The 235,093-nt window shown below is 36.2% G+C and overlaps 11 protein-coding genes across 12 annotated transcripts; 8 read left to right on the top strand and 3 right to left on the bottom strand.

Annotated features, from left to right (window-relative positions):
• Positions 1 to 4,953: 4,953 nt before the first annotated feature.
• LOC121422832 (developmentally-regulated GTP-binding protein 2-like) lies at positions 4,954 to 30,183 on the top strand. Its single transcript, XM_041618045.1, has 13 exons — positions 4,954 to 5,144; positions 12,801 to 12,889; positions 13,639 to 13,710; positions 14,801 to 14,890; positions 15,305 to 15,365; positions 16,742 to 16,832; positions 17,249 to 17,321; positions 25,174 to 25,264; positions 25,903 to 26,000; positions 26,906 to 27,071; positions 28,333 to 28,391; positions 28,595 to 28,648; positions 29,150 to 30,183. The coding sequence occupies exons 1-13, from the start codon at positions 5,081 to 5,083 to the stop codon at positions 29,234 to 29,236; spliced, it is 1,095 nt and encodes a 364-aa protein (XP_041473979.1). The 5' UTR covers positions 4,954 to 5,080; the 3' UTR covers positions 29,237 to 30,183.
• A 6,088-nt stretch (positions 30,184 to 36,271) lies between these two features.
• On the top strand, positions 36,272 to 59,488 carry LOC121422325 (zinc finger protein 850-like). 2 transcript variants are annotated; one of them, XM_041617291.1, is made up of 12 exons: positions 36,272 to 36,473; positions 37,593 to 38,656; positions 38,999 to 39,164; positions 39,724 to 40,158; positions 40,481 to 40,551; positions 40,893 to 41,783; positions 42,068 to 42,254; positions 43,001 to 43,137; positions 44,394 to 44,487; positions 45,805 to 47,118; positions 56,770 to 56,849; positions 59,406 to 59,488. In XM_041617291.1, exons 1-10 carry the CDS (start codon positions 36,464 to 36,466, stop codon positions 46,986 to 46,988), a joined length of 4,239 nt encoding a protein of 1,412 aa, XP_041473225.1. In that variant the 5' UTR covers positions 36,272 to 36,463; the 3' UTR covers positions 46,989 to 47,118; positions 56,770 to 56,849; positions 59,406 to 59,488. The 2 variants fall into 2 exon arrangements, with proteins under 2 accessions (XP_041473225.1, XP_041473226.1); XM_041617292.1 differs by lacking the exon at positions 59,406 to 59,488 and adding an exon at positions 58,782 to 58,850.
• LOC121422326 lies at positions 49,449 to 100,800 on the bottom strand. The gene is given in 49 exon segments (XM_041617293.1): positions 49,449 to 50,697; positions 51,105 to 51,319; positions 52,179 to 52,527; positions 52,851 to 53,598; positions 54,440 to 54,511; positions 55,254 to 55,325; positions 55,843 to 55,914; positions 56,303 to 56,374; positions 56,768 to 56,839; positions 57,410 to 57,481; positions 57,871 to 57,993; positions 58,801 to 58,912; positions 59,401 to 59,517; positions 60,173 to 60,289; positions 61,061 to 61,195; positions 61,519 to 61,635; positions 62,570 to 62,686; positions 63,038 to 63,157; positions 63,549 to 63,671; positions 64,368 to 64,523; positions 65,024 to 65,212; positions 65,737 to 65,781; positions 67,035 to 67,183; positions 68,117 to 68,201; positions 69,031 to 69,243; positions 69,584 to 70,024; positions 71,332 to 71,697; positions 72,872 to 73,107; positions 73,330 to 73,492; positions 74,279 to 74,429; positions 75,240 to 75,409; positions 75,866 to 75,988; positions 77,282 to 77,677; positions 78,429 to 78,576; positions 79,172 to 79,339; positions 79,804 to 79,991; positions 82,825 to 82,969; positions 83,556 to 83,690; positions 84,614 to 84,786; positions 85,713 to 85,857; positions 86,308 to 86,475; positions 87,944 to 88,101; positions 88,872 to 88,913; positions 90,058 to 90,348; positions 91,109 to 91,219; positions 91,609 to 91,734; positions 97,480 to 97,593; positions 99,663 to 99,821; positions 100,395 to 100,800. Coding segments are annotated over 49 exon segments (8,217 nt in total). The 5' UTR covers positions 100,489 to 100,800; the 3' UTR covers positions 49,449 to 50,553.
• A 6,665-nt stretch (positions 100,801 to 107,465) lies between these two features.
• On the top strand, positions 107,466 to 110,005 carry LOC121422693 (cystine/glutamate transporter-like). The gene is made up of 3 exons (XM_041617859.1): positions 107,466 to 108,380; positions 108,906 to 109,031; positions 109,902 to 110,005. The coding sequence occupies exons 1-3, from the start codon at positions 107,894 to 107,896 to the stop codon at positions 110,003 to 110,005; spliced, it is 717 nt and encodes a 238-aa protein (XP_041473793.1). The 5' UTR covers positions 107,466 to 107,893.
• On the top strand, positions 109,907 to 119,192 carry LOC121423277 (cystine/glutamate transporter-like). Its single transcript, XM_041618610.1, has 8 exons — positions 109,907 to 110,001; positions 112,384 to 112,428; positions 113,317 to 113,440; positions 114,454 to 114,557; positions 115,679 to 115,775; positions 116,683 to 116,832; positions 117,467 to 117,644; positions 118,789 to 119,192. The coding sequence occupies exons 3-8, from the start codon at positions 113,339 to 113,341 to the stop codon at positions 118,851 to 118,853; spliced, it is 696 nt and encodes a 231-aa protein (XP_041474544.1). The 5' UTR covers positions 109,907 to 110,001; positions 112,384 to 112,428; positions 113,317 to 113,338; the 3' UTR covers positions 118,854 to 119,192.
• A 51-nt stretch (positions 119,193 to 119,243) lies between these two features.
• On the top strand, positions 119,244 to 131,858 carry LOC121423328 (cystine/glutamate transporter-like). Its single transcript, XM_041618682.1, has 10 exons — positions 119,244 to 121,568; positions 121,845 to 121,970; positions 122,464 to 122,563; positions 122,673 to 122,717; positions 126,794 to 126,917; positions 127,280 to 127,383; positions 127,740 to 127,836; positions 129,939 to 130,088; positions 131,099 to 131,276; positions 131,667 to 131,858. Exons 1-10 carry the CDS (start codon positions 121,082 to 121,084, stop codon positions 131,762 to 131,764), a joined length of 1,509 nt encoding a protein of 502 aa, XP_041474616.1. The 5' UTR covers positions 119,244 to 121,081; the 3' UTR covers positions 131,765 to 131,858.
• A 6,788-nt stretch (positions 131,859 to 138,646) lies between these two features.
• On the top strand, positions 138,647 to 161,196 carry LOC121423320 (rho GDP-dissociation inhibitor 1-like). Its single transcript, XM_041618675.1, has 6 exons — positions 138,647 to 138,752; positions 145,156 to 145,363; positions 151,818 to 151,898; positions 153,874 to 153,950; positions 154,711 to 154,774; positions 156,299 to 161,196. Exons 2-6 carry the CDS (start codon positions 145,180 to 145,182, stop codon positions 156,490 to 156,492), a joined length of 600 nt encoding a protein of 199 aa, XP_041474609.1. The 5' UTR covers positions 138,647 to 138,752; positions 145,156 to 145,179; the 3' UTR covers positions 156,493 to 161,196.
• Positions 161,197 to 164,194: 2,998 nt separating this feature from the next.
• On the top strand, positions 164,195 to 180,461 carry LOC121422269 (protein disulfide-isomerase-like). The gene is made up of 11 exons (XM_041617185.1): positions 164,195 to 164,435; positions 170,221 to 170,418; positions 171,369 to 171,514; positions 172,269 to 172,382; positions 172,886 to 172,990; positions 174,105 to 174,230; positions 174,923 to 175,123; positions 175,707 to 175,827; positions 176,446 to 176,624; positions 177,433 to 177,504; positions 178,096 to 180,461. Exons 1-11 carry the CDS (start codon positions 164,291 to 164,293, stop codon positions 178,174 to 178,176), a joined length of 1,488 nt encoding a protein of 495 aa, XP_041473119.1. The 5' UTR covers positions 164,195 to 164,290; the 3' UTR covers positions 178,177 to 180,461.
• A 6,676-nt stretch (positions 180,462 to 187,137) lies between these two features.
• On the bottom strand, positions 187,138 to 196,144 carry LOC121422586 (cytosolic Fe-S cluster assembly factor narfl-like). The gene is made up of 11 exons (XM_041617736.1): positions 196,060 to 196,144; positions 195,416 to 195,657; positions 193,734 to 193,826; positions 193,313 to 193,468; positions 192,427 to 192,559; positions 191,882 to 192,013; positions 191,032 to 191,280; positions 190,230 to 190,302; positions 189,464 to 189,601; positions 188,458 to 188,615; positions 187,138 to 187,876 (listed from the first exon to the last, which is right to left on the bottom strand). Exons 2-11 carry the CDS (start codon positions 195,476 to 195,478, stop codon positions 187,635 to 187,637), a joined length of 1,437 nt encoding a protein of 478 aa, XP_041473670.1. The 5' UTR covers positions 195,479 to 195,657; positions 196,060 to 196,144; the 3' UTR covers positions 187,138 to 187,634.
• A 55-nt stretch (positions 196,145 to 196,199) lies between these two features.
• On the top strand, positions 196,200 to 206,424 carry LOC121422587 (cytochrome b-245 chaperone 1-like). Its single transcript, XM_041617738.1, has 5 exons — positions 196,200 to 196,593; positions 196,941 to 197,056; positions 201,520 to 201,610; positions 203,502 to 203,646; positions 206,064 to 206,424. The coding sequence occupies exons 1-5, from the start codon at positions 196,506 to 196,508 to the stop codon at positions 206,227 to 206,229; spliced, it is 606 nt and encodes a 201-aa protein (XP_041473672.1). The 5' UTR covers positions 196,200 to 196,505; the 3' UTR covers positions 206,230 to 206,424.
• A 9,747-nt stretch (positions 206,425 to 216,171) lies between these two features.
• LOC121423322 (ankyrin repeat, PH and SEC7 domain containing protein secG-like) lies at positions 216,172 to 234,492 on the bottom strand. The gene is made up of 5 exons (XM_041618677.1): positions 233,975 to 234,492; positions 233,403 to 233,452; positions 230,682 to 230,805; positions 225,390 to 225,560; positions 216,172 to 217,075 (listed from the first exon to the last, which is right to left on the bottom strand). The coding sequence occupies exons 1-5, from the start codon at positions 234,003 to 234,005 to the stop codon at positions 217,026 to 217,028; spliced, it is 426 nt and encodes a 141-aa protein (XP_041474611.1). The 5' UTR covers positions 234,006 to 234,492; the 3' UTR covers positions 216,172 to 217,025.
• Between the last annotated feature and the right edge of the window lie 601 nt (positions 234,493 to 235,093).

Here is a 235,093-nt window from a genome sequence, read left to right as displayed (position 1 = left end):
TATACGGGTCGCGCGTTTCCGTTTTACACCCTGGCGAAGGCATTTTCCGGAAAAGTAGCCAAAAAGCGACTAGTGAAGAGTCTACGTCTACGTTTGTTTACATTATCAGCTGGGCGCACCGAAGTTATCCGCAGAATATACCGTACTTGCAAATGCAGTTGAGCTTACACTTTCCAGGTTCAATACGAATGTTTGCCTTGATCATTTGCCTTGCCGATTTGCTGATGTCTGTCTTTCTCTCTATCTGTCTATATATCTATCTCTCAAATTCTATCTATCTCTATCTATCTATGTAACTGCAGTATCTATCTATCTAATAATCTTCTCTGTCTCTCTCATGACATCTATCTATCTCAAATTCTCTATCTCTCTCTATATCTATCCATCCATCTGTCTGTCTTTCTCTATTTCTCTCTCTCTCTACCTACCTATGATGTAACTACAGTATCTATCTGTTAATTTGTCGCTCTTCTCTCTCATTCTTGATCTATCTGACATCTATCTATCTCTCAAATTCTCTATCTATCCATCTATCTATCCATCTGTCTTTCTCTATTTCTCTCTATCTATTTATCTATTTTTTAACTAGAGTATCTATCTATCTGTTAATTTGTTAATAATCTTCTCTGTCTCTCTCATTCTTTAATTATCTATTTAATATCTCTCTCTATCTATCTATCCATCTGTCTGTCTTTCTCTTATTCTCTCTATCTATTTATCTATCTATTTTTTTTAACTTATCTATCTGTTAATTTGTTAATATTAATTGTCTCTCTCCCTCTCTACCTATCTAACATCTATCTATCTCTCATCTATCTATCTCTATCTATCCATCTGTCTGTCTTTCTCTATTTCTCTATTTCTCTCTATCTATATATCTATCTATCTATGTATCTATCTATCTGTTAATTTGTCTATCTTCTCTGTCTCTCTCATTCTTTATCTTTCTATCTATCTAACATCTATCTATCTGTCTCTCAAATTCTCTATCTCTCTCCTTCTCTAGCATCTGTCTGTCTTTTTTCTCTCTTTCTCTTTGTCCGTCCATATTTCTATCTACATCTCGCTCTCTCTCTCTCGATCTCTCCCTCTATCTATCCTCCTCTCCCTCTATATATCGACCTCTCTGTCTCCATCTCTCCCTCTTTCTCTCTCTTTCTATCTATCTATCCACCTCTTTTTCTCCCTCTCTATTTCTATCTATCTATCTGTCTGTCTGTCTGTCTGTCTATATTGTCTCTATCTATTTATCAGTCTTCTATATCTATCTTTCGGCAGCTATAAATGTATCAATCCATCAAACTTAAATTTGTCTTTCCATTATAAGTATCTGTTTATTTTGATTTTGTCTGTCATTCTATTCATTTAGTTAATAATTTTTTAGAAAAAAAAACTATCATAAACAACGCGACTGCAAAAGCATGTTCGGATTTCACTCCTGACTGCCGCTCTCTCTGTACATGAAGTGCCGAGGAACTTTGTGCTCTGATCAGTAACTGCAAATTACATGCGGTGTGGTGGACCTGTGTCGCACGCTGCATGCAACCAGCGACGTGTGTAGACTCTTCACTAGTCGCTTTTTGGCTACTTTTCCGGAAAATGCCTTTGCCAGGGTGTAAAACGGAAACGCGCATACGGGTCTATATCGTCATTTGATTAATGAGATCTGTACCAATGTTTCAATGTGGAAAAAGCTTCAGGATATTGCAAATATATAATTTTACAGCATTATTTCTAAGTGTAAACTCTTTTTGATACGCACTGCTAGACATACGGACTGTTATGAATTGAATTTAAAGTTCACATAAGAGGACGAAGTGCAAATTACACAAAATTGGCATAAGACCAGAAAGGGTATTAGATTTAGTATTACAAAATACAGTAAAAAAATATATATATACCTTTTTTATGCAAAGCTGTTTAACATTTTTTTATTGCTCAATATTTTGGAGAGGACGTGAACTGTCTGAAAATAAGTCATTTTTTTCTTGGGGGGGGGGAGTTAACATAAGTTTGCTTTATACATCTTGATCAATATTTTTTTCCATATAAGAACATTTGTGTATAAATATATTATTGTCCTTATAGAGACAAACATAATTGGTCAAGAAATGTCAACTTTGTGTTATAATAAGGAATTCGGAGAGGATTAAATTTTTTTACAGAGAATATGCACCAAATTTTTGTGTTACTAATCACATACAAAAATCAAATTTTTTAAACAGTCGTCTTTTAATAAAATAAAATAAGCATTGGCGGCGGAAGCCAAAAAAAATTAGGGGGGGGGGGTTCACCTGAAATTTTGGGATGGAAGTAAGTAAAAGAGCAGTAAAAAATAAGTAAAAAATTTATAAGCCCCCCAAAAAAGTTAACCAAATTTTAAGGAGGGACCAAGGCCAGCAAAAATTTGTTTTACAAGCAAAAAAAAAAGAAAAAAGTTATGGGGGGGTTGTCTCAAATTTAGAGGGGACAGGTTCCCCCCCCCCCCCCGCTTACGCCGCCTTTGAAAATATAATATATGTCCGATGAATATATATTTCATGATAAAACTTAAGTAGACAATAATATTGAAGAAGAAAAAGTAAACGAACTGAGATAGTCATTTCGACCCTAATAATGCAAGATATGATCAAGTTTGAGAAGTGAACGTGTATTACTTATTTGCTCTTACAGTGCCCAATAGCTACCCATCAACCATCCAGACATAGGATTTATAATTGGTAATAATTCTTGGTCAATCAGAATGTCTTCTGTTACAATTGAAAGACATTGTTAAACCAGTTTACTGTCAACCAATAAAATCATAAAAACCTCTGACAGAAGCCATGCGTATTGGTTTTTTTTTCAGAAGTCCACGAACAATTTGCATGCCTCTCCCTCTCAAGGGACGCAGATAGATTGGAGGGAAACTAAGTTGGGGGACTTGCAGTCTACATGCCGAACGAGTGGAAAAAATATTAATGTTCAACAACCAGCCTTTGCTAGAATAAGCGTGACTGTTGCCTAAAGCATCCCAAATTACGAAATTAGTAACCCTATAACGATGGTTCTCGCCAGTATCTATATAGATAGCTAGAAAAAAACATTTGGAGAATAATGATAGTGATTTTGTAATATAGCAAACTTGCTCATTAATTGATCACTATGTTGATGAAACTGTTTAAGTTCCGCAAAAAATATGGGGGGGGGGGTATCACGTGCCCCTTAATTGTCTTCTCACCACAAAGGGATTTGCCTCTATTGGACCTATTGAAGTTTTTATTAATTTTTTTTGGATTACGCTTGAAGTCCAAAGTCGATCGAGGTCATGCATACTCTGCACAAATCGATTTATACATAGGTCGAGTCGACGAATTCCCCGAACGCGATCTTTTATTAAGTCGAACATATATTTTTGGTCCGAAGAGATTCGACCTATGCAGAGTCTATATGATTATACCTACATTTCGTTTGATTTTTTTTTTTATTAATTATTTAGGGAAACGATAAAGTGTCTCGCCGCTCGCGGTACGTGGGTCGTAGTTTCAGACGGGTGTAAACACTGAGGCTGGAAACAACGCATTTCCAGTTCAGTGGGTTTAAGGTTTGCAGTGCCGTGTTGGGAATCGCACCCCGGACTTTCATGCGCACCGCTGGCATGTATGTGCCGGGTGCTCAGACCACTCGCCCACGTCGGCAACCCAATCGGTAATATATATATATATATATATATATATATATATATATAAATGTGTAAAGTTATACATGTACAACAGCTTTTAGCAACTCTTTTTTATTTAAATATTGTAAATATTTTTCCAAAGGGTAGATAGCTCTGGGGAACCTTGATTTAAGCTACGCCTACCATTGTTCTCTTCATCCACTCCTTTACAATATATATATTTTAATGATATTTCATTTTCTTCCTCTTTCAAATCAATAAGTTTACAATCACAATTCTTATAAATAAAGATTTTTTTTCATGTATACAATAAATGCAATCAAACAAATAAATATATCAATATCAACAAGATTACAAATATTTTTAAAATGATTACAAATTAAATTATACTGCCAAATGTCTTCTATAACAATGTGAAAGCAGAGGGGAAAAGCCATATCAATCGACAAAAATACTTTGTAAAAGATGACTTCTTTCCCTGAAAGAATAGAAATAATCTCTTTTGCACATATTAATTGTACAAGAATAAAAAAAGATATGTATTTGTGACAATGCATGTCACTTGTGTTAGAAATGAGGGGTTAACTTTCACATGTGATTTGGGTAGTAGCACCTGTTGTTTTCAACTGGACAGGTCTCAGGTCAATCCTACCTGTCATAATTATAAGTCCATGCTGATATTTCATGCTATGTTCTGACCAGTTTCTGACCATGGCTCGTCCATGTTGCACATGTTCCCCTCTCATCCATTTAATCATGTTGTTTACCGGTCAGCTACTTTTAGAGGAAGAAAGTCCTGTCAGCATCCTTGGGTTGGGATGCTTGAAACTTTCTGAGATGTAAATAGTCGATTGGTCAGTTCTAGTTTCCAAGGGGAGGGCTTTCACCTTACAATGTTATGTTTTATATCATATTGTTGCCAGGAGTGGCAAGAGATTCATTTGAATAAATCTAGGTATAAATATGGGAAATTGGGGGAGAATAGTCAGTTAGTCTTCAACCATCGACAGGACGGCGTCCTAACTCATTGAGTGTACATACGGTCACTCTCTTATCAAACATTGTAACTTGGAACTTTGTGAAGTTTTGAAGAACCTGAATAAATACTCATTTGTACATAGTAAATGTACATGATCGTCTCTTGAGTTATTCTTTCAACGAGGTTGCTTCATCACAGTATTAATTATTTTTTAAAGGTTAATTAGAGGAAGGTTATTATCCTAAAAAAACGTCTGCACTTACCCCAGGCCTCATATTGCCACAATTCAGTATGAGCCCTCTGCGATGAAAAATAGGATATTAGTGCAGCTCTCGAAGCTTATCGTGCATGTTTTTACTGAAAAAACTTGTCAGTTTGATTATCTAGACCTTAACTGTTTTGTTTGTTTCCTGTACTTTTTTTAAGTTGAATATAAGAAAATGGGGATTCTAGAGAAGATAGCTGAGATAGAGAGGGAAATCGCAAGGACGCAGAAAAATAAAGGTAAGTATGCTCGTGTGGTGGAGGGGCGATCGAGTGACTAATTGTTGGTGCACGGGAGAAGGTCCCGCGGAGTTGCTCGGCGAGGGCCGGCTAAGGAGCTCCGGTCCGGGCGGGGCGAATGCAAGTCTCCCAATATGCGGGAGACTTGGTAGTTGGTTGAGCCTTGGCATCAACACTTGATTGTGGGTCTCAACAACAGACAATGTCTTGAGTTGAGTTAAATTGAAATAAAACTAAAATTTAATTTATTCTGACATTGCATAGATAGACACTATTTTTTCCCTTTGCAAATGGGAGGGGGATGAGGGTCACTCACAAGTCACATACTGAGCGAAGTGGTATACCCTGCCATTTGTTGTGTGTCCAAATTATCAATTTTAGAAAGTCATTTGGAAAAATTTACAATCAAAGTTTCATAAATTTTTACTTTTTAGTACAAACTGTTAGGAATATAGAGAATAAAATAGAAGATGATTACAACTATTGAATTCATAATCATATTTTTACTGTTTTTATCCAAAGACAAAAAAGAAGGTTTCGGAAATATAAAGTGTCCGGACACCCGACCCCCGCCCCCACTGCCATCCTATTAGTATACTAACACTAACCTCGCAATACGTGTAAGTGATCCTACCCATGCTCGTCCAAGCATCTAAGAATTGAATGCTAATTGGCTTCATCCCTGGCCCTGACTCATTCTGGGCTTCCATTGGTGTCAATTTCTACCAATAAACCACGTAGATCTATTAAATGACTTTTAAGATAATTTTTGTGTAAAAGGTACCCTTAATTTTTAATTGGGGCTTTCAGTTTTACATCAGACTTCAGAGGGTCGTGTGTTCGAATCCCACTATGGCCTAGCGTCCTTTGGCAAGACGTTAATCCCCACTTTGCCACTCTCCACCCAGGTATTAGATGGGTACCTGGTAGGATGTGAAAGCCTATATGCAGTATGCCTAGCAGCGTTCTCGCCAGGATTTTTCTTACGCATGTCGCAAACCTGCCAATTCGGTGGTGGCCGATTTTACACGTGATGTTTTGATTTTCACATGTGCTTTGATGATTTGATCCCGGTAAAGTCAAGTTTCATTGCCAATCCGCGAAGTTCACTGTAATATTGTTCTAATCGGCGATAATACCAATATCTAACTTAGAGTTGATATCGGCAAAATGTTGAAATGTTAAGTTGCTGTTTATCTAAAAATGTATGGGTCTTTTTGTCTGGAAATGTTTTAAAGTGTTTTGAGCTGTATTGACTTAAAATATATTTGAAATACCTTTCGTTATGGACTCCCGTTCTCCGAGAAGAAATATAAATCACGCATCTATCAGGACATGTTTTAACATTGTTTTGAGGTGCTTGAGTTGAAATATATTTGATATGCCTTTCGTTACGGACTCCCGTTCTCCAAGAGTAAATATAAATCACGCATTTTTCTGACAACCGCGGGAAAGAAAAATAAAAGAAAATAGAAGTCACAAATATCTCAGATTAATGAACGATCTATTAGGAATGTTTTAAAATTGTTTTGAGGTCCTAACGAGTTAAAATATATTTTATATACCTTTCGCTATGAACTCTCTAAGAATAAAAATCACACATTTATTCTGACAACAGCGGAATTGAAAATAAAAGAACAGAAGTCACAAACATCTAAGTTTAATGAACGATCTATCGGGACATGTTTTAACATTGTTTTGAGGTGTTAATGAATTAAAATATATTTGATATATCTTTCAGTACGGACTCCCGTTCTCCGAGAGGAAATATAAATCACGCATCTATCAGAACATGTTTTAACATTGTTTTGAGGTGTTTGAGATACATTGCGTTTATATATGGACTCCCGTTCTCCAAAAATAAATATAAATCACGCATTTTTCTGACAACCGCGGGAAAGAAAATAAGACAAATTAGAAGTCACAAACATCTCAGATTAATGAACGATCGATTAGGTATGTTGTAAAATTGTTTTGAGGTCCTAACGAGTTAAAATATATTTCATATACCTTTCGTTTTGAACTCTCAGAAATAAAATTCACACATTTATTCTGACAACAGCGGAAATGAAAATGAAAGAATAGAAGTCACAAACATCTAAGATTAATGAACGATCTATCTCAGGACATGTTTTAACATTGTTTTAAGGTGTTGATGAATCAAAATATATTTGATATATCTTTCAGTACGGACTCCCGTTCTCCGAGAGGAAATATAAATCACGCATCTATCAGAACATGTTTTAACATTGTTTTGAGGTGTTTGAGATGCCTTTCGTTATATATGGACTCCCGTTCTCCAAAAATAAATATAAATCACGCATTTTTCTGACAACCGCGGGAAAGAAAATAAGACAAATTAGAAGTCACAAACATCTCAGATTAATGAACGATCGATTAGGTATGTTGTAAAATTGTTTTGAGGTCCTAACGAGTTAAAATATATTTCATATACCTTTCGTTTTGAACTCTCAGAAATAAAATTCACACATTTATTCTGACAACAGCGGAAATGAAAATGAAAGAATAGAAGTCACAAACATCTAAGATTAATGAACGATCTATCTCAGGACATGTTTTAACATTGTTTTAAGGTGTTGATGAATCAAAATATATTTGATATATCTTTCAGTACGGACTCCCGTTCTCCGAGAGGAAATATAAATCACGCATCTATCAGAACATGTTTTAACATTGTTTTGAGGTGTTTGAGTTAAAATATATTTGATATGCCTTTTGTTATGTACTCCCGTTTTCCAAAAATAAATATAAATCACACATTTTTCTGACAACCGCGGGAACGAAAATAGAACAAAATAGAAGTCTCAAAAGCTCAGATTAATGAACGATCGATTAGGTATGTTTTAAAATTGTTTTGATGTCCTTACGAGTTACATGTAAGATATACATGTATGTTATATACCTTTCGTTTTGAACTCTCTAAGAAATAAAAATCACACATTTATTCTGACAACAGCGGAATTGAAAATAAAAGAACAGAAGTCACAAACATCTAAGTTTAATGAACGATATATCGGGACATGTTTTAACATTGTTTTGAGGTGTTAATGAATTAAAATATATTTGATATATCTTTCAGTACGGACCCCCGTTCTCCGAGAGGAAATATAAATCACGCATCTATCAGAACATGTTTTAACATTGTTTTGAGGTGTTTGAGATGCCTTTCGTTATATATGGACTCCCGTTCTCCAAAAATAAATATAAATCACGCATTTTTCTGACAACCGCGGGAAAGAAAATAAAACAAAATAGAAGTCACAAAAATCTCAGATTAATGAACGATCGATTAGGTATGTTTTAAAATTGTTTTGATGTCCTTACGAGTTACATGTAAGATATATGTTATATACCTTTCGTTTTGAACTCTCTAAGAAATAAAAATCACACATGTATATGACAACAGCGGAATTAAAATAAAAGAACAGAAGTCACAAACATCTAAGATTAATGAACGATCTATCTCAGGACATGTTTTAACATTATTTTAAGGTGTTAATGATTTAAAATATATTTGATATACATTTCGTTACAGACTCCCGTTCTCCGAGAAGAAATATAAAGCACGCAATTTTCTGACAACAGCGGAAATGAAAATAAAAGAACAAAAGTCACAAACATTTTAGATTAATGAACGATCTATCAGGACATGTTTTAACATTGTTTTGATGTGTTGATGAATTAAAATATATTTAATATACCTTTCGGTACGGACTCCCGTTCTCCAAAAATAAATATAAATCACGCATTTTTCTGACAACCGCGGGAAAGAAAATAAAACGAAATAGAAGTCACAAAAATGTCAGATTAATGAACGATCCATTAGGAATGTTTTAAAAAATTTTGAGGTCCTAACGAGTTAAAATATATTTTATATACCTTTAGGCTTTTGCTATGAACTCTTTAAGAAATAAAAAAAATGAAGCTACAGCCAAAGCAAGTGATACCTCCTTCGTCATATAAGGTACATTGCGTAATACCTTGGGTGAAGCAGCTGGGATAGATCTGTCATCAGGACAACAAATTTAGATAATCTGCCAAGATTTGCTGAACCATTAAATCAGGTAAACATGAGATGAAAATCGTTTCTCTTGGGTATCATTTGGGCAGCCACTGAGGTCATTTTAAAACATGAGCCATGAGAGCGATTGCTTTGGGTGGTGACGGACATTTCATTGATTTTTTTTCAATCAGCGACTATACAAATAAAAAAAATTATAAAAATTCTAATAACTTTTAAAGTCTTTGATGGATTTTCGTAAAACTTTCATCAATGCTTATCATTATGTTTAAGTTCTGCTATGTTTACAATAAACTTTTTGTCAGGGTGAACTCCCGCTTTAATGTTTGGTCACTTGAAAATGACACCTACGTATATCACGAACGTGTGTTTTCAGTAAGTTAATTTTCAGTTGGAAAATATTGGAAATATACAAAATCACTTATTCATTTTTACCATACTTACTTTTTTTTCAGGTTGAGACTTCGAAAATGTGTTGACCATTTTCATCATTTTGCAATTCAAATTCCCTTTAGAGAGATGTTGCAAAGTCTTAGGCATATTTCTGATTTTTACGATGCAGGATCTAGGGGCGGGGGAGTTGGCATGACATATCGATTAAAAATACCTAAACATCGATCTCACGCCACCCCCCCTAGAACATCAATCAATAGAACTGTACACACATGTGAAAAACAATACAAGAAATTATAGTCTGTTTTAGATGAAAGAATGAAAAATAAATGGTGAATCCAGCAATTAGCTGTCATACAAATAACATTAACATCTCGCTCCCGGGATCTCGCTTTTTTCCTTTCACAAAATCATCCACATGTATATCGCAAACCGTTTTAACATTCATTCACATTTTCTAATATCAAGAATTAATTTCTTGATGTCAAGTATTAATTTCTTGATATTAAGAATTCATTTCTGATTTCGAGGGTCAATGTATTGCAAGAAATCATTCTGATTTTCAATCAGAAATTCTTGATATCAAGAAATTAATTCTTGATATCAAGATCTTCATTTTCATTTCTGATTTTGTGCATGCATCAATATATTGCAAGAAATCATTCTGATTTTTATTCACAAATGAATTATTGATATCAAGAAATTAATTCTTGATATCAAGGTCTTCATTTTCATTTCTGATTTCGTGCATCAATATATTGCAAGAAATAATTCTGATTTTTATTCAGAAATTAATTCTTGATATCAAGAAATGAATTCTTGATATCAAGAAAATCATTCTGATATTTATTCAGGAATCAATTCTTGATATCAAGAATTCATTTTCATTTCTGATTTCGAGTGTCAATGTATTGCAAAAATCAATCTGATTTTTTTAAAGAAATGAATTCTTGATATCCAGAAATTATTTTTTTATATCAAGAAATGAATTCTTGATATCACAAGAAATGAATCTTTGATATCAAGAATTCATTTCTGAATTCGATCGTCAATTTATTGAAAAAAATCCTTCTGATTATTAATCAGTAATGAATTCTTGATATCAAGTTAGAAATTAATTCTTGATATAAAAATAAATGTTTTTTGGTATCAAGAATTAATTTCTTGATATCAAGAAATCGTTTTATGATATCAAGAAATGAGTTCTTGATATCAAGAAATGAATTCAAGAAATTAATTCTTGATATCAATAAATCTAATAATTTTTGATATCAGAAAATGTTAAAATAGCTTGCCATACGCATGTCGCTGGCCGGCCAAGCCTATTACAATACAGTTCATACATCCAAGAATTTCAACAATTATTTTGTTGTTACATGACAGCAGAAATTGAGAATGAACGTTAAGAATATACTTAGCAAGTAATTCCCAGGAAAATTATATGGAACAATTCATTTTAAAATCAAAATTTCTTGAAAGTTATCAGAATACGGTATCATGTAAAAATGAAGTTACGTCGCATCGCGGACAATTCAGTTCCAAACATTGTGTGCAGGTCCGGCTCTGGCTCAGCCTCAGCTAGCTACCCGCGCCAGCGGGCTGGCAAAGCTAGCGTGGCTGGGTGGCTGGGTGGCTGGCTAGCCGGCTGGAAGTGGAAATGCGCCAGTGTCTATGCATGGATATGATCCGGTCAAGTGATAAGATCGTAGTTTGTCTGATGCCGAAATGATTCTGAAACATTCTAAATTTTTGAGGATTGATGATGAATGATGCAACAATTATTTTCGATGATTTTCCCTCACTTTTTATAATTTCTTTTTTTGCCCGTGTCGCTCACTTTTTGCGCATGACGCACCAGGAGCTTGTGGAATTTGCGTGTGTCGCATGCGACGCGTGTGTTCTACACTGGCGAGAACGTTGATGCCTAGCAATTGAGTCTTTGAACTCTTGTTGGAATGCTCCCCAGAGAGTGGAGAAGGTGCATACATTGCATGCAAGGATCCGATGACCGGGGTAAAAATATGTCTGTAAAGCGCTTAGAGACGTCGTTCCAATGTATTAAGCGCTATATAAATGCGGAATATTATTATTATTACATCAAAATCAATGGTGCAAATGTCAAAGGACCTGCTAAAAAGTAACTTTAAAAATAAATGTTGAATGGATTTGAAATCTGACCCTTTTTCGACTCATGAGGGGGACACGCATGGTTACCATATATATCAGCCCATGAGTGCGTTCATTGTCTTTTTTATAAATTTATCTGCATCCGCAAGGTAAAATAAGTGGAAATATGGTGTTTTTTCAGGGATAGAATGTAAAAAGTGGCCAAGCAATTTTAAAAACCTCCCAGATCAAGATGATGTACAATGCAAAAAGGGTATGTAATTAATTCACTCCGACTGCTGTGTGGCTGACTTACAAGACCTGTGAACCAAGATCCTCTTAAGCCACCATGGCCATGCCCAATAAAAGGTCCAGTTAGAAATGCAATCGATAATCCCTCATCTCAAACCTGAATGCAAATCCCCATTTTGCATAAATACTTGCAATTTCAGCTCCCATTTAATCCCATGTCAAGTCTTATTCCCCCTTGTATAAAATCAGGCATTGGATTAGGCTCTCAAACCAGGTATGATATGGGAATAGAATATCCTAACCTGTAATTTGTAAAGGAATTTCAGGTGTAGAAATCTGGGACATCTGCACAAAGTCTCTTGATTAAATGTGCCCTACAGGCCTGCCATTGAATTTTATTTTATTTTTTTTTTAGGATGACTCTTGTGAATAATGTCCTCTCAGATGATCCCGCAAAAGGAATCTAAACTAGATCTTTCCTTTTTTCAGTCTAGTTGAAAAAAGACTTTAGATCTTTCTTCATTTAGTTTAAGGGGCCGAATTATTTCATAAATGCATAAATCACTGACATGCATTGTGAGAGCATGTATACATACATACATACATGAAGCTAGAAGAGAGGCAGCAAATTTCATGATGAAAATTGAGGCCTCGAATTATATTCCAAAACCCTGTGATATCAATTTAGGAATATTTTTTAAACTTGAAAGGAATTCCAGGCAACATTATAAAATAATTAAAGATACCTGGTGATGTAACATGTAGAATTATTAGTATTATGGACTTTTTCAATATCAATGTCAAGTTGAAATGTACATTATATTCCTTCAATATCCTATTTCTACCTAATCTTTGTATGCTAGCAACGGAATACCATCTGGGTCTGTTGAAAGCCAAGCTTGCCAAGTACAGGTCTCAACTGTTGGAACCTACAGGAAAGAGTGGAGCCAAGGTTTGTCAAAATAATACAGTGATAAAACTCTACTAAAGCTTACATATACTTGAGAATTGGTGCAATAACAACACTGCTCGATATTCAGTTAGCATAGTGAGACATTTTATAATATACATGTAGACAGATTTTCTCAATATACAGTGTACAGGCAGAATTCAAGTCAATGTGATCACGGTGATCATGGTGTACATGTATTCAATGGCTCTCTTTTTCATTTCCTTCATGTTTAGAGGGAGAGGGTTTTGATGAGATGAAATAAGGAGATACCAGAGCACAGGTATCACTCCTTTGTGTTGGATTTGCTCTTAATAGAACCTTAGGAAGCACTGGTGTAAATCAATGCATCACACTTATTGATCAGGGGGAATTATCTATTGTTCCACCCCTCCCCCTTGAATCGCATGATGTTACAGATTTATGCCTGTGTTAGAAACAGCATCTGTATTATGATTTATTATATAATTCTAGAATGATCATGGTGGTAATGGTATATTTGATGCCAATCACTTCCTTCCCTACCATGTCTTATTAATCATTATGTGATCATTGTTATATCTTTTTTTTATTCCCCTCTCTTTCTTATTCCTCTCCTTTTATATTCCATGGTGAGGGTTTTGATGTAGTGAAGACGTGAGAAGCCAGATAGAATCTTGGAGCATGTGCTTGATTAAGGAATCATAATATGATCATTGTGGTCACTATATATTTATTCTCCCTTTTCTTTCCTTTGTTTCATATATTTTCAGGGAGAGGGTTTTGATGTGATGAAATCAGGAGATGCCAGAGTTGCTCTCATTGGTTTTCCTTCTGTTGGTAAGGTGAGTACGCTGTAGTCCATGTATGATTTAAAGATAAATGCCAGTTGTGGTAACGATCTCAAAATGACTTTTTACAGATTCTTATATAATGGCCACCTAAGTGTCTGTATGAATAAAAAATATGCGCCAAAGGATTCTGGAAGAAATTGTGTAATTGTTGAGAAATAAGCAAAATCAGCGCGGATTCTGTCACTTCCGTCTGGTCTTTAATCCAGCAATAATGATACACCGTTCAACGTGTGCCTATCTGTGTTGGTGATCTTCATTGTGATAGTTTTTCAGCTTAGATTTGATGATTTCCGAAAAATCAGTTTATGTAACTGTACCAGATCTAGATCCACGATGATATAGTAATACTTAACCTTGGTTTTACAGACTTTTTCACGAAATCAGTGTCTTACTGCAACTACTTTCATTTAGCTTTAAAATCTTTGTGATTTTTATTGGTGTTTGTATCCCACGTGAATGAAGTTGATTCTGTGGGAAATGATCCAGGCAGGATAAGTGATGACCAACTTCAAATTCAATCCTGCTGTCAGATTTCTTATAAGATTTTAATCTGTTTTGAATTCATTCTTTACCTATTAAATGTGAAATATTCCTCTCAATTCAGTTTAGAGACAAATCATATGGGTTCATGTGGTTTGTCTTAAAAGGACTTTTAGAAGAGTGGAAACAAGTTTCTGAGAAATGACTATGAAAGAGATGGAATTGATCATATCTAAATGGTCCTTTTCAGGTCTAATCACATTATGAACCCTAAGCTCTTCCATGTTATATGTAGTACCATTCAGGACATTGATGGTCCTTAAAAAAAATGGTCTTTGAAAACCTGTTATGCTCTTTCAAACTTGATCTAAAATTGAAAATCTGTGTTGTCATAGAAAATGTACAAAGCAGAAACATGTATTCTGTTTTGCAAGGGTAAATTTAGAGAATTTTTACATGAAAAGTAGAAGGGCCTAATCGGATTTTCCATTGTGATTTAGCGGAAAATTATTATCTCTACATCTGTACATCATGTAAACCTTCATAGATCATCTGGTTTAAATTAGTTACTAACCAAGAATTATGATTGTTATCATACCAGTCGACACTCCTCAACACGTTGACCAAGACCCACAGTGAGTCTGCAGCTTATGCCTTCACCACGCTCACATGTATACCTGGAGTTATCGAGGTGAGTGTGTCCTTATTTATATCATTTGGAAGTTAAATTTTTTTTTTTCTCTGTTCTAGCATTGCCATGAAATAAAAGAATCACTGTGTAGAAAATTGATGATCCCCTCCCCTTGAAAAAAGAAAATGAATGAGTACATGACTAAATAAAACTAGTGAATAAATAATGAATAAAATCTTAAATAGATAAATAAAGTGAAAAATCAGAATAAATAAATAGAATGAATTATTCAAGTGTTATATTTTATAAAAACAAAAATGAATAGGAAATAAATGAGAGCTAAAAACAGGTTTGCAATTAATGCTGCCATTCTGTCCTCAAACTTGTCTTGTTTAAGTCCATGCATCCAAATAATATTTTGCACATTTCTTGATGTATGATTATTTTTTTATCCTAATGTGTATTATTTTTCAGTATAACGGTGCTAACATCCAGCTTCTTGATTTACCAGGAATCATAGAGGGTGCTGCCCAAGGTAACGTATAAGATTACTTATACTAGATTTATTTTTGTTGAAAAGAAATATAGAGAAATGAGGGAAATTAGTGTCAGTCAGCTCAATCTTCTGAGACGGGGAAAAACTTGAATTGTGAAGGAAAGTTGTCAGGTCTACTAGGGCCATTTTGGTTATGGTAGAAAAAATTACAAATAGTGAAAGGATAATTGGTTTAAAAAAATGTTTAAAATGTTTGCTTTTATCCTTTGTGTGCAGGATCTTTTTTGTCAGTATAGAGTTTTGAAATCCCTGTAGTTTTGTCAAATATGATCATTCTCAATGCTCTTGCATTTAGTAATCCTTCTTTGTATGAATTATTATTTCATGATTCTCTGAATTTATTTTGTTATGATGGGAGGAATTAGGGTTTCTTGAAATTACTTATATGTGTAATTTTCACTTATCCAATGCACAAGCTACTAATCTACAAACTTTCAAAGAAAATAGAATAACAGAGTTTAATTATAAGTTATTACATATTTTACCTCATAGATATAATTTGTATAAATGGAAGTTAATAGATAGTCCTTTATGTTCACATGACAATGAAATACAAGACAGTGTACATTTATTTGTGACTTGTAAAAAAACACAATTATTCTGGAAACAATTTAGCAGCATTGTGTATAAAGTTGTAGGCATTAATTTTGATTTTAATGTTGCTACTCTATAAAAGGATATGGGTTAAAAAACAAAAAGCATAGAGTTTTGAATCTTCTAATCATGTATGCAAGGTATGCTATTTATTCAATTTTTATTCGAACAGAAAGTCGGAGTTGTAGAATTCATGAGTTTGGAATACTTTGTTTATTCAAAAGGTTGATTTGTAATCGTTTAGAAATAGAGAAGCGTTGTAAAAGTAAAAATTTGTGCATGTTTTAAAACAGTATTGTTGAAAAGAAAATGTTTCATGCTTTGTATGACATTGTTTACATTTTATGTAATTACATGTGATTTTTTATCAATAAAATTATTTTAAAAGAAAAAAAAAAACACCTGAGGAAGACAAAGTTTCTGTCAAAAAAAGGATTTTTATGAATAGTAAATTCAGATTTATTAATTCATACCCTTCAATTATTTGAAGGAATGGGAATCTTTGTAGCTTTGTTTCACGGCAATGTTTGCATATAGGCCCCGTCAGGTTGTTCCCTGCGAGCATTGCGTGTCTTGCGGGTAACTATTTTTGCTACCTTCATGTCACCCGCATTGACAGTATCTCTCCCACAGAAGTGCAAGCAGAAAAGTTTTGAACTTCTGTTGCGGGGAATCATCCGCAACTCACCCGTAAGGCTTGCCCAGAATGATGGGCCTAAAGAATTTTATGGTCACACGCTTTTTACGTCCTTCCTTAACAGGCAAGGGAAGAGGTCGTCAGGTTATAGCTGTAGCAAGGACAGCCGACCTGGTTGTCATGATGTTAGATGCTAATAAAGGAGACGTTCAGAAGTAAGTTTCTATTGATTCTTCTTTTGAATGATAGGTGGGTGCAGGATGGACAGATTCATCCATTGCTTCCTTCGTTGATGGTGCATGTAGAGCAGGACGTTTTTTTAAACTGAATTGCTTGCCACTTATACAGGTTACTGGGCCTTGCTCACCTGACCTACATTGTAACTTGGTCCAATAATGACTGCATGCTATTCTGTACAATTGAACTATCAATTGCACGAACACTGTACTGGATTTTAACAATATATCTTTGTGTCCAGAATTATGCAGAAGTAACGCAGCATGCTGTCAATTAAACCAAATATACTTACTGCTGAGGTTGAGGTTGCCATTTCATTGTTATATTGTCAATTTGTGTAATGCTGTATGTCATAGATTACCTGCAAGTCAATGTCTCTTCTACTTTTATATAGGAATCTGCTGGAGAAAGAGTTAGAGACTGTGGGTCTGAGATTGAATAAGCAGAGACCTAATATCTATTTCAAGGTAAGAACGTAATTAGATCAAGAAGTTAAAAGGGGCTCTATTTATGAAGGTACAGGAAAGTGGTGATCAAAATATGTTGTATAAACGGGGCAATGTACATGTATCTGATTTCTTTGGTTGTGTAATGGTTTCGCAGTATTGCCACTAAAAGCCATGAATACTGAAATGAATGAAATTATGACCTTTACCCTCTAGCAAATAAACTTTTATATTTTATTCTTAAATTGATAAATCGAGTCGATCATTCTAGGAACAAACCAAACTTGTGAGAGATGGGAAAGAAGATATTTATTAGAACAATGATTTCTTGAGAGAGTCTTTAAAATACCTTACTATGTGAAATCATGGAATCTAAGATGTAAAATTACCAAACTGAAGAACACCAACAGTTAATAAGCACATGTGAGACAGTGTATTAATATTGCTTGAATAAAAACGTGACATCTGAATGGAATGACATGACATGCTTGTTTTATCAATTCTCAGCAATTACTTATGCAGATTTTCTTCTCCTTTTTTTTTGGTCGTATTTAGCAAATATTAGAAATTTGGGGGTAATTTCATTGGGTACTGTTAGAACGCATTTTCAGATTGTTGTCACCATGAGTGGCGTAATGAGCCGAAAATTTTGAGGGGGCTAGATATGGCGTATTGCGTAAAAAGCGAGGGAAGCATGCAAGCAAAAATTTTAATATTTTTATTTAAAAAATCCAAATTTACTTCAATAACTCCATACATCTATTTGATTTGCTAGTTCAGCCCTCTGGACTGCCATACCCAAAAAGAACTCCCAAGAATTAAAAGCGCGAGCGCGCCCTCTCCCGTTCAGGCTTACTACCCATGATCACCGCGCCATTAGCGTCCATCTTCCTCTTTTGCTTTCGGCAAGCCATCTGTCAAGACGTGCTCAGATAAGTCTCCTAAAGCTCAAATCTTTTTTGAGCTTTGGTATATTATTTTTGCTTATCTGTTGTGCATTCTCCCTTTTAAATTCAATCTTTCCGTTTGTGTGTAAGATTGTGTTCAGAATTTACACCCGGCGCGACTTTTTAGCGTGTTTTTGGTGACACTTAAATTGTTTTCCTAACGTTTGGGTTCTCGTCGCGCCGCATCGCTAGCGCGTTCGCGAGGCACCGGGTTTGGTCTGCCTACGTGGCAGCAAGCCTTCACCTCCTGCCACGGTTATTGTTCTTCACGTTCAAAGTGTGGTTTTTGGTGCCGTTTTGAATTAAATTCTAGACAGCCTTTACACTTTGTTGTCGAGGGTGTTATTGTTATTTCTTTTTGCAGGTTGGGATCTTCAACTCTGTTCCTTCCTTGCTTTCCGGAAATGATTTATTAAGATTTTCGATTGATTATTGATTGATTAATTCTTCAATTCTTTTTCCTTTCTGTTCTGAATAAATTTCTTGATTGATATTTTATTCACAGGCGGATCTTAAAGCTCAATTCCTTTTCCTTCTGTTCTGAATAAATTTCTTGATTGATATTTTATTCACAGGCGGATCTTAAAGCTCAATTCCTTTTCTTTCTGTTCTGAATAAAATTCTTGATTAATATTTTATTCACAGACGGAACTTAAAGCCCTTTTTTTCTCTTCTGGGATTGTTTAATTCGACTTACGCAATTATAACTTGATTGATTGGTTATTCAATCCCCCCCCCAAAAAAAAAAAAAAAATTTTTTTTTTTTACAGGTGGGGTCTTCTTCCTGTTAGGAATTTTTTTGACCCTTCCCGGAATTGTTTTTTTCGTTCAATTCCCTCTCCCCTCCTAGTCTTATATTTTTTACTTCGACAGGCGGGCTCTACGATTCTTCTTTGAGGATTTACTGTGTTGTTCTTCCTCTTGGAATCGTTACTAGAGACGTTCCTCCTTCCTCCTGTTCTGAATTTCTTTACCTTTCCGCAGGAGGTTACGTTTTTCCTCTTGGAAATTATCGTAAAATTTCTCAATCCTTTTTCTTCCTGCTCTGAAAATTTTTGTTTTTGTGTTTCTTCGCAGGTGGAAACTTCGTTCCCTTCTGAGCTTGCATTCATTTTTGATTTCTATATAGGAGTTCTGACCTCCTTTCTATTCTCTTACAGGTAGATACCTAAACTTTTCTTAGGTTCTTCCTCCTCCCTACCCTTCCCCTCTTGATTTGTTCTGTTTGCTACAAACAAATTTCTTATAGGAGGAGGGAAAGACCACTCCGGTCTCCAAAGCGAGATCTTTGTAATAATAACAAAAAAAAAAAAAAAAAAAAAAAATTCTTGTTTTTTCTTTTTTCAGGGTAGAGAGAGGTACCGATGAGTGGGACTAACACAGCCCCAGAGGACCTGGTGCCCTCCACGGGGACCGTCCCGATTGCAAGTTTACAGAAATCGGCCGCTTCCCCCGGCGGCGGTGAGTATGAGGTTGCGTCAATCAGCATTCCGAATTTGCGGTCGGATGCTAAGAGTAGGAAGGCCGAGACTGTGGAGCCACGGTCTCGGACAAAGAAAAAAGTGGTAGCCAAGGCTTCCAAGCCTAAACCAGGTTCTGCCGCCGCAGCACCCAAAGGGCTATGCGACCCACCGGCTACCGGGTCACCGGAAGTCCGGGGAGAGAGTGCGGTTCTCTCCCCCCGGCACAGGTCAGGCTCTCTGTCGTATAAGACGTCCTCCATGATAGCATCGGCAGAGATCGCCCAGCCCCTGACCGCGAGAGGCGTCACACATCAGACTGTGACCACAATCTGACCCTGTCAGATTCGGGTGAAGTTTCGTTGTTGGCGGCCGCCCTGCCAGGGGCGGCAAATCGTAAGAGATCACCCGTGCCTCTTGTGCCTTCTGCTCCGGCCACGCCGGCGGAGCCCGCAAAATAAGAAGAAGAAGAGGTCGAAGGAGAGGTCGGCCAGCCCTGCTGCCATGGGCGTTCCTCCTTCAGACCCTTGTATCGGTGGTCAGATGTTACAGCTATTCATGCTACTACATTCTGCTACCGCGAGAGGCGTCACACATCAGACTGTGACCACAATCTGACCCCGTCAGATTCGGGTGAAGTTTCGTTGTCGGCGGCCGCCCTGCCAGGGGCGGCAAATCGTAAGAAATCACCCGTGCCTCTTATGCCTTCTTCTGCCCCGGCCACGCCGGTGGAGCCCGCAAAAAAGAAGAAGAAGAAGAGGTCGAAGGAGAGTGCTGCCATGGGCGTTCCTCCTTCAGACCCTTGTGTCGGTGGTCAGATGTCACAGCTATTCATGCTGCTACATTCTGCTACCGCAAGAGGCGTCACACATCAGACTGTGACCACAATCTGACCCCGTCAGATTCGGGTGAAGTTTCGTTGTTGGCGGCCGCCCTGCCAGGGGCGGCAAATCGTAAGAAATCACCCGTGCCTCTTGTGCCTTCTTCTGCCCCGGCCACGCCGGCGGAGCCCGCAAAAAAGAAGAAGAAGAAGAGGTCGAAGGAGAGGTCGGCCAGCCCTGTTGCCATGGGCGTTCCTCCTTCAGACCCTTGTGTCGGTGGTCAGATGTCACAGCTATTCATGCTGCTATATTCTGCTTTCGAGCAGTGCGGGATCACCCCACCCTCGACGTCTACTCACCCCGCTGATGCCCCCGAGCATCAAGCGAGACAAGTGGGCAATAACCACCAGACACCCGGGAAATCCTCGAGCGATTCTGTTAAATCGCCAGCCAGTGCACCGGCTAACCGGGCACCTCAAGATCGTGTGTGCTTTCCAGCATTTTCGTCGATCTCAGAGCACGTGTCCCAGCCGACACGCGTGGCCACCCCGGCGCTTACTGGACTCCCTTGCCTTCATGAGAGCCGGCCGAGAGGCCGTACGGCTCCCGCGGCTCTCGGAGCTCCTCCAGGGGAGGAAACTTGTCATGGGGACAACCTCCCGGTTCAGTCCATGGAGCGAGACTCCCTTTACGAGGAGTCTCTCGAAGGCGGCCAGTGCGAGGATAACCCCTATCCCGCGGTCGACTCTTCAGTAAGCGCTCAGGCGCTGCTTGACAAGTATCTACCTCACATCTACCCTCCGAGCGGGGGTATTGATGAAGCAGGGGAGTCCTTATTTTTCGCCCCGCCTCTTCAGGCGCTCCGAGCTCAATCGGCCGAATTGGGGGTCTCGGAGAGTGACGGGGTCGCCCTAGACGAGGCGGCTCCTACGACGAGGAAGCCTCCAGCTCCGAGGGTGCAAACCCACCCCCGCTCTGCTGCTGCCCGGAAGCGCCAGGCTCCGGCACCGCCGTCTCGAAACTTTCAAGTCTCTCGAGGCCAGCGAGAAGGCAGGGGAAGAGGGGGGCGACCCGCTTCGAGGGCGCCGCCCAAACCGAAGCAGTCGGTTTGACATGATTCCCGAGCGCTCGGGCAAATTGAGAATGATTCTCAACATGAAGAGAATCAATACGTTCATTCCGGCCGAACACTTCCGGATGGAAACGTTAGCCACGATCCTCCCCTCACTGGAGGCGTCGGACCTGGCCGTGTCTCTGGATTTACGCGACGCGTACTTCCACATTCCCAACCATCCAGCTTCGCGCCGGGCCCTCCTGTTCGGGCTGCGACCGGCGCCCCTAGTGTTTATTCGCATAGTCACCACTGTGGCAGCCTATTTGAGAAACCAAGGCCTGCGACTCTTCGTCTATCTAGACGACTGGCTTATTGTCGCAGACTCGGAGGCAAAGTTGCAAGCTCACCTCTCCTTGCTACTACGGGTGACTCAGAGCCTCGGGTTCATGATCAACTGGGAGAAATTGGAGCTCACTCCCTCCCGCGTTCCCATATATTTGGGCGCGAGGATAGATATACCGAACCAACTCGCGCGGCCCAGTTCGGTTTCTGGCCTGAACCTCACTTTCTATTCGAAAGTAAGGGTGCCCTGTCTTACTTAGCTCCTACCCTTGCAAGGCCAGAGTCAGGGCTAATACAGACGCCCGTCCTCCAGCGATCGCCGCTGAAGAGAGGGCGACTCCGATATGAGCACCATCACCGCTCAGCGGTATGTCTCACTACCTCATAGCTCTCCGAACTTATGAGTATGTATATCGGATCTGAATGTCACGGCGATTAAAAGTTCCATATACTAGATATCCCTCCTGTTGACATTCACAGCTGTTCCCCGAGTCCTTCCCGGTCGGGTAAGCATCATCTCGGAGGAAAGAAACCGCCGTACATCTCTGTTGGCTATGTACGTGCGTTCAAGCTTGTTTAAAGCCCCAGACTTCTCTGTCGGCATTCTATGCCTACTTTCTGGGCACACCCACCGTACCGGGTCGGCGAGTTTACACCAAACTGTACGCCGCCAGACCATCGGTCGAGCTCTAACAGTCTATCTTATAGACTGCCCTCTATGTGGGTCAAGCTTGCGGGCGTCTCCGCCGTTTCCTCCTTGTGTGGAGTGGTCTACGGTGGATGTCTTACCGTGCCCGTTGTCGAACCGTCTTCTTATTTAGAAGCTTTTTCACTCGGCACACTCGAGTCGCCTCGCATGCTGCTTTCATCCTCCCTCCATGCAAGGCATGTGGCCATGGTCACCGCACGACCGAGGATGATGTAACCGTGGATGTATGTATGCTTATGCCTACCTAACCACGATCACTACGACCCGCTTTTTCTCGGGCCGACTGTGGATGAGTCTCTCCATGTAAGTGATTTACTTCACTGGAGTTCTTCTTTTAGAAACTTAGATGCTCATCCCCTGCTGCTTAGGGCGTCATTTTTGCCGCCCCCCGCAGTTTTTTGGAACTCCTTATCCTCCGATATGGACTGTTCCACGCTGCCGCAACCGGCGCCGGCGGTGCTTGCTCTTACGATCACCAGAGAGACCAGGCCTTGTGGCTGTTTTCATAAACAACTGGTTCTCACCGCAGACTGATGGAAATTTTTGTGATTACTTTCCTCAAGTCTCCTTCCTCCTTCGCTTGTTTCTTTAAGCGAGGACATCGACACTCTTAGCCAGTTCCCGTCCCTAACTTGATAGGACAGGGCCGTTGCTACCTCATTCGATTCCGTTGGGAACGTAACAGTTGAGGTATCATATCTGGCGATGTCTGTTCGTTAGAACATCTCTTGATTGTCGCTTTCACGTAAGATCATGACAGAGACTTTTCGCCAGCTCCCTCTGGCGTACACTTGCTGCTGCTAGGGATTCCCCCGCCCAGCGGACAGCCATCGCAGCCTAGCCTCACGGGCTCTCTCGGCGATGGTGGCTTGAGCCAAGCCACCTCTTCCACCGCGGGCACTGCACCCTCAGATGGGTGCTTCAATCAGTATGGGAGAAAGGGGATCCTGAGTTCTCTCTCGATCACTCGGTCTATCACACTTTTGTCGTGATGTGTACGGCGCTGTTTCTCTGACACGCCCGGTTGAGCTGTTTTGACCAGACTGCTTTATTCTACATAGGCAGCAGGTCCACGGCATTCCTTATTAACAGGATGGCACTCAGTCGCTTTCTCGACCCTTGACTGCCTTACGAGTGGTTTTCTTCTTAAATCCCTACTCTCCGTCGTTCCTGGTCCCCTTCGGACCGCTAGTAACTTTTTGCCACAGCTCTCTATCAGAATTCTGCAGATTTTCTGCCCTCACGCATTTGAGACAGATATCGAATTCTGGGCGCTTTCTCCCACGCGGAGGCTTCTGAGATATCTCGCCTTCTCAGATTGTTCGATTGATCACTTACTGAGCCTTAAAAGCTTCAGTTTTCCGATCACGATTCTTGTTGAAATTTTCAACAAATTCCGAATTTTACGCTCTAGTCAGCTGGTGATGTTGTTCTCCTGACACTAGGCCGAGGGCCCATGATACTGAGTATTCCTGAGTATACAGGGCATTCCTCTCGAGGACTTTTTGAGGGCCGCCTTTTGGCGCTCAACTAACTCCTTCACTTCATTCTACTTGAAAGACATTCCGTCCAGCGAGGCGAGATTTGCTGCTTCGGCGCTTAAAGCAGCTGTGGCTTTTTCCCCCTCTTCCTAATTTTCGTTGTTTTTGTTTTTTAAATTTTCTTAGGCTTACAATTGAAAACATGCCTCCCTACGGTTTGAGTCCGTGTTGGTCTAGCAAATCAAGTAGATGTATGGAGTTATTGAAGTAAATTATGAAAATACTTACCTGATTTTCTTATTTACGAGATAACTCATACATCTACTTGATTTGCTAGTTCAGCCCTCTGGACTGCCATACCCGAAAAGAACTCCCAAGAATTTAAAAAGCGCGAGCGCGCCCTCTCCCGTTCAGGCTTACTACCCATGATCACCGCGCCATTAGCGTCCATCTTCCTCAACTTTTGCAAGCCCATACGTTGAAACATGTTGCTACGCAAGGCGGAGGGTCGGTGGGAGGGTATCAAGTAGATGTATGAGTTATCTCGTAAATAAGAAAATCAGGTAAGTATTTTCATATTTTGTGATAGATTTTGACATAATATTGAGAAAATAATATCATATCCCTTCTCTCTTTCTTTTTCTTTTCTTTCCGTTTTTTCCTTGGTCATGAAAAATTTGGGAATATGCCCCCTGCCCCAAGCCCCCTCCCCCTCATCTGTACGCCAGTGGTCACCAGAAACAGCATTTATGTTCATGTCTAAAAAGAAGTGTTTCTTTCTTTTTCTTTTTTTGTCCAAGAGCATTTATGTTCATGTCTAAAGAGAAGTGTTTCTTTTTTCTTCTTGTTTCTCCAAGAGCATTTATGTTCATGTCTAAAAAGAAGTGTTTCTTTCTTCTTCTTGTTTCTCCAAGAGCATTTAAAAGAAGGGTTTCTTTCTTCTTCTTGTTTCTCCAAGAGCATTTAAAAGAAGTGTTTCTTTCTTCTTGTTTTCTCCAAGAGCATTTATGTTCATGTCTAAAGAGAAGTGTTTCTTCTTCTTGTTTCTCCATCTTACAGCAAAAGAAAGGAGGTGGTGTGTCATTCAACGCAACGTGTACCCTAACAAAATGCAATGAGAAGTTGGTTCATATGATTCTACATGAATACAGTATCCTTATCAATTGGTGTAAATAGATTAATTTTTTATGTTTTGTCTTGATGGCTTATAAAATCTGTGCCTTTTACCCATTTTGATCTTTATTTGATGCAAGTCATTTTATCTATCTGAATCACTTCAAGCCTACATGTATACTTCATTCTTATGATGGTGCTAATTTATAAAATATTTGAAATATTTTGACTTGTACTTATTATTAAGAGCAAACACAAGAATGGACAGAAACAAATCAAACTTATGGGGGGATATATTATGCAAAGCTTCTGGGTTGTATCTTAGAAAAATGTCAAGAGTCTGCTTCTCTGCAAGCCTTGTGGTTGGAGTCCAACTTGGCTTCAAGTTTCAGATAAATGATAATACCATTATGATTTTGAGTTTGATTTGCTCTGATTTCCACAGGGAAGCTAAAAATAGACTTGAATTTCAATGTAGTATTCAAACCATTGCTCAGAAACTTTGATCATTAAGACTATAGGCAGAATTTCCATATTAAATGCTGTTACAATTCCTTTCGAAATTAGATTGCAACTGACCATGCAGTGTCCACCAGGTTCCAATATTCTTGTGACTGCTGATCAAGCAAGCAAACTTTATCAAGTTTTACTTCCTTAATCAGAATGAATTTTCAGAAATCTTCAATGCAGAAGTGTTGTTCCGTGAAGATTGCTCTCCAGATGAGTTCATAGATGTGATCAATGCTAATAGAATCTACCTTCCATGTATATATGTAAGTAAATAGGTATCACTAAGTAGAGGGAGGGGTGAGGATGATCTCTGAGGTGAATCAGCCACCCCTGTAGTCCGAGATTAACTGGATTTAATATCTTGATGACTTAATTGATCGAGGGGTAAAATGACACTCTTAAGTTCATTTTGATAGCAAAATAAAGCAAAAAATGATTTTGTGAATGCCAACTGACTGACTTCGTTGATTAAGGGGAAAGTGCACTCTTGCATTGTTTTAATAAAAAAATGAATTAATTGAAAATGGTTAAATGCTAGAATAAGATTTTGGATGCATAAAGATGATTTATTTTTCTAACATTTCAATACGGGTGTTCTTAGCATCATAATTTGTGTTCTTTGATGACGTGTAAAAATATTTTAATGAAAATTGTAAATAATGAAAATCTTAGAAAATCAGAATTTCCTTGCAAATGAAGCTTGGCAAATACATGCAAAATACTGTGAAGATGTTCAATGAGCCAATTTTCCTTTAGTGCTTGGTTTTGTTGTATTTTATTGTGTGTTATTTTTTTATTTGAAATATTTGGCCAGAAAAATTCTCTTTTCCATAAAATTCAGTGAATAATGTGTTTTTTCCTGAACACTGGGATTTCATTCTTTTTTTTTCTTTTTTTGAGAAAGCTGGTGAGTCTTATTGAAGGATTTCAGTGGCTGGAACATTTTAAATGTGTTGTTCCTAAGTTTTCTATCATATACAGTTGTGGGGTCACCTAGGGGTCATTGACTGGACAAGAGTTACAGCAGAAATTTATTTTTCTTTTTCACTGTTATTTCTTATTTCGTACAGGTAACTGGAAATGTGAAATGATCATGCCTGTCAAGTTGTTGGGTGGTCTTTATATACATGTTTCACTGTATTTATCTTGATTGGATTCCTTTCTTTAGGTGTACAATAAGATCGATCAGACGTCCATTGAGGAGGTAGATAGGATAGCACACCAGCCTCATTGTCTTGTTATCAGCTGTGAAATGAAACTCAATCTAGATTACTTACTGGAGAAGATCTGGGAATACCTCAATCTTATTTGCCTCTACACCAAGAAACGCAGTCGTGAGTAGGAAAGATGGTGATGATGGTGATGATGGATGATGATGATGATGGTGATGATGATGGTGGTAGTGATGATGATGATGATGGTGATGATGATGGTGGTGGTGATGATGATGGTGATGATGATGATGATGAAAATGTTGTGATGAAAACCATGATATTGACATATGAGTAAAACAGTCTTGTAATTTTCTGGAAAACTAAATGATTACTATGTTGCATAAGTTTATATTATTATTAATATTATGTCCATTCACAGTGGGTCATTATGGCCATTGATAAGTACATGTAATTTATTTGTACAGAGTTGCTAATTTTCCGGATTTTTCCGGAATTCCGGATTTTTTCCTTTGCTGAAATATATTCCGGAAAAAAAAATCGATTGTCAAAGTGAAATCCGTAAAAATTTCCCCTCCAAATCTTGTCACGGAGTTCGCTACGGAGAGCGCAATTTCAATTTTGGATGGCCAATTTGCGCAGACGGAAAATTATTAGCGTTGTGTGCAGCATGAAGTTTAGCTGGTACTGTACTTGCACGGTACGCGCGAGCAATACATTGTAGCAGTTGCAAACGCCGCCCTATACCCTGCAGGGATACGGGTGTCAGCGCTATCCCAGTCGGGCGATCGCCCGGTAGAACCGGCCCGATGTGGCTGCAATCGCCTGCTGCTGCGTGAGTGATTGGTTGTCTGCCGCGGGATTTCAGCTGAAAACCTATTTGCTACCATGAAATATGTGTTCTCTGGTGCGTATTCATCAATTCATATGTGTGAACTATCCATCATTTTGATAGAAATTGTGATTTATGGATTTTCAATAGTATAGGATTGTCTTGTTGATGAGTACAGTGAGTGAAAAAGGGCACCCCAGCTGCTACATACACCCGTCCCGAGTCGCACCCATTGGCCGCAGCATATTAACCCGCAGCAGGTTAACCCGTACCGTAATGAGTACGGGTTACATGATTTTTTTTTTGAGCACCTTTCTTGCCTATGATGAAGTTTATTATGTCATTAATTATTTGTTATGTACTACTGTAGATTAATGATTTCAGCCCTCTAAAGAATAAGAAAACATTCCAGCTTCAGGGGGCTTCGCCCTTGACCCCGCCAGGGGCCCTGGGCGGGCCCCTTGACCCCCGGCCTGGGTTTTCAGGATTTTTTTGAGCTATCAGTTAGCATCTCTGTTTGTACAACCTCTGCATGTATGTGAATTTTGATGTTTAACTAATATTTTCTTGTAACTTTCTTTTTGTTTATAGATCGACCTGATTTTGAAGAAGGCATTATAATGAGGCGAGGCTGCTCTGTAGAACATGTGGTATGTAGTAAATCTTTACATTAATATCAATGTATCAGATGGGTTGTCCACCTTTAATATATAGAATCTGCTAAAGAGTAAAAGTAAAAGGTTTTTTCACTGAAAATTATTTGAATTGATAAAACTCCAGCATGTGTTAGAAACACTGGCCAGTCATACATTTTCTTATGATTGTATTTTCCTTTTTTCCCTTCTATTCTCAGTGTCACTCAATCCATAGAACACTAGCTGAGAGATTCAAGTATGCCTTAGTCTGGGTAAGTCTACAAGATTGCATGTAAGGCGTTAGGCTTAGTTGAAGAATTCGGTCCACCATCCGGTATAATTTGCTGTTCACCGTCGCACCAATGATAATAACATTAAAGGAATAATACACCAATTAGATTTTTAAAAAGTTGCTTGAAAAATTAGCCAGTTGAAGAAGTTTAGAATTAAGAAAGTAAGAAGTTAAATGTCTTCAAAATTTTAATCACATTTCAAACCTTAAATCAACCAAGTTGGACAACGGGTATAATATTACCATGGAGACTTCTCAGCTTTTTTGCTTGAATTTATAATTTCTATTACGATATTCTTTCATTCTTTGTTGGCTCACTGCCATACTTGTTTTCAACTACCACGATTCTTTGCCCCTTTCCCAAGATGGGGGCTAATTCCACTGGAATAATTATGACTATGAGTTGCAAAGGAAGGAAGTTTTATCTCCAAGCAGCACTGATAGCTTTGAATTCACTTCTCTTTTTTTCTTTTGTTTTCAGGGAACCAGCACAAAGTACAGTCCACAGAGAGTTGGTCTGACCCACTTAGTTCATCACGAAGATGTAATTCAAGTTGTTAAAAAGTGATGTAGATCTTGCCTAATTCCGTCAACAGTGATATGTTAACCCGTTGCCTACTCAAACCAATGGTCCCTGTACGAAGCCTACGGGAATGACAGAATTCGGTAGTCAAACGTGCATCAGAACTTTTACCAAGTTATACCATGCATTATAAACTCCATTGAGATGTCCTGTCAGCATTACTCTGAGTATTTTGGATGTCAGCAAGACAGATTCTCCCGTGAAAACACTATGTGAAACTATTTCTCATCAATCTCATGCCAATCTTCCCTTTTTATAACTGAACTGTATTGGTCCAAGAGCATTTGACAATAGCAGTGGTCTCTTTTTCTTGACCATCAACTTTGAATAAGTATGCATGTCTTGGATTTAAGTTTACAGGTATACGCTTCAGGGCTAATCATGTTTGTATCTTCAATACATTTTTTTTTTGTTCTCTCTGAGAATGCAAAAATGTCATTTAACCAGTATCATACAACAAGAAATGGTATCAGCTCTATTAGCGGAGCTATCAATCTTGCGTATATATTATGCTTATGTTCTTACCTGTAGGTATGTTCAAGTTGACTCAAAGATGCTTTTCACTGAATAGTCCAACATACATGTAAGATGGTCTTTTTGGGACTAATCGTCTGTGTTTAATCTTGCTTTGTTAACATTTCATCAGTATAAAAAGATCTGTAAAGTGCACTAGGAATGTTCCACAGGATTTAAGTCTGATTAAAATTGCAATGAAATTCTCAATTATGTGTGCACACCAAATTGGTCAGATCACATGTACTTATCAATGAGAATGCATGTTGAATATTATTATGTATGTTATCACTTCAGAATGACTTTTAGTCAGACTCAAATCTTAATGAAACACCTCTCGTACACTTACTGCTACTGAATATCAAATTTGTACAATAGAACAAAGACAATTTTGAAAAATTATGTAACATATTTATGGTTTGAATTGTTTTTGTTAGGTACCTTTTCAAAAGTCTGTGCAGTGTCTTTTAGCAGGAATCCTGTTATAAAGGCACTGCATCTTTTCATAACGGCTTTGTGCATTTCCCCATTGTTTTGTCTGACTGACAGTGAGAATTGGTAATAAAAGGCTCTGATACGTATCTGACTTTGACAAATTAGTTTAGTGCTGTCTATTATATATCTACCAAAAAATATTAGACAGTGATATCTTCTTTACTATGATTATACCTACAATATTGATAAGCAGGGTGCACAGAAATCAGTTCGAGGAAACTCCAACATCTCTTTATCCATCTACCAAAATTGCATGAATACATGCATTGAATTCAACATTAGAGTTGCCATTATTTGATTATTCTTTTGATTATTTCTTTGAAAAGTGCGGGAGAGGGGCTGGAACTGATTTAGTACTTCATTATTTTCATTCCATATTTTGATGATCTGATGTCATGCAAAGTAATTTTGCCCACATTCTTCTTTGAGGAGAAGATTATGTTGGTTTTTGTCTCGCCTGCGTAGCGGAGCGAGACATAGGTATCACTATTTTCGGCGTCGGTGGCGTCGTCGTCAACAATTGTGTTGTACACCCAATAACTTTCTATAGCTTCGAGGTGGGATCACCAAATTCATACCAGAGGTCCATCTCCTGAAGGCACAGGTCAAGTTTGAATATGAGTCGAATTTGAATAAGGTCAAAGGTCAATGAACTTTCCATGACTGGCACTGTGCTATGTTGTACACCCGATAACTTTCTATATCTTCGAGGTCGGATCACCAAATTCATAATAGAGGTCCATCTCTTGAAGGTGCAGGTCAAGTTCAAATGTGAGCCGAATTTGAATAAGGTCAAAGGTCAATGAACTTTCCATGACTGGCACTAAGCTGTGCTGTACGCACAATAACTTTCTATATCTCCGAGGTAGGAGTGCCAAATTCATACAAGAGGTCCATCTTTTGAAGGTGCAGGTCAGGTTCGAATGTGAGTTGAATTTGATTAAGGTCAAAGGTCAGTGAACTTTCCATGACTGGCGCTGTGCTGTGTTGTACACACAATAACTTTCTATAGCTTCGAAACAGGTATTAAAGATATCTGACTGGTACTGTATGTTCGGATGCTTTTTGCATCTGTTCAACTAATGGCATGACCTTATCTGTTTGTTCCATTAATGACATGACCTATAGTTTTGACATGAAGTCTCTTCATGATTGCAGTATGCAGGCGAGACAACGCTTGGCGTTTGCCTTGTATCCAACTGCATATCTCTTGTATACACTTCATGCTTGTCTGGATGCATGGGGCATCACAGCGTAAAGTGAATCCTCACAATGCCTTTTTTTTGCCTAGGGTGTGTTTCACAAAAGACTTTAAATAAAGGGGAATGAAACCTTTGGGCTTGTTTGGAAAAGAAAAATCAAAGAAAGTTTGAGAAAAATCAGACAAATTATGAGAAAGTTATGAACATTTGAACCACTAGCATACCTATGGGGGGGCAGTCTGCTTCCCCCTGACCAGTCACAACCCATGCAAAGGACGTATCCCTGTCCCCCCTGACAAGCATGAAGACCTTTTTTTCTGGTACGAAATCCTATATTTGTGGTTGAAGATCTTTTTTTTTTTGCTTGTCAAATTTTTATTTTTTTTGCTTGTCAAATGGGTGGACGAATTTGCCCCCCCCCCCCTGTGGAAAATCCTAGGTACGCCACTGATTTGAACATTGTGATCACTTATGCTATGGAGATCCTCCCAATGGCAATGCAACAAAGATGTTTGAGCAACTTTCCATTTAATGGACTATAAAATACCACAACATGTCTCCTTTTTGCTCTTATGGTGATACAAATGCTTCATCCATAATGTACTCTTTGAAAATATTTATAACATACCCTCCTATAGAAAGAACACATGATCTACCGATAGATGTAATAAAAGAGGCAGCTTAAGTGAAATATATACTAAAGTAATTGGGAGAGTTGTTCACAAGTGACATCACACATATTTGTTGCATTGCCAATGGAAGCATCTACATTACAATAATGATCTTAACTTCAAATGGTCATAACTTATTATTTATTTATTTTTTCTCTTGTTGATCTCTTTCTTTGATTTGTCTGTATTCTCACAAGCTATCTTGTTTCAAAGGTTTTATTTTCCTTTAATTTCCAGTTTTGTGCTGTATTAAAGGCATCACTGCATTATTTAAATCATGCTAAGAGGACAAGCACTAATGCGTATTAATCAATAAAATTACGTGTTACATATCATGTACATGTCAGCACTAAGCATGACTTATAGTCACACAACTCTTTGTGAATCACCCACCTGGCCTGTGATGCAATACTGATACCCTTTCAAGTAATGATTTCAATCATGTTTCAGTCCTGAAATTAGTTCATTAAATTGTGTTCTGTTATTTATATGGTTTAATGTACACATAAACAAATGTATGTTCCTTACCTTTAAAATTTAGGTTTTATCAAATTTTTTTCTTTACCTGATCTCCTCTTCCTTATTCCTTCTTTTATTCTTTTGTTTTTAAAAACTTTTGTCCACATATGACTTACATTATGATGTATATAAAATGATTTATATGCAAATGTGTCTTCAATTATACTGGTTCGTGTGTTGTGTCTTACTGGAATGATATTAGTTTAAACGAAGAATAGCTTCAGAAGAATACAGAGCAAGAAAATGCAAGATCATGTGATATACAAAGGGTAACATATTAAAGGAAAAGTCTTAACCAGCAGGAGGTGGCTGATTATGCTGTAACAAGAATTTTGCAATCACCCAAGACCTTGTATATGCGGCAGTCTCCTTCGGGTTGACCCCATTCCAACAAGGATTTGCTCTCGGGGAAGGGGGGGGTCTGAATTGAATTTAAATTCAAAGAAAATTGAATGAATAGTCTTGTAAAAGCACACTATAAATAAAAACATTTCTTATGATTGCCCTTTAAAAATATATAGATATGTTGTAAATAAGGTGTGCTGTAATTGGAAAATTGCATTTGATATGAATAATTTTTTAATTAACATATCAATAATTTAAAAAAGTATAGAAATTAACGTAATTTCTACAACTGTCTTGATATCCTTTGAAATATGCAGGGTAATGTAACACTTTAAACCCAAGATCCCTCCCCCCCCCCCCCCCCTGACCTGCTGAGCCCATTTGAAATGACGTTGAATTTTTTTGGAGCGGATAAGAGAGAGAAAGTGGGAAGGGAAGGGGAGTTAAAGGAACAGTACACAAGATGTGAGTAAGTATAATTTAGGATCAAGAAGTTTCTCATGTGGGAAAGAAGAATCAGACTGGAAGGAGAGAGATTTGAGAAAATTGGAGTAAAATTAAAGTTGCAGAGACAAAATATTTAGAAATGTGATATTTGACTCATCACCCCTTCAAATAAAATGTGTTCTTGATTGTTTTTGAGGATTTAACAAATATAGCACTTCACTCTCCTTCCATGACTTGTGCAAAAATCTCAAAAAGAATTTGGACTTCAAGTTCTTCCTTTCACTCAGTGACTGTCCATATAGCTGTACACATTATACAACTAGAAGAATTGCAGTCCCATTTTATAGGGAATCCAAAGGCCACATAAATATCAATTTGGCCTGCAGTTAATTAGTTAAGATGTTATGTCAAGTGGTATGGACAACTTTTCCATAGGATTTGCACTTGAAGGGGAATCCAACCTTGGTCATAAAATTTGTGTTGAAAAAAAAAAAAGAAGAAAAACAGGATGGTTAACGTTTGAAAGAAATTGGACAAACAAGAGGGTTATGGCTGTTTTAGAATTGAGATCCCCAAATGCAAGAGCATGTAAATTTCAAATTAGCAACTTTCTTATTATTTTTCCGGAATTGTTCAAACTTTTACCCTTCAACTTGTCTGATTTTTTTTTCCCTCTAATAACAAGATTTCATTTGGGTCGGATTTCCCTTAGATTTTCTAGCGATTTGTGGCTTTTCTCATAAGTACCTATTCAAATGGGGCAGTAAGGAAAATATACCGCATACTTTTTTATGTACTCTGATGAAAGCAAAGTCTTCGAAAAAAGAAAGAATTTTAGACAGTTTGTGTATTGGAGCTAATGAAAGAGTCGTCCCTATATACCTTACATGTACATCAAAATGGCACCGCCAATGCGGCCTATTCAAAGTCTCCTTAGGAGTAGTGATTACCATTTTTTAAAACAAATTTTAAATATTCAAAACTTCTTTTTGTTAGTCGATATTGTTCAAACTCTCACCAATATGCTTGACTGATTTCCCCCTCTAAACAACTTTTCATGTGGGTTAGATTCTCCAGTGTTTGAGGATATGTTCTTTTCAGAAGCGTACGCAGAATTTTTGAAGAGGGGGGGGGGGAGTGCTGAATGAAAAGTTTACAAGCAAAACAAAAATGTCTTCACCAAAAAGTTGAGGGCGTTTCACACCCCAAATAAGGTATTCACCAAAAAGTGTAGGCCATTTCTTACCAAAAAGGACAGGCAAAAAAATCGGTTTAAAAAAAATGAAGGGGTTTGAACCCCTTTAACCTTTAAAAAGCTATACATCGATGTAATATTTTTTGTTTACAACAGAGATATCATACATACATGTTTGAAAATAAATGTATGAAATGATTATAATATCGCTTAATTTTTTTTTTGAAGTAGTTTTTATTAAATCATTCAGTTCAAAATCATACATACAATAGTATATTAACAAAACACTGTTCACAAAGTAAAATAAATGATTATTCATAATACAAAAAAGAATTGTACATACACAAAAAATACAAAATATAACATTCGAGTCATCAAGAACAAGATGGATATAACAACAAAAGAATTTATAGCGACGCAATTGAACTGAATGAGTAAACGAAGTGAAAAGGCCCTCCCATCCCAACTACTCCCCCCCCCCCACATCCCATCCAAGCCCAGGAAGCGCGGCCTGCTTCCCTCCCCTCAACCCTAGCTACCCTCTGATTTCATACTTACAAGAGTATCATATATTATTTTTGATGTGATATCTTGCAAGTCAAAAGTCCTACCTTTTGATTGAAAATCCAAAATTAACTCACTATCTATGGAACTTTGACCCTCTTTTTTCAGCGAGTCCTTCCAAAAGTATGGAATGTTATTAAAAATTTCGAGTATCTTTTCTATTTCAAAACGATCCAAACCCATTTTTTGAAAGGTCGAGATAGACTTCATCTTCCCATCTTTATCTACAATATGATGGAGTTTATAAATTTTCTTCAAAAACAGCTTTTCATTATAATATGTTTGTCCTTTCAAACGGATGAACCTATTATTGAAAAAATGATCTCATTTCTTTCATTCTTCTCTTCTTTAAGTAAAAACAATTTCTTATTGAACCATGCATCTAACATTTCAGTATAAAATTCTGGCAGTTCAAATCCTATCAAATTCAATGTGAGGTTACTAAACAAAATTTGCAATCCTGCCATACCGTCTGCTAAGTATCTGAAATATTGTTTCCATTTCATTTTGGGCTCTCCCATTATAAGTCTTTTAATCCACATAATTCTTTGTGTCTTAATGAATAACTGAAAATCTGTCATTTTTACAACAGCATGACCATAATCTAAATAAATGACATGAGAAAAAAAGATATTGGAAACATAAAATCATCAGCCCACCTTTTGCATTTTCATTTACAGCGTACTCCCTATGTAACAAAATATTGCTAAATTCAATAATTTATCAAATTTTGGTGAAATTCTCTGTGTTTTGCACAGTTAATATTAGTCCATTTATTTACATTTGATAATCATCAGTGTTCCTTTAAGGATATCATCTTACAGATTGCCTTGTATATGTTGACTTTCTCACTAAAGGGTAAGGAAGTAGACCCGAAGTAGACCCGAAGTAGACTAATTATCAAAAAAATATTTATAGATGCATAATTATTTTCATTTGTGTTGCTTTGGTCTGTGAGTTTGGATGAGGGTTTAGTCACCCCCCCCCCCTCGCTATTTCGTAGCTTTGTCTTATTCTTTCTTATTCTACATTCTATTTTTTTAGGGGGAGGCGGTAGAAAAGAGCAAACAACCTAACATTATTCTAAAGTGATCCGTCCCACGTCGAAGACGGCATAATGACAGCGATGCTGCCATTGATTGGCCAGGAATATGACGTCATCGATGTTGTTTTCTCAGCTTTGGATGAGACCGTCTGCGAAGGGAATCAACGGAGTACGAATTAATGCCGGGGATTATTATCAGTAGCAAATTTGTGGACAATGGATGCTGGTTAGTATTCGTTGCATATATTTCTATACAAATGTTTCCTTTATTTCAAATATGGTGTGGTAATTCTGGCAATTTGCACCATCTGTGAGTAGCCTAATCGACACAAAAACTTGCTTACTTAGTCCCATACAAAGTGTCCCTTGTTGTGTTGATCTCGATTTTTGATACTGAGTGATACGTGTGCTTGCGACTCTAATTGTGAGTTACACTCAGTCAGACTTAAGTATTTTTCAGCTCTTCTAAATCTGTCATTTCTTCCTTTTACGAGATAAAATGTATCACAGTGAATGCCCCTTTTGTTGTCTGTGTTTGAGAGGTGTAAGTTAGATCTTAATTCTTATTCTAACATCAACAAAACTAAACCTCACACACACAAAACAATTGAGTGTGAAAATGAAAAAAAAAACTAAAACTAGACATCTTACTCTAACTTAAGTATATGCCCTTCCTTAATTCTAATCAAAACAAGATACATTTTGAATACCACCTACCCAAACAGAAATATCTCAAATCAGCTATGCAAGAAAAAAAAACTGTTCAACCAGCTTGAGAGCTGATGTTTAAAAGCAATTTAATTCTGTGAATCACGTTGTGACAATAAGACAATATCCATCACACGATACTAACTTCACATACTTGTGTGAGTGGCCGAAAGTATAACCGTGAATTTATTTAAACGAGGACCTGCTCAAATTTGTTTCTGCCTATTTTAACTTCCTTAAAATTGAAGTTCAAAGTCAGACTCAAAAAGTGAAAATCACTCCAAGTTGATGAGATATATGCAGGGGTATTGATTCCATGTGCCTGGACTATGGGGATAGCCTGATTTGCTATAGAGGCTAAAAACACTCATTTAGTTTTGCTAAAAAAATTTTTTACAAAACTAATATTGTAAAACAGGGAAGTCCATTTTTGTGGTTTTTCAATCTAATTGTATAGTAACTGCTGTATCATTTAATTGAAATTTCCACCTGCTACAAGCAATCTATCGAACAAAATGTAAAGGTGTGGAATTAAATGAATTTTTTTCCCAATGACAATTATTTTAATGTCAGTTTTCTTTAATGAATAGACTATACTTCAAGTACTAGTATTCTATTACCTCTGATTCTTCTGCAGGGCCATTCTTCCTGTGCAGTTGTTGTGGGACTCAATTCCCATCAGCCCTACAACTGTCCCAGCATTGTGCCACACACCATCAAATCTTTGAGCTCTCTCCATTCATCAGTGTTGGAAGTTTATTACCAACAGGACTGGGTGCAATCCCTCAAGTTCAACCAGCTCATCTTTATGAACCTATTGAACAACATCCAACCACCAGGAAACCCAGTGGCCATGATTTTACTCTAACACAGCTACAGACTGTGAACACATCTTCACAAGGTTACCCTGTTGCTTCCTCTACACACCACTGGCAATCAGGGGAAGACACACACAGGGAGAGTGATAAACTACCAGTCTCGTCCATGAATCTTCCCAAAGAGCTGGGATCAGAGTGTAGTGCCAGATCAGGAGCTACCCAATCAGCAATACCAATCGCATTGAACCAGTGCCAGGAGCGGGAAGAGGCCCAAAGCAAAATCAAGTATACTCTTGCGAATCTAACTCCAACATCAGAAGCTCATGTGAAATGGGCTTCAAGTTTTTCTTCAGATAAGGATGGAAATCATAGCATGCAAACTGTTAGTCAAGTTGCAAGCCAGCTCTACTCCATTGGTGACAAAACACCAACAACTACAAATGAAGCGAGAATGATGCAGACACACATCGGGGGACCAACTGCAGCTCCTGGCACATTTTCTGTCATTCAAAGCAATCAATGCCGCCATACGGGGCAAAAAGACCACATAAAAAAGGATAGTTCAAGATTCCAGAAACCAATATTGAGCTCAGTTTCAGTGGTATCTCCATTTACCAAAGACACTGAAGGAGGAAGCATGAATCGCCCTGGAGGTTCCTTACGACTATGTTCCTCGACAGTCCCTGCCCATCCTTTACACAAGCAACAGTCTGTTCTGCCAACCCACACCTTTCCCATGAGTGTTCTGACTGCTGTAGGTGTGACCCAAACAGAATCTGTCATCAAGCCAACTAAACCATCCAGAGGGCAAGGACCAAGACCATTCTCCTGTCCTACCTGTCTGAAGACATTCACCCTCAAGTGTAACCTACAGCAACACGAGGTAAGTATATTTGGAGGTTTTAATTTTGAAAATTTTATGAGTCTGTTTCTTCATGATAGTAATGATTGTTCTAGGGTAGAAAATACAGACAGACCAGACAACAGGCAGTTTCAGCCTCATGATTCATAATTGAAATAATGATTTGACACTAACAAAGCTATGTATTTCAAACAAGGACTCAAAATTCACCCAGTCTATTAAAAAGTTTTCATAATCTTTTAATTCTATTTTAAGTTTTAACTTAAATTTTAATTGTTCTTGATCTGCTCACAAATTGAGTGTTCAATGTGTCCAGTGCTGACGTTTTTTTCTGCTGATGACTGTGTGTTTGTTTTTTAACAGATTTATGCTCATTCTGATGACAGACCTTATGCCTGCTCAAAGTGTGATAGATCTTTCAAGTTGAAAGGCCATCTCAAAGAACATGAACGCAATGCCCACAGTGAGGAGAGACCTTTCAAGTGTTCACAGTGTGAGAAAACCTTCAAACAAAAAAGCCATCTTAAAGGTAACCATATAGCTCCTCACTTTCTATTTTTCTTTCTGAGTACTAAATTCTAGAATTCATGTCGGAAAACCTTTCAAAATGGAATTTACCTTAGAGGTAAATAGAGTTCCTACCTTACTGTTTTTCTCTTTGAAATTCTAAATTTTCTTGTGAAAGAACTTTCCATCAAGAGATATCTTACAGGTACATGTAAGATTCCCTCTTTTCACTCACTGCCTCATTCTCATTTGCATATCTCTTATATTCTTACTTTCTTTGTACATAGATAAGTGAAGCTTCAGCTAGTGGATCTGGTGAGGTTTATGTAATAGGATGCCAAGGGGGGGGGGGGCAGTCTCCTTTACATGTAAGATGCATTGAAATGAACATTTAGGGCCTACTGTTAAATTTAATTTTAGTATAGGTAGTGGTTGCTTCGCGCTCACTGTAGTCTTGCTGCATCAGACGCATCAGTTTTATTAATACCACAAATGCATAAAGTCTTGATACATTTCAGACTCTTTTTACATATAGATAGCAACTTTATAACTTGTAGGATTCTCTTCTTTTCTTACAAAAGGTCACATGTCGATCCATGATGGGGCCAAACCACACCGGTGCGAAACCTGCCATCTCGTCTTCCGCCAGAAACAGCACCTGAAGCGGCACGTCCTCACCCACACTGGCAAACGCCTCTTCTCCTGTCCTCACTGCCCTTCCACATTCAACATCAGCAGCGACCTGAAGCGCCACGACCGCATCCACACTGGGGAGAGGCCGTTCCACTGCACACACTGTGGGAAAGGCTTTGCCCGGAAACAGGCTGTCAGGATACACGAGCGGATCCATCAGAAACCCTTCACTTGCCAGAGGTGTAATAAGAGCTTCAGAGACCTGCAGGCGCTGTCAGAACATGAAAAGAAACATGTGAAGACATTGTCGCATGACTGTAGAGAATGTGATCAACGGTTCAGCCTCTTTATGGAGCTCAAAGATCATATGACGATACATACAGGTAGCGTGACTGTTTTTCTCCTACCACACCTATTTAATATTACAGAGCTGGGTTATTTGGACTTACAAGACAGCCATGGGGGTGTAATCCTCCCCCCCAGTCTATTAGTAAATTCTAAATTATCATTTTTCAAAGTCCAGATACTAATCCGGTCCGCAAGACCATTTTCTCAGGGTAACTTATTTCTTACCTTTGCTATTTGTAAATCAATTCAATATCTTAATACAGTGTTAGGTTATCCTTTCAGTTTAGATGGTTAACAAGCCTGTTTCGAGAAGCCAGGTTAACATTTATAATCTATTGCAAGTGTGTCTTTCTCCAGGAAAAAACATGGTTGCAAAGAAAAAGAAGACTACAAAGCAGAAGGGTCCGTCTGCAAGACCAGTTCTCAGGGTAACTTATTTCTTTCTTCATATTAGCTTTCATACACTGTACATAGATATTTCCCTTTTTAAATTCATTTTCCTAATGTATTCGCCATTTTGCCTTGTAAATGAAATTCAAGATTGAGTTATAGATGTTGTTATTTGTACACTTGGTTTTCATCCTTAATTTTATGCTTTAAACCTCCTGTAGTATTATTTTTCAGTTTTGTAATATAAATGTTTTACACTCATCATATGAAAAATTGAAATTGATTCAATTCTATCCTTTTGGGAAAATAGTGCAAATACTTTTTAATCAATTTTTTTTCAAATTTTTATTTGTGTTTTCTTGTTTTTAAATTTTGATAGATGACAAGGCAGAGAGCAGCAGCAGCAGCAGATAAAGCCTATAGGAAAATAAATGCAAAGCCTTCAAGTTCTGCGAAGAAAGAGCATACTTCAACTGACAACGAGAGGCTTTCTTGCCATGTTTGTCACAGGACATTTCAGAAGCAGTGTTATGTGTTGCGCCATGAGCTGAAGTGCCATGGCATACAGCATCATCTGTATCATTGCAAAGAATGTGGAGAAACCTTCACTGGACGGAATGCCCTCATGACCCATGCCCGGGAGCATAAGGACCCTGAGAGATTCAGGTGTGACCAATGCAGCAGTGGCTTCAGGTATGAGTCTCAGCTTCATCGGCACCTGGACACCGCACATGGTGTGAAGCCCTTCTCCTGTAAGGTCTGCTCCAAGACTTTCACACTAAAGAAGTCCTTCTTGGAGCATAGTAAAACATGTACTGAAGAAAATACTTTAACCTGTGAGCTTTGTAAGGATGTCTTCAAGCGAATGGTATCACTGCTGCGGCACAAGGTCAGAGTTCATGGTCTACGACCGTATACATGTTCCATCTGTGAGAGAGGCTTCGCGAACAAGGGAACGCTCCAGCGGCACACCATAACTCACAGTAGTGACCGTCCTCACCAATGTCAGTACTGTTCAAAGACCTTCAAGGAGAAGCGCCAAGTTGACCAACACGAGAAGGTCCACAGAGGTGAAAGGCCATTCCAGTGTTTCCAGTGTGGACTTTCCTTCCATCGTATGGCATACCTGGAGCGCCATGAGGCCATTCATACAGGAGAGAAGCGGTTTCATTGTCCTCATTGTCCGACAGCTTTCTACATGGGCCATGATCTTAAGAGGCACCTAAGGATCCATACAGGAGAAAAGCCATTTACCTGCAAGATATGCAAGGTATCACATTCTTACATTATTTAATACTACAAGTTCAGACATGTTCAAACATCAATCTGCCAAGGCACAGAAACCTATTTCTGCAACATTTTATGTGTAAAGTCAAGGGGATAAAGCGGTAGAGACAAAAATACTATTGAAAGTCAAATTTTTGCATCGGGATTTATCTTAAAATCATTAATCTATTCAGTCAGTGGCTTGATAATGACACAGATATATACATGTATTTTTTTTCATTTAATTAAGATGATATACAATTTATGATATGTACTTGATCCCTACAGAAAGCGTTCCGAAGAAAAGCAGCTGTTGTCTACCATGAGAGGCAAGTCCACATGAGGAAATTCCAGTGCAGCTACTGTTCAAGGAAGTTCTTCACCAAGACAGAACTAGATGGACATACTGTCATACACTTGGGTACTCCGCCGCCACCTCCTATTCCTCCTCTTCAGATTCAACAAGACAAATCAGGTTAGTTTGATAAATTACCAATTGGTCTACACCTGCTTTGCCTACTCTAGTTGGTCTCAAACAAGGTCTAAATCCTTCTTCGTCTAGTTTTGTTGACTATTTCATCTAATTGCCAATTAGGCTATTACCATTTTATCTGTTATCCACTTGGTATAAGAGTGTTTAGTCTGTATGGTTAGATAAACGGTTTATGAACCATTTTTCTATTTGACAAAGTAAATAAATAATAAGTAGACAAAATAGAATTTGGGCCAACTTGACATTAGACTAAATGATTATTAGGCATCAGGTGGGTATTAGAGTATAACAAATTGATAGTAGATCAATTGGGTTAAGCTCATGCGCTATTTATTATCTGAGAAATGCACCAACTGCTTGTAGTCCAAGTGAATATAAATCATTGGTTTGTTGTCATATACCATTTTGTATTGCATATTGCTTGCTTTGTGAACACTTAGGATTGGCTAACACCAGTATTTATAACAAGAGCTCCCCTGAATACAGCCCATTATTGACAATTATTGTAAAAATTGACCCCATCTCTCATTATGGGGGTCTCTTGCACTCCATTGAATATTTTGTTGAAGGGAAAAATTCATGCAGACATGAAGTGGTTTTGAAAGTGAAAGAAACATTGATGAAGGTTTGACGAAAATCCGTCAAAGAATTACAAGTGTTCAGTTATTGAAGTATTTGAATGTCACATGCAAGCAGGAACTTGTCTCAATTTTTTGTCTCTCTTCCAGATGAAGCAAATCAACTGACCAGAGAGTCTGAAGGTGAACATTTAGTGTCAAACCTTGCTCCATCTTTGGACACTGGTGCAATACAAATAACTGGATTCAGTTGCATTGATATGACTAATACTAGTCATGGATCGCACGTAAGTACTGATTAATTATAGACAATAGCACTGGTTTGGGGTTGATCAAAATGACGTTTTAGTCCCTATGCTACCTTGAAGATTTAAGTGTGTTTTAATCTTGCCATCGGATAGCATAGAATTCGAATACATTCCAGAAAATTTGTTGGGCCACTCTCCCTGCGTTGAGTATTTGTCCAGAATATAGAGTAAAAAAACACCCCCCAAAAAAAATAAATAAATAAAAAACTCTTGAAAGCAAAAAGGGTATGTAATTTATACCGACTGTGGGACCTTCTTAACAGGACCCATGAACGGAAAATTCTTTGCACCGGCTCAATAAAAAACCTGATAAAAAGACAAAATTCAAAATGGAATCCCATTCCTCCCATCTCAAACCCGCCATGAACCATGCAGATTACAGTAATGCACACAGCTAGATGAGAATAACCTAATCATAGTAGTTTAGGGTATGTCCAAATATTCAATGAAATCCTAGTATGTAAATCTGGGATCGGCACTAAATCTATTCTCAGAGTGTCCCAGTGGCCTGCCCTTGAATCCTCGTTAAGATGAGTGTTTCAAGACAATTCTCGCGGATGCTGTCCATTCTTCAATGGTAGTGACCCCCACCACTACCTTCCCCCCCTCCCTGCTGTCTTTGTTGATACGTGTAGATTCCATGTGTCATAGCATCAGTGTAGTTAACCCAAGATTAAAGTAGACTAGTATTAAAACTGTTACACTGTTATGGAGTTTTAGTTGCCATACCATTTGCCAAGTACAACTAATTTTGATCCTGTAGTGAAAGGTTTTTGAAGAATTTTTAAAATAAAGTAGCGAGAAAATAATATGGATTTAGAATAAATGACATTGAATTCTTTTATACTTCAGCTTTTTCATGAATACTGAATACATGTAAATAAGAAAAATGAAATCTAGCATTTAATAGAAATATGAACTCACATTCTGGATTTGTTTGAAAATAAACATAGCTTTGACTGTGAGGGTATCCCACATGTATCCACCTTCTGTCCTTATTCCTGTGCACTGGGGAAATATTGTGTTTAGATATTTTTATTTGTTTGATTCTTACTCACAATACATGCTATCTATGAAACAGTTGACGACCCATGATGAAGAGTAGGCCTTTCATATCAATGAAGTTGGTTGCATGCATATTATAATATCCATCTGTAGGTCTTGTTTTCATGTATGGTATAAATGCTTTGTCATTTCCCATCTACTCAAAGTTGTGTTGGTTTTTTTTGTCATAGGATGGCTCAGATACCTGTAATACTCCCCATCGGCCCTCTGACATCCCACCCAGCCAGAGTGAAACATCAGTCCCTGATAGTAGTCAAACATCAGGTAGGATTCTGCAGACCTTTCAACCATTCTGAATTTGGAAAAGGAAAGATTATGAATTATTGACCATTCTGTGCTCTCATCTGGAAATGATTTCCCTATTCTTCTTAAATAAACTACCGGTATACTTTACAATCCTCTGTGAAATTCCATTTTCCTTTACTTTTGAGCAAAATCAACTCTTTCCAGTAACATGGGTTAGGAGGTCTGGATTCTGAGAAAGATTAATGTTATTGGTTCTTTCATAAGATTAAGTTATTTTTTCACAATCAAGAAACTGTTTTGTACCTTTGTAGTACCTTTGCCTCAATTAGTGGTTTCTATATGTTGTGCTGTAGATGGCAGCATGATAGCGATTGCGAGAGAAGGGTATCGTGTACGTTTGAGTGACGAGTCACAACTGATCCCTGACGAGCCACAAGTGGCCCTCTCCTTTGAACTTCAAGACCTTTTTTTTTTGCTTGTCAAATTTTTTTCTGGTACGAAATCCTTTATTTGTGGTTGAAGACCTTGTTTTTTTTTTCTCGGTACGCCACCTTGGGCATATTCCCTCTCATACAGTGTATATGTCATGACATTCTCTTTCTATCATTGTCATAACACCATCCATGCTTCAGTCTGAAGAAGCCACGAGTTGGAGGTGAAAGTACTCACTAATATATGAAATATTTTTCTTGATTGCTAAAAAAACATATTCTTATCAGGTGCGATTTTAGCACATGCATGTATCTCATTCAAACACTATGGCAGTAGTCTGAAGTTTGGTTTAACTCTGAACTAAAATGATGGGAAGCCCCCCTCCCAAAAAGGTAAAAATCTTGTTAACATTTTATGCTTCTTATCCTCATTGTGCTCTCTCATCAGGATATTATGGCAAAGAATACTAATTCAGTACAATTTCCAGACTGTGATGAATGATTTGAGTAACAGGTGAACTTATAAATTGAACCTGTACTTTTAAACAGAATTGTGTCACAATTGGCTATCCAAAGATAAACCCCAAATTTAGACCAGAGTTTAAGTGAAACCCGAGTTTAGAATACTGACCACTCTATTTAATCGTGTCTGTTGTCATCAAAGAAAATGCTTCTAATTTTAGTGAACTTGTTTATACATTATAACTTGATATATAACATAAAACATTTAAATTTGAATTGCATCAAATGTTACTCAGTATAGTAGGCAATGATATACACTTTATTCAACCATACCTGCCAATACATTGCCACCTTTATAAGTGCCTTACATGTTTTTACCATTTTTCTATCTGATAGATGACCATACTAAAATTTCTCTTTTTTTATTTCCAATACCATACAGCCCCAAGTGCTCCATCCGATGAGAGTGAGGTCACATTTTTCTTGTGTAACTCCTGTGGCATTTTATTTTCCAGTGCACTCATGCTAGCCAGACATACCCAGCTCCTGCACAACCCATCTATTACCATTAATAGTCCTGCTTATAAACAAGATCCCACCAAGAGAGGGAATAAGAACAATAGGAGTAAGGGCAAGGAGAAGGGGAAATTGGAGGTTATGGGGGATGCAAGAAAACATCAAATTTGTGCGGAATGTGGAGAAGAGTACACAAGTGATTCAAAAGCCCATTTCCATGAATGCCTGGATCCTAGTAGCATACCCATATCCCCTGGACCAGAGGTTGTTGAAGAACCAGGATCTGATTATGAGGACCAGAACCCTGTGGGGAACGATGGACCCCATAAGGAGAAGGATGAATCTCTGTATTACTGTGGAGAGTGTGGCAAGGGCTTCAAGAAGATCAGCAGTCGCAACGTCCATCAGCGAATCCACACAGGAGATAAGCCGTTTGTGTGCAAGACTTGCAACAAGGCATTCTCGGTAAAGAGCAACCTAAAGCAACATGAGATAGCAAAGCACTCAGACGAAAGACCTTATAATTGTATAAAGTGCAGTGCCAGGTTTAAACAGCGTAGCCACTTAAAGTCTCATGAGCAGATCCATGACGGCATTAAGAAATATGAATGCACCATCTGCCATCAGAAGTTCAGGCAGCCGTCGCATCTGCAGAGGCATAAGCTCGTTCATGATGGGATTAAACAGTACAAGTGTGAACACTGCCCCTCTGCATTCAATCTGGCCAGCGACTTACAGCGCCATTCATTGATCCACGCTGGAGTCAAGCCATTCCCCTGCGATCAGTGTGAGAAGCGTTTCAGACGGAAGTTTCAGCTGAAAGTCCACCAGCAGACTCATTCCGGGGAGCTCCCCCTCCAGTGTCCACATTGCAGGAAAGCCTTCCTGGATAAGAAGTGCTTTGAGAGCCATGTATCTGCGCATGAAGGGAAGACCCTTCACAAGTGCGATGCTTGCGGGAAGTCCTTCAGCACTGACTACGTCCTGAAGCGCCATTCCTGTAAACAGAAATCTGTAGGATGTTTGAAGTGTCAACAGTGCGCAAGGTCTTTCAAATGCAAGAACTCTCTTGATAAACACAGATGCAGGAGAAGAATCACAGACTCCTGACCAGAGATCATTCTTTGGTGTACATGTACACCATGCAAATCAGATGGATCTGTAAAATGAAGTCCCAGCGGCAGTCAATTACTAGTCATCATGGTGTTCTACAGTCAGAAGAGCATGTGGTCTAATTCAGGTAAATAATTACTCTTGGTTTTATTCGTAATAATCATGTAGATTCTATAATGTTATTTAATTCAACTACACTTTGATTGTGACAAAATTGATACATGACAAACGTCCAAAGAAGACTCATATTATCATATTAACAAAGGAAAAAAAACTTAATAGGGTTTCAATACAATACAATGCATCAAAAAGATATTGCGAGATCAATAATCAACATATGTATTATGGGGCCATAATTAAGGACTGATAATTTGTAATCAATGTATCAACATAAGATTGCAATTTTAGACATTTTGATTTCAATTATAAAATAAGTACTTATTAGAAAACCATCCAGGATAGCACTTGTAAATAAGAGTTCAAAAACACATAATAAAGAAGTTTGAAATTTGTTTAAAGAGATTAATTTGTTACATCAAAGAATGTATTTGACAAAATGAATCATAGGAGCAAAGTAGCAAATATAAAAGTGCATAACAGATACATGTACTTGTACTTGCAGTTGGCAAATGTCATTATTCCGTATAAATCATGATATTAACCCTATAGCACCTACAGATTATACGCATAAAGGCAATCTCTCACTGGAGGAAACAATAAAACTGGTAATTAATAGGCATTGTTCCAAAGAAATTGAAAGATTTTTTTTTATAAATTTACTTTTGTTCATTACAAGTTATATTTATTTTGTAGCGTAGGACCTGTTGAATAAATTGGTACATGGCAAAGTTCAATCAGATGTACGAATATTGACCTTTGAGAAATAAAAGCAAAAGTTTAGGTTTCAGCCGCCCCAGTCCCACGCCTTCAAAAAAATATAAGTATTACTGACAGAATGAAAATAAAACTAAAATTTTCGCCAATTCAGGGATAAAATATGTCAAAAATTAATTCCAACTCAAATCTGAATCGTCCATATCGATTTCGATGTCACTCTGTGTGATATCCAACGTTTTGATGAACTCTTCATCAAAACTCTTCGACAGAGTAAGTGGTTTTCCGAGACGTGGACGCAGCCATCTTTGCTGAGATCGACTGCGCAACAGTCTGGAACTTGCTACACACCGATGCGTGTCAGTCGGTTTTTCTCTATTATACTCAATAGGAGCATACACTTTTCTATGCAGATCTATATAGCAGCCAACCTATACAGTATGCACACGCAATATTAGCACGGTAAATCATATACAAGAGATACTATAGCGCAAATAAAACGTACGGGCGGTTAAGGGCGATTCAGTGTGTAACAGGAAGGGTGGTCTCGGGCGGTTCAGGGGCTATTTGGTTAAAAGTTTTTCTGATGCAGATTCATTACTCCAAATATTCCTGATGAAAATAAAAACAGATAAATTTTGGAAATGATTACAAGAGCAAAGTTGTGTGATATAAAAACAAAAGAGGAATGTTAAAGTGTATGTTTATAATTTTTTATAATTTTTATGATTATAGTTTATAGAAACGTGACATACATGGAATGGTTATAAGACAGTGCATGACAGTGCAAATGATGGGCACATCAGAAAATTATTTTTATTTTGTTCCTTGATCAGAGTGAATATCCACTCCTGAAGCTTGACTGAGTTGATGCGAGCCAGTTAAAAGTTGAGAAAACTGATTGAATGTAGGAAAGATCTGTTGTTCATGTGGCAAACATTCAATTTTAATAGTAACATAGTGAAATATTGCACAGGTTCGATAGACAAATGTGAGATGAGGGTTTGAGGAACGGAAGAAATCTTTTTCTTTTTTTTGTCAGATGTGATCATAGGTTCAGGGGAGTTATCACAAAAATAAAGAACAATCGCAAAACATGTCAGGGCATGAAAAGGATGATTGATATTTAGATATACATGTATTCCAACTCCATTGGAAACATTACATTATTGAGATACATTACAATCCTGTCACTTCTAATATTCAGACAACATAAAGTAGATTTATTTTTTTAATTTACATGCTTTAAAACATTAAGATGTTAAGAACCCACTGCAATATTCATATACAGGTTGTAAGAGTAGGGGGGAACCACAGTGTAGTGGTCCACCTGCTCCTCCCCCCCCCCCCCCCCATCAAGTTACATTGGGAGAAGACACCTGAGGGTCAGAGTGATTTAGTTTGCTTTTCCCTCCCAGGCACAGATGACTCCAAACAAATAATGATAAAAATAATAAGTGTCAAAATCCATTATTGGATATCAAATTATCAATAAGAAAAGTATTATAAACACATATCGAAAAGGAGTATGTTCATAACCATCTTGCAGCTCAAAATATTGTTAAAATCTTTTTGCATAATGTACATGTAGGGCCTATATTATTACTGAAATGTCCATTGAGTTATGTAATATAGCTATTTTTTTTTATTTCTGATTTATTCTAATTCATGCTAGCAATAGTTCATTTGTTGCCTTTAATTGCAATTTATTTGACGCCATATCTATCTTGTAAGAGATGCTCAAGGTGCACAAGTGAAGGGGGGAGCAAACAAAATATTAAATAACAGAAATTATTGATTAAAAGGAGTTATAGAGGTACGGTAAGTTCGTAGACGTAGCTTAATCTTAAATGTAATTACTTTACATTTGACTGCATTTCAATTTTACTTGCAGGGAGAATACATGTAACACACTTTGATTCTCAAAATATTTACACTGTCTATATAATTTAAAACAAGTCATAATTGTAACATTAATTTCCAACATTCAATGATACGGTATTATATTGTGATCATAAAAACATTTTAAATAGGCCTATATCAAGTAAAGTACAGGATTTATAGAAAACAAAACCTCAAAGAAAGGGATTACACATAAGAGCGACAATCTTTTTAAAATGGCGACATCTAGTTTAGAGATAACAAATCTGCTGAAATATATCCAAATACCATAGTTTTTCAAGTTACTGATCACAAAATATATTTATTTATTAAATACATATTTAATTTTTTTTTCTTATATTGCAAATAGATCCATACTTATCAGAAGTCTTAAGCACTCTATAATAATGAAGTATTGCCCTTAATGTTTGAAGGCAGTGGTATTTGAATAATTACCCCGAGCATTTTATGGCACTTGATTACTCATGTAATAAATAGAAACATTTATGACTATCAGGAAAAAGATGACTGTTTCTCAACTGTATCAAAAAGCTGAAGCTGAAAAGAATAAGGCTCACTAAATATTTAAACAAATAATACATGCCATTTGCTCCTTCTAATTCCTCAGTACATATTGATTGATTGATTCATTCATTTATTTCCACATTTCATAACAAGAACAATACAAACAGTGCATGAAAGGCATTACAGAATATAGTACAATATATACATATAAATATTCCAATGCTAAAATGCATTACATGAAACAAACTAAAATCTAAATAAACATTGATATGTCTCATGTATGACAAGTCGAAAGGACCATCTTATCCATCTATGGTGTTTTTCAGGAGCCCAATGCATCCTTTAGCTCAGCGATGACATTTCCAAGTTGATCAAAATCTTGATGCATATGCCGATTGTCGTCTGTCGCATCATTTGCCGGGTCCATAGACCCAAACAAAACAAAACCTGTCCATGATCCATTTTCCTGAAAAGCAATTGATAACCATTAAATTAAATCACATCAAGAATGACGAATCAGTATTTATGATATTTAGCCAAGCTTTATATTGTAAAAATCTGCTTTGGATTTTATTCCTAAATTTAGTTTGAGGAACCAATATGACCCTGTTTATACACTGAAAAAGTGTGTGTGGGGTACAAGGGTGTAGGATTTGTGCATCCCCCCGGGGTCATTCCCCTGGTACTATTCATATTGAATCTTTTATTATTGATAAATTCTGACAATCTTCAGATTATTTGATGCATTTACATGTATATGTAAAACTCATTTGACCAATGCATTTTCTGGCTGGAGATCAATTTAAAATGATGCTGCATGCAGTAACTTATGGACACCATATTAATTTTTTTTTGAAGTATTAAAATGCCAACCTTGTTTTTCTCGATGGCAATATGATCAGCAGTCAGCGAACCATGGGTCATTGTACAAGAGTGGATCTTATCTAGTGTAGCATACAATTGTGTACTGATGGCTTGTACATCCTCTGCATTAATCTCAAGCTCTTTGTCTCTGATGAGACTAATGGCATCTGACAGAATGTAATGATCCTGCTTTCTTCTGCTCATCTCTAAAGATCTTGTAGATTCTGGAATTAAAAAAAAAACATGAACAAGAATAAATTAGGATATTTTTTCGTCTAAATAATTGATATATATGGTATTTTGCAGTGGTTTTATCTTTTTTTCGCATTTTGCAAATCAAATTTTGCCAAATATGTCTGCTTTGATACATTTACTCAAATGGAACCCCATTACAAAAAGTTTAAAACTTGGACCTTGTGAACTTACCAGAACAGTCCACAACTGTGAAAATAGTTGTGCACAAAATGGCATAAACACTAATGAGGAATCAAAAGTATCCATAAATCTAAAAGTGATTTTTCTATTATGTTTTTTCTCATCTGCCACGAAAGAGGGATTTACTTGTCTTGTAAGTATAAGTTGAACATTTTTATCATTTGGTCAATAAGAACACTTGTAGTCGTCAAAACCGCTAGTCAGTCTCCATTGTCCTGAGGGGTTTGGAATCAATTCCCGACACAGATTTTATTTCAACCTTGGCAATAATCTTGAAAATGATAAAGCAGCTCGAGGAACTTATGTCAAAGCTAGACTTTTATTATTCTTTCTATTGACATAAGCTTATATTTTCAAAAATGTACATGTATATAAATGTATGTATGCTTATAATTCTTAGTGAAATAAAAATAAAATTACAAAGTGCAAGCTGTCCAAACCTGCCACTTCTCCTGTGTACAATATGTAAAGTGTTCCTCTCAAAAGACATGTAATACATTGCAATAAAGTAAATGTCCTTTACTGTTCAGCTTTTATCCTAACATTGAATATCAGTATTCTTACAAATATTCCTTTTCCTTTCATTGTTATAATAAAGGTTAGAAATATCCCAAATACAAAGCATAACAAAATTTAATCAATCCAAACCTTCTCTTGTTGAGTTTGTGGGTGAGTTTCCTTGTAAAAGCTTTGAGGTACCATTTTTCTTGGGTCCTCCTGGATTCGGTGTGTAACGACTGCTGACAGTGCTGTTGGTGATGGTGCTTGTGGTCGTTCGGAAGGACGCCAACCTGTTCTTGACATCAATTGTTGAGATGGTATAGAGGTAGGGGTTGATGGAGGAGTTGATTGGTAGGACAAAGACGGCAATCCAAGCATAGACCGAAGGTGGGATCACAGAAGATTCAGAGAGAGACACGAAGGCGAGTATGACGATGGGCAGCCAGCAGCAGATGTCGGTGGCCACGATGACCGCAGTTCGGACTGCTAATTTAATCTAGAAAGAATAAATGATAAAGGATGGTGTAATTGTAAGGCATGAAGGAATGTTGTACTTTTGAGGTTGCACCATACATTTCAAGAATTAAATGAATATCAAAGATTCACCTTCACATCAAGAAATAGTTGCTATCTAGTAGAAAGGAATATACAGGTATATGCTTCATGTCCTCTATTTCCTCTTCTTTTCTTTCTTCTTATTTCTATTTTGCTCTTCTTTTTCTTCACAATCTGCTGCCTCAAGTTATTCTGGAGCATTACAGACTGTGGATATTCCTAACAGACAATAAACAAAAATCTCTTATTTGTATTTTTGCATACCTCGGCTTCCATTGTCTTATTGGTCCTCAACGAAGATGCCGATCGCTTCGCAATGACGTAGATCACAGTGTAGCAGACAATAATGGCTGCCATGGCTATAAAGTTGATAAAGATGGCGCTCATTGCATATTTCCAGCCTGGAGGCTTGACATTGGTCAGAGGCAGAGCAAGGCATACGCCAGAGCGTCCATAGTATCTGTCACCAAAGTAAGGGAATGGAATAGCTGGGATGACGCTGTAGATGAGACATACTACTCAGATCGCTGCTGCTGTAATGCGGGCCGACTTCCGTCCCAAGTGCTTTTGCGAGAAGGGAAATGTGATGCAGAGGAAACGATCTATCGTTATGGTAGTGAGAATCAGCACCGATACCTCACTGGAAAGACTGGCTAAGATCCCGGCCAGTTTACACATCCCACTTGCTTTCCATTTCTCTGCATGGAAAACGTAGACATGCCTGTAGTGAGCATCGGCGCTGGCAATGATCAGCATGTACACCCCCATGAGACAATCGGATACGGCTAGGTTGAAGATCAAGAAAGCTTGGACCCGGAATTTCTTACGATCTCGTCCCCGTTCTATGATGACAAAGACATTCCCGATGAAGGCACTGAAACCAAGGATCCACATGAAGGTTCGTAGCACGTCGGATCGCATCAGGTCTTGGCAGGATGAGAACTGGTCTTCAGGCGGGTAGCAAGTTTCAAGACCAGATACAATGCAGCAGAATAGGAACAGGTCAGATGACCTAGGTGTGTTTTGGAAAGATGAGAAAAAAATTAAGAAAGACAAAATGTAGTCATAACAACACACTTGTATGTTAGCTATTGTCTTGGTGAGAATGAACAAGACAACAACATAGGACCCGGCCTCCCTGTATTTATGCAAACTGCCAATTTTCTTTTTTCTTTTTAAATTTTTTTTGGAGGCGTTATAAACTTTGCAAAAAAGTATAATGACAGTGCAGGTAAGCACATTCAAAGGCATTCATGAATTATAAAATAAATTGAACTTTTCATGACATGATTTGCAAAAAGACTTTAAAGATTGATTGTACCTTTAATATTTAATTGGACATCGATCAAAGAATACCCTTTACAACTTTTCTGAATATTTTCATCCAATCAGAGAGCGAGGTTGGCTCAGTCAGTAAAGTCCACCCCAGGCGGATGACTGAAGCCATTGCGTTGTGTCTAAACGTCTCTCCCCTGTTTCATAGATGCATGCTATGTTACAGCACTGGAAACACTCCATCCGTTGGATAGGATGTTAAATGGAGGCCCCATGTAGAGGAGAGTCACCAACTTTGCACGTGAAGAACCCACTGAACTATTCGAATAAGTGTAGGGGGAAACCCTGGTGCAGTGGTCCACCACTGGTGCATTTCCCCAATCAGTTATATCGGGAGGAGAGACCTGTTGGTCACAGTTCTGTGTACACGCCCTTCTAGGCGACCCAGATTGGCTGGCTCCTCCAAGGAGCCTTTGAATGTCTTCGACAGATGTATGGCGCTCTACAAATTATTTGCATCATCATCATCAATCAATAATAAGTTAATAATTATAATTGGTAAAAAGTAATGGACTTACAGATGTCGAAGTTGGTCCAGCCCTCTGAAAATATCCATGTCAAAGTCAACAATGTCGTTCCGTTCAAGTAATCTGCATGAACAAAAAAAATCGGCATTGACCATCAAATTGCATTTCTGTCTGAATATCATCATCATCATCATCATATCAGCCATGTTCAGCCCACTGCAGGGCGAAGGCCTCCTCAAGTTGGTGCCAAAGGTGCTTGTCTTTAGCTGATGCAATCCAATTTATACCAACGAATTTTGTGAGCTCGTCACTCCATCTCAATATTTTGTCTACCCCGATTTCGTGAACCTAGCCAATATCAATAAATATAAAAAATATCATAAATGTTATTAATATTGCTGAAGAGAAGAGTTCAACAACATGTAATTCATTTTCAGTAAATTGACAGAGATACAGGGACTAATGTGTGTTCATAAAAAATAAGTAGGGAGTTTCCACACAGCGACAGAGGATTTAAGGACAGATATTAAAGTGTATTATCAAATGCCCTTCATGACAAAAAAACAACCAAAATTCTTTGTCGAATATCGATGAATCAAAACAGCAATTTAGTCCTTGTCTCTGGACAAACCACATATTTGCAATTTATGGTCCCGGCTTACCAATTTTCGACAAAGACTTCCAGCTGTTCATTGTCATTTTACAGGCATTTTCAATACATATACTGTGTTCTTGAATCCTCTGAAAACTCCCTTAGAATAATTTGGGGACTTTAAAAAAAGGGATGTCATTCAACCTTACAAGAAAAGGATTAAATGAAGGACTAAAATATTTAAAACTAAACTTAATTTAGCTATGTACTCACAATGTCTCGGTATTATTCAGACCGTCAAATGCACCAGACTCCACTCGAGCTATGTTGTTGTCATTTAAATTTCTGTAAAATGTACATCACCAATAGTGCTATGATTAAAATTCATTATTATTTTGCATTTCTTTTACAACATACATTTGCTAAATTGTGCAATATGTTTTAATACAATGCAGGTTTACCCTTATTAGGTTGTCATAGAACAACTAACAAAATGTAAAGGGATGTTTGAGTGAAGATGTCTATATACTTATATCCCATTTAAGCAATATCTTGTTTATACATTTAAACCAAATTATGAAAATGTCTAGATATATACCTAATTTTTCACCTTTTTTTAGTGTACTAACAGCATATTTATTTACAAATTTGTAGTTTAAATATTAAACCAATTTTATACAAATGAATGTTTTGTTTCATGATGATAATCAACAGTTATATCTATTTGGCCTCATGAATACATACATTTAGATTCAATTTAATCATTACTATATAATACATATAACCATAATGGTAAGTATGACTCTTTTCTTATAAAGGAAATGATTTTAGTTTGGTGAGATTTGCAACTATTCAGACTTACATGAGTTCAAGTGAATCGAGTCCATTGAATGTTCCTACTCCAAGGGATTCTAACTCAAGATTCTGTAAATGTCTGCAACAATGACAATATTGAAGATAACTATTCAAATGTATTGTTTAATATATCAAACATATCTAATACACCAAATACAATGCAATGATAGGTTGTGGTACATGTATTCAGTAAATGACACTGAAATGAGTACATGCAAGCTGTACTTCGGAGCATTTTCATAGTTAATTAGTATTTTTTTACTCAAGCAAGATTACCCACAATACATGTATTTCCAATATGTGTAAATAATCCAATAACAAATATGTTTGGTTCTAGCAAATGGAATATTTTTTATCCATTAAATCCATAAGTTGTGAATAGATTGTTTTGGGCATTGGAATAGATATGAATCAATGTGACTTTTTTAATGAACAAGAAAATGAAGGTTAAGTCTTGTGACACTTACAAGAAGGGAAGACTGGAGAGAGAGTTGAAAGCACCCGGTTGTACAATCATGAGCGGATTGGATGAGAGGTCCCTGTATAAAATTTGGTTTTTAATGATAGTAGTAAGGCGTTCAGATGGCAAGAGTCATATGTGTTTAAACCAATTATTCAAATCACTCAAGACTGTGAACACTGTTAAACAGACACATAACACTCTCACACTTATCTCCCCCACCCTCACACACACACCCTCTCACACTGTACACATGCAAAGATTGAAGCATTGGACACTGTTCAGAGGCATTATCTTTTCTGTCACCACCCCCCCCCCCTCTTGAATAGCATAATTTCATGTATCTGCGCCATGCACACCCACACACACATGCACACTCACCAATTTAATGCTAGAGTATAGGTTGTAAATGATTAATTTCTAGAGAAACTCAAAGGTGATGAAAATATTTTGAAATTATTTTTGTTCTTACAGGTCAGTGAGTTGATCCAATCCAGCAAATGTATCAGCATACAGCATCTGAATGAAATTCCTAGAAAGGCCCCTGTAAAAAGGTATAACAATTGATAAGTAAATGATAATATTCATTTTTGTGTATGTGTATTAAAGTCTTGGCCAAATTGGTTATTCAGTATATCACACAATGTAAATATATTCACAATTGACGTGTCAATTGTCAACATTAATGTACATTTGTATCTTCATCATACATGGTATTGTTTAATCTTCTGTTTGTGTGTGTATATACATATACAAAAATCATACATGATCTGATATTCAAAAGAACTGCCTTCATCCTTTTGAAACAGTGTAATACAAAGGAATCTAATTATTTATCATTTGATATTTTCTGGTTTGTTGAAATTACACTATGCAGAACATTCTCTTTTTTATTTGTAGTCTACTAATGGTGGAGCATACTTTAGTCGCTTGGAATTAATATGAGAGCTTGAATAACAAGCAAGATGGGAAGAAATATATTGCTTTCAAATCAAGAAAATGACAAAATTGATATTACAATGGCTCTATGACCAAGTTGATGGCAACTAATGTGACATTGCCTTGCTGTGTTGCTAAAAAAACACATGAAAGCTATTAAAAACGATACACTTACAATTTCTTTAGATTATGTTGTCCAGAAAAAGTTCCAGGTACAATATACTCTATTCCATTACCCGGCAAATCCCTGTGGAGAGAAGTAGAAAAGGACTGTCTGTCTCAGATGCTATACTTACATTTAGATCTCAAGTTTACAAAAGTAATGATAATAAGTTTGTTTTGAAGGAATAAAAAATATCGAAAGACAGAAATCTCTGAGAATGAATGGCTTAGTTATTTCACACCCGTGCACCTTTTTTGTGTGGATGATAAGTGGTAACCATATTTTCATTATACATTTCAAAGAGATAGGTTCATATCAAAATAAATTCACATTTTACAGAATTTAAAATGGTAAAACTAGAGCTGCACATTGACAGCATCTCCAATAAATTCACATTTCAAAGAATTTAACTTAAAAAGATAGAACTATATTTATTAAAGAATCTAACAGACACTTAGGGAGTAAACACTTACAGAGAAAGTAGTAACATGTAGGATGACAGGTTGAGATGTAAGGTATCTTCTAGTGTTGTCTGGTTCCAGTGCATTTCTGTATCTCTTCTTTCTCGCTGACTGTGGTATGCATCAATGATTACTCTGTGCCCCCCAAAAATAATTTGAAATGTAATCAAATAATGGAAATACAATGATTTAAAGTCTTTATGATTGCAAAATAAGATTGTTTATCAGCCCATTCTGTCTCACATTATCTGAAAAGATACAAGATTGGTTAAAATTTGGCCCTATCACCTGTTAATTAAACTATTTTGCAGGTAATACATATTGTCGCACGCACCACGAACCGTCCTCTCTGGGCACTTTGATGCGAAAGTTACTTCTGCGAAAAACGCATTTAAAGAAAAGTTTTTTTTAAACCAGCAATAAGTGAACCTACAAGGAGAGCAAATTATTAACCAGTGTCTTTGTTAAAAAGTTCAGGTTCCAAAGTTTCATCCCGTATCTTTATATTTTCTTGAAGTTAATTATTTACGCCACAGTGGCCAACGTAACAGAGAGGACGGTTCGTGGAATAGATACAGTGCGCTTAACTTTTGCATCGAAGTGCACAGAGAGGACGGTTCGTGGTGCGTGCGACAATATTTTACCAAATATTGTTTAGCTTAGTTTGATTTGCATTCATTAAATATCTTTCCAAACTACCAAATATTTTAATGCATCAGTGAATTTCCTGAAAGAAAGTGCTCCAAAGTACTTTCAATCATGTACATGTTATATCTATACAAAGTAAATTTACAGAGATTTTTAAGATAGACTATTACCAATATCTTGTGAGATTGGGAATTCAGTTTCACACAAAAAACTGTTTTATCTTCTCTTTACAGCTTTGTACCTGCCTTATATTATGTATTATTTTGTATCTTTAGACAATTTGTATTAACTCACATTTGACGAGCAGTTATGGGGATACTCGCAGCAAGCTCGGATGTCCATACCTCGAATGAGTGGCAATTAAAACTGAGACCATCACAAGTACATCCAGTGGGACAAACAATGTCTAGGAAAAAAAACAGAATGAAAGTCCTATCTTTATTATAGCTAGAGGAATGCCTCCTTTATTCCACATAACTGCTTCTGCTGTTTCTCTTCAGTTTCTTGTTACCTTCAGCTTTGATATACATGTACAGTCAAACCTGTCCTAGTGACCATCTGTCCATAGTGAAAACCTGTAGTGGCCACCAATCTTGTCTCCAAGTTGATAAGAATATGAGCAAGTGAACCTGGTGATAAAGACCACCTTCTCCAATGGCCATTTCTGTTTCCCTTGGATAGCCTTTATAGACATGCTTGACTGTATATGTGTGTTTCACGAAGGTTAGGTGAATGTACCAATGACAAAAATATCCTCTCAATACTGAATATTTGAGGGGGAAAATAATTTATGTTGGTCTTCATTATCATTGTCTTTTTATTTTTCTCCCTTCTTCCCTTCCTCCATCACACTATATTCTCAGATCTCATCTCTCACCGTCTTCCTCAACTTACCACAGAACATCTCATCATCGGCATCTGTACAGTCTATGACGCCATCGCAGATCTGATCATCTGTAACGCAATACTTCTCTCCATGACATCGAAGGAAGCCGGGACAGGAATAGGTTTCTGTTATCAGCCAGAGACACAGGTATTGAAAAATATTTAGAATAGTTATGAGTAATTTTTCAGTATCAGGGTTTAGTTCTCATTTGTCTTTGTTCCAGAGGGATTTATTTGAGTCATTTCAAATACAGGTTTTGATGTGCTTATATTTAAAAAAAAAATGAAAATCCATAATTTATTGTTTGAAATAGACATGAAATGAAATACTCCGAAAATTTGCTTTGCCCAATTGATCGTGGGCCCGGCAGCCACTGTGCAGCGCCAGATCGACGAGGCTCTATCCCTTTAACCGTTGAACGCCAAACAGGGTAGCAGCAACTCCCATCTTTTAACGTCTTTTGGTCTGATGCTGCTGGGGTTTGAACCCTGACCTCCCAGTTGTGAGATGGACGCTCTACCAACTGAGTCAACACACCGGTACTGAGTATCTAAGTAGGGGCATATACATATATGATTAAATGCCGGTTACAACATATTTAGTAGAAGAGACATTGAATTTTGTGAATTGAATGTACAATATATGACGTTTAAACAAAAATTATATAATATTTGAAATGACTGATCCATTCTTCATACAAATGTATCAAGAACTTGTTTAAATTGTTAATCAGACATTAACATTAACAGTCTCATCCGTGAAATTATATACTCAGCTTACCACATCCAAATTCATCTTCACTACTTGGACAATCGGCAACACCATCACATCGCCTCCGTAGTGGAAGACAGTAGGAATTTGTGCACTTAAAATTATTTCCAGAGCATTCAATTTCACCTGCATAAATAAGAAACATGATACAATTGGAAATTTTGCTTCCCACACATATAGAAATTATTGTAGATCTAAGGACTGAATATCACTATAATTGTAATTTAAAAATTGCAAATAAACTTGATATGATCTTTACAAATGAAACCACACAAAAAATGTGTTCTATCCATATCAAAATTATATTGTTTTTTTTCTCAATAGGATTGATCAAATAACCTGATCATAGTTTTTCTAAACTTACTAACCTTTCTGAAAAAATATTATATTGATCCATCAAGTCACACAAGAATTAATACACATTAAAGGTAAAATTTTTACTTTCTAAGTACACAGGAGATGTCGTTGTTTATTATTCCATCATTTCAATTCATTGCCATCCATAAGGTAAAGTGTACTTTTTGAGAATTGGATTGATATGAATGATAACACTGATAACGTTGGTCATAACAAATTGCTAGTAAACAATGGGTTCATGATGAAATCAAGGAGATCTAGATTGCTCAGCCAAGTGTGTGACTCTCTCAGTAAAGGAAAATCATCTTTTTGCCTTTTTTGACTTTGAAACGGAAAGTATTACATGGGTACTCTGGGGTGATTTCACTCGTAAAATGCTCAAAAAGAGCCCTGGGAAAGTAACAATAGAGCTCCTGAATTTTCCCATTTGATGCCATCTTAAAGCTTATCCAACGTTGTTATTCATGTGATTGGTTGTGTTGAGTAGCTCCGGAAAATAAGAAAAATAATAATTGTTTGCCTGCTTTGAAATCATCTTACCACAGTCACGAAGATGAGTAACATCCCGACAGCCTTGTTGTAGTCCATATTCATCAAAGTCATAGAGGCATCGCCATTTTTGGTTGAGCATCCCACCATTCAAGCACCTAGGCATATCCAGTTCATTATCATATTCTGCACAAATTAGATACCGGTAATCAATGTTTAATTTAAATAAGAATATTATCAATATTACTGATATGTTAAGTTGTTATGCATACAGTTGTTTGTAACATCTTTAGAATAAACCTTTGGAATGAATTTAGAACTAACCTCTTCTTTTCCTTTTAGTTTGAATACTTATTACATTAAATTCAAAATGATCAGTGACACAAAAGAGTTTCCAACATCTAACATGCATAGAATCATCAACATCCTTTACTTGAATATTTGAATGTAAAATATCCAGAATACTGATGCTTCAGTCAACTTTTCCAGATAAATGTTATTCCTCTTACCGCATAGTTGTTCGTCTTCAGTATTAAGACCAGGGCAGTCTAGACTCCCATCACACACTGATCTACCTGGGATGCATGTACCATCATAACACTGGAATGTGTCACCAGAACAGAACTCTAGATAAAGAATCCAAGATAACACAATACAAATTGAGTGTGATGAACATTACAAATGATGGAGTGTTTGCAGTGGGAGAATTCCTTGTTTATTTCAAGTAGAACTGCAATAAATTGGTGCTTATGCAATAGCATGATTTTAATCCAGTCTTTAATTATGTGTCTCGTAAGGATTTAAATATTGTGTTCATAAAGCGAGATATATACAAATTATTTCAAATCGGAATATAATATAAAAGATTAACACATAGTCTCATGTACTCTATTAAAAAGAAATAATAGAGCAATTATAAAAGTCAAAGAAGGCTTTGTCAGTTCCATAGCAATTAAGAATGTATGAGGTCTTAACAAACCTGATATAGGCTATGGGAAAAGTGGAAGATTGAATCTATAGATGCACAGATGAAGAGTGTTGATGAAGAGATGGGAAGGGATATAAATCTAGACAGCACACGACACTGGTGCCTGTCCAATGGTCCCAGACCAGTAAAAATTGCTGTTGGGCCAGTAACATTTCAGAAAAAGCCAGATATACTGATCCAACATGACCAGTGAAAAATATATCAAACTACTACAAATTATATTTTCTCCTCTTGTAAATTATGAAAATGGCTGTGCCATCTTAAAAAAGGGCTCTCCAAAATTGAGAAATACCTCTCATGAATTATGTTGTGTAGGTGTGTACTGTTTGTTTGTATGTTGTTTTTTTTTACCGGGGGGGGGGGGGGCAATGAAAGCAATAAAAGGCAGCAAAATAAACTAGTCTTTTTTATGTTTTTTTATTTTGAGGGACCAGTGAGTTTTATTTTCGGAGCAGTAAAAATGAAAAAAAAAACAGGATATCCTACTGGTCTGACATGAACAGGTAGGACCAGTAGAAAAAAGGTTTAGTGTAGAGCCCTGATCTAGAGCAGGAATGAATTCTAATACTTACGGCATAATTCTTCATCACTACCGTCCACGCAGTCTGGAATAATATCACACTGCTTTGATGCCTCTATGCACTGTCCATTGTTACACTCAAATTCATTTGCCTTGCATGGTGGGTGGACTATAATATTACAAAGAAAATATTAAGGAAGAGCATATCAGTCATGCTACAATTATGTGATATTTTTATTTGATATTTGGATCCTCATTTAATAATACTGCGAGATTTTTTTCTTTTGCTTTAAATTTTTTATCAATAATACTATTTGCCAAATGTGATAGCATGATGAACATATATTTCCTAATTAGAAGTGCCATTATACAGTTTTAGTTAGATTATGGCACATATCCTTGAGATGCATTTCTTGTTATAAATTGTAACATAGTGGTATTTTTATTAATACATTCATTTGTTTTATAAAGTATTTTCTAAAGCCAGGTCGCTAAACCTTGTCCCGATGGCCAAACTTACCACAGTTTTTCTCATCTGAGCGGTCTAGGCAGTGTAGCACAAAGTCACAGTAGAAAGAAGATGATATACATCTACCCATATCACACTTGAAACTTGATTCTGGACAAGATTCATCCTCTCCTGTACGTGTATTTTAAACCAATTTTAAGACAAACCAGTTAGACTGATATGGTGATCATCAAAGTGTGCAGCAGCTTTACCCTTTTAATTTTTTTCTTGAGATCTCTGTTCTCCAATTATTATCATTACCAATTTGCAAACAATTAGTTTATTACCTTTAACATTATACCCCTCTCTCTTTCAGTGCCCATTGGCTTTGAATTCAAATCAAACAATAAAATATTAAATGTAATAATAACAACTACCCTTTGATCTACATTTGCCTGATTTATTGATGTTATGAATAAAAGACTAATGTATCATAGGTAAACAAATATTTCAGAGATAGATATCAAACATGAGAATAAATGAATGTGAAATTGTCCAATAAAGTATTTTGAAATACACAAACCTCCACAGTTCCTTTCATCTTCCCCTTCCTGGCATTCTTCACGACCATCGCAAACATGAATCGACCGAATGCATTCTCCATTCATACATTCAAACATGTTTTCTCCACAGATATTTACAAGATCTGTTCAGAAGAAAAAAATAAGTATTTACAGTTCAACTTTTCGTAATATTAATACTGTTACCATGTCTCAATTTCTTCATGTCGGTACATCAGTTTTTAATGTTTTGTTTTTTTACAGGCTTACCAAAATAGTCAAGACTAGTGGTAACATGACCTGGTTCTCACATAGAAGTATATGTCTACATTGTCCCGGGGTGGTTTCCAGTCTATGCCTATGGGGCCTAGCCTTAACCATGGGGTAAGAATGAAATAAGATGTTATGAATAAAAGACTAATGTATCATAGATAATTATTATTTCAGAGATAGATAATAAACGTGAGAATAATGAATGTGAAATTGTCCAGTAAAATATTTTGTAATACACAAACCTGCACAGATCAATAAGATGGTAAATTAAATTTGTGAAAGTGCCAACGTATTTTGTCAATTATAATAATAATCATACTTGCTTCTATAGTACTGAACACTTAGAATGCTTTACAATAAAGCAGCATATAATACTCTTACTTTAGCAAAGCACTTGTTATCCGCTTCTGCCATTTTTTAGGAATAAATTCCTGCGTGGTCCCTGTTTAACTCACCTTGGTTGAGTGCAGCATAATATAGACACCTTATTTGTCAAGGAAATAACACCACGTTAAAATCCTTAAAAATAAGTTTTCTAAATTGCATTGCGTTTTCAGTCAATTACTTACTGGATGCAAGAGAGTAACATAAGCTGCCATCAGAAACAAGGTCACAATCTCTCTCAACTAGCAGCCAATCATGTCCATTGTATTCCATCATGTGACATGTCAGCTCAGTTGAGATACCTTTTGGACTCAAAGTTTGATTATCAGTTCTGTATGTACCTGCATTAATGACAAGAATGTATGCATCAAATTTATAGTACTCTCATTCCGATAGATTGACCCTCATTTTACACACAAAAAAAAATTATAAGATTATTGTCAGAATATCGAAGCTTAAAAGTAATTTGAACCTTCATAATAATGAGAGTTAGGATTAACAAGCTTCACCCAAATTTAGTGCTTTATTTAGTGCTTTGTTTAGTGACTGGCTCTATAAATGTTATCTTCGCAGCAATCATCAGTTTGATTCTTCCTCCAACCTGTCATAAGCCAAATAAATGCAACTATTTGAAAACTTGCTGCTGTAAGACAGAAACTTTTGGACTTGGGAAATACCAGCCATTATTAACAATTAAACATTGTAATTTTCTTTGTCTTATATTCCTCTTTTTATCAACAATTTCAATTCTGTCGTTTCACTGTAAAATTAGTTTCAATTGCTGAAGTGAACTTTTTCGTCACTTTCCCTGGCGAATTTTTAAAACTTTGAATTTACATACCTTGTATGTCAATGATTGTTCCAATTGGTGTCATTTTGGACTGCCATAATAGACCAAGAACATAGATTAGACGTTGCAAAGGTAAAGGGGTGGATGATTGTATTGCCTGGCATGGCAACACACTGATTTCATCAGGCAAGGCCAGAGATATGCAAGTGTCATCTATCAGGAAGCTTCCCGTTGGACAACCTTCAAAGACAAAAACATCTCGACCCATAAAATGTTTCTTCAAGCATTTTTTCCCCTTCATTCTTCATTTGCACTATTGTGGTTGCTAATAAGTAGAAAAAAATTGAATAAAGTATTTTTCACATGGTCAAACAGAGGGATTGAAAATAGATTAATTTGGCTGGTTTGGGAATTTTTTTATTTGCTGTTTTTTCATGTATTTTGGTCAACCATATTTGTACATGAGACCAAAGGTTTGACAAAGTAGCCCCCTCCAAGAAAACAAAAAGTTTACAGTCTTTCATATTTTATGGTTCACTTAATTAGAATTTTTCTCAAATTTAAGGTAAATGCCAAATTAAGAAAAAGAAAGGGAATATACTATTAACATAGTTCAAAGAGCTGTTGAAATTTTAGACGCTCTGATAACTATACTTTCACCATCTATTGAGATTATTGTTGGATGGGATGATAATGTGTATATGAATTATGATGCCTTTTACTTCTGCATGAAATGCAACATATGAAATGTATTGAGACATTACCTTTGGAAGATAGATGTCCAATTTTGGGAGTGACATGGTCATCGGCTGTGAACAAAATGAAATACAGATGTTAAGAGCAAGAATAATAAATATGAAACACATTAATAACCTGTTTGCCAATCTAAAACTCCTGTAAGCAGAAAGAAGGTGCGATTAGGATTACATGGATATGACTTGCATCACTTTATCAAAGTATCGTAAAAATGACCACTGGAATAGAATTCTTTTTTGAGAGGAAATTTGACTTAAAATATTTTGGTATAATCAAACTGATTTGAAGATGGAATTATGAATAGACATTAATGTCCAACGTCTCCCATAAGTTTTTTTCAACCTTTTCTTCAAAACCTGAAGGGCATTACATGAAACTACTTGTAGTCATGCATCTGATTAGCTTTGAGCAATTTTTTTTCAGCGAATTTTTTTTTATGAGATGGATGCCTCCTTGTCAGCATGTTGATTCACTTCAATTTCAGAATCATTATAGAACATGTTCTAATTTTCACCAATGTTCAAATGCATATAGTAAACATTTTCCCAAGATTTTGACCTTTAAAGGGGAAGTTCACCCTGAAGAAAACTTTGTTGAATAGCAGAAAAAATAGTAAAAAATATTGGTGAAGGTTTGAGGAAAATCTGTTAAAAAGTAAGAAAGTTATTAGAATTCAAAGTTTTGGATTTGTGACGTCATAAACGAGCAGCTGCCCCATGTGTTATGTAATATAAAATGCATGAATTTCAAATTTTGTATGGTTCCTGATGACTTAATTTTGTTTTCTATTTATGATCGGGTGTGAAATGATTTGTCTATGATATACAAAAGGTAGAGTGATAACCATTTTCAATTTTCTGAGGAAATGGCATTTCATTGATTTTTTACCATTCGCTATGTAGGAATGCTGCTCGCATATGACGTCACAAATCAAATAATTGAAATTCTAACAACTTTTTAATCATTTGATGAATTTTTTCTCAAACCTTCAGCAATATTTTTTTATTATTTTTTCTGCTATTTTTACAATAAATTTTTTGTCAGGGTGAACTTCCCTGTAACAGAACAAAGTGAATAATTCTTTTTTACCCAGGGTTGCCACTTCAGCTCTGTCTTCCAGCGGTCTGCTTAACATAAAGTTATTATTACCATTCTCTATTCTTGTCTAGCAGAAGGTCCCATTTTTGTAATTCTTTGGTATGGCACGACCAGGGAATGAACCCATGACCTCCCATTCATTAGAGGCACTGTACCACTGAGCCAACAATATGCCCAGGACTGTGTTGAATGATTAATGTAGCCGTACCTTTGGCGGGTTGGTCACAGATGAACTGACTTGCTTCACGCGATGCACATGATATATCATGCCAATTGGCCGAGGATTGTAGGTCTTCTAATTTGATCATTGTACAATCTTCTTGTTCATGCCCATTTGGTTGAGAATCTTCATCAGACCTGTTAACGAAAATACTTGCTTAAAGGACAAGTCCACCCCATCAGAAAGTTGATTTGAATAAAAAGAGAAAAATCCAACAAGTATAACACTGAAAATTTCATCAAAATCGGATACAAAATAAGAAAGTTATGACATTTTAAAGTTTCGCTTAATTTCACAGAATAGTTATATGCACAACCTGGCTGGTATGCAAATGAGGAGACTATGACGTTATCCACTCACTATTTCTTTTGCATTTTATTACATGAAATATGAAATTTTCTCCTTATTGTCAAGTGATACAACTATTAATTCCTCGCTGAACATGTGGAATTAGCATCGTTTAATACCATATGGTTCAGTCAAGTTGGTCCTTATTGTCAAATCTATAAAAAATGAAATATTGTATAATTCAAACAATGAAAAAAAAGAAATAGTGAGTGATGGACATCATCGACTGACTCACCTAGTTGTGCATACATGTATCACTGTTTTGTGAAAAATAAGCGAAATTTTAAGATGTCATGACTTATTTACATCCGATTTTTATGAAATTTTCAGCACTATGCTAGTTTGATTTTTCTCTACTTATTCAAGTCAGCATTTTCCTGGGGTGGACTTGACCTTTAAATACAAATAATTTTAATCATGTGCATTCATGAATCTTGCTCCATTATTCCCATTCTTAAGTTTCTTAATGTATTCAAATTAATCTTTGTCAGGGGTATGTTAGCATTCACCCTAATAGCTCATTTCAACTATTTTTGCCTTTTAATTTTCAGGTGAATTTCAGCTTCTTCTATCTTTCCTCTCTAGAAAAGTCTGGGAGATTTTTCAATTACACTGTCTTTTTTACAACACTTTTCAGCTTTTTAACACTCTTTTAATTTATCACTCACATCCTTGCCTTATTTCCAAGCCCTGACTTAAACTGTATACACCAGAATGTTTACCTATCAGCTATATACCAGTCTGCATAGCTTAGAGGGCCTCCATCTTCCCATCTAAACCGACCTTCCTCTGCGTTGTCTGTCAGACCTGATTAAAAAAAGGGAAGGAGATTACTTCTTCTTGCCTCTTTAAACTCCCCTGTTGAATCAGGGATATATCAATATGTCTCTGTAGTTTAGTATACCAAGCACCAGAAAGTAAGAACTACCCTATGGATCCAGGCAGCCTCCAGTATATGGACGCTCTCTTTGGAAATATTGCCTCTTCACAGTCCTAGTATAGGTCCAGATAATGATTCACAGCATTTCAAATGTATGAAAGTTGGATAAGCCTTTATGACTAAGTCTTTGAGGCTTGTTTCATGAAGATGATATCAGTGGTTTGATTGGCACTGAATTTTTAATGAGATCCTAGTGACTTGGCATTCCAGTGTCTTTGGATATGTCCCAGCAGAAGGCCTATAGTCGCTTGGATTGACTCTCTGAGATAGCTTCATAGATTAAGTTAAGACTTGGGGTGTTCACTTGCTGTTTTGTATCCATTTTGACTTTAGAAAAAACACTGATTTCTTTCCATTTTGCAGATTGGTTTACTTTGGTTGCATTTAAGCTACTTTTAACAACTGGTGCAAGTTTAAGTGACCCTAGTAATCCACTGTATGCCCTTGTATGATATTCAAAGTATTGATGAAATAATGGAGAGAAGGGAAATAAAGAAGATATAATGACACTGTCGCAGAGAGCGTTCTTGGTGGTATAACACTTTCCTTATCATTTCTGAGAAAAGAACTGATGTTACCTTCAGGTCTTGTTGCCCCTACCTTAATAAAATACCATGGCACCGCCCCTGATAATGAATGTGCTATGCTCATAGTTTTGTTGGGGATGTTGATAAATAAAAAAGTTTCAATTAATACCAATATATGTCTCCATGTTGTTGCCAGTAAACCAAGATGATGTCAGCATGTAATGGATAAAACTCATATCATTGGCTGTCTTTATGCTGACAAGGTAGGCGCCTTTATCTCTGCATATCTTTGATGCATCATTCCATCTTATCGTCTGATTCAGAGAGATGAATTGGAAGCATTTATTTCCAAACAGCTCCCAATCTTCAGGGCATGTGTAATCTATAGGTTTACCAAAATAACGGATATGATGATGAAATACTCTGATTTAAATGTTACACTGTATGTGCAATTATAGGTATTAGATACAATTTTTTGCATGATTATATGAATATATATTATTATAGACTTTGGACCTTGTAGATTGCTCAATTAGAATTAATTGTTTTATTATTCCAGTAACATATCTTCACAAAAATATTTCAAGTACCTACACTGTATTTATTATATCAGAATTTTGCATGCATAGTGGTGATATGGAAAGTAGACAGAAGAGATTTGACCTCAAGTTGAATTCATCTAGAAAATATATTTTTGTAGTCTATAGTATAGGTTACTTTACCTGAAATGTTTGTAGCTGTGTCTACATCAAGCTCTGTGTATTCAGCCCGATATTCAGCATAGAAACCATTTCCTTCAAGCTTTTCATCAGAGATAAACTCAATGACTACTACATTCAGACTGCTACGAACTTCATTTGTGGGAGGGTTAGAATTGCAGAAGCGCCCCAGGATTGGTGGCTGGGCTGCTGCATCATCATCCCCATCATAGACTACCAGGTAGTCAGTTGAAGAACACTCGTGGTCATCGACATGGGAGGTGACATCGAAATGTGTAAATGTGATTGTCACAAAAGAGCCTTCAGGGGTGATGATATTCCATCGGCATTGGGAATTCGGTGAGTAAGGAAACGGGTAGTTGACAGAGACAAACACAGCGGCAGGAAGATTGCAGTATTCCACGCCTGAGCAAGTATCCCGACCAAATCCGCAACCTCCCAGTTCTGCAATAATGGGACATCAATATAATACACTAGAGTAGATTGCAATTACAAGATTCTGACACTGTTATTAAATCTATTGAATAAACCGTTTCTGGAATGGTTTACACTCTGAAAATATCCTGACCACATAATTATAATGCAATTATGCTAATAACTTTGGTTAGGATGACGTATTACTTTTAAGAAAACTCCGTGGAATGATGTTTGATTCTTGTGGATAACACAATTGTACAGAAACAACCTTATACCTCAGCCACATTTACTATTCGGCGGCCGTACTGCGAGTCGAAAACAGCCATTTTAACATTTTTTGTACCAGCTACATATAGGTGGTCTAGATAAAATGAATACAACTGATTTTGACTCTCCTTACAGCCACCATAAAGCCAATGTGACAGAGGTATTAGAGAGGTTCCATGCTGTAATGAAACTATTAAATAAGTATAGTAACACTCTATTTGAAAACTATGAAAATATCGGAATAATTTTCCTGGTATCGCAGGTGCTCCACATTTTTGAAAGGCTGCTATGCATATTTTTACATACGACTGTACATTAATAGATGAGAGCTTTTCTCTTCTGACCGAAAATGCCATTCAAAGTTGTAAAGCAAAATTATTCCCAGACTATGTTCACCTTTCCTCCACCACCATGCCTTCATTGGTTTTTGTCTCACCTGCATAGCAGAGTGAGACTATAGGCGCCGCTTTTCCGACGGCGGCGGCATCAACATCAAATCTTAACCTGAGGTTAAGTTTTTGAAATGACATCATAACTTAGAAAGTATATGGACCTAGTTCATGAAACTTGGCCATAAGGTTAATCAAGTATTACTGAACATCCTATTAGAGTTTCATGTCACATGACCAAGGTCAAAGGTCATTTAGGGTCAATGAACTTACACCATGTTGGGGGAATCAACATCAAAATCTTAACCTGAGGTTAAGGTTTTGAAATGTCATCATAACTTAGAAAATATATGGACCTAGTTCATTAAACTTGGACGTAAGGTTAATCAAGTATCACCAAACATCCTGCATGAGTTTCACGTCACATGACCAAGGTCAAAGGTCATTTAGGGTCAATGAACTTTGGCCGATTTGGGGGTATCTGTTGAATTACAATCAAAACTTTAAAAGTTTTTGGATCTGATTCATGAAACTTGGTCATAATAGTAATCAAGTATCACTGAAAATCTTGTGTGAGTTATAGTAGTTTTCAAAGTCAGCACGGCTGCTATGTTGAACTGCGTGATGCAGGTGAGACAGCTAGAGGCATTCCAGTTGTTATATCAATGCTGCACTCACCTGTTGTGGTGTAGTCAAGATTAAACCCTTTTGATTTCCCAGCTAACCCTGTGACCAAGGTGACGATGATCGTAGATGAGTTAGATATGATGAGGGGAAGAGTTGTATTTCCACATAGAGCAGGTTTTAGGACACTGGTTGCTGTGCGAATGGAGACATGGTCGATACAGTTGGTAGTGCCTCTTACGATGTCAAAGTCGGTGAAGTGTAGAGAGATGTAGCGATCCGATTGAACGCTAATGTTGTATTCACAGTTGGTGAATGGTGGTATGATGGATGGGAAGTCTTTGGTCTTGACTGATCCTGATGGTCCGTGAAAGCTGACTGTTCCACCGCATACAGCATTGCAGTCTATCACAGTACAATCTATGGAGATATCATAGGATAGGTTTCACAAGGTGCATTCATTAGCTTTGTGGAGAATATCTCAGATAATATGCTCATCACATGAAATTCTGAAACAAGATTTTAAAAAAAAGAAATCCTAAAGTAAAAGAGCCTGACCAAACTTATGTTTTTATTGTAACAGTATCAGTGAAGATTCAGTAAACTAGATTCATTGGATAAAAAAGAAAAAGAAATAAATACATAATACTGTATATGTATATATATATATATATATATATATATAATTGTGATGAGCAAGGACCTAAACATTGCGTGGGTGCTTCAGTGAGTAATATATTGGCGAAGAAGCTAAAAAAGCATTGAAGCGGGAGACGTAGCCTGGATTTCTTCAACTTTTATTAATACAAGCTTTCGGCCTTCTTCAGGTATCTCCAAGTTTTACTGTAAGTGCTTGACCAGGTTGGTGATGTGTGGGTGTCACACATCACCAACCTGGTCAAGCACTTACAGTAAAACTTGGAGATACCTGAAGAAGGCCGAACTAAATGGCCGAAAGCTTGTATTAATAAAAGTTGAAGAAATCCAGGCTACGTCTCCCGCTTCAATGCTTTTTTAGCTTCTTCGCCAATATATATATATATATATATACAGTGTAAAGTGCGTATCAAAAAAAAGTTTACACTTTGAAAAAGCCCTGGGAATTAAAAAATATACAACATGTGGGTAATTTCTACACATACATTCTTGGGTTTAGGTCTCATCTATCCAATGAAAGTAAAAGTTTTGACAGAATGTTACACTTGAGTGAGCACTGTCCATTTTTGTAATGCTCGCAGAAATCTGTTTGCGCAGAAATGCTTGTTTTCACACTGTGTCAAGGGGAATACGCACTGTATAAAGGGCTCCACACCCCTCTGCCATAGACATGTACATCCCTTTCACATACATACACACCATTAACTTCAAATAAAAATTAAGACCAGTCAGTCACACACACCCCTCTTGCTCTCAGTTGCAAAACGTATTTTGAAATGATTATGCAAGATTTTTGTTGTGAAACTATTCATGGATATCAATGATTATTGTACAAGCTTTGTCAGATCATTAACAGGATTTCATAAAACAAAGTTACAAACACACCTGAACTGTATTTTTCTTCTATTCTATTAAAGGCCAGAAGCATATTACTCACCGACCATGTCGTACCAGGCTTCAAAGCCTAGTTCATTTGGCATGCTGGCAGTCAACGACCACATGGTTATTCCAATGAAGATGACGTTCGAATGGCTAATAACTTCAATGTCATGGAGGTTGCCACAGTACTGGCCACGTGATTGGTTTGTCTGACCAATTATGTCATAAACACCAAGGACGTCTAGGCATTTAGAATTATGATCTTGACGCAACGTCATGTCGATGATGGTCAGCCTGTATACAATATTAGTTGTAGCTTGTTAGAAGTTAAACTTTATCTACAGTTTAATATTTGTATGCATTTAAGTTGGGCACTTTTTATGTTTCACCACATTGAAGGTACTGGTGATCAAAATTTGAATATCATGAAATGTGTATTATCTTAATTTATAACATGGTTTTGGTCAACGGCTTCTGAAAAAAAAACTACCAAATTAAATACACAGAATAGATCACCTGACATTCATTTTCTCTTGTCCCCTGATCATAAAGTGACATGTTGAATGTTGGTTGTAGAGTGGAGGATAGCTATGAGCCTGTAGATGACCCATTGGAGCAGATGTTTCGTGTGATGTGATATCATTAGACCAGACATCATCGCAATGAAGATCAGCATATGCTGAAGTGCAAAATGAAGGAATTCAATCAGTTTCTCAATAAATTGCTACTCGTGATGAAGGAAAGCTCATCTATTATAACAAGGAGGATGCTTTACAAAGTGTTCAGTATGACTTAGAATCTTATTGGTTAATGCGCTGTAATGGGCATCCTTTTAGCATGATTTGGCCAATACAGTGATGCCTTTTATACTGCAAGCAAATTGGAATTCGAGTGCGCTGTTAGTAATACTTAACTCATTGAGAAACACCCCAGATTCAAATTCCTTACCTATTAATCAGAAATAGAATTTTGCTACATTGCTTACAAGCACCAGAAAAGGAAGCACTACTACAAATTAATTCATACATGTACATTCATTAACAATCCAAGGTACCAACATTAAAAGATGAGGTTGATGGCCCTAGATGACTGCCAATCAATCTGTAGATGAAATGGGAAATTAAGTATGACCTAGGTATTTGAGCATTTATTACCTTGGATCCCCCCCCCCAAAAAAAAAGGGTCCTGGAAAGTGCTGGAATTTCAAAATGTGCTCCACCAAAAAAAGTATTTACTTATAGTAATATGTATCTTTGATCAGAATGGTAATGAATTTTCTCTCTTTTATTGTTGGGGGCATGGTGTTCATAAGTTTTTTCCGTGAAGTCCTTGAATTTTTCAATGATAGTTCTGGAAAAGTCCTTGAAGAAAATGTAAGAACCCTACATCAGAATTAGAAAGCTGTTGAATATTTTTATTACAACAGACAGTCAATGGTCTGATGTGTCTATTAATGATTGCCTACCTTTTTCGCAGATGAATATTCTGGTATCATTACAGTTGGACTTCTCTGTTGCCATCTCAGATCCCATCCATGTAACCAATGGGCAGAGATCATCGACTGCTGAGGAATCGTCTTTTATCCAAATATCACTTAGATTTGCCACATCCATTGCCTGTAACAGTATGGAATTGAATGCAAATAATTATCAGGCAAATAATCTTATACTTTCCATTATCTTTTTCATATTGCTCAGATATTGAAGGACTGGAAATAGCTTCATCAAGAGACAGCTACGGGATATATTCACCTGACGACCTACCAAAGACACCCAAGATCTCTAGTACCATTGAAGACCAAGACCAAAGATGTTTTGAGACCTTGAAATTACCATGGGAATCTATGAACAGATGTAAGCACATCTGCCCAACTTTGACAAAAAGGAAGCAAGTGACACATCAGTCAAATTTCAGTTATTGTTGTTTCTGAAATACCCTTTGTATGTTGCATGTTCAGGCAAATTTGGGGAAGAAATTATCGTTCTTTGGAAGATATTGAAGAAAACATGCTGTTAAATTGCATTGACCCCTATGTAAATGACAAACACACATTGCTCATTTACAACAAATGATAGTTTTGTAACTTGCTTCCTTTTGCCAAAGTATGGCAGGTCTTTTTTTACCTCTGTGTCATAGAGATGAGTTTTTAAAAAAGTATTTTCATCACTTCCTGTTTTACAATTTAAAAGAGACTGTTGTTTAAGTAGAATATTCGTTTTCTCTTCATGATAGATCTGTCGCCTATGTTGATGGCCACTGAAATATTTGCAATGTATGGTATATCCAAAATAAAATCACAATTATGAAAATAATACAGTAATAATGCTGCCATGCATTCAGGTAAACACAATAACCCCAGCCATTTTAACACTTAACCATAATAATCATGTAAAACCTAAAGCATATAAAGCCATTGAGTTGATTACCTGAATAAATCTCAGTTCATTTGCAGTAGGTAAATGACTCTGAAATGCTCTGCATCGTTTGATAGCTTCTGACCATGTGACAGTTTCGGAATCCATGATGAAGAAGCATGATGATCCATTGTTGATTACAGTACTGTTTGTTGGCTCCATGACATCATACTCACATATGTCTGAAAAATATAAGTTGGATGCAAACTTGTAATCATGATTTTGATATTTACTTCCAGTAGGCTGCCATGAGCAAATATTCTGTATATCAATTAGCATAATTATGTATGTTTAAGCATATATGTATAGGGTTCAGCTAGGGGGTTGCCTCCTCCTGCCAAGTAAAATGATTTTTTTTTATAATTCAGTCTTTCACGAAATCCATTCATATTGTGTGGCAGATCTTTCAGTGATAATTGAAGAAAAAGCTTGATCTTCTGTCACTTTTCTCCTTAGACAACATATGGTAGTTTTTACCTATTTGTGCCCACAATAATAATACTGATGATAATGATAATAAAGAATAAATATATATATATATATATATATATATATATATATATATATATAAATCAATAAACAAATGAATAGATAAATGAAAAAGACATTCAAGTAATCAATTAAATACATGTACTTACCCACACATTCTCGGCGAGACGAGTCTACACGGAACCCATCTGGGCATGTGCAGTGATATCCCCCGTCATAGTTGACACATTCATGTGAGCAGCCATTATCACTACTAAGACACTCATCAATATCTGCATGAAAATCAGAGATAGATTTTCTCAGAGGTACAGAAGAAAACACTCAAATTTGTTTGAATGGGGGATAAATGACACATCCGAAGATTTCCAGTTTCACTTTGGGAATTTGTTGGTGTCTTCATACCTTAGCAAAACGTACATGTATATTTATGATGAGGAATTATTCTTCACAGTTTGGTATTATATTAGACTTTGGAGATAAAGCATTTAGTTTAGTATCATTGTGGATATATTCCTGATAAAATTCAGAAAATAATGGTGTTGATATTTTAAGCATTGCAGTACGTGCAGTTTTTTGTAGGAAAATTTTCTGAATCTTGTAGACAAAATACCAAGAATGGTCAGATTGGAGAAGTAAAGTATAGGGAAATGTATATCTAGATCTATTTTTCCTCCTGCTGGAAAGAACACAGTATCCCTTAGTGTGTTTTCACTCTGTTTAGAGTGTGAAAAATGAGGTCAGATCATGTCCACACTTAAAGTACTCAAATTTAACAGTTTCATATTCACATTGTCAACTATGTGATCACATGAAACACTCTCACTATATACATGTAAGTGTCCACAGTTGGAATATTTTTCCTATTGCTAAGGTTGATCATTTTAACTTTATGAATCGCATCTTCCAATAGTCGACTGTGTAAACACAGTGTGAACACACTTCTGATGTGTCCTCAGTGTGAAATGTGTCCCATTATTTTTTTTAGCATTATGGATCCATCTTCCTGTAGTCAACTATGTACACACACTGAACACTCACACTGTAGGTGCGTCCACAGTGTGAAACTTTTCCCCATGTTAAATTTGACCATTTTAACATTATGGATCACATCTTCCCATAGTCAACTATGTGAAAACACTGGGAACCATAGAACTCTTATACTATACTATAGAAGTGTCCACAGTGTGAAATGTGTCCCATTGTCAAATTTGATCATTTTAACATCATGGATCACATCATCTCATAGTCAACTATGTAAACACACTGTGAGCCCATAGAGGACTCAAACTGTAGATAAGTGTCCGCAGTGTGAATCTTATGGATCACATATTCCAATAGTCAACTATGTAAACACACTGCGAATACACTGTAGATGCGTCCACAGTGTGAAACTTTCCCAATGTTAAATTTGATCATTTTAACATTATAGATCACATCTTCTTATAATGAACTATGTGAATACACTGTGTGTCACATATTTCCTTCCAGCAGGTCATGTCATTGTAGTGGATTGACGGGATGGTTATAGAATGAACTTGGATTTGGAAACAAGGAAAGTTTCTCACCTATTTCACACAAGGATCCACGCAATATAACGCTCTGGCATTCATACTGTGTCCACTGAAACCTGGCAAGACCATCCAGCGCCGCACAGTATTCCATAGTACTGGCAGGCAGGTCAAAGAGGAACTGTTCGTAGATGACAGGAGTGTCATCATCCCACATCCAATCTTCGTTGCCAACTTTTGATGCCCCTATTGTCAACTGCGTCTTACTCTTGAATATTAAGTCAGTAAGTCGATCTGATAGAATTTCCTGGATGTCTGATGACTTGATCATAGCTCGCTGGCTGTCCTCTGCGAAGATATCGCTACATGCATCTTTGGCATTGCTGCTGACAGACCCATAACATTTTCCATTGTAGATCAACCCCTTCTCTGAAGGACATACTCTACCAGTACCTGTAGGGTTGGTGAAGACATTGGTGCAAATAATTGGCTTCGTTTGATCTTTGTTACACCATTATGGAATTACATGTATGATAGAAATTTATTCACATTGTCTTGCACTTGACCCAGGTGAGATGAAAGGGTACCTGGCATGATTAATTCCTTGAAATCACCAAGTGCCTTTAGCAGCTGCAGCCAGGGTAATATAAAGTGCGCCAATGAATCTGGAACTAGATAATCAGCACCTCATAAATGCTATATATTATTATTATTATTATTAGGCTTCGACTTTGTTGTATCATTGCAAGACAACAGCCCTATTTATCTACTGTTAATAACGAGAATAAATATATATGATATTTCTTCAAAGGGTTATTTGGTATGTGACCTGTAGCACTTGTCTAACTAGACCATTTAAAAGAAATATAAAATTGTATTACATTTTTACCAAGATTCTTAAAAGTGTAATCTATGAATGTGAAAGATATGATCTGGTCTCTTGTAACACTTGGAGTGAGACCATTGGTGTGAGATTTGCATCTTTTAAGAGTAGAAATTATTTCTTTCTGGATCGAATGTGTCTAAAGAGATGCGCATTTCACTCTTGAAGGAGCTATAATGCACTCTATTAGGATTTACATTTCAATCAAAAGGGATTAGTACCTAGTATCATGCTGGGATGACTGTGATTATAGACTAGATTAGTACTTTTGCAATCAGAGTTTCATAGACCTAGATCAGCTAGAAGGCAAAAACTACCTACCTATCAATGGACAGCCAATGATCTCAACTCGCATTCTTATCTTTGCACTGTGCCATTCGTAAGGCATAATGCGGACCCGTTGAGTGATGATTGGTCGATCAAGGGTATTCCTCACTTCAGTATTCTGATCACTGTTTCCAGGTAGGATCTAGAATTAGACATTTTGAAATATATGTACATGTACAACAAAAACAAAGCATTTTTTCCATACACCCATGCTGAAAAATAACAATTGGATCTACTGAAAAAGGAAAAAAACATCATCCTTCCTCTTCCTCATCTGTAGTAAAGGTTTATTCAACAAAGTTCTCCTTCAAAACAATATAAATACTTAGTGATTCATGTTGATAAAAAGTACTCTGTATTGAAGCAATGTTGAAAGCAAATGCCTTGAATGGGCACCCATATTTTAGTGAAAATTAACTACCTGCTATTGTTTTTACAAAACATTGGTGTTCAATCATCACCTCGAGTTGCTAAGAGAATGATATATAATGCGATGCTATTTTTATATGACTTTTATATGACAATTTTATGGGGTAACAATGACAAAAAGCTATTTGATTGTGTGTATTTACTCCAGTGAGGAAACAGAATAAGAAAATGGTTGTATTATGTTCAGGATGTTGAAAAATATTCGGATAACCATATCAGACTTGATGAATTTAACTGCAATGAACTCATCATTTCTGTCATATCCTTTTAAATGTGAAAGATGAAGAGCCTTTTCAAATGTGAATTACCTTTTCGTTTCCCTCAATATCTTTGTAGAAAATCCATGTCTCTGACCCATTTACACTATGCTTGCTCCAGTAGGCTAGTCGGTATGAGGTGACCCAACTCAATTGAGGCTTCCCACCAGCTCCTTGGGTTATGATGCCGGTAATAGTGTGGAGATCTGATAAGTCAATCTAAAGGTACGAAAACAAAAATACCTTTGAATCGATTAATAAACCATACTTATGTCCATATATCTGAATTTGAGAGTCGTTTTTCCTGCCTTTCTTTCTGATTGGTTGAAAGTGGACTATAAGAGATGTGTGTTAAATGATCTAAGAAACTATGATGCAATCCAGTCCCTGAAAGATCATTTGGAGTAAATCAAGGAAACCCATCAAATGTTTTTTGTGTTTGTCCATATGGATTTTTGCTAGGTTTTATTTCTTCATTTCTTGCATTTCTTATTGGAATCCTGGGACAAACGTTACACATAAGATGAACTGTTGTGTAGATAACAATTCCTAATGTTTACCTCAATTAGCCAAAAGGTGCAATTGTGCTGTTTTTATTCAATATTTAGTGAGGAAACAATTAAAATGCAACTTCTCGAAAGGCCAAATTATATTTCATGCGGGATTCTATGCTGTGGTGTTACCTGTAGCCACTCATTCCTGGCAAGGAAGCCCCTTGCACCCCAAAATGGACGCCATTCTGGTGGAGAAAGTGCACTTTCTTCAATATGTAGACGGCCGTTGTGTCCTGGTGAAGCAAAATAGAATGTGCTAGCTGTAATGGCTTCGTTGGGTATTCCACCCGACTCCATTCCAAGTCTGTTGTTACAAACTGATGAAAGCAAAAAGAACAGGAAACGGGTGTTCAAAATAAAGCTCAATGTATGTGAGGTGTTGTGTGGATTAAAGATTTGTTTGTCATTTGATTTCTGACAGACTGAGTCAACAATCTAAATAACAGGTTTATTATATTATGCTCGTACTTTTCTTTTCCATTTTTGCAGTGAGTGTGTTTACAAAAGGTGTAAGGTTGTGTTGCAGTAAGAGTGTGAGTATAGTGTGAATGTATTGTGAGTGTGTCAGGTTGTGTTGCAGTGAGGGTGTGGGTATGGTGTGAATGTATTGTGAGTGTGTCAGGTTGTGTTGCAGTGAGGGTTGGTGTATGGTGTGTATGTATTGTGAGTGTGTCAGGTTGTGTTGCAGTGAGGGTGAGGGTAGGGTGTGTATGTATTGTGAGTGAGTTTAGTTGTGTTGCAGTGATGGTGTGAGTATAGTGTGAATGTATTGTGTGTCAGGTTGTGTTGCAGTGACGGTTGGTGTATGGTGTGTATGTATTGTGAGTGTGTCAGGTTGTGTTGCAGTGAGGGTGTGGGTATGGTGTGAATGTATTGTGAGTGTGTCAGGTTGTGTTGCAGTGAGGGTGTGGGTATGGTGTGAATGTATTGTGAGTGTGTCAGGTTGTGTTGCAGTGAGGGTTGGTGTATGGTGTGTATGTATTGTGAGTGTGTCAGGTTGTGTTGCAGTGAGGGTTGGTGTATGGTGTGTATGTATTGTGAGTGTGTCAGGTTGTGTTGCAGTGAGGGTGTGGGTAGGGTGTGTATGTATTGTGAGTGAGTCTAGTTGTGTTGCAGTGAGGGTGTGAGTATGGTGTGAATGTATTGTGAGTGTGTCAGGTTGTGTTGCAGTGAGGGTGTGAGTATGGTGTGAATGTATTGTGAGTGTGTCAGGTTGTGTTGCAGTGAGGGTGTGGGTATGGTGTGAATGTAGGTATGGTGTGAATGTATTGTGAGTGTGTCAGGTTGTGTTGCAGTGAGGGTGTGGGTATGGTGTGAATGTATTGTGAGTGTGTCAGGTTGTGTTGCAGTGAGGGTTGGTGTATGGTGTGAATGTATTGTGAGTGTGTCAGGTTGTGTTGCAGTGAGGGTTGGTGTATGGTGTGAATGTATTGTGAGTGTGTCAGGTTGTGTTGCAGTGACGGTGTGGTTATGGCGTGTGAGTATGTACTGCGGTGATGAGTAGGTCAGGTAGTGTTGCAGTGAGGGTGTTGTTATGGTGTGTATGTATTGTGAGTGTGTCAGGTAGTGTTGCAGTGAGGGTGTGGTTAACGTGTGTATGTATTGTGAGTACATTGGATTGTGTTGCAGTGAGGGTGTTGTTATGGTGTGTATGTATTGTGAGTGTGTCAGGTAGAGTTGCAGTGAGGGTGTGGTTAAGGTGTATATGTATTGTGAGTGTGTGGAGCTGTGTTGCAGTGAGGGAGTGGTTATGGCGTGTGAGTATGTACTGCGGTGATGAGTAGGTCAGGTAGTGTTGCAGTGAGGGTGTGGTTATGGTGTGCATGTATTGTGAGTGTGTCAGGTTGTGTTGCAGTGAGGGTGTGGTTATGGTGTGTATGTATTGTGAGTGTGTCAGGTAGAGTTGCAGTGAGGGTGTGGTTAAGGTGTATATGTATTGTGAGTGTGTGGAGCTGTGTTGCAGTGAGGGAGTGGTTATGGAGTGTGAGTATGTACTGCGGTGATGAGTAGGTCAGGTAGTGTTGCAGTGAGGGTGTGGTTATGGTGTGTATGTATTGTGAGTGCATCGGGTTGTGTTGCAGTGAGGTTGTGGTTATGGTGTGTATGTATTGTGAGCGTGTTGGGTTGTGTTCCAGTGAGGGTGTGAGTATGGTGTGTATGTATTGTGAGTGTATCAGGTTGGGCTGCAGTGAGGGTGTGAGTATGGTGTGTATGTATCATGGTGAGTGTAGGTTGTGTTGCAGTGAGGGTTTGTGTATGGTGTGTTCGTATTGTGTGTTGGTTTGTGTTCCAGTGAGGGTGTGGTTATGGTGTGTATGTATTGTGGTGTGTGTATGTTCATGAGTGTGTCAGGTTGTGTTGCGATGAGGATGTGGGTATGGTATGTAATTGCATTGAGGGGGAGTCTTTAGGAGCATACTATGATGAGGATGTGGTAAGAGTGTGTATGTGTGATTGTGTGTTTTGAGAAAGATGTGGGAGTTGTTGTAAGGAGGGTGTGGGTGTGATTGGGTGTTGTGGTGAGGGTGTTGTGTGCTCCACCTTTTCAATATCGGTAGAGTTTAAATGACTCTCTGCCTAGACGTATATCCTTCTAAATCATGTCTACAAATTTAATCATAAACAGTGCGTCCCATAAAATTAAACAGAAAATTATAAAATGATTTAATCATAAATACATTAGACAAATTACCTCTCACAGTAAAGCTTAAATTGTCATCCTTCACCGAAGATAACTCATAAGATTCTTCATTCATGCATGATTGAATAAAAAATTATTTGAAGAAGAATAACAAAGAGTCACTTAGGGTGGGGTATATCACACGTCTACAAAGTTCAAAACCTGCCCTTTATTGTGATTCCTCAATCACAGAATGTTGTCCACAAGTAATAAGGTTGTGTTTCTTTTAATTAATGCTTGTATTTACACAATATCATTAAATGTATTAGTTTTCATGTTTTCCCTACCGTAGGCGTAGCTGTCGCACGGTTGACAAAGACTTTGCGCATAGCTTATCGTCAACAAAATTGAGTGTTAGGAATGTGGAAGAGCTTTACTGTCAAACGTCTTTTTCTAATAAAATTATTGGAAATTAAGCATAATTTCAAATATACCTTTGTATGAGACTGTAACGCAAATCTTCAACCTACCTCTGTTTTGGCATCCATGAAATTCCAGACGGAGGCATATCTGACGAAACCACGTGACCGGATGAACTCTTAAAAGAAGTGCCACAAACGATGGATCGAAGTCATTACGTACAAGAGTTGTCATGTTGCTGTTGCCCTCAAACACCTTTCAGAATGATAAGAATTACAGACACGGCATGCACGATGAACTTTGATTACACACGAGCTTCAATTTGAATGTTAGAAAAAAATCTTTAAAACATGGGAAAATCATATAATGTCCAATCAAAGGAATACATAATAAGCATTTGATTATTATCAATCGTATAAATGATACCGTATAACAGATTGCACCAGATGCGAAGCAGGAAGGCCTAATGAATATATAAAAGAAAGGGGGAAATGGCAATACAAAAATACAGTTTTTGGCAACTAAAGACTTTTTCTTATTAGGAAGTTGAAAATTGCGCTCAGATTGTGGCTCGTTAGCTGTTATTTGATTGTGGACGGTGACATTAAAACCACAGGTTAATCTCAGACATAAACAAATCTGAATGATATATTTCTGTAAGAACTTATGTTGCACACAACTTACGGTCTCTCCTATTGTGTGGAACAAAAAAAATAGAAGTGTGAACGTACTATGAAAGATTTGTTTATACTGTTTATTGATATATTTTATATTATTGATATAGAAAAACCATTTGTTATTAAAAAAGTAAAGACAATGAATATCATGAAACACAGATTACCACTATTCCTTCTTCATTGCGATATGGAGTGTCATCTAGACCATGAGAGATCGTGTAGGATTCTACCCATGCTTCAACATCAAGACATCCCTGAGTGACCACGCCTTGTACTCGTCTCTCAGAGTCGAAGGAGATCTAAACGAATGAGAAAAGGAGAGATTGGGAGAGGTGGGGAAGACTCTTCTCTTGGAATTGCTTGAACTTTGAATTGTGGAATATAAAGCGTACCTTCTGTATATTCGAATTTCAGAACTGAAGGATCAGATGTATTCTAATTAAATAAATCATTAGAAATTAGTAATGTTATTGGAAACTTATTTTTCAAATCTTCATAATACAAAGTGAATTAAATCCATGATTAAAGGAAATCGGTGAATGATTCAGATTGTTAAAATTGAATAAGTCCGATAAAATCCCATTCATAATATAAATTATGATTAATTTTGATTGTTTGATATATAATTATTTTGGAACTTCGTATTACGGAGGTATTCCTTGTCTTAAAGAGTAAGCATTTCAAATGTGTGATTATTGGGTTTGCTGTTGTTGACACTGGATCAAAGGTTTACTTACGCTCCCAATATTTTGGCCCATAATAGATTAATCTATCCACCTAAAAAGGAACACGCACTGCCCATCATCTCCTGCTGTATCGTAATGAGACTCTTGCAATTCTTTGTAAAAAAAAGGGCTCTGATCGGTTTCAATATAGTACGCCCTCTTGTCTATATGGCCACCACTGATAAAACAATCCTATCCGAGAGGGTAAATTATTATCCCACAGTCAAAAAGGCGAAACCGATTCCAGGGGCTCGTTACACAAAAAGGAATTGTGATCAAGCACAACTTGACTTTCAACCAACAGACCAATGAAATGCGCTTGTTAGAGATATAATTGCGCTTTTTTCTTTTTCTTTTTTAAGTTGCGTTTAAATGTAATTCTCATTGCCGTGGGCCCCTAAACCGACCAAATCTATGCCGGCGTTTTTTCTTCCGACTAACTTTCAATCGGTCAATTTGAGTCAATTTCCTAGGTGGGAATGGGGCATTACACTAACCTGGATCCATTCATTGGGTGAAGACTGAGATGGGATCCATCCATATCCAACCTCTTTAATGTAGCCTACCCTGGCTGATGATGGTGAATGGAAGGCATCACCGTTCCAGGATGATGCCGCTATCTGGTTGTCATGGATACCATCGAGGCTAAGTCCCAATACTTCATCACAGTCTGCAATAACGAAATAAACCACATGAAGCAAGTTTGACAGTTTCGATATAATGCGTGTAACATAATTGCTTTTTCACGTTTTAGTTTTGTAAATTTACAAAGAAATCCAGTTATACAAAACTTATTGTTCATTGATATCCATTTATCAAGATGATAATCATGGTATTTTTAGGCATCGTCACCCAATCAATAATCCGGCCCTATTTCTCCTACATCAAAAAACTGTTCATATTCAGAAATTGTTCACATTAAAAATGGCGCAATAAATGCACCCTGGAAACGCATCACAGTGAGCTTTATTTTGCTGTGAATTTGCACCCTTGCCACCCTTTTATGCATTTTCCACCGATAAAGATGCAGAATATCTACATTCTGAACAGTTTTTTTTTTTGGGGGGGGGAATGGTGAGTCGTACCCTTCAGAAAAAGTGTACTTTCTACGTTTTGAATTTAAAAAAAATTATGCATCCTAAAAGGCGCTATTACTTTAAGTCTTTTCACTTAGGTGTAAAACGCATCAAAAAATGTTCTGAAGTGCTTTAATTAGGGTGCAATTTAATCCATTTTATTTCTCTAGAAACTTTTCGTTTTTTTTTATTTTTTCTACCTTTCAATGTGATGATATAAAATAATCTGTCAGAGTTGCAATTGTTCAAAAATGATTTTTTTTTAAACGAGTATATGTAGGGAGAATTATATGTGAACCTATTGCTTGCCATTCGCCCAAAACGGGTATTGCTGCATGGGTATTTTCAGGAACGATAAGCTTACTAAATTTTATTCCTATTTAAATGATCGTCAACCATTCTCCCCCCCGCCTATCTCCCCCTCTTCACCACCCCCCCCCCCCCCCCCTCTATCTCTCCCTCTCTGTGTCTAGCCCTCTCTCACACACACACACTCTCAATCTTCCCCCTCTACCCATACCATTATCCAGGCAGCCGATGATCCCAACAGAAAGGCATATCTTATTTCGCCAGGTCTGGGGTATTATTCGGAGGCATTTAGCTCGTAGCGGTGTCTCAAGAAAGACCGTCCTGTTACACGATGCTTCTGCGTTAGCAGAGAATTCCTAAATTAAACGAAAATGGAATAGGCCACATTGAGCGAAAGAAAAACGGCTTTACATAATCATGCGAGGTCACAAAAGAGAAACGAAGAAAATTTCATATGACATATATATATTAAAAAGATATGCATGATAGGCTTTAAGATCATGACGGCAGTTGATCCTGGTGTTCTTGATCTACGAAAATATGACCACAACCATTTCTCAATACAGATATCACACATGAACAGAGGGATTTATATGTCTTTCTCGTTATAAAGCTATTTTATTAGTCGTTGACCACAATCTTACTTTGCAGGTAGCAAACTTTGTTATTAACATTCTCTTGGTTCAGTATGGTTTATTTTCTACTACAGAATGCCGTGATATTATCAATCATTCAATCACCCTTTATGGTTCCAATCCCAGACATGCATTCTAATTTCTAATCTATATTACAGAAGCTTGGCTTACAATAGGTTGATAGGGGTTAATATCATAATTGACAAGATTCCACCAATATGATCCATCTAAGCTGTACTCCACTGTCGTTGAATTAACCCAACATCCCTTTCCATCTATCATCTCCTTGTCGCCACGGGTAACGATCCCGGTCATGATGACGCGCTCGCTGTAACACACCTACAGAGAAATAATCCACATATATCAGGTAATTGATCATGATTGCTGATTGATACATGTTGAGGCGTTGATTCTTGGGGCAGAGGTGATCGCCCCAGAATGAAAATATTGGGGGCAAACATGTCACTTTGCCTCCCTCCTCCAATAATTTTGACAACTTGAAAAAATCATATTCAATAAACCATTGGAATGCACTAAAAACGGCATGAAAATACTAGTTTGATAAAACATACTTAAATGTCAATCGTCAAAAATTTGGGAAATTAAATTTACTTTTGCCCCCCCCCCCCCCCTCACCGAAACACGGACCGATGCCCCAGACTAGAAGTGAATACAGTACAGTGGATGAAAATTGAATCTATTTTAATCAATCAGGATTGTATCTAAATTGTCAGCTCTGCGAGTTGCAGTGATAACATCATTGAGTTTGATTGGCTTAGAAGCACAGTGGCCATTACATGAAGCTATTCACAATGCACGGAGTCCACTGGTTGGCGCCAGTTTGCGGCGGTTGGTACCTGTTCACGCCAATGCAAAGTGGCTGTGGCGCCTAGTGTCGCCAATAACATGCTTAGTGGCGTGTATGTGGCTCAAACTGCCTCCCAACTGGCGCGTAACAGCGCCAAAAACTGGGAGTTGGCGTATGACGACACTACGGGCCACTGCCGCTTTGCATTGGCACCAACTGGCGCCAACCCAAAGGACTCCTAGCATAAGTTAGGTACAACGTTAACGATTGGTGTCCGTTGCGCTCGATGATACACCCCTTAAGCATTTGATGTCATGTTTCAGTCATACGTGAAGTCGTCGGGGAATATGTAAGCACTTTTAACATTTATTCATATTTCTTGATATCAGGATTTTAATATTTTATGATTGATGTCAATATGAATAAATGCCTGCCATGCTTGCGTAACTACGAGCAGCTTTATTACAAAACCACATTGGACGTGTTTCGCATCATGATCACGATCATCTTATAAAGAGTTGCGAGTTGCGATTGATCCGATCAACCACTACTATGGAAAGCCAGCAACGCCACCATCTATATGTCTGTCTACTCAACCATTCGTCATTGTCTTTGGTATGCTCCTCTCTGTTTACAAAGGACATTGTGCAAATTTACTACACGAAAACTTATGACAATGATGGATTTCCATATAGTTGAAGTAAGACGAAGTCCTGGGCCCCGTCTTACAAATCGATTGATCCAATCAATATCAACTTTATGAAATCCATCCATACCATATTTTTTTATATCTACAGGAAATTTGCATAGTATCCTTATTAAATAAATAGAATCACACTTAATCTTCAAGAGAATCATGACTGTATAAATATACATCATATCTATGAAATATTTTGAACAAATTTGCATTTTAGATGTTGATGTTGCTGGTCTTCCATAGTTATGGATCAATCGCAAATCGTTGTAAGACGGGAGCCAGTGCAACGATTGCCAATTTACCTGCCACCATTCTCCTTCGCTGTCGTTTGCTGGGATCCATGAATTACTGGTTTCCAGACCGGATTGGTCTGGTCCATGACCGTCCAAGTGACTGGATGCAGAGAAGCTCCTATTAAGTCTTCCATTGTGCACCAAAGTATCTAATGGCAACGGGCAATCTGCCCGTGATCAGAGAACATAATTGTCAATATGTTTATTGTCTTCAACAGGCTACATTAATGCCACTTTGATAGCTATCCTCTATCAGCCAAACCATAAATTATTGATTTTCAATTAATTTTATCAAAATTAATGCTTTAGAAATTTCCGAGGCCACTGGGAAAGAGGAATGAACAATCAATAAGGGATAGAACAATTTTGCTCCTAATCAATTATTTATTAGCCAGTGGTTTATTTTCTGACCATGCATATGCACATGCCCGATCATCACTGAGAAACATTTTGTACGCCACTGATCAGTATTGTACAACAAGAAATAGACATTAAGGAGAACGCTCTCAAGAACATAGAAAATGTATTGTCAGTACCCTTCATGACAAGACGTTTTTGTCGAAATTGGTGAACCAAAACAGCAGTTTTGTCCTGGACTCTGGACAATTGACAAATTTGCATTTTTTTCGTCAGCTCCGAAACAATTAGGACAAAACTGCTGTTCTGGTTCAACCCTTTTCTACAAATACCTACCAGTTGATCATTGTCTCCTGACAGGCATTTTCAATACATATTAGGGATTCTTGAATTCATTTTGCGATTCGGTGCGAATACTTCCTGTATTTGTGTGTGGGGGGGGGGGTTGGGAGGGGAGGAACCACACATCGATATTACAAATTGGAAGCCATTTAGAAAAGTCTTTTCGCCCCAGTTACAGTCTAGATAAATCTCTGAATCTTTGGGATTTTTTTATTTGTAGTAGTTTTATTTCACTCACCTGCATTCATCTGGGTATAATCAGCTATAAAAGCATCACAGACTGTATAGTGGAATAAAAAGATTTGTTATAAAAGGCGATTAGATTCATAAACCTTGGTAAGAAGATAAGTGGAAGCCGCGGAGGGAAGAGGATGATGAATCGAGTAAAAGTAGGTTATTTTCATATCGTTTGGGATATTTTTGGCAAAATATTTTAGTTTGATTTAAAATAGAACTGATCAACATTGTTTACTTTGCAAAAGAAGGCGGGTTATCTGCTAAAACATTCTCACCATTATACGAGTCCGAGTGTGCCATGATTTTACGTCTATTTGAGTTAATACCTTTGAATACTTTCATATTTATGTAAAATATTTTAGATTTAAAAATTGCAACCTCCCAGATGAATTCTCATGTATTCCAAACTATAATTACCAAACCAGAAAACAAAGACTTACTTATACCCTTTTCCGAAATCAAATTTTATTCGTAATTCAATCAGATGCATTGGTCGCAAGAATAGAATTCACCTCACAACACTTGTTCAATTCAAATCCTATTATCCAAGTCATGTTTACTTAATGCTCTAAAGAAAAAATCCGATCTCCCTGTGTAATTATAATTACACAGGGAGATCGGATTTTTTCTTTAGAGCATAAACTATAGTTTATTCATGTATGTATGTGTGTATGTATGTGTGTATGTATTTATACTTGGTAGGGGGAATCCGTTAACCAATTCTGTAGATTTGTAGAGCCCTGCATAATAAGCAGTTCTGTTTCTTAGGGGTCCTGACTATTATACGAAGCGATTATTGCCTGTAACATAAGTTTATACCTATATAACTTCTACATATTAAGTATGATTTATATTCCTGATGGATTCTGTAACATAAGTTTATACCTATATAACTTCTACATATTAAGTATGATTTATATTCATGATGGATTCTGTTTTATGTTGATTTTGTTATCTAATTAATACATTGAGAATAAGAAATCAGTTTGCTTCCAAAGGCAATATTATGATTATTGTTATTACTATTATCATGATTATTATTATTACCATTATTATTATTATTGTTGTTGATGTTACTATTATCATCATCATCATCATCATTGTGTTTTGTTGTGGTTGTGGTTGTTGTACGTGGTAAACTTCGTGACCTTGCCTGCATTAGATAATAAAAATAAAATGACACTTACTTTTATCTATTCGGGTGAAGATGTCATTATCATTCGAGAAGAGTTCAGGGTTGGGCAAGGTCCTGGCTAGGTCTAGCGTGTATATGCTGGCAGACGACAAAGTACACTTCCTGTCGTTGTACGTATACACGTCACGAAACTTAAAAGACAGGCATGGGAATGATTCCTCATTTAGACACGCGAGGGCGCACTCCTCTGACGTCATATTTGCGTCTTCGATAACACGATCGTCATAAGATATGAAACGGGTCAAGATCGTCTGTTCGAAGTGTGAAAGAGCGTCTGATGTACCTGCAAATATTTCATTGGCAAGAAGTCGGTCACTTGGTATGATTAAGATGCGATGTGAAACAATGCAAAGAACCTTGAAAGAGGCTTTTAATTCCGGTCATTAATTTTGAAAAATTGACCTCTGTAAATAATGCGTTTAAAAGAACTTTCTTCCGGGTATATGGGCTTTTGAATTGTGATCAATTCAATGCACAACACAATAACATAAGTATTGTATTATCTTTTTTTGTTTCCTAAAAGACTGCAGTGTGCCTCTATGCCTCCCACAAATTTAAAATTTGAAATGATTAGTAGTCTCTTCCGTCAATATAATACGTCACACATAGGCATAAGGCCTGTGGGACAGGGTGATTATATATTCCATTAAGTCATTATCTTGAGTTATGATTAACAAATCATTGTCATTTCCTCATAATACTTCGGTATCATATTCATTTTAAAAGCCTTCCACATGAAGTTCAAATTAAACTTACGTCAGACATGTATACAAAGATGGTGATTGAATATTCCATTAAGTCTTTTGTTGAGTTACGAGATTAGAAAGCCTTTTGTTTCTTTTTACAAAATGGAAATGCATTACGGTAACGCTTCGTGAAAACATAAAAAAAAGTGAAACGAAGCTTTCTAAATTTTTTCAATAATAAATGTAGTCGGGTCATCCCGGTCAGAACCAATAACAGAGGATGCATTACGAATCATTGCGTGGTGAAATAACGGCTTTATTAAATTCCCTAAGTGATTGCAATTGGCAATAGCTTACATTCATCTATTTGACAGAAATCTGACAGGATTTCGCTGCTCCCTGGACTCTGGTAGTAGCACCATGGTCTATCGCGTCCGTCTGGGTCGCGGCAAAAGTTCTCATCCAAACCTGTTATATTAAAGTAATTACTAAGGAAAATTAAACGAGAACATGCAGTATGGATGATTTCCTTACATCTCAGCAGTGATGTAATGAGCCCAAAATTTCTAGGGTGCCAGACATAATGTATCTGGCAAAATTTATAAAAAGTTGCCAGCGAGCGAAGCGGGCAAGCAAAAGTTTCGACATGTTTATAACCACAAACACAATTGTGATAAACTTTGACATAATATTCATAAAATAATTTCATAACTTAACCCAGGACATTGTGGTTAACAGATTTATCAACTAGTCACCAACGTCTCTGATAATAACGACATCAATGTTATCGACAATTTTTTCCTTCTTTTTTCTGAGATATATGCTATTTCGGTATGTTTATTTTATTTCATTTTTACCTGCGTGAGGATAGAGTTCTGTATCTGTTGCGTTATCCCAATCAATACACACATAACCCGACTCAGTGTGTTTTCCATAGCCGTAGTAATCAGTGTCTCCAGTTGTATTAATGCAGCCAGCGTGAGCTGAAAACAGAGAATAATAAAGGGATATATAAATAAATAGAGTAAAATTCACAGAAAAATGCTGAAAATTTTTTGAAAATATGAGTTCGGCCATCAATTTCTCCCACTCACATTTTCACACAATCCATATTTGATATCATTCAAAGATCATTCAATTTTCTTTAAAATAATACCATGCTTGTTATGATCGTGCCATCACAAAAAGAACATGATTCTAAATTGTTGGGTGAGGTCTGAATTGAAAAGCTGCAAAGCGAGCAGAAATGTTCATGAAAGGTCAATAAAGAACACGATTCTTTTGTCTGTTTCAATGAAGATAAAAATCCATTCAAATCACGCCCCTGCTTCTTCAATTTTGATGCTTTGTTATGGTTTATGTAGTAATGGTTCTGTGAAATAACATGGTTTGAGTCATGGTTTGAAATACCCATGCATGTTTGTTTGTTATGTGTTTGCCTGTGCAGAGGTGTGTTTGATTCCATTTTATGTTGATGACAAGGTGCATGAAAACAAAAGAACCTGCTGAGAAACTCACTCATCATTAAGGAAAAAAGGACAGTGACTTTCAATATTGTGTCGTTTTGTAACTTTTTAATTTTGACCTTGCCCCCATATTTCAAGGCACTGCACCTCTATGTGAACCAGATCATATCTTTTAGGGTATCATTTTAAACAGTGGGGTAACTACGGGGGGCATGGGGGGCACGTGCCCCCCCCCCCCATCGGCTGACAAAAAAAACGGGGAAAAGGAGAAAAAGAGGGAGAAAGAAAGAGAAACGTAGTGGGAAAGAAGACATTATTGTTCATTATAATGTTATATTATATCATAATTATATTATGTTATATTACATAAGAAACATTTTTTTCATAACTTTATGAGACATAATTTGCTCAGGGCCTATGTCTTCATTGTTCCTGGTGCTCGCATTGTCTGTTTACCGAGAAATATAATCATGCTATACTAAAACCTCCCGTTTGCAAGTCAACATACACCAAACTGCCAAATATATTTCCTCGCACTTCGAGTTTAATATTATTGTTTTATGTACAATAGTATGCTTCTTTTTCATGACTACTTATAGTGATTGCCCCATTTTAAGGTCTTAATATAAAACATTTCCTGTCCGTGCTCACGTCCGCAGTAGTGGATTGGTGAAATGTGAATTCCTAGAATCAGTCCTTAAAATGTCCCTTTTTCTAATCTGAATATCAAAAATTTTCAGCTCGCGCTTCGCGCTCGCATCATTTGGTTAGTAAACTATGTATGGTCTTCGTGGATTCCTACAAACAAGCCTTAAAATGCCCCTCTTCAGTTCTGAATTTCCTAAATTTTCAGCTCGCGCTTCGCGCTCGTGAGATTTGATTAGTGAGATGGGTATGTTAATCATGATTACAAGTGCTTTATGTGCATGTTTAGATGCAATCCTAACAAAATAAGCAAGCGCTTATTGGCACTCGCATTAGATTACTACGGTGAGATGTGTATAATCTTAATGGATTCCTAAAATATAGTCCTTAAAATCTTCCTATTTGGGGGTCAACATTTACAAAAATTCAGCTCGCGCTTCGCGCTCGCATTATTTAGCGAGACAAGTACGTATCATGATTACAAAAGATTGATTACAATGTCCTTTTTTAGGTCTGAATATAAAAAATTTTAAGCTCGCGCTTCGCGCTCGCATTATTTGACCAGTGAGAGACATTTCCGTTTGATGGCACTGTCCTTAAAATGTCTCTAATAGGTCAGTATACCCAGCAACTGGGCGCGCTTCGCGCGCTCACTTAGTGACTCAAATTTTTTGCTGGTGCCCCCCAATGCCATGACCCACGGTACGCCACTGATTTTAAAGGAAACTTAGTGATCTATTTATTGGTACTAATCACACATTAATTGTCACTATAACCGAGGTGGGGTTATCGATCAAAGTCAGATTTCCAAACTTTTTTTGAGGAGTTTAATTATTTGAATATGAATATGCATTAAGCATGTTAAGTGGGCTGATGATTTCACATCCCCACTTTCCTTTTTCGTTATCACATGAAATCATACATTACATGTTTTCATACATGTGTGAATTATTTGTCTCCCTAATAATAAAATAAGTTGCAGCAATCAATATAAATGAGCTGTTAATCCATTTTTGTCTCACCGGCATAGCAGTGAGACTATAGGCGCCGCTTTTCCAACGGCGGCGTCAACATCAAATCTTTACCGAAGAGTAAGTTTTTGAAATGACAGCATAACTTCGAAAGTATGTAGACCTAGTTCGTGAAACGTAGACACATGGTTGATCAAGTATTACTAACCATCCTGCTTGAGTTTCAAGTCACATAATCAAGGTCAACAATGAACTTTGGCCAATTTGGGGGTATGTGATGAATTACCATCATAACTTTAAAAGTTTATGGATCTGATTCATAAAACTTAGACATAAAAGTAATCAAGTATCACTGAAGATCATTTGCGAGTGTCAGGTCACATGACCAAGGTCAAATGTCATTTTAAGGTCAAAGAACTTTGGCCATGTTGGGGGTATTGTTCAATAATCATAATAACTCTGAAAGTGTATGGATCTATAGTTCATAAAACTTGGACATAAGACTAATCAAGTAATACTGAACATCTCGTTTTAGTTTCAGGTCACATTACAAATTAAAGTCAAAGGTCGTTTAAGGTCAATGATCTTTGGCCGTGTTAGAGCTATTATTAAATTGCTGGCATAACTTTCAAAGTTTATGGATATAGTTTATGAAATGTGTACATAGGGGTAATGAAGTATCACTGACAAGTCATAGGTCTCAAGATCAAGGTCAAATATCATTTAGGGTCAATGAACATAGTATTGTATCATTGTATGTATGACGTTTTTGTAAGAAATCATTTTATAGTAGTTTAAAGTCAGCACTGCTGCTATATTGAATCGCGTAATGCAGGTGAGACTGCCAGATGCGCTCCACTTGTTTTAAGTTCTTGGACTAATCTGAATTAACATAATTTCATTTAATAAATTACAAAAGAAAAAGTGGGGGTATGACATCATGAGTTTGTTTATTGAATATTCATGAAGATATGCCTATAACTATTTCACCGAAATAAAGCAAATCTTTAAAATTCCTTGTCCAAGTTTGATTTAAAAAAATCAGTGTTTAGTTTGCCTGATTTTTCTTTTTTTTTGTTCAAATCATATTGTTTTCAGCCTAATGTACCCCTTTAAGGATGCAGACATGTATTAATAGATTAAATGACAATGGCCAGCATGGCAAGTTTTCTTTTGATCATCCAATCCTTAATCAATGCAATATATTTTTGCTTTAACATGACATGAAACATAAATTGCAGAAGACAATAATTGTTTTGTAACAAAATGATAACAAATATATTGTGACAGTTGTTGATACATGTAGTGTATGTCTTGTTACATAAACATGCATTTCTCATGATGTTTGTTTTCAATTGCAAGTGTTTATTGCAATGACAACTAACATAGGTCCCACAAGCTTTTTTTCTCAGCGTACAATTTGAATCGAAATGAGCAATCAATTACTATTCCGATTCTTCGAAATCAATTAAGAAAGGGACTTGGCATTACCTGTGCTGGCATTGGGTTAGGGCAGAAGACTCGATCACGGTAATGTGCGTGTTTTTATTACTGTGTTCTAGTTTTGGGGCCTGTTTTATAAAGAACTTGCAATTGTTTCTTTGCTATTATGTTAATTACCATGGTAACATGGCTCAGAAGGCAATAAAAATCAAGGTTTTCATGGTAGCTACAATATACCATACTTAAGTCCTTATTGAACGCAGCCCGTGTTTTGTGACTGATGACTGGAAAATTCAATTAACTCCGATATATTTACAGATTTAAAAAGAAATATGAATGAATGAAATTTGAAGAGCACATTTCTATGCATGAATAAAATATGAGTGCATAAATAGATCTGTAAATATACGGATGGTTATGTCTGCGGGTGAGAATGTGAGAGTGACATTGTGAGGGGCAGAACATTATTTTCCAACAAATATAAATTTCTTTTTTACATTTTAGACACTCCAAGTATTAAACTAGGTTTCATTCACTCGTGCGTGATGTATTCACGTCATAAGCTGCTTCAGAATGAAATAGAGGATCTGGGGCCCGTTGCAGAAAGAGTTGCGTTTAAACGCAAGTCAAAAAATCAATTGCAAGTCAGAAATGCGCGCTGTTGATTGGTTGAAAATCAGGTTGCGCGTGATTTTTAGAGTTGCGTTTGATTGCAACTCTTTCTGCAACGGCGCCCTGTACAGAAGGTTGTACGTTAGTAAGACGTACACATTAATCATAAAAATTGAGCGAATATCAAAAATATGTTTCTTTAAAGATATGCATGTATTAATATGATTTCTAATATCAAATAAAATGGTTGCCTGTCGTAGCACCATACGTATTTGAAAATTAATGCATGGCCGATCGTCACCAAAGACGAATACGGAGTTAAATGAAAATACATTCTCTTTATGCAGAAATCCAGCAGTGAAAAAGAATTCATTTCGTAAATGGAATTACAGGTATGACTTTAAAATAAATGTTTATTACTTTATTATTTTTATGCATTTTCCACTTTTGTATTGTTTATATTTTTATGCTTGATTCGCACCCACTTTTTACAATTAAAAACAAAATATCAGTGAAATAGATCAGCCTTGGAAAATAGAGCAACGCGCACATTCAAGCGTCTTATAGCTATAATTTGATACCCTCTGTCGCACTTTAACTTCTTTTCGAAGCATGGGATTTGTTTATGAGGGCCATTGTTTTGTAGTGTAATTTTTCTTTGATAATTTTGCTGGTATTATTTCCCACGATACTGATATGCTTGATACGAGCGCGTAATTCTCTACAAGTTAACGTCCTTAAATAGTTTCGTTTTGCGTCTCTTGCTGTACCCTTTCTTCATGTATATGGATAAGGATTATTTTGGGAAGAGCGTTATTTTTCTTACATTCTTACTTGATTAAAAAAAATCAAAATATGTTTCATTATGGATGTTTTGTTGTGACAATAAGCATATATATTTAATGTTCGAATGTTCTAGATAACCATAATTCATGTTTTCATGTCTACTAATGCATTTAATATAGTAATACTAATACAATTTACGCTTAAAAGTCTTGAAATAAAAAATCTGTTTACTAAATGACGTATTTGATACTTTCTTTTGAATTTCATATTGAGTTCCATAAGTTAACCTCCAGATTTAGGCCCAATTAAGTCGTCTATGCAAACGGGATAAAACTATTGTGGTTTATCATTTTATTGAGTCTATAAATTCACACCGGACAGAATAAACTTAACTCGGTTTAAAGAATATATAAAAAAAGAAATCAAACAAGCTTTCTTATTTTACAAAATTGTTTGTTTGTTTTTTCTCCCTTTTTATTCAAATCACTTTTTGTTTAGGTTGGCTTGACTCTTTAGTTGTTTAGTGCGCAGTGCCATGTTTGCTCTTTCTCCATCTCTCTCTCTCTCTCTCTCTCTCTCTCAAATTTTTCCGTCACTTTTCCCTGTTTTCGTATTTTCTCCTCTGCGAGATTTGCACAAGGTCTATATCATCACGCCTCGAGCTTCCGTGTTGTAAGCCAAATATATTTTAAATACATATTTATTCTCATGACTATTATTGCCATTGTTTTAAGTTGTTATATTTCTTCTATGCCCCCAGGAGGGGCCGTCAAGAAATAAAATCATTGTCATTGTCATGGCTTACCTGTACATGGTTGTATCTGACAAAAGCCAGGGGTTACCTCTCCATTCAAATTTATTACGTAACACCATGGTCCAGTCCAGTTTCCTGCTACTCTACAATGGTTCTCCTTCAAATCTGTGAAAATTATGAAAATGAAACATACATACGGTATATATATATAATTATATATATATATATAAATATATATATATATATATATAATATATATATATATATATATATATATGTATATATATATATACATATTTATGTGTGTGTGTGTGTGTGTGTGTGGTTATAAATATGCCCCCATTTACAATGTCTGCGCGACCATCGTATAGTGTGACCGCTAGGTGATCGTATCATCCACCTCGTACGATCTCCTAAGAATGACCTACACCGATCGTACGATTTCGTACGGATTCACGATCATCGTAAGGTCTACGATTATGTTTTACCTGGAGTTACATATTGTATTTTTGGTTACTCTTCGTAATTCCGAAGGTTCGTAATTCGGAAGGTTCTTTATTCCGAAGGTTCATAATTCCGAAACACATATTGCCTATACTTCGTTGTTCGTTAATCCGAAAACGCAAAAGGGTTCGTTAATCCGAACATTTGTGGCGTTATTCCGAAGATTCGATAATGCGAAAACGAAGTAAGGTTCGATGTTCCGAAGGTTCGTTAATCCGAAAACGAAGTAAGGTTCTTTGTTCCGAAGGTTTGATAGTCCGAAAACGAAATAAGGTTCGTTAATCATTTCGTTTTCGGACTAACGAACCTTAGGAATTACGAACCTCATTTCGTTTTCGGACTAACAAACCTTCGGAATTTTGAACCTTCTTAAGTAAGAACCTCCGGACTATCCGAACCTTCGGAATAACGAAGCTTCGGAATTACGAATGTATGCGGTATTGGTTTGTAATTTTGTTAGATCGAAGCACATAATACATCGTAGGAACATGTTACGATCAACTCAGGGGCATCGAACAATGTACGGACATCGTACGGCCTGCTTGCGCAGGCAATCGGACATCGTATCCTTGGATGGTACCTGTAAGGCTGTGTCTTCCTTGTAATTTATGTAAACGAACTCTACGACGCCCACTAAAAAAGGTAAATTATTCAATGTATGATGATCGTAGAGAATGTATTGTGGGTAACATTTGCGTAATTACCGATGAAGGATTAGCCTTGAAAAACCCAAAACAAATTTCATCAGAGAAGGCGCACCGTCGCGGCGGTCTCTTTACAGGTTTTCAATTCTTTACTAAGTAATACACGAGAGAGTGTATCACATCCAACATAGACAGATCGAAATGATGGGAAAGCGGTGATGATTTATTTCAACATATTGCATAACAGACAATTTAACTCTGCTAACAGTGCGTGCACATGATTAATCATCTTTGTTTGAAAATGAAATTAGGGTAGATCACATACATTGTTCGATTTTCATTAGTCCTTCGGGCATTTTATCGTCATCCTTTATGACGAGGGCCACTTAATGAATATTTTTAGCAGTAATTTTCACAGACATAACATATGTTTAAAGCTTTTGCAACTCTTCGTCTGATCATGGACCCATGGTCTAATGGGCTGAGAGCGAACAAGGCAGTGAAATTCACTGACAAAACTTATTCACCTTTCTCCATTACTAATGATACAGAATTTAGTTTGAATTGCACTACTGATTAAATATAATCGGAGCGAATCGCAACAATTGTATTTTCGTCAGTGGTATTTCGACATTTGTATTTATTAAGAAACCGGGGGTTTTCTTTTGCCAATGACTTTGGCACCTGTATTATAGACCAAGTGTAGTATCACAGCAATAGTCACTATTTCCTCTAACAACATGAATGGAATCAATAATGAGGGTGATTATTCCAAATATCAGGGAAAAAACATTGTAGCTAATAACATAGCGGATATCACTGACAAACGCGTCCTTATGCGCTTTAGAAGGAGACATAAAAGGCAAAGAAAGGTGAGAAATTTGCGGAAATTTGTAGCAATCGTGGCTCTAACTCATTCAAAAGTGTTGTTAAATACGTATGTTTCCTAAGTGGAGCTAGGCAATATAGCTATATCGGATATTAACATCAAATAGAGCTGTATATTCGAGAAAGGAATATTATATCGGCTTTGACACCAGGGAAAGAATCCTTGATATTACAGTTTTACGTGGTTTAAGTACTTACCGTATGTATCAATCAGCTCCTGTGCATTATCCCAGTTGCCGATCACGGAGGTCCAGTTTTCACAAGCAGTACAATCTAGTTTGTGGCCTGTGAGAATACAGGACCAGTCCCTAGTTCCGTTGTAAGACCAGGTCCGTCGATTAAAACAGTCCCATTGTCCTGGTATATTCAACCACATAGAAAAAAAATAGGTTAGGGTCATAATCAAGCCCTCATCCCACATGGATTAATAGGGAGAAAATATATTAATTGAAATAAAGACGTATAATTAATGAAATGTATATTATGCATTCATCTCAAATCATTTTACTCATTGTGTCCATCAAAATATTATTTGAACTTGCTCATTCCAGCTTTACAACAACAAAATGCGATTCACAAAGCAATATTATTGACAAAGGAATGCTCTTTAAAAGATTAGCCAAACTAATCGTTGTGTTGGTGAATGCGATTGCGGCCGACGAAAGAAATTGTCAATATCAAACAGTTTAGTGGTTAAAATCTATCAAAATCTTGTAGATATCAAACATTATTATCGAGTGGGCAAAAATTCACCAACAAGTGGGTTAGGAACAACAGTAAAAGAGCGAAAATCATAATCATTTCGATTTTCGATACAAATTCATTACGTACTCGTTGATATTGATTGCAATATCATTGCTGAAAACTAATTTGGTTTCATGACATAATTACGCATGACTGTGTGCCACGTCCAAGATATATTGAACTTACCATCTGACAATTCGACCAAGCAGACGATAAAAATCGAAGTCAACAACACCGGTAAAAACGCTCGAAAATTGTTCCAGTTAGTCATTTTACCCATTCACTCATTACTATTCGATGATCGGTGTAAAACTTGAAAACAACTCAGTGGATCATAGCTTATGAGAGAACAACGTAAACCAATATTGTCAGTTTTCACTCTGATTTATGAGAAATGCTTCCAACTTCATAGTATAATAGGCAAGAATAATGAAGGTTTAATGGCAGAGTGCATTGAGCAGCACTGAGCAGGGAGGCCAAAATAATGCTATTATTCCAACCGATAATCTCAGATCGTTGAAATTGGATAGCAGGCCCGCTTCCTATAACGATGTCCTGGCAAGTGTCCTTAGATCAGCTCCCCGCGTAGATCAACTGCACTGATCAGTTTATGACTTGGACATATAAGGTTTCATTCTTATTGTTTTTATTTTTTTAGGATCGAGTAGATTGGCTTGTCCGTGTCTTTAGCTCGATTTGAATGCCTCCCCAAGTCCATCTTCATTTTAAGGTAACACGTTCGACGAAATTTGATATTGAATAAATTACAATACAAACATTTACACACTGCTAGAAATATCAATCTATTGGAGAGATTATATAGTTCTGCGCATGTTAATATGGAAACTCATAACTATATAATCTCTCCAATAGATTATATAGTTCTGCGCATGTTAATATGGAAACTCCAAACTGTGTATATCAAAAAGGTGTGTACTCATTGGTGTCAATTCGTTTTACAATATTGTCTGGGGGTGGGGGCACCATAATAAAACTGTAAAAAAAGTACAATTAAACTAACAAATAAATGGATGAATAAACAAATAAATAAATGAATGAATAAATAAATAAAAATGAATAGATAATAAGACAGATAAATAATAAAATAAAGTTTATATCACGCTATATATCACACGAGGGAGTGAAATGAGCGAGGGAAAACGCCACTTAGTTTCCAAAGTTGCGTAAATACATTATTCGAGAATGATCAATCATAATTATCTAATTCTTTTTTTTATCTTTGCAGTTTTTATTAGTCATAAAAATAATCAAAATATACAAAACATATCGTTGCACTTCAATAAAAAAGAACATTGTATAAGTACATACAACATAATCTTAATTTACAAGAAAATTGTACCCTAGCGCTGCCGACAGGACGATCCATTAACCGAAGAAAGGGGGTACAGTAATACCCAACGGTCCAGGGTCGACCTGGCGGCATCGCCGGGGTATAGCGCAACCAAAAAAAATATGACATTTTCATGTATTAACATGACCGAAAGCACCACTACAACATGAACAGAAGATAAAACAAAGTCACAAAAAAAGATAACACAAAATATTAATCTACAGTGGTTACAATTTATGCAATGGAAAAATACTTGTAAAATAAATAATTATCTATTTTGCAATATCTTAATATCGCTTATTGTTCACCAACAATTCATTCATTGGCATTTCATTTAAGAAAATGGGAGCACTTTGACGAATCGGCCTCACAGGCTTCCACCACTTAGTTAGGTTTTTTTTTTTTTTTTTTTTCATTATTATTATTCTTTATTTGTAGTTTATGGGGGTAGGGGGTTAAGTGTAGCTAAGGGTCTGGCTTTAAGTTGTGTGTATGTTTTTTATTAATATAACTTCCTCATTAATCAGTTTGATTGAAGAGTATGGAGAATCTTAACTTGAGTTTTATATACAGATTTATTTCCGTAATTTAGATTTTTGCTGTTGTACCCGGATTCTGTTCTGTATTTATCCTTCGTGATTATAAGTTGTTAAAGAAATGTGAGCAGATTAATTCTAAGTTTACATTTGAAATTCATATATATTCCTTTTCTCACCATGTTAAAATGTTTATGTGTAAACTTGAAACAATTAAGTTTTAATGATGTCATGTTATATATATATTTTTTTACATGTGATATGAGGAAGAAATAAATATGATTAAAAAAAAAAACAATCAAGACAAAGTGGGGGCGGGTCCCGTATTGGTCCTTTTACGACTACTCACCACTCTCTTACTCAACTATAACCGGATATGCCGTTGAATTATTCACAATCTTTGTTTTTTGCACTTTTTACCCCAAACTGAAAATACACATATGAGCAGTTCAGTGCACGTTCTTGCATAAATAAACAAACACCGTGCATATACAGGTCGGTTTTACAATTCTTTTCATTTTCCTTCTGTGTGCAATTGTATTGGTTTGTGACACGACCTCTGACGATAGTTTTTGGACCTCCTCCCCCCCCCCCCCCATAAAAAGAGAGAAAAAGAAACAACAACAACAACTACAATATTGATATATATCACGATGAAAATAGCCAAAAATAGAGCACTGATGGCGATCCCAGTGCGGGACCGAAGATGGGTTTGAGATTTCGCATCACAAAATTTTATATTTTCATGTTGTCATGTTTTTCTCATTGTCTGTCCTATTGTATGCTAGCCTGCTGGAAGACACAACGTATCACTTGGATTTTTAAATTCCGTATATGGTTCTTATTGTATATTTCATTTTTAACAAACAACGTAGTATTTACACTGTAAACCAATGTGTTATTGAATATGTGTCCGACAGAAAAAAAATCGTCAAAATCAACCATTTACCAATTAGATTCTGCTAGACTTTTTTTTAATATTGACATTTATATCGGTCACACACAAGTGATATTCACCAGCAAGTTGGATATTCTAATTAACCAATTCTTTCCAAGAGTTTTAATTATCCGCCTCTTCCATTAAAGTACAGTATCAATGGGATCCCATCATCCAATTAATTCTGAAATTAATACACTCTTGATTTTCCTAGTATGTTATGTTATTATATTTGCGAATGGAGGTAAACATGATTGAATTCAGTACATTTCCATTAGAAAGTACAATATCAAGATATGAAAAAAACTTAACAAACATACAAATAAGGCTTTATACAAATAAATACATCATGATGAGCCGTAAAAGGAAAGTTGGATGCCCAAAAGAGCAGTATGCTTGTGACAATATGTCACCCAGAATAAGATAAACAAAATAAAGAACAAATAATGATGGAATACATGATATTGTTGTTTGGAATATAGGCTCTATAAAAAAAATCCTCCACTTATAATGGCAAAATTATTAAAACCCCAAAGTTCTGTAAATATGACAACTTTATCCCATCCACACGCCCCTACTGGCCTACTGCCCCCCCCCCCCCTCCCCGAAAAAAATATTTGTCCGTCACATAGACATCGTGGATTTTAATATAGGTTTTCCCGTCCAATTTCGTCAAAATTTCAACCGATTTAATGATGTAATAATTCAATTTGCAATTAATTTGAATGACCTATGAGATCAGCATTTAAATAGCCAAATACTTGATTTAATTTAATTCTACTGGCACTCGATTTCATAGTTATTTCATTTAAACATTTATAAAGAACGATCAAATTAAAATAGCTGAGTAGTGTTTTCAAATTCGCACCGGTACCTTCCTTGCGAACGTTTAGGAATTCAAAATCATTAATATGCAATCACTTACAAGATATGGACAGTGTTTTTCGTTGCTGTTTTTTTTTTACTTCTTTTGAATAATTATGGAAATGGGTTTTACTCCTAAATTGGATGTTAAAAATTTTATTGAATTTTACATCTGACAGACCATCATTGGGACAACAACTCGTTTTTGTTCCACTTTCATAACTATAGACTGTGGTCAATACCATGATACCCATCCCCTCCCCAAAACGATTTAAATTATATACAATAATGTAAAATAAAAAAGAACAAGATGATGAAGAAAAATATCTACCATTGGTATACTCAACGGCGGATCCAGGGGAGGGCACAGCCGACTCGTGCCCCCCCCCCCCCTTTAGAGGCACAATTATTTTTTTTTCGTGGACGGAATACCCTTATTCTTTGGTTAAAAATCTTCCTTTTTTTTACTCGTCAAATTCCTCCGGAAAATGTGCCCCCTTTTGGGAAATCCTGGATCCGCCCCTGCACCCACTCATCAATCACTAAAAGAATATGCGTTTACAACCATATCATAATTATAAGTGTTGCATGAATTACGTCTTTATCAAACATAATGGAATAAATGATTCTGACTGAAAAGATCCGCAAAAAATAGAAATATAGGGTAAAGTTTGAAAAAAAAATGAATACAGAAACATGATACATGTATCTGAATTTGGAAGTTTAAAGTGCAAATATGTGTGCCGATAAATGAAATTGAAAATGGTGTTTTAGGCGAAATTAAACGATCAGTTCGTCGTCGTGAAATTAAATGACACCTTAGGGCCATTAATTTGAACGAAGTTCTCTCTAAATTGAATTTCTACAAAATTCAATAGAATGATATAGAACGGAATTGAATACTAAATGAATGAAAATGAACCATGTGTGCAGAGGGTGGACAGAAATCTTTCGAATTTGAACGTCCTTTCATTAATTGAAATGCAACTCTGATGAAATTGGACGGGAAAACCTATAATTGAAATTTCTCATGTAAGAAGAAATCAATTTGTAAAATGTAAACACATTAAAATTACATTTTGGTTAATATGTCATATTTTGATCAAAGTTGAGCAGAATATTATATTTAGTAGCTTCTTCCTTATGACCCCCCCCCCCCCTCTCCCTCTCCTCTCCCTCTCTCTTGTTCTTTTTCAAATAACATGTGATAAACCATACGGAGTCTATAAATCACAATTGCGCCATCTTATACAGTATAAGGGCCGAAAAATAACCAGCACCAAACAAAAGTCTAAAGGTCCGTGGTAATATGAATATTGCACAGTTTGCAAAAGAAAATGTGCATATGTTATTCATGGAATATCGAATCGGTATATTTTGAAATAAGTATTGATAGTAGTAAAAAATGTGTCTGGTTTATGCCCACTTGCCCAGTGGAGCAATGAGCCAAAACTGTAAGGGGAAAACTATGAAGTTTGGGAAAGCTTTAATAACAGACGCGAGCTAAAATGAAAATTCAAATTTTGTAACAGATTTTGAAAAAATATAGGGGTAAAATAAAATTATATTTCACCTTTTTTCCATTTCCATCTCTTTTCTTTTCTCCTTTTTTTTTTGAAAATCCACATATATGAGCCAGTGGACATGTCTTAGATTGTGCTAGCACCTGCATCACTAAATCGCTGAGACCAAATAGCATATATAGCTCAATATATTATGCAAACCGTAAACAAGTGAATCAGCTTCATTTTGAACAGATATGCATTTACCTATGCCGAGATTTTTTTTAAATTGACTTGAGCAAGCAAAGGTTTACTTTTGGATCAGCAAATGCGATTACTAATGTGCGAACTAAGACATGATGTTAATTTTTTAAGTGGTAAATATTGCAATCCTTTCTCTGCCTTTTTATCTCAAGCAATCTTCTTGTAGCCCATTATATGCTAAGGTATATTATGAAAAGGGTCATGGGTTTTGATCCCGGGGGATGGGGGGTGATATATCCCCCCCAAAAAAAAATCATGTGGGAAGATGGCCTGAATGCGATTGCATGCAGCGGTATGGCAGAACAACCCATCATACTAGAGAAGGCTTGAAGAAACATATATATATATATATATATATATATATATATATATATATACATATATATATATATATATATATATATATATGTATATATATATATATATATATATATATATATATATATATATATTTATATATATATATACATATATATATATATTATTTATTATGTATTATGCATTCTGCCCAATATCTGTGATTGAAGTGGAAGTAAACGCTGATTGAAAGGCCTGGGTCATATCATATTTTTTATGTCACAATCTCCCAAATATCAGGTGTGTATATTTTTAAAGAAAGAAACAGTAAAAAAAAAAGGAACAAGAACAAGAAAAGCAAACAAGAAAAACAAACCGAGACTCATATTGGTGTCAACATGACACATTTACATGACTCGTTAACGGGTCATTTTGGGATATAAAACACCTGAGCGGACTTTGTCGCCGGCTATCTATCCTTCAGATTTTCTGGACTAATAATAAATCTTTCTAAAGACAGGATCTATATTCACCTTTTTATATTTCTTGCACCCCTATATTGGACACTAAAATTCATTACAGGTGGCATTTATTGCCAGTGCAAAGTTGAGCAATATATATTGCAGATACAACAGCTTTCTAGTTTATTGATCACCATGATCACTCAAAAGAAATTTAATAGGTATTTGTTTATCATATATTTATGAGTCAAAATGTTAAATGTGTTGATCAAACAAACTATGAAAAACACAAGAATGGTCATTTGATTGCGTTTTTTTCTGTTTGCATGGTCGCCCCCCCCCCCCCGAGCTTTCGACCCCATTCCGTTGGGCCTCGGAATAAGTTATTTATAATTTTCCGTTCAATACGGTGCTATATATTAGAGCTTTTATAGTTTACAACCACTTCGTATACTTGAAGATTTGGTCTTAGTATTCAACATTTGTAGTCCTAGTTCGTCTAATAGTCATTTGGTCAAATTGTAATTTAGCCCATTAACCACTTTGTTTAATTATCATAAATGCTATATAAGTACATTCAAAATCACCTAGTCAATAATATTATATGGAATGTTTAAATGAATACATTTGAAAAAAATATATATATTAAGTAGACTGTGTTGAAATCCAACTGTCTGGGCATTCGAATAAATATCAGAACAGGTGGTTTGCCCAACTGTCAATTAAACCCAAGTGATATTAGACCAAGTGGGTTTATCCATGTTAATGTTAGACTATCTGTCCATTAGACTATCTGCTAGTTGACCAAGTGAATATAAACCGCTTCATTTGTGTGAGTGAGGCGAGGGACTTGGATTTAAAAAAAAACGAACAAACACAATTACAGTATACAAATGTCAAATATTTGTTACAAATACAGACACACAAGTTATAAAAAACGCTAAAGAGCCCCAAACCCAAAGAATTATATTGCCTTCAAAGCACACGTCATTAATGGGCGGAACCCTATAACAAATGCAGAAACACTTCGTTATACTAAATATTTAACCTCAATATATATTCGGAACTGCATTTTGGAAACATCGTTCTGAAACAGGAGAGTAGAGGCTCAAAATATTTCGTTACATTCTGTGATTAAGAAAAGTTTTTGTGGGTAAATAAAAGCTAGGCATATATATATGTGCCAGTCCTCATAAATAGGTTCTTAAAGACAATCTCATCTGCGTCTTCGTTGCTTCTCATGGATTTCCACACACACGAATCTTCATTGTAGGAACTGTACAACTTTACTTGGAAGTAACTAAAAGGCAACTCGGAGAAGTGAGGACATACACAATCTTCTCGGCTTAAATGAAATCAATGTTGCGAGATTGGTTTATCATGTTCTTAGTTTATTGAAGTGAGTAAAGAACACCTGCAACCATTTGTAGAATATTGTCAAGAGTTTCTGGATAACTGTAATACCTGTGAGCGATGGCGCGATCGAGGAAAGCCTCAGACGAGGCAAACCAAGGCACTTCTCTCAAGGATCTCACCAACAACAATGCAGCAGTTCGTCTTACCCGCCAGGTCACTCTGTTAGATAGCATATCCCTGATCGTTGGAATGATCATAGGGTCCGGTATCTTCATCTCTCCCATAAGCGTCCTCGAAAACTCTGGAGGGATCGGTTGGTCTCTCCTTGTCTGGGCCCTCTGTGGCATCATCTCCATGCTAGGAGCGCTGAGTTACGCTGAGCTCGGTACGACCTTCCCCGTATCTGGAGGGGACTTCTCCTACCTCCTGGAAGCGTATGGCCCGATCCCGGCCTTCCTAAGGCTCTGGACCAGCGTGGTGTCCATCAGAACCGCATCTGCCGCTGTCTTGTCCTTGACGTGTGCAACGTACATTCTTCTTCCGTTTTACCCAAACTGTGAAGTTTCACCCGTTGTGCTGCGACTTGTATCGGCCTGTATTCTTTGTAAGTGTAGGTCTACGGTTTAAGAGATTCGCCTTAGTACCCCGGTGTATTCAAATAAGTTGGTAGATAAGCCTATTGGTCTCGACACTGTAAAAGGTTTAAGCCCAAACTTAATGCTGAAGTCACTTTGGCGAAACCGCCTCCAAACCTTCAAAATATATTAAAATAATTACAAAAAAGACTCAGGAATACCTTTCCCCTGAGTTCTTTCCATTTCTTTTTCCGTCATCTTGATATTGATTTAACCTCCCGTTGTCATAATAACATTGTCATTTTGCTTGAAATCAATCAGTGCAGGGCTCTGGGAACGATTTTTTTTTACTGGGGGTACTGATGTAGATTTGAAAGCAAAAAAAAAAAGGAAAAGAAAAAAGAAAGAAAGGTTTTCAGTTCAAAATGGAGGTCAAATTCGTCCCGAGGTATATTTTCAAGCGATGAAACAACTTGTAACATATTACGGTATATCTTGTCATATCTGGAATTACAAAAATAATAATAACCTTTTTCTGTTCTCATGATATTCAGGTTGCATCTTCTTCGTGAACAGCGTTAGTGTCCCCCTTAGTCGAAATATACAAGTTTTATTCACCGCGGCAAAGCTTCTTGGTTTAGCTGTCATTGTTGTCTCAGGCATGATCCAGTTAGCTAATGGTACGAATAGACTTTCTATTCTCATCCATTCATTCATTTATTTATTCATTCAAATTAACATTCATTTTCTTCCATTTTCACTAAATAAAATTTTCCACGTAGTCATGGAAAATAAATTTATCTTAAAGGAAATTCAGTAAATATATTCCAGGTTTGAGTACAGAACGCATTGTGGTTCCATAAAAGCACTCAGTTGTGGTGGGAAAGTCATGTAACGCACATACAATACAATTCTAGAATACCAAAAAAGACAAAAGTACTGAAGAAGACTGTTGGAGGAGAGAGAAGGAGAGGGGAATGATTATTAGGAGGCTTAGGCGAACCGCTTTCCACGTGAAAAACGAAATTATGTGATCAAAATATCTTTATTGTAAAGTAATATTTACTTTTAAAAAAAATCAGTTTTATTTTAACCTACATTCACAGACAAGCCTCCACACAGATACACATGCTTGCCACCTGACAACCCCCCCCCCACACACACACCCACATACCCTTATTTTGTATCTCTTGAAACGATAAAAATAATTAGTTTAATATTTATTCGAGACCATCATTTCACAGTCACATCTATCATAGCCAAGAAGATGCTTTACGATTCTGAAAGGTTAACTGGATGGACGTCCCTACCCCCCTCTTAATTTTCCAAGTTATGAAAAAAAAAGAGAGTAGAAAAATAGGGACAAAGGGAAAGACATAATTTTGAAAAGTATAAAAGGCAAATACTTGGAATTCATCTGAGAAAAATAGCTTGTCTTGTCTTGTCTCCAACCCTATAAAAAAATCTTGCCCAATTACCCCTTGTCCACTAGTATGTGAAGAACAATGGACATGCCTTTTATATTTCTTTCTCTTTTTTTCTTTTCAAAGGTGAGACATCCAATTTTGCAAACGCCTTCGACACTTCTGAATTTGATTTTAAAAAATTTCCCCTCGCCATTTATTCCGGACTCTTCGCCTACTCTGGATGGTAATCATGATTATTAATGTTGTTGTTGTATCTGTTTTTACCATAGTCGACAAAAATAATCACGTTGACAAAATAACTTTGTTGATAGCCTTTCGCAATATTTTGAATCTAACATCAAATTACTCTGAATTGGAATATTAATGAAAAAACACATCGTACTATATTTCCCTTTAAAAATGTCCATGTATTTTAAGGGCTTCTTGTCTCTATACTAGTATATTATATCTACAAACGTTTCTAAAATGCCGAGCGGCCTAAAATCTAATCCAGAAATTAATTAATATAATTTTTCTTCCCCTTGCACAAGAGTATTCATTGGGAATGTTTTATATTGTCACCTTTAGAAGAAATAATCTCCCTTATCAATGTTATTATTATCACCATTATAATCATTATAATTATTATTATATTTGTTGGTATGGATTCACCTGTTTCTGGGAGGCGAAAGGCGAACTGAATCATTATGAAAAAACTTGACTCTTGTGGTGTCAGAGGTCTTGCCCTTAAATTGTTTGAAGGTAATCTATCTCGCAGAAGTCAATATGTGATGGTCAATGGTGTCAAATCCTCAATACAGTATACAGTGTCTCAACTGTGGTGTCCCCCAAGGATCTGTCTTGGGCCCTCTCTTGTTCCCTATATATGTCATTGATATCAAATCTTCTTCTCTTCTCAAGTTTTCCCTGTTTGCCGACGTTACTTGTGCACTTATGAGTAGCAGTTATATTAAAACACTTGTTTTGTCGGTAAACATGGAAATAGAAAAAGTCTCTACCTGGTTCAAAGCAAATAAATTATCTCTGAATATAGCCAAAACAAACTATATTATATTTAGATCAAGGAACAAGAGAGTGTCTCATGACCTGTCACATATCATAATTGATAATCATGTAAATTCTAAATTGAAGAATATAAAATTTCTCAGGGTACTTTTAATGAGATCATGAATTGGGGCATACAAATATCAGAAATTTATAAATCTTTATCTAAATGTGTTGGTATCTTGTATAAATTGAAATTAATATTACCTTCTAATGTTTAAATATCCTTTATAAAAGCCTCTTGCCACATCTGAATTATTGTAGCTATATTTGGGGGTATTACTTACAAATCACCCCTTCTAAAACTATATATCTTACAGAAAAAAAAACAATCGGATTAATCACAAAGTCCCATATGCAAGGTTCTAGTAAACCCCTTTTCAAAAAGAATATTTTACCTATACATGAGCTAATTGCTTTAAATTCTCAGTTAAAAATCAGATCTTTCCATCGAAATATTGCAATATGATTTCACTCAATAATGTTCACTCATATTATGCTACTCGACAAAGAGATCATTTCCATGCTCCTGAAGTGAGACTTTCTTCTTCTTTAAATTCACTAGCCTTGGTCGGTGTAAAAAGAGTGGAACCAACTCACAACTTCCCTAAAACATTGCTCAACTGTATCCCGTTTAAAAATTGTATAGGGCCTACTTAATGGAAAATTTATAGAACTACCAGGGTTTGCGCGTGTGTGTGTGTGATGGTCTTTGCGTTTATGTCTGATGACAAAGTTTGTTTGTGTTTTCTTTATGTTCTGTGTCTAATTGTAAATTTTGAAAATGCTATTCTTTTGGGGCTATACTCTACATTAAACAGTTGCTTTTTGTGGTCCTAGCCATATCTTGTACTATTTATTGCAAAATTATGTACATATGTACATTGAATTGAATGGACCTGCAGGTCTTGCAGGCCACTACATCGGGGTTTCCCCTTACTCTTATACGAATAAAAATGAAAATAACGTATTTTTATTCAACATATTTTCAGTGTCATGCTTAAATTTTTTTTCTTCATTTCAATTGAATTTTGATGGACTGTACTTCTACTTTAAAGTCCAATAGGAAGTTTTCTCACACCGACGTTCAGAGGATTCAAGAACCGAGAAAATGAATTACCAAAGGCCCTTCATGACAACCAATAATTCTGTGTCGAAATTTTTTTTTTTCGTAAATTCTTAACAATTATGCTCAACATGCAAATTTGACAAAGATGTTGTTCTGGGTCACAAACTTTCCACAAAGACTTCCTAGCTGTTCTTTGTCATTTATAGGGCATTTTTAATACATTTAATATATTCTCCAATCCAATCAAGTTTTGTTCTATCCAAGCTGGCGTAAGCTGAATCCAATATTTAAGTGTTAGGTATATATAGAAGAACTTAAAGTATTAAATGCGACATTTTATTGTCACTCCTCCAACCTTAAAGTTGATTTAACATTTCTTTTTATGGCGTTGAATCAACTGTACGTTTCGGAGTGAAAACTCCTATAATCTGACAAGGCATTTAGCCAAAGCTCCTGAAGTGATGCCTTTATTATGTTTTTTTTTCCATACAGGCAATACCTGACTCAACTGACCGAAGAAATTGTCAACCCTTCACGGTAAGACGTGGTGTTTGGTGGTGATATTTTTTTACCTGATTGATATGAATGCATAAATGCTTGTAATCAAGGAGCCAGAAGACCGACGGCGTAAGGTCCTCTCAGAGGGACCTGGTAATGAAGATTAATGCCTTACCAAAGGGCACTAGCGCATCAAGTGGGAATCGACGGGTCACCGGAATCTGGAAACCCCGCTCTACCGACTGAGCTATCGCGCCTCGTGGTGTTTGGCATTATCAAAATTATGCACAGATGTAAGTGACTAGTTTCCATAGTTACCACATGCTAATTAGTCCTACCGATGAACGAAGAAACCTGTGTATCATTGTTTCATAGAATGTCGAAAATCTTTGGCGAAAAATGTTCTTTTTTTTTACAACCATGCATAAGTAATTACCGGACGCATGGCAAATTTACCGGATGCATGGCTGGCCATTCGTCGGTAATTAATTATACATGGTACCCATTATATTTATATATATATATATATATATTATGCACAAATCAGCACTTATGCAAAACAGTAGGGGTTAATAGCTGAAAATGTGAAGACGAGCCTATCTCATCCAGTCACAAAGTTTGTGACTGGATGAGATAGGCTCCTCTCTCCGAAAGTATGACTTGTCTCGATGTACAAGACTGAAAATTTCTTTAAATGAATCATCATACACTTTAATTATTCTATTTTCGTCTAAATTTTGAAATGATCGGTATTAGAAGCACTGTTGATGTTTTCTTTGTCACTGATCAATAGTGTTTAACATTATTGATCAGTGACAACACCGACCCCCCCCCTAAAAATATAAAAGTAATAAATAAATTAGTAGATGAGTTATTAAAACGGCTTTCAAAACCTAATAATGTATTATGAACTTTGTTCATTTTCAGAACAGTTCCTTTGTCTATTATCATGTCTATGACAATAATAACCGTGGTTTACTTGCTGACCAACGTGGCTTATTTCACAGTCCTATCCGAGAGTGAGATGCTGGCATCTAGTGCAGTAGCATTGGTAAGACTGACGTGCCACTATTGCTTCATTTATAATTTCATTTCTCTTCAACTTACCATGCAGGGAAAGAAATGCATCATGAGAAGGAGATGAGGAGGGAAGGTAGGCGAAGTGGAGAAAACGGGCAGGAGAAGAAGTAGGAAAAGAAGGAGAAGAAACGGAAGAAGGAGAAAAGAAAGAAAGAAAATAGATATGGAAAGAAAGAAATGGAAAAACAGAAACAATATTTGTATTTCTTGTAATTTTCAGTCACCAAAATGCGGAGTTCCACAAGGGGCGACCCTAATATCATGCATTAATAATTTCATTACTGTAACGCATTTGTTATCAATTGCATTTCTTCAGCTGACGCACTTTTTTTACAAAAATGCTTAGTAGATATTACAAATCGTGGTTCAAAGGATTATCTAGATTAAACAAACTTTATTTATTTTAAGCACAAATTCACATATTACTGAATTTCCTTACAATATAACCATAGTTATAACATTCCAGTCAAAAGACAAAATAGACCCAAAAGTTCTTACGTGTTACATAAAACAGATGATCATTTGAATTGGAATGAACATATATGTTGTATAACTACTAGTATTTCTAGAACGTAGGTGTTCTTTACAAAATAAAAAACTTAATCCCGCGTACTACTATTTTCATGCTGTGCAATAATGTTCTATTATATCGTAATGCAATATAGTTTGGAACAAGAAGAAGAAGGAGGAGAAGGAAAGCAAGAACAAGAAGGAGAAGAAGAAGGAAGGAGAAGAAGCCAGGAACAACAAGAAGGAGAAGAAGCCAGGAAGAACAAGGAGAAGGAGAATTAAAGAAGAATAAAAAGGAGAAGACATAATCGGTAGAATTTTTACCATATTTATCTTTGTTTTATCATTTTTATAAGTTCTCTTTGAGTAAGGTGCACAAACATTTTTATATTTTTTTATATTTTATGCGTCAAAAATTGACTTGATGTTTCAATTCATTATTACTTCATTATTTATATTGATTTGTTGGCTTAGGATTTTGGACAGCGGGTATTAGGATCTTGGTGGTGGACTATGAGTGTTGCTGTTGCTATGTCAACCTATGGATCTTTAAATGGAGGAGTTTTTGGATTGGCAAGGTATGGGAGGCAACAAGCAAAAGAGATTCGTTTTTATTCACTTTTTCTAGTATCTATAAATTGCTAGTGCTTAGTTCCATGATATAATGAAGTATAACTTAACAATTATAATAATAATAATGAAATATTTGTACATTTATATTGCGCAATTTACATATACTAAACTGCGCATTACAGTAATGTTATTATTACCCCGGCTACAGTCGTGCTGCCTCCAGGCACTCGTCCGGGTATCTGTTCACCTCAACTGGGTTAAGTGGAGCAAAATGTGGGTAAATATCTTGCTGAAGAAAAACACGCCATGGCTGGGAATCGAACCCATGTCCCTCACATTGAAAGTCGAGAGTCATAATCACACTAGACCACGACACCACCAATATAGTAGAAGAATAGGGTTTTTTGCATTTGTTTTAAATCAAAATAAAAATTCGCAATAATTATGAAAATATAGGAAATATTCCAACAAACAGAATGACATTTACATAATTACAACGATAGATTTATCATTATATTACCTCATAATCAATATTAGGCCTTTCAGAATCTGCATGTAAGAACCAACTACCATAAGCACAAAGTGCTTGAGCGAGTAGCAGCCAGTTGTTTTACGCATTGCATTGCTTGTTGCTATTACTATTGAGACATTCGATATAAAAGCCTTGTGTCAATGGAGGAACTTGTCTATTTTCTGCACATCATTACTATTTCTGTACGGTCATCAGATATAAAGGAAAGGGAGATTTGGCTCTGAAAGTACTGTTAGACTTAGTGGACGACAACTGCAAACATAGGTCGTTTCGGCGATATTTTTAAATATCAACGGTTGTTTCTCGCTCGTCACTACTCGTGTTTTAAAAAAATAACCTTATTTTTTCATTTCAGACAAAGCAAAAACAAAATGTAGTTTAGCGTTAAAAATTCAAAAGGAACTTTTAATAGATCATTAATTTTCATTATTATTCAGATACCTAATTGTTGATTTTGATTCTTGAATGTTTTAGAAATCATTTATACAAGTTGGCCAATGTGTTTCCAATATTATTTTCTTTGTTCTTCAAGCCGACATGACAATGGTTCAAAGGTAACAACTCTCTCTATAATCATAATAATCTTCATAATAGGTTCCTACTTGTTGCGTCACGTGAAGGTCACATGCCTGCCATAGCATCGATGATACATATTGATCGGAAAACCCCTTTACCTGCTGCCGCATTACTGGTACAGTATATCATGAGCACATATTGATGAAAACAGGTTTTTCCACTTCATGTCATTTAATCATTCCATTTCACGCAAAGTTTTGTCATCAAATATAAACAGGCACTAAGAAATAGGGTTGGTACAATAGCAGCAACCAAAGGTGCTAATGAGTGTAATTATTTTGATTTGTGCACCTTTAAGGGTTAGTTAATACCCTAATAGGGTGCAGATTACGCCCCTTAATAGTGTGCAGAGATTAACCTTAGTATTGCCAACCTTAAAATGTGAAGAGATGCACCTTATTGGGTCCAAGTTGGTGCAAATAATAATAAAAGGTGCATTTTGGAAAAAAATTTCACCACTTAGGGTGCAAGATTACACTCCCAAACTGTGCTACCAGTGTGTAAGATATGATCTCAGTCACATGTACGTAAACTGTATACAGTCTTAGGCCTACGTATATGATCTGGTAATGGCATGTTGTCCAATTTTAGCAGCTAATGAAATAAATCTAAGATGTGGGCCTAATATGACGTCCAATGTCGATCTGAAATTTTAACACAAATGCCGTTTTCAGGCCTATAAAGATAACCAAGGGCGGGTGGCACTATAGGGAAAAGGGGGCGACCGACACCCGCTCCCCTCCCTCCATAATTTTTAAGGGAGAGATAAATCAAAATATGAAGAAATAAGGAAATGGAGGGGAAAAGATGATCTTATGGAGGCATTGTGCGTGTACCTCTAAACTAAAAACCCTAATTATTGAATAACCCCCCCCCCCCCATCAGATTACCTTTATGCCACTCTTTAATTTCGACATATTTTTATTGTTTGTTTAAGATAATCACTAATTCACTGCGTATGTTAAATAAACGTGAGCTAATTTTGTTATCGATTTTTTTTTATTATTATTACATAATATTAGGTTCCCCTCTGCCTTTTGATGCTGATAAGTGATGACGTAGGAAGCCTTATCAACTACCTCAGTTTTACACGATGGCTGTTTATCGGACTCACGTGTGCTATTATACCGTACTATAGATGGAAATATCCTGAATTACATCGCCCGTTTAAGGTAATTTCATAGCCAAGTAGTTTTGGTGAGCGTTTTGTCATCATTTTGTGTCCGACAAGTTGTGAGATCTGAAAACCTCTCTCGAGTTTCATTGGCTGAGAAGCACTGTTACCATGGCAACTGCCTGATAATATATCTGATATGTATGCCATTTCATGAAACTGCTCCCTAAAACCGCTATTTTCGGAGTTCAGATTTTGTCGCATTTTAAGTGTTAAACATTAGTTTGAAAGAAATTTATCACAGAGGGGTATTTCATTAATATTTGTTGTCTGACAAAATGACCGATCTTATTACAACTAAACTTGATTTTAATTAGCTCTGAAGCAAAAATCCCTTGGTAACTCGCGGAGAAAAAAACTTCGGACAGGTTTCTTCATAAAATTATTAATGTTCATGATACGCTCCCTTGGTAGCGGTATACAGGGAGTTTTCACTCTGCAGCGTATGGAGGGTTTAAGAATGGTAAAAGTGTATTGCAAAAATGTGTTAGAAATTAATAGAAATATCATGAAAATGGGAAATGTATAATAGTATTTCGTAACTACTGTCTGTAACATTTGAATGAAATAATATTTTTCTGAATCGTATGACACCATTAATTATTTAAAACTTTATAATTTTCTCTCTGTAGGTTCCTCTGGTTGTCCCGATAGTTTTCGTGCTGTGTGCGTTTTTCGTAGTTGGTATGTCACTATACAGCAGTCCTGTAGATTGTGGTATTGGTTTAGGAATCATGTTAGCCGGGATACCAGTCTATTACCTGTGTGTTTGGTGGGAGAATAAACCAGATTGGATCAACAATAAATTGGGTAAGTAAATCCTATAGACCCAACCCCCCCAAAAAAAAAATATAAATAAATAAATAATAATAATAGAATTAAGATTTTTTTTCATTGATATAAGGTGTTGTAAAATAACTCATATTCAACTGCTAATTTAATGCCAACAATTGCGGTCTTAAATCTTAGCTGCTAAGATCTACCTTCTGTGTTCTCTTAAAGGTCAAGTCCACCTCAGATAAAGGTTGATTTGAATCAACAAAGAAAAATCAGACAAGCATAATGCTGGATTTTCATCAAAATCGGATGTATAAAATAAGAAAGTTATGACATTTTAAAGTTTCGCTTATTTTTCACAAAACAGTTATATGCACAATTTAGTCACATGCAAATTAGAGAATTGATGATGTCCATCACTCACTATTTCTTTTGTTCTTTATTGTTTGAATTATATAATATTTCAAATTTTACAGATTTGACAATATGGACCAACTTTGCTGAACCATAAAATGTTGAGCAATGGTAATGACGCATTTTCAGGGCGAAATAAAACTTTGTTTCACATGACAATGAGGAGAAAATTAAAATATTTCATATTCCATGTAACAAAATACGAAAGAAATAGTGAGTGAGTGATGTCACCAGTTCCCTCATTTGCATACTGAACAGGATGTGCATATTACTATTTGTGAAATTAAATTAAACTTAAAAATTTTATAACTTTCTTATTTTACATCCGATTTTGATGAAATTTTCAGTTTTGTGCTTGTTGGATTTTTCTCTTTTTATTCAATTCAAATTTTTGTTGGGGTTGACATGTCCTATAATGATCTTCAAAGCAGCGTGGCTTCTCTAAATATCGGCCATTGCCGTAGGCAGCGGGGTGGGGGCAGTTTCCCCTCAGAAAATTTGAAAACTTACATTTTTTATTGAAAGTTTTCACAATATTCACAGTGTCACAAATTCCTTCGATTTCTCTTCAGAAAATGCAAAGCACCCAAATAGCAAGCTTGGTCACTTCTTTCCCTCGCTTTTGATTTTTTTCGAAATTTTTTACACGTCCTGCCTCAAGGAAAAAATACTCCTGAGCACGGGCATCCGTATAGTCTCTTTCATATATTACATGACACTGTAACTGTTCCTTTTCCTTTTCTGTGTGTGTTTCTTTTAACAGATCGAGCAACCATATTTTTACAGCAGTTCCTCTTTGTTGTGCCCCCGGAGGAAGGAGACGACTAGAGACCGTCGCATGAACTCAAGGCCGTACACAATTTTTTCCCTATAAGGCCGGGGCATGTAAATATAATATGTAAATTCCTCGAAAGCATACAAAGCGAGGGAACAAAAAAGCTAAGGTTATCACAAAGGATTTGATGCAGCCTTTACCTAATTTATTGAATTAAGTGAATGTTGTGAGATTGCACTGGACAGAAAAAGATGGAAAACCATGACATCCAACCTCTTCAAAGAGAAGGAACAGTGGTAAGCTAACGTAGATGGATAAATGGACAAAGAAATACATTCAAATTGGTCTAGTGGTTACGACTCACGTCTTTCAATCAGAGGGACGTGGGTTCGAATCCCAGCCATGGCGTGTTTTCCTTCAGCAAGAAATTTACCAAAATTGTACTGCACTCGACCCAGATGAGGTGAATGGGTACCCGGTAATGCTTTAGCGCCTATATGGCGGCTCAGCTGCAGCCGGGTATAACAACCAAGTATCAACAGAGTATATGCAATCATAATAGCTGCGGTATAAATGGACCAATATTGCTTTGGTAATTAAAGAAATATAAAAGTCAGTACATAAGCATCAAACAAAGAAATAATATTAAATCAGATGAGCGTTTAATGTATTTTGTTTTAATTCATTTTCTAATTTCTTGACGTAATTCACTGTTTTATGAAGTAGGTTTATGGTGATTAGTATGTAGTAATATAAGTGTGCTCACATGTAAAAGCCTACATATGCTTCTTTTGCTTCGATTTTTATATAATAATAAAATACAAGATTATTTTTTGTCATTTTATCATTATTTCCGATAAAATGTTGGTGGGTAGTCATTTTTTTGAAGTTTTCTGGATGTAAATCCGTATCTTCAAGGCTTGCACAACTAACCTTTAATTGGTAATGGTAATTTAATAAATTACAAAATGGCACCCGAATTTCTACACAAAGGGCATAACAAAAAATGAATCTTTTAATTCATACAAGCTTTAAAATTCATGTTCCGATTTGCATTCGTTTCTGTCATACGGAGAATAATACAAAGGCATGATTAAATAATTATATAAAAAAATAAATGAGAAAATATGATGAGGCGTAGCTAAGGAAGGCAACAAGGCGATCACCCCCTCGTTGATTGGTTAACTTCTGAATTTAAACCGTCAGAAGATGCAAATACTCTCCCACTACTCCCACTATCAAACAGCAAATAAAAACTGTAAACAAATATTTATAGGTTTATAGGAGTTAGTACATCAAAAACCGAATTTCTCGGTCGGCGTTACGTTCTCCTCTAATAAGCAAATCACTTTAATTTTTAAAGGATTATGTTACAACCCCCGTTTACTGAAATATGCCATTTTAACGTCATATTATATGACGTTAGAAATAGTTCAAATAGCTACAAAATATGTCTAGCGTCGCTCAGTTGCACCCCCCCTCCCACGAAACTTCGTTTTGGGGAAAAACATATCTTACAGAGCCCCTCACATGTTGCGATTTCCCTCCCTCCCCCTCCAAGTGCTTAATAAAGCAGAAATTTTCACACACCTTCTGATCTCTCGGTCGTTTCCCTTCCTTGCGTCTTACCATGGACCTACTACAATGTTCTTACGAACCGCCACCACAAATACAATCACACCCCCCCCCCCTTAGCATTCAAATAGCATATACAGTATAGCAGCAGATACAAAATTACATTGACAGTAAAAAAAAAATACTGCTGACAATTCGGAAACATGGAGCCAGCTATTTGATCATGGTTGACAAAAGACGATTGTTTTTGTATATTTACTTTATGATGTCCAAAGTACATCCTTTTATCATGTTTATGGGCCACAACTAAAGTAATTCAATGGAAAACAATGTAACCATTACCCCACAGTAGACTTTGGTTCTATTTGCATCGCAGTAAAACAGAAGTGAAAAGATGAAAGAAGTTGTAAGGTGTTGTTTTCTGTAATTGGTGATACTTTCTAAGCTTGATTAAATTATCAATCAAAGAGACAGTTGATTTACATTTATAAAGAATTAATTTTAAAATATGCTCATGTACGTCAGAGTGTGACGTACCCTTAACCTCACACTTATTAATCTGCAATAACCATCATTCCTTGGCCACGTTGAAAATGTGTTTTCATACTATTCGAGCAGAGTAGTTTTTTAACTAGTATTACAAGTTAACCTGCACCCGAAAGAGGATATTGTCGGCGTCTTTAGATTCAGCAGTCATTCATCTGCAATGGTCCGACTTCGAAAGACCCCTGATGGCGGTGGTAAGGATCTGAGCCAGGTTGTCCAGGAGGATGATGGCACAGCTGTCCGTCTAACCCGTCAGGTCACCCTGATAGACAGTATCGCACTCACCGTTGGCCAGATCATAGGATCCGGTATCTTTGTCTCTCCTACAAATGTCTTGGAGAACTCTGGAGGGATCGGGTGGGCGCTAATGATATGGTGTCTATGCGGAATTCTATCCATGTTAGGTTCCCTGTGTTACGCAGAGCTCGGTACGACCTTCCCTGTATCCGGAGGGGACTTCTCCTACCTCCTTGAAGCGTATGGTCCGATCCCAGCCTTCTTGAGGCTCTGGACGAGTGTGGTATCCATCAGAACTGCATCTTCTGCGGTCCTGTCCTTGACGTGTGTCACTTATATTCTCCTTCCCTTTTATCCCAATTGCGACGTTCCTCCCAATGTACTTCGTCTTGTCGCGGCATGTGTGCTTTGTAAGTATATAGCTTCAAGTAAATGTATATTGCTAATATAACATATGAGATTATCAATTTGACCAACTGGATATTTTGCCAACTACAAATCTAGACAAATATTTATCGTATTTATATTTGATGATGTACCATACATTTCTTCTGATTTTCTCGAGGCAAACAGAGAAAATATCACATTTGAATATTATTTCTTGTTTTGTAAGATTATAAATAATGGTCACACCAATATGACTGATTTCTATTTCTTCTTTGTTCTGGGTTTCGAATTGATTCTAGGTACCATCTTTTTCGTGAACAGCCTCAGTGTTCCGTTAAGTCGAAGGATACAGGTAGTTTTCACCGTGGCCAAACTCATTGGGTTAGCCGTCATTATCATATCGGGAATTGTTCAGCTTGCCAATGGTAAGTATTATTTTCACGCTGACACAAAGCTGATATCAATAAACGGCCTTTTTATGAGAAAGTATGATTTTCAATTGATTGATATTTATACAAATAAGCTGCATGCACCATATAAAATTAACAAAAAATAATTTTAGTCTTGACAAAAAAACTCACTTCACCGTTTTATACACTCTAAAAACACTGAGTAAAATTTTTACTCAAATTGGGTAGAAAAGGAACATGCATGTTTGCTGGGTATTTTTTAAACCCAAAATTGGGCTATTTCAACGCAACATTGCGTAAAATTTACAACATATAGGGTATCTTTCTACCCAACCAACATGTATGTTCCCATTTTACCCAATATTGGATAAACCTTTATTTAGAGTGTAGTCTTCACAATAAATACTCACCTCACAGTTTTTAGATCCATGCAGTAGTATGAAATAACAATGAAATAATGAAAAAGTTATCTTTCAGAAGTCTCATCTTCTCGTTTATATTCCAACAGGTCAAACCTCTAATTTTGAGAATGCTTTCGACACATCGAAATTCAATTTCCGAACATTTCCACTCGCCATTTATTCAGGACTTTTCGCCTACTCAGGATGGTAAGAAATTTCTAATTTCATTTGAGTATTGTAAGATAACTTGAAGAAAAAAAAATTATCGCTGGTAAGTAAAAAAAAACAAAGTATTTTTTTCTTTCTTTTTCCCTAGGCAATACCTTACTCTGGTGACGGAAGAAATAGTCAACCCGTCCAGGTAAGAAGTGGTTCTTAGAGACAAATTCTCCCCGCAACGTTTGATCATGAATATTTCATAATTTACAGTTTTAATTTGTTAGATTCTTGTAGATTAGCCCGTAAATGAAACTTTTTTTGATTAGCATAATTATTTAAACTTCGCGATATTCCAGTGAATACCACATACATCGTTTATTATTGGGTGAATTTCTTCCTTAGAGTTTGACAAAATTGAAATAATCATATTTTTATAGTGGACATCAACGGATTTACAAGACTACAACAGGGAATAAAACCGCGACGAGATTTTTTTTTTAATATATGGCGTGCTGTTTTGTTCTAAGCATGGCCCTGGGAAGCAGGAGTGCTGAAGCACCCCCCCCCCCCCCCAGATTTTCCTGGTGTACTAAAACATCCTGTTTTCAAGTAAATATACACCAAATACATTTCCTCGCACTTCGAGTTATTATTGCTTTTTGACATGACATATGCTTCTTTTTCAGGCTGCATGGCCCAAAAACGGATACAAAAAAAAAAAAAAAACGGGAGAAAATGAGAAAAGGGGGAGAAAGAAAAAAGAAAAGTAGTAGGGGAAGAATAAATTATTGTATATCATGATGTAATATTATATCAGATATCACCTAACATAATTTGCATATGGCCTATGTGTTCATCATTCCTGATGCATGCTCGCATTATCTGTTTAATATAATACAGAATCATGTTGAACTAAAATATCCCGTTTTCAAGTCAATATACACCAAATATATTTCCTCGCACTTCGAATTATTATTGCTTTATGACGTGACATATGCTTCTTTTTCATGACTACTTAAAGTCATTGCACCATTTTAAGGTCTAAATATAAAATATAGTAGGCCCGATTTTTTTTGTCCGTCCATACGTTTGCATTAGTGGATTGGTTAAATATGTCTGCTCTTCATGAATTCCTAATAACAGTCCTTGAAATGTCGATTCTTCTGGTCTGAATATCAAAACTCTTCAGCTCTCGCTTAGCGTTAGCATCATTTAGTGAATTCCTACAAACAAGCCTTAGAATTCCCCTCTTCAGGTATAGACTGTGGGATGGTCGCTAAAATTGTGACTTTCCGTGGGGCGGCAAATACAACCACGGTTCTTGGACATGATAATATGTAAAATATTATGAGTGAATACATGCACAATGTTGCCATCGTTAAATTTTGCTCCTGACCTCAAAATTAAAATAATAATATGCAAAATCGTACCATTGATTCGACTGGAAATTCCGCCATTCACCCCGTGTGTTAAGGACTTCCGTGAACGCGCGCAAGCGTGCACAATGCATGTAACCTCGTTCGGGTTTTATTTTTTTTATTCGCTGTACATGATATACGTTATAATACAGAATGTACGATGGCGGATAAGATGTCGTCGTCTTCGTCGTGTTTTGACAGCGAAAATGACGATTTATCACTACCAAATATATGCTACATGCACGTCTTACCCAAGGAAAGAGGGCCAGTAAATTCCTTTCAAGTAAAGAGCTAGAACAAATTTAAGCCTTTGCTGCATTCGTTGATGTAGACTACCTGGGACTTCAGAATAAAAATAGCTATTCGTGCAGCAGAGAAGTTTGCGATTGACTTGCATGCAGCCCGGCCCCGGGAGACCAGCCCGACGTCCTACCAGCATTTCAGCAAGATCCGAATGGATCAAAATAAATATAGATGTTCGATGTAGGCCTACCGCGTTTACATCTTGCCCAGAGCCAGGTCAAACATCGTTCGTATATCACCAGCATTGAGCAATCAAGCGATCGAAGGTAATTTGTTTTCACTTTGTGCTCTTGCATTTCACTCTCTGCAAAAGTGAAGCGGTGCAAACTTTGATGATTTTTGTATAGGTCTACATCTAGATTTCTTAATTGAGTCGATGAATAATGTGACTCATGACTTACTTCGTCTTCTGTTCATAGGCTTGTAAATGTGGCGGTGAAGTAAGTCATGACATGAGTCACATTATGTATCGATTCAATTAAGAAATCTAGACCTATACAAAAATCATCAAAGCTTGTACTGCTTCACTTTTGCAGAGAATGAAATGCAAAAGCACAAAGTGAAACAATTTTGGCATGGACAAAGATCGCTATAACAAGGATCACCATCTCAAAATCATCCTCTGTATCTTTTTTCACCTTCGATAGCTTGATTGCTGGAATGCTGGTGATACGAACGATGTTTGACCTGGCTCTGAGCAAGATGTAACGCGTTACATCTATAACGTTAGTTTGATCCATTCGGATCTTGCTGCAATGCTGGTCGGGCTGGGCAGGAGCGTAACGGGTCGGTGGCCATGCAGGAGGGGCAAGAGCAAAAAAATCTCCGGTCTTATCAGGGGCAGATCCATGATTTTCCAAAAGGGGTCTAATTTTTCAGAGGAAAGTTTCGACCACCCCCCCCCCCAAAAAAAAAAGTTTTTCAACCAATTGACAAGCAAAAAAAAAATAAAAATAAAGGTTTTCACCCACAAATGAAGTATATTTCGTACACGAAAAAAAGGGTCTTCAATTTCAAAAGAGGGGGCACACCTTTGTTTTAATGGCATATTTACATTACAAATTTTAGTATTTTGCTTCTCAAAGGGGGGGGGGGCAGGCAATGGCGTCATGAGGCAACATTTTGAGGGGCGATATGGTGTATCGGGTAAAAAAAAAATGCGAGTGAGCAAAAAATTATACATTTTTATTACAAAAATCCAATTTCAGATTTTGACATAATGTTAAAGAAGATAACATATTTTCACCCTTCTCTCTTTCCTTTTCCTTTTTTTCTTGGTCTGTACGCCACGGTAAACAAGATTTTGTTTATGATTTTGCATGCTTATTTAAAAAAAAAATAAAATCACCTTTTCATGACAATCTATCTGTTCTTCCTTTCCTTTTCCAGTTCCTCTTTTTCCCCTTTCCCTTTCATTCTCCCCCTTTTCTTTTTTCCCCTTTAAGTTCCCGGTGAACTCCGCCAGGGGGGATAGCTTGCCCCCCCCCTGCACTGTTAAGCCACTGCTCCCTGGGATGGGCCGGGTTGCATGCAAGTCAATCGCAAACTTCTCTGCTGCACGAATAGCTATTTTTATTCTGAAGTCCCAGGTAGTCTACATCAACAAATGCAGCAAAGGCTTAAATTTGTTCTAGCTCTTTACTTGAAAGGAATTTACTGGCCCTCTTTCCTTGGGTAAGACGTGCATGTAGCATATATTTGCTAGTGATAAATCGTCATTTTCGCTGTCAAAACACGACGAAGACGACGACATCTTATCCGCCATCGTATATTCTGTATATAACGTATATCATGTACAGCGAATTAAAAAAAATAAAACGCGAACGAGGTTACATGCATTGTGCACGCTTGCGCGCGTTCACGGAAGTCCTTAACACACGGGGTGAATGGCGGAATTTCCAGTCGAGTCAATGGTACGATTTTGCATATTATTATTTTAATTTTGAGGTCAGGAGCAAAATTTAACGATGGCAACATTGTGCATGTATTCACTCATAATATTTTACATATTATCATGTCCAAGAACCGTGGTTGTATTTGCCGCCCCACGGAAATGAAAAACTAGAGACATTTTCCTTGTCCATCCCATAGTCTAGTATGAATTTAAAAAAAAGATCAGCTCGCGCTTCCCGTTTGCAATATTTGATAAGAGAGATACGTATCATGTTCATGATTACAATGACTAAAAAAAGTGATTCATATGTTTAGGTGTAATTCTAAAAAAAGATCACCAGGCGCTTGGCGCTCGCATTAGAAGACTATGGTGAGATATGTATGCTCTTTATGAAAAAAAGATAATCTTTAAAATGTCCTTAGTTTTGGTCAATATATACTCACATTTCAGCTCGCTCTTCGCGCTCACGTTGTTCGTTTTGTGAGACAGGTACGTATCAGGATTTTAGAAATTTGCTTATAATGTTTTAGGTCTGAATATCCAATTCAGCTTGCATTATTTCATTATGATTTTGAAAAATAGAACGGGTGGATGAGGGTGAAGTCAAGAAAAAAAGTTGTTTCAAGTGGTGTATTTAAGCAAGATCTGCGATTATACTTTCAGAACAGTTCCTTTGTCTATTATCATATCTATGATAATAATCACTGTGGTTTACCTGCTGACCAACGTGGCTTACTTCACAGTCCTATCCGAGAGTGAGATGCTCGCATCTAGTGCAGTAGCATTGGTAAGGCATTCACATTATTCATCAAGTATTACGTACAATGATAAACAAAATGCATGACTAAAGTCATAGAAATTTGATTTTAAAGACGACTTACTTAATTTTGATCTCTGCACGGTGGTTTCATGTTTTCAGGGAAAGGACTTATTAAGAAAAAGATATTGCTTTTCTGGGAGGCCTCTTCTTGAAGAATAAAGACGTCACTTTATCGGATCAGGGTAGCACTCCGGGAGGGGAGCACCTGTTATAATTTTTCAAGTAGTGGGGATAGGTGTGGTCCTTTAGGGACACCAACTGGTGTCGGTTTTAACACCCCATTTTTTTCAGTGTACCAACGCTATTTTAATGGAAAGATTTTTTTTTAGGACTATGGCCAGCGTGCACTTGGAAGTTGGTGGTGGACCATGAGTGTTGCTGTGGCTCTCTCGGTCATCGGATCTCTCAATGGAGGAATATTTGGTTTGTCCAGGTAATTCTAAGTTTACTTCAGTCAGACCACAGATTACCGTCTCCAGACCGCCAGAAGCCAATACATTATTACCAGTAACAAACTATCGGTCGGTTTGGAGAAGGTTTCGACGTGGAGTGATAATAATTGATTACAGGACTAATCCGAGATATATCCACTGTAGATCATGATCGACACATCGACATTTTTTTACATGAATGTGCCCGTAGAGAACTACTTGTTGATTTTTCTCTTAAATGTTTTAGAAATCATTTATACAAGGTGGCCAATGTGTTTCTGATATTTTTTTGCTTGTTCTACAAGCCGACATGACAATGGTTCAAAGATAACAACTCTCTCTATAATCTTCACAATAGGTTCCTTCTTGTTGCATCGCGTGAAGGTCACATGCCTGCCATAGCATCGATGATACACATTGATAGAAAGACTCCTCTACCGGCTGCCACAATACTGGTATGACATCGTAGTCAAGTCTAATGTTGAATCGAATGAATTTTGGAGTTTGCTCTGATTGTTATGTTAAGAAGGGAAATTATTCAAAACGCGTCGTTCATAAATAATTAAAAGATGCATGAAATTAACATTCTTTTAACATAAGTTCTTTTATTTTATAGTCTTCTGATATATTTCATGAAAATTTAATGACTTCCGGCTCATTGGATAGTTGGATTTAGCAGCTTCTGGCTACTCCCCATGGTTTAGTTATTGTATGCTTCGATGAATTCTTTAAGTTAAGTTATAGCATTGATCCTACTAGATGGTTATAGTCACGCTTTCGGCTAGACATGCTAGATACCTTCTTAAAACTTTCGTGCATGCCATAGTCACTTGCTTCCGTCTTTGGATGTCTTTTGAAGACAAGCATGATATGCTCGGAGATGGTGCTTCTGTATATACATCCAGACGGTCCAGGACCGCAAAATCTGTCTTTATATATTAAAGAAAGTACAATCATTCATTCGTAATCTCATAACCAATGGGTTTCTCTTATTCATTTAAACTGTGTCTATTGTCCATTGAAAATAAATCAAACACTTTGTGGGCAATTTTAAGTCAAACAATATTATTTTGTCATTAATGTAATGATTATCATTTTCAATGTAATTATTGTATTTCTGCTAATATTATCATTGATATTATTGGTTTTTTATTTTGTTTACCGTTATCTTCTATGTTTCATTTATCGTTATAATCATTGTTTCTGGGTCTTCCTCTTTCTGAATACATATTCGGAAGTTGGCAATCGACAATAGAATATTAATCGACACCATTCGAATAAAGATAAAATAGGTAATTATCAGATCGAAACTAGGATCACATTAAGCATACAGGAATCACATAGAAACACTTATACTAGCCACAAAAAGGTCATCTGATCTACTGGAATGTTTATTACAACTATACAGTGCGTATCAAAAAAAAGTTTACACTTTGAAAAAATCCTGTAAAATTACACATTTGTAATATCCTGAAGATTTTTTCACATTTTAACATTGGTAAATATCTATTTTAGCAAATTACGATATAATTGTCGAAAAATATTTCCGCTTGTGGGAACACCACTTACTTTTGAAAAGTTAGTGAAAAATGATTTGCGAAGAACTTTGAAATAGCTATGCAAATAAAAGCCCTTAATCATGAAGAACACGTGGAATTTAGCTAGTAAAATTTATTTGAAGATATCTTTTACCTTTTAAAACATGTTTCCTTGCCCAAAACACTTCGGAGAGTGCTTTGCACCCCACCCCACTCCCCCAAACACCGAGACGTTATTTGCTTTACACTGAGCTGTTATTTACATGAAAAGGCTTCGGCTTGATTTTCATTTACTTAGTCATTGTCAAGCTTGGGAAAAGTGTGGAGAAACAAGTATAAAATTAAACGTGAAATGTAAACCCAATTTAAATGATAAAAACTTAGTTAAAAAATGCTGGAGGTGTCTGATATAAACATTTGGTCAGATTCATTTATGTCCTCATATCCAGCTGGCATAAAAGGGTAAAGATTGTGCTTACTAAATGTTAAAATTTCAATTTTTGGTGGCAAAATTGTTACAAAATGCTTGCATGTATACGTTTTATTTCGATTGACTAAAAGTGCAAGGGAAATGTATAAGAAATGTTTCGCAGGGTAAGTTTGATTTCGCCCTTTTCCCTTGACACAGCGTGAAAACGAGCATTTCTGCGCAAACAGATTTCTTAGAGCTTTACAAAAATGGAGAGAGCTCACTCAAGTGTAACATTCTGTCAAAACTTTTACTTTCATTGGATAGATGAGACCCAAACCGAACATTATAAGTGTAAAAAATACCCAAATGTTGTATATTTTTCAATTCCCAGGGCTTTTTCAAAGTGTAAACTTTTTTTGATACGCACTGTGTAATGGCGAATACAAAATAATGCAAGAACTAGATCAATCTTTTTGATACCGTTTTTTTCTTTTTTCTTTTTCATTGCTTCTTGAAAAATCAACTGAGCAGTTCTCCACTGCCCACCCAACCCCTTGAAGTGCTGTTAGAATTGAATTTGATCTTATTGAATTCGATTTTGTTTCAGGCACCTATTTGCCTCTTGATGTTGATAAGTGATGACGTAGGAACTCTTATCAACTATCTTAGTTTCACACGATGGCTCTTCATCGGAATCACGTGCACAATTATACCTTATTACAGATGGAAATATCCCGAGCTCAAGCGTCCTTTCAAGGTAATTCTTTATTATTGTGGAGCGTTGTGGCCCAGTGCAATTGATTAGTCTCCGGACTCTGAAACAGAGGGTCGTGGGTTCGAATCCCAACCATGGCGTAATTTCCTTCAGCAAGAAATTGATCCACAATATGCTGCACTCAACCCAGGTGAGGTAAATGGGTACCTGGCATGAATATATTCCTTGAAACGCAGCGCGCGTAACAGCTGCACTGCTAAAGCCAGGGTAATTAGGCTGCATATACGGTAGAGCGCTTAGGGACTTCTGACAAAGTAAGTGTTAAGCGCTATATAAGCAAGTATAATTATTAATTATTCATTACTATCATTATTATATTTCTATCACCATTATTATTATCATTATTAGTATTATAATTATTACTATTATCGAGGGAGAGTTGGGATATATGTCGTTTTGATTTGCATTTATATGAAAGTAGGTTCTTATTCATGAAAAGATTAAAGTATCTGTTCATAATCATCATAATCATGGTTATATCTACCTTTGGGAAAGGATCGGGTGCTATCGCCAGTGATCATGATGATAGGTATCCAGCTACTATGACAGTGTAATTATAAAATCTAATTGGAAAGAGAAACATAGTGTTGGTTGGAAGGCACAAGTTTCATTGAATAGAGCATTGTGTCGGGGGCAAGACGTATCTAAATTGCCCCTCCCCGAACTTTTTCATACTGCCGGTATTTCGTATTTTCACAGAATTTTACCCTTTTTGTGCACAGATCCTTTAATTTCAATCATAAGAAACACACCCTAATAGCTTCGCTCCCTCGCATAGGCCACTTTGCATTATGCCTATCATGTTTGCGCCCCACCCCCCCCCCAAAAAAAAAAATACTTGCTTTTAAACCGTTGGACTTCAGCATTGTTCATTATTGGACATTGTTTTCAAAACTTGCGTTGAAATATAGTCCTTTGTGCAAGAAAACTCTGTTGCCTGTTACTTTATGTTGTATTTCCTTTTCTACATTTTTGTTTTTCCTATAATGCAGGTTCCTCTGGTTGTCCCGACAGTCTTCTTGTTGTGTGCGTTTTTCGTGGTTGGTATGTCACTATACAGCAGTCCTGTGGATTGTGGTATTGGTTTAGGAATCATGTTAGCCGGGATACCAGTCTATTACCTGTGTGTTTGGTGGAAGAACAAACCAGATTGGATCAATGAAAAGCTGGGTAGGTACTCGCCATTGTACTCTTAAAAATGGTATCACACTTTATAAAGTCTTTGCTATCTTCTGTTTTCTTCTAGATTGGATTAATGATATTTTGAGTTTCCTCTGATAATCATTTTATTATTTATTTCATGTATGTATTATATTTGTACTATTCTTTTGGTCTTACAAGTTGAAATTAAAGATTGATAATTGACAAGTGTAATCAGGTGTCTTAGCTATACTAGTTTATGTAAATGTGTACCTCCTGACCCCTCCCATTCTTCCTACTTTTCATTTTGATATGTGTGTGTCTAAATATTATGTACATTATGCTATGTAAGATTCACCCTCCCCAAGTTTTAGATGTCGAAACGTCAATGGTTCTTTCCTCGTGTTTTCTCATTAACAGATGGGGCAACCATATTTTTGCAGCGACTTCTTTTTGTTATGCCCCCAGAAGGAGAAGGAGCTGGGCCATCTAAACTCGTTCATCAAGATAATGATTAGTGATGCTGCACTGTAAAAGCTGTGGTGTTAAAACTGACACCAATTGGTGTTGATAAAGGACCACACCCTGAGGTGTTAAAATTACACCCTAGAGATTGAACATAACACCAAAGAGTGTAAATATAACAACCAAAAGTGTTGTAATAACACCTATGGTTGTAAAACTAACACCACCAATTTAACACTGGTATAAAACAGCTGGTGTGGTCCTCTGTGTACACCGGTTAACACCGCTGTTTTTGCTGTGTGGTTATAAAACTTTGTTGAATCATGGATAGGTCCATTGTTGAATCAAGGAGGGCGTTTTTTAGAACATGGGTATTTATTTCCTTTGAAGACATGCTTGATGCCGCTAATACAAATGATAATGTTAAAGGACAAGTCTACCCCAACAAAAACTTGATTTGAATAAAAAGAGAAAAATTCAACAAGCATAACACTGAAAATTTCATCAAAATCGGATGTAAAATAAGAAAGTTATGGCATTTTAAAGTTTCGCTTATTTTCAACAAAATAGTTATATGAACGAGCCAGTTACATCCAAATGAGAGAGTTGATGACATCACTCACTCACTATTTCTTTTGTATTTTATTATATGAAATATGAAATATTTTTATTTTCTCGTCATTGTCATGTGAAATGAAGTTTCATTCCTGCCTGAACACGTGGAATTCCATTATTTTAACATTTTGTGCTTCAGGCAAGGACGTCCTAATCGTCAAATTCGTAAAAATTGAAATATTGTATAATTCAAACAATAAAAAACAAAAGAAATAGTGAGTGAGTGACATCATCGACTCTCTCATTTGGATGTAACTGGCTCGTTCATATAACTATCTTGTTGAAAATAAGCGAAACTTTGAAATGTCATAACTTTCTTATTTTACATCCGATTTTGATGAAATTTTCAGCATTGTGCTTGTCTGATTTTTCTCTATTGATTCAAATCAACATTTTTCTGAGGTGGACTTGACCTTTAAGCACAGATCTTTGCTTCACTGGCCTTTATTTTCAGATTGCAGACCAAAAGAAAAACCTGTCAAACTATTAACTAACTGGGGAGCGTTTCATGGAAAGACTTGTCGTTTTATCCGACAGTTGCCATAGTAACAGTGCTTCTCAGCCAATCAAAATCAAAATGTACCAAATGAATAATGATTTTTGTAATGACAAATTACTTTTCGCTGCCTCTGGTCAGATTATGAGTGGACTCGTTATTTGCTTGTACGGGATGAAATCATTAATGAATGTTGAAATGTTTTTTTTCAAATGTGGTTTATAATTACTCGACTGGCCGCGTGTGGCTCCAACTGTGACATAAAAGTTGTAACATCAAAAATCCAACAAACTAATTTTGCCCTGGAGCTTGTGGCATCACATGGCACAATCAACTACACTTTACCAGCTAGTGTGTATTTGATTATTTTGTATATAGAGATCGTCATAGAAATTCGATGAGCCATTAGTAGGTACATATCCATATATAATGGGATTCAAGTTTCCTTTGCTTTGTTTCGTTCGTTTTCGTAAGAGCTTTTTTTATGTCCTAAGTATCCACTCTGAAAATTAAATGTTGCCATAAATCAAAATTTGAAAGGTTGGAGGGATGACAGCTATTTTCAGATGGCATGTCCAACCTTGCATAAACCTGGTAAATGCAACATTTAGAAAAGGTTGTCACCCATCTAACCATTAATTTTAGAGTTATGGCCTTCAAACTGCAAACAAGTACACATTGGATAGAAATTATTTCTGTGCGGGTCCTTTTTTGGGGTATGCTGATGACTTAAAGGGGTGCAAAGTGACCAACACTTTTTTGGCCTATCGGTGATTATGTGTTATTCATTATAATGGCTAGTCTTACAGAGAATGAATTAGCCTATATATGTTTTTATGTTTTTTCATTTACAAAAACAAATGTTTTTCTGAGGAAATTATAGGCCTCTACTTGTTTTGCTACTTACTTGGTAGTATAATTAGTGTGATATAAATGTATCGAGTAGCGAAATAGTATGTTATCATTCAAGTTGGCCTATATTGTTGCAAACACTTCTCCGCTAAGAATGCTGGATTATGCTGCGGCCAGATGTAAGTAGGTGGGGACTTAAGGTGGCGCTCTTTGGTGGCGCTATTAAGGGTGGCTGAATGGTTCGTCTCTATTTTAACTTATAGTAAATGGTATCTTTGTTTTTTTACGATGTAAATGATTATGATATTAATAAAAAGAGATGAGGGTGATATACAATATAACTTGTTCAATTTGAAAAGTTTAAACTAAATGTTTATTTTAATGAAATTTGAATAAAAGAGTCTTGGAAAATGTATAAGTCATGTTTAAAAACCACGTTTTTGGTATGCTTCTTGGGTTTGCCGTGAAACGGCAAAGCGGGCAATATTCGTACAATTTGAATGTTAAATCAACATTTGAAAGGTTGGAGGAGTAACAACCTTTTCCAAATGTTACATCCAACCTTGTATAAAGCTGAATACAACATTTTAGTGTTGGGTAGAACCATTTAAAGTCTGTGGTAAAATGTTGTCACTCCTCCAACCTTTTAAATGTTTAGCTAACATTTCTTTTTTAGAGTGTATGTATTTATATTTATTTTATATTCTAAATATGCTTACATATACATAAGGATGCTCTCCCCTCCTAGCTCCCCCACACATTTTCATGAAAGGTCCTAAACAATTTACTTTAAATATAATAAGAGGCAAAAAGTAATGCATTACAGTTCCAACAAAGTTTATTTCCGAGTATTCTCCAAATTTTCGACGCAAACATCACATCTTCGTCAGAGATAAAATGAATATAAATACATACGAAACTACTTAGAGTGAAACTAAATATCGTTCTCAAACCATTCTTTGGTATTTAGTTTATTTTCTTTCCTTGACGTAGAACATAATTATTTCGTGTATGTATATATATATATATATATATATATATATATATATATTTGAAGTAGATTATGAATTCATGACACCGTCATCATGAGTACGATGCTTCATGTCCATAGGTTACTCGTGAATATTAGTCAAAATCTATTCAATATTAATATGAACACAAGGACTGTAAATCATTTTGATCATTATTTTCTATATGTCATCGTTACAATGTGCATTTCCGATTTGGGGAATTGTTTGCTTAGTCTGAATATGATCATTTGATGCACAAAAAACAACTAGAGCATGACTTTACTATAGGATAGCTAACAAATATTTTTTTAGCTATCGGTGTATGTATGACCAATTCGTCATGTCATGGGTCATGGAAATTCCTTTTTAATTGGATAATACACTAAACAGAATAGTCGGGGAACATTAAGAATATTATTGAAACTTTGAGCGAAACGGACAGGCAAGGATCAGTATAGGGGTCTAATATTAAGTTCCAATCTGAGAGAATAATTGTGAGGTCTAGTTTGTTTGATCTAAGTTATAAGATTAGGGGAAACAAAGAGCTATAGATCTAAGAATGTTGGCAAATTGAGGCAAAAATCCATTATAAATGAGAGACATGTAATTTGTATAGCGAGTATTTTAATAGCGTTATGTGCCCCCCCCCCCCCCCACTGGACGATAAATACGTATCTATGCATGGTATCAAGCATTCTCAGAAAAAAATATATGACAAATCTGTGCATCCGATTACTATATTACTTCAACATTTTTTCGTATATGCTCCTACGAAAATAATATATAGGGTTTATTAGAATTTTCAATGCCCCCTCCCTCCCCAGGTCAATCACTATTAGGCGGTCCGTATTGCATAATGCTTGTTCTATATCCTAAGAGATCGAAGTCGGTATTTTTTTTTCACCCTTAGTGGAATCGGGAAGGTTATCATCGGCCTAATCCCCCCCCCCCCACACACACACACCCAGTCACTGATATGGACGTCACATCGAACTTAAGCTGCATGGGGGTGGGGGGACACAACACCTCATCGGCTTTTCCGCAACTTTAAACTTACGCCTATTATATCATTATCAGTAGCGTAATGGGCCAATAATTTGGGGGCATTATAGGCCCTACATGGCGTATTGGGGAAAATCTGTAAAAACTACGAGCGAGTGAAGCGTGCAAAAAATACCTTTATTAAGACAAAATCTACTTCTGTGATAGATTTCGCGACGTATTGATTTTAGAATATTATATTACAATTTAACCCCTTCCTTTCCTTTTTTTTTTCTCTGGCTTTCGCCTTAGAGTGAAAATTTGGCGGCCATGGTCCCAACCCCCCCATCTGTACGCCAGTGATTGTTATAACCCCAACTCCTTCATATCTATATTTTATCGTTTGCAGTTTGTCCAATAACAAAAAGAATATTAAAGTACTTATATAAAGAAAAAATATGTATTTAATGAGGCCTAAATTTATAATGCGAGTGCAAAGCGCGAGTTGAAATTTCTGGTCATAAAGATGTACAAGAACTGGGCATTTTTGGCACTTTTTGTAATAATGAAATGAAGGTTTAACTTACTAAAAAGTTAATGAGGTGGCGATGTACCAGCTTTTTTTTAATATAGTGATATGCAAAAGTAATTCAATCACTATTTCTAAAGCATAAAAAACTTGAGAATACACATCTCACTAATTAAATGCTAAGCGCGAGCCGGAATTTTAATATTCAGACCTGAAGATCGAGGAACGTCTTATAAAGCACTGTAGACATTTAGGAAAAGGCGGATATACCTTTTGTCGAGAAATAAACCACCCGAATAAGACTTCATGATATTTAGGGGACATGGCCTGTTGTGTCCCACCCTGTGGTATTTTAAGTGCTAGTATCCCATCTCAGAATCTTGCTCGGCCAAGATGAACGTGGGCCTATAAAAATGATCACTTGAAATATAGGCCCCTATACCACTTATGGTTTTGTGATATCATTCATTTAAACCCAATTTATGTACACTACAATGCATCGTATTCCGGCATCAATTCAATTTTATTAATTTGTAGGCGCTTATTCAAAGATGTACTCCGGGTCAACCCTATAGTATTCATATCTAAATAGAGTAAAATTCACCGAGCTAAATGCTGAAAATTTCATCGAAATGTGATAACAAAAACCACGGTAATTAATGTCAATGCTTAGTAATATTTTGTGAAAATAGTATAAGTATATGCACGTCGTAATGATTATTCATTAGCAGGGCTGATGACGTCACATTCCACTTTCCTTTTTCTTATGTTATTACATGAAATCATATAGGTATCTCATTTTTTTATGCAGGTATGAATGACGTGTCTCGCTATAAGTTGTACCAATGAATATCTATAAGTGCATTAAATCAGATGTTAATCCAACCTTTTTATTTATTGGGGAAACAAATTGAATAGGCCTAAACGTAATTTCATCTATATAATGAAATACAAAAGAACAAGTGGGGATATGACATCATCAGTTTGCTAATTAAGTATTCATGGATCGACATGCAAAGAACCAGTGGCGTACGGCGTGGGTCACGGCATGGGGGGTACTAGCAAAAAAATTGAGTCTCTTATTGCTTATTGAGCGCGCTCAGTTGCCAAGTATACTGACCTAATATAGGCATTAATATTGCCATTAAACGGATATGTATCTCACTAATCAATAATGCGAGCGCGAAGCGCGAGCTGAAATTTGTTTGCATTCAGGCCTAAAAAGGGACTTTATGAGCAAATTTTTGTAATCATGATATGTACCTTTCTCGCTAAACAATACGAGCGCAAAGCGCGAGCAGATCCATCAAGAGTATACACATCTCACCATAGTCATCCAATGCCAGTGCCAAGCGCTGGTTGATTTTGTTAGAATTACATCTAAACACAAAAGATGCAGAAGTAATCATGATGAACATACGCATCTCACTACAATAAAATAATAGTGAAGTCGGTATTTTTTTTCACCCTTCTGGAGGTAGCGAATCTGTAAGCAGTGCTTACCACGAGTGTGTAGTGACATATAACAATAAACACATTATACATAAACAAAACAAACTATCCAAAACAAAGTACATTACATAACAAGGGAAAAAGAAAAATAAATCGTCCAACCAATCAACCCACAACTGACAGTAGGCCTACTAAGCAAATTCTCAATGTAGGGACTGGATGTAAGTTTTTACTTAAGTTTTGTCTCACAGAAATTCAAAATGGTGCATTTCTGATGTCTTTGGTTAGATTGCTCCACCTTTTCGGACCTGTTTAAATAAGGGATATTGATAAGAACGCATCCTGTGTCTTGGGGGTCCGAGACGATCTTGGCGAATGAATTAATGAAGAGGTAAGGAGCGTGTATAGTACTTAGATGACAAATTTCGTATTAAAGGAATCTTTCAGCAATCACTTTGTTTCCTTTTTTATCGAACTGGGCCTGTAGAGTTGTTTGGGGCTGGGCTGGGTGTGGTCCCGGTGTGGTCATCATTGAGTTTTAGGCATAGCATTTTCCCCTCCGTATATACAGTACTCCGGGATGCTTATACATTTTCCTATTCGCTTTTCCTCTTTAAAAATCATTCTAGATATTTCCGTCTCATATCTTTTTTCAATGCTGTTTTTATTTCTTTACTCGTAGATTTACATAAATATGAATTCAAATTAAGCAAGTAAATAAGTTTAAAACTAAAATGCATTATTTAATTTTGTATTTTAAAGTGCATATGCGTCAAAGTATTTAAATCCATCATAAAAGTTTAGAGATAAATAAAATAAAAAAATATCAACAGCAGGAAATAGTCTAATCATTGTCCGCAGATGACTGCCCTCACTCTCCCTGTGTTAGACAACACGGAAGTATTATTGGAAAAAGGATACCGGTCCCTCACTTGCTGAATCGCCGGACGTTCTGGCGCTGGATCGCCGAAGCAATTGGCTGGTTTCGGACTCTGGCTAGCACTGCATGCTCTTCACAGCACTCTCAAGTCAGGAGTTGTGTCTGACATCGAGAACCGGTACGAGACGAGGCCTTTAAAATTTTGTGACATTTATATATCTAGATTGTAAGTAGACCTACCAATTGATTTCCCTCTTGTATTTCACTTTGTCTCCTTTGGTAAGGTACGATGAAATTTACGTGTTTTTGTGTTTTTATTTTATTTGTCTCCGGATCTCCACCGCTCGCGCTCGTCGCCTCCCGCTCTCTGGCCCTGCATTATGAATTTGGCATGCCTATGAATTTCAGGGCAGTATCAGGAACCATGCACATGAAATATTATTTTCAAGAGGCAAAGTCAAAGAAAGCTGAAATTCAATATATGGTGAATTGAATTTTAACTTTTCTTGCATCTTCATATTTTTAGGATGTTCTTGGAGTGTGTGTTACTTATGTGCTGCATGATATTAATGCCAGGGATTTACGTTTAGTTTCACTTTCTTTCTTTAGTTCAGGAATCTGACTTTTGTCTAATTTGTCGGGACAGGAGATGTTGGCACAGTGCTAACTGCTAATGTAATAAAAGTAATGCAGTTTCAAACCGGCCGATTACTAACATACCTCGCCACCAGTAACTGTTCACAAATGTCGTAGCGATTCCCTCAATAACATTTCAAGTTCAATATGCTCACCGATTTTCTGTCCGAATTCTCAGACATAGCTTTGTCCTATTTTAATTTGGACTGAAGTTGACAACCAAAATCATGCGAACATGCTGCGGCATACAAACGGGTGAGCAGCCTCAGGCCAGGCAAATCTTTTGGTTGCTAACTTCAGTGTAAAATGCATTAATTTCCATTTTTTTAGAGGTTCTTGATGACTTTGTTATGTTTTGGGGGGGGGAGGTGAGTGTGTGTGGCATGATTTGTCTATTGATTGATATGCTATTATAATAAAAACTATCTTCAATTTTCTGAGAAAATGACATTTCATTGATTTTTACTATACAAAATGTAAGAAAGTTGCTCACATTTATGTTGTCACAAATCAAATAATTAAAATATTATTAACTTGTTTTTATTCTTTGATGGATTTTCCTTACACCTTGACCAATAGTTTTTATTATTTTTCCTGCATTTTTTATTTCAAAGGTCTTGTCCCTTAAATACTTCATCTACCATTACTCAAAATGTGTATTTTTTTAAAATAAAAAGTCCCTGGCTTTTGACAGGCTAACTAAAGCCGCTAAGCCTTTATACCCATAGGCTCAAGTCAATAGAGTACTGAAGTGTGATGTCATCAATTATTTGTTTTTGCATGTTCAGCATGTTAGATACCATATTTCGGTAGAGCATGACAAAATACTCCTACAGTTCAAATTTGGTGAATATGGTGTTAGTCCATGGGGGCCCCAAGATATGAACTAATGATACATGTGTTCAGGGCCGGATTCAGGATTTTCTGGGGGGAGGGCACATTTTCTGATAAAAAAATTGACAAGCAAAAAAGAAATAAGTTTTAAACCAAAATTTAAGGACATTTCATCCACAAAAAAGGTTGACAAGCATAACAAAAACAAAAAAAACAAAAAGTAGTCTTCACTTTCAAAAGGGGAGGGTAGCATTTTTACATTACAAATTTTGATTGGCCTGATTCAAAATTTTATGAACCAGGCTTATGGGGCTAAATATGAGGTCATATTTTGAGCCCCAGGTCCAAAGGTGACTGATTTACTACTTAAGAGCTCTAGCAATGCCCTCATGTCATAAAACTGAAATGAAAATCACATTTTAAATCTAAAAATATGGCCCTTGGAAACAGGGATGCTTCATTTATTAGTGAAAAGCTTTTGCATTTTTTTTTCGCTTGTCAATTTTTTCTTGACAAAAAGCACTTTTATTCTGGAGTGAAAACTTTAAAAATTCCTTTTTTTTGGGGGGGAGGGGGTGGTTTGTGTTTTGGCTTGTCAAATTTAAAACCAGCACCAGTCTTAGAAATATTTTCTAAGCCCCTGTATTAATGTAAACCTCTAAAAATGAAAAAAAAAAAATATGATAATACTTGCACACTTAACTCTGTGTATTCTATCACAATGATAATGTTGTAGAGGAAATTATAATGTGGAGAGTGGAGAAAACATTTAAAGTGAGTGTCCTTGTTTCATTCAAATATTGGCACCTAAATCATGTGCATTGTCCGGGATCTGACGTAATAAAGGGGTTGCCATCAAACGATTAAGGTCAGAACTCATTGGGTCAAATGGTGTCGAGCGGTAACCGACCAGTCGCGGCCCTCTGGTTGCTCAGAATAGTCAAATGATCTTACAACGAATTCAAGATCGGCTGGGCAATTAAAGATAGGCCAGTGGCTAGTGGGAGACCACCCGGTAATCGGTGGGTCGTCAGCCGATCACTGCTCAGACGCCAAATAGTAAAGTTCCCCCAATTTCACCCAGATGTGGGCTTGAGTAATGGGTAATCGACAGGGCACTGCTCAGCCACCGATAAGTCTTTTCAGCCTGCTCGACTCTTAAAAAAATCAATGGGGATGCCTAAATTCCAGCAGCCCCCGAGCAGCCTACAGATCGGTTGGTCGCCGGCTTGACACTCTGAGTTGTGAATGAAGCCTTAACAAGTATAGATTGATTTGCTTTACTGGTAGTTAGAATTGAATTCTCACTTTATTTATCATTTTTTATCGCAAATATTTTCAGTAAAATCCCCTATTAGATGAAAGCAACATCTTTCTCTGATTCATTATTTATGCATTGCTGAGAAAAGTGTTTAGGGTCCCATAGCACAAAAAGCTTAGCGATTAATCGTCCACTTGATATTCATGAATAATGTTCTATGATAATTGCTAAGCTTTGTGTTACGGGTCTCAGATGTTGGAACATCGGTTGATACACTCATTTCTGATGATTGGCTTCATTTAATTTCATAAAAGATTTGCAGTAATAGGAGCCATTGAAATAAGGTGATACAAACAGCTATGAATTGATAGATCAGACAGATGATAAAATCTTTTCCTTTTGACCTGTGAGTTATTGGGTCTTAGGTCTGTGTGGGTGGGTGTGATGTTATTTTTACCTTGGATGAATATTCAGTATTTCTAAAGCATAAGTTCCCTATCCTTAAATATTTTTGCTCTCATCCTGTTGACTATTATGAATTCTGTAAAGTTTAATAAGTTTGTACAGGGATCACCTAATTCCAGTAGATTGCGCATGTAGGCAGTGGTCTTTTAAAACACCTTGATACCATCATTTGAATTGTGCATTTCAAGTTACTCTATTTTGCATTCACATGCTCAAACTGCATCATCCAAGTACATGTACTTGTAACTCAACTGATCATTCGAACGACTCAAAATGCGAGCGTGTGAAACCCCTCTTAAGTCCATTTTGTACCAGTCTTGGCATGTGGAAATATCATGCTGTTTTAACAGCTTGTAGCAGAGCGACCTGTAGAAGTATGTGGATGAAAGAGAAATAGTACATGAAGAAACCTGTATGGCTCCTTGTATTGCTGTATATAAAGTCCTATAAAAACTGTTACATGGTTATTGTGGTCTAAATAACCTAGGCTCATACACATTTACGCCACTAGCCTAGGTACAATATGATTTATGTATAATTTTCTTTCTAAGAAGGCACTGCTCATTTTACATGCGGTGTTCAAGAATGAAAAAAAAACACTGAAAGTAATTGTAAAAGATCTTTATTTCTGTCATACACATATTTAAGCATGCCATTAGCTGAAAACTAGCTACACACATGTACATGTAAGAGACTTGCCAGCGGCTAAAGCTCATTTTAGCCTATGAGCGATTAAAAGCTAGCTTTATGTAACATGTTTATAGAAATTGTGCTCATGAAAAGATCACAATTGATTATTTCTCTGCATGCCTATTCCAAGCTTATAAATTCAGCTTTTTCTTTAATAGCTAGACTTTCTACATGTAGCCAGTGCTGGCTAGACCCTATTTCAATGTAGTCAAAGGCTACTCGCTAGCCTGAAAGTTTTGTGAGGGCCTAAACTCTGAAGTTACATACATGTATATCACGCTGGAATATCCAAACAAATGTACATTTAATACATGTATTATTCAGCCCGTGGAGCAGGATCCTATTACTACCAACCTGCACAGCTACATGCTTGTTAAACCTATTATGTACTGTACATGTATGTAACCTTCTAACAGAGGATATAATGCTTTCAGGAAGTATTCTGGGACCTTCAAGGAAGTGAACGGTTTACAAGACAATTGTATAAGAGCACAGATAGCATGTAGTAATTGGATTTATACACTGACTACACATATGAAATAGATACACATGTGTCAGTCTATTACTGTAGTCTGCATACCGCACATTGGAGACGGTCATATGGTTATCCCATTTACTCCTTTTGTGAAAAATATTTCATGCAGGAGGAAATGTAATATACAGTGCAATCCCACAAAAAAGGAAACCCGTTTTCGGAGATAGATTACACAATATATGTTTTTACTATGAATTTGATACTCATGGCAAGAGTGGAATCTCACCGCTAATTCAAAACCAACGTACAGCATAGTAAATCGTTGATGCATGGCAGATTATTAACAATACATGTACATACTGAGGCATATCAAAAATGATTTGCGCAGAAACTCACATGTGAATCTGAATCCTTTCTCATTTCAGGGATAAGTGAGAGAATCTCAGCAAAGAATACAAAAGATATGCTAATGAGCCAATCATTGAATAAGCACGTTCGTCGTATCACGAACTAATCTTGTCCAATATTTCTATGCAACTTGGTTTTGACATTAGAATTTCAAACTCGTTTTGCTCATTAATGCGTGAAGTGTTTATCACATTGTAGGTATCAAAATAAAGAGGAATAATTGAATTATATTATTAGATTATGTAAATTGAATATAATTTTTTTTGATTTGAAGAAAAAATACATGGGAATCCTGATTACCTTTTTTGTGGGACACACTGTACAAGTAAACCAATTTACCTGTACATATTTTTAATGAAACCAGGGCATACATGTAGCTTCTTCTTTTTTTTTAAGAATAAGGGGTTGTGCATGATTATTTATTTAATTACAGCAACAACAAAAAATGTGTAAGATTGGAGAACTGTGAATTTCTCATCTGATACACATATATTTGTGAATGTATTTGTATTGATTCCAAAGTTGCAAAGCAGAATTATGCATAGTTTAATACCATCTTCAATCCTCACTATTTCTCAGCCAGCAAGTTGCTCCACCCATTATACATGTAACAGGTGCACTGAGGTATGAGTAATTTGTGACAATTCTACATTGTAACAACTTCATTAAAAAAAAACAAAGATATGTTGTTGCCAAAAATTGTAATTTATTCTTGTAGCATTGATCAAAGCTGTAACAGAAGTGCCTTGCAGAATGCCTCTTGATATTAAACCGCTTTTAAGCATGATTCATCCATGAGTCATCGTTGCTTCTTATTATGAATTGATGTTCTACTCATGTTCTTGTCTTTTTAATGGGCAAGTACTGAACAGACTGCTGGATCATGTTATTTGGGTGCTCCAGCACTGCTGGTGTACATTGTAGCAATTATAATTTAACAATTAAAGAATAATTTGTGGAAACTGAGAAAGGTTGATTTTTTTTTAATTGCAAAGAACAGTACTTGTGATAATTTCGAGTTACATGTAATAAAATGACTTTGGAATATTCCAGACACTGCAGTACATGTACATAGGTGCTGATAAAGAACTGTTTGGTAGATATCAAAAGGGATTACAATTTGTCTCCATTTGAGCATGATTTCATTGTTATAGATCTCACCCCATTCTCTCTCCTTGTGTACGTCTAAATTGGGTTTGCAATATAGCCTGATCAATCTAATTTATAACCTACTTTTAATAAAACCATGTGACCAGATGCAGTCAACCATTTAAAGGGGATGACCTGATCACAAAAGCTACATATGTACAAAAAATATGCTCAAAATATCTGGATACTTCTGCACAATTGTGTTTCGCAGTCGCACTCCCTCAATGAGCAAAAATATTGATTGGGGTCGTATTTTAGGAATTTGTATAAAAACCAATATGAGGAAAATGTGTTTGCTATAAATGCTAGTGACTAAGTAGTTAGAAATTTCATAAACTTGATTTCTCTCCTTTATAGTTACATACATGTAGTATCTGTTTTGCAATGCTTTCTCTCGGGGTCTCTGGTTCTCCTTCATGCATCAAGGATCTTTTTTATAAACCTATCTATTAAGCAAAGATGTGAAATGTAACACTGCTTGTCCCCTTCTCTTGTCAATAGGCAGGAAAAAAAAAATACATGGGTGCTGGGGATGATTTGTTCCCCGAAATGCTCAAAAGAGCCCTGGAAACTTAAAAAAGAGAGAGTAGTGGAAATTCCTATTCATGGCAATGTAAAAACTTATCCAGTGTTGAAGATTTAGTCAGTAAGTTGTAAAAAGAAGCCCCCGAAAATTGAAAAAATAATGATTTTTTTTTTGCCTCTCTATAGGTTTTAAATTATATTAGCAAGAAAATGGCCGAAGAAGGTGAAACAGAGCAGATCCAGGCTGTCGACGACAATGATGAGCCAGATATCACCCCTGGTTACAAACCACCTGCACAAAAGACCCTTGATGAGATCACGCAATTAGATCAAGATGATGAAAGTTTGAACAAGTACAAAAAAGCACTTCTTGCTGGTGCTGAAAATGTAGAGGGTAAGTTTCTATATAATAATAATAAAAATAATAATAATGACGATAATAATGATAGTGATAATGATTATGATGATAATAAATAATACTAGTTATGAATTTGATTAGGATTATTGTTATTATTATTGTTTTATTATCATTATCATATTATTATTATCATTATCATCATCATTGTCATTATTTGTAAATTATTATAATTTAATAATTATTAATTTGACAGATATTGTGCCAAATCCACTCTGTAGAGTGCTCATTGTGCTTTTCAAGAAATTAGGAAATGAAGGAGAATTGAACAGAAATATTTAGGTTTTTTTTTAAGGTTTCTGGAGTTGAATTTTTTGTAATTCTATTCAGGATGGCTGTTCTATAACTTAGAGGATGATTGGACAAATAAACTTTCCCCTCAGATTTTTAGCTCATCCGGCCGAAGGGATAAATGAGCTTTATGCCGTGGCGTGGCGTCCGTTGTCTGTCGTCTATCCACAATTTCAAAATGCTACTTCTTTGCCATTTCAAGTCTGATTTCAATTCTGTTTGCTTTATATGATAGCACTAGGATTTTGAATTTTGAAATTTATTAAATATGCTAATTTATGCACATTTTTCAAAATTCACCAAAAATGCTTCTTTATTTGTTGACCGATTTTGATTTTTTGCTTCCATCTGGTAGAGCTTCATGAGGTTCACCAATTTCTACACAGAATTTTGACCAGAACAATTTTTATGCTAATTTATGCAAAATTCATGCAAATTTATGCTTCTTTATTTGTTGACTGATTTTTTTCTTCCATCTGATAGAGCTTCATGAGGTTCACCAAACTTCTACACAGAATTTTGAAATTTTGACTAGAACAATTTTTATGCTAATTTATGCAAAATTAATTTATTCATCTTTTTAAAAATTCACAAAAATGTTTTTTCTTCTTGAATTGTTGACCGATTTTGATTTTTTTTTCTTCCATCTGGTAGAACTTCATGAGGTTCACCATACTTCTACACAGAATTTTGAAATTTTCAGTAGAAAATTATTTATGCTAATTTATGTGCTATTTATTCAGATATCACAGAAAATGTCTCTTCATTATTTGTTGACCGATTTAAATTTTTTCTTCCATATCTGGTAGAGCTGCATGAGATTCACCAAACTTGTACTCAAAATTTTGTTTGGAAAATCATTTGAGCTAATTTATGCAAAATTTATTCAATAATCACAAAAAATGCTTTTTCTTCTTCATTTGTTTATCAATTTCAATTTTATTTGCTTTATATGGTAGCTCGAGGTGGTGATACAAAATTTAGAAATTCATTAAATATGCTTATTCATATATTTTCAAAACTCATAAGAATTACTTATTTATTTGTTGATTGATTTTGATTATTTTTGTTCCATCTGAGAGCTATATGAGGTTCACCAATATTCTACACAGAGTTAAGATATTTTGACTAGAAAGTAATTTGTTTAATTTATATGAAATTTATTCAAAGATCACAATAAATGCTTAGAAACTACGTCATTTCTTCATCAATTTCAATTCTTTGGCAAGGCGTTAATCCACACTTTGCCACTCTCGACCAAGGTGCTAAATGGGTACCCGGTAGGATGCGAAAGATATTGTACATGTATGTTTGATTTTGCCAGCACCATAATGTGGCTGCGATGAATGTAAGGAATGCTCCCCTGGGAGTGGAAATTGTGCACTTTTCGTGCTTGATTGAAATGAATCCAATGACCGGGGTAATAATATGCTGTAACGCGCTTTGGACCATTATAAAAATTGGCTATTATTATTATTATTATTAGTCCAGGATAGGCCCCATAGAAACTTGACCAAACCTTGTTTTTTTATATATACAATATTTTTTGATGGTTTCTTGTCAATTCGAGGGTGCTGATTACGAATCTGGATGATGCCACTCGTGTAACCTTGAGCATTTTCCGCAAATTGACAAAATCCAATATGGCCGCCAAAATATACAAATTACCCATAAAATCCTAAAATTGTCCGCACATTGGCTATGAAATGCATGGAAGCGTGTGGCAGGAGTAAAATACACTCTGAAAAAATAATTTTTGACAAAATATTTATTTTCTGATATTCAAAATGGCCGCCATATTCCATTGTATACTCTATTATGTACAATATGAATAGGGAAAACTAATTTTTACAAAAATGAGCACTAAACCGCAAAAAATCGCGATATATGAACGAAGTAATATTATGCAAATCATCATTACTAAGGAGATACATCATTTATTATGTCATAAATGGGAACATTTCTGCATTTTGATGTCTAAAATGGCCGCCACTGGCCCAAACAGTATTGCGTACAATGGTAATGGGGGCCAAAAAATTCACGAGAGTGATCACTAAAATGCATATTATTAAGATTAAACGAGTGGAATAGTGACTAAAAACATAATTATTAACGAAATATATTATTAATATGCCATGTATGTGATGAATGTTGTATTTAGATATTCAAAATGGCTGCCAAAGGCCCTAAAAGCATTATCCACAATGAGAAAGTGGGGCAAAGAAATCACAAGAGTGATCACTAAAATGCATATTATATGTGATAAATTCATGGGATACTGTTTAAAAACGTATTTTCTAAGGAAATACATCATTCAGGTTCAAAGTTTGTGTTAAATACTGTATTTTTACTTTCAAAATGGCCGCCAGAGACATTAACAGTCTTATGCACAATGCAAAGTGGGAAACCAATATTCACAAGAGTGAGCACCATAAATGCAGATATTAGAGATCTATGAGTAAAATATTGTCTGAAAGCATAATTTCTATTAAGAGATATCATTTACTATGCCAGATAGGTGATAGATACTGTGATTGGAAAGTCAAAATGGCCGCTACAGGCCCAAACAGTATTGCGTACAATGGTAATGGGGGCCAAAAAATTCACAAGAGTGATCACTAAAATGCATATTATTAAGATTAAACGAGTGGAATAGTGACTAAAAACATAATTATTAACGAAATATATTATTAATATGCCATGTATGTGATGAATGTTGTATTTAGATATTCAAAATGGCTGCCAAAGGCCCTCAAAGCATTATCCACAATGAGAAAGTGGGGCAAAGAAATCACAAGAGTGATCACTAAAATGCATATTATATGTGATAAATTCATGGGATACTGTTTAAAAACGTATTTTCTAACAAAATACATCATTCAGGTTCAAAGTTTGTGTTAAATACTGTTTTTCTACTTTCAAAATGGCCGCCAGAGACATTAACAGTCTTATGCACAATGCAAAGTGGGAAACCAATATTCACAAGAGTGAGCACCATAAATGCAGATATTAGAGATCTATGAGTAAAATATTGTATGAAAGCATAATTTCTATTAAGAGATATCATTTACTATGCCGGATAGGTGATAGATACTGTTATTGGAAAGTCAAAATGGCCGCTACAGGCCCTACGATATTATACACAATGTGAATGGGAACAAATTATTTCAGCATAATTTGGCTTTGCTTGGCCAATTGGGGATGTACAGTGTATGAGTGAAATATCGTCTGAAAACATGATTTATAACAAAATATATGATATCTTATGTAATTTATGTGATGAATGCTGTATTTTGACATTCAAAATGGCCGCCATAATCCCTATATTTATCATGTACAATGCGAATGGAGAAACTAATTTTCACAAGAGTGAGAATCATGAAATGCATATGACTGTGATATACGAGTAAAAATATTGTCTTAAACATGATTTCTAACTAAATACATCACATATTGGTTGTGGAGGTTATGAATGCTGTACTTTGAAATCCAAAATGGCTGCAATAGGTCCTAAAAGTATTATGTACATTGTAACATTAGACATATAATTTTGACAGAATTTGGCTTTGTTTGACTCTAAATATTGCCTATTATTGTGAATTCTGATGCAAGGGTGAAATATTGTCTAACACCATGGTTTCTAACGAGATATATCATAATGTTGTGTATTTAAGGTGATAAACACTGCATTTTTAAATTGAAAATTGTCAACATAAGCCCTTATCGTATAATATACAATTTTAGTGTAGACAAATAATGTTCACAAAAAGGGCATATGGCAGCCATTTTGTATGTTGAAATACAGTATTTATCACATAAATTACATAAGAGATGATATATTTTGTCATAAATCATGTTTTCAGACGATATTTCACTCATACATCACCATTTGGCCAAGCAAAGCCAAATTCTGATGAAATAATTTGTTCCCATTCACATTGTGCATAATATCTTAAGGGCCTGTAGCGGCCATTTTGATTTTCCAATAACAGTTTTTATCACCTAACTGGCAGAATAAATGATATCTCTTAATAGAAATCATGCTTTCAATATTTTACTCATAGATCACTAATATCTGCATTTATGGTGCTCACTCTTGTGAATATTGGTTTCCCACTTTGCATTGTGCATAAGACTGTTAATGTCTCTGGCGGCCATTTTGAAAGTAAAAATACAGTATTTAACACAAACTTTGAACCTGAATGATGTATTTTGTTAGAAAATACGTTTTTAAACAGTATCCCATGAATTTATCACATATAATATGCATTTTAGTGATCACTCTTGTGATTTCTTTGCCCCACTTTCTCATTGTGGATAATGCTTTGAGGGCCTTTGGCAGCCATTTTGAATATCTAAATACAACATTCATCACATACATGGCATATTAATAATATATTTCGTTAATAATTATGTTTTTAGTCACTATTCCACTCGTTTAATCTTAATAATATGCATTTTAGTGATCACTCTTGTGAATTTTTTGGCCCCCATTACCATTGTACGTAATACTGTTTGGGCCAGTGGCGGCCATTTTAGATATCAAAATACAGAAATATTCCCATTTATGATATAATAAATGGTATATCTCTTTGGTAATAATGATTTGCATATATCACTTCGTTCATACATCGCGATTTCTTGGCGGTTTAGTGCTCACTTTTATGAAAGCTAGTTTTCCATATTCATATCGTACATAATAGAGTATACAATGGACTATGGCGGCCATTTTAAATATGAGGAAAATAAATATTTTGTCAAAAATTGTTTTTTCAGGGAGTATCTCACTCCTGCCACACAATTTCATGCATTTCGTAGCTAATGTGCGGACAATTTTAGGATTTTTATGGGTAATTTGCATATTTTGGCGGCCATATTGGATTTTGCCAATTTGCGGAAAATGCTCAAGGTTACACGAGTGGCATCATTCAGATTCGTAATCAGCACCCTCGAATTGACAAGAAACCATCAAGAAATATTGTATATATAAAAAAACAAGGTTACGCCTCTTCTATCCTGGACTATATTGACATTACTGGCCTTCCTTAGTTGTGGTTGATCGGATTAATTGCAACTCTTTGTAAGACGGGGCCCTGGATTTAGAGAAACGTAACTGTAAGGATCTTAAAGGGTGTACCTTTTAATTAATGAAATGAGGTACATGTACTGTGGAGAAGAAACATGCATACAGTGGAAAGTTAATGTTCAGCAAAATTACTGGAGCCAATGTAAGGATTTCAAAATAGGTGTAATGTGATGGCGTCACAGAGAATGGATGTACATGTAAGAGACGGCTTGTATCATCACATCAGTTTGTTGCGTCGCATCCGGCAATCACAAATCCTGACCATTCGAGTTAAAAGCCCCCTAAATTCATGAAAGGTCGGGTCCAGTTTACCTGACATTTCGAGAAAAGGGTGCCCGAGGCTTGGTTTTCGAAAGGTGGATGGATTTGGATTTACATGATTCGATGGAGGTACGGTGGGTGGATTCAGAATGGGTAGATTGTAGATTATGAAAGGTGAGATGGATGGATGGATGGACGGATAAATGATTGGTTGAAGAATGAATAAAATTTAATGTATTACTAGAATGCATTTTTTGAATTCTTACATGTATACATGAATTTGACTGCAAGGTATCTTTTCAACAAAATCAACATGAAAATTGTTTTAAAAATACTTTTCATTATCATTGAAAGAAGTATATTGAAATGAGGTGTACTGCAACTGAATTACAGTATGTATACCGTAAGTATCTGGATCCATTCATTGCAGTCAAAACTTACTTATGCCTTTCATCAGAGCAAAGAATACCCCCAAAGTTTGCCAATGTGCAAAAAAAGTAGCCCTGGAAAATAATGCGATTATTTTTTCCCCAATTGATACTAATACACCAAGGGCGTTAGCCTGGGGAGTTAGTAGAACTTACATGTACATGCATGAGGGACTTTTGGATTATTGCATTATTTGCATATATGTACTTTATATATGTATGTGTAATTTTTCTAATTCCCAAAGAATATGATGTGTATTATTATTATAATTTATATGACACCTAGATAGATCTTTGTCATTTGATCATTTGATAAGGATCCATTTCACCATTTTATAACGTGTCAAATGTTTCTCCTCACTTTCAGATGATGGAGGCCCAAATGTGAAAGTAAAAGCGATGGTTTTTCAGGTCGAAGGCAGAGAGGAAATCAGACTAGATTTAACAGGTGAGCACATTGTGTGGTTATTTTAAAAGAAGAAATCCAGGTCCTGTTATATTAAAGGAAACCTTTGGAAAAAGATAACTTGTGTAAAAACAGAAAAATCAAAGAAAGATCAACAAAAGTTTGAACAAATCGGACAAATAATGAGAAAGTTATGAGCATTTGAATATTGCAATCACTAATGCTATGGAGATCCTCCCATTGACAATGTGACAAAGATGTGTGATATCACTTGTGAACAACTCTCCCGGTACTTTTGTGTATTTTCACTTAAACTGCCTCTTTTATCACATCTATCAGTAGATCATGTTTTCTTTCTATAGGAGGGCATGTACATGTAATACAAATTTTCAAAAAATATGTTATGAATAAAGAGTTTGTATCACAATAAGAAAGAGCAAAAAGAGACATTTTGTGGCTATTGAATATTCCACCAAAGGGAATTTTTTCACATGTGACATCACACATCTTTGTCGCATTGCCAATTGGAGGATCTCCATTAGTGATCACAATTTTCAAATGCTCATAACTCTCATTCTTGTCCAATTTTTCTCAAATTTTCTTTGTTCTTATTCTTTGATTTTTCTGTTTCAACACAATTCCACAGGTTTCATTCCCTTTCAATTACTTGAGCATTTATCTGCTTTCAAATGTCTCATACATGTAGTACTGCATTTAAAGTAATTGTATCCCCGAACAGAGTTCGGAGGATACTATGGATTTCGCCTCGTCGCGCCGCCGGATTTCCGATATCCTTGTGAGCACTCTATCAGCTGCATTTCTTCTCCAATCATCTTCAAATTTGGCATGAAGGTCATGTATGGTATAGGGAAGCCGCCTATCGATTTTAGTGTGGGCGGAGGCATCATTGCCATGGTAACAATAGTTTTTGTGGAAATAGTATAGATGTCCTTGTGAGCGCTCGACCAGCTGCATTTCTTCTCGATCATCTTTTAATGTGGCATGAAGATCCATTATGGTAAAGCCAAGCCGCCTATCAATTTTGGTGTGGGCAGAGACATTGTTGCCATGTTAACAAGAGTTTTTGTCTTGTCTGTCTGTCCAAACATCGTCTGTCCGTCCGTCACAAATTTTATGACACATAACTCCACAACCGTAAGTCTCTTTTCAACCAAACTTGGATGGTAGATGGACTTGAGGAACCTGCATGTTAGGCTGCAGTTGGAGGTCACATGGTAAGGTCAAAGGTCATTTTCAGGTCAACGTTAAATTTTACATGCAAGACTCTCTTATGACACCTAACTCTGCAACCGTAAGTCACTTTTCAACCAAACTTGGATGGTAGATGGATTTGGGGTACCTGCATGTTGTGCTGCAGTCGGAGGTCACATGGTTAATGTCAAAGGTCATTTTCAGGTCAACGTTAAGTTTACATGCAAGACTCTCTTATGACACCTAACTCTGCAACCGTAAGTCACTTTTCAACCAAACTTGGATGGTAGATGGATTTGGGGTACCTGCATGTTATGCTGCAGTTGGAGGTCACATGGTAAGGTCAAAGGTCATTTTCAGGTCAACGTTGAAGTTTACTTGCAAGACTCTCGCTTGGGGGATCTGCATGCTAGGGTCATTGTCGCCATGATAATTTGTCAATTTTCTGTGTGAGCTCTATATATCGCAATGACGGATGACGTGGTGGGTTCGGGGGATACATGTGCTCGGCTGCGCGAACCGCCGAGCATCTCTAGTTAAATCTAATCTTTCATGACCACAAAGAAATATACCTCGAAATATATTTTGAATCAGAATACATTTCTCTCACTATTACTGCAAGTATTGCATGATTAGTAAATTGACCCAAATTCAACCCATATGAGAGTGGAATTAATCTACTTATTGCTTTTTTACAAAATTTAAGAGTTGGATTTGCAGTGTATTTCAGATGTGACCACGACCTAGGCATACACTGCATACAGTCAATAGCTTCTTTTTTCCCCTCCCTCTCTTACTATCTCAGGAGACTTGACCAAGTTAAAGGATAAGCCTATCACAATCAAGGAAGGAATACAGTATCGACTGGCAATCATATTCAGGGTAAGCATTATTGAATTTATTTCTTCAGGTTTGCGTGTGACACAGCTAAACAGCATGTTTGGCTAAAAAAAATAATAAATGAAAAATAAAATGTTTGGATAAATTATGAATTTGGCTACATCATGGCGACAGGTAGTGTCTCGTAAGTACTCTACTGTTTGCAATATACTTAGAGGTAAAAGATAGAAGTTGCAGCAAACAATTATTTCATGAGAAAGTCTTTTAAATCTAGGCTATTTGTCACCATGTTATCGTATATCTAGATCTGGTACATTAATGTAAACTTATAGTATCTTTGTGAAATAATGAAATCTAGTTTGAAACCGATAATTCTGATGATCACTACAAAGAAAAGCATACTGTATGTTAGATAGTGTATTTATATGATATCTGAAGAATATCCAACATTTGATGGAATTCTGTGCTCATTTTGCTCATTTCTCAGCAATTGTGCATTTTATTCTAGAGTCATTTGCCACATATATTACATCCAAAAACTTGGGTGGTAACGTTTATGGATTCTGTTGGAATTCTGTTGGAATTGTTTTGAGATCGTTACCACAACTGGTATTCATCTTTAACAGGGCCCCGTAACACAAAGCTTAGTGATTAGCTGTTATCGCTAATTTGAAAGAACAATTCTGTATATGGGATCCCCACTCTGGCAAGACTATTTGAAATGCAGAATTGGAGTATGGGTTAAGGTACCATTACATTTCACGGCGCCTAACAATGTTTGTTTTTTTCCCCACTCATTCAGGTCCAGCGTGAGATTGTGCCGGGATTAAGGTACTTTTGTCAAATATACAGAAAAGGTATCAGAGGTAAGTTATTAAAAATATGACACTAATCAAAATAAATAAATAAAATTTAACACTCTGAAACAGTTGCCAAATAAAAATAAGGCATATGATTATGGGAGCAAAGGTTTATATGTATGAATAGCTTGTGGCTTGAACTTTATGACACCAAACAGCTTAAAAGTTGTGCTCGGTTGAGCATCTATCACTTTATGTAAAAGGTGTGTAAATGGTTGTGAAGGTGTCACTATTATGATACATGAAAACATATGTTCTTACACAAGGAATTGTAATATGTGTTACTTTTGGAACTTAATTTGTATTATGATATATTAGATTGAATTTGATACATTTAGATTAAAGTATTACAAAATTGATCCGAGTACCTATTTATACAATAAAACTTTTTTCCATTGGATGGATGACACCTAATATTCAAGTTTAAATGACAAGGAGTAACCGTTAATCATCGGGCTATATTATAAACCGCACTCATGAATTTAAACCACACCCCCATTTTCGGCCACCCGACGAGTTGTAAACTGGTAGTGGACTTGGTGCGTTTTCAGGCTGAGTTTGGCTCAGCTCAGACCTAGCTCTGAATTAACTGCACCCTGACTTTTGGCTTTTGCCTGCTGAAGAAAAGGTGTGGTTTATAGTCCGATACTTTGGGTAGATTTTAGATAACAATGAGATAGATTTTAGTCTTGGTGTCTTGATACACAATCTGCTGCACTCAACCCAGGCAAGGTAAATATTTACCTGCCAAAAATTGATTTCTTGAAATGCTTGTGGATTGTAAAACGCTTACCAGGCTAGAGCCATGGTAATAGTATTCAAAGTCCCTTTGGTAATGGTAATGGTTTATAGGAAAGTCATTCTCTGCCAAAGGCTGAGTTGTAGATTCTTTTACAAAACAAGTACAAGAATAGATAATAATCAGTTGTATAATGACACAATGCTTAACAAACTAAAATATACTATTTCTAAAAACAAAAGATGATACAAGATGTTTGTCATGCATTATTAAAATGAATATAGACGTCAGTTTTGTCGTATAAAAAAGGAGAATATTCATTTCCAGTTTGTACCATTTTGGAAGTGATTAGAGACACTAGATGGCAATGTGATATACGCTATTTGAGAACTAAACGTTATTAACTTGGCTGAGTGAGTGGATAAATCTTAAGACTTTGATCCACAAGGTCTGGGGTTCAAATTCCACCACAGCACTTGTGTCCTTTGAAAAGGAAGTTATCTAAATGTGCCACTCTCCATCCAGGTGTAGTAAATAGGTACCTGGTAGGAAGGAAGGAATGCCTTGAATGCTTGAGCAACTGATCAGGATAGCCATGCTAAAGCTGGGGTAATATTATGCATCACTCAGAAAACATTGTATTAAGTGCTGTATAAATATTGCTATATTGTTATCAACATTATTTGTATTGTATGTCTATTGTTCTAAAATTATGTAATAGATCATTATTCAGTAACGTGTTGTTGTTTTTTCTCTCTCCCTCTCCCTCTCTCTCTCTCTCTCTCTCTTAGTCGATAAATCAAGTTTAATGGTTGGGAGCTACGGACCAAAGAATGATCCTCATGAATACCAAACACCGGTTGAGGATGCCCCATCTGGTATGATTTCAAGAGGGCACTATACAGTCAAGAGCAAGTTCACCGATGATGACAAAACCAGCATTTTGGAGTGGGAATGGTCCTTCGATATAAAGAAGGACTGGTAGCTATGTTGAAGAGAAAACAAATACAATATTAACAGCAACAACAAAAGTTATGTTTCAAAACAAATATCAGATGGATGGAAATCTGTTAAACTCTTTTGGAGGTGCCTAATGTGAGTGTAACATGGAGGTTTTCCGAAAGTTTTTTTTTTTTTTTTTTAATAGTCCATGAATTTGTTGGCCCACTTTCTTTCATTGGCTTCAAATGGAGATCTGTTGAGTGATAACGATCCACGAAGCTTCATATATGTCGTCCATGTTCTGTTTTCGTATATACTTTGCTCTTATATCAAAGTTGCATCGTTTTTGCAATGGTGTTGCACTGGTGTACATAGAACCTCCCATTATTGCGTGTAGCATACCACCTTCTATTTAGATCTAGAATTCATGAAACCTAGATGAATTAATTGATCAAACCAAAACAATACTGGGATATGATAACCTACTTGATGAGATTGATCTTACATTAGGCACATTCCATTAACCTCCAGCTCCTGTGGTTCCTGAACAAAAAAACAAGATGCAGATTTCCACTCTTTCTTTTTTTTTTGGATCACTTTTTTGTATATCATGTACTAGTAGATGTATTGGAGATTATGCAATTAATAGATGTAGTAATTACATATAAAAGAAAGCAGCGGTCGTATGCATGTGCTGAACAATTGACCAACTGTAGTATATTTTATTTCTTCTTCTTTTGAAAGGAAACGAGTGGCTGATGTTTGCATGGATATAATCTGTTTGATCAGGTGTGAAAATTATGTATTGATGGTAAATATGAATATGAAAATATTCACATCAATGATGCCCTACAAAGTCGCACAATATTTTGTGTAAAATATTTTTAGTAAATAGTTATAGATGGATTTTTTTTTGGCTCTTTAATACATGTATTTATTAACTTTTATATGAAAAGTTTGATTTCTCAAAAGTGAATTAAGATATGGGGGTTCTGTTTTGAATATAATCTGTTACTTAATGTTAATTTTTTCATGTTTTGTCATTTATAAATTGATGACACCCTTCCTCCCATTAACTACCCTGACATTGCCAAATTCTTTATATATTTTGTTTATAACTTGGTGAAAACAGTTTTGAAAACATCCAAATGCTCCAGTCAACCAATCTTGATTTCTTTCTTTCTTCACTAAAGAACAATAACGAATTGAATATTCCCGCCACGATATTTGCTTGATGCCTTCCCGACTACAAGTGAATCTATTTTGAATGATATTGTTTATTTTTAGGTTATTATATACATAGAAAGCGATTGAAGGATGTTCGTTCATATTTTCACCTCATATAGAAATTGCTGGGATGGTGGAGGGCCCCTTTAAAATATATGCTACGAAATACAGTTCTGATATTGATATTTCATATTATCCCCTCAAAGGGTTCCACTTTCTACATGTAGATCATCTGCATATATCATCATGAAATCTTTGTTTAACCCTCTCTCAGCCAATATCATTCAGCATGATAATTGTTACTCTTTATCAATGTTTGTTTGAGTGGCTTTTTTTTACTTTTTACAATATCTCAATGTCACCACTGTCTCAATGTTTGTGTAATGAATACTTTTATTATTGATTTGTACAATTTTTATAAAAAATTTAAAAGTGATTTGAATTGTTAATGGTGTCTTCCATGTAAAACTGTCTTTTAGCATACATGGAAACTGAATCCTACATTCAGTTTGGAGGGTGAGTGCACTTAGAATGATTCTAAATGTTAATACATCTTCAGGTTTATGTTTTGCTTTATTTTTTAAGGATGTAAGTGCTGAATAGTGTTATCGATTCAAATAGTTGTTTTTACACCTGATACAGATAAAGTGAATGGATTTGTGTGTATAGTATCAAGAGCTGACATTTTATATTAACCGAAGTCGCTTCTTTATGTTGTCACGAATATTGCCTCACTGAAAATAATGTTGAAGTTAAATCATGCATACAGAAGTCATTTAGGCTGCAGTGCACACAGTGTAGCTAAAAGAGTAGCAAGGGCAGAGTACTTCTTATATAAATCAGTCTTCAAGGATTCTTATTGTGGGTAGGTTTTTTTTTTCTTTCATCTGATGAATTCCTGAATTCCTTCAGGCTTCAGTGATCACAGGATCACCCAAGTCAATGGGCGAAAGTATGGTACGTAATTTACATTCTTGCAAAGTTTCCAAGACAACTTCTTGGAGGATAACTTCTCAAGGAGCTGTTCTCTGGATTGTTATCCTCCAGGACAGCATAGTCTCAGTGCTTTTCCTTGGGGAATTTGTCATTGGACAGTATTCCTGAGGGGAGACTTGCTCTCAAGGAGCTCTCCTGTGGGTAGTTCAAGTTGTCCTCTCAGGCAACATGCTTCAGGGTCTTTTCCTTGGGGAATTTGACATTTGGTCAGGTGCCCTTGGGGGAGACCCACCCTCAAGGACATGTCCTTGTGATGGTTGTCCCCCAAGGCTGCATGTTTAGAGGACTTCTATGTTAAAATCATATCTATGGTTGTTGTCTTCATAAGGCTGTTGTCCTGTAACATCTTCCAAGTAACCATTGGTTTCAGTTTTAGAATCCATATCCATGTTCTGCTAGTCATCTGTTAAACGTTATATTAGATAAAGCCGTCATTGTTTCCAGTCTTTGTGCATTAATGATACATGTATTAGTATGCTAATGCAAACCCGCCTCGGTGACAAGTGTACAAATGTGTATGAACTTACATAGCAAGCCATCAATTGCCTTACTTTCCATCTTCTTTCATTTTGAAATTGAAATCAGACTGATGTGTGATTTTGTAAATGTTTTGAACTTTCTGTACACAAACTGTGTACAGTGTTTACAAATTGGTTACCGTGTGTATGTTTGTATTTGGGCATTTCTCAAGCAAACCTCTTTGTTCAATTTTTCCTTAGTTATGCACAATAACAATGTTTCCTCTTAAAAAACACAATCAATATACTGCAGCTCAGTTTATGTTATACATGAAATATATTGGATTTAATCCTCAAGATTTATATACATATAGTTTGCTCGGAGTTTAATCCTCAAAGGGTTTATATAGTTCACATAGGTAAAACATACGTTTTGCGGTGAAAATTGATTCATCTATGTTGATTATTCTACTATTGTGTACATATGTCTCAATGTTTTTATTCCAGATAAATCCCACTGGTTGGAAGTTGCATCTGCCATGTAATGGTTGTTTGCAACAAACATAGACATAAACATAGACGTTGCTGGTGTTGCTGCCCTTTTCATGGGGTGTTAGCTTTACCATTATTTATGGTTTTGCTATATTAAAAGCCATACAATAAAAATGGACAGATAAAGAAACAACAAGAAGGGGTTATCACTATTGAAATATCACCTATGTTTCAGAAATGCATGTTACACTTGTTACTTGATGTATGTTCATCATGTACATGAATATACATATATCTACATTGAAGATTTAAAGATAGCTTGTTTCGTTTATCTCTGAATTTGTGATATGAGTTCATTACTTTTATCTTGAGTATTTTGGTAATTACAACATTCCTTCATTTTTTTCTGGTGGTATATATTTTATCTCATACTGTTATTGATTAGTTCATGTTATATACCGTGCAAAATGACTCTAGGTCGATGTATGTGGTCAAATACATGTTCATGGAAAGTACAACTGACTACTATAATAGTGAAAACTTATACTAGCAGTTATCCATTCAACAAGAAGAAATGTGACATGCACATCCATATACATGTACAGTAGCTGCGTGCAGCTAGTGGTACCAGCCATGCTACATGGGAATCAGTATTGATTTAAACATATTTAAACAACATGATCTGACATAATTTCTCTCATAATAAAGTGGCTTGTAGTAAAAAAAATCTTAAATAGTTACTTCTTTTTTTTTGGGGGGGGGGGGGTTCACACTTAAATTTGCTCTCATTAAGGTCTAACCTAGTACTGTGCTTGGTCTTTGGTTTTAGAACTGTTGAGAGTTCAACTCTGGGCAAATAGTTTTACCTGTTCCCCTTCTGAGCAGTCATTATGTTATACTAAACCAAACTCAGATTTGTCAAAAACCATGTTCATTTCCTGGAAGTGATTTTGTTAATTTTCTACTGAATGACAATGAAAACTATAGCTCTATATATTATTATTTTCATCATTGTATAATTCAGCAATAAGCATTTAAGGAGTAGATTTTGTTTGCATTTATTGATTAATTATCGGAAGCCTATATTTTTTTGTTATTACATGTATGTTACTCATTCATGGGACAGTGTAGGGCTATGTCTTCTATTCATATAGAATATTTAGTGGTCATTTAAAAGATTGAAAACATGTATATATATTATTATTATGAATATGAAAATGAGCAGCAAACAATGCCGAATGCCACAATATTGTCCTCTATACTACAAATGTAAGTTAAGTATGTAAACGTGATTAGCATATGCTCAAAGGTTGTAATCAGATCTGGGAATGTTCCCATTAGCACTTGTTATTATAGATGTGTTTTTGTTAGTATAAGGCTGTGCGCAGCCCCTCTCACACCCATGCATGAGGTGGATGTATGCAGAGGTATTACAGATAGAAGTGATTTTTTAGTTGCATCATCAAGTGATCAGTGGGGAGAGGCTTCTCATTCAAGTAATCATGTAAACTAGGATCCATCATGGCATCATGAGTCTGTAAACTGGCCAGATAATTAAAGAAAAAAAGTTATCAGCAGTACAACAAATATTAATTGCCTTTCTCATCTTTGAATCTCCTGAGTTTATTATTGCCATGCTGCTGATGGTGATGAAGATGATGATGGTGATGATGATGATGATGGTGATGATGATGATGATGATGATGATGATGATGATGATGATGATGATGAGATGATGATGATGGTGATGATGATGATGATGATGATGATGATGGTGATGGTGATGATGATGGTGATGAGATGATGATGGTGATGATGATGGTGATGGTGATGATGATGGTGATGGTGATGATGATGGTGATGGTGATGATGATGATGATGATGATGGTGATGATGATGATGATGATGATGGTGATGATGATGATGGTGATGGTGATGATGATGATGATGGTGATGATGATGGTGATGATGATGATGGTGATGATGGTGATGATGATGATGATGATGATGATGATGATGATGGTGATGATGATGATGATGGTGATGATGATGATGATGGTGATGATGATGATGATGATGGTGGTGGTGGTGGTGATGGTGCTGGTACTGATGTTGCTGATGATCATGGTGATGATGATGATGATGGTGATGATGATGATGATGATGATGATGGTGATGATGGTGATAATGATCATGGTGGTGGTGGTGGTGGTGGTGATGGTGCTGGTACTGCTGTTGCTGATGATCATGATGAAGAAGATGATGATGATGCAGTAACATGTGCTGATGAAAGTCTTCCGGCATTGTTTTAAATCATCCTTTTGGTGGTAAATTCTTCAATACTTGCTGTAAGTATATCAGTTTTATTACTACATTCGAATGTAAATGTCCTTCAAAATGTTATGGCGTGGATGGTATGGAATCAAAACGCAATCTACTATAAATGTATTTTTACCTGAACATATTTTCGTCGGGATACCTACCAAGAGAAAATCACTTTTTGTTTTGTATCTTTTTTACTGAGGTGAAATATTAGATCATATTTATATCATGTATATATGTATTATGATTGAGCTTTCGGGGCAACTTTCTTCCACCTACTGAAAATTTGCTCGCATTTGGACATTAACTGTAGTATGGTAGTTTATAACACAACAAATTCATTATCAGAGCCATTGAAAAAAACTCCTTAGATAAATGCGTTGCTTCATGGGCGTACAGATGGACCGCTTGGGGCTCGATTTTGCCCCCCCCCCCACCCTTCCAATATTTCATGGTAAGGAACAAAACAGAATAGGAAAGAGAAGGAAAGGGATAAGGGTGAAATATATCATTTTGCAAATATGTCAAAATTTATCACAAACTGTCATAACTGAATGTTAAAGTTTTTGCTCACTCGTTCGCAACTCAATTTTATCCGATACGCCACCATAGTGAGCCCCCTGAACATTTTTTTTAATTCATTACGCCACTGCGTAGCTTCACTCAACGTCCCTCAGAGCTGTCATCCATTCTGAATCAAAGGCCTTGAAAATGAATTCGCCGGGAATTGAACCCAGGTCCCTGACATTGAACGCCAATGCCTATAACCACTATCACTTAGAGTGTGCCTTCTAGAGGCACAGAGTGGATTATTACACAGAAGAGGGTTTTATTTTTGAATATGTTGAGAATATACATGTCTAAAGGTTGGTTTTGAATGACTCTTTGACTTAATTGGCATTGCGTATAGTTGAAGAGAGTGCTTTTCTCAAAGTATAGGAGTAGTATTAGCAAAAGCTTTTTCACCAAATGAGCATTTGACTGTATAGGAGTTGTCAACAAGCCAGAGTCTCCTGAACAGGATAATATGACAAAATCTATTACAAAATGTGATTTTTTTTTTGTACTGAAAATGTTATTTTTTCTATAACATACTCTCTTTGTAGCTTCTTTTCTCTGGTCCCCTGTAACTCATGATTTGCCACTCGTCAAGATATAATCGTTGTATAGGCCTATGTATAATTTTCTGATATGCAATTGATTAAGGGAAATGCTAAAAATACTTCTTTTACCAATATATATATATATATATATATATATATATATATATATATACCTACTTCTTTTACCAATATGTATATATATATATATATATATATATACATATTGGTAAAAGAAGTAGGCCTAATTATTTCATCGAGGTCATCGAATCTCGTGTACACCCACTATCATGAATTCATCAGTCAATCCGCTGATAAAAATATTAATTTCATGATCGGGGTCATTCGCTCGAAATCATAAAAATGGTAGGTGCGAACGAAATCCATCTTTGTGAATTCGGGTCATTTTTTTTTCTCGAGGCGGGGCGGGGAGGAGAGATTATGGGCTTACTCGAACTTAGAACTGATTTGGTAGTTGTCTTGTCAATTTCTCTGTATTTATCGATTTCATTTTCTGTATTAGGCCTACATTAAGTTTTCCTAAATGTTCATTGTGCCCATTGAGTTTCATTTTCGACAGATACGTTATTAAATTATGATTATCATTATTAAATCAGATCGAAAATATTGGCATCTCTCTTTGGAGCTAGGGGGCACTATTGCTCTTGTTTTCAGACCAGATCTTTTTACTCGTCGGATCCCTTTTCAGGTACGAGGGCCTTTACAGCAAAATCATATCTGCCATAATTAGGCCTATATTCTTCCAAAATGTCCGTGTTTTTTTTCTCGGTGGCTGACGGCAATGCAAATTATCTCTATGCCAGGCTATCATCTGGGCACTTGGATGGTTCTGAACGGAGACTCCAGTCCTCTTAATTTTTTTTTTATTTATTTAGATCCAGTGTTTTTAGTACATATGATATATCCTGGGGGAAATATGGTAGGAAACTCCATGAGCAGCCTGTATAGCTTCCGATCCGATCGACGAAACGCAAGTACCAAGAATGAATAGGGAAAGACCCTTTAACTCTTTTGACCAATCACAGACCTACACATGAAAGAGCTAGGTGAATTTCGACCAATCACGATAACACACGGGTGTTTAATGCTGACGTAGATGGCGCTGTGGTATTTTAGGAGAAGAAGTGTTTCCGTGTCAAATAATCCTCTTTGACTTGCCACGTACTGCACGTGAAACACGGCTAGTTTTTTTCTCCCAGAACACCGACAGACTTTCAGCTTAAAAATGAAGTTTTTAGCTCTTTGCTTTCTTGCCGCGGCATGTGCCGTCCAAGCAGTCGACGTTGAAACCGAGAAAGATGTGGCTGTCTTGACAGAAACTGTCTTCGATAACTTCATCGCCGAAAATGAATTTGTCCTTGTTGAATTTTGTAAGTTGACCCCTCTCTCTTCTCTCATTCTCAAATCAATCATCGTGTCCTAATGCATTGACTCTGTAACGTTAAAAAGTTAGTCATTCCAGTCATTCATTGTTTGATTACTGGTCTAGTATCATACAATTACAACGGTATGTTGCAACAATGTTACATATGAATTAATAAGCCAACTGACGTTATGGTTAGGCCTAGGGGCCTAGTCTAGAGTATTTAGGCCCTAGGCATGCTAGGGCTAGGCCCTAGCATGTTTAGAATCTAAATTCTAATCTATTCTCTTGGCCCAACCATTAACGTTAACGTTAGACCTGGCTGGCTGTATGAAACGCTAGTCATCATGGTCATGTTAGTTGGCTGGTGTATCACCATGATCACTATTTTTAATGTCAAATGTGATAGAATTGTTTATGTTGCCATATTGGCAGTGTATACAGCCACACGCGTGTGTCTTTACCATCCAGCCACACGCGTGTGGTTATATCCAGAACACCTATTTGTGGATACCGCCACACGCCGCCAGTAATAACAGTAAAACGCGTATGTAGGTCTGACCGTCTATATCACGATCAAAATAACCTCATTTCTTCATTAAATTCTTACATTCTAAACCACTCTGATTTCTTTAAATCGTTTCAATTTCATTCTCACCGTCTTCTTTCCTTGCTTTTCTTGTCGTTACAAAAGGCCGCCTGTTAAATAGCAAATTTCCACACTTTTTCTACTTGTGTCGATTCTCTACTGACTCTAGGCTATGTGCGTGTACGTGCGTACGTACGAAACTCGGGATTCGTGCATGCTTAACGCTTGGTACGAAAATTATTCGTACCAAACGTAAACGTAACCCAAACTGTGTATGTCTACTGCGCTGCGCTAACGCTGTATGGGTCTGCCACCGTACCGCGAAGGAAGCCAGAATCGACACAAGTAGAAAAAGAGAATTTGCTGTTAAACAGACGACCGTTTGTAACAAGACAAGAAAAGCAAGGAGAGAAGACGGTGAGAATGAAATTGAAATGATCTAAGGATATCAAAGGGGTTTAGAATCATGAGAATGTAAGAATGAAGAAATGAGGTTATTTTGATCGTGATATAGACGGTCAGACCTACACACGTGTTTTACTGTTATTACTGGCGGCGTGTGGCGGTATCCACAGATAGGTGTTCTGGATATAACCACACGCGTGTGGCTGGATGGTAAAGACACACGCGTGTGGCTGTATACACTGCCTATAATATTTCATGTATTCACAAAATAGTGCAAGCTGGAAAAGGTTTAAACATCTGTTGCATGAGTTACTTTAGTTTTTGGTGGGGGGGGGGGAGATTTAAAACCGCCATTTCTCAGTGCATGTAATTACAAGTTTAAACTGTCTAGATATTAATATAATTTTCACTTGAATTAGCTTAGCCTGGCTAGTCCTAAGAAAGACCGGAAAACCGAGTACGGTACCGGAGTCGGAGAAGTCCTTCATTTTTGTACCTGAGAGGCTGAGGAGATGTGGCGTGATGTGATGAGAGTTGCAAAGGCAAATTGTGCTTACCCTGGATGCTGTGTTTCATGATTTTCCCCTTTTCAGGGCAATTGAATTGAGTTTCTGAAACCTATGTTGCAACAAAAAGAAATGTGAGAAAATGTGTTTGCTTCATAGCATCATTTATAGCTCATCAACACCTTTCATTTAATACCTCATTCATGGTAGTTTTAAGTTCGTACAGATCGCCTCTTCAATTCCTTTGTTTTTGAAAGCAAAAGTTGTGACCTTAATTGGGACCAAGGTGCACTAATAGAAAACAACAATGCGCATACATTGGCATATGGAAGTGCCCAACAACACTCCCAAAATTACCGACATCGCTGAAACAGGGACATAAAAAACACACTTAGCGTCAGTAGATTTTTTTCAAAATTCATTACAATGTAGTTGAAATTTTCTATTGGAATGAATACCTTTTAGAGTGGGATGATACCTGTAAATATGAATAGCAAGAGGTTGAAAGCAAGGCCAAAGTTCCAGTAGCACACAGAGTAGCAAGATCACCGAGTGAGATATTTTTTTTTCTCCAAGTCTAGACAGCTGTCATAAACATTCAACTATGTAAAAACAATGTCACATGTGGGGAATAATCTTTCCTTGCACATGCGAACACAATACAAAGCAATGCCTCCACAGTCACCCTGTAATTATAGGCAGCACACTCAATGCCTCATTCAGAATGCACCTACAGGGCACTTATGCAATAGGTTACCTACTCCATTCGAGCCTTCTCCATCCCGCTGGCTCCCTTTGCAATGTCTGTTGGGGTGGACGCACAATGTCTGAGGCTGAGCCTGGGAAGCTGGAAGTAAAATTGAAAAAAATTATCAAATCTGGCAAAATTGTTATCTCATGGATGGCCAAATAATGTTTTTTTTTTAACCGCTCTTCAATGTGATGGAAATGGACAATGTAAAAAATCAAGCATTTGTCCCCAAGTCAAAACAATAGAAAATAAACCAAACATTGCCCATCTTATTTCACCACACAGGGAGTAGTAACAACAGAGAACAAGGTTACATCATACATTGTAAACTTGTTCATTGAATAAGTGGGGTAAGATGGGGAGTCCGAACCACATTGACGGCATGATCATTAACTATAAAATTATTGATGAAAATGTAAAGTAGGTCAAGGGTTTCGCCTGTATCGCGATCTAAAAATTCTATCCTAATCGATGAATGCGCGCTGTGCTGGAAATCTGCTGAAAAAGTGTGACCTATAACTTAGTGGACCAAAGATTTGAGGAGATTTAAGCAAAAGCTGGAGCAAAACTTAGGATCTAACGAATTACGTTTGTGACTGAAAAGAGGGCTCCCATTATAACTCGCCACATGAGTTTTTGAAGATTTGGTCATCTTCGCAAGCTAAGGACGAACATCTTAACTTGCCACAGTATAAGTCCAGGGTGCAGTCTCACAAAGACTTGTTATGATAACAATTGCACAAATTTACTATCAGTCAATCAGATTTAAGGATTTAAGTAACTTTTAACTGCTATTGCAAATTTTGTTAAATTTTATAACAACTTTTATGAAACGACCCCAGACTTCTATCAGAAGACAATTAACTGATGCTCTTTTGCAACTTTTGAATTTGACTTAAAACATTTTTTTTATTATTCATACATGTAGCTCCTGTATTGGAAGGATTTTTTGTTGTAAATTAATTATTAAGTAAATCTGTAGTAAATCATGGTATAATGATTAAATAAAAGCCAACAATGAGAACACCATATGGTAAGGTTCCCAGGCAGCAAACAAAGGCATATTTTATAGTCAGTGTAGAAGCTCCATGTGGGTTCAAGTGGACTTGAATTGTTTGTTGATATATCAGAGATATATTGTAGCATAAAACAGTAGCAAAAGATTGACAATATGAGGTCATTAATTCACCTAATATTTCAATACTCAAAATGTTCTTGGGCCCATATTCTGAAGTCATGTTTAATTAAGCTCTGGATTAAATTTGTGGTTTACCTCTGGCTAGCCAATAGTAGCAAAAATGTATTTCTAACAGTAGAATTTTATTATATGAGCTCATTTTTCTCTCAAATCATTCTTAACTGTTTTGGAAGGATAAATATGATAGCTTTCTTAACCATTCATGATTTAGGAAAGAGCACAGTAAACATACTTGTAAGAAACGTACACAAATTTTTTTTACATTTTGGCTTTCCATAATTTTTGCACAGAGTTAGACCATGGTCTATGTTAAACCTGACTTCAGAACCAGGTCATTAGAGCTATTGACAATTGATTGCCAAATCAACAAGTGTCATTTACACAAGACATGAAATTTGCTTAATTACTAAATTTTTGTATTGTGATTCCAATTCATGTACTATTCATAGGTTCCTGAGTCAGTTCCAAAAATGAATGACCTCCACCAGGCCCCCAAGTTGCAGGCCTAATCAATCTGGTAATGAACTTAGGAAGGCTACACAGAAGGAAAATTATAGGAAATGGAACTTAAAAAAGGGAAATCGGAAGCCTGATCAAAACCCACAACTATATGTAGCAATCAAGACTAATCAATCATTTAACCATAGGAAGGATTGTGGTTTTCATTGGATAAACTAGATGCTAGACATGTACATGAGTACATACATGAAAACCATTTAGTAACTTCTGATAGATCTACCATATGGCAAGTAGTTTCACTAAGTTTCATCACCTTCATGTGACTTATAGTATATGCCAATGTAGTATTTAGGGTCTAATTGGTAGAGGTTATTGTGTAAACTTTCTAAATGCACTGTACATACATGTACCGGTACACTCTAAAAGCATAAAACGGCGATGCACTGGGTCCTTTACTTTACACAGCTTGAAAAAGTGTGATGTTGACACGAGTCACACTTGACTCTTTCTTTGTGAAACTGCCCCCAAATATGATTGATTGATTGGCTTACACGTATACACTGAAAGATATTGATTGCATACTTCAAGGTTACCACAGCCTGGAAATGCAACCTAATTGAATGACCCTACAACTCTCCTAAATTCTGCTGGTCTTCCTCTGATATATTGTTAAAGCCCATCTTAAGCAGGGTTGATATGAATTATGCTCTTCATCTCTCAATCTTACAAAAATGTGATACGATGTTGATTTTTTTTTAGTTGTTCACTTGTGATAATTTAAATGTTGAATTTTCCAAAAATTTAGCACCCTCTCTCAAGTATGTTTTTATTTTCTTTGAAAGAAGCCATTTGAAGATTTATCTCAGTCTCACTATTGTAGTGAGTGGAAATCAGAATGTTTAAATATTTCATCCTGTGGAGAGAGATTTCTAAAAATGAAAAAGGATACAGTTTATTTTTTATCTTGATAGAGTGCCATCTAAACTTTCATGTAAAAACACTGTTACGTATTATACTCTATGGGAAAAATGTTTCAGGGGACATACACATTCATACACAAAAAAGTGGAAAGATTCACATATAATTGGGGGAATTTACCGAAAACTTGTGATAGGTTTTTAACCATACCAATTATCATACAACTATGAAAGTAAAGAACATCCGGTCCCTTCAAACCCATAAAAGCTACTATGAAAGTCCAATGGTGATCATGCATCAGAGGAAAAAAAAAGTTCACAGGGGCTTGGGGCTATTTCACTCCCCCCCCCCCAAAAAAAAAAAATACTTGAAAGAGCCCTGGAAAAATTAAAAAGGAGACGGCCTTGAAGAAAATGGATTCACTGCAATACTAAAGCTTATCCAATGTTGCAGATTTAGATGGTAGCTTGTGAAAAGTAGACTTCTCCAAATATACAAAATTAATTTGTAACCTCTCATGCATTCATGTAATATTTGTAGACATCCGAATCTTCTCTTTTATTTCCACACTTCCTGTATGTGAGATTCAAATAAGCTGTTAGAAGGATACTACAATCATAACAGGCAGCTAATGTTTTGTCAGCTCGCACTGTCCATTAGTAGATATTTTATCAGTTGTCATTACGTGAGTATGTGTCTGTGATCTCTGAGTACGGAGAAGGTACAATGTGCCTCACCGCATTAGATGACATGGATTTACAGATGCTTACTTTCCTACCGGAAGGGAATTGGAGCTGTGCACTTTTGAATGAAAGATATTAAGTGTATTTAGATATGGTGGACATCACCAAAGGACATGGCTATTCCTCTGCAAGATCTCAATACCTCCCCCCAAATTTTTGTTAAATGTGTTTTGTAAGTTTTACAAAAATTCTTATTGTGATTTGTGTGTAAATGTTGTTGCAGATGCCCCTTGGTGTGGACATTGCAAATCTCTTGAACCAGAATATGCCAGTGCTGCCCAAAAGCTCAAAGAATCTGAATCAGCCATCAAGCTAGCCAAGGTAGACGCAACAGCGGAGACCAAACTAGCTGGAAAGTATGGAGTCAGGGGGTACCCCACTCTCAAGTTCTTCAGGTCAGGACAGGACAGTGATTATTCAGGTAACAAGAGAACCCTCTTTTATTATTTTTTTCCATTATACAACAGACAGGGTGGAGATCGTATAAATGTGTTGTTCATCCCTTTCACTTTCAGGTACCTATTTCATGAAGAATGACAAGTATGGTAAATTTTCCATTATGGCAACTACCATTGTAGCAGGGCTCAGAAGCCAATCTCATTCAAGGTTTCCATGGTATTGCAAAACTTTCTATGAAATTGACCTTGGTGTGGGGTAAATTGTATCTGGTTTTATCTATTTGTTCAAATGGCCTTAATATTGATTAAGTGGCTTTATGAATTACTGGTACCTACTTGTCAAGTATTACATGAAAACCATGCATAAGTGAGAAAACAGAAACAAAACATATTGTCACCATATTTTATTGTGCCTGTTATCTACATGATTTGAGACTAGACTAATCCCTACATGTAAGCCTCCTTTACAGGAGACAAAGCTCATTAAAAAAAATGTTTTCAACATGTTACATTGGAGACAAGATGCTTTTCTTTTGCTTATATTGCTATTCCCATATCTGTAAGATTTGTATCAGCTGGGTAGGTTCTATGACATTTGCTCCGGCGACAATTGCTCTTCTGGGAATTCCACACATTAATGGCCAATTTCAACCCTGGATGAAAGCTTGGAGTAATTGTCGCCTGAGAAAATGTTGTGTCACCGCTGGATCATGTTAAAAGCTAATGGAAACTAAAATTCTCGTTCAGTGGTGATAAAACAATTAACCCTAGTCAATCTCAGTGGGTAATTTCCTTTCGAGTGTGCTACAAGGTCTCTTTCATATTCTTGCTTGAAGCAAACGGTCATTTTCACTGACTAATTTGCTCTGAGCCAATCAGATGCAAGGATTTCAGTTATCAATGAAAACCACTTTGTTTCTCATGAAATGTTCACAAGGTCTCTCTCTTTCTTCATGTCTTATCTGGTTTGCAGGAGGAAGAACAGCTAAAGAGATTGTTTCATGGTTGAACAAAAAAACTGGACCTCCAGCACAGACACTTGCATCTGCTGAGGAAGCAGAGGCTCTCCTTGAGAATAATGACGTTGCTGTCATCGGTTTCTTCAAAGAAACTCCCAAGGTCAGTCCACTCTCAAACAATGAATACCGTTGTTTGATATGAATGTGATGCATAGCTCCCATTGTGATATCTTTCACGTAAGAGGTCCATTTGATGAACCAATTCTTGAAGCAGTTGTGATTGTGGAAAAATAATTAGTCTAAAGGTCATCAATTACTGGCTGTGGATACCCTGTCGATGGGCCTTGATGCCAATTGGCTTTAGATATTTATTATGCCTCCTTTTTTGTAGAATATGCCCTGTGGACATACATGTATATGGTCATGCCCTAAAAATGTAAAAACATAAGGCCTGATAAATTGTCCTGGTAGCGTTTTATAAAGCCATTTGTGTTAATAGTTATGCACATTTTTACCCATTTTGGCGACCTCTTTAAACTAAATGAGATGCCCCTATTATTCCTGTTTTAAGAAGTGAATCACCAATAAACCTGGTCAAATTTTGATATCTTTAAGAATTTGATTCTGAAAAGTAAAGTTATGTCAGCAAGGGTCTGTTTCAGTAACGAGTTACAACTATTGTAACTTTGCCATTTCCGTAACTATTTTATCATGAAAATCTTCATTGTTAATTGGCAGTAGTGTCCTGCTACCATGGAAGTTGCTATAATGGCAGAGTTACAATTGTTTTAACTCTTTATGAAAGGATCTTGGGTGTCCAGATAATTTTTTTTGGTATTTTATTATGAAAGCAAGCTTTTAAATATCACTTACTGTTGATAATTTATAATTGGTTGTACTAATTATTATTGCAGGCATTCCTGGATGTTGCTATCAGCATGGATGATGTACCATTTGCAATCACATCTGAAGATGCTGTGATGTCAAAATACGAAGCACAAGACGGTAGCATCGTTCTTTTCAAAAAGGTGAATCATCTCAAGAGAATCAACGTATTATCTAGCAATGTTTTTTTTCTTCCAAAAAATCACTCTAATTTAATGTAGAGACCTCCATTAGCTTTCTTTTGAAAAGTCAATGAAATTTGATTTTGTTGTACCAGCATTATTTTTTTTAACATTGTTATTATATATACATTTCTTTATTTTTTTTTGGTTATATTTTATTTCATTTATTTTATTTTGGGCCCAGGGGTATGAAAAAAAAGAACATTGGGACTGTGGGACGTACATCACCTTATCATGATTACAGCTTAATTATATACAAATATTTGATATCATACAGCCCTTTTCTGCATCATGTCTTAGTGACATATACTTTGGTTTTATATTACAATTAAAAAAAGGTATGAAAAATTAATGCAATTACCCCCACCCCCATGAATAAGTCTGTAAACTGTCTCACAGTGATAAGAAAAATAAAGACATTTGTATTGTAGATTTAAAAAAATATATATATGTTTCTTTTACAGTTTGATGAGCTAAAGAATGTGTTTGAAGGTGAGCTAACACAAGAGGAATTGACCAGCTTTGTCACAAAGAACAGCCTTCCACTTGTTGTTGAGTTTGGAGAAGAGGTAAGTCTCACAGAGAACATTCACCAGCGTAAGAAATACTATAAAGGGCAATGGGCGATCTCGCCCACATGACAGCCCAAACCACCCCTTAACTTCCCCCAAATGCATACTTTGGAGTGATCATTCTTTTTAAGGGTAACCCCAAGATCTGTTCCAAACAATATTCAAGATTGAGAAAATCAATATTCTAACTGTGGCAGAGGAATAATGTTTGCTTTTACTGCACAATAACATTTTACCCCTGAACATGTAGCCCTTCAAATGAAAGAAATTGGCCCCAAAATTCTGCAATTGCCCCAATGTGGAAGAGAAACATAGTCCCTGAAAATAAGAATTATTTCCTACACTGGTCATCACATAAGGGGTGTTCTGTAATAGCCTACTGTAGAAGAGATTATTGGTCTTGATTAAATATCACCTCCACAGAACGGTTTAACATGAGAGCTACGGCCCAAGTTGCATCGTATCCAAAGGGTGCTAGATTGTTGAAGGTGTAATTCAAGTTGACATACCGCGGGCTATCTAATCTTTGTAGAGTCTCTTTGATGTATGTCTCAGCAGTCTACAGTTAAATATACTTATAGTAAAATAATTGAATATATATTTTGAATGTTGGTCTGGCTATTGTAATGTTCATATTAGGTTTTATATTTGGCTTTATTTCTACATAGTGAGCAGGTTTCTGGGGGTAGAGGAAGTGTGATGAAATCGCTTCCTTTCCATTTCTCTCTTTCCTTCCTTTTTTCATTTCCAATATTGGAAAAGGTTTATATCCATAAGAAGATTTTCAACAGTTTCCTTCCATAATAGTAACATAAGGGTTAAAATTCAATCCAAAGCCATCGAAGGCTGTAATTGCTGTGGAAGCCCTTTTGATAGGCCTTTATACCTCTCTCATTGGTCTCTGAGATTTTTTGTGCCCTTATTTTCCCTTGTGTGCTGTGATATAGAAATATGCCCTGAAGAAATGTGGCTTTGCACGGATATACGAATTAAAGGCCTATAAAATCAAATATGTCATATTATTTCACATCTTTTTTCATGCAATTGTGTATAATTGACCTGCTAAACACCCAAATGTAAATATATCCCATTGATCCTTCTATTATTGCAGACTGCCAGCAAGATCTTTGGTGGAGAGATCAAAATCCACAACCTACTCTTTGTCAAGAAGGACGCCGATGATTACAAGACCATCTACGATCAATTTTATGCTGCTGCTACCACCTTCAAAGGAAAGGTTAGTGTGTGAAAAATGGTAATGATATCTTCTGCCCCCCCCCCCCCTTGGTAACACAAAGACATAGAGTAATCCCACAAGCAGACATGTTGGAGGACAAACAATAAAACCTATACATCGAAACATAATAAATCATTTTTTGGTCTGATACACAGGTGGGTGTTTCATAAAGCTGTTCGTAAGTTTAGAGCGACTTTAAGAACGACTGGTGATCTTACGGTAAATGGTATATTCAATGGCGATGGTGTAGGACGTAAGAAAGGATAACCATTTGTTCTTATAGTCGCTCTTAACTTACAAACAGCTTTATAAAACGGCCCACAGGTTTCTCATTGTTATATATCCTTCACTGTGACATCATTTTATAAAATTACTCTATAGAATATTGAAGTGATGATGATGTCATGAATACCCTGTTTGCATTTAAGCATTTTTATACCATATTTTGGTAGAAAATGATGTAAAACCCCCACAACTTATATTTGGTGGGAATCGGTCCATGGGGCCCAATTAATTACCTAATTACTTATTAATATTCTCCTTAACATCACTATATACATATACTTTAACAAAAGAGTACTTACATGTAGATCCTACTTAGTATTCAAGATGGTCTTTGGTTAAAGATAGTCCTAACTGTTCATATTTCCCTGCACACTGTCTTATTTGTCACCATATTTCATTATCACCAGGTTCTGTTTGTGCTTATTGATGCTGCTGCTGAAGCTAACTCCAGGATCCTAGAATACTTTGGTCTTGGTGATGATGAGATCCCCACCGTCCGTCTCATCACCCTTGATGGAGACATGAAGAAATACAAACCTGCTGTAACTGAACTCACCACAGAAACACTCACTCAGTTTGTAAATGACTTCCAAGATGGAAAACTCAAGGTGAGTTAATAGCCACCTAATAAAAACATAGCGCTATTAGAAGTCTCTAAGTGCTCTTCAATAATGCAGCATAATTACCCTGGCTTTATAGCACTGCAGCTTTTAATGCATCGGGGTTTCAAGGAATAAATTCTCGGCAGTTACCCATTTATCTCACCTGGGTTGGGTGCATTTCAATGTGGGTACATTTCTTTCTTAAGGAAAACACACCATAGCCATCTCTTGCTCATCTTCAGGATAGGAAATTGAGAGAAGACATTTTAATTTAGATTCTTTTGTATATTAATGATTTGTGTGAATAAATTGCAAAAGGATTTAAAGTTTTTTCTTCTTAATGTTGATATTTTAAAAATTTGGTTTCAAAAAGATTTTGTTAATGAACTTATTTATGAATTTCTTTGGTGGATGGGGAGTCTAGATCTATCAATTCAAATATATACATTTTCCTAACCTCATTCTCATACAATGCTTCAACACATCATGATACAATCAGAAGGTTTTATAAGGGGGGGGGGGGGTGAAGTGAATGAATGAAAACTTACGATTTTAACATAATAACTGTTATTGTTCGTTTGTTTGACAGGCTCATTTGATGTCGGAGTCTGTCCCAGAAGACTGGAATGCCAACCCAGTAACTGTTCTTGTCGGAGAAAACTTTGCTGAAGTAGCCCTTGATCCTGCTAAAGATGTTTTAGTTGAATTTTGTGAGTATCTTTATGTTGCTTGCCCTGTTTAGTGGGTGAAAAGGAGATAAGCATCTTCAAGTTATACTTTGTCATTATATAGGTGTCCTTATAGTTCTGTTTGTGCTTTAAGTTGCAATTCTGCAGTGGGCTAACCAAGATTTGGATAGAAACAAATCAATATGGCCATGTCTTGGCACCAATAAATTCAAGCAAGAACAATGAGAAATTCCGCTTGGCACTATTATTCCCATAACCCTATTTTGTTGGTTTGGAAATATAGTTTTCAAGTGAAAGTTTTGATATATTGATCTAGATAAGGAAATAAGTCCTAAAATTGGTTGACATGAATAGTCTTTGGTGACACTGAATTTCTTTATTTCATTGCTCCACCAGTCATCGCCGATTAATAAGGGGTGGTTGCTGGCATGGGTAGCAAAGCAGAAGATTATCTTGTTTATATTTATTTTTTTTTTTGGGGGGATTCCCTAATGAACAAAGGATAATCCTCTGCTCCACCGCCCATGGTAAATGGAAAAAAAACGTAATGACTCTACCTTAATTTAAAGAATAATACAGAGGTACACTTCAAAATAAAGTAAAGAAATTGAAACCATTTTTTTTTTCATTCTATCCTAGATGCCCCATGGTGTGGACATTGTAAACAGCTTGCCCCTATTTACGAAGAGCTCGGTGAATATTTCAAAGATAACGAAAATGTAGTTATTGCCAAGATGGATGCAACTAAAAATGAAGTTGAAGAAGCTACTGTCCGTAGCTTCCCCACAATCAAGTTCTGGAAGAAAGAAACTAATGAGGTGAGTACTATAACCAGGGTAGCATGATATGAAACAGAAAGTCAGTGATTTGCACCGACCATTGTTATAAGCTACTGCAAATCCTTGCATCTGACTTGGCTTAGAGCAAATTGGTACTTGAAAATCACTGACTAGAAGGTTGTACTCTAGTGAAATTGCAAGATGATATCTGCGGTTAATTCGCATGCCTGTGTAGTATGCATTGCAATGGAATCTGATAACCAATTGCTGGAGCCCTCCTCAGGGAGTGGAGAAGGTACCTCCATTGTGTGCAAGCAAGTAGAATCCTGTGACTGGGATGATAGTATCTGTGAAGCGATAAGAGATGTTCCGATGTAAAAGTGCTGAATGAAATACAATGTTATTACTAGTAGCAACAAGTGCAGAGAAATTGTATCAAGGAAAATATCTTTGTTTCTTAGATGAGTAGATGTATTAAGCGAGGATGATATTTATACATGAAAAGAAATGTTGGTTTTCCCCTCATAAATTTTCCAATTGAAAATTATGTTAATCATAATAATTGTTTTTTAAATATTTGTCAGTGTATACTCTAATACTTTGATGACATGAACTTGTTGTTGACCAAATTGTTTAGAATTGTGACTAATAACCAATCTTAATCATATATTATTTGCTTACAATAAATTAATCTGTCATTTTAATACTTGTCCCCAGATTTTTCATTTTCTTTTCACATCATGATTATGCTTCTTTTTAATATTTCATAGATTGTACAGCTATTTCTCATTTCAATTCATTTTCATATTTCAATTAATTTCATTTAATTTTCCTTTTTTTTCACTAGGTTATTGATTATAGTGGCGATAGAACGTTTGAGGCAATGAAACAGTTTGTTGAGTCAGGCGGTGAAATTGTTGTAAGTGTAAACATCTTTTTTATATTACTTGTTTTTATATTACTTGTAGGGACAGAAGGAAGAACATTTATATTAAGTAATGTGTGTAAGTGATTGTCACATATAACTTAGTCAATTAATGAATGAGATATGTATGATTGTTCTTTTGGAAAATGACATTCGTACCCATTATGAGGAAAATTTTAATTATGCATTGCTAAACTGTAGTTTAAACAATTATTGCTTTCCTGAATAATTAAATTTGTGTTCAATAGAAAATATAACTTTGAAAAAAATGTTTTAATTATATGGAAACGTTGAAAGAAAAGGTGATTGATCACTGCGTGTATGAGCACTGTTATCAAAAAGGCCAACAAATTTGAGCTTGTGTTTGATTTAAGCCCGCCCATCAAGCCGTAAAGTTCTATTCACTGCTCAGGTGCTATTCCCTGCTTGTAACCTCGGATGGTCGGATTCTTGACATCTTTGTCCAACTTCGTAATATTGGTTGGAACCATCTTTGGACACATTACCGGGTTTAGACCCATCGCTCAGAGTATTATTGTAACGTATATATTTCTTTTATTTTTTGTTTTGTTATCGGTTGTTTAGGCCGATGTTGAAGATGAGGACATGGAGGAGGAAGAGGATGAGGAGGTTCCCCAGGACGATCAAGCCAAGGATGAACTTTAAACAAACATAGTCACTTTTAGTCATTTTTATTTTCTTTGAATAGGTTCAATAGGCTTTTAGCTTCTGTGTCCATCCCAAGTCTGCTGCCCAATGCTTTCATAGACCAACAATACAAACCATAGAATCAACTTCCGCAACATCATTTCATTTCATGTGAAAACCTTGATTTTGTTGAAAGATTTATTTTGCTTCTTTTTATATATATATATGTGTGTGGGTGTGGAAAAGGAAAAAGGGACAATATTGATGAATTATCAAAATGTAAAACATGTGTTTTGTGAGCATCTTTGTTGTTAATAGAGGATCATAGTTAGATAGCAATGGGACTTTGATAGATGTCATGATGTCAGTAAGCACTTGCAGTTGGTGCAGGGTTCAGGTATATAATCATGTTGATAATATGTTTATAATTTGCCCTAAGAAGTGGTCATTGGTTATGGTTTATATGGAATACATGTATACTAGAATGTGTGCTTCCGTTGAAAAATGATGTCGTACGATTGTGGCATGCAATATGTGTCTTGTTTTGATTGTGTTGTATTGTTTCATTTGATTTTTTTTTAAGTAGTGAACCTTGCATCACATGCTTGAATAAAGAGGTACAGACTTGGGATGGAACACACTTTCTATCCTTCATAGATAAAACATTCTGCTCTTTTTCAATCAATCTTCATCCCAAAGTCATTCCATTTTAGTTTCTTTTGTCATTAAGACACATTTCAATGAATTGGCGGTTTGTTCTCGCATGCCTCAACTGCAATTCGGGGATAACGAGCATGTTTATTAAATTCGATCTAGGTCCTGTTTCATAAAGCTTGTTATGACAGGAAATTTGCTATACCAGTTAAAAGCTACTGAAATCATTTGATTTGATTGGCTGGTAGTAAACTTGTTATAGAATGGTGCATTTATTATTATATGAAATGGGACCTTAGACTTTGTTCACTGAGGGACTTTCTGCCACTAGCAGGTGTTGTGGGCTTTTACATGCATTTGAAATGGCAAATATAATGAGTATGAGGCACAATGAGTCCCTTATAGAACAATGAATTTGATATTAATACCTGCTTTTAATTCAAGCAAGAATAATTATGCTGAAAACCTTATTTTGAGGTATATTTAGGGGGGGTTTTACCCATCATTTTTGTGGCATTAATTTTAATTCATATGTATCGGGTGGAGTACTAACTATGAGATGAGATATTTCTGTATAATCAATCACAGTGCCTATTGGTGTAAGAAGCCTTGTTCACACACAGCATCTGGTGGGCTCTGTAATTCAAGCTTGCAAATGAAAACAGGTTTCGTTGCAAGGAAACCACATAAAACTATTTAAGGGTGTATGTTGAAAGGAGGTGAAAACCACAAGAGCTCATCTCAATTTGTTTCACTTTCACAGCATTATAAGATGTAGGATTGTGAAGTGGCGCTTGCAACGCAGTTCACACTAACATTTGAAGTGTTTGTATCTGCTGTATTGAATAGCTGTATGATCTGTTTTATCATCAATGACATTTGATTTTAAAAGTATTAATTATGACCATGTAGCATATCTTAGGCCATAGACCATTCTTGTGTGTATAAATATGCCCTTTCTAGATAATTTGCTTACGTTTTGATCAATGCGATTTAGCACCCGTGATGCTGTGTGTGAACAATGTAAATAATCATTTTTATTTCTGTTAGAAGATACTAACAAATCTCATGCATGTTGATCAGTATTCACATAATTTGTCCAGATATTATTTTGGTTAGGATCATTGTCACGCTGCCATTACTTGCGAAAAAATGAGTAGAAAGTAATTTATGCATTCTTAAAGGAACACAAATGTTAATTCTGGGAAGGTTGTCACCTTCAGAGAGATATAAGTGATTTTCAGAATATATTTTGATGAATCAAACTCTTAACTTCCTTTACCTTTAAAGTAGTGTAAATTGAAGTAATCTTTATTTAAAAAACAAATATATATATATATTTAATTTGTGTGTAGTTCATTGTGACGACACTGCTTCAAAGCTGTTTTATGCAGTTTCAAAAGGGGCAAACACTGCCCCATGTATCATGCAAGTTTTACATACCAAGTATGTTTCCTAAACATTTTATATTTCATGACTTGATATGATTATGTATCATGTTTCCTTTTTGAAAGTTGATCGCCTTTCCTTTGAAAGGAGGACTTCCCTTTGGTTTCTTTTTTTGAAACATTTTTATCTTCTGTGTTTTGTTCATAAGGGTCATTCTTGGTTTGATTACCTCCCTAATTAAAAAAAAAAGTAAAATTTAATTCATTGCTTTCATGGTGTTTTGTGAGTTGTTGGTGTTCATTACTTTCCCCGATCTCATCCCTCAATAATTTGAAGATAGATGAATGATGTGGTAACTATTGTAAAGAGAGTTCGAACAGAATTCAATAAAATAACCACCCAAGTGTTTGTGTGAATGTATGTGCCAATAATTGGCTTTCTGTCAGAAAATATGCAATTGCTTCGAAATGGAACAAATAAGCATGACATTCCAGCCTGATGTGTCTTTTTCCAAGCAATGAAAATACACTGTCCCACATGTTCTCATCTCTGTCTGCAATCTTCGTCATGATTTTCAACTCGGATGTCATAATTTCACAGTATTCATAAAATGAACTTCTTGTTTGATGGTATGGTGACATTTTTTTTTTTGCTGCAGCAACACTTTGCTGTAATGCGTCTCATTTCCAACTGCAATTTCTCTTTCATACTAAAAACAGTTTTTTGTTCACTTCATTTCATGGACACTTTCCATTTGAAGATCATCATTATGGGGGGGGGATAAAAAAAATTGCAAAGGCGAGCCTTTTACTTGAATGGCATGTACAAGTATACTTTACATGTGAATTTGCCCCAGTTAAATATTTTGAAATAGATGTTTAACTGTCTGTAGTATTCTGTACATTATTATGAGGACTGTAACACCTATGATTTCATGTAATACCATAAGAAATAGAAAATTGGGGACATGACATCATCAGCCCACCTATTGCATGTTCATGATGGCATGCTATTAACTTTTCACAAGATATTCCTAAACTTAAAATTAAAGTGGATACCATGCATGAACATGGGGTTTCGAAAAGTACCCTAAACAAGTATTTTCCAGTTTCTGAAAATACACCCCTTAAGTATTGGCGTGTGAAACCCTACCCTTAACAAGTATAGGGAACAAACGGTACCCCTTCACAAGTAATCCCTGAATTGACCATCTCAACAAGTACAATGATTTAATTGTTAGTCATGGACGTCGTTCGGCTTTACCTTTACTTTCATTGCATATAGTCCCACCCCACACACCTTGCCCAAATTGGACCCTAAATAAACATGTATAGTTGGGCCCAAATTACATCCTTTATAAAGTATTTTAGTCTTTTTATACCCTTGCAAATTGGACCGTAAACACGTAGTTTTCCTAGCGAAATATATACCCTTTTTCATTATTTCAGTGCTTTTGACACCCTAATTACGTAATGTACGTAACGTGCACTACTTGAAAAAAAAGACCCTTTTTACGTGTATTTTGGTCACCCATGATATCCACTCTTCAATGGAGTGCTCCCCCGGTTATTTGTAATAAAATTTTGATTGAATATTTAGCACTTTGCTTGATTTGTTATTGTACTTAATTATTTTCAGCCCCAAGTATCTCTCTAATACAGGGCATTTGAACACTTCTCCCACAAATAAGTTTTTTTATCACAACTACAAAGATTCCAAAATATTTTGCCATGGTTGATAAATATTTTTATTTTAAAAAAATACAAAACTCACCAAGGACCACTCTTTATGTTTAATTCAGACATTTAATCTGAAAATTTACTCTTAAATATGAGATTTCTAATATATTTCTATCAACATGTATTTTACAATGTATTTTCCATTTGTCTGATAGTGAATATAGTGGTGGATCTAGCTGGGTTACATACAATACCATTCCATGGGCCATAGCATTTTTTTTTGCATAATGGTGGGCCTGACCCAAGTATTGTCTATTTTGGTTAAATCCAACCCTGGATGAATTCAGACTTTAAAAATGAATAATATCACACTTTTCACATGATAATGCAGAGAAGAGGATCAAATTGTCTTAAAGGGGAAGTTCACCCTGACAAAAAGTTTGTTGTTAAAATAGCAGAAAAAAATAATAAAAAATATACCTGAAGGTTTGAGACAAGTTCATCAAAGTTTGTGACGTCATATGCGAGCAGCATTCCTATATAGCGAATGGTAAAAAATTAATGAAATCTCATTTTCTCAGAAAATTGAAAATGGTGTTTACTGTACCTTTCGTATATCAATATACAAATCATTTCACACCTGATCATGAATAGAAGCAAAATTAAGTCATCAGGAACCATACAAAATTTGAAATTCATGCATTTTATATTACATAACATATGGGGCAGCTGCTCATTTATGATGTCACAAATCCAAAACTTTGAATTCTAATAAATTTCTTAATCTTGAATGGAGTTTCCTCAAACCTTCGGCAATATTTTTCATTTTTTCTGCTATTTTTACAACAAAGTTTTCTTCAGGGTGAACTTCCCATTTAACTGATGAAACTTTGTATTTATTTACATTAAGGTATAATATGAAAATGCCCCTAGAAATATGTTTTATATGGAGATCAAGATTTGTTCGGGCACAAGCTTTCCCTGCTTAAAATATACCTGAGGTTCAACTGTGCCATGAATCAATTTTAGTCAACATTAGTCTATTGTTCTAAAAATGTTCAAATACTTAAAAATATGGATTGGACATCACATTTTTTTCTTTCTTTTTGGGGGTCGAAAAGAAAAGTCAGCCAGTTATTGAAGTTCTTGTCAGGTTAGGGCAGTGTTTTGTTGTGGTCCCTAATGGAAAACAGAAGCTTTCCCTTCATGCCATTGAAATACAAAACCTGACTAAACATTTGTTCAAACATGAACCAACCTGCTGCATACAAGCAAACAGAGGGCAAAGCAAATATTTATTTACAGAAATTGAATTCTTTTGCTTGCCTTGGACTTGCATATGCTTTTAGTTTATTCATAGTTAGACATTGAAAATGTTATATTAAATTAATGCACCTGGCCTATCCTTATTTCTATGAATAAACATTCTGTGTAGTTCTACCACCTAATACTCGTGGAAAATGAATCTGACAAGTTTTTAAAATGAAGCTTGAAATCACTGCCTTGAAGCCCAATAGACTGGTTTCTGTTTTGGACTAATAATTTCCTATTGCACAATTCATATGAGTTATACCAAATGAAAGAGGAGATTCTAAGTTTTACAGTAGTAGTTTGTCTATTCAGGGTTCCCACAGAAATTTGAAAACAAAATTCCATGACTTTTCCATGACTAAATTGCTGCTTTTCATGACTTGCTTTCTGGCACGGTTTCCAAAATCAGACACAGCAGAATATGATTATTAAGTATGAGAGAACTTTGCGAGACACGACAAAGAAAGAAAGCTGCCATAGCCATGAGGTAAATGCAATTCCATGACTTTTCACAAATTTTTCAAATTCCCTGACTTTTCCCTGACTTTCCAGGAGCACAAATTTTTCCAGGATTTTCCATGAGTGTGGGAACCCTGCTATTGTATTTGTTATCAAGTTATGATAAATAAACGATAAATTGGGGTTTTGTTTTTTGTGGGACTCCGTGTACATATTATTTATCATACTTAAATCTGAACATATTATTTATCATACATAAATCTGGACATATTACTTATCATACTTAAATCTGGACATATTATTTATCATACTTAAATCTGGACATATTATTTATCATACTTAAATCTGGACATATTATTTATCATACTTAAATCTGGACATATTATTTATCATACATAAATCTGGACATATTATTTATCATACTTAAATCTGGACATATTATTTATCATACTTAAATCTGGACATATTATTTATCATACTTAAATCTGGACATATTATTTATCATACTTAAATCTGGACATATTATTTATCATACTTAAATCTGGACATATTATTTATCATACTTAAATCTGGACATATTATTTATCATACTTAAATCTGCTCAGGTCCCTTACCCATAATGCAACATTCTGAGCAGAGTATGTCTTCTGATATGAAATATAAAGTTTAGATTTTCATTCAATATAGGCCTGCTTGAATGAGCAAACACTGATCCAATAACCAATGCATTCACTTCATACGAAATGGAAGGAAAATGAAACCCAAAATCTAATACCACATACTATTGAGAAATACATGATAATCAAAATTATCAATTTTACATCATTATCTATATTTTCCAATTTGATCATCACAGATATGGCTGAAAAAATTATCATTCACATTCATCAAATCGTATTTTGAAACTATAATGTAATATCAAAGACATTTGGAACAATATTTTTATGACTTTTTATGTGTATATTTTCTTTATTATTGATAAAACAGAATCTATATTAAGCAAATGTATTAGAGATGTAGTTCGTTGCTGATGTCACAATTTTGAACTAACCCTGTGAAAATGGGAAATTTCCATCCAGAGATTTCAAACCTGAAGAAGCCTAACTTTGAAGAGCAGGTACTATATACGGTGAAATCAGATTGGAGTAAGTTAGAAGTGGATTCATTTTGATTATCCTGTGTTTTTTATATGATGTTATTTGGTATAAGATTTGGGTTTCATCTTCCTTTAATGATGAAACCAAATAGCAAAACAAGTACTTTCCCTCTCAGGGATGTAGTTGAAGCCGGCCGGTACTACCGAGTCACAAGACCACTAAAGAAAACTTTCTCCCATAGACTTTGTACTTGGACTCGGGGCCAAAGCCAAGGCTAGAAAAATCTTACCTCGAGGCTGGCCTCAATAACATCCCCAATTCTACGACTAGCTCTTTATAACAGAGTAATAGAGAGAAAAGTGTTGGTCAGTTTGCTCTTGCTTTAAAATTGACACAATAGACCAGTTCGTAGTTACTTCATGGAAAATTTTGGTCAAATGACCTTTCATTTCTTTCATTGTGATAGGCAGATTTCAAAGCAAGATATTATGTAAGCATGCCTTACATAGCAGAATGAAGAAGTTGAATAGACCAGGTGATTTTGAATGCATATCATAGCATGTTGCACAATGTACTTGGCAAACGGTGAAATACCAGTCGTTCGTGGACGCATTGTTGTTTTTTGTGGATGTAAATGAAAACCACAATTCAAAAGAATATATGAATAATCAAGACATCAAATATGGTGCTTATCTCATATTTTAAACCAACATGTCACTTTAGTACAAATGACCTTCTTCTGATCATGCATAGAATATTTTGATCATATGCAGAAAGGAACTACGAATTGGCTTATAATTTGTGACAGCTTTGATCAACATGGAAGGAGTTTCGCTTTGTGTCTATTAATTATTCACCTATTTCCCAATATATCTGTCATAACTTATACATATAGACTTTGCACAAGTCTGAAGACTAATCCACTGGGCCACAATAAGTCAAACAAACGCCTAACTCAAAAGCATTATTACAGACCAGAACATGCACAGGGGTAATGACATCTTCCAAGTCAAATTTGTAGTTAAAGTTGAACAGATTTCTGTGGTCCCAAAATATTTGACTGTAGCAGTCACCTGTCTTACCAATCAGCAGAATTAACACTATTTGATTTGAATTAAGAAGCTCTCTGTTGAAAATCTACTTGCACATTATGTAGATGACTGTGGAGCATTGTGGCCCAGTGGATTAGTCTTCAGACTCTGAAACAGAGCGCCATGGGTTCAAATCCCAGCCATATGCCATAGTTTCCTTCAGCAAGAAATCAATTCACATTGTGCTGCACTTGACCCAGGTGAGGTAAATGGGTACCTGGCAGGAATTTATTCTTTGATATGCACAGGTCCTTTGGAAGCGCATGGAGACACTTTTAATCATAATGTGATATGAGCTATACAAAGACTGTTATTATTCATTTTGAACAACATCATACAGACAAATCTACTTACTTTAAAAATATATTAGACTAAGCCTACTTAGAACCTTTCATTAGAGCATTATTTCAGATGAAAATATGCAAATCATAAGGTGTTCCAAGTCAGGTTTCCCATAAGTGGAACGGATTTCTGTGGTCCAAGGTTTGACTTAGGCAAAGTCACATGTAAGTTCCCCTTACATGTATACAACAAAAAAGAATCACATCACTTGTGTTATTTTTTTCCTGTTAAAACATCTTATTTTAATGGGTCAGTAGATTAAATGGGTCCTCCATTTGAAATAATCATTTCAGAGATTAGACTATTTCTGGACAAGGGTTGATTATTAATAATGTACAAGAAACTGGGATGCACAACCCATAATTAGCTTGTTTTCTGCAAACTAATGGAAGGCTCAAGGTGCAACATGGGAACCATCACACATGTATCATCCAAACTGTACAAAAAATGTCGCAGCATGATCCGATCACTGCACTTGGTAAATAAATGCAGGTGCAATACACTAAGGTCTACGGGTTAAATGCACACTTTTGCTGCAGATACATGCTTGAATCAGCACTAGCTAGGCATACTGGTTGGGGATTTGTCTTCTTGCTTTAAGTGTATCCTCATGTTCATGAAAATGAGTATGAAATGATATTGATTATTTTTTTACCCTATTTGTATTTTGCTAATTTCTGAGGCATTGCACAACAGAAATAGCAAATATCTCTCTTTTTGTAATGGTACGATATTTTGCATTCAGTGAAAGAAAGACATTCTATTCAACTCAGCTATGCGTTACCTCATGCGAAATCTTGTACCATCGCACTCATGCCTATTTGCTATTTGTACTAACATTGTACATTTGTCTAGACATATATATTTTCCATTTGACCTGTCACAACAATTATGATATCATAATTTATATAACATGATTTTTATTCAATGTCTGACATTTCTTTTAGTTACAATAGGATCATTATGGGGTTTGGAAAAAATATAATACAATACATGTACCTATATCTTTACTCCCCTATAAATTATTGAATTGTTCCTTCTATACATTTGAAAGTATAATATAAGATACATCTTCAACTTTTAAACCAACCCCTGAGGAAAGTTTCATGAAAGGACTTTTCAGATATTTTATCAAAGTCTATTTCATCTGACATTTACCATAGTAACAGTGCTTCTCAGCCAATCCAAACCAGAGAAAAATTTTCAGATCTGACAACATGTCATATGACAATGATGATGAAACACTCCCGATTTCTACAGTTTTGCTTTTAAAGCTCATACACACAGTGTATATGTATCACTTTCCAATACAGCGGATTAAAAACACACGATGCAACAGGCACTACCTGAGTGATCCTGAGAATTTCTAAAAAACTTTTCTTTCCTCCTATTCAGTCCATTGATATATCTAAATGTCCTTGAGTTTCCATGAATTATCCATCAACGTTCACGTTTCACCACTTGATGTTGAGGGCATTCGTGTTTTTCTCGACCTCATGGTACTGCGTATGTAACATAGTCCTTGCCTTGTCACTGCCCACCCCTCCAAGCCAGTCCTCATAGAGGGTCTGTACCATCTCGTTCTCCTCCGGTCTCCTCGTAGGAGCAGTGTTGTACAGATCGTTCACCTCGGAGAGGAATTCCTTCACTGGGATGCCTTCTTCCGCCTTGATCTGCCCTCCTCCATTCAAACAACCTGAACGGTTAAAAATAAATGCCAGATGAAGCAACGTTTTCAAAATGAGTATGTACCAAATCCAATTAAATGACCACCCAAGTATATGTATGTATGACGAAAACATATGAGCCAAAGGATTCATTATTGTTGCGTTAATTGTTGAGAAATAAGTAAAATAAGTTTGACTTTCAACACCAGGTAATAATTATACTGTCCCACCTGTGCTTATCTGTGTTGGTGATTTCCAATGTGACTGTTTCTTCAGCTAACATTCAGTTTGCACTTGGGTTGAGTGACATTAATGTAATATGACACTTACACTCACATGGCAAAATGCAAGATGTACGCACTGCTTTTAACATCACAACTGAGAATTTGTGCTTTGTTTTATGAAATAGGTCGGAAGTATGAATTATGTATTGAAGAATTAGTTCAACACCTTTCAAATTTTCTTTGATCACATATGAAGAGGAAAAATCGGCTTTCTATCATGCCACCACATGCCTCATCAGAATGATGCACGTCTGCGCAAGTCATGAACATGTGACTTGAATATACACATGCTATTGGCTACATCCATGAACCTGTTTTGTACATACCTGAAGGACAGGCCATGACCTCTACAAAGTGATAAGGGGATTTCCCTCTCTTGATCTTCTGTACAAGGTTCTGTATATTCCTGAAGCCATAGGCAAGAGCAAACCTCAGTAAAATCTGTCCGTCGGATTCAACGATCACCTCCTTAAAATCTTTGTTTCTACAAGATAAAGAATAATAATAGGCATTTATATAGCGCCATCTATCTAGAAATATTCTATTCCGAGGCGCGTTGTTATTATTATTATTACCCCGGCTTTAGCTCGAGCTGCCTCTCAGCGCTCATGCATTCAAGGAATTAATCCTACCGGGTAATGACACATCCAGTCAATATTACCAACAAGGTTTCTCTTTCCAATGGTACTACTTCGTCCTAAAGCTGGTTTTCCTTTCTTCATTTCTAATATGCATAAACATAGCTCTCACCTTTTAAGGGTTCATGTACTGTAGAACCTGGCTATATAATTTAGCATATTACACAGGAGTGTCAAAGCACTGTCTAAACAAAGTAATTGCATTAAAAATTATCAATACATATTGAAATATAAATTACAAATCATTCAAGTAAATAGAAAACATATAAAAATCATTTATATCCAACTTTAGAGCACTGTAACTGATGGTGGCCATAACTGGGGGAGCTTCCAAAGAATAAAATAAAATGGGATATGCAATGACCCGGGTACACTGCTATGTCAGTGCAAATATTCTGTTTTATTAGGCTTACTTCAATCCCCCAATTAGAAATAACCATATATAAAGCCAAACTGGTCTACTGCAAATTTATAATAAATACAACCTTAACACCTTGACTAAAGATGTGATCAACCACTCAAATCCATAAATATATTAGTAGGAGTTCAAACATTTTTTCCGTCAAACTACTTCACAGTTTTGTATTGCAGCTCACCCACTAAAGCACTCAAATCTACTGATATAGGGTTAAAAAAATTCCTTTTCCTTTCAGTGAATAAAACAAGACAAAATAACTAGGTCAAAGTGATTTACTTCATAGTTTTGTATTGCAGTTCACCCAGGTCCTTTCCAAACAGTTCTTTGGCTGCATGACGTATAATGTGCTCATGGTAACCACCAGATCCACCTCCGGAATGACTTGAAATAGACCCACTCTCAGTGAATGGAAACCTGAATGTAACATAAGAACAACACAATGTGTTATTACTGTCATGTAATAATAATAATAATGATCATCATCATCATCATAGCTGAGTTTATAATGTAATACTTATCTGTTCATTTTATATTTAAAAAATAATGTCATTTGTGAGGTGCAAGTTTTTGTTTGACTCAACTGGTATATATAACACTTTAAGATCAAATTCAATTAGAGTTTATTTTTATTCAATTAGAGTTTATTTTCATTCCATATTCAGGGGATGCATAAATTTCATGTCTTCTCCAAAATTACATTAGATAAAAAACAAACTTCTCCGTCTCTGAATACTAAACTCAAAATTACATTCAGTTTCAAGCCTAAATGTAGGAATGCCAGCATAATCAATTCCAAATTAAGCTGCAACTAGGAGCCGACTTACTCTGACTATAAGACTTGCAGTAAAGTTGAATTCTAATTTTAGTATTTATAGCAATATGCCAAACTTCAAATAGAATAATATTAAATTTTGGAATGTTCATATTTAATGCAAAATGAGATTTGTTCAAAAAATGGTGTTATAGATAAAAGAAACAAGGGCATAATTTAAATGAATTGGTCAAGTTGACTTCATTTATGATAAATGTACTCAAAACTTACATTTCATTATATTCCTGAGATTCTATTTCTGATAATATCACTTGTTCTTTGGCAAGCATGGCATCAACTTCACCTGAAAAATAAAGAAAAAACCTTTTTACAAATTAACAAAGAAATAAAAATCTGTACGGAATACAAATCTTATCAGCAGTATATTTAATGGTATGTGTATGAAATAAATATTATTCAATCAATTCAATTTATTCAATTTCCATTCAATAAAAAACACAAGATACAATATCATTTATCTGTTACATTATCTGTTTGTCTACTTATTCTCTACTATATTCTAATGCTTGGAAAGAATATGGATACAATTTGCATATCTGAATATGATATTCATTTTAACTCTATATAGTTCATAGATTGAACCAGAATCCTTTTTTTTTGCATACTGGTATATATGCATGTACATGTGCTGACCCACACAGTGCAGGATATGTCATTCTGTATAACTGTTGACTCATATTTGCAGTGGCAGGGAAAATTCAGTTACTGACCAGGGGAGAGTTTCATGAATGGACTTGCCAGACCCTTTTAACTGACGAATCCCATTTCATCAGACAGTTACCATAGTAACAGTGCTTCTCAGCCAATCAAAATCCAGAAAAGTTGTCAGATATGACAACTTGTCAGCCAAAATGTTGATAAAACGCTCCCCTGGTTAGCTTTTTTTCATGCAACAAATATTCAGTCATTTTCACTGGCAACTGTTAAAAGCTACAAAAATCCTTGCACCCGACTGGCTCAGAGCAAATTTGTCATTGAAAACCCCTGACAAGATGCTTCATGAAAAACTTACCTGATGTTATCACACAATCAACATCTCTTGTCCTGTAGACGTCACTGTAGAAGTCATCTCTTGATGCTTCCAGCTTCTTATCATAGCACGGCATCACGGTGACGTGGTAGATACGATCCGGTTTGACGTGAAGGGACTGCGCGACGTAGTCTTTGACCAGAGAACCAATGATCTGTTGGGGTGATTTGGTGGTGCTGATGTATGGTAGGATGTAGGAGCCGTGGGTTTTCTCTGCATAACACACCCAGCCTGATTAAAATAAAAGTTCATATTATGGAACTGACTACGTTTGTACAATGATGATCAATGAAATTGTTTCATTGCAGGCAATTATAATAAACAATCAACCTTAATATTCAAGTCCGAGCTGCACTTTCTCTATTTTCCCGCCATTTTTGGAACTGGTCAAGCAATAATTTGGAAGCATTGTAACTTTTCATACTGTGTGTAAAAAGAAAACAGACAGAAAATCATTTCAAGTAGGTCCAACAATTAAAGAAGGAGACATACATAATGACCATACTGATAATAACCATCTTTTATATAGCGCTTAATATACTGAAACAACATCTCTAGAAGCGCTTTACAGATACATTTTCACCCTGGTCTTCGAATCCTGGCTCGCCCGGACACAATGTATACACTTTCTCCACTCCCTGAGGAGCATTCTACAAGGAGGTATATAACCAAGTGGTGATGTCATATGCTGTGTCTTTTGTCTTCACTCTTCTTTCTCTTCTTTACTTTTTTAACCTCTTAATAATCACCCCCCCCCCTTTCTGTACATGTATGGCACCTCCCCTGATGTTCAATTCATGGGAATGACATACATAATTCTTCCATGGGTTACCTGGGCAAGCTGACGCTAACATTGGTAGCGATCCTTTTGTAGCTTGATTGTTGAACCTCTGAATAAATTCCCTCTGGCACTCAAGAAGACTGAAGTCCCTGGCAAAGGTTTCATCAAAGACATGGTGCACACCTACAGGATGACATATGTGGCATTTATATAAATAATATAATATAATAATAACGATAATAAAAATAATGATAATTAAAAAAAGTCATTTTATATACAGCGCAAAGCATGTTATAAAACTGCATGTGCTTCAGAAAATAAAAGTGATAAGGACATATCATTGAGTTCTCTTTGTTGATTCAAGGTACATTTCGAATAAGTCAATTTTAGGGGCTCTCTTAAAACTTGTCTCATGTATCAATTGTTTTAAGTGAATTTGGAAGGTTGTTCCAAAGAACCAGGACAGCAAAAACAAATGAATGTGAACCATATGTCATGTGAAGAAAGATTAGGTGTTGGCTTATATCCAGTAACTAACTCATTATCATTTAAAGTACAAAGGAGCTAGTCCACAGAAACACTGATATGTTGCCTACCCAGTTCTCTGAAGAAAGTTGTCAATTTTCTAGCTGTTTCAGGGAGTGATAGTTTATATTTGGCTGCTAGTGATGCTCTAGATTGGGGTGAGATGGTTACGATTACAGTCATCTGCTTGCTCACCTCTCCATTCTATTAAAAGAAGAAAATAAATCATGTAATAATTATTCATAATTATACTTTCTTACTCTTTTTAACATCATCTAAAAAAATCATGATCACAAACATTATCATTGTTTTGGAGATAAAGAGAGATTGGATGAACATGTGCACAGTTTTGAGCACTTAGAAATGTATCATACCAGGGGGCCCGTTTCATAAAGCTGTTCGTACAAGAGCGACTTTAAGAATGACTGGTTAACCTTTCTTACGTGCTGAATAATCATCAATGAACATTAATGATGAATATCATTTACCATAACAAAGGATCACCAGTCGATCTATTTGTCTACATTAAAACATATTCCGCTTAGCCTTATCTTCAATGTAAACTGAAATATACACTCTTGAACACCATCGTCTAGGTGGATGTTTAATAAAGCTTGTTACGTTACAAGCGACTTTACCAACAACTGGTGGTCATTTCTTGTGGTTAACTATACACACCAGATTTCCTGATTGGCGTTGATGTGGTTCCTAAAAAAGGGTCACCAGTCGTTTGTAAAGTCTCTCATAACTTACTTAACGCTTTATGAAACATCCCCCAGGTATAAGTCAACAACTATGCACCTTCGGGGCAAGTTTGAAAACTAAAAGCAAGGTTTCTATTAAGATAGGCTAAACAGAAAATAATTATGATGTAGACAAGCCAACGTAACTATCAGCCTCATGGAACTTCGCCCTTGTGGACTTTTAGCCTTGTGGGAAGATGCAATGTTTACTTACAACAGCAAGCTTTCTATTCTCCTCCAGGACTCGGAAGAGTTCCTCTTGACTCTGTTGTGTAATAAGAACACTCTCGGCTGATGTGATGCAACCACTACATGCCAGACAGTCATTCAATGTTATCTGAGCCTTCTCCAATTTCCTAGACCCTCCATACTGTAAGGTAAAATGATGAATCATTAGATGGTAACCTTGCCTAACATAGCATACAAGATGAACCAATATTAAAGAGTGCCAAAATAAGTCAATGTGTGCTGATTATTCTTAAACACAAACTGCTATTTTATACATTATTTATTTAGTGTCTACACCAATCAAAATCAGAAGAATATAAAAAAATATAGTCAGAATTGTTACAATTGGGTTGTTTAATTTCATGGCTTGTATGCCCTGAAATCAATATGTTCTGAATAAATCTTACGTCATCTAGTTGGACATAGCTGCCATCGTCTTCAATCCGTATAGCTCCTGGTTTACCTGCCACTTTTTCCACCTTGACTGGTTTTATACATTCCTGGGGATAAAAATACATTGAGACAGAGAGAAAAGAGACGTAAAGGGTGTCTGAACTTTGAAGAAAATCATTACAATCAATGGCAAATTTACAATTGATAGATCAATTATAACTAACTAGACCTATAGCAAATCAATTTGAACTTACTGTAGCTAAACTTCAAGCAAGCTGAACAGTAAATGAGTGCAAATTTGCAACGAATTTTGGATTATTATTGATTTTGGGACCCACAATTGACTTAGGTATACAATAATAATTATGATATTAATAGTAACAATAACAATAATAAGAATACCTGTAATAAAGATTGATTTAAGCGCATTCTAGAAAAACTCTCTCTCTATAAAACAAAGTATTCAATTTTAAGAATGCAAGTTGAGGTCCTCACACATGCATATCTAAGTGATTCTAGTAAAGAAGATACGCTCCAACCAAAAATTTTATACAGCAATACATAGAATGATATCTTACTCAAAATGGTAAAAAATCATGAATATTGGGCATTTCATGTGACGACCTAAAAATGCAGCATTTCTCATCAAAATCCCTGAATCGTGTGTAAAGTGAATAGGTGCATGGGCAGTTGCAGACATGGGGATGGGCACAATTTTTTTTTTAATCTAAAAATGACTGGCCAAGGTTTTTTCCGACCAAGAAAATCATTTATTTCTCTCAAATTTTTGTGAGATTTTTGGCTCACTTTTGTGAAAAAAAAAAAAATCTTAATTTAAATTGTTAGGTGTGCAGACATGCCCCCCCCTTCATCATGTTACTCAAGTGGACGTAACTCGTAGTACGTTTCATGCAACAGCATGCCCCATTATTAATTACAAACTGCCTCTGCATAGAAAAATATTTAAAATAATATCAAATGTAGACCTAGACCAAAAGCTTTGGTCTCTGTTTTGTTGGTTGTTCAGCTGAACTCTGTTGGCTTCACTAGACCAAAAGCTTTGGTCTCTGTTTTGTTGGTTGTTCAGCTGAACTCTGTTGGCTTCACTCACCAAATACAGAGACCGAAGTTCTAGCTCGATCTGTACAGGGGACTCAATGGCCATATGTATATGTACTTAAGATCGGATAATACGGGGAAGTGAATTTGCGCGACAGCCGAGGTAAGTCACTGTTTTTGTTCATTTCAACTTCATTTTTCTAATTTTTTTGGCAATTCATGCCAAGAGGGAATATAAATTTGCATTTTGGTAGCGTTAATTTTCAAAATTTTTATTCATTAAAGACAAAAATTGAAGAGCCCCGACGGGGGGATTTTGCATTGCAAGTCCCTAATGGTGGCTGCACGATAGCGAGCCGTCTGTGTACGAGGAGGAATTAAAAAAAAAATGTTAAAAAACTCCTCGAAACAGTGCAGACGGCTGCCAGCTGTCTAATGTAGACCTATCTAGCTCACCAAAGTCCAAACACAAGCTGACACAAGTTACAGTAAAACTAAGCATCAATCACCAATCATTGACATTGTCAAAACTAAAAAGATCATGACATGTCCATTGAATTGTCTCCTCTCTCTCTCTCACTCAAACTAAAAAATTCTCAAGTCACACTGCACTGACAAAGTCAAAGACAAATTTTACCTGCGAAGGAGTGATAAAATCATCAAGATCAGCAAGTTTCAGTGCTCCACTAAAGTGCGCCATGACCAGGATCAGGACGTTTCACACACAAAACAAAAACATGCAAAGTCACAGTCACAGAGCGTCTCACATCTCTCCGTGCAGCAGCTCGAAGCCCTTCGGTATCTGCCTCTTAAGCTCCGCCAGCGGGCCGGCTCAGTATCATATCGGGAATCGGTGAGCTGAAAATTGAGGTCGCCGTACTGACAACCGACGAAAGAGACCGAAAAGGATGAGGAGGGGTAAAAAGGACGAGGCAGATAAAATTTTCAATCTTGCTTTAAAAAATGTTGAATGAACCGTCAAATTTTGGACTTAAAATATTTTTATATAATGATAAATGTTTTTTTAATATTCATTTACAGATAATTGTTTAGAATATATTTAAAACTGTGATTTAATGAGTTACGCTGGAATGGATCCTTATAAGGATAAGGGAATTCCCCCTTTGCAAAATTGATCCAGCGAGATTGTAGTAGCTCTTCATCATCTATTTTGCTTGCATCTCGCGGTCGGTTATTGAGTTAATCGGATAATCCCTTTTCTTTGTTTTCAACGAAAAAGGCACTATACTAACTCGAACCTATTTTCCGGGTCAAACTCACATCACAGGAACAAGGAAATAAGAGAAGATGCTGCCAATCCTTTGTTTAGTCTGTGCTTGAGGTATTAAACAAATGTTTCTGTGTAAACCAATATGCAATACAGACGTATAGTCGTACACTAACAGAGTCAGAGGGGCAATAGCCATAGGAGTGAAGAAAGGTTGAACTACCTGGCTGGAGCATTTGACATTATTTAGGATACATGCAGATACTGAGATACTCAGATAGAGATAGACAATACTGAATTGAACAGGAACAAGGAAGTGACTTACCTATTTATATCATATATGAATGATACCAGTGGTACTGAGCCTGAGGCACGTTATTGATTGATACTCATCAACAGCGCTTTGACTAAGCAGTCTGTTTGACCCTTGCAATATCAAGTTGACTTGTACTTTCTGTAATTTATTTCATCACAATTCAACTGAACTTCCAAGTTCAAGATGGTCTACATGTCGGTTGCTGCTCGAAATGAAAAGATGTTGCACCTGGCGAGATCACCTGGGTTTCGAGCTTGGAGTACATTTTTTGGTGAGTTGATCTAGACAAAGAATATTTTATTGAAAATCTATTCTTGCTTTTGATTTTTTAATGAGTAGTTTAAAGAGGAATTATTCTTTCTTTATGGTTCTTGCTTCTATAATTCTATGACTGTTTTATTATTATTGATCTTGCAATTTCATATAAAAATAAATTGATCATGTTGATTATAAACTGTGAAATATAAGAAGAATATTAGTCATCATACATGCACAAAAAGTGATTTCCAGATTACAAAACATGTCTGTCAGAAAAGACGGAGATTAACCTGTTTGCTTTAATTAGTTGAGAAACTGTATAACACAAGAAACAATATCAATTAATCTTATATTTTTCAGGTATCCTTGCTATAGGTTGTGGGATGGTAATCTTCTCAAATGATGACTGGCTGTGGAAATCATTTTGTCTCTTCTGCTGTGGATTTGTGGCAATATGCTCTCTAGATGACTGGGAGGTAATTATATCATCAGTTCCCAGGGGACCACCGCGGCACCGCCGTTACACATGGACAACAACCACACTGTGGTCAAGTAGTAAATTACTCAGATTCCTGGTACCAACGTCAATGGTTCAATTCCTGACTGTGGTACCCTGGCTTGAGCAAGGCATTTAGATGCATTGCTCTTTTACTTTAAGTTATTAAAATTCATAAACTGAAAATGCCTCAAGCACTAATTCAATTTCAATTTATTTTCTCATAAAAATCCATACAAACCACTACATATAGAAAGTATTGTATTAACAAAATAGAAAAAAAAAAACAACAACAAATAGAAATAAACATTGGATTGAATATGAGGGGGACAGCAAGAAAGGAACAAGCCTTGTAATTAGCTGACCCTATAACATAATAATCATACATAGACTTCAATAACAAAAACTACAACATAAAGGGGGGGTTGCCTAATATGCCTAAATGAAATTTATACAAACTTTATAAATCATTATTTAAAATAATTTGCCTTGATTTTGACTTAAAAACATTTAATGAAACTGATTGGTTATCTACAGAAACAGAATTCCAGAGTTGTGGTCCTTGAAATAAAATTGAGTTTTTAAAAGAAGAGAGTCTTGGCTTAGGTAGATGAAAGTCCTTTGCATTTCTTGTGTTATATCCATGGAAATCGCTATTGACCTTTAAGAATGTTTTGATATAATCTGGCAAGAGGTTATTGTTACATAAATACATAAATATAAGAATTTGAAATGCATGAATATCACAAAATTTTAATACTTTCAATTCAACAAATAGAGGATTCGTATGGGCAAGATAAGGAGCATGAGACATAATTCTTATTTCATACCAACATGCACACAATTTGGACAGTAAAAAAAGTATCAAAATTGCCCAATCAGGGAATGGGGTACAAACTAATATTAACATAGAATGTGCAAAGCCCATATACATCACCCTGCCATTAAAACAATATATGAGGCATCATTTAGAGTGGGGAAAACTTGACAGAATCTCTCTGAGATCAAGATTACTTGTTTATTTGTTTATGATTCATTTTGTAAACGATGTGTGAGCATGGCATCCATCTTGTAATGACAGTGGCTCCCTGGGAATCAGTTTCAAAATATTGTACTTTAACCATAACCTACTTGTACAAGTTCAATGTAGCCTAAAACATGACCAATGGCTGTTTTGATGATTTTGGTTTTGCCATGTTTGTCATTCATTTTTGACAAATTTGGCAATTTAATGAGTAGCATAAAAACAGTACCCAGACCACCTCAAAAAAGGGGATTCATTGTATTGGGTGTTGCATTCTCTAATCCAAATTTTATGTTTGATAGTAAAATGAGTTATGACCTATTTTTACGTTAAATCAGGGATTTGTATGGTGTCAATTTTTTTTAGACTCGTACAGTATTTTTTGTGAGTGTTTTTAATGATTTTTTTCATGCAGTAACTGTAAATAAAGTCTAGTGAAGTTGCATATACATGAAACTATTCCTTTGATTAATTTTGTTGCTTTGTACAGGTGCTGTAGCGGTATAGCGCCCCCTGTAGTTTGATTTTGGATGAACGTAATAATAATTTAGTAATTGAGTCTCTTGTGCACGTTGATAAGAGAGAATATCAGTTCCATAGAGAAATAATATTACTGTATTTTTAGCTGAAAATGAAAGTGCTCTCTTATTGTAGCCCAGGCGCGTACGCAAGGGGGGGGTTTCGGGGGTTCAAACCCCCCCTTTTCGTTTCCTTTTTTTTTTTTTTTTTTTTTTTTTTTTTTTTTTTTTTTTGCTTGTCTCGATCCCCAGAGGTCGGTCTGGTCAAGGAGTTATCGGGCAAGCGCCTGATAACTCCTTGGTCTGGTTACGGACAGTTCCCCTACCCAATAATGTATATGACAGCAATAATGAACAGAATCTCATGTTTCCGACGAAAAACACAGAAAAAATTTCCGCTCGCTTCGCTCGCTCCATTTCATTATATCTTTTATTTCCACATGTCGCCGACATGATCACGGTATCGCCATTAACAAGGCCATACATGATTATCATGATGTATACTTATGAATACAAGTGAACCAAGACAAAGACATACGTTTTCTTACAAAATATGTTTTACCAATATGAAAACCAAAATGACGGAAAACGCTAAAATGTCGGTTAGCTCGCTCCGCTCGCTCGTAATAATTTATGAAATTCCATAAGTATCTAGTCTCCTGTTCAAGGCCGTATTATGAGTGTTACGAATAGAAGGACATGTAGCATCGACTAATACTTGATTTACTAACAAACTATTGACAAGAAATGTATGTTTTGACGGGAAAACGCGAAAATTTCGGCTCGCTCGCTCGTAATCATTTATGAAATTTCTTAAGTTTCTAGTCTCTTGATCAAGGCCATATCATGAGACTTACGAGCAGAAGGACATGTATCATCAACTAATATGTAATCATTACCAACAAGCTATTGAGAAGAATTGTATGTTTTGACGGAAAAACGCAAACATTTCGGCTCGCTTGCTCCGCTCGCTCGTAATTATTCATGACATTTCTCAAGTTTCTAGTGTTCTGATCAAGGCCATATCCAGGCGCGTAGCCAGGGGGGGCGGTCGCCCCCCAAAAAACGTCCCCAAAAAGAAAAAAAAAAGAAGGGAAAAAAGGAGAGGAGAAAAGGAAAAGGGAAGGAAAGAAAGGGAAAAAGGTAGCTTTGTGTTTTTTCTATTTATTCTTTATTTTTTTCTCAAAAGAGAAACTCCTTCACTCTTCTTGCTTTAAATTCATATATGAATTTTGCTTCCGCGCTGCGCGCGGTTAAATGACAATATTGAAGTTCTCCATTGTTCCCCCACCTTTTCTCTAACCCTGTTTTTCCACCTCAGCTATGTGCTTCTTGCCAGTTAAAGTTAAAATTGTATACATTAGGGCATGAATTTGAGTAAGGTTAGGCCGAAGTAAATGTATGAAGTTATCTTTTTTTTTCAATTGATCGCGCAACTTCTGGTCTGGTCGGCTCCGAGCGGGTAAAATCTTTATATCAGTTTCTGCCGTCACCTCCATAAAGTCAGCTTCTCCCGCTTTTCAGCTCATTACTATAAACAACCATAATTTGGGGGCAAACAGGTTCCTAATTTAAAAAGAGGAAGGTATGGAATTCGTGTCGTATTAAATAAAAAAGTACAATTTTTTTTATCAAATTGTATTAAACTTCATGTCATTTCCCTGTATACATTCATCTCCTGTCCTGTTTTGCGCCCTCAGTTTGAAATTTTGAATGACACTTAAGGCGCACTATTTTCCTTGTAATGAAGTTCAATAATCTTAGAAAATCAATTGAATTAGAGACGATTGGGTATTAGAGATATCTACATTTGATGAAACGTCCGCCCTTTGAAATTTCAGAGTTTCATTGCTCATCGCGGGGAGGAATATCTTCCTCTACCAATCTTCTCCTCTGTTTTGCGAGTTAAAAATATGCACTGATGCTAAATTGTTTGTAATCAAATCTGATCTTTCCAAAGAAAGTTTCAATATATCTTTGAGAATACCCTTTTCTCGGGACCCTTTTTATGGCAAGAAAAATTGATAAATCACTTTAGCCTTCGCGCGGAGTTATTACCATTTTGATTTCCTCCATTGTATACCTCTTTTGTGCGTTTACAATCACTTTTGAAAACAAGGTTCAAAATCGCAATATAGTCAACCGAATTGGAGGTACTAGAGACAAGAGAAACGGCTCCTTTTCATTTTAATTTATGAAACACTAAAAGCTTCGCGCTTCGCGCGGGAGGGGGAAACTCCCCCTCCCTGCACCCACCCCCTAGGGAGCGCGCTTCGCATGCATTTACCGCCCCCTCCAAAATGAAATCATGGCTACGCGGTTGGCCATATCACTATGATACCAACAAACTATTGACAAAAAGGTTATGTTTTCAACGCAAAAACGAGAACATTTCTGCTCGCTCGCGGGTCATGACCGCACTGTTACATACCCATCCCCACTTAAATGTTATTGTCTTATTTGCAGTGCTGAAAAAAAAACATCACCTCCCCCCGCTCATCACTTTTTAGAGACTAGGCGGGAGATTAAAAAAAAATTCAGCTCGAAAACCCCCCCCTTTCAAAAATCCTGCGTACGCGCCTGTTGTAGCCATTACCAATAACATACACTTACATTTAGCTTATGTGTTATTTGATTTACCTTGCCTATTGTGTTCAATTATTACTATTCATATATTTTTTCCCAGCTCTATGTTTATAAATAATTGTTTGGTACTGTAAAATAAGAAAATAGCCTTAAAAATGGACATACTGAAGCTTTTCAACATGCACTCATCGGAGTAATGCTAGAGTGAAACAATATAGAACCAAAAGAGACAATGTTTTGATAAAAATTAGCCATTCTCATTTTAAATTCCTCTTATTTTCTGATAGAAATGTTCTTTGTATTCTTCATCATCAGGAATGCATCATTGAAAAGGATGGTGACATTCTTCTGAAGAGGTTTAGTTTGATTGAGAAGATTCTCAGACCGAAAGAAAATCAGCGGCAAGGTAAGTAATCCAAACAATTCTGGGGTCAGTTTCATAAAAGTGTTTATAATAATAACAGTTAAAAGCTACTGAAAGCACTCAATTTGATTGGCTGATAGTAAACATCATAGGAATTATGCATAAAACTAATCTTTATGAAACAGGACTCGCGGTTCTGAACAATTTACAAACACTTAGTGCAATCTGGGACTCGGTTTGAAATATATTGACAATATGGAAATTAGAAAACAGCAATGCACTTTTAAATAAGATATTTTTCTGTGAAATATGTTACTTTCTACATCCCCAAAACATTAAAGTACATCCAAAGCATCATTTAAACTTTGTCCAGGATAATTTCTGAAAGGTTACAGTGTATGCATATGCCCAGTTTGGACTAACACCTCCTTTCACATGAATGGAAATATACCAGGTTAATGTCTAATCATATCAAGAAACATCAGCAACTTTATAGAATGTCAGATTTGGAGTTGATAGGAAGGAAAAGATCCACTTGAGGAAAGGGGATATATAATTAATGTAGCTACCAAATATCATGCAATTTTCTGAGAAGCAGAGATGTTAGACATGTTAATTCCATGCATCAGAATAGTTTTATAGTTTGAGATAATTTTTTTTCCAGAAAGCTTATTGCAGAAAGAGTTGTATGTAAATGCAACTCATCAATCTGCTTTTCTGATTGGATGAAAACAAGTTGCATTTCATTGCAATTCTTTTTGTTTGCAAGCCCCAGGATCCTCATCAGTTTGTCCATTTTTCCCCTTTACCATATCTTCCATGTTATCAACCATCCTCCAGTTTCTATATTTATCATCCACTGAATACATGTGCATTGTACAATGCCTACTTAGCTTGTTGTACACGAGCAAATTAGAGGCTGAATGTCAAACATTTGTACCGTTGCACACATGAGGTACCATCCAAAATGGACCATTGCACGGCTTTGGGAGGTGATGTCACAATACGATTCAATTCATTGCGCTCATTAAAAATGAAGGTGGAATATGCCTATAAGCCTGCTGGCTAAATGCACAATAATGCTGCTCAAGGTCATGTGTGCTTGTGGGATTTTGCTTTTCGCTTTCAATATTTTTGCTTCCTTTTCATAGATTACTGCAGGCAAAAACTCTTTTGTTTTTTTATATTTTTGCTATGTTCCGAGGCGTGTACTACACAAATAGCGAATATGCATTAGTGCAATGATGCGAGATTCCGCATTGGGTGAAAGAAAGAGATGCTCTATTCACCTCGGCTAACGCCTCGTTGAATAGGGACAGTGATTTTCTGTTAAACTGTAAATCTAAATGAATGAAAAGCTATATTGGTTTACTTCAATTATCACGTCATTATTTATTGGATTCACCTTTGCAAACAGAATTGATCTTTTTGCTGTGTGCACTTTCTATAACAAAACAGAATTTCCATTTTAGATAAAGCTTGAAAATGAGTTACAGGTCTTCAGAAACAGAAAATACGGTACTATTTCATGACTTCATGAAGCAAAAAATTAGTTCAAAGAAATTAGGTAATAATAATAATAGACAGTTCTTGTATAGCGCATAACACATTATAAATAACGTCTCTATGCGCTTCCAAAGGACTTGGATATTATTACCCTGGCTTTAGCCCTGCAGCCTTTTACAGCGATGGGGCATTTCAAGGAATAAATTCCTGCCAGGTACCCATTCACCTCACCTGGGTTAAGTGCAGCACAATGTGGATGAATTTCTTGCTGAAGGAAACTACGCCATGGCTGGGATTTGAACCCACGACCCTCTGTTTCAAAGTCCAGGGACTAATCCACTGGGCCACAACGCTCCACAATAGTAGAATGCTTCAGTCTTCACTGTCTTTTTAGTTCAGTACTTCATGTTTTAATCTTTTGTCACAGTTATTGCTGAATCATCTAGTATCGTGAAAGCTGAAGTTGAAGCAGAAGACATCAGATTCTTTGGTAAAGGGCGTCTAGTAATGCTCTACTTCAGTGCTGGCTACACCTTGCCTCTGACAGAGAAGTGCACTCTTGGAGACGGAAGGTAATACAAGGGGTCCCAAATAATAAGTTGCATTAACAGGGTATGTCAGTCTGAAAATGATTATATGTAAATAAATAGAGTAGAATTGAGCTTAAAACTGAAAGTTTCATAAATATCTGATAATTAATAATTGAGCAAGGTTGGGCGGTAAATACCGGTAGTGGTAATTACCGATGGCATTACGTCAAACCCCCGTTTGGAGAAAGACCGCAGTTCAGACTGCAAACTGCGGTATTAGACCCTAGATTGTATTTGAGATCCTTGGGGCCGTTTCATAAAGCTGTTCGTAAGTTAAGAGCGACTTTAAAAACAACTGGTGATCATCGCCAATGGTTTGTACCATCACCAGTCACTCTTAACTTACGAACAGCGTTATGAAACAACCGCCTGATCAACCCCGCTTGGCCAGGTAATCCCCGCTGTCTCAATTTCACCTCCACAGGCCAGATTATGAGCGTTGAGCCAGGGACGAAATGATAAACAACAGCTGTGCTATTACGTAAGACTTCTCTGCCTGTAGTAGGACCTTCGGAATGAAATTATTGTATTCGATATTTAATCACGTTTTCAAAGGCATATTGTATTCAGAAATTCAATGTTAGTCCATTTTCAATTTCGAACGAAGAAAATCGACCTCGAAATAAGGAAAGTAAGTGAATAAAAAATGGCGGTATGCTTTGCCAGGACCAGGCTCGGGCTGGTATGTTATCTTCAGACCGAGGTCAAGAAACAGGTGTATTGATACTTACTTAGGAGGTAGAGTTTATCGTACTGGAGAAGAGAATTGATTGAGAAAAACCATGGAGTAGGTCCATGGAAAAACTGGGGTGTAGCTGTTCTCAAACGGAGGTTTTTGTCATGGGTAAATACCGTCCGGTAAATAAGATGGACGTCTGGTAAATATGTAAAAAACGGGAAATATGATTTATAATTCTTTTTTTCAACAATTTTAGTTGTCTTTAACCTCAACAAATGAAAATAGTGTCCTGAAATAATTAGAATCACAATACTCATAGTAGAAACACACAAACAGATAAAATCTATACTGCATACATGTACATACCCAAACACACATAGGATCTAAGTCCACGCATAAATACACAAACTCAAATTATATTCCTGGAAATTGAATAATCATATTAAAACATAAACAAATATTTCTCCCAGGTTTAACATTTTACATGCCATCGTATCATTACAATATGAATTTTGTTTTTAAGTGTGAATAAAGCTCAGTATTCTACTGTATGTAAGGAGTTTTAGTGTGTACATGTATCAGTGTGTACTAGATTGAAAGCTATTGTAAACAAATCAATCTTGGAGCACGCTCCATTGTTTCCATTTACAATAACTTCTCTTTTTAATCAGTCATAGTGAGATCAACAAAATTTCAAAAGAACGTCTGATGCACATTGAGACATGGATATCCTCGATATACATGTATGACGAAGGATATAGCAGAGATAGTGACATCAATGAGGCCCGGCAATGAGGATGACAGAGAAATTGAAGAATTTGACAATGAAAATGGGGTCCCAAATGTTTATGATAATATGTATGCTAATACAAGTTTATGCTCATTAATACAATCATGTACATGTAGGTATTCATGAATATGGTAATTATTGACTGACTTAATGAAGAACATCATATCTAAATTAGATGTATATTTGGGATCTTTTTGGTATTTTATTGTATTTTTTCCAGCATTTCATGAAAGCAGACATAGATAACTCCCAAACACAAACATAAACACCCTCACAAACAAACAAACACACACACTCACTCACACAAATGGTACACACCAAAGCAACCATACTCACCACCTTTGTTTTTATGTTCACAATTTGACAATCCCTATAGAAAAGTGAGTGGAAAATTATATTTCCCGGTGAAAAGTGGTAAATACCGGAAAAAAGCGGTAAATACCGCTTATTTCACGGCGTCCGGGAAATAAGCTTTCAAAGTGGGAAATATGCCAACCCTGCAATTAAGTTATTGAATTATAAGGTTTAGCAATATTTTCTACCAGGATGCCCCCCTTTCTAGATGAAGGGACCAAGTCAGAAGTGACATGGACTCCTTTTACCAGATGCTTAAAATCTAGCCCAGGAGAGAATTGAATGGAATAGGATCACCCGTGGAAAATGAAGGGACACACCGTCATTTCATTTATTGATTTCCATTTCACAATGTTGTACATAATAAACATACAACAGTCAAAAATATAACAAGACACAATATCACATATATCATAGATATACATTTGATAAACAAATTTTAAAAAATTAAGTTAACTCAGATGATTTTTGTAATTTAGAGTGACACTGCCCTTTGCATCTACATGTAAGTCAGTAAATCACCAATATTTTGTGAAAAAGTCTTTATTTCATTGTTTTCTTTCTTTTTCTTTGCAGTGATCATGAGGTGATAGCAGAACTGATCAGGAAATTTCTAGAACTTGAAAAGAAGACATGGGTACAAATGGAATTCCATTCTCCTAATAAGCAACCCCAATCATCATCATCATCATCATCATGCTCTTCTTCAGATGAAATGGGAGAAGATGCTGAAACAAGATAGCATCCAACTAATTAATTAAAGTTCTACATGAAGACGGTAAACATTTTTCTATGTGTCCCATGTGGAAACATTTGACAGTTTTGGCACTTTTACACATATTTAAAAATCTTCTAGTTAAACACAGTATATGCTATTAACCCATCGCCTACTAGAACTGTTTGATTCCTGTACAAAGCCTATGGAAAATACAGAATTCAGTTGTCATAAGGTTAGGTTTGCGTTGTTCTTGCAAGGTATGGGGAACATCCGTGTTTACTAAGATCCTTGCTCTTACGATAACCCCTCGATTCTGGGGGTACGTTCGGACTTGTAGCTTGACGGGATTCTGTCCTGTCCGTCCGTGTACACTATCTTCAATAGAATGGGATTATTGTTTGCTTGTTTCTATTTTTGTCTCACCTGCGAAGCAAAGTGAGACTATAGGCGCCGCTTTTCCGACGGCGGCGGCGTCAACATCAAATCTTAACCTGAGGTTAAGTTTTTGAAATGACGTCATAACTTAAAAAGTATATGAACCTAGTTAATAAAACTTGGCCATAAGGTTAATCAAGTATTACTGAACATCCTATTAGAGTTTCATGTCACATGACCAAGGTCAAAGGTCATTTAGGGTCAATGAACTTAGACCATGTTGGAGGAATCAACATCGAAATCTTAACCTGAGGTTAAGTTTTTGAAATGTCATCATAACTTAGAAAATATATGGACCTAGTTCATGAAACTTGGACATAAGGTTAATCAAGTATCACTGAACATCCTGCATGAGTTTCACATCACATGACCAAGGTCAAAGGTCATTTAGGGTCAATGAACTTTGGCTGAATTGGGGATATCTGTTGAATTCCCATCATAACTTTGAAAGTTTATGGATCTGATTCATGAAACTTGGACATAATAGTAATCAAGCATCACTGAAAATTTTGTGCAAGTTTCAGGTCTCATGATTAAGGTCAAAGGTCATTTAGGGTCAATGAACTTTGGCCGAATCGGGGGTATCTGTTGAATTACCATCATAACTTTGAAAGTTTATTGGTCTAGTTCATTAAACTTGGACATTAGAGTAATCAAGTATCACTGAACATCCTGTTCGAGTTTCAGGTCACATGATCAAGGTCAAAGGTCATGTAAGGTCAATGAACTTTGGCCATGTTGGGATTTTTTGTTGAATAACCATCATATCTCTGTAAGTTTATTGGTCTAGTTCATAAAAAGTGGACATAAGGTTAATCAAGTATCACTGAACATCCTGCATGAGTTTCACGTCACATGACCAAGGTCAAAGGTCATTTAGGGTCAATGAACTTTGGCCGAATTGGGGATATCTGTTGAATTCCCATCATAACTTTGAAAGTTTATGGATCTGATTCATGAAACTTGGACATAATAGTAATCAAGTATCACTGAACATCCTGTGCGCGTTTCAGGTCACATGACCAAGGTCAAAGGTCAATGAACTTTGGCCAAATTGGGTGTATCTGTTGAATTACCATCATAACTTTGAAAGTTTATGGATCTGACTCATGAAACTTGTACATAAGAGTAATCAAGTATCACTGAACATCCTGTTCGAGTTTCAGGTCACATGATCAAGGTCAAAGGTCATGTAAGGTCAATGAACTTTGGCCATGTTGGGGTTTTTTGTTGAATAACCATCATATCTCCGTAAGTTTATTGGTCTAGTTCATAAAAAGTGGACATAAGAGTAACCATGTATCACTGAACATCTTGTGCGAGTTAGAGTAGTATTCAAAGTCAGCACTGCTGCTATATTGAACCGCGTGATGCAGGTGAGACGGCCAGAGGCATTCCACTTGTATTTATTTCTTATCAACTTGTGGGCTGGATGGCCCTCTTCAACAAGAGGTTGTTCTTCTGAGGGGTCAAGTATACATTTAAAGATGCAAACATACAATAGTAAAAACAAACACATGTAAACCAAAAAACAGATCATTAACATCATTATTAAATACCGGGGATTACCCCTTCTGCTAACCTTTCCTGATGCAAGCAATGAACATTTTAAAAATGCTGCAGCATTCACCTCCTTCTCATTTAAAAAAAATGAAATGATGAAAATCCATATTTTATTGTTCAAAATAGATATGAAAATTAAATACTTCAAAATTTGCTTTTCCCAATTGATGTGGGCCCAGCAGCTGCTGTGCAGCACCAGATTGACGAGGCTCTATCCCTTCCATCGTTGAATGCCAAACAATGTAGCAGCAACTCCCATCTTTTAACGTCTTTTGGTCTGACGCGGCCAGGGTTTGAATACCCGACCTCCTGGTTGTGAGACAGACGCTCTACAAACTGAGCCAACACACCGGTAATCCTATGTAGACTAGGATTTCCTTTAACATTTCATAAACATCTCATCTCGCTCTTTATAACAATGGACTTCTACTCGTCATGCTCTGATAATCTCGGCCAGCGTCAACTTGAAGGTCATTTATTTTTCCATTCCAGCTCGGGAATAGAACTCTTACATCTAAACTATGGGCACTGCTATGTTCTACTGCTGTTTCAAATCACAAACCATTTGAGAAATGGCAGCTATATTAGTCTGCATGGCGTCCATCTTCTGTATACGTTGGCTAAAAAAATGGGCTAGTATTTTCGGAAGGGCGAGTGTCAGATTCAAATCACTGTCGTCACTGCTGGGCATGGTGGTGTGTCACTGTATGTGGTTGCACAGTAAGCATGGGCATTGGCGGATCCGAGGGGGGGGGGCATTTCCAGCCTGTGCCCCCCCCCCTTTGAGAGTCGTAATTGGAATATGTTGTATATACACAAGTGAGGACCTTCCCCCCTCCCCCTTTGAAAAATCCTGGATCTGCCCCTGAAACATGGGCGTTGGCCTCCAGAAAACATAGATTCAGCTGACCAACACCCATGTTTATCGCACAATTTTCTTATAAGGTTTGGACAAGAAAAAAAATACTTAAATATTATTGTTAAGTGTCTGGTTTTAGGATGGAAGAAGCTACTATGATTAGAAACTATGGCTTCATTTGTGCCAGAGCTCACACAGCAGACTTCTCACGTTAAGACAGGCTTGTGTTTAGATTTGTGTATGTTATCTTACTGAATCATTTTTTCTTCAGTTGACCTCTGTTTTCATCTTGAAGCTTGTGGGGTTAATGTTCAATTAGGCTCAATGTTTTTTTTTGTGTGTGTGTGTTTTGTTGAATGCCTCAATCAACAAACTATTTTCCATGTTATTTTTACGATTTTTACGTATGTAGGATTATTTTCTGTCACATGCTTTTTGTATATTATGATTTTACACGTTTTATTTAGAATATCATACAACAAGTACATGTTTTTGTAAAGAATAGAATTTAAAAAAAAGGAATACCAATACAAATCTTTGTCCTGTGTATTTTTTCTCAAGAGCCTGAAAATGTATATTTTTATTTTATGTGTAAGAAATATTTTGCATTTTTAGAGCTATTTAGGGGTAAAAAGGTAATTTCTTTCAAACTGCTCTCATTTCTTTATTTCTGCATCAATTTTGTTTACATGTGGTATAAGTGATCCTTGGGTAATACCACATTTGTGTTCATGAGGACAATGGGGTCAAAAGCCATCTTGGAGTCAAAGGGTCAAATGATATTTGGTCATGTCCAGCCCTTTTCAAGTTTTGTTCAACTTTCTCTCACTTCTTTATATCTGCAGCAATATAATAGGTACAAATGATCTTTGGGTAATACCACACATGTTCTTGAGGATGATAAGGTCAAAGGTCATCTTGGGGTCCAAAGATAATATTACATATTATATTGATCGCAAAATCGGGTGAGGCTCGTGGTTAGTGAACCACCTTGTTTTTTCATTTTGCCTATACATTTTGAACCAGGTAAAATGTGACTCATGCACTAACTTGTTTTGTCCTATATTCCTCAAAAGGGGAATCCAAAATTGGTTCTAAAATAGATGTGTGGTAGGAGAAAATGAGAGAAACAGAATGATAGGACAAGGAACAAGAGAGGCAAGAGAGTACTCCTGTTCCTTCTCCTGCTTCCCATTCTTCGCCTTTTCCTTCTCTTGCTTCATCTACTACTTCTCCTCCTTCATCTTCCTCTTCTTTTTTTCTTCATCTTCCTCTTCCCCTCCTCATTCTCCACCTCCTTGTCCTACTAATCCTTCATCTTCTACTTATCTTTCTCCTCCTCCCACTCTTCCTCTTTTTCTTATCATTCTCCTCATCTTCTATTCATCCTTCTGCTCTCTCCCGCTCCCTCCCCTTCTCTCTTCATTCTCCTCTGTTATTTTGTTTGTTACTCTGATCCGGCAATGAATTTGTTAGAAAAAGAAATCTCAACTCCCTGGTTTATCTACATGTACTTCAGTCATAAACGCAAATTTACAATCATATGAATGAACATGTTTCCGGGAAACAATTTCATTATTTATAGGAGGCACTAAAAACTGGATATGTGGATATCCCGTTTTTTCCCTCATCCGATCAGGAGCTGGGGCACAAATCTGCGTGTTAAAAGGCAAATTCGTCGAAAAACACCAGGTTTATAGAAAAAAGGAGCATTTTTTAATAATTCACACTGTAGGCTAATGTATTTCATTGTACATTTGTATTTATTTCTCATCCACTTTACATGAAAATACTTGTATGATTCACTCTTGTTTATGTGTGCAAACAAAACAATTCCATGAACATGAAAACAAAAAAATATATATGATCTGTTTGTGGTATATCGAGAACATGAGCATAATCAGTGATAATGATATTTTGATTAAAGAGTTTTATGACACTTTAAGCAAAATAAAAACAATGAAAACGACTGTAAATCCTAGTTAAGTTTGATAAATACACAAAATTTAAGGGATTAAGATTTGTTAAAACCATTATTTAAGAATGGAAAGACTTCTCATATGTGAAAAAACATGGTAAAAGGTGTGATCTGATACCCGATTATTTTTGGGGGGTGGATCGGAGGTGGCTTAGGCAGTGCAATAACTAAAAATTTATATTTTGTGAAAAATCATTCATTGTACTCATTATAGGCATACGTGTACGTTTGGTCTTGACAAAAAAAAAATCCAACTACATCCGGTATATATTATGAAACACGAAATGTAACTGAAGACTTACGTTTTTTTACACGCCCATTAGTATAGAAGAATACTTTATTCTTGATTTTTTTGAAGACAGGATTGTCATACCGCAAGATAGTTCCATCATGATAGCTAATACTACATAGACAATTTGACCGAGCTACCACGGACTTTATTTCTATATAAAGGTTTTGTTATTATGTAAACTATCAAATACTTGAACATTTTTTAGTTTGATGACCATGCATATTCATGCGCAGGTGATCAGAGTTGGGGAAAAAATAATGTTCAATAGGATGGGCGTCATTTAAGGTACCCCTTATTTTAGAAAAAGTCATCAGTGATTTGGGGGCTGCCACTATTTTTAATTTTCAGCTAGGTATAGCTAGCACCCCTCATCGTCTCCCCAATTCAAATGCATGCTTGTGTCTAAAGATATTCAGATATTCAAAAATTATTGTCATACTCAAATAAAATGAAATTACATTGGCATAAAAATCAGAGACAAAAAAAGGTCAAAACAAGGAGAGAAATCGACGATTTTTTTTTAGTCTGTATCCTACATTAGAATACAAGAGATTGACAGAAAGTGAAAGAATTGTCCAGTTTTTAAGTTATATTTCCCTCGAAAAACAGAATATTTAGATTTTTGTGAATATGGCTTTGGGCGCAGTAGTGTGTCAATTATTAATATTATTTTCCGGATTTTGATACATGTAATCCATTTCTGCATTCTGGTTGAGCAAATCATAACACACCCAGGTACAAGAAGCAATTCTTGATGCTGAATTTTCTATTAAGATATGCACCAGATTTATTGTAAGTCAAAAAATGCATTGGCTCCCTACTATGACCCCCCCCCCCCCTTCGCTCCGATCTCTCGCACTTGGTCGCTTCGCTTCCTTGCAATAATTTATGGAAGCTTAAAAGTGCCACCGAGATGTTGAGATAATTATCTTGGGAAGTCGACATCGTGATAGCAAAAGATCAGATGACGAGATCCCGGATCTCGTCATGTCGACATCGTTTAGAAGAGATGATCAGATGACAAGATCCCGGATCTCGTCATGTCGACATTCTTTAGAAGAGATGACAAGATGATAAGATCTTCGATCCAGCATGATCATGACGAGTTACGAGATCATGACATCTGATCATCTCTTCCACTGGATGTAGACATGACGAGATAGATCTTGTCATCTGATCATCTCTTCACTGGATGTAGACATGACGAGATAGAAGATCTTGTCATCTGATCATCTCTTCCACTGGATGTAGACATGACGAGATAGAAGATCTTGTCATCCGATCATCTCTTCCACTGGATGTAGACATGACGAGATAGAAGATCTTGTCATCTGATCATCTCTTCCACTGGATGTAGACATGACGAGATAGAAGATCTTGTCATCTGATCATCTCTTCCACTGGATGTAGACATGACGAGATAGAAGATCTTGTCAACTAATCATCTCTTCCACTGGATGTAGACATGACGAGATAGAAGATCTTGTCATCTGATCATCTCTTCCAAAAGATGTCGACATGACGAGATCCGGGATCTTGTCATCTGATCATCTCTTCCACTGGATGTAGACATGACGAGATAGAAGATCTTGTCAACTAATCATCTCTTCCACTGGATGTAGACATGACGAGATAGATCTTGTCATCTGATCATCTCTTCCAAAAGATGTCGACATGACGAGATCCGGGATCTTGTCATCTGATCATCTCTTCTAACAGATGTCGACATGATGAGATCCGGGATCTTGTCATCTGATCATCTCTTCTAAAAGATGTCGACATGATGAGATCCGGGATCTTGTCATCTGATCATCTCTTCTAAAAGATGTCGACATGATGAGATCCGGGATCTCGTCACCTGATCTTCTGCTATCATGATGTCGACTTCCCAATATAATCATCTCAACATCTCGATGGCACTTTCAAGCTTCCATAATAATTGGTTCAGTTTTCTGCATTTCAAAATTAATGACGGAGGAGGACACACCTGCGTCATGATGTAGATATATGAAGGGAATTGAAATGACAAATATTGATTGTTTGTCTTTTTCACATGTATACTGAGCAGTGAAGATGACTCTAACCTGGAAAGCTTTCCGCCAGTTTCATTTTACCCAATATTGACAACCCTAGAGACTCTGGATTAATACATCCACAGACGGCGGCTTGATCATTGTTATTGTGATGCGTAACATGCGTTGCATCCAGGTACGTAGCTGATGCAGCCAGATCGACTGGAGCAAATAAAAAAGAAATGACCTTGTTATCATAGAGGTATACTCCTGCATGTTAATTTCTTAGGGAAAGAGACAACAAATCACGTATTCCCGTCGTAATTATGGGTGCTTTCAGAGGGAAGCGTACAGATGTGATCTCATCAAGAATACGTGTTGCAGTCAAACATATTTTTAGTTCATTTTGTATCAGTGTATATAGCCAAGGGCATTAGCGTACCTAAGGGGGGGGGGGTTAGAGGGGGCCGACTGCCTCCCCCCTGACGAGTCACATCCCATGCAATAGACGTATCCCTGCGCCCCCCCCCCCCCCTTGAAGCCACAAGTGGCCCGCTTTTTTTTCTTTTTTTTTTGCTTGTCAAAATTTTCGGCGGACGAATTTGCCCCCCCCCCCCCTTGGAAAAGGACGGTGCACATGGATTTTAAGAAGTGAAAAAAAGAGTAGAGAGTAAAGAAAAGGAGGAAGAGAGAAAAAGAACATCACTGAACAAAGAATAAAATAGGTCATGGGATGCAACAATTACTTCTGTGCTTTAATCATGAGAGCTAACCGTCTTGCCCTCATCCCCCCCCCCAAAAAAAAAAAAAAAACACCCGCCGCCCCTTCAAGCATAAGAAATATACTTGCAGCCAAGATTACGTAACCATAATCTATGATCTCATTATCAACCGCGAGGGAAAGAAAACCTTGATATTTGAGAACAAAGAAAAAGATGGTTATCAATAATTTTTATGGGAAGATCCACGAGGCTGAGTGTTACGTAGATTCGTCTACATCAAACAGTCGTGGATCTCGACACCTGTTGCTCTTGTGATTTGTTATCAATTTACACCTGTTGTTTGATTAATGTTTTATATAATTGCAGACTATTTCAAGCTCCATTATAATAATGTTCTTACGCAAGATAATTTATCTCATCGAACATGCAATGCCAGCGCGAAGCACGATCTAGCGAAAAATTAATAACAATGGAAGAATTTACATTTTCCAGGTCTTCCGCTCAGGTTTTATTCTATTGTCTTCATCTCTTATTTTACCTATACCCCTATCTCCCCCTCCTTTCCCACTTTCTCTTATCTTCTTTTGTGCCGTCAAAAGCTGTTATCATCACCATTCTTATTCATTAGTAGTAGTACTTTCACTATTTATTACTAGTAACATTTATTATTATTATCATTGTTATATGATGATAATGATAAATGATGATTATCATTTTTAGGTGTGCGCTTGTTCAAAAAGAAGAAAAAAAAGAAAGGAGGGTAAATTCCAAATCAGAGGACCCTATTTCAATTTTATCATTTTTAACCACTCCATTTCCCCTTTTTGTGTTCGTGATGTGATAGAGGGAGAGGGGGGGGGGGTGAATCGTTGTACCGCATCATTCCATTCCTGATAGTAGGCCTAGTTATTATCATGACTTTTTAAAATCATTTATTTTATATTCAATAATTTCAAGGTATAATTAAGAAGTAATTTCACCGCCCCCACTCGGATGACGTATTTGTGTTGGACAACATTGCTATTGGACCAATTGGCTATTAGACTAAATGACTATTGGACGATTGGGGTCAGACGATTTGGTTGTTAAACGAACTGATTATTGAACCTATAATAGGTGGTGGATGAAATGATAATTAGACGAAATGGCAATTTGACGAAAGAATCTTATTAAATCTACGATTACATACACTAGTATAGAAATGTGTGGCAAAGATATAAGATAACAACGAAATAGATAGAAATATCATCTTTGACAAATTACTGGGTCATTCACAATTCGAAAAGGTCTCATTGCAACTCACTAAAATCACGATTCAACCAGATCATGAGACCCACTACCCCACACCCACACAAGAGTTAACACAAATTTCAAAATGCCGCATGCACACTGCATTAACTTTCAGTGACCCATATCCGAATATATAAGCTTCCAAATGATTTTGTTGCGGATGTTCCCGGGGTGTTCATGTAAAAGATGGTACCCCCCTTATCCTTTTTCAAGCTTTCACTGGCCACCAAGACTAGTATAGTATGGCAAGTTACTTCCACAAAGTCTGCGCACAGGCATAACTGCGTCCGAACTGCGTATTTCTAGTAAAAGAAGATTCGCAACGAACACAAACTTTTCACATGCAATATACACTGTTAGAAAAAATAAAAGAAGTTCCTGCAGCAGAGTCTCGAGAACACCTGTAATCTTACCGAATTGCGTAATCTTACAGGAAACTGGTATTTGATGTATGGAATCTTACAAATTTCCTTGAATAAAACACCCTTTTCCCCTTTTTAAACAGACCTGGGGGCCGTTTCATAAAGCTGTTCGTAAGATAAGAGCGACTTTAAGAACGACTGGTGAACCTTTCTTATGCCCTTAACCATCGCTAATGTATATACCATTTACCACAAGAAAGGATCACCAGTCGTTCTTAAAGTCGCTCTTAACTTACGAACAGCTTTATGAAACACCCACCTGTTCTGTTAAATTGCAGAAAAATTCTTGTTTTATGAATTTACAGAATGATTATTACGCAATTCGGTAAGATTACAGGTGTTCTCGAGACTCTGCTGCAGGAACTTCTTTTATTTTTTCTAACAGTGTACACTGTACATAGACAGATATTCCTTTAAAACATCCGACTCGAAATGGTGGGAAAATAATTAATCTTTGGGCATTTCATGTGACGGCCTCAAAATGCAGCCTTTCTCATCAAAACATCCGAATCGTGTGCTAAGTGAATGGGTGCGCAGACATGGGGTACGATTTTTTTTTTCTCAATTTGAAAATGACTTCCCGAGGTTTTATCCAAGAAAATCAAAGTATTTATTTCTAATTTTTAGGAGATATTTGGTACACTTACTCATAATAATATATGGAAAATTATTAACTGAAAGATTTTGTAAAATAAAAAGAAATTCATGTAAAATCTTAACTCAAATCGTTTGGTACACAGACTTTGGGACCACCATCATAATAAGTACAGTACACTTGCCATCCACGCATGTTACGACATTATAAAAAAATCACGGAAGATTGCGAGGTTACAGGCAAAAAATGATTGGGTCAATTAAATAAAATATGACGGGTTTTTTTCCGTAGACGCGCCCTGCTGTGCATGTCTGTGAATACAGTGAGACATTACTTCGTAGGCCTGCAATACACTCTGAAAACGCAGAAGGCGAAACGGGTGGGAAAATGATGGAAAAGAGGTCGAGGAGTGACAGGTTTTCCTGGAACCTTATTTTAAAAAAACTCCGTCACTCCACAGCCCTTATAAAGGGAGATTTCCCCTATCCACCCTTTTGTTTTTAGAGTGTAGGGTGATCTCGGATCGATTGAGTCTCTCGAATTTAAACGTGGTACAAAAATAGCAACGAACATCTGGACGGCTGTTTGGACATCACACAAACAATATAGATGAAGGCAAGAAGAAGAAGAGGAGCACATCACGGTGACGGAACTAGGTTGTAAGGCTGGCACCAAGCCACGGATGACCACAAAGCCGATTTTCTGTATTAGAGAGTGGAGGTGATGAGAGTATTAGAGAGGGGAGGGGGTTGACAGAGAGATAGAGAATGAAATAGGGGTTGGATAAAGAGAAGTTTTAGTGATGAAATGGGAAAGAGGAAATCTCAAAATCTATTTCTACACAGTAAAAACTGTGGTGTTAACCGGTGTACATATAGAGGACCACACCAGTTATTTTACACCGGTGTTAAAATGGTGGTGTTAGTTTTACACCTATAGGTGTTATTACAACACCTATGGTTGTTACATTTACACTCTTTGGTGTTATGTTCAATCTCTAGGGTGTTATTTTAACACCTCAGGGTGTGGTCCGCTATTAACACCAATTGGTGTCAGTTTTAACACCACAGTTTTTACAGTGCATGACCCAATAGGGATCATCCGTCATACCCATGACTTGTGAAAAGTTATTTTGTCATTTTTTACATAATTTTAAAAATGCAGTTTTAGGCGAGCCTCCTCTGCTGGGTCACTTTTTTTTTTACCTTAGTCAGATTTGTTCTAGTTAAACTGCTGTACGTCTTAAATTCAGTCTCTGATTCAATGTACTGAAAATTATGTTTATCTATTGCACTTTTATGTTTCAAAGAAAATTCTGGAAAAAAATACCTTGTAATTTTGTTTGTATTTTGTTGACAGAAAAAATAAATACATAAAAGTAAAGGAGGCAAATTAAATCTACAAACCATACAGAATGCGAGAGAAAGAACTTGTCAAGTGACGATTTTTCTACTCTTACAAGTGCATGTGCCTCTTCTTAACAGATCAGAATAAAAAAATATATTCACAAGGAATTTTTCTTCATGTAACAGAGTTAATAATTCTTTACAATATTTTATTCTGTCACTTCCCAACGGACCCTAATTAAGCCGTTGTTATGAACATGGCAGCGCTATTTAAAAGCATGTCCTCCGTACGCTGTCAAGAATTATAACAAAGCATATGAAATCTTTCTGAAATGTCAACAATAATCTTCAGAATGGAGATGCAAAATTAGATGAATATAATCCAATTTCATAAATGCACGTTGATATTACTATTAAAGGAGAAACGAGTCAGTTTTTGTGTCATGACATCAAAACTATAACATGCCCTTAATTTCCTTGGAAACAAATACGATGGTTTATGAACACCCTGCTTCCTCTTCTCTGCATTATAAGCCTATAATCAGTGACATGGTGAACGGTGCTGAAAACTCGACTCGTATAAAAATAATATAAACTGAATAGTCATGGATAGTAATAAGGGTCATGTCAAACGGATCAATCAAAATTAGATAATTTTCTTGTGTAAATTTAGTGATTACCTCGGACCACGGTATCCTCGGGATTTATTCTAAGTCTACTCTTAAAAATCCTGATTCAGAAGTAGGCGCCACATTCCGTTCACAGTCGAAAGATGTGAAAATTTTCTCTTCTGACTATAACGGAGCGGCACTCCAACGGACTGGATTTGTACGGAGCCTTTAAAGTGCCGACGACTTGGCGAGATACTTTTTCTTGCCATGTCGACATATAGCCTTATTATGTCGACTTGGCGAGATACGTTATCTCGCCAAGTCGACTTAAATAAAAAGTTAAAGGTCAACTTGGCGAGATATTTGGAATCTCGCCGGCCTTGGATACTTCATATCTTGCCATGTCGACATATAATGTTTTATAAGTCGACTTGGCAAGATAAAATATCTCGCCATGTCGACATACAAGGTTTTATAAGTCCACATGGCGAGATAACGTATCTCGCCATGTCGACATGATAAGGTTATGTCGATATGGCAAGATATTTTATCTTGCCAAGTCGACTTATAAAACATAATGTCGACATGGCAAGATAATGAAGTGTCCAATGCCCGACGAAAGTATCTCACCAAGTCGTCAAGTCGATGACACTTTAAAGGCTCCCTAGTTTTGTGATCAATCTGAACCGAAATGTTTACTGTACTACGGCAATCTTAAGAAAAAACGAGGTATTTTACCTTCACCATATCTGAATTCAATGAAGAAAAATCAGAATGTATTCTATTATAATAACAATAATAATCATTATCATCATCACCATTGTAAACGAAATAGAATTTAATATATGGAAGTGTGGCAAAGACGGAAATTACTTTTATGACCTGCTATCTAAGGTAGATATGAGATTGTTATCTCACATAATTATCATTATTCCATAATCTGACGATAACTACCGTTTCCGATGTCAATGGGAACTTGATTTTGCAGATCTAACTGTATCACGTTATTCAAGAAGTTCGACACGTAATCATTCTGTTCATTTATAAGGTTGAAATACCTGATTATGAAGTGAGGCGTATATGCATGCCCTATGTTCACGATCGTCACTGATTTCGTAATGCGTAGGGCCTAAATAGGCGGTGTATACTCACTTGCGTAGTGAGTTTTGCCTATTTTCTTCCTTTTTTTTTTTTAACTTTTGGGGATCCAGAGCTCCCAAGGCCCTCCCTCATTTACACGACAGTGGAGCACTGGACCATGCAAAAGTTAAACGACCAAGAAGGCAAAAAAAAAAAAACGAAAAAACGAAAAAAAAAAGAAAAGAGAAGGGAAGGGTGAGATATGATATATTTTAAATATTGTATGTCAGAGTCTAGCATAAAAAATATACTTCTATTTTAAAGCGACCATATTTTTCGCTCCCTCGCGTTGCTCCCTCGCTCCGTAATCTAGGTTGTGTCCCTCACTATTTGAGGGGATTGTTACGCCACTGAGTTTAAACACAGTAGACAATATTGCTCAAATTTATTGTTTTTTGCAGGCCTACAGTGTCAAACAATGTTTGCATAATTAGCATATTTTTCCGTTCAGCTTTCATTTATGATAGATCTATATACGACTTATTATTGTAAGATTTAATCATGTACCAATTCCTATTTTAAAAAATGATGTATTTTATTCCAGGGTATTGTGCACTGATTTTTTTTCTGAAAATAAAGTTGAAAATAAAGTTATTTTCGCTCAAATCTCACATTTGTCCTTGACCACCTAATGCATCCGAGCCGAAGAAGCTTATTGATCAAATTAGATGCAGTTCACAGAAAACCTACTCATAGAACAGCTCGGAGATTAATTCCACAGGGATAAGAAAATTGAGTTGCACCGTACATGCGATAAACATATAGGTGGATAAAATCCACCTCTTTGGCGATTGATTGGTTGACCTGAAAATCACAAAGTCATTACCAGGTTTTATAATTCCTTATGTACCTTTTATCATATCCATGTTATTTTCGAATTTATCTGAAGGTGTTCTCTAAAACCGAGCGTACTGAAATGAAGTTATTTATTTGTTTTTTTTTATACTTTCCACGGCGAATATATACCTCATCGTCCTTCTCCACGTTAATTTTGATACGATATTAAAGGTCAAGTCCACTTCAGAAAAATGTTGATTTGAATCAATAGAGAAAAATCAGACAAACACAATGCTGAAAATTTCATCAAAATCGGATGTAAAATAAGAAAGTTATGACATTTCAAAGTTTCGCTTATTTTTAACAAAATAGTTATATGAACGAGCCAGTTACACCCAAATGAGAGAGTCGATGATGTCACTCACTCACTATTTCTTTTGTTTTTTATTGTTTGAATTATACAATATTTCAATTTTTACGAATTTGATGATAGGACCTCTTTGCCTGAAGCACAAAATGTTAAAATAATGGAATTCCACGTGTTGAGGGAGGAATGAAACTTCATTTCACATGACAATGACGAGAAAATCAAAATATTTCATATTTCATATAATAAAATACAAAAGAAATAGTGAGTGAGTGATGTCATCAATTCCCTCATTTGCATACCGACCGAGATGTGCATATAACTGTTTTGTGAAATGAAGCGAAAATTTAAAATGTCATACTTTCTTATTTTACATCCGATTTTGATGAAATTTTCAGTGTTATGCTTGTTGAATATTTCTCTTTTTATTCAAATCAAGTTTTTGTTGGGGTGGACTTGTCCTTTAAGGATGTGAACTTATTTACTCTATAGAATAGTTACAGAAGATTTAGTAAAGTAAATATCCATCATAAATGTGGGTTAACATGCAAAATCTGCATAATAATTAAAGTGGGGAGAGAGAATGCGATCATAAGTCAAATTAGGCCTACTGTGAAGAGTCAAATATGACTTGTGATGAATAACCAAAACTTTCAGTGACACATTACTTGATCAAAAACATATACATAAAAATGAAATAAAAATAAATCAATACATCATAAATTATAACAAAACTTGAAACATGAAACTTACATTTAAGACAAAATTTTCTTATTAAGAATGCTCTAAATAAAGAGCCTCTTTAAAAATAACAAAATAAAAATCTGGAAATTCCATGAGTGCATTAGGTAACAAAATTTTTATGCATAATTAAGAAAATTTCCTTTCCAGAAACCTGGTTCACAACAGGGCAGACATTCATTATTCTTTATATTTCTTTCTCATTTGATAATTTTTGCGAGTCAGAGATCTTATATTAGGTAAATTAAATTCTGAGATTGTATGAAATATATTATGATAATTTGCATGTGAAAAAAAACAAAAAAGACGATCTTTTCTATAATATTCGTCCGCGACATAAAAAAATTAATGTCCGTCAGTGAATGTTTACAACTCTTGGTCAAAGAGCCTCGATTAAAATTATTCTATGTATCCCTATCCCGTCCGTCAGTGACATTGAATATTAATGGATTCTATTCAAAGTCGGTTACTATGCCAACCAATATCAAAGGTATCCGTAGCAATGAAACTTGGAATGACGCAACACAACTCATATAGCTTTTATTTCTGTAGGCTCTCAAACTTTCAAAATTTGTCAAAAGTCCGTCAAAATAAGGTGGTCATGCAGATATTGTAATCAGTATCCGAACTGAGAAAAGATCAAGAAAGCACAATTGATTTTCTTTTCTTTTTTTTTTTGGGGGGGGTCTCTTTGACAAAATGTTGATTCTTGTTGATTGAAGCTGTCGATCACATGGTGGTGATGAATAAGTCGACAATCGCCTCCTCGAAATTGGATAATACAAAAGTTTATACTCCTCAGAATATTAGCGTATCTACTACGGGGGAGGGGGGAGGGGAATGACAACCCCTAAATTGTAAAACACAATATGGTTTCAAAGCGAGGATGCTGGGAGTGCTGGCAAATTGTTTCGGGAAACTCCTTCTTTTTTTGCTTGTCAAATTTAAACTAGCCCCCTGTAAAGAGTTTTGAAAATAGTTCCCGGGCCCTGTAAAGTTTAAAAGAAGGAATCCAAGTCGTTACTTCTCTTTCATAATAGTCCCACAAATGTTACAAATTGTGGGAGACACTAAAACTTAAAATATATGGTAACTGATTCCCTATATGTAAAAAGCTTATAACCACACCGTTAAAGCTTATGGCTTTTTTTTTATTGCAACAGCAAGTACACAATAAAATATTTTGCACCTGTATTCTCTATATAATTAAATCTTGAAAAATATCTCAAAACATTCACAACATAGCCAAATATAGCCGCATACAGACAACTCAAAAGCACCGAATTTGTTTCAAATTTGTTTCATTAATAAACCCCTATTCATGAAAAAGGGTTTCTAAGCACTAATGGCTTTTAAGCGGATCTTCAAGTGGAATAATCATCTCCCCATTGAGTAAGCAAAGATACGTCAAGCTCTGACGGACGTTCTTATGACTGGAATTAATGGCAGAGGCGAAAGGATGAATACATTTCCACGTTTCTCACAACAGAGCGAAGAATAAGATGCATCACTCTCCTACTATACGAAAATACCCTAAACCATACCAGGAAACCTGATGCAAAATTCTTGCAATCTGCGGTAGAGAAGATATGTTTTAATCGTCACTTTGTGTTCTTTAGAAAGCCTATCTATCCTAAAAAGAGCAGGTGCATTCGGGTTTGCCGTGAATATTACAAAGAAAGATATACAAAGATCGACTTTAAATGCGATGACGTAAAACCTTAAAATGGTGGAATAGGGAGAGAAGGAAATTAGAAATCCCATAGGAACGTCTCTACATTCTAAAATTGTGAGGGGACCGGCAGTGCAAAGTCGGATAATGTTTATAGCGTAGTCCGTCTCCATAAATTTACATGAGTAAATAGAAGCTGGCATATTCTCATGACAAACATAATGAATAGTTTGGAATGAACATATTTTTAAAGAGCTTTTAAAGGGGTAGTATGACGATAAGTTTGTTCTAATAAACTGATAAAAGTAGGGCAATTTGAAAAAAGGTATATCAGTGAAGGTTTGGTGAAAATCCACCAAAGAATGAAAAATAGATGACTTTATTTGTGACTTCATAATTCGTGCAGCTTCCCCATATGCATGTACATTATTGATGGAATAATGCTGAATATTAATATTTTATAGAAGAGAGAACGAAATACTGTGTCTGATACACCCATCGCACAATATCATAAATTTCAAATGTTTGAGATTTTTTTTAGGGGGGATTATATCACACGAAATTATAGAGGAGCTACTCGTCTATGATGTCACCAAACAGATCAAAACGGTAAAAACTCATTATTCCGTTATTCTTTCACCAATTTTTTTTCTCTATTTTGGTACTTTTATCAAAACCAATTTATTATTAGGGGGAACTTCCCCTTTAGGGTATAGGTACAGGACTTTTTTGGTGAGATGGTTGAAAGGGGGTAAAAAAGTGAAATGAGAGAGGCGAAAAGGGGTTGCCAATTTGCATTTTCAGGGATGTTGCTTTCTCATATTATAAATCCCTTGTTAATACCCCTACGCATGCTATATAGGTTGCTTGAATACAACGATCATTATCATTTATCTTTCTCTTACTTTTCTGCTATACAGACAACGTGGTGGGTGTAATCTTTAATAAGAATCGGTACAAGCTAGGGGAGAAATCAAATCAGTGGAGGAGACGACATAATGGCATGCAATCTTTAGAAGAGAGATATCAAACCAATGATGCTCAAGTAATATGAGAATGCTAATATGTAATATATATATCTCATGGATCTATTCTGGAGAGAGATTGAATATATAACACATGGGATATATGTACGGACAGATTGAATGAATAATGAGAAAAAGCAAGTGGTGGCATCAAGTATAATTATCTGGAAAGGAAGTTCTCATCAAATACGAGGCCCGATTCGGCAATTCTGCATCTTCAGTAGATTTGTTTGTCATGTATTACTTTACGTATATTTCTATATTCCTTGTATCTATTTTTTGAGGGGTCCACATTCTACAAGCTTTGCTTTTCAGTGGACCCCTCCATTCTTCTTATGATATATAATTGCATTGATTTAATTATATATAATGATATCGATTATATTGATTTAAACTTGACATGTATGTTAATTTATATTTAAATCACTTTCGAATATGTATATCATCTTTTTTCAATATTGAATTTTGTTCATGCTATTATTTAAATTGAATCAATCTATCTTGTACTTATTTGTATTATTTTGAAGAATGAAAATAAATTGAATTGAATTGATTTCTACAACACTCTGAAAAAAAATTGTTTGCCCAATATTGGGTAAAATGGGAACATGCATGTTGGTTGGGTAAAAAGATACCAAATATTTTGTCAATTTTACGCAATGTTGCGTTAAAATAGCCCCATATGCGGTTAGAAATTAGCTAACATGCATGTTCCCTTTCTACCCAAAATTGGGTAAAATTTTATTCAGTGTTTTTAGAGTGAAGATTTCCCTCGACACAAAACGAAATCACAATTCTCCTTTTCAACGTTACTATCTTTTTCTGTTTTGATAACATTCTATCATTACGTTTTTAAGATAGTGAACCATAATCATATTTTAGTAAATGATAAGAACTAATTTAGATATCATAATTATAATTAATTCACTTCATATTTATTATTTACACCATTTACACCATATTTACACCAATTATTATGTGCATGATAAACGTCAGAATTACTAATACCAGAAAGGAAAGTAATTGTTAATGATCGAAGACGAAGGGAGTTATCATAATACTAACCGTGAAACTAGATAAAATGAGAAGCCATAATTATACGTACGTAATCACAAAGGAAAATCAGAAACGAACTCTTAATAATATATTCCATTTATTATCTGCACGATGATTTGTCATGTTTGACAAGACCGAATAGGTGGAGGGTGACAAGCCGGGCTGACAAAATGCCCCACTCCTGTTGATATTCAAGACTTTCACAAAGCCCCCCTCCCATCCCACCCCGAATTACCCCATGCACATGTGGCCCCTAATCCAAGGCATATCGATTAACTTACCAACTTCGGCTAGGTAAACTGCAACTTTTCCATGTCCATGTTTCTTGGCGAATAATCGTGCAGTGTGCCCTTTCTTGGTCTGGAGACCCGGGGTAGCGTCTGCTTCTTCTACAAACCACTTCACTGCCTTCAAGTACCCATTAGATGCTGCGTAGTGGAGAGGACTGCGGCCTTATTAATAGCAAAAGAAAGAAAGAGATCCATCACAGACGCTCTAAAACGAATCAGTCAAAATGACTTACAGTCCATAACCCCCCCCCCCCTCCCACCCCCAGTTCCACGAACAAGAATATGAAAGGAAATAAAAAGTGATATTATATACGACGTCGTTTTCTTATTATATCTAAATCCATTTCATTTTCCAAAAAGGGTATACTATTTTGGCTTGTTCGCTTCCTTCACCCGAGAATTTACAGATTTTTTTGTTGCACGCATCCTATGTTGTGCCCCTCAACATTTTTGCCTCGTTTTTATACGCCACTTGTAATTATAAATGCAATAATTGACAATTCGTAGATTATCAAAATTAAGTCTGATTTTAACCTAACTATACCATTCTCATCAGGCGCGGATCGGGTCCGTTCCGATCCGCGCCTGAAGATAATGAAGGAGCATTTTCTTTCTCCTTTTTTTTTTACATATTTTATTTTGCTTGTTATTTTTTCTGCTTATAAGAATGATGTAAATCGGACTACATTACACCAAACTAAATCCTGATGAGAGATGTCATCAAACTTTATGTGCGAAACGATTTTACTTGAATGGCATTTAAATTGCCTCAAGCAATTGCACTTTCTGTTAAGTGTGTACAAAATCTTCTCAAGAGGAAATAAAACATGTTAGAGACGCCGTAGTCTGATGTCTGATTCCCAAGACTCTTGATTATAGAATGCAAGCTTGTCGTTATCAAACGTCTTTCACGTGTCAGCATGCATGATCAACAACCCATAATTACCGTCATTCATGACTGTAATAATGTTTGTATGTTTTCGATGTAGCCATCATACACTACTTTATACATGTATACCACAACCTACTCAAGACCTTCATTTATATATATATAATATATATATATATATATATATATATATATGAAATAGAAATTAAATAGAGTTCGAAAAGAGGGTGAGGAGAAAAGGAAGAGCATTGAAAAGGAGGCTTTTGGTCGTGAAATTATTGTACATTATGCTTACGGAATTTCTTGCAGTGGCTGCGGAACCGGGGGGGGGGGGGGCGAGCCCTTTCCCTATTTTTTTCTTCAGTAAACGTTAATATGTTGAGTGTTGTGGCCCAGTGGATTTGTCTTCGGACTTTGAAACAGAGGGTCGTGGGTTCGAATCCCAGCCATGACATAATTTACTTCGGTAAGAAATTTATCCACATTGTGCCGCACTCGACCCAGGTGAGGTGAATGGGTACCCGGTAGGATTTATTCCTTGAACGCTTTAGCGCCTATTAATATGGCGGCTCAGCTACAGCCGGGGTAATATGATACCAAGTATCAAAGCGCAGTTGAGTATATGCACATAGTAACTGCACTATATTAACATATTATTATTATTATAAAAATAATAAAAACGTAAAAATACCTCCCGATTGTGCTTTTTTCTTGGTCACCCCCCCCCCCTTACTTTCAAAACCGTTCCTCGGCCCCTGTCTTGCATCCTCACCCCTTCTTCCATGGCCATGCAAGCCAATGAACAATTTATAATACAATTTGATATGCAATAATCTAATTTTTTTTCTTCATTGTATGAATAAGATGTATTTCATATCATTATTTTGATTTTACTATACTATGACAAACATATATGGTTGAACTATACTGCTGTTGATAATTATATACAAAAATAATATTCACCTCTGAGAGTACAATAACCTGAATACGCGTATAAATATCTTGTGGGTAAAATTATTAAATCATGGAAACATACCTTCCAAATGCGTCATTACTAAAAACCACAATCTACTCAGATAAACGTGAAGGATACAAAGTGAAAGAACACAAGCGTCCAATATTATACTTCTCAAGCGGAAAGCATCTTACGTTATTGCACTTAATGAAGCGATCATGTGAAGTTATATGAAGTCAATAACCTCGTAAAGCTCCAGCCTGTTAAGAATGCATTTTCTTCTTGTATTTTTCTTAATACAAGGGGGAAGTAACATGGTGAATAACATTTCTTTTGACTTGAAATTACGAGCAGCAGAAACATGGTTGCTTTATTGTAAAAAAAATAATAATATGGTGAATAAAGCATTAGATATTGTTCTCAGCAGCAGTGGAGTACATTTCTACAAATTATAGGAGAAGAGAATGGAGTTTGAGAAAATATCAACCGCTCGCTGTGAATTCTAAGAATAATATATCTCTTAAGTTTATTCGCCCCGAGATCAATTTATGTGATTTCCTTTCGTGAAAAACAAACTGCCGTCGACAGTGATGTTTGCCATTGTAGACTGTGTGTTTCTTGATCAAGGTGGAGAAAGAATATAATTATCTACATGATCTAGGGGTCATTGCATGCTATCAGTATCATCATACCTGCCGGCCGAAGTGAAAATACTGGAGAGAAATTCCAATTAAAATTAAGGAATTTTGACAGTGGTCGTGTTAGGGACTTGATAATCCTTTCATTCTCGTCAATTATTACAGAGTGCATGCAGCCCCCCCCCCCTTCTCCACTCCATGCATGCCCCCTCTCTCTCTCTCCATCTCTTACTTTTCTTCTATAAAAGTTTTCTGAACATGTTGGGTGGGAGCTGCATGAGTCTAGCAAAATATATAATACAAATACTGCGAATAATACGCAAAGCACACGAAATGTTGTAAACATGTAGAGAAGATGAAGACACATTGAAAGAAATGGTGGGCGATAGAGAAATATAAAATGATTTACAGCAGCAATGAAACATCTAGAAAGGTAAAGGGCAAAGTGAGAGCTATTCAATCTTGTAAATAGCACTCTTGATTAATTCTCCTCCCAGACACAATAAAAGCTTTCAGTGGCGACAACACATTTTTTTATATAGGGGGGGGCAAGGCAAAATAAAGATAATAAACGGAATTTTTGGATTCCTTAATATTATACGGGTATTAAAGAGTTACACGACGCATGCCTCTTTTCTTACACTCTTAATTCTTCTCTTTTTTCACATATTTTCACTATTTGAAAAATCATGGGGCAGAACCCCCCCCCCCCGCCCATCGTTACGCCGCCGGTGAAACCTTATCGGCTCTAAAACAATTTGTCATAATATAGTCATATGTGGATTTTTTTTGCATTTGCTTTATGAGAAGCAATATGTTTACTGTATATAATATAATTCTCTATCTGAAACCATTCTCTCATACAGGACATGCAGGATGTGGCCTCTCTAGTTTTGAAGAATGTTCCCGGCTCCTCTTCCTATTTCATTGTCAATTTGAATTTTTCTTCTTTTGACTATATATACAGGCCCTAATATTTAAATGTAAGTTTGGTTACCTGTTGGTACACAAGGCTAATTGTTCTAAAATTAATAACCATTACTGTAGCTAAACATAGATAGATATAATATGTGTTTTATCATTTTATCTTCCGAAATACAGCGTTTATCATTTCTTAGAAATGTTAGAACGTTACTTTGTCTAGGTATTCGAGCTATAAAGCCGGGGTAATAATGATATCCTTATATATTTCCAATCAGTGGCGTACCGTGGGTCACGGCATTGGGGGGCACCAGCAAAAATTTCGGGTCACTTATGGAGCGCGCGAAGCGCACTCAGTTGTCAGGTATACTGACCTAATAGAGATATTTTAAGGACATGCAGTGCCATCAAACGAATATGTATCTCACTGATTAAATAATGCGAGCGCGAAGCGCGAGCTGAAAATTTTTGATATTGAGGGCTAAAAATTGACATTATAAGCAAATTTTTTTGCAATCATGATATTTAACTGTCTCGTTAAACAATGCGAGCGCGAAGCGCGAGCTATAATTTTTGTATATACTGACCCTAAACAAGGAAATTTTAAGGATCATATTTCAGAATCCATTAAGAGTATAAATATCTCACCATAGTCATCTAATGCTAGTGCCATCCTTTGCTGATTTTATTAGAATTACATCTAAACACAGTCATGAAGCACCTTTTGTAGTCATGTAATCTTGATTATCATACGTATCTTACTAATCAAATACTGCAAGCGCAAAAGCGCGAGCTGAACATTTAGGAAATATAGACCTGAAGAGGGGCATTCTAAGGGTTGTTTGTAGGAATTCTCTAAGACCCTACGTATTTGACTAACCAAATGATGCGAGCGCGAAGCGCGAGCTTAAATTTTTGTATAAATTGACCCCAAAACATGGATATTTTAAGGACTATAGTTACGAATCCATTAAGTCAGAGTATACATATCTCACCATAGTCATCTAATGCGAGTGCCAAGCGCTTGCTGATTTGTTAGAATTACATCTAAACACATGGAGCACTTTTTGAAGTCATTGTAATCATGATTATCATACGCATCTCACTAATGAAATACTGCGAGCGCGAAGCGCGAGCTGAAAATCTAGGAAATTCAGACATGAAGAGGGGCATTCCAAGGCTTGTTTGTAGGAATTCACTAAGACCCCACGTATTTCACTAACCAAATGATGCGAGCGCGAAGCGCGAGCTAAAATTTTTTATATTCAGAACAGAAAAATTGACATTTTAAGGACTGATTTTAGGAGTTCATGAAGAGCAGAAATCTCACCAATCCACTAATGCGAACGTTAGCACGGACAGGAAATGTTTTATATTAAGACCTTAAAATAGGGCAATAACTTTCAGTAGTCATGAAAAAGAAGAATATACCACTACTTAAAACAATAATAACTCTAATTGCGAGGAAATATATTATTTTGTTGTATATTGATTTGAAAACGGGAGGCTTTAGTACAGCAGTTTTATATGTCTCGTTAAAAAGTCTATGCGAGCACCAGGAACAATGAAGACACAATTAAGCAAATAATGTTTCATAAAGTTGTGAAAAATGTTTCTTATGTTATATAACATAATATAACACTATGATAAACAACAATTTCTTCTTTCCCCCACTACGTTTCTCTTCCTTTTTCCCTCTTTTTCTCCTTTTCCCCGTTTTTTTTTTTTTTTTGGCCAGCCGATTGGGGGGGGGCACGTGCCCCCCCATGCCCCCCCCCCGTAGTTACGCCACTGTTTCCAATGTAAGGATTCTGGACTACAACAGTTGAATGTATAATAAAAATGAAAGAAAACTGAATTACTCTCAATGAAATACAAACCTGCTGCGTCCACAGCGTTGACATGGGCGCCATGTTGAACTAGGAGTTTAGCACAATCTAAATGACCATTCATGGCTGCCTTGTGGAGTGGTGTTAGACAGTGTTGGAGCTCAGTATCCGCGCTCTAATAATACCAAATCAAGAAAATCATGCTGTTATTGGATTGGTCATCCATCTATTTACCTATTTGTTTTATATGTATATTTGATTTATTTATTTAATCACTTATCTATTCAATCATTAGTTGATATATATATATATTTACTCATACAAAAATTCATTTCATTTACAGATGTTCGTAATAATATATATTTACATAAAATTTCATGCCTCTTTTAATCTTTTATTCTTTATTTTCTTCTTTCTGTTGCTATTCTCCGTTTATTCTCCATTTTGTTATCACTTGACAAATCTTATGGGGGCACCCCCCCCCCCTTCATCTACTGCCTAGAAATGAAGCCGCCCTTAGCTGTGTAGGCCTAGTATGTTTTTAAACTCTCCATGATGTTTCTGCCGTCGTGCGCCTTTGAAGATGATACGTAAAGATGTTCGAACGTGCACCAATTCAATATGATATTGATTTATTTTGCCTTTAGATGAATATCTGAAGGTGAACGTATCCTCTTTTTACTTCAATTTCTTAAATGGATGAAAACATGCAGTAGAAGTGATCTAGACATTTTAAACTTTTAAGTCAGCGAGTTCACAATTCATTGGTGGTGGGTGCAGGCACGGGAGTATTATGGGGGGCTTGTGAACATAACCCACTGAAAGTGCAAAGACCAAGGGGGAAAATAAGGAGAAAATTTTAAGAAAAGGAAAGTAAAAGGGGTTAGATACTCACGATAATTGTGATTATTTCTCTTCATACTACTAGTATGACATTATCTATTATGTATTCTGTTTCATATATAGTTTTTATTTGGTTTCATGATTTTGTTTAACAAATCACATATAAACAATACAAGTAAATTGACAATTGAAATAAAAAATAAATGTATTCCGTATTTCCAATATGTTTCATATTTGCCTTGAGCCACTAACGATTTTTGTTCGATAAACAATTTCTATTCTATTCTACAAAATTCGATTTTCACTTAAGAGAAGTCGAAATTTTTTACTCCATCTCCATGTTGACCCCCCCCCCTCAAATTAATTGGCTCATTACGCCGCTGGATGCAGGGGAATGGTGTGTTAAAGAATGAAGACTATCGACAGAGTAGAATATTTTGATGACTCCAGCACTGGCGGATCCGGAGGATCTCCCCATTCGAAAGTGAAGACCCTTTTTTCTTTTTTTTTTGCTTTTCATTTTTTCCTAGGGAAAATGTGCCCCACCCTTTCGAAAAATCCTGGATCCGCCCCTGGACTCCACAATATTGTTTGCATATACACAGCAGTCATTATTTTCTCTCTCGAAATAGGTATAAAGAGAAATGTTGAAGTATTATCCTCTCTGAGCATTCGGAATAGATGTTGTCCAAGAGAAGGAGTTAAATCATGTCGGCTTGTTATTCAAAATTTTAATTGGGATCTGTCTCCACTGCTGAGAAATAACGGAGCTTCAGCAGCCACTATACGCAGACACTTTCTGGAACATATAGGCCCGTATTATGAAGTCGGGTTTAACTTAAACTCATGTATAAAGTTGTAGTTTAAGTATGGGAAGCAAAAAGTATCAAAATTTATATTAAGTTGTATGTTTATTATATATGTTTACTGTGCTCTTTCCTGATTCATCGATGGTGAAGACTATCATCTATTTGTACTTTCTAGACTATTTTGAATCATTTGATAGCCAAATGAGATGAAGTATGATATCTCTACTGTAAGTGATTTATGTAGCAATTGGCTTCCCATACTTAAACCACAACTTTAAACCTGAATTTAAGTTAAACCCGACTTCAGAATACGGGCCAGAGAATCTGTAGTGTCAAAAGCTATTCATGAAAACGCAGCTTTTGTCGAAACTTGGTTTTTCAAAACAGCAGTGTCCTCTGTGACGACATATAGTATGCAATTTTCGCAGGCTCCGAAACTTACGACGATCGGCTGTCACGGTCCACCGATTCTCGACAAAGATCTCTCAGCTTTCCATTGTGGTTCGACAGGCATTTTCAGTAGATTTACCGTGTTGTAGAATCCGCCCCCGTTGGAATTGCGAAAAATTCGCTAACTGTTATGCCGAAAAGACGCACTAACTGAACTATAAGCCTAATCAAGCGTTGTTGTTGACGGACATGACGTATGGGAGAAATCGTTATTCTATGCATTTCATTTATTCTAGTGTCTCTGATTGGTAAACAGAACATCCGATTGCCCGGAATTAATGATGTCTCGGAGGGTTAATGTATATATGAAAAAATGAAGACACCCCCCCCCTGGGTTGCACATAAAAGGCACAAACCTGACAAATTGCCTTTTTTGCAGATTCGTTGACAGAAGCTTCAACTTCAAATACCACGTATATATACTACCTTAATGAAGATCTTCATTTCATTCGCAAATATCCCAATAAAGTACTAGTTTATGACAACGCCGAACTAATGATTAACTCTATGTGGAGTACTTAAACCTTAACACGACACAGATATTAAATGTTTTGTTTGAATGAAGGAACGGACCTAAATTTGTGTGTAGTATAGTAAGGCTAAATACGTATTAATTCACAAAGTCTATTCAGTAATGATTACTAATTATTATTTTGTTCGGTATACTTACAAGTCCTTGATTGAGCATGACTTCGATGCTTCCAGAATCACCAGAAAAGGCTGCATTGGAATGTATGTATGAAGTGAATATAGATTTTAAAACACGCTTCGTATTTCTGAATAATGAATACAATGATTTAAAATTAATATGCAACTGAATTTGAAATGTTTTTTTTTTGTGTGTGGCTTATTTCATCTCTATATCGTTTTTTTTGCAATATACAAATACAGAAATACAAATCAATCACTTAAAAATCAACTGACATTAAGAACCTAGGACGACGATGTAGGTAGTTGAAAAATATCCACTGTAAAAGGTATTGGATAAAATTTTTACCACCACGAGGGTATGTATCCAAACAATTTGGGCAGTATTTTACTCAATGCGGGAAGCATATTGTCCAGTAAGGTTAAAAAATAAGCAGCAATTACTTTAGAATGGGCAACCATTTCATCACACTGAATAAATAAAAATGCCCAATGTTGGCTGCACACATAATTACCTTTATATACAGTAGGCCTATATAAAGAAGTAAATCAGTTAAGCATTAAACAACATCGGAAAAGATTAAATATCCTTACCTGCTTCGTGTAAGTTTCTTGCGGAATGCATTTCGTGAAAAATCTATTGGTTCGTAGTATAAGAATATGATCGATGGATATGTATAAGAATATGATCGATGGATATACGGCCAATTAGGATAGGGGAAGGAAATTAAATTGGTTCCCTTTCCTCCATTTCCAGGTTTTTTAAGTCAATGCAAATCCGATATTAACAACGAAAACGAGTTGATTTCGCGCACGGTGCGTTGGGTACAACAATGCTCTGATTAGATGAGAAAAGGCTGTCTTTGATTAACTGAGTAACGGGGGCGGAGGGGATGTCGAGCGATGAAGCAGTTTTTGTGTCAGCACTCCGACGTGTTTTTTGTAGGATTTTGGAACGAGTTGCGTGGAGAGTGAGGTGAAGAAAGCGAGGACCTACTTTGCCAGTAAATAGAATCTCAGTTACTTTCTGTGGCTTCTTCTTTGCCCTTTTGGAGCCTCATTTCTGCCTAACGTCTTGCGGGAGAGTGAGATGCGGATGGGATCGTCTGCTTGAGAACGTCAACGTATGTCTTTCAAGGATGTGGGATGTGACGTGCAAGAGTGTTGTATTAAGACACATGTAAGATACTATAGAGACAAGATGAAGAGGGCGTGGCAATCAGATACGAGCGTTCTCTTTATTGGGTACTTCAGATGCTTCAGAAGTCCCATCTCTCTTGCTTGTTACTTCAAGTACTCGTCAACCACAGATTCATCATAATTCATTATGAGTTATAAAAAAACTAATTCCAAAGTGATAGACATTGCTTTAATACACTGGCGTAAATCCATGTCGAACAATGGGGAGGGGGGGTGATAGTGATATATTGACCTCAAAATTCGGAACTTTTGGGACACCCTCACACCACGGACCTAGGTCCATGTCCACACCAAGGGCTATCAATTGTGTACGGGTATATAACCGCGTACATAATAATGACCATCTTTTAGATAAAGGTCTACAAGGATTTTTTTCGATGGCTATATTGGAAGGGATTTGTTTTGTGTGAGCGAGCGAGTAAGCATTCATTCTAGTTGGACGACAAAATGGTGTCCAAAATCCCCTTTCAAGTGCATGGTGCGTAATTCTTACATCATGAGCAATAGTAGACA

Source organism: Lytechinus variegatus, chromosome 10 (genome assembly GCF_018143015.1).
Source record: "Lytechinus variegatus isolate NC3 chromosome 10, Lvar_3.0, whole genome shotgun sequence".
NCBI classification, from domain to species: domain Eukaryota; kingdom Metazoa; phylum Echinodermata; class Echinoidea; order Temnopleuroida; family Toxopneustidae; genus Lytechinus; species Lytechinus variegatus.
This window is presented reverse-complemented; position numbering and strand designations above follow the sequence as displayed.

Bases quoted from the DNA above. Each gene is read 5' to 3' on its own strand.
- LOC121422587 (XM_041617738.1), top strand. From the start codon at position 196,506: ATGGTCTACATGTCGGTTGCTGCTCGAAATGAAAAGATGTTGCACCTG. The intron at 197,057-201,519 runs GTAATTATATCA...CTTCATCATCAG, and splicing joins GCTCTCTAGATGACTGGGAG to GAATGCATCATTGAAAAGGA. The intron at 203,647-206,063 runs GTAATACAAGGG...TTTTCTTTGCAG, and splicing joins TGCACTCTTGGAGACGGAAG to TGATCATGAGGTGATAGCAG.
- LOC121422832 (XM_041618045.1), top strand. From the start codon at position 5,081: ATGGGGATTCTAGAGAAGATAGCTGAGATAGAGAGGGAAATCGCAAGG. The intron at 12,890-13,638 runs GTTTGTCAAAAT...ATATATTTTCAG, and splicing joins CAGGAAAGAGTGGAGCCAAG to GGAGAGGGTTTTGATGTGAT. The intron at 28,649-29,149 runs GTAAGTCTACAA...TTTTGTTTTCAG, and splicing joins TCAAGTATGCCTTAGTCTGG to GGAACCAGCACAAAGTACAG.
- LOC121423320 (XM_041618675.1), top strand. From the start codon at position 145,180: ATGGCCGAAGAAGGTGAAACAGAGCAGATCCAGGCTGTCGACGACAAT. The intron at 145,364-151,817 runs GTAAGTTTCTAT...CCTCACTTTCAG, and splicing joins TGGTGCTGAAAATGTAGAGG to ATGATGGAGGCCCAAATGTG. The intron at 151,899-153,873 runs GTGAGCACATTG...TTACTATCTCAG, and splicing joins AATCAGACTAGATTTAACAG to GAGACTTGACCAAGTTAAAG.
- LOC121422693 (XM_041617859.1), top strand. From the start codon at position 107,894: ATGGCGCGATCGAGGAAAGCCTCAGACGAGGCAAACCAAGGCACTTCT. The intron at 108,381-108,905 runs GTAAGTGTAGGT...CATGATATTCAG, and splicing joins TGTATCGGCCTGTATTCTTT to GTTGCATCTTCTTCGTGAAC. The intron at 109,032-109,901 runs GTACGAATAGAC...TTCTTTTCAAAG, and splicing joins CATGATCCAGTTAGCTAATG to GTGAGACATCCAATTTTGCA.
- LOC121423328 (XM_041618682.1), top strand. From the start codon at position 121,082: ATGGTCCGACTTCGAAAGACCCCTGATGGCGGTGGTAAGGATCTGAGC. The intron at 121,971-122,463 runs GTAAGTATTATT...ATATTCCAACAG, and splicing joins AATTGTTCAGCTTGCCAATG to GTCAAACCTCTAATTTTGAG. The intron at 122,718-126,793 runs GTAAGAAGTGGT...TTATACTTTCAG, and splicing joins GAAATAGTCAACCCGTCCAG to AACAGTTCCTTTGTCTATTA.
- LOC121423322 (XM_041618677.1), bottom strand. From the start codon at position 234,005: ATGCATTCCGCAAGAAACTTACACGAAGCAG. The intron at 233,453-233,974 runs GTAAGGATATTT...ATTCCAATGCAG, and splicing joins AAGAAACTTACACGAAGCAG to CCTTTTCTGGTGATTCTGGA. The intron at 230,806-233,402 runs GTAAGTATACCG...TGGTATTATTAG, and splicing joins TCATGCTCAATCAAGGACTT to AGCGCGGATACTGAGCTCCA.
- LOC121422586 (XM_041617736.1), bottom strand. From the start codon at position 195,478: ATGGCGCACTTTAGTGGAGCACTGAAACTTGCTGATCTTGATGATTTT. The intron at 193,469-193,733 runs GTAAGATTTATT...TTTACCTTACAG, and splicing joins GCTATGTCCAACTAGATGAC to TATGGAGGGTCTAGGAAATT. The intron at 190,303-191,031 runs GTAAGTTTTTCA...TTTATTTTTCAG, and splicing joins TGATTGTGTGATAACATCAG to GTGAAGTTGATGCCATGCTT.
- LOC121422269 (XM_041617185.1), top strand. From the start codon at position 164,291: ATGAAGTTTTTAGCTCTTTGCTTTCTTGCCGCGGCATGTGCCGTCCAA. The intron at 171,515-172,268 runs GTCAGTCCACTC...TTATTATTGCAG, and splicing joins TCTTCAAAGAAACTCCCAAG to GCATTCCTGGATGTTGCTAT. The intron at 176,625-177,432 runs GTGAGTACTATA...TTTTTTCACTAG, and splicing joins GGAAGAAAGAAACTAATGAG to GTTATTGATTATAGTGGCGA.
- LOC121422325 (XM_041617291.1), top strand. The intron at 38,657-38,998 runs GTAAGTATATTT...GTTTTTTAACAG, and splicing joins GTAACCTACAGCAACACGAG to ATTTATGCTCATTCTGATGA. The intron at 40,159-40,480 runs GTAGCGTGACTG...GTCTTTCTCCAG, and splicing joins TCATATGACGATACATACAG to GAAAAAACATGGTTGCAAAG.
- LOC121423277 (XM_041618610.1), top strand. From the start codon at position 113,339: ATGTCTATGACAATAATAACCGTGGTTTACTTGCTGACCAACGTGGCT. The intron at 113,441-114,453 runs GTAAGACTGACG...TTGTTGGCTTAG, and splicing joins CATCTAGTGCAGTAGCATTG to GATTTTGGACAGCGGGTATT. The intron at 117,645-118,788 runs GTAAGTAAATCC...TTCTTTTAACAG, and splicing joins TTGGATCAACAATAAATTGG to ATCGAGCAACCATATTTTTA.